We start from the raw sequence: 251,278 nt of genomic DNA on the forward strand, positions 1-251,278 counted from the left end.
CACAAGGGAAAGCTGTGGCATCCAGAAAGGAACAGGGCAACCACAGCAGGCATTGAGAGCTTTGCTGTCCCTTGAAGAGTTAGGCAAACATGCAGCAGCAAAATGGTTGTCTGGGGCCAGGGGGCTTGTCATCCCTTTAAGCATGTGTCTCTGCAAGGGTCTGGCCCCAGCAGTCAGCAGCAACTAGTGACCTAAAGCCCTGCCTGAAGTGGTTCTGGGTGGCCTTTTTGTGGATGCTCTTTTGCAAAAGCATGCCACTTTTTCGATGTGCTGGTGTGGGGACATGCTCTTGCGTAAGATATTCTTGGCGGATCTCTTCTGAAAAAGGGTTCTTGCAGAAAATGCCTGCAGTCTAGACTTAGCCTAATGGGTGGGATATATGCAGGCACCATTTATGCAAGGCCAGTTTATAGTGAGAAAAATTTAACGTTAGCATTCGTCCCATGAATTAGGTAATGGAGAAGTTTTGTACTTCCCTATCGAGAAATGGGGTAGTTGTGAATATACAAGCATCTTAAATACTAGTAATTATGCCACATACTAGAAGTTAATGGCCAGCCTCACACTCCCCCCCCCCCCACAAGAGCCTGTTTGTCTAGCTCAGACTTTTTTCCTGGGGCATTTTAAAAAATCCCCCCCACCACACACACCTTAGCTCAACCTTCACTGGAGTGCAGAGACTTAGTTCATGATAGCAGCAAGAAAGGGGAGTGGCTCAGCCCTTCCCTCCCCCCCCCCCCCTCTGGAGAGTCCTTGCACTGATTTTGTGCTTAGATCCTTAATTAAGTAGGAACCTTACGTTTGCTAGCTTGAGGTAGGCTTTGGCTGTAAAAAAGGAGTTAGTCTTATATGGGCACAGTCACCCTTTTAGTCAGGCAAGGTGCTAAGGACTGGAGTGCAACTTGGAACAATAAGGTTTCACAAGGTTATTTTAACAACATTGTATTGGGAAAGTTTACTTCTTTAGGTCTAGTTGCTTGCTGCTAACTGGAGGGTGAGGGAGTGTCTAGGTTTAGGCAATTATCTAGTTTAGGCTAGTGGATACCGGACCAGGTTTGCTTGCTATGGCAGCAGCATTGTTCAACACAGCTGGTCACAGGAGGCCAGAGAAATGTAAGCTAGCTTCAGGGCCCTTGAATTTGAGTATTGTGGCTACTACCTGCCAGAGTTTACTTTGGCTATGACAGGTGAGCCACACCTGAAAAGCCTTAGTCTAGCTGAATAGCACAGGACATTTCTGGACAGCATAATGCTTCCTAGAAGCTCATCTCTCCTGAAGACTGCCCCAGAGAAACTTGTGCAGTGAGCCCATTTGCTTTTGTAATTTTCCACAATGACCTATGCCATTAGGCATATACAAATCATGCCATTGCTACAAAGCACACAAAATGCTTTTAAATGTAATGCTAGTACTTGTGGACCTGGAGCTCTACTCCACTCCTGGCATGCATGCAGGCTTCTAGTGAGGGATGGATGGGCTGAGAGGAAACAGGTAGCTCTCCTAGCTCAAGGATTCACTCTCAAGACTGTCCCCTTAATTATGGCATAAGACACTGCTGTCTCAAAGGTGAGATCTTGCACCAAGTGAGCTTGGGATCATTGATCTACAGAAGGGTAGCTGACACCACACAAGAGCCTTCACCCCACTCCATTAGCTAGTTAGTAGGCAGCAGCTGTACAGGAGAAAATAGGTACAGCTGCCACAATGTTATTTCAGTTCAAGATTTTGGACACTGGGAGCTGCTAATTTTGTCTTGGCTTGCTATCAAGCTTGCTGCTTCTTATAAAGAAAGAGTATACACCATGATTATGTGCATCCAGCAATTTATTTCCCTGTAACTCACTTAGTGACTCAGTTTACCATTACAGAATTTGTCCTTTTCAGGTTTTTAAAGACAGCCATTGATACCAGTGCTGTGGCCATCAAGCCAAGAATCACTGTAGTTGCTGTTGCAACTGTGGTCCATGCACTCTCTCTCAGGAGAGCTTCTTCTGTAGGGAGAAGAGTTGCCACAAATTAGGGACCAGAATATTTTGGAATAAGCACCAATAGGGGGAGAGAAGCATTTCTTCCATACCTTGGACTGAAGGCCATTGATCTGCCACTAGGAGAACAGCACCAGATAAGCTTGCCACACCGGAGTTCTCTGCTTCCATGGCCACCACGTCTGCAAGAGACCAACCACTACAAATGAATCCCTTGCATAAATGGATCACACTGAAATCTACTCTAACCCAATCCAGCTTGGGAGATTGATTAATAGCTCCTATTCCTGTCTATAAGACAAAGTCACGATCCAACCTACAAAAAGTCTGACACTGGGTTTTGTCTGAAAGAGGCAATGGAGGGTGCACAGAGTCTTTAACTAGGTAAGGCTGTTAGAGGGTAAGCTTGTCCTGTTAGCAATTAAGGAGACCAGTTAGTTATTGGCTACAATTGCAAGAAGGATGTACGGGTTGGACATTAGGGAGAGCCTCCTAAATAAGGGAAGTCAGCACTGAAGTGTGTTACCTACTGTTTGCGCAGCATTTTGACTGGTGGTTTAGTGACAGCTCAGGGTAGGCCAGTTAGTATTAGTCCTGCCTCAGTGCAGGCAGCTGGGCTAAATAGGGTTGGAAGGGATCTCAATAGGCTACTTTTCTGGATCGGTGTTCCAGCATGTCCAGCATGACATTCTAGTTGCCAGCTGTCATTAGCACTTACCTCGTTGGAATCGGGAAGGCCTAGGACATCTTGCTGAACACAGAGGGGAGTCTGGTTGAAGCCTGTCACAGAGCAGAGCACTGCAATGGAAGTAGACCTGGAGCAGAGATAAAGGAGAGACACTTGCAGCACAGGAAGCCCTAGCATTTAGCTCCTGCTAAGTGGGAACAGCACTTACTAGGCTAGTGAGAGCCTTGTCACCCGTCACAAAGGCAAAGGTCTTCACTTCAAATCTCTGGCGATAGTTGGGATAGCTGACTGCAAGACCCACTGGATGGAACACAGTTCTGTAGTTGTCCAATTCATAGTCACACCTACAAATTAGGGAGTGGGGTGGAAGAGGATAATGAGAACCAGCTACTTGATAAGGCCAGAGTAAAACCGTGTCACTCACAAGGTTTGCTTCAGGACATTCTATGTTGAGGGTTTGTTGGGTGATTGATTAGATACTGTTTGGGGAGGTCTGCCTTAGCTTGCAGCCTGCATTAGAGCAGCTACTCATTGAGTCCAAACATTTGGAGGGTTGGAGTCACTCATCTGAGAACAATTATTTGGAGGTCTACTGTAAACACCAGAGTGTGCTTGACAGTGCTACAGTGACCAACACAGATCAACTCAGACAATAATGGTTTGTTCCCATGTCTATATGAAGCATCTGACAAGTCATGGTGCTCTCAGAGCTTTAACAACCCTTTGCATGGCATCTCAGGAAAATCCATCTCTTGCCATCATTGGCCTGCCCACCTTCCTACAGCAGTTGTAGACGCTTACCCATCCACAATAATGTTCCAGCGGGGCACAGAGCTCTGATCCTGTGATGCTGTTGCCCAGCAGTCATCCAGCACCAGTTTGATGTTTGGGTCATTGCGGTTTAGAACCTGCACTTCCAAGAAGATGGGTTGCTGCAGATGTTTCACAATAGGGTACTGGTCATCACTGTAGGGCTGCAGGTAGGAGTCATCTGAAAAACCCCAGAATGGTAGTTACATGGCAGGTAGGAATTCCTGCAGGAGAATTAGTCTAGAGACAGGACTAAGCTAGCTACCTAAGCAAGTCTGCTGTTTGCATGGCACAACTGGAGAATGCTTAGTTGTATACCATACAGAGCCTTAGGATGCTTCCTACTCTGCATGACTGGACAGCACCACTGGATTCCTCTATAGCAAGATCTATTAAGACTTATGCCACAGCTGTCTCAACAGGTAATAGCATGAATCCATGCAAAATCTTACCAGCTGTCAATCTAGCACCACTTCTGGCTAGTAAGGACTAAAGAGTTTCTTCCACCAGTCTGCCCACTCCAGAAGGAGCGGCTTTGTTTCTACCTTGGCTATTTGCAGCTAGGTGCAAGCTTTACCTGGATAGACCAGTAGGATCAGGGACAGAGGACCCTGGTTTATTGAAGATACTGGAGGAGGAAGACTGCTTATCCCAATGCTCATGGCTGCATCACCTCTTCTGTAGGTGCACGTGACAGTTAACCTGCAAGGCAGAATGCTCAGCAATAGGTTTGGCTTTTCAACTTGCCAGCTTCTGTTGTGGCTGGCGCTCACTGGAAGAATTGCAGACTGACCTGAGCTCACTGTCTCTTGAAATCCTGCGTGGTGGTAGATTTGCCCACAAGGCACGCACTTCGTTCTCGTAAATCATCCTTTCACCTGCAAACTATTATGCACAGGGGATACAAAAGGGTTAGGGAATGTCCTGCCCCTGGGGTTCCTTTAACAGTCATTGTCCTGAACACTTACCCTCTGCCTTGTCCCACATCTGTTCACGGGGACATGAAACCGAACCATGTCATTAGAGGGAGACTTGAAGACTGGTTTGCATGCTGGATCTCTAAGCCGGATGGTGTCCAAGTCCAGGGCTGGTTGTGTCATGTCACTGAGGACTTCGAAGTCCATGTAGCCATCCTGAGTGCACACAGCAGCTGAAACATTCAAGGAGTCTGGAATGAGCTGCTGTAAAGAGGCTAACAGCCCCCACCTCAGTAGATGACAGACAACCTAAGCTAGTGAGTGGGCTGCATGTGGTCCTCCATCTCAGTGGAGCACAAGATTACCCTAGTCTGGAAGGCATGGACAGTTTTGCTAACTGCCATTGTATGCCTAGAATTTGTGCAGTGTTTCAGTTGACCCATAGCAGCCATTTGCTGAGGGAGTTCAGAGCTCACTGTCTGTTGTGCCACTAGCATGCACCTCACTTCGTGTGCCTTTGCTTTACATGGGCATCACTTCAGGAATGCCAGTAGGAAAGACTATGGAGGTGAAAGCCAGCAGAGTCTGGCAGCCTTACTGTTGCCTAAGAGCATGTCTCACAGGTCTTGCATAGAACCTCAAGGGGTCCACATGTGGCCTGCAGGGTGCCCAGCACTGAACTACAGAGTATGCTAGATGAGCTGTGTCCAGAGCCCTTCCCCCCACCCCTGACTGTATTAGGAGTGGTCCTGAACCTATTGGTCATTCCTTGCCTTCATTTTGAAGTGCACAGCCTAGAAGGCAAAGGTCCGGCAGCAGCTCATGCCAGCAAGCTTAGGGCTCAGAAGCAGTGTTCTTTCTTACTACAGGACATGGAAGCTGAGGCCAGGCAGGAGACATCCCATTAGGAGTTTGGCAGGCCAGGAGAGTGGATATAGCTTTGAGTCAAGATTAGTGGCCTTATGGGTTAGAGGGAGAGCTGGTCAGATCTCTACCCTCAGGAGAGCCAAATACCATGGGCAAAGCTTCTGAGATGTAGGCAGCACATCCCATGAAGATGTTCACATGTAGCATGGAGGGGCAGGAGAAAGGCACAGCACAAGTGCTTTCATGTTCACATCAATACATGTTCAGTGAAGACTCCTACTTTGAAGGCATGAGGGTCCAGAGTGCAAATATGGGGACAGACTTAGGTCAGACACTCCCCCACACTAGGGAGTGGCATCTATTTTAAACAGAATTATGTGATTGAGCAGAGATGACAGAACCCCTCCTGCCCCCCACCCCTCCTGGAATTTTCTTGACAGATACTAGGAGTGTGCACCAGTTACCTCTAGAATTTGAGGTATGTTAGCTCAATGAATCTTTGGCTCCTGACCTCAGTTGAGTGATGGGTCTAGCCCATGTTCCCCTGCACTGAGGTGAAGGACATTCATAGAACAGCTGTTCCCTGAAGTTTGGAAGCCACAACAGAGAAGGAGTGGACAAGAAATGCATGTGGTCTCACCTATGGGTGTATGTTGGTCACAGGGACACTCTGGATATGTCACCATTGACACCATTTCTCCATGGACACTGAAAGTCAGCCTTAGCGATGCCAGGTATGACTGGAGTCCTAAGCAGCTCTCCTCATTCATCTGAAACAGGAGACAGACCACATTTTATATCCAAGACTGTCTATATAGGTAGTTCTGTTTATATTTGACCACAAGGTGATAATATGGCAGCCTTAGATTGTACTAATTTAGACTGAAGTGTTTTGTCTTGCTTAGTTACTTCATGGGATTTAGTAGGCTGGTTTAAAATTTGCTAATTCCTGCTTCTAATCATGTACTGACTGATCTTTAGGAGATCTTGGACCTGCCCAAAGCTTAGAATTAATCCTTCAACTATACCCTCAGCTCCAGAGAGCTAGAAGAATAATCCAGGCTACTGGACTGCTTACAAGTAGACCACAGCATGCTAGGTTCTGCCTTCAGCTATCCCTGCTCCAGAAAGATAGCAGTAATATTTGGGGTGGGGGGGGGGGGGGAGGGAAGAAGTCTAGATTTAGGCCCTACTCATTCTAGCCATTTGGTATATGGTAATTTCTTGGAAAGAGCAGTAGCTTCACAGATCATACCAGGATTACAATCCCTTCTTGGAGTTTGGGGGTGTGGGGGTGCAGCACTAGCAGATAGCCTGGTAACAGGATGCTAGCCTGGACAGAGAGATGGTCCAAAACAAGCAGCTCAGGTATGATGCAGTAGCAAGCGATAGTCTGAAAGGAAGCTTTGCTCAAATGGAAAGCAAGCAGTTTAAGCAGACCTAGTTGGAAAGGACTGTTGACAAGGAGCTTTGTTGCTGTAGCTAAGCCAGTGGGGGTTTCTGAAGTTGTAATGGTTTGATAAGGGCACTCTTGTGCAGGTGTGACATTTCCTAATTCTCACTACCAGGGTGAGTGAGCCAGATGCCAGTGTAACTGCCTGTAAGCAGATTTGAACTTGTGACAGAGCTTAGATAGGAGCCTCTACAGCTTGAACTATATAGCCACCTGGCTTGCAGCTTAGGCTGTAGACTTCACTTATCTCTTGCTGTAAGTGGTCTAAGTGCCACTACATGGGACAGTGACCCACACCCCATAGGTGTATGGGTTACACCAGCACTGAAGTAAGCCCTAGCAGTTGAGCCAATTGCACAAGTTAGGGGAGTCCATTTTCATCTATCAGTGGCCTGCATTTTTATTCCAGTTGTGACCATTCCTGAAAGGCTGCAGATTTTAGTGATCTTACTCTAGACTTCAGGATTCTTCTGTGGATGTGCAGCTTCACTCCCTTCCTCGTGTCCAGAGCAATCCCATTTGCTTGCAGTTGGTCCATGGGAATATTTCTGTTCTCTATACGCACAGCAGTCAGGGTCCCTGGGAAAGCTGGGATGGCCACAGTCATGTGTGTTGCATTGCAGGTTGCTGGGCCTGCAAAAAGAGCTTTGTCAGTATCTGTGGGAAGTTCTATCACCGTGTCATGATAGAAATCCCTCTAGAGCAGTGGTTCTCCAGCTTTTGGGGCTCTGCATAAATGCATGTAAAGGGCTCCAGAGCCCCAGTGGGCCACTGATTGTATGTGTTGTACCTATCAATGTTTCTAGTTTGTCAACCTTATGGAGCCCCTGGAGATGTCTTGGAGCCATGGGGCTCTGCGGAACAGTTTGAGAAACACTGCGCTAGAAGGAGGAGTAGCCAGATTCCTCTGAGGAGGCCAAGTGTTACCTGGCGCACAGATCATTCTTGATTCCACAGTGAGTCGCTGATCAGGAGGCCCATACGAAAGCTTGAGTGCCACCATATATAGAATCTGGTTGTCTTGCTGCAGAGGGGACAAATGTGGTTGAGAACAGCAGGTTATTCAGAGTGAGGGTCCCAGTGTCAGGTATAAAGAGAGGTATAGAAAGAGTCTATTAAAATTTATAATGCTTCAGAAAACTGAGGTTGAGTAGTCTTGTAGTAGACTTCTGTTGGTGCAGAAAGTCAGTGTACTCCCTTGCACAAGAGTTCTTGAAAAGAATGTACATGCTCCATTCTAGAACCTCATGCACCATGTCGATTCATAGCAAGAAGCTAGAATACAGCTGCTCACTAGCCACATAGGCATACCAGGCACTCCCATTTTCAGAGTGCCTGATGGACTGTACACAGAGACTCAGCCTCATTTTACTGTTCCAATAGTTCAGGGGTTGCCAACCCATTTAACAAACAGCCAGAACAGCAGCGGAAAAATGCGAGGAGCTGCACCAGAATGGTCAAGAAAGAGCCCCCCAGAACAGAATTGTCAAGCAAGAACAAAACAAAAACCTTTTAAAAGTATTTAAAAGAAAGGAGGCTGCCTCAGATGGCCACCATCTTGAAAACCCTGCAGCACCGACCTGGTAAGCATAAGGAAAACCAGGGGTGAGCTAATGGGGGTTGTAGTGGGGGGCAGGGAGGGAAGAGGAGAGGAGACATGCAGGAGTGGCTTTGCGGACCACACTTTGGGGGGCAAGAGCAGCATGCGGCTCACAAGTTGCATGTTGGCCACGGCTGCAATAGCTCATGGCCAGTGAGCATCTGTAGCACCAGACATCTCATCCCTCTTTCTATTTGTAACTCTTGTATCTATGGCAAGTTTCCCCCCTTTGGCTTTGAGTAAGTATTGTGCACCTACTTTGTAGGATACGACTCCAGTAGCACCAAAAGAAGCCTGAAAGATGAGGTTGCTGCCATCAGCTAGGAATGTATATCCTTGCTGCATAGCTTGCCGAAGGCTTAGCCTGTGTGTTCTTGTTCCATCATCTATGGAGACTATCCAGGTCATCTGAGATTCTGCTGTCTGTAATTTAAGACTTCTAGTTAAGATAACTTGTCTGACCTAAGTAGTATAAAGACTGTCAAGCTTAATCAAAACCTGGAAATTAAAGGGTTCCAGTTTACTTTAGCAAGTGCCAAAGTTGTAGTTTCTGCACCCCTCTAAGCTATTTCTGCTTCATCTTGAGACCCTGTCAAGGCTCCTTCCCCACTCTGGCACAATAAATACAGAAGTGGGGGCCTGCAAAAGTACCTCAAAACCTATTTCCACACTTCAGTAAAGAAGCTGCTCCCAAAATCTTGACCTAGATTTTGGTGATAAATCTGCTGCCACCCCCAAGTAATAAAACCATCAGGGGAGAGATCACTTGGGAAACGTCACCCCTGGAGTACAAGCCAAGGCCAAAAAAAAATTAACCAATACTGGGTTAATTAAAAAAGGGAGAGAAAGAACTTTTGTCACCACAATATTCCTGTTGCAAGCATAATATCTAGATGGAAGAGTAACAAGGTAATATACTCATGGAGGCAAACCCACTATGGGCCAGGAGCTTAGTTATAAAGGAGGGCAAAATCCATTTTGAATGCAGACATCAGATCCCATTTCCCCCAACCATAAAATGGATTGATTTAAATGTTTACTCTTCAGTAAGAAGGGTAAAGAGTCTATTCATGGAGGGAGACAGTCTGACTCCCTCAGTAGCTGGAGAAAAACTGTCCAGGACAAAGGAGGGAGAAACCAAACATTCCTTTGTCCCAGTTGGAAATTCCTTCCTACATTCCTATTGGCTGAATCTACCTGACTTAGGTAAGGTTAACCCCTTAATTCCCAGGCTACCCCTCATGATCATGACAGAACCCAACTCCCATTTGACAGAACACATTTACCATGTGTTCATCAGCAAAACCAGGAATGAGTCTTGGGAATACAACCTGAAAGAATGGGAGAACAGCTGGTTAGGACCCTTACACAAGCAAACTTTCAATCAATGTTACGAGCCTCCAATTCAGTACAGAAATGGAAGCTTGAGCAGAATCCTATGATGGGTATTGCAATGACTAATTGCCAGATATTTTTTTGAAGGACATGATGAAGAGGCACGTGAGTGGAAACCAAAGCCGTAAATGCTCTTTCACCCTGTATAGATTATACATCTCTGCCCAGATTGAGAACTACTGATCATTGGTCAATAAGTGTCTGTACACTCTGGTAAGCTACACCAAGCCCAGCCAGGGAAGCTAATAGAAGTACACAAATGAGTCAAAGGTAACTAGTTTCACAGATTAGGAACTATAGTTCCATGGAGTCTTCCCAGAGGCCAGAAGAGGAAAGCCACTCGTCATTCTGCAAGTCAGTTCGTGGGCCTTACTCCCACCCCACAGAGAAGAGTCTACAGATACAGAGGATATTGAATTCTCAGTCTCATTCTGTACAACTCAGCTCATTCAGGTTGCCAAGGGATTGTTGAGCTGCCCCACTTACTGCCATGAAGTCTTTAGTACAGTTTGTAGCTCCTGTAAAAACAGTAGGGATGACATCTGCTTGAAGAGCATCACAGCCAATACTGTAGGTTACATTCTTGTCCCCTGCAACTGTCTTGTTCTGCAGCAGCTTTACTCGCAGCTGGTGTTGGCCATACTGAAGCAAGAGAACCCACTGGTCAGAGTAAGATATGGTGGCAAAGTTACCTCTTATAATCAATTACAGCCCTCACAGGTTGTATGAGAAAGTTGCAAGTTTTCCCCTACATCTGAAACTGTTTATAGAAGTTGCAGAAGTCACTTCAACCTCCCTGAGTAAGCAGCTTTATTTGTTGGGAGCCATTTTGATTAAGTCAATATTATACTTCTCAGAAGTATCAGATATAGGTTGACTTAACCCATGGCATGCAAGAATCTGTATCTCTGCTTTTACATTCCCCCAAAGAAACTAGCTTCAGGAATTGATTTCTGGGCTGTCTCATTAGTTCTGGATCATTTCTGAGATATTCCAGAGGCAAGAAAGAGTATTACCAGAGAAAGATATAGTACATTACAGACACCACTAGGTCTGGTTTTGCATGAACATGCTGTTATTTATGAGTAGCTCTGTTACCAAGGACCCAGTATCAAAATGTTCCTAAAGCAGAGGGACAGTTTTACCTCTAGTCTAGTGCAGTTCACATACAGAGCAGTTAGCATCAGCATCTCATAATCCACCATGTAGACACAGTTTGCAATCTCTTCTCCATTTGCATCTGAAAAGAGGCAACTGGTCAGTTGTGCAGCTAGAAGTGGCCTGGAGAGGCCAGCTAGACATGCAGAAATACATACCAACTACATGCGCCTGCCAGAAGCTGCTACTAAGTTCCCTGGGAAACCCAATGAGCAGTTTGTCAGCATGACAAGACACTGTCCCTACAAGAAGAAGTGCACAGTTAGTCCATCACTAACTCCTTTCAACAGCCAGAATGATGATCATTCAGTGTTAAAATGTTACTGCCCACTCAACAACTCTCTCAATTCACTGAGAGATAGTTCTGAGCACAGCCAAGGATCAAGCCTAATTATTTAGCCTACTGAAAAGTCCACCACACTCAGGAGAAAGCCCTGGTTACCTGGGAAGTGCAGAATCATGGAGCTAGCAACACCAGTTGTCAAGGGCACCATAAGGCAACCAAGCAAAAGAAGCAGCCTGCAAACAAGACAGAAGAGGCTCAGAAGCCACCACAGCATCCAGAACACCTTCCCCACTCCCCCCATACAAACCTCCTCTCCCCTTACCCCATGCTGCAAGAACAGCTCAGCTGCAATACAAATAACCTCATAGCTAAAACCCCAGCCACAACTGAACTCACAGTGAGCTGAGCTGAAGGGGGTTATATAGGAGGGGCTGCAATCCTAGCCCAGAAACAGCCCATGGAAAACACCTGTGGGATACTTCCTCCTCATCTGCTAGCAGCTGCCTCCGAGGCTGATGGTTTGCACCTGCCCCTGCTCTCTGCTGCCATTAGTGAGGAGCGGGCAGGTTAAGGACCCAGCTCCTTTTTCAAGGGGATTTTAAATCTCTTTGCATCGTTTCCTGTTTTTTCCCCACTTTTCATTTTAATTGACTGTAGGAGCCACATTTCCTTTCCCCTGCTCTCCCACTGCCTTTCTCCCTCTGCGGGAAGATGGTGGTAAAAGTAACTGATGTGCTAGAAAAAGATGAACACTGTGTACTGCAGCCCTAGGCTCCCCGAACCTATTGCTGCTTAACTAGGACAACACTTGGCATGGCTTTGCTCCTCTGCCACTAAACAGCCCTGTGTTCAGCTATGGGGTTTGTAGGGCATCCCATTGTTGGCAGCAAGTCCCAGTAGCTCTCCATTGCCAGGGTAGGTCTGTTCAGGAGGGACTGTTTCCCATAAGTGTTACTAGTGTCAATGAATCCTCTCAACCTTCTGGAAATAGAGGAATAGTTCTTGTCAGCATTAATCTGTAGGATTTTAAAGGCCCAGGAACCATTTATTAAACCCCATTCAGTGGATGGGGAAAAGTGAGACAGAAAGTGATCTGCATACAAACATTTATTAATTAGTGCTTGCTTTATGGTAGCACCCTTGCCCACCTGGCTCCTTATTTTATGGCAGTGTAACTACCACCTGGCAGATTTGAACCTGGGACCCTGGAGTTTCATGCAGGAGCTGCTACAGGTTACACTATAAATCCAGCTGGGTCTCAGCTCAGGCTGTACAGCTCCATTGTTCTTTTCTCTCACTGTAAGTGGTCTAAGCACCACTACATGAAACAATGAACCATACTAGGGCTATATCTACACTTGTGGCTTCTTGCGGCAGAAATATGCAAATGAGGCTAAGCGTGGAATATCGCTGAGCTTCATTTTGCATATCGCAATTTTTGCAGAAGAGGCTCTTGAGCCAGAAGGAGCTGTTTATTCCTGAAAATAATCGACATAATCGCATCGTGCAAGAGGGGTTTTCTTGCACAAGGGGCAGTGTAGACAGCTCCTTCTGGCACAAGAAACTCTTCTGCAAAACTGGCAGCTCATTAGGTATGCAAATGAGGCTAGGCGATATTCGATGCTTAGCCTCATTTGCATATTTCTGCTGCAAGAAGCCACGAGTGTAGACATAGCCTAGGGCTACATCTAGACTGGCCCCTTCTTCGGAAGAGGCATGCTAATTTCTAACTTTGGAATAGGGAAATCTGCGGGGGATTTAAATATCCCCCGCGGGATTTAAATAAACATGGCCACCGCTTTTTTTCTGGCTTGGGGAAAAGCCGGAAAAGAGCGTCCAGACTGGCGCGATCCTCCGGAATAAAGCCCTTTTCTGGAGGATCTCTTATTCCTCAGGTAGGAAAAGAGCGTCCAGACTGGCACGATCCTCCGGAATAAAGCCCTTTTCCGGAGGATCTCTTATTCCTCAGGTAAGAATACCTGAGGAATAAGAGATCCTCCGGAAAAGGGCTTTATTCCGGAGGATCACGCCAGTCTGGACGCTCTTTTCCGGCTTTTCCTCAAGCCGGAAAAAAAGCGGCGGCCATGTTTATTTACATCCCGCGGGGGATATTTAAATCCCCCGCGGATTTCCCTATTCCAAAGTTAGGAATTAGCATGCCTCTTCCGAAGAAGGGGCCAGTCTAGACACAGCCTAGGTGTGTGGGTTACAGTAGTACCCTTGCCCACCTGCCACGCAGCTCCTGTGACCATGGTCCCATAGGGCTAGGTGCTGTATGAATGCAGTGAGCCGCAGTCCCTAGCCTAAAGACTTTACTATCTAAACAGACCCCAGAGAAGAAGGGTAGGAGAAAGGAAGGATTATTATCCGCATTTTTACAGATAGAGGTCTGTGTTAGAGTGATTTATGCTTTGGTCACACAGGAGGCTTAGAAAAGAGCTAGTACCTGAACACAGATGCTTTACTAGGACGATTGGCCACAAGCCAGTGGCAGAACTACAGCAGTATCCAGGGTCCTGTTATGGCGTTGCCTGTACTGACCACTGGACTGGTATTGAATGTAGCCCCAGTTCTACAATTTATTCATAGTCCCATAGTGCCTTGGAGTCCTCATTATGGGTCTGGACCACAATGTGCTAAGCACTGTACAAACATAAAACCAAAAAACAGCTCCTGCCACAGAAAACTGATAGCTTAAGCATAAGAAAGGAGACAAGCAGAGGACGTAGTTGGTTAGGTGAATACAAGGAAACCTGGAAACAATGTTTCTCAACATGGAAGGCGGGGGTTTCAGCATGCCAGCAACTGAAGTGTTGTCAGGTCTTTTAAAGGTACCACAGTACAAGAGACTTTGGGGAGAGATTAGCTAGGGAACAAAGGGGGAGGGATAGCTCAGTGGTTTGAGCATTGGCCTGCTAAACCCAGTGTTATAAGTTCAATCCTTGCAGAGGCCATTTGGGGCAAAAAATTTTCAGGGATGGTACTTGGTACTGCTGTGAAGGCAGGGGACTGGACTTGATGACCTTTCAAGGTCCTTTCTAGCTCTAGGAGATAGGCAATCTCCATTATAATTAATAAAGAGGTAACTTTGTGATGTTTATGGGGGGCTCCTCTGAGGTGTTAGGAGCACCACATGGGAGAAATCACACATTCTTGTTTCAAAATGTAACACATAGACAGTTGAAGGACATTTTAGTGATAAGAACAAAAGAACGGCCATACTGGGTCAGACCAAAGGTCTATCTAGCCCAGTATCCTGTCTACCGACAGTAGCCAATGCCAGATGAAGGGAACATAACAGGTAACCCTCACATGACCCCTCTCCTGTCATCTATTTCCAGACAAACAGAAGCTACATTGTGATCTCCATAATATAGCTCCAACATCAGTTTGACGTTATATCTCTGCTCTGAAACCAAAACAAAGAGGCTGTGTCTAGACTGCATCCCTTTTCTGTAAAAGGGATGCAAATTAGACACATCGCAATTGCAAATGAAGCGGGAATTTAAATCCCCCCCCCACACTTCATTTGAATAAACATGGCTGCCACTTTTTTCTGGCTCGGAGCTTTGCCGGAAAAAAGCACCAGTCTAGACAGGGATCTTTCGGAAAATAAAGCCTTTTCTGAAAGATCCCTTACTCCTCTAAAAAAAGGGGGGGGGGAGTAGCTCAGTGGCTTGAGCATTGGCCTGCTAAACCCAGGGTTGAGAGTTCAATCCATGTGAAGGCCATTTGGGGCAAAAATGTCAGGGATGGTACTTAGTCCTGTTGTGAAAGCAGGGGACTGGACTCAATGATCCTCCAAGGACTGTTATAGGAGATAGGCAATCTCCATTAATTTATTTTATTTAAGATCCACATCTAGACTGGCGCTTTTGTCCAGCAAAGCTCGAAGCCAGAAAAAAGCAGCAGCCATGTTTATGCAAATGAAGCAGGGGGGATTTAAATCCCCACTTCATTTGCAATTGTGATGTGTCTAATTTGCATCCCTTTTACAGAAAAGGGATGCAGTCTAGACTCAGCCAGAGTGTAGGAAAATTCAGAGTCATGGTGGAAGGAGATGACAAGTGGGATTCTGCAGGAATCAGTTTGGAGATTGTTCTGTTCAATATCTTCATCAACAACATGGCTATTAGCATAGAGAATACACTTATAAAGTTTGTGGATGATACAAGGCTGCTGTGAAGATGTAGCCTAAGGGTATGAATCAACAGTGTGACACTATTGCAAAAAAACAACACCACATAATTCTGGGATGCATTAACAGGAATATTGTGAGCAAGACATGAGAAGTCATTCTGCCACTCTACTCTGTGCTCATGGGCAGCAGATGAAGACTCAGCTGGGGAAGGAAAGCCAAAGCCCACCCTTTTACCTGAAGCCACATCCCTTCCCCGAGATCATGCCCCTTCCACACCACCCTCTCCCCACCACAGCCAAGCCCCTCCCAACCCCAGCTGAGGGCCAGGGCTGCCACACCACAGCCCCAGCCCTCCCTTGCCACCATGGAGCCAGGCTACTGTATGGTCTCAGCCTTTCCTGGCTGCTGGGGAACTAGGCTGCTGTGCAGCGAGATGCAGCACAGCCCCAACACTTCCCAGGTGGCTGGGCAGCATAGGCAGTTTTGGGAAGGCAATGCCTTACCTTGCTTACATTACCCACCGCCCATGCCTGTGCTGATTAAGCCTCAACTGGAGTGCTGTGTCCAGCTCTAGTCACCATATTTCAGGAGAGAGGTGGAGAAATTGCAGAAGGTCCAATGAGAACAACAAAAATGATGAGAGGTCTAGAAAACATGGCCTATGATGGAAGGCTAAAAGAACTGGATTTGTTTAGTTTGGAAAAGAGAAGACTGAGAGGGGACATGATAACAGTTTTCAAGTATCTAAAAGGGTGTTACAAGGAGGAGGGAGAAAAATTATTCTCCTTAACCTCTGATGATAGGACAAGGAACAATGGCCTTAAATTACAGGGAGGGAGGTTCAGGTTGGACATTACAAAAAACTTCCTGGCAGGGTAGTTAAGCACTGGCATGAATTGGCTAGGGAGGTTGTGGAATCTCCATCCCTGGAGATTTTTAAGACCAGGTTAGATAAACAGCCCTCACGGATGAGCTAGATGATACTTGGTCCAACCATGAATACAGGGGACTGGATCTGATGACCTCTCAGGGCCCCCTCTAGTTCTTATATTCTATGATTCTTACAGCCGTAAGGCCCAAACCCTTACAGGTAATTCTCATTAAAAGAAATGGGATTTAGGCACCTCAGCCTTTGAGGATCTGGGCCTTGCTGGCTAGCTTGGCTTTGCATGCTAGAACTTTGTTCAGTAAAAAGTATTTACAATGGAAATGCCAACAGCAGTGGGAGGAGTGATGCTGCTATAGAAATCCTTCACATATCCAGCTTCCTAAAAAGTAGCTTTAAAAACACACAACTTCTAGTGCCTCTTTTTTATACAGGAGCCAATGATTCCATATAGGCCTCTAATTCTGCTGCTAATAGTGCAGCTAGGCTGTGTCTACATTGGCACGATCTTGCACCAAAGCAGCTGCTTTTGCACAAAAACATGCTGCCTGTCGACACTGGTGGGGAGTTCTTGCACAAGAACACTGACGTTCTAATGTGTGAAATCAGTGCTTCTTGAGCAAGAACTATGATGCTCCCACTCAGGAATAAGCCCTCTTGTGCAAGAGGCCAGTGTAGACAGGCAACATGAATTTCTTGCGCAAGCAAGCCCGCTGGTTAAAATGGCCATCGGAGCTTTCTTGCGCAAGAGAGCATCTACACTGGCACGGATACTCTTGTACAAAGGCACATGCCAATGTAGACGCTCTCTTGCGCAAATACTTTAATGCTTGAACTCTTGCATTAAAGAGTATTTGTGCAAGATTATACCAATGTAGACGTAGCCCCATTGTCCACACCACTACTCTACAGAAATAAATTATGTGCCTGGCTGCTCCCATTATATTCTTCACCTTTCTAGAGCTTGCTATTTCCCTTTAGCAGTTATTGGCTTTATCAGGCATTAAAGGTACATAGTTACCTGCAGAAGGGGCCCCTAAAGTGCACTGCTCATGAATTAAACAGAGCAGTGGTTTTTAGCCTAGGGCCTGTGGACATTTGTGGGATCCTGCCAATGCCTAGGAGTCCATTGACAATATCTAAGGGCATGGTGTACACTGCAGGGATAAAGCTAAAATAAGCTACACAACTTGAGCTATGTCAATTGCATAGTTTGAGCTTATTTTGTCTTTTGGTGCTGTCTACACAGCATGAAGTGTGAAAGTTCATTCAGACTTCCCTTATTTCTTGTAAAATGAGGGTTACAGGAGTCAGAGTAAGAAGTCCTCCAGCCTGACATTACGTTGAAATAAGTGCTTGTAGTAAACCAACTTTTAGCAAATATACCCCGCACCCAAATATACCCTGCGGTTTTTGCAGTTTGAGGTAAAAAAAAATAATCTTGTATGCATGTGGGAGGAAATTAGCCACCCTCTGGACAGGGGAGCACTCACCTCACCTGGTTCCCGCACAACCTGCAGGTGGAGGAATGAGAGTGCTCCCTCACCCCTTCCTGCGGCTGCGCAGACTGTAGCTTCTGGGTGGGGGAGCGCTTACCTCACGGTTCCTGCACAGCTGCAGGAAGGGGCAGGGGGAGTACAGGAACCGGGAGATGAGCGCTCCTATGCCCAGAGGCTAGGTGAGTAAAAAAATTTTGTATAGCCCACGGGGGGGGGGGGGAGGAAGGGAGGGGCTTGTAAAAATGTATATAACCTGCAGGTTATTTTTTCTAAAATACAGTAGATGTGGACTATGTTATTCTGAAATAACACTGCTGTGTAGATGTAGGCTAAGGGTCCGGGAAAAGGTGCCTATGCACAGTTTAAAGTATCTGAATACCATCACCTACAGGTCAAAACCTGGAAGTGTTGTCATTACCCCCAAAAGGCCACAGCAGAGCACACACTTTACCACTTGTTCCCTAAACATCTGAGGAGTGTGCTACATTTATAGATAAATTCTGTTGTGTCAGTTTTCAGCCTAAAACTGTGACAGGAGACTGTAGATTACAGGTTGAATTTCTGTAGGGTCCCACCCTTCCATTTGAAATTTTTTTAGGGGTAGGGAAGGATACATCTAGACTATGTTTTTTTTTTTTTTAATAGTACTGAATGTGCATATCTTAGCACTTTTTCAAAAGCAGGTTTTTATAGAGAGAGTCTTTTTTGGGGAAAAAGCCTTTTTATATGTGTGTGTGTATATATATAAAGAGCTTTTTTTTAAATGGTTTTTTCCAAAAAAACCACTTCGACGACTTTTGAAAAAGCGATTGGAAGATATGCTAGTGTCATGCTAGTTTGCATATCTCCTTTAAAAAACAAAACAAACCCCACAGTCTAGACTTACCCTCAGTGGAAAACCACTGAGCTAGAGAAAATGTAGCTTTGCCTGTGTCAAGGCTTCTTCCCCACTCTGGCATGATAAATGCAGAAGTGGGGGCCTGCCAACATACCCCACAACCTTATCTTTCCAGGTTTTGGTATAAAACTCCCCAATCTCCCCCCCCCCCCAAAAAATAAATCTACTGCCACTCCCCAAGTAATGATAAGGAAACCAGTGAGAGACTACTGGGAAATCTCAGCCCCAAAAGTAAAACCTGGTTAGTAAAAAGGAGAGAGAAAGAACTTTCCTCATCACCACAATATTCCTGTTATAAGCATAATGACTATTAATATACTCAGTGTGTGATCTGCCTGGGCCAAGAGCTTAGTTACTTTAATAATAATAATAAAAACACCACCCCCATTTTTAAATCCACAGACATCAGATTCCCACTCCCAAACTTTACCCCACTTACAGATAATTAAGAGTTTTTTCTGGGAAACAGACATGATGCCTGTCCCAGGACAAAGGAAGGGAAAACCAAAGATTCCTTTGTCCCAGTTTGAAATTCCTACCTACATTCCTATTGGCCAACTCTACCTGGCTTAGGTATAGTTAACCCCTTAGTCCTCAGGCTGCTGGCCATCTCTCACGATAGCCTGTAAGGGCAGTAGTGGTGTGGGGGGAGGAAAAGGAGATGAGAGAATTCCTGCCCCCCCCTTGTGTAGCTAGTTACAAAAATATAAGTTTGAGAGATAGACAGAGCATTAATCCTGCAAAGCCAGAGGACCCCCCCCCCCTCCAAAAAAAAGGTAGAGGGGAAACCAAGTCAATGCTAGTTTTTATTGCTCCCCATGCATTTTCTTTTGACTAAATGAGTAGGAGACTGCACCTCACACCAACTTACTTTATTTCCTGTTAGAAGAAAGGCCTGTGATGAAGGAGTTGTTTTTGTAGTAGAGGTATGAGTCACAAAGCAGGTGGGAGGACCATCCCCTCCATTCACAAAATGGGAGATATTTACTCTGGTCCCTTCATATAACAGCCAGAGCAGCTGCAGCTATGTTCATACACTCACCTGAACAAATCACATGCAGCAATTGGATAAACCTGTCATTTGCACCAGACCATGCACTGCTCCACTCCATCACTGCTTTCCCATCCACAGCAAGCCCTTAGGGCAGTATCACATGCAGGTTGCTAGGTTTTTTGGTACAGTACCTGTGATGTCAAACCTAAACAATGCATTCTGCTATTCACATAGTAAGTCTGGTTGAAAGTGGATGTGGATTAGTTTTGACCTGGTACTGTGAGAATCAGTTAGTGCTGCCAGACTCTTGAGCTGGGGAAAGAAGCTGCCTCACCTCGATAGAAAAACGTTAGGAAGGACTAGCATCCAGTGTTTTGGCGCACAGCTGCCTGACCTTGGTTATAGGCTGTCCATGACTATAGGCAGAGCTGTTTACATGGACAAGCTACCTAGATCAAAAATAGCAGTGATGAGTCCTCAGATGGTATTATGTTTCACATGACCCCATTAGACTATCAGAGGGTATGCTGCTTTCATCTGCCAAGATAACAGGGCTACTGCAGCTCATTATCTGTTCAATAATAGTTGTACTGCAATCTATCCACGAATGCTTGAAGCGTATGCATTACCTCTAGCAAAAAGACATTTGCCTGAGACTAGCATTACTCCTCCCTCCCCCCCCCCCCACGCCATTCAAACTGATACTGACTGAGATAGTGGCACTTGGGAGGGTGGGGGTGGCCTGCTGTCACTTAACACAGACTAACTGCCAACAGCATCAGGCCTCCTGCTGCAGTCCTTAGAGCAAGGAAAGTGGTTCTCCTCCCCCCCCCCAAACACAGATAGGCAGGTGGTAGAGGGAAGAATCTCCACAGAAGCCCCCTCAGATTCTGCCAGCAGCCCTTCTGTTGGCTGTCCAATAGCAGAAGCAATGGAGTAGGATTGGTCTCAGGAATCATTTATGTAAAGAATCTTCAGACAGCTGCAGGGAGCTTAATTGAGCAGAACTATGAATTTGGTACCTACACGGTTTCAGAAAAAACCCACTATTTTGAAGTGTTAGTATTTCTTCCTTGAATTATGTAATGAGCTTTTTTTTTAAAAAAAAAAGCTTCCCCACATAGAAAGGGTACATAGGCATCCTGATACTGGGCTTGAGCTACTGACAAGCCCCAGAAGAAAGGAGCCTTATGTTAATGATAGTAGTCAGATTTGTTTTTCCCGGAATGTTAAGACACATTAAGACTGTCAGCTAGACACTTGGCTCAGCCTTGTTTGTAGTGCAGATAAATCTACATAACATGAATTCTTCATCATCATGCTACAACTGCTGCCCTTATGAAAGTGTTTTCCTGCTGATTTTTTGCTGGATGTGAAGTAAAGATCAGATCTTTGTTTAAATAGAAATCTTTAAATTTTACAGACCAAGCCTACCTCTAGCTGTAAGCAAGCCCATTTCTCAGCAAAGTGACCATGGCTATTTCCAAGGAGTAGTACTCCACTGAGTCAGACAGGGTTCTCTTATTAGCAAGCAACTAGACCTAAAGTACACTGGCAACTAAGATAATGCTACTAATGGAAGTGGGGCAGTAGGTCATGGTTTCAGGCAAACATTTTGGCTACATCTATACTGGCATGATTTTCTGGAAATGCTTTTAATAGAAAAGTTCTGTTAAAAGCATTTTCAGAAAAGTGCATCTAGATTGGCAGGATGCTTTTCCAGAAAAGCACTTTCTCCAGAAAAGCATCCATGGCCAATCTAGACACGCTTTTCTGCAAAAAAGCCCCAATTGTCATTTTTGTGATCGGGGCTTGTGGAAAACACTGCTGTGTACAGTGGCCCTTTTCTGGAACAGTTTTCAGGCAAAAGTCTTTTGCCTGAATGGGAGCAGGCTAGTTTCTGGAAAAGCACTGATGATTTTACATTGTCAGTGCTTTTCCAGAAATTCAAGCGGCCAGTGTAGACAGCTGGCAACTTCTTCCTGGAAAAGTGGCTGATTTTCCAGAATAACTTGCCTGTGTAGACACAGCCTTCTAGTTTATGCTACTGGAATATTGGAATCTGGACCAGTTTGCTGCAGCAGCATTTCCCCTCCTCCCAGTTTGTGGGTCAGTTGCTAGGCAAGAGAAGCGTGTCTCCGATTTAAATCTGCCAAGTTACCCTATGCTACAACAGTTGGAGCCACACCTGGAAGACTGTAGTCCAGACTTCCTCTGCTAGACAGCACCATGCTTCCTAGAGGATCACTTCTTGCCTTCCACAGACTGTGCAGTGAGCCCATTTGCTTTTGTAACATACATGACGACTTATTCCATTAGCTTTAAAGGCATTTGTGTAACTTTAGTTTTAGTGCCAGTACTTGTAGTCCTAGAGCTCTACCCTACTCCTGATGTGCATGCTGGCTTCTAGAGGGATGAGAGGAAACATGCAGCTCTAACTTAAGGACCAACTCCAAGGGCTGTCCCCTTAGTTGTGGCCTAAAGGTACTGCAGGCTCTCAAGAGAACGTAAAATCAGAGTCTTTAATCTACAGAAGAGATAATGACAATACAATACTACGAGAACCATCACCCCACTCCCTTAGCTAGTTACTATGGAGCAGCAGCATAGGAGAAGATTGGTACAGTGGCCACTGCCAGGCTAGTGCCATTTTGCAGCTCAAGATCTTGTACTGGGGAGCTGCTAGTTTTCTCTAAGTTTAGGGATGAGCCAAGACAGGCTTGCTTCTTCTGAAGCTACCTCTTGGCTATCAAACTCACCACTTTAAAAAAAAAAAGTGAAGAGGAAGCATACACCATGACTGAGTGAATCCAGAGATTTATTTTCTCCTTAAGAATCAGTTGGTCATTACAGCATTTGTCCTTTTCAGGTTTTTAAAGACAGCCATTGATACCAGGGCTGTGGCCATCAAGCCAAGAATCACTGTAGTTGCTGTTGCAACTGTGGTCCATGTGCTTTCGCTCAGGAGAGCTTCTTCTGTAGAGAGAAGAGTTACCACAAATTAGGGACCAGAATATTTTGGAATGAGCACCAATAGGGGGAGAGAAGCATTTCTTCCATACCTTGGATTGAAGGCCATTCATCTGCCACTAGGAGAACAGCACCAGGTAAGCTTGCCACACCGGAGTTCTCTGCTTGCATGGCCACCACGTCTGCAAGAGACCAACCACCACAAATGAATCCATCGCATAAACGGAGAACATGGAAATCTACTCTAGCAAGCTGGATTGGATTAGATTCGGTCCTATAGACAGGAATAGGAGCTATTAAGGTCAAAAAGTCATGATCCGACCTACAAAAAGTCTGACACTGGGTTTCGTCTGAAAGAGGCAATGGAGGGTGCACAGTCTTTAAGTAAGGCTGTTAGAGGGTGAGCTTGTTCTGTTAGCAATTAAGGAGACCAGTTAGTTATTGGCTACAATTGCAAGAAGGATGTACTGGTTGGACATTAGGAAGAGTCTCCTAAATAAGGGAAGTCAGTATGAAGGAGTTAAATTCGGTAGACAGTAGGTTTCACTGGTGGTTTAGTGACAGCTCAAGGTAGGCCAGTTAGTATTAGTCCTGCCTCAGTGCAGGCAGCTGGGCTAAATAGGGTTGGAAGGGATCTCAATAGGCTACTTTTCTGGATCGGTGTTCCAGCATGACATTCTAGTTGCCAGCTGTCATTAGCACCTACCTCGTTGGAATCGGGAAGGCCTAGGACATCTTGCTGAACACAGAGGGGAGTCTGGTTGAAGCCTGTCACAGAGCAGAGCACTGCAGTGGAAGTAGACCTGGAGCAGAGATAAAGGAGAGACACTTGCAGCACAGGAAGCCCTAGCATTTAGCTCCTGCTAAGTGGGAACAGCACTTACTAGGCTAGTGATAGCCTTGTCACCCGTCACAAAGGCAAAGGTCTTCACTTCAAATCTCTGGCGATAGTTGGGATAGCTGACTGCAAGGCCCACTGGATGGAACACTGTTCTGTAGTTGTCCAATTCATAGTCACATCTACAGGAGACATGTAGTAAGTCACGGGAGTGTATGGGGAATGAAGACTAGAGCTGAAACCAGGCAGAGTCTTGGGATATGGTTTGCTTCATTAAGATCAAACTGCACTATTTAGTCCATCATTTGAGACCCTCAATACTGTTAAAGAGATCTGGGTGAACTTGCAAGCCTGCCTTAGGACAGCTACTCATTTCTAGTCCAGACATTGGCAAGGTTTAAGTCACTCAGCTGTGAGCTACTGTAGCCATCTGGGACACTTTACTTAATGCTAATGACCTATTCATAGCTATGATCAGATCCAGATGGCAATGCTTTGCAGTTGTATTACACTTACCCATCTACAACAACATTCCAGCGGGGCACAGAGCTCGGATCCTGTGATGCTGTTGCCCAGCAGTCATCCAGCACCAGTTTGATGTTTGGGTCATTGCGGTTTAGAACCTGCACTTCCAAGAAGATGGGTTGCTGCAGATGTTTCACAATAGGGTACTGGTCATCACTGTAGGGCTGCAGGTAGGAGTCATCTGAAAACCCCCAGAATGGTAGAGTTACATGGCAGGTAGGAATTCCTGCAGGAGAATTAGTTTAGAGACAGGACTAAGCTAGCCAAGCAAGCCTTCCTATGCACACACAAGAAAGGCACAGCTAGAAAAGGCTTTAGAACACCATACACTGGTTAACAGGAGCTTCTCTGCTCTGCATGCCTGGACATCACCACTTACTCCTGCACAGCAAGGTGGAATTAATAAATCCTGACAGGCCAGGCATGGATTCCTCTCCTCAGAGAGACTTTGCTGTCCAGTACTGTTCCTTGGCTAGTCAGGATATAGGTGCTTCTCCCCCAAGTCCTTTCATCGTGAAAGTTTCCACTTGATTTTTACCCTGGCCATTTGCGGTTAGGCGCAAGCTTTACCTGGATAGACTAGTAGGATCAAGGACAGAGGACCCTGGTTTACTGAAGAAACTGGAGGAGGGAGACTGCTTATCCCTACATTCAGGGCTGCATCACCACTTCTGTAGGTGCACACTACACTTAGCCTGAAAGACAAAAATGCTCATCTCAACAATAGTAGACATGCTGGCTATTAGACCAGCCACTTTTCTTGGTGTTGTAGCTGGGTCTCCCTGGCAGGATTGTGCACTGACCTGAATTCACTGTCTCTAGAAATCCTGCGTGGCAGTAGATCAGCCCACAAGGAATGCACTTCGTTCTCATAAATTGCTCTCTCACCTTCAAACTGTACACAGGGGATACATGTGCATTAGCTAGAGCCCTGCCCCTGTGGCTCTTAGCCACTGTCCTGCACACTTACCCTCTGCCTTGTCCCACATCTGTTCAGGGGGATGTGAAACCGAACCATGTCATTAGAGGGAGACTTGAAGACTGGTTTGCATGCTGGATCTCTAAGCCGGATGGTGTCCAAGTCCAGGGCTGGTTGTGTCATGTCACTGAGTACTTCGAAGTCCATGTAACCATCCTGAGAGCACACAGCAGCTGAAACATTCAAGGAGTTTTATGTGTGTTACTGTTGGGGGCTGAGGCAGTGACAGACAGCCTAGGCCAGTGAGTGTCCCCTCCATCTCAGTAGTGCACAAGATCATCCTAGGAGATGTGGCCAGGGTGGTTTTGCTAACACCATTTGCCTACCTAGAATTTGCACAGTGTGTCAATTGATGCACTCCACATGTGGGCATGGTGCTGTTGAGTGCAGAGCTCACTGTCAGTGTTGTGCCACCAGCATGCCCCTCACCTCATATGGTGGCAGGGGGGAATCTCTTCCAAGAAATCAAGCAGCTTCTGGAGAGACAAACACTATGGGCAAAACTTTGAGATATTGTCTGCATATCCCTTGGAGAAGGGTCACATATGTATGGGTAAGAGAATGGTCAACCCTATCATGTTAAAACTTACAAGGTCAGTCAGTGAAGATTCCTTCCTACTGCTAATCAGTGAATGTCCAGAGTGCGCAGATATGGAACCAGATGCATAGGTCTGATGACCCCTCTTCCCTTCCTCCCCCACTGCTAGGGAGGGGCATCTGTTTTAGATGGAATCAAAGGGACTTAGTTGCTCAGAGCCCTTCCACTCCACCTAGATTTGTTGAGGGGTCCACCCCATGTTCTCCTGCACAGAGGTTGAGGATGAGCACTTGAAGTCATTCATTGTTAGCTGTCCCTGATGTACAGTAGCCACCACAGAGAATGAATTGAGGGGGATGGGCATGGTCTCACCTATGGGTGCATGTTGGTCACAGGGACACTCTGGATAGGTCACCATTGATGCCATTTCTCCATGGAAACGGAAAGTCAGCCTTAGTGATGCCAGGTATGACTGGAGTCCTAAGCAGCTCTCCTCATTCAGCTGAAACAGGAGACAGACCGATCACATTTTACATCCAAGATACACAGGTAGTTGTTTACCATTGTCACCTTGTGGTTAAATATTGCCTTAGACTGTACTAATCTAGACAGTTTGGTCTTGGTTAGATCCTTCTAAGCAAGCCTACTCAAGCCCCTGAAGTAAAAAGCACAAATTGGTGAATTTTAATCATTCCGATTAAGGGGAGGTGGTGTCACTTTAGGGGATATTGGTTATTTGGACCTAACTAAAGGTCAGAGTCCATCAAGTATGCTCTTTGCTCTACAGAGAGAGGGTAAGGCTACTGGACTAGCTACAGCTCATGGATTTGTAACCATTAGAATACAGCCATGCTAAGTTCTGCCCTCAGCCATCCCCAACTCACAAGAGTGAGGTAATACAGTTTGCATGTGGCTTACACCGAGACAAAGGAGTCTACCCATTTGGGGTATGGTAGTCTTTTGGGAAGAGCAGGAGCTTTATGAATCATTTCAGGGAAGACTACTTGGGGCTGTGGGACTAGCAGACAAGCTGTCCAGCCTAGCTTCTAGTCACTAAGAATGCCCAGAACAAGCAGCCCCAAGTAGGATGCATTAGCAAGGCGTTGTAAGAGCTTCCTTTCAGACTACAAGCAAAAGCTTTAAGCAGATCTATTTGGGAAAGGGTGTTGGGTATGGGGCTTCAACTGCAATAGTTGAAACAGTGAGAACATTTCAATAAATGTGATGGTTTTACAGGAAGGGTACTGTTAGAGGTGTGGACATGACATGGTTGAGGGGGGATTAAGGGAAATTAACCAGATGCCAGCACTGAAGGGAGCTATCTGATCTAGTCATGTAACTTGTGGTTAAGACCCATCAGCAGAGCCATGTCTCATTTAGGGTCAGGACACTCATCCCAGCCTACCTGTGGCCTCCATTTTGCTGATAATTGTCACCATCCCTAAAAGGCACTAGATATTACCCATCTGTACTGAGCTTACGTGGGACTTCAGGATTCTTCTGTGGATGTGCAGCTTCACTCCCTTCCTTGTGTCCAGAGCAATCCCATTTGCTTGCAGTTGGTCCATGGGAATGTTTCTGTTCTCTATACGCACAGCAGTCAGGGTCCCCGGGAAAGCTGGGATGGCCACAGTCATGTGTGTTGAATTGCAGGTTGCTGGGCCTGCAAAAGGATCTGTGTCAGTATCGGTGCAAAGTCCTATAGCCGTGGCAGGGTAAATATCCCTCTAGAGGGAGGAGGCAGCCAAGTGTTACCTGGTGCACAGATCATTCTTGATTCCACAGTGAGTCGCTGATCAGGAGGCCCATACGAAAGCTTGAGAGCCACTGTATAGAGCATCTGGTTGTCTTGCTGCAGTGGGGACACACATGGTTGAGAACAGGAGGTTATTCAGAATGAGATTTCCAGTGTCAGGGACAGACAGAGCATCTATGATGATTCATAAGGCAGGCTGCAGAGAACTGAGATTATGAGAAGTCTTGCAGGTCAAGTAAACTGCTGTTGGAGCAGAAAGCGAGTGTACCTCTACCCTAGCTCTGGTCAAGAATGCCTCTGCTTGGGAGTAACCTAAGAAGCGTGTCTAAGAGGGAGTTTGTAATCTCATGCACCATGTGAATTCAAAGCCAGAATACAGCTGCTGTGAGTTTAGGCAGTTGATCTCACTAGCTACTCCCATATATAGGCATACCAATTATTTCCATTTTCAGAGGCCATGATGGACTGCACAGAGACCCAATCTACTCACTTTCCTGTTAGTTCAAGAACAGTCAGCACTTGTAGTGTCAGAATTATCCCTCTGTAACCCCTTCTTTTGCCTTTGGTAGATTTTTCTTTGGCCTCCAAGAAGCTGGTGTGCACCTACCTTGTAGGACATGACTCCAGTAGCCCCAAAAGAAGCCTGGAAGATGAGATTGTTGCCATCAGCTAGGAATGTATATCCTTGTTGCATGGCTTGCCGAAGGCTTAACCTGTGTGTTCTTGTTCCATCATCTATGGAGACTATCCAAGTCATCTGAGATTCTGCTATCTGCAATTTGAGACTTCTGGTTAGATCAGAAACAAAGAACTCTATTTTAACAGTCTTAAGACAGGTCAAGACTACTAATTGAGACAGTTTAACCAACAAACCCTGGAGCTATTTAAGGTGTCCAGTTGGCTATTTTAGCAGAATTGCAGTTTCTGCATGCCTCTAAACTATTTCTGCTGCATCTTACTTTGAACACCCTACCCTCATTAGACAGAAAAGTTTACCGTGTGTTCATCTGCAAAGCTGGGAATGAGTCTTGGGAATACAACCTGAAAGAATATGACAGCAGATGGATGAGGCACAGTTCAGACAAATGTAGGACACAAAGCAAACTTTCAATAGTGATTGTTATGAGAAGCCTCTTCACTACAGGAATGGAAGTTTCACAGAATCCTGAGGAAGCATGCTGCAATGGTTAGAGGCCAGATTTGTGTGGGACAAGCAACAATAAATGCTCTACCACCCTGTAGTTGTCAAGCACTTCTACCCAACTTGAGAATTACTGATGATTAGCCGATACATGCTGGCAAGCTATGCCAGACCCTTTTAAGATGCCAGCCAGGAAAGCCATACACACAAATGAGTGCAAGGTAACTAGAGTTCTATTGAGTCTTCCCAGAGTCGAAGGGGGGACACGCGTGCACACACACACACACCCCCACTCTATTGGCTTTGCACCCACCACCCAAGGAGTCCACACTCAGAGGTTGATTCCATTGAATTGTCTGTCACTCTGTACAGCTAAGCTCAATGGGGCTGCTAAGGAGTTATTACGCTGTCCCACTTACCGCCATGAAGTCTTTCGTACAGTTTGTAGCTCCTGTAAAAACAGTAGGTACAACATCTGCTTGAAGAGCATCACAGCCAATGCTGTAGGTTACATTTTTGTCCCCTGCAACTGTCTTGTTCTGCAGCAGCTTTACTCGCAGATGGTGTTGGCCATGCTGAAGCAACAAAACACAGCTCAGAGAAAGATATGATGGCAGAGTTGTGCAACTTGCTCAGAGGCTGAGGTCTGGCTCTAATTGCTGATCTGAGATACTATCTAGTAATGTACATTTCCCCTCACTGGAAATGGTCTCTAAAAGTTAGTTCAAAAATTCCTATACTCCCCTCCTAACTCAAGTAATTAGATTTGGTGAGCTGTAGTAAGGGGAGGGCCTGAAATAAGCCCAAATATCAAAGTCCTGGTGGGATGCCTAGCCAACAATGGTCAAGATTTTGCTAATATAAAGCAGAACAAGAGCTGTGAGCAAGAGGCAGGCCCCTTTTCATGCAACTTGGCCCAAATAAGGCTAATCATGTAAGCACTAATTGGTATAGGCACAGGAATTGAACTGTAATTGGTACTAAGTACCATCTCTAAAACACCAAGGCTGTGTCTACACTGGCACACTCTTGTACGAAAACTGCTGCTCTTGCACAAAAACATGCTGACTGTTCTACACTGGCCACGCATTCCTGCACGAGTAAACTGACATTGTACTGTAGAAAATCAGGGCTTCTTGCGTGAGAACTGACGCTCTCTCAGGAAGAAGCCCTCTTGCGCAAGAGCTCTTCCAGAAGAGGCCAGTGTAGAAAGGCAACATGAATTTCTTGTTCAAGAAGCCCCTACAGTTAAAATAGCCATCAGAGCTTTCTTGCGCAAGAGAGCCTCTATACTGGCATGGATGCTCTTGCACAAAAGCACATGCCAGTGTAGATGCTCTTGCGCAAGAACTTTTCCGCAAAAGAGTTTTTGTGCAAGAAGCTGCCAGTGTAGACTTAGCCTACTGGTCCTGAATGTGTTAAGACAGACCTGGATATCCACACTCTTTAAACAGATAATAGGGACATTACCCATGCAAGTTCAGGAAAGGGTTTCAAAAGACAGCATGAAAGAGAGTTTTAGATGAAGCCTCTAGTTGCAGGGTGAGGTGTGGTATCTAAATGTCAGAGGGTGGCAACCTGACATGCACATCACTCCTCACATCTTGTTTGTACATGGAAGGGTTGTGTCATGGAGGGGCGGTCTTTGTCCGACCTACCGTCTCAGCTGGCCCATTGCAGGCGATACTCAAGCATAAGGGTTCACTAGAGTCTGACAACTATTAATGTCCTTTGTTTGACAATACACCTGGCTGGGCACCACAAAATCAGATAAGGTTTGAAGGTCTTTGTGGGGGAGAGGGCTGTCTTGGAGTCTGCTGTGTTGACTAGTACACAGTCAAACACACAGAAGGAGCACATACACACAGCTGAACTGTTACCATCATCAGTCAAGAGACTGTCAGAACTACTACAGAAGCAATTTTGATTAAGTCAATATTATGCATCTGAGCAGCTTCAGGTAAAGGATGACCTTAACCCAGGACATGCAAGAATCTGGACCTTTGGTGTTAGCGCTCCCACAGAGAAACTAGCTTCAGGAACAGTCCTTCTTGAGTTCTACAATCACTTTTGAGGGACTCAAGGGTCAAGAAAGAGTTCAGGATCAAAGATATGGAATGTTACATATGCCCTTACAAAGCAGTAGCTTGGTCAGTAAGAAGCCTGCATCAAATGTTCATGTTCCTAAAGCAGAGGGATTGTTTTACCTCTAGTCTAGTGCAGTTCACATACAGAGCAGTTAGAGTCAGCCTCTCATGATCCACCATGTAGACACAGTTTGCAATCTCTTCTCCACTTGCATCTGGAAAGAAACCACTGGTCAGTTGTACACCTAGAAGTGGCCCTAAGAGGCCAGCTAGACATGCAGCAATACATACCAACTACATGGGCCTGCCAGAAGATGCTGCCAAGCAATCTAGGAAACCCAAGCAGCATCTTGTCAGCATGACAAGATACTGTCCCTAGAAGAGGAAATGCATAGTCAGTCCAACAGTAACACCTTGTAACTCTAGAAGATAATCACATAGGCTTGTTAATGTTACTGCCCACTCACACCAGTGAGCGGACAGGAGTCAGCAGTTCTGAGCACACCCCAGAATCATCAAGACTTGCTAGTCTACCACACTCAGAAGAATGGCCTGGTTACCTGGGAATTCTAGAGCTATGGAGCTAGTGACACCAGCTGTGAAGGGCACCACAAGGCAACCAAGCAAAAAAAGCCACCTACAAACACAAGAAAAGAGACTCAGAAGCCAGCACAGCAAACCCCCCCCCAACATACACCCCTCTCTCCCCTTACCACATGATGCAAGAGGACCACCCCAATTGCACTGCAAATAATCTCATGGCTAGACTTGAAAACCCACCCACACCAGAACATCTCAGTTTGCAGCGAGTTAAGCTGAAAGGGGTTATATAGGAGGAGCTGCAATCCTAGCCCAGAAACAGCCCATGGAAAACACCTGGGGTTGCTGCCTCCTCATTTGCTAGCAGCTGCCTCTGAGGCTGATAGTTTGCACCTGCCCCTGCTCTCTGCTGCCATTAGTGAGGAGCGGGCAGGTTAAGGACCCAGCTCCCTTTTCAAGGGGATTTTAAATCTCTTTGCATCATTTCCTGTTTTTCCCCACTTTTCATTTTAATTGACTGTAGGAGCCACATTTCCTTTCCCCTGCTCTCCCACTGCCTTTCTCCCTCTGCAGGAAGATGGGGGTAAAAGTAACTGATGTGCTAGAAAAAGATGAACACTGAACTGCAGCCCTAGGCTCCCCGAACCCATTGCTGCTTAACTAGGACAACACTTGGCATGGCTTTGCTCCTCTGCCACTAAACAGCCCGGGCTACATCTAGACTGGCATGATTTTCCGCAAATGCTTTTAACGGAAAAGTTTTCCGTTAAAAGCATTTGCGGAAAAGATCATCTAGATTGGCACGGATGCTTTTCCGCAAAAGCACTTTTTGCAGAAAGGCGTCCGTGCCAATCTAGACGCGCTTTTCTGTAAAAAAGCCCCGATTGCCATTTTTGCGATCGAGGCTTTTTTGCGCAAAACAAATCTGAGCTGTCTACACTGGCCCTTTTGCGCAAAAGGACTTTTGCCTGAACGGGAGCAGCATAGTATTTCCGCAAGAAGCACTGATTTCAGAAAGTAAGAAGTCAGTCTTCTTGCAGAAATTCAAGCAGCCAGTGTAGACAGCTGGTAAGTTTTTCCGCAAAAGCACGTGCTTTTGCGGAAAAACTTTCCAGTCTAGACATAGCCCCCTGTGTTCAGCTGGGGGGTTTGTAGGGCATCCCATTGTTGGCAGCAAGTCCCAGTAGCTCTCCATTTCCAGAGTAGGTCTGTTCAGGAGGGACTGTTTCCCATAAGTGTTACTAGTGTCAATGAATCCTCTCAACCTTCGGGAAGTAGAGGAATAGTTCTTGTCAGCATTAATCTGTAGGATTTTAAAGGCCCAGGAACCCTTTATTAAACCCCATTCTGTGGATGGGGAAAAGTGAGACAGAAAGGCTACGTCTACACTGGCCCCTTTTCTGGAAGGGGCATGTAAATTTCATGAGTCGTAGTAGGGAAATGCGCGGGGGATTTAAATATCCCCCGCGGCATTTAAATAAAAATGTCCGCCGCTTTTTTCCGGCTTTTAAAAAAGCCGGAAAAGAGCGTCTACACTGGCCCCAATCCTCCGGAAAAAGCGCCCTTTTCCGGAGGCTCTTATTCCTACTTCAAAGTAGGAGGATCGGGGCCAGTGTAGACACTCTTTTCCGGCTTTTTTAAAAGCTGGAAAAAAGCGGCAGACATTTTTATTTAAATGCCGCGGGGGATATTTAAATCCCCCGCGCATTTCCCTACTACGACTCATGAAATTTACATGCCCCTTCCGGAAAAGGGGCCAGTGTAGACGAGCCCAAAGAGATTAAGTGATTTGCCCACAAATTAGTGCTTGCTTTATGGTAGCAAACTTGCCCACCTACCACTCTACCACCTGTGATCATGATCCCATAGTGCTAGGTTCTGTATGAATGCAGTGAGTGACAGTCCATAAGAAAAGAGAACAGCCTCTATCTGCCATGCTGATCAATATAATATGGAGATATACCTTTCTCATAGAACTTGAAGGAACCTTGAGAGGTCATCGAGTCCAGTCTCCTGCCATCATGGCAGGTCCAAGTACCATCCCTGATCCACCAAAGGTCCATCTAGCCCAGTATCCTGTCTGCCAACAGAGGCTAATGCTAGGTTCACCAGTAGGGAATGAACAGAACAGGTAATTATCAAGTGATTGCAACCCTGTCACCTATTCCCTGCCTCTGACAAACAGAGACCTTTCATACCTATCCTAGCTAATAGATATTGATGGACCGATCCTAGATGAATATATCTAGTTCTTTTTTTAAACCTGTTAAAGTCATGGCCTCACAATATCCTCTGGCAAGGAGTTCCACAGGTTGACTGTGAGTTATGTGAAGAAATTCTTCCTTTTGTTTGTTTTAAACCTGCTGCCTATTAATTTCATTTGATGATTCCTAATTCTTACGTTATGGGAACAACAATAGCTTTTCCTTATTCATTTTCTCCGTGCCAGTCATGATTTTATATACCTTTATGATATCCCACCTCCTTCCCAGGTCTAAAGATGTTACAATCTGAAGAGACAACAGAGAAGAAAGATGGGAGAAAGGAAGGATTATTATCCATATTTACACAGACAGAGATCTGTGTTTCAGAGTGATTTATGCTAAGGTCACACATAGGGCTTAGGAAAGAGCTAATACCTGAACACAGATAGTTTACTAGAAGGATTGGCCACAAGTCAGTGGCAGAACCACAGAGGAGTTGAGGGTCCTGTTATGGCGTTGCCTGTACTGACCACTGGACCAGTATTGAATGTAGCCCCAGTTCTACTATTTATTCATTTCTTTATTTGAAGTCCCATAGTGCCTTGGAGCCCTCATCATAGGCTGGAACCCCATTGTGCTAAGCACTGTACAAACACAGAACTAAAAGACAGCTCCTGCCCCAGAAAGCTGACAGCCTAACTATAAGACAGGAGGCAACAGGAAGACACAGTCTGATAGGTAAAAACAAGAGTAACCCAGAGGGATTGTGAGCACTAACAAGGGAGCATGATAGCTGCTTTGTAGGTGACTGGTGTTTAACTTATCCTATACAGGCACATGTTTTTAGTCCATAGGGTTTTAAGTTCAATCCTTCCTGTCCAGAGCTTGGGTCTATTGGCTTTACAACTTGGAGCACCTCTGGAATGAGCTGCTGGACAGTTTCTGAAGCTTGGGAAGTGCTTCCTCAGCTGAGGGAAATAGGTAACCTAGAGGCACCAAGAAGGGAGATGGATGGCTGCTCTACAGTCTTAGCTAACACTGGGTTGGCTTTTAGCTCATGACTTTAGCCCATAAGGACTCTGGTTCAATCCTCCGCGCTGACAACCAGGGTCTCAGCACTCTAGCAGATGAAGTGTTGTCAAGTCTTTTATAGGCATCACAGCATAGAACACTTGGGTTACATCTACACTGTAGGCTTTTGCTGGCAGAGTATGCTAATGAAGGGCTCATTAGCAGTTGTTGTGCTGTCATTTGCATATCTCCGTCGATGCTTTTTGTGCAAGAAGTTTTTGCGCAAAAACAAGCAGTGTAGACGGGTCCGTTTTGCACAAAAACCCCATTTTGCGCAAGATCCTGTATACCTCCTTTTTTAGGCATAAGGGATCTTGCGCAAAAGGAGGTTTTTTTTGCACAAAATGGACCTGTCTACACTGTTTGTTTTTGCGCAAAAACCTCTTGTGCAAAAAGCATCGGCAGAGATATGTAAATGACAGCACGACAAATGCTAATGAACGCTTCATTAGCATACTCTCTGCTGGCAAAAGCCTGCAGTGTAGACATAGCCTTGATGTTTATACTCCCAGCGGGTGTTAAGGGCACCACATGAGAGAAATCATATAGGTTTGTATTTTAAAATGTAACATAGAAAATGGGGGTGTAACCTCCACCAGGTGGATTTGAACCTAAGACTTCTGGATTGTAATAAGGGCTTTTACCCTTTGCGCTAGAAGACAGCTAGCGCTCAACCCATTCTCTTGTTCTTATCTGTTCTCTTGTTCTTATCTGTTGCTGTGGTCTAAGTGCCACTGCATGGAACAGCGAACCACACTAGGGCTCTGTCTACACTGGTGGGTTCTTGTGCAAGAACGGCCATTCTTCCACAGAGCATCCACACTGCCTGCCCACTCTTGTGCAATAAGAGTTACAGTAAAGCATGGTAAGAGAGGGCTTCTTGGGCAAGAGCTATGCTCTTTTCTAACAAGTGTAAGCGCTCTTGCACAAGACCTCTTGTGCAAGAGGGCAGTGTGGACGTGCAGCAGGGGTTTCTTGCACAAGAAAGCCCTATGGCTAAAATGGCCAACAGAGCTTTCTTGCACAAGAGAGCATCCACCCTGCCATGGATGCTCTTGTGCAAAACCACATGGCAGTGTGGATGTGTTCTTGTGCAAGGGTTCTTGTGTTCTTGTGCAAGAACCCACCAGTGTAGACATAGCCTATGTGTGTGTGTGGGTTACAGGGGCATATTTTGACAATGATCTCCATGAATCAGTTTTAACACCAGTTTGACGAGGTATAGCTCTGCTCCAAAACCAAAATAAAGAGTATAGGGAAATTGAAAGTTACAGCTATAGGTCCAAGTTCTCAAAGGTAATTTCCATTGAATGAGATGGGAGCTAGGCACCTAAATTCCTTTGAGGATCTGGGCCTCACTCTCTAGCTTAGCATGCCATGACTTTGTTCCTCAGGAAGAAAAGGAAAAAAGATTTGCAATGTAAATGCCAACAGAACTCTAACAGCAGTGGGAGGAGTGATACTGCTATAGAAATCCACATAGCCAGCTTCCTAAAAAGTAGCTTTGAAAACACACAACTTCTAATGCCTCTTTTTTATCCAGGAGCCAATGATTCAATTCTGCTAATAGTGCAGCCATTGTCCATGCCACTGCTCTGCAGAAATAAATTATGTCCCTGGCTGCTCCATGCTGTTCTTTACCAAGGGATTGGTCCTGCAACTTGCTGCTTCCCATAGCGGTTATTGGCTTTATCAGGCTTTGAGGGTAAGTGCTTACTTGCAGAACTGGTCCCTAGAGTTCTGGGAGCATCCTAAAATAGCAATGCTGTGTCTTTAAACACTCCTGCTTTTTCCTGAAATAGGGGGTGCACTATTCCAGTGTCCCTGTAACCTTAGTTCCATGAGGGTGAAGGGATGTCCTCAGAATAGTGACTTATTTTAAAATGTGGTGCTGTCTACAAAGTGCCAAATTTCAAAATAAGCTCTTTTGACCTAAACTTGGAATAAGCTACGCCCACAAAACAGACATAAAACTCAGAGAGAAAGCTGTTGCTTGCCATTTCAGCCACTGACCATTCCCTCAATGACCTTAAAACATGTATATTGCTTCAAAGAGATTTTAACTCCAGAATTCCACAAGAAGCTTCAGAATTGTCATTCATGCTTAAATTTGACACACAGGCTGCATCTAGATTGGCATGATTTTCCGGAAATGCTTTTAACGGAAATGGCGATCGGGGCTCTCTTGCGCAAAATTGCATCTAGACTGGCCACGGATGCTTTTGCGGAAATACTTTTAACGAAAAAACTGTTGTTAAAAGTATTTCCACAAAATCATGCCAGTCTAGATGCAACCTAGGTTGTTTACTCTGGAAGAGATAATGGAGGGTGTATGTAACCTTTGAGATACAAGAATGATGGAGGTTGAGCCTGTTCTATGAGGGTATGTCTACACTACAGCGCTAATTCGAACTAACTTAGTTCAAATTAGTTAATTCGAACTAAGCTAATTCGAATTAGCGCATCTAGACTTAAAAACTAGTTCGAATTAGCGTTTTGCTAATTCAAACTAGCGCGTCCACACTGATTGGATGCTGGGGCGCACTTAAGGGCAGCTGAAACCGGTTCCGGCAGGGCATTAGGTCAGTAGTTGCTTTGTGTGGCTGCTGTGTGAGGCTATCTGAGGCTCGTGCTTAAAGGGACCCCCCGGACAGCCGGTTCTCAGCTTTTCCGCTTGTTTGCCTACCTCGCCGAGGGACAGCAAAGCGTTTTTCTCTGTGCCTGTCTGTGTTGGTGCTTCCCTTTGGGGACGCCGCCACAGTTGGCAACATGGAGCCAGAGCTCGCCTTTCTGGTGCAGTTTTTGGACTTGCTGCTGCAAGCCTGCCAGCAATGGCTGGAGGCTGCCTGGCACCACCTGGTGCATGTCAGCCCCCTGCCTCTCTGCCGGGCCTCTCTGGGGGCCGTGGAGGATCCGCAGCAGCGCCCGGATGCCAGCGTGCCCTGCCGCATCTGGCGTCTGGACACCAGCAGCGACTGGTGGGACCGCATCGTCCTGGAGCGCTGGGGAGACAGACAGTGGACCCAGAACTTCAGGATGAAGAGGGACACCTTCCTGGAGCTCTGCGAGTGGCTTGCCCCTGCTCTGCGGTGACGGGACACTCGCATGAGGCCCGCCATCCCCCTCCAGAAGCGTGTGGCCATCGCCCTCTTGAAGCTCTCCACGCCAGACAGCTACCGATCCATCAGGAACCAGTTCAGCGTGGGGAGATCCACCGTCGGAGCAGTGCTCATGCAGGTATGGCACTCTCTGGCCACTGGGCCGGGGGAGAGGTGGGCTGCAAGGAGGGGATGGGCCGCCCCAGGGAAAATGGGGGAGAGGGGAGGAAGCGAAAGTGCCCCGCACTGGAGGGGTCGGTCTGTCCTGGCCGTACTATACGCCGCCCGGGGGGCTGCTTCCGTGAGTGGGGCGCAGGGCAGTGCCAGGGCACGAACAGTCCCAGCCACCGGGGCGCCCCAGTGATTCGCGGTTTGCTGTGTCCCTCTGCAGGTGGTCAAGGCCATCAACTGGGTGCTGCTCCGCAGGGTGGTGCACCTCGCCGACCCGGACGCCGTCATCTGGGGGTTCGGCGCCCTCGGTTTCCCCAACTGCGGGGGGGGGGGGCATCGACGGGATGCACATCTCCATCCATGCCCCGGAACACCAGGCCTCCCAGTACATCAACCGAAAGGGGTACTTCTCCGTGCTCCTGCAGGCCATGTGTGACCACCGGGGACAGTTCACGGACATTAATGTGGGCTGGTCCGGCAAGGCACATGACGCACGGGTGTACCGCAACTCCTCCGTGTGCCAAAGGCTGCAGGCTGGGACCTTCTTCCCCGACCGCCACGTCAGGGTCGGGGACGTTGACATGCCCGTGTGCCTGGTGGGGGATGCGGCCTACCCCCTACAGCCCTTGCTCATGAAGCCGTACACGGGGCACCTCAACCCCTCCTGCCAGGCCTTCAATGCCAGGCTCACCAGGGCCCGCATAGTGGTGGAGGGGGCCTTTGAACGATTGAAAGCCAGATTTAGGTGCCTCCTCACCTGCCTCGACCTTGCCGAGCACAATATCCCTCCCATGGTGGCAGCATGTTGTGTGCTGCACAATTTGTGTGAGCAAAAGGGGGAGGCTTTCCTGCCAGCTTGGATGGCTGAGGCTGACCGCATGGCTGGCCACTACGCTCAGCCCCGCACCGCCGCCATCCGGGAAGCCCAGCGGGGGGCCGTCCAGATCCAGGGAGCCCTGCGGGAGAGCTTCCAGGTGGAGGAGGAGGACTGAACTCTCCCTGCATGCCCCACTGGGGCCTTCTTCCACTCTCCCCTCCATCCCCTCCTTAGCCCCCCTTCCTAATGTCAAATAAAGACACCTGTTTTAACAACCAAAATCTTGTTTTATTTTACATAACTGGGGTGGGGGGAGGGAGGAGGGAGGATGGGAGAGGGGAGGGGAAACCTGGGAGGAGGGAGCTGGAAAGGGGGAGGAAGGGGAGGAAGGGAAGGGAAAGCTCAGGCTTGGGGGTCCTGCTGGCGGGTGCGGAGGTGTCGGGGGGGGAGCGGGTGTGGAGGGTGGGGCAGGAGGGACAGGGGGTGCGGAGGAAGCGGGAGGGGGAGCAGGAGTGGGAGGAGGAGCGAGAGCTGGGACGGCCGCAGGGGTCGGTGCAGGAGGTATATATGGTTGTGACAATTTTCTTCCACTATTTGATCTGAGGAAGTGGGTCTGGCCCACAAAAGCTCATCTAATAAACCATCTTGTTAGTCTTTAAAGTGCTACATAGTCCTGTATTTTGTTTCAGCTACACCAGACTAACACGGCTACATTTCTATCACAAATTTTTGAAGACTACAGACATATCATCTTTAAGGCTTGATGATCTAAACAGCCATGGAGTTAGAGACTCATCTCTACAGCTGACTTCAGTTAGATTGCCCACAGAGATTGTCGAACTGCCCCACCTACTGCCACGAAGTCTTTAGTACAGTTTGTAGCTCCTGTAAAAATGGTAGGGACAGCTTCATCTGCTTGAAGAACATCACAGCCAATACTGTAGATTACATTCTTGTCCCCTGCAACTGTCTTGTTCTGCAGCAGCCACACTTGTAGCTGGTATTGGTCATGCTGTAGCAAAAGAAAGACATTGGCTAAAGTAAAATACAGTGGCACGGTTTTACATGACTAGATGTTGCCCCAGATCAGGAACTGGACATATGCCAGATGTGAAGATAAAAATCTGAGCCAGAAGTTTGGCTCAGCTAAGAGTAAATGTTGTCTATAGAAAGCATCAGGTCAGTTCTAAGTTGGCAGCCACAGCAATATTGTTGCTTACCCAGATTGACACTCTAGGTTGTCTGACACTTTTGATCAGCTCTCAGAATATAAAGAATATACACATCACTCACAAGAATCTGTATAATACTTGGACCGTGGTATGCAACAAAGGTGACCTATTGAATGTTTTGCAGCTTCATCTTTAAGTGATTATGTTCCAGGCTATATTTAGCCTAATTACAGCACCACTTGGATCAGTTCTCATGCGTGCTATAAACTTTATAGCCACTTCAGAGAGTCTGTAGCAAGTGTTTGTGTTCCCAAAGCAGAGGGACAGTTTTACTTCTAGTCTTGTACAGTTCACATACAGAGCAGTTAAAGTCAGCCTCTCATGATCTACCATGTAGTCACAGTCAACAATCTCTCCTCCACTTGCATCTGGAAAGAAGCAACTGGTCAGTTGTGCAGCTAGATGTCATCTTGAGAGACCAGCTAAACATGTAGCAATACATACCAACTACATAAGCATGCCAGGAGATGCTGCCAAGCTCTCTAGGAAACCCAGTCAGAATTTTGTCAGTGTGACAAGACACTGTTCCTACAAGAGGAAACTCACAATCAGTCCAACAGTAACTCCTTGCAGCAGAGAGCACTAGAAAGTTAATATAAAAGCTATTAGGATAAAGCTCACTCCTCTAATGAGAGAGGAGGGATCATTACTTCTAAGCACATGCCAGGAGCAGTAAGACTGTCTGAGCAGCCTACAGACCAATCCACCACACTCAGAAGAATGCCCTGGTTACCTGGGAAGTCTAGAGCCATGGAGCTAGTGACACCAGCTGTCAAGGGCACCACAAAGCAGCCAAATAAAAGAAGCAGCCTGCAAACAAGAGAGAGGAGGCTTAGAAGCCAGCACAGCATCCAGAACCCCCTGCCCATACACAGCCCCTCTCCTCTTACCACATGCTGCAAGAGCACCAGATTGGTTGCAGCACAAATACTCTCATGGCTAAGATTTAAAAACCAACCACATCAGAAAAACCAACTGAAATCACACAGAGCTAAGTTGAGCTGCAGGGGGTTTTATAGGAGGGGCTGCAGCTCCAGCCCAGGAGCAGTTCCTGGAAAACACCTGGGCTGCGTCTAGACTGGCAAGTTTTTCCGCAAAAGCATTTGCTTTTGCGGAAAAACTTGCCAGCTGTTTACACTGGCCACTTGAATTTCCGCAAGAACACTGACAATCTCATGTAAGATGTCAGTGTTCTTGCGGAAATGCTATGCTGCTCCCGTTCGGGCAAAAGCCCTTTTCCAGAAATGCTTTTGCACAAAAGGGCCAGTGTAGACAGCTGAAAATTTTTGTGCAAAAAAGCCCCGATGGCAAAAATGGCGATCGGGGCTTTTTTGCGCAAAACCGCGTCTAGATTGGCACGGACGCTTTTCTGCAAAAAGTGCTTTTGCAGAAAAGTGTCCGTGCCAATCTAGACGCTCTTTTCCGCAAATGCTTTTAACAGAAAAACTTTCCCATTAAAAGCATTTGCTGAAAATCATGCCAGTCTAGACGTTGTCCTGGGGTTCCTTCCTACTCACCTGCTAGCAGCTGCCTCTGAGGCTGATGGTTTGCACCTGCCTCTGCTCTCTGCTGCCATCTGTGAGGATTGGGCAGGTTAAGGAACCAGATACTCTTTCAAGGAGATTTTAAATCTCTGCATCGTTTCCTGTTTTTTTCTCCACTTTTAATTTTAATTCATTTTAGGAGCCACATTTCCTTTCACCTGCTTTCCCACTGCTTTTCTCCTTCTGCAGGATGATGGAGGTAAATGTAACTGATGCACTAGAAAAATGAACACTTGGTACTGCAGCCCTAGGCTCCCTGGACCCTTTGTCCTTTAACAAGGAGAACACTTGGCATGGCTTTGCTCTTCTGCTATTTAAAAAAAAAAACCTTAAAAAATAAGGTAGAGACTAACAAAAAATGTAGATGAGATGGGTTGTGCCCAGGAAAGCTCATGATACCATCTACATTTTTTGTTAGTCTCTAAGGTGCCACAGTACTATGTTAGAAATAATTCTTTGACACACTGGGTGTAGGTGAAAACAAGCAGAGGATTTATTGAACACACAGCGCTGGTGGAGTGTGGACCAGGGGGTTAAGCCCAGAGAGCACTAACTTAACCAAAACATACATTAGATTATATAGGTAACAGATGGACAGAGGAGAAGTGATTTGATAGGTCTAGCAGCAGAAGTGAGAGATGCACATAAGCCAATGGTCTACAACAGTTACACAGCGTCTCCGCCCATTGTCAATTTAACATGTTATCACTAATACAGGTAGTTATTCCTAACAAGTGAAATAAGCCAACATAAGCAAAGGCATGTTGATGGTCATTTTGTCGGCCGGAAATATAATGCGTCTCCTGCGGGGGTGGTATTGCCTTGGTGCGATCTTTGGGATCCAAGCTTATTTTCTAGGAACAAAGAAGACAATGAAAAACAATCCTCCAAGGTTGTTTGGAACCAACCTTATCAAAGTAAGGCCCTTTTGGAATGTGGTTGCCAGGGGAACCAGGGTCACAGTAACTCCTGTGCTGTATGCTTCTCAGGCTTGGCCTGATACTTTCAGATTTGAGTTTGTCAGTTCTCAGTAAGATACCATGGACTGCCTCAATTTACCCTACAGACTATTTGTTATTTTTTATATTTTTTTCAGTTACAGACTAACAAAGCTACGCCTCTGAATCTTCTGCCACTAAACAGCCCTGTGCTCAGCTGTAGGGCTTGTAGGGCATCACATGCAGTGAGAGACAGTCTCTGGTCCTAAGATTTTGCCATCTAATAGACAATACAGAATAAGGGGGAACTGAAGGATCAGTATCCCCTATTCTACTGACAGGGACCTGCATTACAGAGCGATTAAAGCTCATGTCACACAGGAGTCCTGCTACCTGGTTACCTGCACTGACCATTACACCAATATTAATTGCCACCTTATTTCTATATGCATCTCTGAATTATTTGTTTGATTTTTCTGTTTTACTGACGTTCTTGAATTCACCAGGACTTGTAGAAAAATGCAAAGAATCTTATTTTAAAAAGTGATTAACTTTGGAGAAAGTAGAGAGATTGCTTGTAGGAACTGTAAACATTTTAAAGATTAGTGATGGCAATTAGTGAATGGGATGTTAAATTGGTGCATGCAGGAATTGTGCACTAGTTTTGTTTAAGATCTAAGTATCTTTAGACATCTAAGTTTCCTTCTTTTGCAATGTATATAATCATATGACTTGAGCAGGGATTTGTAACCTGGACAGCCACACACAGCGAACCCTCAGCTTCTGATCTGGCACTATGGGCAGGAACAACAGCTTGAAAAGGAAGAAACCACTGGAGTCCTAGTTGCTGATGGGGACCAAAGTGGTGGGGACTAGGACAGCAAATGGTGGCAGATAACTAGCAGTGTGTTTGCTTGTCACAAGTATTCTGCATAGCAGAGCTGCTATGGCACCCGCATGTGGTGTTACTGTAGCTAGATTGGGAACCTACATTATTTGTCAGTATTCCTTTAAGGTACTCATTGTCTATATGAAATGAATGGAATTTCAGAGTCAATACTATCACAAAGCACAGTGTCGAGTGAAGGGGGTTCAACACACTTTCCAGGCCCTTGAGCAAGATGAGGGAGGGCCTGGTTCCATACTCCAAGAAGGGGTGGGGTCTTGGGTGGAAGAGGTGAGGCTGGACCAGCCCTCAGTGCCGGCTGGGCCATGCTATGCCAGTCGCCTGACCCCCCCAGTCAGCCCTTAGAGCCAATTGGTGTGCGCCGCTTGGTGCTTCAGCAGCGATTTGAAGAGCCCAGAGCTCTGGCTGACACCATTCCTGTGGTAGTGATGGTGGCAGCCAGGAGCCCTGAGCCCTTTTGAATTGCCAGGGACCAGGACAATTACCCCTTTTGCCCACCTTCCCCCATGTATTGGTGGGCCTGGTCAAGTGGGCATGGGAAGGTGATGCAGAACCTATGGCACTATTTAAAATCCTAAAAGAGAATAGATCAGACACAAGCTAATTTTAGCTGCAATCAAATAAATGGGACATGTATTATTGACATCAGTGGCACTGGCATTGGGCCCACATTGGATGTGAAGTACACTTTTTTGAGATCCTTGGACTAGTGAGTGATAAAAGGCCAGGCAGATTTGCCCCCTTGTCTCTAAGCTCTATATCTGGTCAAATTTAGACTCAGAGGTGTTTTTATGCACCTCTTGAACATTGTTCAGAAAGAACATATTACAAAGTGAACAAATGGGACAATCCTGAGACCCTGAAGCTATTTTAATATATTATCACTCTTTACTATGGTTTGGTGTCATCACTGTGGTCTGAAGATAAGAGCACTGAGGGAGATTGTCACCCTAACACACTTAGATTCAAGTCCACATCCTTTAAACAATGAAACAAATCTGATATTTCCAGTTTAGGGCCAAACTGTATCCAGAGACACCCACTTGATTCCCCAGGGCCTGACGCAAAGTCCCTGGAGGTGAATGGTAAGACTGAGCTAGGAGGAAGCCTAGCTGACTGAAGCACTGTCTAGGTGAGACAAAGGTGATGATGATAGTTTTTGGAAGAAAACACCAGGAGGAAGTGGTGGAGATGATACCTGATCCTTTACCCGAGAGCTTTGCCTTCCCTTTGATGCTACATTTCACAACCTAAGGACTTTATTGGATCTGGCTTGCTTCTGGATGTCTAGCAGCAAGTTATAAACTGAACAGAAAGCTTATGTTAGCACCAGTCAATGTTTAAGAAAAGAAAGAAGGAAAGAAATATATCCTACAGGATCTGTATAACCCACACACCTTCTGGGTGTGAACTGTCCCATCTAGTGGCACCGAGACAACTTTCAGAAAGAATAATAAGTCTACTTGTGTCGGACAGGGCCGGGTCTGGGCACCGCGGAGGGTGTCAGCTCAGAGCGAATTGCTCAAAACCAGGGCTACTTAAAGCCCTCGACTGGAGACTTTTCCCAAATAGGCCACAAACTAGTCACACAGAGCGTTTCAGCTGCCAATCTGGCCAGCAGGAAGCCTCATGAGCAAAGCTCCTCAGACACCTCAGCTTTCCCTGTGCCACAATCAGCCCTGGACCTTACACACAGGTGAGAGGTTATAAAACCCAATCTCACCTACTCCGAACAGATCTTCCTGATCCCAAAGAACCAGCCACTGTCCCCCATCAATTTACACTTTAGATCTTACCCACAAGAGAATGCTAGACCAGTCCTTCAGAATCTAAAATCTAAAGGTTTACTAATAAAAGAAAGAAAAGGTTGAGAGTAAGGTTGTTAAGGAGAATACATTACATACATCAATTACCAAGTTCTTGATGCAGGCTCTTAGCAGAGATGTTACAAACTGCTAGCTTAGAAGTCTCTGGTGTGCATCCTGTATTAGGATTGGTCAGCAATCCTTCCCATCTCTCTGTCTCTAGCAAGGATGCATCTAGAATCAGTAGCAAGATTGAAAACCAGATGGAGATGCCCTCCTGGCACTTTTATATTCCTGGTGTCTCCCTAACTGGGGCTGGTCACATGATCAAGTGACCTCTCTGTGTGTCACATGCCAGCAGCCGTGAGGCGCTGAGTAGTCTGCAGGCTTCCAGACGCCTTCCTCAGGTGTATATTGGACACAGTGAGAGCCATTGTCCATGGAGCAGTGCTAGTTAGCACAGCTATTCACTGAACTATCATTCCTCACAATAGGCAATCCAGGCCCATTTCTCCCTCCCAGACAAAGAACATTTACAGTACAAGTATAGAGCCCGTATTCATAACTTCACATACAAACATCATACGAGTACATGAGTAGCATAAATAGAATCAGTAGAGCATAAGCTTTTATTTGACACCTCACAAGGCGTACTTTGTACAGAATTTGGGGCAAACACCACCCATGGGTGCATCAGTGAGCTGGCTGCTCACTTTAAAATTCAATAACGTGACACTACTCTCCAGCCTTTGCTATTAGTTGGCTGACTTAGCTCATGTGGTAGAAGCACAAACACTAAGTTCTAGAGGTTCCCAGGTTCAATTCTGCTTGTTGCTACACTTATAGCATCTGAAGCTTGTAGTCCTGGTCTTTTAGCTTATGAGTTTCTAGAAGGTGATTAACCAACCAACAATATGCTAAGCTAATAAATAGTTGCTGTATTTTACTTCTCAGTTTAAAATGTGCTACTTAAACTAAAGAAAATAACCACCATTCTTCTTCTTCAGAAATTAAATTCAACCCATTAAGGTTGTTGAAACATGAAAGAATAATTAGGTTCTGAGTTCAGTAGAAAAAATAATTCAGGAATTAAACTATATATATATATTTTCTATTTTAGGGGGACTTCTGTAGCATTTATCATTGCAGTATCTAAGTGCTGTTATTATCTGATGAATAAAATCACTTCCATTGTGGAAGACTGGCACATCTCCCACTCTTCAGCTTTTGTCTTTTTCTCTTTGATTTTCTGACTAGTAAAATAAAATCATTGTCCAACGCTAGCCTTGAACACCTAAATTCCTGAGGCAGTGAATTAGCAATTCTGAAAAACTAATTTCCCTTCAAGGTCCCCAGAAAACTGGCCATGTTGAATGCCAGTTGATTTCAGACATGAATAGGAAAATAGCATTTCAGATGGTAATAAGGGCAAAAGTCTTCTTCCATTCAGTGCCCCTGCACTACTGACCTTATCCGAAGGAAGAATGAATCTCCTGAATATAGCTGAATTGCAGGAATGAAGAAGGCAAAAGACCAGATCATGTCCTCTGCTCCTTGGCACTAGCAGTAGGAACACCTGCAAAAATGACCCAAATATTGTTGGCTGGAGGGAAGATAAGCCTAAGTGGTATTCCTGCATTCCCTACAAAAGCCCCTATATGTGCTCTTGTGCATAATACATGGTATAGCATCAAGACCAAGGATGCAGCTTTGTGAGAGCTGGCATCGGTTTCTTCCCAGTTTCTGAGGATTCCCTGACTGAGATTCACCGCAATCCTGCAATGAGCTGTTCACCAGGTGACCCTGCATAGAGCCCCAGTGACTTCACTGACTGGATCTGCCAGAGTGGAGATAATTGCAGGAAGGGCCCTTAATCCACACATCCAAATACTCCAGCTCTATACTATCATGCCCTTCATTGGGAACCCAGAAAGGAGATGGGGAAGGGGGCTGATGCAGAACCATTAAGAGTTCATTTGGGATGGCAGTGGGAGTTTTGCTAGTGCAATGACTGGAAGACTGAACTCTGGCTACAGTTAGCAGTTGTTATTGTCAAATCACGTAGCCACAGTTACCCAGTGTGACTGGATTGATTCATCTCAGAGCTTATTAGCATCAATGTATCTCTGTAGACAGTGGAGAGCTACTTGCTTTCCCTCCTATGGCTCCACCATGTGAAGTTGCCATTTATAAAAGCTGCAGTCAGGAAATGGTGTATCTCATGCAGAACAGATGGCACAACAGCTCTGTCTTTCTCCTGGGCATGAAGAAAAACAAGATTCTGAACTGTCTGTAACTGTTGTAAACAAAAATGACCCTGTGGTCTTAAAATCCAAATCATTTGTCTATCTGCCTGTATGTTATTTAAACCCTGACCTTGAAATTAAATAGGAAAATAATCATCATGGATGTTGAGAAATCCAATCACAAATGAAAACTGCTAGTTAAATAATCCATTAGTTTACAGCAACACGTACAACAGCAGCTGAGTTTCTCCCAAGCCTGGTACGACATTTCAATATGAAGTGGAATAGTTTGGAACTTCCTTTCAGGACAAAAAGAAAAGGTTCATTCTCACTGTTCAGGAGGCTTAAAAAGTTCCGTTTTGAGCTCTCCTGTTAGAAGAAAAATCTCCAGGCAGGCTGAAAAAATCAGCTCATTTGACAATGAATCATTTATTACATGTTAAGCTGAAGTTTTAAGATTGGGAGACAAAAAAGACTACCAAACACCAGGCTTTTAGAACTAGATGGAGTCTTTGTTTGTCCTTTTATGTGCTGTCTGGTTTACTCTGTGACATAACTAACAATAAGGTTTGTGGTGTCCTGTAGTTCCTTTCTTCTTGAAATAGGTTTTGCTTTGCCATCAATTAAAATTTGCAACAAAAAGATCTATAACATTACAAATAAAAGTGAGCCTTTCATTTTGAGATACTGAGATTACATGGAGACCAGTGTTTTGTGCTATGGAAGCTAATAAATTTGTCTTTATAATAGAAACCAATAATTTTGGAGAGACATATTGTCCAGGTGCCCAAATAGGTGCCCAGTCAGCACGCTGATCATTTAGGCACTGATCAGGTCTCCCAAACTCAGCAGTTTTGTCGACGTATGTAAACCTCATTCTACGAGGAATAACGCCTTTTTTCGACAGAGTTCTGTTGATAGAAGGCATTATTGCATCTACACCGTCCTTTGTGTCCACACTGTTATGTCGACAAAGCAAGCTGCTTTGTCGACAGAACTGGCTGTAGTATAGACGCTCTTTGTTGACAGAAGCTTTGTTAACACTATCTGTCGACAAAACTTCTGTTGACAAAACCCTGTAGTCTAGACACACCCTAAGGGCTGGGGGAGGAGCACTGAGCTCTGGGCAGCACTTAGAGCAGGCTGCCCTCACCCCGGCCCTTTCCGCCCCACCCCTCTTGGTAGCTCCACCACTCTTGGTAGCGCAGAACCTGCCCTCCCCCCTTGCCCAGGGGCCCACAGAGGCTGTCAGATCTGCTGGTTAGGCCCATGTTATATTGCAAGGTAGCAATTAGAAACGAGGCCTAGGATGTGTACTATTTCCAGCTCTGGCTTTAACAGTAGGAGTTAGGTACCCCAATACCTTTGATCATTTGGCCTCAATATCCCATTTGTAAAACAGGGATAACAATGCCTATTACATTAATCAATATTTGTGAAGCCCCTTAAGATCGTTGAACAAAATGGGCTATCTAGATGCAAAGAGCCATATTCTTGGGTTTATTTCCATCTTATGTGACAGATGATGGGACTTTAACATAATCGGCTTCACTGGTGATGATACATTCTGCCAAGTCCAAGGGATGCTGCTTCTACAGTATTTCACCTGACAACATCAGGATTCATCTTCTTAACATCAATGGTGAAAGTCTGGCCCCATTTAAGTCAATGGCAAAGCTTACTTTAACTTCCATGTAAACAAACTTCTACCCCGTAGGTATAAAAAAGAGAGCAGGGACACAGCAAATGGAAGAAACTCAGATGCTGTTCCGATGTAGAATCCTAGAGTTAATGGTAAACGTCACAGCCACCCTTCTTTAAAACCAAAGCAACTATTTGTGGGTAAGCTGCTGCATTAACTACATGGAGATCTGCATAAGTAGCCTACTGAGATGAACTTTGCCTTCTCATTTCTATCCTGCTGTAGCTGACGTCTCAGCTCGTAATTATTAATTAACTATCCTGAAGGGGAAGTGCAGCTATGCATCTCAGCTTTAATTCAGAGCGAGAGACATCACCTCAGGGTCCTGAGAGCTATTGGAAATGACGACTCGGTATCACAAAGCGGCCGCGGATGGCAACCTAGACCTGTTGAAAGAAGCCACCAGAAAAGATCTCAATACTGCAGATGAAGATGGAATGACTCCCACCCTCCTGGCGGCTTACCATGGGTACCTGGAGGCAGTGGAAGTTATATGTAGGAGAGGGTAAGCATAGCAGCATTTGATCTCCCAAAGCCTGTGGGACAAAATGATTCCTTGGTCTGACTTGGATGTGCTTTTGGGGATGTGGTAGTGGTAGGAATGGGTCTTAACATTTAAACAAATAGTTGTAGATTGTTTTATACTTGTGGTATCAGTATCTTCTTCATGTCAGTTACACTGATTTACACCCTAATGCTGTAAACAGCTCCAGGTAAGCAGACCCTGTATTTCCATTGAGCCCCACTGACTTCAGCTGATTTTTTGATGATCTCCAGTTATCCCACAGCACTAGATGTGTAAGCTACTCCATAAAGAGACATCCCCTGCAGCCCCACTGACTTCTAGTGCTGCAGGATAACTGGAGATTGGCTGTTGACTTCAACAGGAATGGAGATTGTGTCCTTTGTTTTAATATTTCCTTTGAAACTGACTCAGCAGAGAAATGCCTTCTAGATAAGTCAACGGGAGCAAACAAAACATTTTGTTAAAATGTTAATGCCACTTGTTTCCAAAGTGCAGATATTTTGCAAAGTTAAATACCTAACAATCCCACAGTGATTTTCTGAAGGAAACCAGGATTGTGAGTTAGAGACGCTTGAACACAAAATTATGATTTCTCTGCAGTTTGTAATATTTGCAACAGTAATCCCTGGGTAGCATGCAGTGCTACTGTTGAAGCTTTAGTTGGGATTCTTGCAGACTGAATTTAGTGTTGCATAAACTTCCAGGAGCTGTCCTATATTAGTACTTGGTAGTAATAATATTTCTAATTCTAATTGCTAAAAGTACTGATAGCAAAAAAATAACAAAAAGTCACTCCCTTTTCTAGGTTACCCACATATTATGTCTCATCTGAGTCTGCCTTTTTGGCTTTGATCCTGCAATAAGATTCATCAGAGGATACTTTTTTTCCTGTGCTGGGTCCCATTTAAACAAATGTTCTTTCAAGTAGGAGAGGGAAATTAAAATCAATCGGTCCTTTCATGTGGATTACACTGAATCAAAGAGAAGATCAGAAAACCAATGGAAAATTAATAGTTATTTAGCTGTGTTTTGTCTTTTTCTTACAGACAGAATGTAAAAGAAAGAATGAAAATGGGTTCTGTGCATGGGAAAACATAACAGCTAGAGGCCTGGCCATTGATCTTAGGTGTGGCAGCAGTAATACTTTAGTAGCCATAAAGAAGACCTTTAAACTGTGTGGTTATTGCTATAACCTTTGGAAAACTAAAAATAGAGGGGCTGGGTTGGTATAAATTGAAATAGCTCCACTGACGTTACTGAGCTCAACAGAGCTATACTCATTTACAGCAGCTGATTTTTGATCCGTAAGGTGTATAAGATAGACGAGAAAGTGCAATTAAGGGTGCATCTACACAGCAGGTCTTAACTCAAAATAAGCAATGCAAATTGAGGTATGTCAATTGCATAGCTTATTTCAAAATAGCTTATTTTGAAATTGGGAGTGTCTACACCCGGGGCTGGATCTGGCCCACAGACCACCCTGCCAGGATGCTTAGGCACATGCAGCTGCTGCATTTAACACTGTCCCTGGGTTTCTCTGCTCTGCAGGGAGGGAAAGGCTTCATGCAATCTCCCCGCCCCCAGCCCAATCCTCAGCTCTGATTGGCCAGAAACAACCAGACAATAAGAACTGACTTTAGCTAATCTCTCAGCTCTGATTGGCTGTAAACAGCCAGCCAATCAGAGCTGAGAGATTGGCCTGAGCTACTGGGGCATCAGGATTTGAGAGCCACATGGAGGGAGCAGCATATATTTTCAAGCAGACTGGGGCTGTCGGCCAGGAGACAATTAGGTAAACTCCTCCCAGCCAGCACCTGCCTCTGGCACCACAGCCCCTCATACACCCCTACTCCCTCCCCCAGATCACCATCCAAATCTCCTGCACCCCCTGCCCCAGGTGATAACCCCCTCCTACACCTTGCCCCCAGGCCAGAATCCTCTCCTGCATCCCAATCCCCTGACCCAGGTCACAACTCCCACCTCCACCAAACACCCTCTGAGACCTCATACTGTCTCCTGCACCCCAGTCCCTTACCCCGTGTGCCCTTCTGCACCCAGCCTCCACCCTAGACCCTGCACTCCCCTCCACAGAAAAGTGCAGCCCTTGACCACTTACCAAAATCTTGGAGTGGCTCCCTACAAAAAATTATTGCCCACCCCTGGTCTATACAGCACTTATTTTGAAATAGAGCACTCTTCCTCCAACTTCCCTTGCTCCTCGTACAATGAGGGTTACAGGAGTTGGAGTATGAAGTCCTCCAGCTTGACAGTAGTTTGACACTATTTTGAAATAACTGCCTGCTGTGCAGAAGAGGACTAAGTTATTTCAAAATAGCGGTAGTTATTTTGAAATAGTGTTGCAGTGTAGATGAACCCTAAGTCAAGGCATAAGTCATGGAGCAACCAAACTTCCACAAGACCATTTTTTCTCTTCATTTTTAATTTGAGACAAGACAACTTTGGGATTCTGTTGCCATCCAAAGCCTCAGATTAATACAGTTTTTAGGAACTTGTCATCCATTTTAACCTGAGATTCCCTGGCTTTGTAGGTAGTCCACAGTGACTCACAGACACACTGTTCTAGTCTGAAAAATATCCAATTGGGAAGATGTTGAGTTTCGGAAGCTTTTAAAAGGAGGCTCCAGTCAGATGGTATTTTCTTGGTAGCTTTAATTTGTAATAAAATCTTCTTATTCTTGAAACTGCACAGTTTTCTGCAGTTTCCTGACAAATACATTCACATACAGTGGAAAATTTTCCTTAGAAATGGCTGCAGATTTTCAGGCTCTGATGGCTGGAACATATTCAAATGAATATAAAACAAAACCCAGTAATAATGAGCCATTGTCATCTACATTCCACTTTGCCCTAACAGTCACTTGCCTGTTTCCTGCGTACTGCACGAGTGGAGAAGAAAATAAGAAATTCTTCCCCCCACTCCCCTTTGCTACCTCAATGACTGGGAGAATCAGCTTCCTGTGAGCTAGCAGGTTTGCTTTCTCCTCTTGCCCAGGAGTTCAAGAGAGCCAAAAGAGGGCAAACCCACAACCATGCTCCTAATTTTACCCATAGTCCCACTGAGCTGAATGAGAACCTGTGCGTAGTCTGCAAAGTACTTTGAGATGCTAGCAAATTACAAATGGCCAATGGTTAAAATGATGAACATAGGCAACTACCTTTTTTAACGTACATCAAAATGATAGAAAGGATGGCCTAGTAAGGATGCTAGTTTACTGGATTTAATTAACTACTACATCACAGGTTTCCTCTGTGATGATGAGCAAGTCATTTAGTTTCTCAGTGTTTCAGTTCCCTAGCTGAAAAATGGAGGTGGTAACACTGTTCTACATAACAGAAGTTGTGAGAAAACACTACAAGGTGGGAGGTTCTCAGATACCACAGTAATGGGAGCTAAATAAATGACTTAGAATTAAAGGTGAATCATTTAGCAAGGGTGGGAATCTTTTTTGAGTTGAGGGCCACTGACCCACATAGGAATCAGTTGGGAGCCTCACACAAGTGAGAAGCAAAAAACAAAACACCCCAAAAAATCCACCCGAACCCTCACTGACATGGCTCCCCACATTCTTCTCTCACACCAGAGCATAGGGAACACATTTTGTGTGCTCCAGCCCCGTGGTGGGTCAGTAGGGGGGCTGGAGTGCCAACACAGGCTCCCCATGTGGGGAGGAGCTTTGAGCCTCGGGGCCAGATCCAGGCAAGCCCAGGGCCACATCTGGTCTTCGGGCCATTGTTCCCTAGCCCTGATTTCAAGCATCTCTTCCAGCAATATTTGATGCCCAAGATTGATGCCTGCTGGAGAGTTTGTGATACAATCTCTTCCATCCACATTAGACAAACGGTGCTCTGAACTTTAAAAGCTGTTGAAAAGTATGACCACACTGGGTAAAAAGATTTACAAAATGTAGTTATCTTCTGAGCCACTGGTAGTATCATTTAAGTCGGCCAAATATAAGAGAAAAGATTGCAATTTATTCTAATGTATAGATATCAGGTTCATGTGAAATTAATGCAAGAGGGAGAAAGAAACTATACTTCTCACTGGTTTTAAATTAAAATGATTGGATACGACAATTTTATTTTCAAATGAATTTCTGCTTTTAAAAACCCAGAGGCAAAAACAGCCTAAGAAGAACAAAGGAGTTGAATCAAAATGATAGCTTTTGTCTGCACTATATTTCATTGCAGTGAAGACAAATGTGTAGTGTCAGGCTTTGTTCTTAATAATTTACCTATTAACTACAATAAAAGTTGCTTCCATGGATACTGTAAGTATGTACTGAGACAGTCAAACACAGTAGACTCCACTCTTTGTGCCTGCGTTTTACATTCAAAAGGAAAGGCTCATCAATAATTCCTAAAAACATATTGGCTACGTCTACACTGGCACCCTTTTCCGGAAATGCTTAAAAGAGAACAGTTTTCCGTTATAAGTATTTCCGGAAAAAGCGCATCTACATTGGCAGGATGCTTTTCCGGAAAAGCACTTTTTCCGGAAAAGCGTCCGTGGCCAATGTAGACGCGCTTTTCCGGAAAAAAGCCCCGATTGTCATTTTCGCGATTGGGGCTTTTTTCCGGAAAAGACTACTGTGCTGTCTACACTGGCCCTTTTCCGGAACAGTTTTTCCGAAAAAGGACTTTTGCCCGAACGGGAGCAGCATAGTTTTTCCGGAAAAACACTGACAATTTTACAGTAGATCGTCATTGCTTTTCTGGAAAAGCAAGCAGCCAGTGTAGACAGCTGGCAAGTTATTCCAGAAAAGTGGCTGCTTTTCCGGAATAAGTGGCCCAGTGTAGACACAGCCAAATTGTGTGAAATCATGGTCCCATTGAATTTCATGAGAATGTTTCCATTGACTGCAATGGGGATGGGATTTCACTCACTCTAACTCAGGGCCTGATCTTACTCCTATTGAAGTCAGTGGTAAGACTTTCTGAGGTGCTCATCTGAAACACCATTCCCAACAGCTTCCCTTTGCCTAGGTGGGCAGCAGGGCTGGCCTTACCATGAGGCAAACTGAGGCGGCCGCCTCAAGTGCCAGACTGTGGGGGTGGGGGGGGGGCCACTAGGACCCAGAGTGTAGAAAATTGTGTCTGCTGCTGGTGAATATGTATTCTCTCTGCTCTAGATGCACAGCATAGGTGTGTGCAGCACATTTCATTAGGATGTGCACCCAGGGAATTTTTTTTTTAAGGCAAACATTTAGGCTACGTCTACACTGGCCCCTTCTCCGGAAGAGGCATGCTAATTTCTAACTTTGGAATAGGGAAATCCGCGGGGGATTTAAATATCCCCCGCGGGATTTAAATAAACATGGCCGTCGCTTTTTTCCCGGCTTGGGGAAAAGCCGGAAAAGAGCGTCCAGACTGGCTTTCCAGACTTGAAAGTAGGAATAAGAGATCCTCTGGAATAGGGCTTTATTCCGGAGGATCGCGCCAGTCTGGATGCTCTTTTCCGGCTTTTCCCCAAGCCGGAAAAAAAGCGGCGGCCATGTTTATTTAAATCCCGCGGGGGATATTTAAATCCCCCGCGGATTTCCCTATTCCAAAGTTAGAAATTAGCATGGCTATTCCGAAGAAGGGGCCAGTCTAGACGTAGCCGTATTGAATACTCAATCATAAAGGACATGCTGTGCGTCAACGTGGGCTTTCTATATATTTCTACATTTGGCACTTATTGCATAATACAACACTCCATACTTTAAAACTAAAAAAGCGTATCATGCGATTAAATTAAAACGCAAAGCCACTTTTTTTTGAGACATTAGGGTGTACCTGGGCACACCCGGAACACCCCCTGCACATGCCTATGATGCACAGAGATGGTGGAGTGCCATGAGAGGAGTAGAACAGGAAGAAGGCAGAATTGAGACCTGTCAAAGTTTTGGCCCAAACGAGGGGGAATGGGGGCATCATTTGAGCTCCCTGCCTCAGGTGCCAAAATGTTGTGGGCCGGCCCTGGGAGGCAGATGGTAAATTGTTGCTGCTCTGCACCAGTGCATGTCATCCCATGTTGGCTCCATCATACTAGCTGGCTTGATTACAGGTGCAGCCTTCCCTCACCCATTCCCTCCGCTCTGCTCAAGGGAGTTAGTGAACAAGCATGCAATGCCTGGAGCCAAGACCTGGAAAGCCCACTCCAGGATACAAAGGAGAGTTCTTATGCCTGTGTGGGCCTGTAGTCCAAGTCACATTCTAGCCCTAAGGCTATGCCTACACTGCTGGCTTTTGCCTGCAGAGAGCATGCAAATGAAGCGCTGATTAGCATTTTGTCATGCTTCATTTGCATAATCTATTTGATCTGTTTTTGTGCACGAGGTTTTTGTGCAAAAACAAGCAGCGTGGACGTTTCCTTTTTGCACAAGCTCCTTATGCCTCTGCCTTGCGCAAAAACAGCTCTAATAGATTATGCAAATGAAATGCAACAAAATGCTAATCAGCGCTTCATTTGCATACTCTCTGCCAGCAAAAGCTGGCAGTGTAGACAAAGCCTAAGAGTTTGCCCAGTTTCACAGAGGAAGTTGGTGTTAGGGCTGGGATTAGAGCTCAAGCCATACATCTAGTCACATTCAGCCCTGGCATAAGCATCATTAAAGATAATGGGGTTGTAGCTGCATCCACTTACAACAGGGCTGAACAGGGGCAGATATAGGGCAGGGCGAACGGGGCGGCCGCCCTGGGCCCCATGCTTTAAAAAGCCCTGCGCATGCGCTGTGGCAAAGGGGGGGCCCCGCAAAACAGTCATCTGCCCCTGGGGCTGAATGTGGCCCTGGATAACATTTCCGCTGTATTGAGTGCTATGTTTGAGCCATGTTTTGACGTGCCCACCTTCCTTCTATTTTGCTTTACAGTGGTGACCCTGACAAGTGCGACATCTGGGGGAACACTCCTCTCCATCATGCAGCTTCTAATGGTCACATCCACTGCGTTTCATTCTTGATTAACTTTGGTGCCAATATATTTGCTCTGGATAATGATATGCGCACTCCGCTGGATGCAGCTGCCAGCAGGAATCAGAATGAATGTGTCAGAATCCTAGACAAAGCCGCTACCGAACAGAATGTAATGAATCCCAAAAGAGTCTCCAAACTCAAGGCCCAGGCTCTGAGGAATGCAGAGAAACAAATCAAAGAATGTGAAAGGCGCCAAGTGAAACACCAACATGAAATGACCAAGAATTATAACAAAGAAAAATATGGATCAATGAATTCTGCTGGTGGCACTGCCTCCAGGACAAAAGTGTCCAATTTCTTTATTCCAAATACATTGGGCTCTTTCCCAAAAAATCTGAAAGACACCTTCCGTATGAAGGCAAAAAAGAAAGATGAAGACACAGGCTATGAGAAAACACAAAGCAATGGCCAGGAAGATGATAGGGCTGGGCGGACAACTGTGATGGATGTATTCAGTGAAAAAGATGAAGATGAATTATGTAGTGACTTTAAAGGGAAAAATATTTCTGAAGATGACAGTGAGCAGGAGCATGTATCAATTTTCAAACGGCCCGGTCTTGGCAATATTGTATTTAGAAGGAATTTGGCTGCAGGGATAAATGCTGAAGAGATGTTCTCTGAGAAAGAAGAAATACGTTTTAAAATGCCATCTGAGCTTTTTCGGCATGAACAGGCTGAAAGCACAAGTGAGTTAGACATTGAAAATGATGTTGATGTCCCTTGGAATGAGGATGAAATTGGGTGGGATGATGATGAAGCAGAGAGCACCCCCCTTGAAGTATTTCTGGCCTCACAGAATTTGAATGAGTTTGTTCCTGTCTTCATGAAAGAAAAGATCGATTTAGATGCCCTCATGCTATGTTCTGATGAAGACCTACTGAGCATACAAATGCAGCTGGGCCCAAGAAAAAAAGTCCTCAGTGCAGGAGATAGAAGAAAGCAGGCACTGGAGAAACCTGGAAAGCTTGTAGATACTCGTTTATAAATAAATGATCCTATTGTAATAACTATGCATTAATTCATTATCCTTTTGCTATTTTAAAGCCATGTGTGGTTCTTTGTTCAGGCATCTTCCACTGAAAAAGACAAAATGGTTTCTAGCTGATTAAGTATGCACAATGGGTCCAAGAAAGAACATCAGTTTGAATGGATGACTTTTAGGCTACGTCTAGACTGCATCCCTTTGTCGACAGAGGGATGCAGATTAGGCACGTCGAAATTGCTAATGAAGCCAAGATTTAAATATCCCGCACCTTATTAGCATAAACACAGCTGCTGCTTTTTTGAAATTTTTTTCAGAAAAAAACAGCAGTCTAGACTGCTAAAAGAAAGCCTTTTTCGACAGATCCTGTAAACCTCATTTTTTGAGGAATACAGGATCTGTCGAAAAAGGCTTTATTTTCGACAGATCTGCGTCTAGACTGTTTTGGGGGGTTTTTCCCGAAAAAACTCCATTTTGAAAAAAAGCAGCAGCCAGGTTTATGCTAATGAGGCACGGGATATTTAAATCCCGGCTTCATTATCAATTTCAAGGTGCTTGATTTGTGAACAGAGGGATGCAGTCTAGATGTAGCCTTAGATCATAAGGAAAAGGAAGAGTATGGAGATAGGTAACAAGGAAAGGGCCAGAGGATGTTGTGAAGGCCAAGATTATAACAGGGTTAAAAAAAGAACTAAATAGTTTCATGGAGGATAATTTCATGGAGCCCACGAATGGCCTTTAGGCAGGATGAACAAGGATAGTGTCCCTAGCCCCTGTTTGCCAGAAATTGGGAACAGCTGACAGGGGAGGAATCACTGGATGTTAAGTTTGCAGATGATACCAAGCTTGGAGGGGTTGCGACCGCTCTGGAGGATAGGGTCATAATTCAAAATGATCTGGACAAATTGGAGAAATGGTTTGAGGTAAACAGGATGAAGTTTAATAAAGACAAATGTAAAGTGCTCAACTTAGGAAGGAACAATCAGTTTCACACATACAGAATGGGAAGCGACTGTCTAGGAAGGAGTACGGCAGAAAGGGATCTAGGGGTTATAGTGGACCACAAGCTGAATATGAGTCAGCAGTGTGATACTATGGCAAAAAAAGCAAACATGATTCTGGGATGCATTAACAGGTGTGTTGTGAGCAAGACACGAGAAGTCATTCTTCCGCTCTACTCTGCGCTGGTTAGGCCTCAGTTGGAATACTGTGTCCAGTTCTGGGCACCGCATTTCAAGAAAGATGTGGAAAAATTGGAGAGGGTCCAGAGAAGAGAAACAAGAATGATTAAAGGTCTAGAGCATATGACCTATGAAGGAAGGCTGAAAGAATTGGGTTTGTTTAGTTTAGAAAAGAGAAGACTAAGTGGGGACATGATAGCCGTTTTCAGGTATCTAAAAGGATGTCATAAGGAGGAGGGAGAAAACTTGTTCATCTTGGCCTCTGAGGATAGAACAAGAAGCAATGGGCTTAAATTGCAGCAAGGGAGGTTTAGGTTGGACATTAGGAAAAAGTTCCTAACTGTCAGGGTAGTTAAACACTGGAATAAATAGCCCAGGGAGGTTGTGGGATCCCCATCTCTGGAGATATTTAAGAGTAGGTTAGATAAATATCTATCAGGGATGGTCTTGCCATGGGGGCAGAGGACTGGACTCAATGACCTCTTGAGGTCCCTTCCAGTCCTAGTATTCTATGATTACCTGTTCTGTTCATTCCCTCAGAACCTGACATTGGCCACTGTCCAGAAACAGGATGCTAGACTAGATGAACATTTGGTCTGAGCCAGTATGGCTGTTTCCATGTTCTCACATTTTTATGTAAAAGAAATAGTTCCAGGGCTGCATCCTTCTCCCCTAAATCTCATGCTAAGCATATCTTCTTTTTCCAGTCTTAATAACTTAAAATATTAGTAATAGTCTTCCCTGCACTTCATAACCAACACACCACAAAGCATTTCTAAACAGCCAGAAAACTTTGTTTTTCTGTACCACCAAATAAGATAGTTTTCAGACTCTGAATATGTTGCAGCAAGGTGTCTTCACAGAAACTATTTGAGAACTGGGGGGTTAATCTTGCTTCTGACTGTATCCCACTGACCATAATAGGTCTGAGTGAATGAACTCATTGTAACAGTAATTTTCATATTCTTCTCATTCATGTTATCTCTCTGCTCAAGAAATGTTCCTTAGTTTTTTTAAAAAGTAAAACTCCTGAGAGAGCCACATTGGGTTTGAGTTGTATGGTCTTCTTTCTTGTCAGACTGGGTGCAAAAGTTACTGTTCTGTAATGGATATAAGGTCCTTTAATTACAAAAAGATGTAGGCTTTTTTCGCAGGGGATGAGAAGTGTTGGGTAGCATTTATATCTGTTTTATTTCACATGCCCCTTGTTTGATGTCTCAGGTCAGGACCACACTATAGCAAAAGGTCGCCTTAAGGTATGCAATTCCAGCTATATAAAAAACATAGCTGGGTTCGACATATCTTATGCTGAGCTTCCTCAGAGTAGAAAGTTGATGGGAGTAACGCTCCCATCAACTTCCCTTAGCTCTCGCGAGGAGCAGAAGTTCTGACGTTAACAACGACACCCTCAGCATTCAATTTAGCAGGTCTTTACTGGACCCACTAAATCAAACTCCGGAAGATCAACCGCTGCAGCAGCAATCTTCCGGGAAGTGAAGATGTGGCTTTAGGAATGCATTTTCCCAGTTTAGTGTTGGAAATTAGGGCCCTACCATTTCTAATGGAATCTGTAATTCTAATGCCCAGTATTTTCTACTGGTCACTCATAGTCTCAACTTGGAAGCTGTATGTAACAGGGTGTATGTACCCCTAGGAGGGAAGGAAAAATAACTCTCCATCCTAGATGGAACGTGCACAGCTGGGCTCCCCTCATTATGGAATAGATCTTCAAAAGGAAGTGATGGCACTATATAGGGAGGCCTTGATTCCAGGAGAACCAACCTATTCCCAAATGCTGGATTGAGAAGACCTCTCAATTTTGTCTACAAAATACAATTGCTCAGAGAGTTTAGTCCTCTCTAGAAACTTCTGGTTCCATGTCTTGTAGGGATGCATGGCTGTGTGATGAGAGTTAGTCTCTCCTCTTAACCTCCCTTGTACTTGTTGGGCCTCACTCGATGAGCTTAGGCAGGGATCTGTTCCAGCCCCCACCAGTTAATGGTTCAACCAGTCAACGGTTCAACCAGTCAACTTTGCTAGTGATGTCAGTCTGACAGATTTTCAGGAGCTGGGCCTCTACATCTCTTAGGTAGCTTTGGAAAGCTCAGCCTATGCTTACAGGATTGCCCTGTTGCTCATCTGTGAGCCTAGTAAATACACTAAGTACAGCTTGTGACAGGCTGGATCACAGAGATCTCTTTGAGAGTCACCTGATGTGCTGATCACACCACTGAGCCCACCAACCTGCCCTGTGCGGTGCCCCAACACCCCCTCCTGCTGAGCCAGAAGCTCTGGTTTCCATAGAAAAAGCCCAGAGTTGGGGTAACAACCCCCCAGCAGAGTAGCACAGACACTGGTAACAGCTCGGTTTTGGGAGGCCTCAGCTACAGGGACTTGATAGCACCTAGGAGCACAGCCACAAATAGAGTCCAAACCCCTCAATAAATCCATCTTACTCTCTATGAAAGCTCTACCCAGAGTAAGCTCATAACTAGGGCCCTGCCAAATACAGATGTAAAATCCCATTTAATTGGTTAACCAGTAAAATATTATGTTTAATCAGTTGATTGATTAAAGGGGGTACGGGTGAGGGAGAGAGGGGATGCTTCAGCCCCACTTGGCTGGAGTGCCCCCCCCCCCACCTGCCGAGGCCAACCGGGAGCAGCCCCTCCCACTCCCCCCTCTCCCAGCACAGGCACCTGACTGTGGGGCACCCAGGCCCACTGTAAACAGGCTGCTCCAGCCCCTGCCGGTTAATGGCTAACCAGAACCTTAAGGGTGATGCTTGCCTGTTAATCTTTCACATCTCTGCTACCAAATCCACGGTCCATTATGGACAATTTCACAAACATAGGATTTGAAAATTGATGAATTTCATGTTTGTAGCTGTTTAAAGCTGAAATTAACCTAAATTTTCACAATGTTGCAACGATTGGGTCCCAACCCAACAGGAGATGGGAGTCACAAATCTGTTGTGGGGGGAGGGGGATCATGGTATTGTCAGCCTCACTTCTGTGTTGTCTTCAGCTCTGGAATCTGAAGGCAGCAACTGCAGAGCTTCCTGAAGCTCCAGGAATTTCCAAGAAGTAAATGTAGGTCTGGTCTGGTCTGGTCCCCCTTGCCTTCCACTGCCAGAGCAATTTGCAGGGGAGAGACAGGTCCTATCTTTCCCCTGCCTAATCTGAGGTTGGAAGCCCTCTTTGATGGGGCCCTCCAAGCAGCACAGGGAAGATAGGATCCAGCTCCACAAGTCTCCAGCTGCAGAAATCTCAGACTTCTGTCTAGTCTCAGACAGTGTCCTGCGGCAGGAGGAGGCACCCACAAATGGGTCTGGTCTGGTTCCCTCCTTCCACTACCAGAGCAGTTTGCAGGGGAGGGACAGGTCTTGTTCTTGCCCTGCCCAGTCAGAAGTAGGAAGCCCTCTTTTATGAGGCACTCCTAGGAACAAAACGACATCAGATTTCTCACGGAAGGGCTTATTCCATGGGTCCGTGTGGCATTTGTCAGGCAATGTAATTAGTAGGTCCCTACTCATATACTTTGCTCTCTTTATTGATGAAAGAGACATATGCACAACTATTGTTCCTCCACAGGTAACAATTATTAACACTGGGTTTGATAATAAACAAGAGTGATTTTATTAAGCATAAAAAGTAGGATTTCAGTGATTGCAAGTGAAGACAGATGGATCAAGTAAGTTATTAAGAAAAATAAAACAAAACATGCCAGCTAAGTCTAATACACGAAGACAATTTGCTACAAATCATATTTCTCACCCTACTTGTTATTTCAGGGGCAGTTCTTAATAAGCCACAGCTGATCTTTTCCTTTGAGCTGGGCCTCGCAATGCTTCTCCACCCCTCTTGTTACAGTTCTCGTTACAGTGTCCTGGTGTCTCCTCTTAGGGTGGGGAGGCAGTTTCAAAGCCAGCTGAAGACCCTTACTCTTTGCTTCCTCTCCCTTAAATAGAACTTCCTCAGGGCGGGAATCCTTTGTCCTATTTCCCCTCACTCTGGAAGAGTACAAAATTGAAGATGGATTCCTGAACCAGGTGGCATGGTCACATGTCTTCACAGGACCAACCACAGTTTGGGTTTACAGGAAAAACAAAACTATTTACAGCTTGTTGTCTTGAGCACCAGGCCATTAAGTTCCTGAAGTACCAGCTTTCATTAGAAGACCTAGATTAATAAGCAGGTTTACCCTTCATATTTCTAAGTTCACATACAAAACCGATACATGCCGACAAATTGAATACACACATTCAGTGGATTACAAGCTTTTCAACGAGAGGTTACATGCCACATTTTGCATAAAGCATTTCTGAGCTATGCACATTCATATTCAAAAACATATTTCTGCAAAAATATGAGGGTGTAGCGTCACACAGCAACACTGGCTAAGACCAGTGGTCCATCTTGCTCAGTATCCTGCCCTTGGATAGTGGCTAGTGCCAGATGCTTCACAGGGAATGAACAGAACAGGGCAAGGATCAGATAGCCCACAGCCTGTCATCTAGTCCCAGCTTTCAGCAGGCAGTTACATCCCTGGTCATCTTGACTAATAGTCACTGTTGGATCTACCCTCCATGAATGTATCTACTTCTTTTCTGACATTGCCTTTGCAGACACTGGACACTAGTTTTTAATCTATTTAACACATTTCATGATCCTCTCTTTCTGCTTCCTCCTCCTCTTCAACAACCTATCTCCTTGCCTCAACCACACTTAACACTATTCATTTTCCTCCATGGAAGGCAATGTACCGATGCGTCAACACTTCTACTCGGCAGGTTTTCTGGAGTTCTATTCTGTGCAACTTACAATTGCTGCAGTGCTTAGCACGTTAATTAAACCAGACAGCATTTTTCCCCCCCACATAAAAAACCCATTTAGGTAATTGACTGAACGTTTAACAAAGAAATCAGATCTTGAAAATATTTATGTGCTGGAGGGTGTCCTAGCTGGGCTATTTGCCAAGAGACTCAAAGGGACAAATCCTGTCATTCTGAGTCAGGCAAATTGATTGAAAAACTCAACGGATTTTGCCAGAGTATAGACTGCTGGACTGAGCCCGTGAATACCTCCCTTTTCTTATTTACCTGCTAAACCTCTACCTGCACTGACTTTTCCAGGGGGCTGGAATCCAGTTACAATTTGCAATCTTCCCTTATTCCTGGTACCCCACACATGTGGCTGATGTTTATTTAGGACTCATCACATCATCAGCCTAGCTGTGAAATCACATAGGCCTTGTCTCCACTTACTGAGAGATCGGAGCTGTGGAGCTTGTTCTCCTGGAGGTTGGATTCAGAGGGTCTAGAAAAACTAAACTGACCTCTAATCATGTCCCCTCTGACTCTGATGTCCACTGGGTCGCAAGGACAAAAAGATGATGACAGGAGAGTTTCTCCCATCGATCTCCTTGCAACGGGAAAGCTGAGGAAATTCAAAGTAGGTACATTGACTCCAGCCACACTTATTCACAAGCTGGAGTTGGTTCAACTTTGCCCCATGGCCTAAAGATGGTACTACTACATAGCTACCCCTACCAGTTAGCAGTAAATCTATGCTGATTTGTTGCCTGTTTTGATTTCATCTTTAGGTACATAAATAGCCCGACCCTTTATGTTTCCACCCGTAAATCTGCTTTATTGCTACCACCTTTGAGGATCAGCAACACCTAATAACAGCACAGACAGCAAAATCCTATGAGGGGGCTTACTGCCTGGAGGCACATGATAAAAGTTCCTTTGTTTTAAATACTAAATAAACCCTTTTCTTGAAGCAATTCCTTTGAAGAATGACACCTTTGATAAGCGGCTCCTAATGTAGGACAGCCCTCTGGCCACTTGTTAATATACTCCAAATTATAGCATTTTAGCTCTTCATGTATAGAAGCTGCAATGCCATTTCCCAAAGCTCTGTCATGAGCAGCTTTCCTTGTTTAAACAAACCTTCTGCCCATTCACAAGTCTCTATAGTTGACCCAAAATTCAACCCATTAGTAATAGTGACATAATTATGCAGTGCCTTTCACCAGGCAGAGCTTCATACACTGTGGGTAAAAAAATCCAGTCAACTATATGCCCATGCAATTATGTGTCGAGTCCCACTGGTGTGCTCAGCCCTGTACAGCATATGGAAGCAGTGGCTCCTTTCCCACAGAGCTTACAGTTTAAACTGGACAGGCAGCACAGTGAATACAAAGTGTGCAGCATTACCAGAGACTGGAAAGTCCAGTCTCAAGAGTGATGCAGAGCTGGCTTGTTTTCTTTTCTCTCAGCAAGTAATTTACTAGAAGGGATAGACATGTTGATAATGCAGTGCTAAAAATTGCAGAAAAATGCAGCACAATTTAAGTAGAAAAAAGTTGTTTTAATTTTCTAAAAAAAAAAAATTAAAACAAATAATGAATAAAGGGAAAGATTACAAAAAAGGAAAATTTCCCCTTTATTTTAACTTACACATCAGTTGCACATGACACACATCCTGAGATTGTGCCACTGGGATTTGTGAAAGTAGAAAAATAGATAGCATCCTTTCACAATTCCAGCTTTGATCTAAGGGAGCAAAGTGTATTCAACTCCCACTGAACTTCAGTGGGACTGGGCATTTAATGTTCCTGGGCGCCTTTGGAAATCCCCTCTGAACGTGCTGCAATTATGCTACAATTAAATGGTCCTCTGAGTCTAGTATTGGAAATGCTAATGGAAAATACTGAGATATGGAGTCAGAAAGTGAACCATCTGATAGCAGTATCTTGATAATGATCACATTTTGGCAACTATTTAACATAATACCCAAGTGAAAAATGACCAAGAACTATTTTATTAGAGAGTTCATATGGATTTTGCACCCATGTAAATGAGAGCATTGTTTGACCCAAAAGACATAGGTATTGGTTACACATCAACTCTGAATCTGTACAAATTAGACTCCTATCCAATTTACTCCCTTTTTCTCACTGGTTTAAATAAGGCTTGTAACTTGCACACAAATTATGTACCTGTGACTTTTGCCCATTATTCTCTTTATAAATTTTCTCATGCACCACCTAAAGATTTAACAATAAATTCTACTGTACCACCTCTGACTGCTTCCCTATACTATACTAGCAGCATTACAAATTACTGTGCTTCTACATTCCCATGGAATGAAGACATTTTTAATGACCCACAGGGTATAAAAGGTAGAGACAAGCAATTTTATAAGGCACAAATGCAGCCCAAGGTAGGAGCTTATTTCCTAAGGCAAGAGCCACCTTTTTACAGATGTAAATGGTTGGGTTGTTAACAGAGTAGGCTCCCTTCCAAGAAAGGATCACACAGGCTCCTTTAAAACAAAGTTCATATGGCTAAAAGCATGATTACCAGTCCATTCACCTACTCAAGACACAAACTTCACCACTGAAAAGGTTTCTCTTACCTCTGGCAAGTTTAACCCACTGGAATAAGTCAGCATGGCTCTAACCTAACTAAGAAAGCCTTAGTAGAAAAATCAGGAAATCTCCCAATAAACAATATTGCACATGTTCTATTTATTTTTAAAGAAAAAATGGTTTAAACTGATAATACTAAGTCCTAGCATAGCAAGACACTGAAAATTAATTAACTACTTATCCTTTTTCATGAACACACTCTAACTGTAACCTACAACATTTCTAGCATTCCAGATCTCTCTAGAGAAGAGCTACTCAACACACAGCCTGCGAGCTGCATGTGGCCTGCAGGCCATTTACTTACGGACCACAGTGCAGTTTGGGTTTATGCAGGGCTCAACACGCAGCCCATGGGTGGGATCCTTTGAACATGGACTCTACTGGGAACATGCTCCACAACAGCGAGGTGTCTCTCAGGAGGGGTGAGCATTGAAAGACACAAGCAGAAGGGCTGGCTAGAACAGATAGGTACAGGGCATTGGTGTTTCTAGCTCCCAGGGAGAAGGTGCTGGGGCACTGTGTGAAAGAAGCTATTTGCATATATATTTGCATATGCAACCACACTTACGTTGTGGCACTCGGCATGAGTATCATTGTGGACCCCAGGACTTCCAAAGTTGAGTAGCCCTGCTCTAGAGAATGAATGGGAAGATATATGAATGATAGTGCTTTCGTCTTGCAGAGAACATGTTCCACTGGGATCTGAAGTGAGATAGCTATGCTTAGTGATAGGGCACCAGATTTAATCTGCAGTCTCCACACTAGTGTATTTTACCACAGTATTGATTAGCTCTTCATAGATATGAAATCTATACACAGTTTTTCTGTTGATTATGTTACATTAGGGCGCAAAGTGTGTTCTTCCATAGGATGTTAAAATGCACAGAAATACTTTTGTTAGTAACTTTACAAACATTAGATAACTGATATTAAAGAATAAAATTAAATATGTTGTAATTTTAATATTAAAAGTTATAAAGAACTCTACTTCCTCAGGAATAATTTCCTTTTCTTATAAAGAAATGGCACAAGAAAACTAAGTGTGAACTACTTTTTCTATATTGTTCTGTCCTTCTTAATAGTGCAGGCTCTTCATTTTAGTTACCAGCTGACCAGGAATCATAAACTAATTTTGCTGCCACAGTGTCTTCAATTGCCATCCCTGAAATATACAACAGATTTGAAGTCACCTACAACCAATACTTTGGTTGAATGAAATAATTTAACTTCACAGGAAAACAGAATGACTAGACAAGAAGTTAACAGCATCAGCTAGCTGATAGATTGGGGCCCAGCGTGAAAGTAGTTTATTGGTTTCAATCTAACTCCCATTGGACAACTATCCATGCTGTAAAAGCTACCATAACAGGAACCAATGGAGCCTTGCTAACAAGTGATTCAGCTTCAACCATGGTAATCCAGTTTTCTGATCACTTCCAATACTGTCATATCACTTTCTTGTCACATCACCTTCAAGTCAAACAGACTTCTGGGGCACTAGAGTAGGACATTTAGGGTAGAGCTATGTTAGTAAGCAATGTTGAGTAAATGGAACTTTAACAAAATGGACAATGTAATTTTCTGTCATGTCTGCTCTCCTTTTAACATTGATTATATTAGTCAGAAAGGAGGGAAAATACACATCTTATGCTGTGGCTACTGTCCTCTGTAGAGTGTGTTGGGACTGCAGCTTTGAAGGTCATCAACTTTCACAGGCAAGAAGGACTTGGAAATAACAAGGCATTGTTCTTTGTCAGATTTACACATAGAAGGGGGTTGTTCTTACCCAGTGATTTGAACACTGTTGTTTTTTCAGGCAAGGCTGGTTTTGTTCCTTTCACTACCTCTCCCAGCTCAGCAAATATCTCTGCCTGTGAAACCAATGCACATTTAAACTTGATATCCATGACAGCCATCGAGAGAAATAAACTGGTTTTGAGTGATTTTAAAAGAAAAGGAAAAAAAAACATAAAATACTGGAAAGGTTCTGTAACTGACCCCTTTCCATGGTAAAACAGATGGATGTTAAGTAATTTAGAAACTGGACAGAAATTCCAGAAGAATAACATGGTTTTCAAAAAAAAGCATCAGCTTGAATTTCTTCACTCAAAAGGACTGACCTATTACCTTGCTGACAAAGATAAACTGAATTTCATATAGTTTAGTGTGTTGGTCTTTCAGCTGAAATCTTAAAAATGAAAACTCAGTTGCTAAATGTGGACATTAAAAGATATCCCATAGCATTTTGTGTAAGGGCATGACAAAATGTCCCCTCTCCTCAACTGTGTGAAGTGAGACTGTCATCTGTTTGGATGCCAGTCTGCACACACTAGAAGCAGTTCCAATTTGAAGCAGTTCCAATTTGACTATGTTATGGGGATACATAGATGCAACAGAGCAGAAATTGTCTCATCATGTATAAATTGCTTTGGGATTTTTTGGGATAAAAGTGAAAAGATTTGGAATCCTTTTTTAAATCTAGCTATAAAAATCTCAGACAGTGTAAATCTAGTAAAGGATGGATCAGAAAGCAATGAAAAATGTTGCAAAGCAAAAGTTAGCACTCCAGGATAGAAAAGTTAGCATTTTAAGACTTACCCTTGATAATATAACATCTCCTGATTCATTCAGAGCAGCCTCTCGAGAATCTACATACAGGACAGAATTCTTCATCACGTCATCATCCAGCTCTCTCCAGTCTGGTCTGCTTGCCCCAACAGCTAAAAGATTAAAGTGATTAACTTCAGAGAGAAACATTTAAAATGGATTTAACAGAGACATGTCTTGTGCCACAGAGGTCAAGAATGGCTTTCCACAGCATTGTCGTCACTTATGCACAAACAACTTGTAATTAACCTTGAGGACAAGTTCACTGATACAGAACAAGAACTGAGTCTGATTGACTGGGAAAGTTCTGGGCTTCTCTCCATTCACACATTGTGTATCTAGGTTTGATCCTGCTGCATACCTTCTACTCCCACTGATGTCAAAGCAGGATCGAGCTCTTAGGGTCTAATCCTCCAAAGTGCTGAGTTCCTGTTATGCCTGCTGAGCTCCCTCAGCCCTTTTTGGGTCTAATCCTGCTCCCACTGAAATCCCTGAAGCACAAGCAGGACCACTGAAACCAATGAGTCCCTTGCAGGGTCAGGCTGCTAACAATAAAATAAAACTCAGGTGGAAGCCAATCCACGATGACAGATGGAACTCTCAAGGGAAGTAGGATTGTTGGTTAGTATTTGTCATTAGACAAGCTCTTGCTCTTAGGCTTTGCCCTCTTGCTTACATCTCTACTCCTCCGAAAAGCCTTGCCAAAGAGGAGCTGTCACACTAGGGGCAGAGAAAAGGAGGTAGTGCTCTGCACAGAATCTATAAAGTAATCAGTGAAATATCTGCTAATAAATCTGCTACTCCTTGGAGCAAACTATGTTATTGGTTACACTGATGCATTCCCTAAGAGCTTTATCCATGACCAGCATGTCCCCATTCTTACAGTGTCCACCTACCCACCTCCCACCAGTTACATTAACACACTAATATAAATCCAACCAAGCCAAATGCTTTCTCAGCACCAACGGTGACTCAGCTAACCTTTTGCCCTTATAGTAGGGATGTAAAATCCCATTTAATCAGTAGACTGGCTAAACGTAACATTTAACTAGTTAAACCAGTAAGTGGTATACTGTGAGCGGGGGGAAGGCGGGCCTGACTGAAGCAATCCCCACAGCACACCAGTTAACTAGTTATTGGTAAGCATCATGGGGTTAACCGGTTACCCACTTACATCTCTACCTTATAGGAAATCCATGAGGGCAGAAGTGAGCTGCATGCAGCCCACTGGGGTACTGTGTGTGGCCTTTGAGACATTTTATTTACTGTTGTCCATGCACAGGGTTGCCAGATTATGCTGGTTTCATCTGCATAGGTTTTTTTCCTACCAGTATTACTAAAGTGACACACACATAAAAGCCAGGGCACAGGAAATGAGGTGCATACTTATTGCACACAACACTGACTGTGAGAGCCATGTGCTTCCTCAGCATCCAGTCAAAGTGCTGCTACAGCACACCCCACAAACTCTAGGTACGCATACACAGTTAGCCCAACTATCCTGTCCTGGGAGACCATCTTGTTTACACCAATCTTGCAGCCTACTTGAGATGAAGCAAGGCTACTCATTCAGCCCGCTCATTAGGGTAGGTTGCCCATCACTGCTTTAAGGCAAGGCTGACAAGGAAGGCAACACAGGGAAGCTCACCCTATCACTGCATCTCTGCTACAGATAATAATAATGCTTAACACTCAGAGCATGCATCACAGGTCTTCAGTCTCTGAGGTTGCCAAGTCCAACTCCTTTTCAAATTACAAGCACATCCATAAAGTTAGTGAACTAGCAAATGACCACACTGTATTACAGTTTGGTAACCTGTTCAAGAACAGATCTGGCTGGTGCTATGATGCTCTGTCATGTCTTCTCTTACCCTATCTCTTCTGATCTTCACCCTTTTCCTGCTTCTCCTGCTAAACCTCACTAAAAGCTTCACTACTGGATGTTGTGAGTGCAACATCCTCCTCAGCAGGATGTGGAGATCTAAGGTAAATGACCCAATCACTCCTCTTTTCCTGTTATCTCCCACTTTCCATTTCCCTGTCCCCAAATCATTTGCAAATGCTTTGAATTTCATAATTCTTTTGTATTAAGTGATTTTGATCTTGACTGTTGTAATGTAACATGTCTATAGAGAAATGCAATTAAAAGATCTGACTTATCAGACCATTAAGTCTAACGTTGGCACCGGGCAAATTAATCGAAACAATAGTTAAGAATAAAATTGTTAGGCATGTAGAAGAACATAATTTGTTGGGCAAAAATCAACATGCTTTCTGTAAAGGGAAATCATGTCTTACTAATCTATTAGAGTTCTTTGAAGGAGTTAAACATGTGGGCAAGGGGGATCCAGTAGATATAGTATACTTAGATTTTCAGAAAGCCTTTGACAAAGTCCCTCACCAAAGGCTCTTGTGTAAATTACATTCTCATGGGATAAGAGGGAAGGTCCTTTCATGGATTGAGAACTGGTTAAAAGACAGGAAACAAAGGGTAGGAATAAATGGTAAATTTTCAGAATCGAGAGGGGTAACTAGTGGTGTCCCGCAACGGTCAGTACTAGGACCAATCCTATTCAACTTATTTATAAATGATCTAGAGAAAGGGACAAGCAGCGAGGTAGTAAAGTTTGCAGATGATACTAAACTGTTCAAGATAGTCAAGACAGAAGCAGACTGTGAAGAACTTCAAAAAGATGTCACAAAACTAAGTGATTGGGCAACAAAATGGCTAATGAAGGTTATTGTGGATAAGTGTAAAGTAATGCACGTTAGAAAAAGTAACCCCAACTATACATATAGTATGATGGGGGCTAATTTGGCTATGACAAATCAGAAGAGAGATCTTGGAGTTATCTTGGATAGTTCTCTTAAAAATTCCACACACTGTGCTGCGGCGATCAAAAAGGCAAATAGAATGTTAGGAATTATTAAGAAAGGGATAGAAAATAAGACACAGAATATCTTACTGCCCCTGTATAATACTATGGTACGCCCACATCTTGAGTATTGTGTACAGATGTGGTCTCCTCACCTCAAAAATATATTTTGGCCTTGGAAAGGGTTCAGAAAAGGGCAACTAAAATGATTAGGGGTTTGGAACAGGTCCCATATGAAGAGAGGCTAAAGTGACTGGACTTTTCAATCTGGAAAAGAGGAGACTGAGGGGGAATATGATAGAGGTATATAAAATCATGAGTGGTATGGAGAGGGTGAATAAAGAAAAGTTATTCATTAGTTCCCATAATATAAGGACTAGAGGACACCAAATGAAATTAATGGGTAGCAGATTTAAAACTAATAAGTGAAAGTTCTTCACACCGCGCATAGACAACCTGTGGAACTCCTTGCCAGAGGAGGCCATGAAGGCTAGAACTATAACAGAGTTTAAAGAGAAGCTAGATAAATTCATGAAGGTTAGGTCCATAAAAGGCTATTAGCCAGGGGGTAAGAATGGTGTCCCTGGCCTCTGTTTGTTAGAGGCTGGAGATGGATGACATGAGACAAATCACTTGATCATTGTCTTCGGTCCGCCCACTCTGGGGCAGTTGGCGCTGGCCACTGTCGGCAGACAGACTACTGGGCTAGATGGACCTTTGGTCTGACCCAGTAGAGCCATATTTATGTTCTTATCAGATCAAAACCAAAGAAGCAATTTGCTGCAGAGACATGTATGTGCCAAAGATGACAACATTATTAGCTGGAATTTTGAAACCCATTATTTTCTTGTAACTGTGTATGCAGAACAATTTGAACTCGTTCATAGAGCTTTCCTTTCCTTCAGTTTTGTGAATAAAGGCTTATAATTTTAAAAAAAATGTAAAACTACTAGCATTAGCAACTTTTATGCAAATAAACACAAATAATATTGAAACGAATGGTAAAACAATTACCCCATACAACTTTACAGACAGTAGGGATGTGAGAACCCCAGTGTTGTCAGAATGCCTACTCATGCAGTAGGAATGTCTCTGGGAAAAAACAAAAAGAGGTGGTCTTTGTGTATATGTTGCCTCAGCAAATGAAGACACTAATTGCTTTTGGTTGTATGCATGACCTACACACTGAGACAGCACAGATAACAATGTCACTGACAAAGAATTAAACAGAGTTTGAAAAACAGAGGGGTGCTTTTGAAATGTGGGAACTTCTTTTAACTTGTCTCTTTTGATAAGTTGTCTTTGTTTCATTACCAGACCACTTGGAAAGTGCACAAGGTCACCTGAACCCAGTCCAAATGAATGAATGTAAATAAATGCCATGGAGCCCAGGGGCTCTGTATGGTAGGGTAGCAACAACATCATCATCAGAAAACACAATTAAAAAAAAAAAAAAAAAGAACAGTGTGAAGGGACCAAACCCTGTGGTTCTCTCCATTTTTATGCAGCCCGCAACGGAGGCAAAATTACCACTGAGATCAAAAGAATGCAGGCCCAAAGAAGAAATAGAAGAGTTTGCAAAACAGGGCAGGGGAAAAGATGACAAATACCACGGAAACAGTAGAGCTATTAAAAGTCACTTTGGGAATAACATGTTTCTAGGGCATTGTTTAAATCGAAGATGAAATAGACACCAAGGTCACTCTTTGTTGGCCATCACTGTAAAGATGAGATTACGAGCTATTCAAACATAAAACAGCAGAATCGCTAAATAGCACTGAATCTAGGGACCCAACAGGACTGTGCTCAGAGAGGAGAAGTAGTTATTCTGAAAAAAAAATCTAAACCATTCTGGGCAGAGACTATCTTTCTTTATGAATATTATACATCACAGCACTGAGCACATTAGAGCTAAATAAAAATTACAATAACAAACAACAGCAGAGAATCCCCCTAATTAATGAGGGCCTGGCATACCATTGATATGGGCACCTGATTTTACCCACTCTCCAAATAAAATTGGTGTTGTTGCCATGGTGACTGTTATAATCACATCAGCTCTGGTGACAGCCTCCTGAGCAGAGGAGCAAACCTGCACTGGACCCTTGACTGAGTGAGCAAACTTCACAGCATTCTCCTTGGTGCGATTCCATATTCTGACCTGTAAAGCAAAATTAAAAGCAGGTAGAAATTATATAGTTTGAGTAACCCATCCTTGCAAAACTCCGAAACAAGCAAAAAATCTCAGCGAGTTTTCTTAATTACTACTCATTCTGGCAAAGAACAGGTGGACAGATTTTGTGTATGCTCGTACATCTTTAGGATTATCATGCAATGCTAGTGTAACAATTCATAGCAGCCTTTGATTTATAAAATACATTTTAAATAGAAAATCTGAACTGATCAAGGTTTCAGGAGCTTGTCCAAATAAGGCATATTGAGTAGGATTTTCCTCAAATAGAGAAAAGAGTAAGTCTGAATCTTGACTTTGTTTCCAGTATATGTTATGAAAATGCTTTGAGTTCAAAGGAGTAAAGGCTATAGAAGCGCAAGGCATTATCATGTTATTTAGAAACATTTTGTTGAAATATGCTGAAGCCATTAGATACAACTTTACTGATTATTATATGCTTTAATTGTTTATTGGTGTTACTTACAAATATTGGAGAGAGATGATTCTTCTCCTTTGGCTTACCTCTTTAAATGAGAACAGCTCTGTGAAGATCTCATAATGGCTATAGGCTTGAACACCAGCTCCTAGGATGCACAGCACTTCTGCATCAGCTGGCATTAAAAACTAAAATATATCAAAGAAACCAATGGCAATAGTCATGGAAGAAACACTGTTGTGATGATGATCCAATTTTGTCAATTAAAACCCCTCCATTTTGGGTACATTTACACTGGAGAGTTTATTTTTCAAATTTGTACAGAGGGGTGATTGATCCCCAAGAGAAACTTTTTGTGACCTTGATTCAATTTGCACTTTTGTATTTGTATTGATGTAGCTACATCTACGTAGTTACACCAGTGTAAATCCCCAGTGCAGACATGGTGCGTTGGGATGAAACAGGGTTTACACCAATGCACTACATTGGCACAGAGGGGATTACACCTAAATCAGGGAAGCTATAACAGTATAAATATCTCCAGGATATAGGATCTCATTCACTTACATGCAATTCCATTTACACCACTGGTTGCACTGGTATACTAGGGCAGACTGAAGTCTTATAAATTACAATCTTTATCCCACAAATTTTTGCAGATTATAAATTATTATTGCAAACACCACTCAAAGAAAAAATGAAATGCCTTGTATCTAACAATCTTGTAGGACATATATTTTTACATGCAATATGCCCCCCAAAACTGGGATAAAGGACTTGGAAGAAGAGCCATGCCCCCACACAGTAATCCTCTAATCTAGCCTCAGTCAAATATTGATTTAAAGAGTTGTTTATTGACTCTCTGAAAAAAGCAGGAAGAAAAAGACTAGAACTGAAGCTTCCTACTTGTCACTTGCACATATTAAGCTGAGCCAAATTGCTGAAAAAGGTGCCAATTTGAGACAATTACTTTTCCTTCTAAACAAGAGAGATTACATTTCAGCCCCAGCCAGATATGACCAGTGTCTGATATCCCTGATTTAGAACACTCTAGATGATGTTCCCTAAGAACAGGAACTTCAATATTTACAAACAAGCAGGGCCATAACAAAGGCGGGGCAAGTGGCTGCACATGCTGGGCACATAATAGTAAGGGGCACAAAGACGCAATAAGTAAAAATAATAAGCTACAAAAGTAAAGAGCATGACACATGCTAACCTGAAGAGAGGGGGGTGCAGAATTAATATTTTGCCCCAGATGCAAAAATACCTAGTTATGGTGCTACAAACAAGAGTAGTTTGAGGCTCGAGACTTAAAATTCATTCTTCTGCTAGCTCTGAAATGCTTAGTTGGTGGGTCTTATTCACATACTCAGAGTCACAGCAATTGCCATTTTCAATCAGGAAGGAATTTTCCCTAGGATATACTGGCAGAAACCTCGTAGTTATTTGCCTTCCTCTGTGACTTACTAGCACTATCTCACCTAATCAATTCCAGAGGTTTAGGTCATTGGTGCACATTGGTCCCTCCTAGTTGCTGTCTATGGTACACCCCACAGTTTACATGGCATCCCTGCTATAAAAGTCACCCCAGTATACATCCATTCTGCACTAAAGTCATTGACACTTGTAGGAACGGATACAATATAGTCCTCCCATTCCTGGCTCTTAAGTCGTGCAACCCCTCTTCCCCGCAATTTGCACAAAATGGAAGTCAGCCATGGGGAAAAAATTCTCCGCTTTCAGTTGTTTCACCTTGAAGGAATGAACTGTGAATTTCATGGTTGAGCACTGAGCCAGATCAGGCCAGTGAAAATGGAAGGCAGTGGAGGAATCACATACACAGTTCACCAGACTAGAGAGGAAAGAGGGGGCTGAAGGCTGAGAGGTGGCATTTCCTGTGCTGCTAGCTGAAAGACAAGAGAGAGCTAAGGACTGGTGGAGAACGTAAGGGTGATCTTGCTGATGTCTCCAAGCAAGAGCCAGAGTCAGATATGACAATGAAATAGAGCAGAACAGCAAACTAGGGACACTGGAGAGACACCGGAGTTGTACCTGAGAGGTAAGCATAGTGAGAGACATCAGAGCTGTACTTGGTTTGTTAATGGACCTTTGAGACTTGAGAGATTGGTTATACTGTGGAATGTGAATTGTGTTGAGGAATTCTGGTTTACAATTTTGGGACTTTTGTAATAAATAAAGGCTGCAAAGAGTATTGGTACCTGAAAAGATTGCCGGGAGTTAGTTTTCCTTTTCTTCCAGAGTCTCCAGTAAGGCAGGTTCACGGCTCAGGCAACAGCAAGTTGCGGGAGAGCACTCAGGGATTGCCTTGTCACATACCGATAATCTACTTCAACCAACTTTGCAAAGCATTAGACCTACCTTTGTAGCTATCGCAGAAACTGCAGCAGTTCTTTTTGCTGTAATAACACTGCCATCCATGACCTTTTAAAGAAGAAAAATCAAATAGATTGAACTTAACTCTGAAAACATAATACGAGATGTTTTCTCCATATGTGAATTAGTGCTTACTGATATCATGTGACGGGACAAGGGAAACCTGAGAGCAGATGATTATTAATTCAGCACTTGCAAATACATTCTATATAAAATTGGCAAATTCTCTTCCCTGCTCCATTCCTTTCATGACACTCAGATAGCATAAAGAGACTGGAAACTGGTTATCATCATCCCAGAGAAATTGACCTAACTTAATCCTTTATATATGACACTTCCTGGGGATCCTAATACTGGGGTGTTTCAGGGCAATGAAGGCATGGCCAGAATATGCTACACATTGACTAGAATTGGGGACCATTGCAAACATCCCTCAGGGGCCAGGCAGAGAATCATGGAACCATAATCAGATACCCTTCCCCTGCTTCTACTCTAGTGCTACGTATTTAATTATCATGGGAAAATGTATTGTGGAGCCTTGCTGAGCCACAGACTTTTTCAGGTACAAATTAAAAACCAGAGCATAAAAACACCTGGGTTGCCTGTTCTGGCCCTTCTCAAACTAGTATCCTAATTTTTAATTAAGAAATATCCAAAAATTCCTACTACGGCCCCCCTCCATCCCATTATCACTGAGATTAACAGTAAAACTTGCATTGCCTTATCAATTCAGGCTATTTGGCAATATCTTCTTTCCCGCTAAAACATCAGCTTAACATGGTGTGAAGGGAAGGAATATAATAATGTAGTTGATTAATCAATTAACCAATAAGCAAAAGCTTACAGGTTAATGCTATAGACTACACACATTTCTCCCCGCCGCCCCTTGCCAGTAATTTTTTTAGCAGGCTGCCTGGCAGCCCAACTCAGTCCTGGCTCATGCCAGGTCTGGGATCTACCCCCACTGAGGCTCTGCATTTAAAGTATATTAGGAACCAGGTGGACAGGCAGCCCTGCTTAGTTCCAGCCAGGTCCAGGAACTCTGCCCCCCCCATCCCCAGACAGAGGCTGCTGCCACCCTGAGCTGTAGCAGAGGCAACAGCATGGGGCGACAGGCAGCCAGTCCGAGGAGAGATGGTTTATAAACTGGCTTCCCCCGTGAAGCAGCTCCTGCCTGGCACTCCACTCTGCTGCCTCTGATACAGAGGCAGTAGCACAGAGTGCCAGGGCCACTCCTCGGGAGCGGGGCCATCACACACTGGCTGCTGGCCCCACCATCTGGGACTACAGAATAACTGAGTAACCGATAAGAATTAATGAGGTTAATTGACTATTCAATTAACCAATATTTAATATCCCTAGTAGGGGGAGGGTTCTTCAAATGAACAGTTTCACTTCGAATCATCAGTTTTAAAAAACAAAGAAAGGAGTACAGATACAAGAGAATGAAACACAAGTGTGAATGCCAGATTCTCAGCGAGCACGATGTGCAATGACTCCCCTGAGGCGAACAGTTATGTTGATTTACTCCAGCTATGTCATGTAAAATCAAAGCATGATTGTGACAGACTGTTAACAAAAGAGAATGCATAAGTGCACACTGAACTTACAACTTTTAAGGAGCCATTTCTTGGGTCAAAGAGTAATACAGTTGCTTGGTGAGAGTGTACAGAAGAATCCTTTTTGCGTTCATAGAAGGTCACTAGTTTAGTTGTTAGAGCATCATCCACTGCACTGTAAGCAGGCATGACCCCTAAAAAACTTTGAAAGACAAAACAATATTACATTTCCACCACACTTTACCATGTTAGCTAACTAGCAAGAAGTTAATAAGCAACTTTCCCTCCCCCCATCTGTAACATAATGAATAATCCTCTCTACAGCCCTGCCGTCTCTCCTCTTTTATACTGTGTGACATTTCCTAGTCTAGGCGAGTGGGGCGCCCCAGAATGTGCCCAGGAAGGGGATCCCTGGAGAGGTGCATCCCTCTACTTACCCGTTATACTTCTGCACCGGCACCACAGTGCGCACGGGCTGCACGACGCCTCCCTCCGGGCCGCTGGAGAAATTGGCCAGAGCAGCTTCCAGCGAAGGGATCAGGAGGCTGGCGCGGTGCAAGTGCTTCTCCACCACCTCGGAGCCCAGGAAAACGGGCGGCGCGGCGCTCATGCTGACAGCCGGGGACGGGCAGCACAGACGCGTGCACCTCCGGCTGCAGGATCTGGTGCCCGCCCGGAGATTCGCTGGGAGTAATGCCCGGGATCCAGGCTGCTGCAATTGCGCCGCGTTGGGCGCCACCTAGTGAGTACACAGGCTATGCGGACCCTGCTACCATGTCCCAATCACCGCGGACAGCCCCCCCTTAGCTTGGAAACGGGGAATCACGTGTGGGGGGGGGGGGAGGAGGCTCATCGCCACAGGTCACGGGGAAGGGTCATTTGTCGCCTTATTAAGCCCACACCGTTACACGGGGCGCTTCCATTGTGCGGCTCTCGGTCACTATTACCCCTCCCATTGCAGAGGTCAGGTCACCCCCGGGGAAAGGGTAAATAAACCCACGGTGCATGTGGACAGGAGGTAACCGATGCCTCACGAAGGGAGACTTGGTGGGAACTAGCCCGGTCGGAGCCCACCCTGCAGCCTGTTCCAAGGGGGCAGCTGATACGCTCTGGACACGAGCAAAACTTTTCCCGTGAAGGAGCGTTTGCTTCCCACGGGACCAGTTTTTGCAGCTTCCCTTCGCTAATCCTCATGCTGGGGGGTTCCTCCCTTCCCGCCCCAGCTGCTGGGACCTGCTACGACATTTCCACGGTTTAAGCCCACCTCGGAAAGGGACGAGCACGGGCTGTATTTCTTCTGTTATTTAGTAGGTAACCGGAGGGCTCAGCCAGACCCCCGAGCCGCCCCATTCACACGAGTGCCAGGCGCTCGACAACCCACCTGCACTAAACCCAGCGCGCAGCCCCACCCAGCCGTGTGGCTCAGATTGCTCCTCGTGCAAAAGCGGGGCGTGGGAATTACTAGAGGGAGTGGGCGGGGCTTGCGGCCTGACGCCGGCGCACATCGTGCCGAGGAGTGTGTCTCGTTTGATCTCGAGCAGTAGAGGCTGGCCGCCTAACCGCTAGAAGGTCGAGGCGACGCGGTGTATGCTGGGAAGGCAGAGTCCTCCTCCGGTAGCGCCATCTTGTTTCTCGGTCCGGGGCCCAGTTGTGGGAGCAGCGCGGAGAGGATGAAGGGCATCCCCGCAATCGCTCGTTCCCTCTCGGTGAGTGCGGGGGGGGGGGGCGGTCCTGGGGGAGAGGGAGCAGAACGACTAGTGCCTGTACCTGGAAGGGGGCCGGGCGTGGCCCTGGCCTTGCTGTCGGACAAGGGGGCCGAGGGCAGCCCCCCTTCTCGGCCGCAGCGTGGGGCTGAGACTGAGGGAGGCGCGTGTAGGAGGATGGAGTGGAGCCCGCGGCCGTTCTGTGTGTCCGGGGGCAGGGAGCGGGGCTGAGCGGCTGAAGGTCACCTCGTCCTGAAGTGCGAGTCCTTCCCTGTCCCCGGCCAGAGCGGCTCCCTTGGGGCTCCCGTAGGGACCCTGCCCTTCTCTGTGCTCTGGTGGGAAGGCTGGATAGGTCGGGCCGGGCTCCTTGGGGAGCCGCGCAGTGGGCAGGTGTGGGAGGAGGAATTCCTCCGAGAGGCAGCAGGACGGGGTCTTCCTCCTCTCCCCGCCAACGTTACTCCCTATAGAGCCCTTAACCCGGCAGCCTCCCCTTGTTCGTCCGACGGCCAGGCTCATGCACTTTACTTGCCTAACACAAGTCCAGCACAAACTCCAACAGATATTGAGAGAAAGGTGCCTATGTCTGTTGTGAATGGTGGCATAGATGGGCTAACAAATATCTCAGGACCTTAGTATTAGTCAATAATACTACAGGCAGTCCCCGGGTTACATACAAGATAGGGACTGTAGGTTTGTTCTTAAGTTGAATCTGTATGTAAGTCGGAACTGGCGTCCAGACCAGGGAGACGCGGAGCACGCGGGCAGCGGGACAGCCCAGACACGCTGCGGCTGTCCTGCTGTCGGCGTCCTCCGAGGCTTTGCTCCCCGTCTGGAGACAGCAGACCAGGGAGACGGGGAGCAAAGATAGCCGTGGCGCGTCTGGGCTTTCCCGCTGCCTGCGTGCTCCGCAGCTTTGCTCAGCGTCTCCCTGGTCTGCTGGGGCTTCCCCCCCCCCCCCCCCCCCAAGCAGACCAAGGAGACACGGAGCAGCTTTTCTCGCCCCGGAGGACATGGGCGGCGGGACCGCGGCACATCTGGGCGTCCCGCCACTCCCGTCCTCCGGGGTGAGAGAAATCCCGTTCGTAACTGCGGATCCGACATAAGTCGGATCCGAGTAACTCGGGGACTACCTGTACTTCAAAGTAGGAGTCTGAAGATGTAAGTAAGTAACGTCTTGACCACCTTTGCGATGATAAAGCCCATAGTGAGATACTAGCAGCTTCAAAATATGACTCAGGCATGTCACTAAGTGAAAAGCAAGTAATAGTGTAACTTAAAAAACCATAGTAACTGAATGGTCCAAAAATTCTATCAGAGCCTCTATCTGGTTGGTTACGTTTTTTTTAATGTCACTTAATTTTTAAATGTTACACTCAGGTTTTGAGGGGGCGGGATGAATATTTAGATGAAAAGTTGACTCAACATTTGCAGAAGAGGGGAAAAAGTATTTCAAACCAGAAGTTTGTTTATACTTCTTAGTTTGAGGGGTTTTATCGTATGTGGTATGTTCTTGTCATGTCCGTCTCTTCAGTTTGGAGGCTTTCCACGTCTGACTTCTGGCTACTGCTGTACCTTTTTTCCAGTTCTGCGTCTAGATCAGAGGCTCTCAAACACTGGGGTGCACTGGTCTGGGGTATCATGGCTACCAAGAATGCAAGGACTTGACAGAGTGTGCTGAAGGGCTAGGAAGAGGCTTTGCCTGTAGCTTCCAGCTCTTCTTCCTGTGCAGTAGCAACCAACCACAAGTTGTCTTTTTTTACTGGAGAGTCCACCAGGCACCCCCAGACTACTGACCCCCTGCTGGACAGAGCCTTCTCCTGCCCCACATCAGAGCACTTTCTGCTTTCCCTACCAGATGGAGTCTGTGCTAGGGAAGAGGCTCACTGGACCACTGCAGAAGGCTTCCTTGATTGCCACATATTGACTCCCAGTATGGCGTGGTAGATGGACGTGGTATATATAGAAAATTAATTTCTGAAAGGGGCTCAGCTAAAAAATTAAGCCTTTTATTAGTGAAGTTGGATCAGTTTGCTGGTAGATGGCATTCTAAAGGTCGTGACATTTGTAATAAGGAGTTAAGAGAATCTAACATAACATGGAAGTGATGATGGTTAAATTTCATGCAACTAATTGCTTGTGCTCATTACTGCAAGTCACCAGAGTATGCTATGTCGTCAGAAACGAGGTCCCAAGTTGTCTGAGACTGTAGAATTTATGTTGTAATTCTTCACCTATATGATTTTGAATGGGTTTCACCAAGAATGTAAAACTGCTCAAATTAAACCCCCAGGAAGGCAAAGATGTGGTGGTAGCCATTCCGCCAAGCAGTTTCAAATACATTAATCATTGCATGTTCTGAATTATTGCTTAATGTGTTCCATTAGGTACTGTAGTGATCTATAATATGGGGGTAGAAATGTGCTTCTTTTTAATCTTGCTTGATGTTATTCTGTTTTAGAAGAAGTTTTATTCTCTCAAAGTTGCTCCCAAAGTTCAAGCCTCAGCAACTGCAGAGCAAGCAAAATTACATCTACAACCACAAGATCTTGAGGTGAGTGTAAATGATTTTTTTAAACTTTTTATTTGTGTTGGACTGAATCACATCACAAAGGAACACTGTGGTGACAGTACTTTTAATGGATCACTACACTGTAATGGGTCTTTTTTTTTTTTTTTTTTTTTTTAAATACAGATCACAAAATTACCAAATGGTTTAGTGATTGCTTCTCTGGAAAACTATTCCCCTGCTTCAAGAATTGGTGTATTCATTAAAGCAGGTAGCAGATATGAAACCACTGACAATTTGGGAACTGCCCATTTGCTCCGTCTTGCATCAAACTTGGTAGGTACCTTTCCACCGTTTAATTCTTTGAAGATAAGTAAAATGCTGGAATGCTTGAGATATTTTATAGAAACATGCATAATTAAAATTAATCTGGAGTACTAGATTGCTTAAATAACTAATGGCCTATCATTCCATCTCTTGTGTTCTTGGTTCATATAGAACACAGGTGGCTAGTGGAAAAAAAATTGTTACCTTATGACTTAGTTGTCTGGGAATAATGAATTCATGGCAGTTATTTTCTAGTAATCAAAAATTTGTTTCAAAAACCACGCAGCCATTGCTTCAGAGGAACATGGAATTAATGTAAACAAACTGAGCATTTGCATCAGTCTTTTAATGAGGCTATACACAGAATTAATTAAAATAAATTGAATGTTTAGTACCCATTTATTATGCAATTGACTTCTAAATAAAGTTTTTCTTATGAGACAATCTTAAGCTCAGAGGTTGTATTTTGAGGTCAGTTTTGGTCCCTGGCAATCTTGATTAGTGTATGCCCTATCTATGATTTTAGGTGAAACCATCATGTTAGAGTACGAACACGGTTATTAATTATAGTTGCAACTAAAACTGGATGAGTAGTACTAAGTTTGTCTCCTCTGCTTACATGTGTTTGAGAGAGCTATTGTTAATCTTTTTAGCAATAGCATGTTCATTTTTGTTCTCCGGCTATAAATTCAAGATTATGAAAAAAATGTTACTACACACAAGTAAATGGAAAAAATTCTTGGTAAACAGACCAGAAAAATATTTTAATTTTTTATGTTGAATTATACATAATAACCTGATGCAAATGAAATTGTTCTTTTAGTACCTAAAAAAGTAAAATCAGCTTCTGTGTTTTTAAAGTCTACTAAGGGAGCCTCTTCCTTCAAGATAACTCGTGGCATTGAAGCTGTTGGAGGTAACCTAAGGTTTGTAACTATTTAAAGATAATCTGTATTGCTGGGAAAACAGAGGAAATGGTAGGCACTGTGTCTAAAGCTTCCATGTGCAAAATGACCTAAACTGCCAAAAATAAACAAACCTACCCTATGAACATTATACTACATGGACAGATCACTCTGGTGTGATATGTAAACTCTGAATAAGGCATGATGGAAAAGAAATAGCTTTTTAACAATAACTGAATAAAGTTCAACACATCCAAATTCTTCAATGACATAATTAGAACTTGAGTTTAATATAGTTTTTCACTTCTAGTTGAGAGAGTATCCGTATGTATAGTCAACCAAAACTTGCTTTGCACAAAATATTTTAAGTACGCATCATTTTTTTTGTGCTTCATTGTCCAGATCTGTAACACACTTTTGTAGATTTTGGAGACAAAAAAACAGTTATCTTCCTCTACCGCAATTGAGCAAAACTTTAAAGATCGGCTTATTTATAATCTTACAGATGAAAAATTTGCAAGAGGAGTCATGTGTATGTGAATTTTAGAAGCCTTTGTAGTTAAATGGTGGGGGATTTAAAGTTCAAAACCTCACTCGTAAAAGTATAGAAGATATTACTGAATTTTTTAATCTATTCTTGTATTTATTTTATTACAACCATATCTTAAAATTGCCCAGTAGATATTTAGTTAAAAGTACAGTCTTGGCTCGAGATATAGTTATACTTTAAGTATTTAAGGAAGCCAATACCTCCTAGTTTACAATTTAAAAATTCATAGTAAAATGTCAGACTATATTTGAATTGTATATGCCTCAATAGCTACTGGCATTTTTCAAATTTGCATAGAGATGGGAATTTTTTTACATTAGCACTTTGTCTCCATGTGAAGGTTTAAAAGACTTAGTACAGTCCTTTTTTAAACTGATGGAGTTTTTACATTTTGTGTCTGAATTTGGGTAAGGGAATTATATCAATAAGGAACATATGTTCAAATCCAGTCATCTCAACATAACTTTCTGAAATGGAGCTGTGTTTTTTCTCATTTAGTGTAACCTCCACGAGAGAAAACATGATTTATTCTGTTGAATGCCTGCGTGACTATGTGTAAGTATCCACATGTAGTAATTAAGTTTTATAGCATATTCTCCAAGAAACCAAGTAGTAAAGCTATAGAATACCATTATTTTAAAAGGCAGGAACAGCATTACTACTGATGTATGCCCTTATTGTTTACTTTGTCAAAGTATGAATGGTTTGGCACTGTACTTCACTACATATGGTTCTGCTGTATTCAGGTGGGTGCTTTGTAGCATGGAGTTGGACTCTTACTATTGTACAGAGTGGTCTAGCAATATGGTATATCTTGGGTGTGTGTTTGTGCTGCTTTATATTCACTTTTAGTTAAAGAAATCTATAACCAAATTCCGTCATAACTTTGCCTCTTTGTTTCAGTGATACAGTAATGGAGTATCTAATTAATGTCACTACAGCCCCAGAATTCAGACCTTGGGAAGTAACAGAGCTTCAGCCACAATTAAAAATTGATAAAGCAGTTGCCTTTCAAAATCCACAAGTTAGTAAGTATGCTTTCCAATGACCAGCTCTGCCAGTTTTACAAGACTCTACCTAAAATAGCCCAAAAAAATCTCAATGTAAAAATTTTTGTTGTTGTTTGTTTTTCATTAATTTGATTACACTAGTTAATTTTCCAGTTGCCCTTTTGGAGAAAGTCATAGTAATCTGTTTCTGCACAAAATCAGAAATGAATGGGGGGGGGGGGAAGCATGTTAAGCCCATTTAATAAATCAAGCCATTATTTTTTATAACACATTCTCAGAAAGATATTTAAGATTGAATAGATAAATAGCTTCTTGAAGTTGTATGGAATTGTACTACCAGTGCTATATAAAACAAACATTTTCATTAAACTAATCTAAATTGCAGTCTAGTCTTATATCAATATATACCCTTCAACTGAGATGCGAGCTTCTTCCAGGCTATCTACATAATTTCATTCTTGATTGAGACTTGAGCCCTATCCTCCAAGTAGCACACTTGAACCTCTTTAATCTGGTAATCTTGGGAAATAGACTGTGCCAGATTATGGAATTTTCCAGCCCATGGGTATTTGCCTTAATAAGGGTGCTGGGTGGGAAGGAAGTGTTTAACGGATGGGGAGGATAGAGTCTGAAAGGGAGAGAGGGTGCAGGAGCATGCTGGGGTCGGTGATGCAGGGTCTAGGAGGGTCTCCAAACAAGCACTTTGCTGCACTGCCATTCCCCAAGCCTGTGGGGGAGGGAGAGCGGCAGTGCACAGAGCTGCTTCCTACTCCCCTGCCAGGTTCCGAGCCATAGGGTGTTCCTGGATCATGGAAACCCAGATTACAGCGGTTCCAGTGTACTAACTAGTATTCCTGAATTACACTCTGGCTGCGTCTAGATTGGCATGATTTTCCGCAAATGCTTTTAACAGAAAAGTTTTTCCGTTAAAAGCATTTGCGGAAAAGAGCGTCTAGATTGGCATGGATGCTTTTGCGCAAGAGCACTTTTTGCGGAAAAGCGTCTGTGCCAATCTAGACGCGGTTTTGCGCAAGAAAGCCCCGATCGCCATTTTCACCATCGAGGCTTTTTTGCGCAAAACAGTTTACCTGTCTACACTGGCCCTCTTGTGCAAAAGCATTTGCGCAAGAGGGCTTATCTCTGAGCAGGAGCATCATAGTATTTGCGCAAGAACACAGACAATCTTACATTAGATCATCAGTGTTCTTGCGCAAATTCAAGCGGCCAGTGTAGACATCTGGCAAGTTCCGCTTTTGCAGAAAAACTTGCCAGTCTAGATGCAGTCTCATTGTTTTAGGCCATTTAGTCAGATGCCCTGTTGAATTCTGAAGTTCTGCTTCCTACCTGTAAGAAACTGGTATCTTATTTTGAAGCAGTCACTTCTCCTAAAACTGACGTACTGAAGAACAGGCGGTGGTCAAACAAATATTTTTTAAATGATACATCGAATACCCCTCGGTGTGTAACTGCTGTCTTTTCAGTGGTTACACATTTACCTAAATACACACATTTTAACATGCCTAGCAGCCAAACCAGCCATTCCTTTAGACAGGACAGTCCTTCTTACTTAAGGTAACCTGCAAGCCCTGAACACTCTGGGCTGGCAGCAGAGGTAAGGCTTTCCCTGTGCTCGCTCTGGCAGCAGGAGCCAAAGGGAAGGGAAGCGACACAGCAGCCTGCTGTGCTCCACTGCCATCTCCCAGCCAGGTCACCCTGCTTAACTGCAACAGCAGGAAGTTGAGCAGCTGGGCTGGCCTGGGAGATGGTGGCAGAGTGGAACAGGCTGCTGCATCGTTTTGCTCTCCCACTGCCATGGTGACTCTGTGTTTCACAGTGGGGGGGAGACTGACTCCTGCTGCTGCCCTGTGCCAGCATGCTAGTAATCCCTCCCTAAGTCTGTGTCCCTCAGGGGAGGGAGCTTGGTGAAAGAGCTGCAATGGGAGGGAGCAAAGGCTTATTGGATATGTGACTAGTCGCACTCCATCTCTCCCCCTTCTCTTCCCCCTCCCCCCCCCCGACTTTGCTGCCTCTATCCGAGGCAGTAAGGGGGATGGAGAAGAAGGGGGTACTTCAAAGTGGCAGCGCTGCATGGAGCCCAGGGTTAGCTGCGAATCATAGAACACTAGAACTGAAAGGGACCTCGAGATCATAGTCCAGTCCCCTTCCCTCATGGCAGGACCCAGTACTGTCTACCATCCCTGACAGATGTCTGTCTAATCTGCTGTTAAATATCTCCAGAGATGGAGATTCCACAACCTCCCTGGGCAACTTATTCCAGTGTTTAATCACTCTGACAGTTAGGAACTTTTTCCTAATGTCCAACCTAAACCTCCCTTGCTGCAGTTTAAGCCCATTGTTTCTTGTCCTATCCTCAGAAGCTAAGGAGAATAATTTTTCTCCCTCTCCTTGTGACACCCTTTTAGATATCTGAAAACCACTATCATGTCCCCAATGTATTCTCCTTTCCAAACTAAACAAGCCCAATTCTTGCAGTCCTCCTTCATAGGTCATGTTCTCTAGACCTTTAATCATTCTTGTTGCTCTTCTCTGGACCTTCTCCAATTTCTCCATATCTTTCTTGAAATGTGGTGCCCAGAATTGGATACAATGCTCCAACTGAGGCCTAATCAGTGTAGAGTGGAAGAATTGACTTCTCGTGCCTTGCTCACAACAGAGCTGATCCCAGGCTCCAAGCAGCAGTGCCACACAGAGTCTGGGGTCAGCTGACCCCAGGCTCTGTGTGGGGCTAACACTTTGAAATGCCATGGGGAGCCTGGGATTGGCTGACTCACCAGCTGACCCTGAGCACCCTGTGACATTTCAAAGCGGCCGTGCCATGTGGAGCCTGGGATCAGCTGGGGGCTCCCCAGCTGATCCCAGACTCCGTGTGGCGCTGCTGCTTTGAAATGCCACTGCAGTACACTTCCAAGGCAAAGGGGCCCTATTGATTAATCAAACAGTTGATGTAAAAATGCTTTGACTATTCAATTAGTCAGTTACCCGATACTTAACATTCTTGGGCTTGGGGGAAGTGTACAAATATATATAGGGCTGCAGGGATTCATGTGCTGCCACAGGGTGGATTGTGGAACTGGTTGGGTGGTAGATGGCCCTTGGGTCGTGAATTTGAGACCCTGCTCTGAGGCATCTAATACTGATGGAGTGCTGGTTGAAATGGAACACAGTGCCAATCTATTTTCGCAGTTTCTATGTTCATCCTATCTGCACTCTTTAAGTGCAAGCAGCTATCAAATTACATTTTAGTAAGAGTTTCTTCTGTTCATTTTTTAAGGTGTTCTGGAAAATCTGCATGCTGCAGCTTATCGGAATGCTCTTGCTAACTCCTTGTACTGTCCAGATTATGCAATTGGGAAAATTACACCAGAGCAGGTAGGGATGTATATCTTGAGCATTATAGCCACAGTATAAAATCAGATTGACACACTTAATTTCTTTTGTAAAACTATTCCCTCTTGACACCAAAGATGACTTGAAGCTGCATGTTTGACTTATAAAATTATTCCAAAGTGAGACTCCTCCATAGATTTGTCATGTGTTCCCACCTCAAATGTTAGTCTGCACCTGAGGTAGTCAGTCTTTTCCTGACTGTAAATTTAGTTATTGGGTATAAAATTTTCTCATGGCTCTTATGAACTATGATTCCAAAGCCTTTGAAAATGCTCCATTTATTATATATGTCTGGTTTTCTATTACTTATCAGTAGGACACACACTGAAGTGCAGATATCCACGTACAAAGGACTAGTGACTTCCACACATAGGCACAAGATCGTGCCAGTGTAGACACAGCCTGATATGCAAATGAGGCTAAGAGTGGAATATCGCTGAGCCTCATTTGCATATCTATTGAGCCGCCATTTTGTGGAAGAGGCTCTTGCGCTAGAAGGAGCTGTCTACACTGCCCCTTCTTGCGCAAGAAAAACCCTCCTGCGCAATGCCGCTACACTGATTATTTTCAGGAATAATCAGTGTAGTGGCATTGCGCAAAAGGGTTTTTCTTGCGCAAGAAGGGGCATTGTAGACAGCTCCTTCTAGCGCAAGAGCCTCTGCTGCAAAATGGCGGCTCATTAAATATGCAAATGAGACTTGGTGATATTCCACTCAGCCTCATTTGCATATCTCATGTGCTTCTGCCACTCTGGTGAGAGTGCGTAAAACTCTCTCCTGTATGAGATGCTGTTGGAAGCATCAGGACTTGCTTCATTAAGAAATGATATTTGAACAACAGGAACATCTACTTACTTTTAACTGCAGTTGTGTAACAGTAGTTTAATAGCTAAAACTGCAGTTCTCTCAAGGGCACTCAGAATAAACAAACTAAATTTAAAAATCAGGTAGGTCTGGCTCTTTCCAATTTACTACTCGTGTGCATATAGTTTTGAAGTTGTTTTAAGTTTATGCATGGAGGGAAATATGTTCATCATTTCTCTTTGAGGAGATTGCACAGAATTTCATATTAAGAGTAGAGTGTACTTTTTAAAAAAAATGATCTGCACCCTCTAAATTCTGTGTAACTTGAAATTGTCTGTCTCTCTTTTTTGCAGTGACAAATGCTACTACAAGATCAAACTTGATTCAAGGCTTAAATGCTTGAATTTTTATTGCTTGGTTTTTATAAAAATTGAACAAGTTCTGTACATGCCTTATTTGGGAGTGCTTATTGAGAATACTGTATGAATTTAGATGCTCCTGACCTTAGTCCTGATCTGGTGGCAGAACACTTTCCCCTACTCCCTCCCCCCCCCCCCCAAATTGTCATTGGTGAGACTGAGCATATTGGAAACATTTGAACATTTGTCAGCTCTGGTCACTAATATGGCATTTGCTTGATTCCAAAACAAGTGACTTAACATCTAGCAAATAAATTGTTTCAAAAATTGAACTTGTTCCTCAACCTCTTTTCACTCCATTAATGTTGTAGAGCTTCCTGATTCCTGGTAAACTTTGGAAATATTTAAACAGTACTCATTTGAGTCAAGGCAATTGTAGATATTGCCTTTTTAAACTTCCTTATTGAGCTAAGGTATTAGACTTCCAATTCTATTTATAACTGGTCTTCCATGCTAATAGTGACATCCCATTTGCTCTGTGAAAGAGTCTTTAAAGGGTTCTTCAGTATTACCAAAATAGACACCTATAAGGATTTTTGCCACTTAGATTACTCACTTGAAGTTTTTCAGACACAGGGCTGTCTTTTTTAAAAAAAAACAACAAAAAAAACACACTTGTGGAAATATCCTCACACTCAACATTATTATTGCAGCTTCACCAGTTTGTGCAGAAGAACTTCACAAGTGCAAGAATGGCTCTGGTGGGACTAGGTATGTTTAAATAGTGCATGTCTTATGTATCATAGTGTGCATTAAAAGAAGCCTATAGAAGAAATCAATCGTGTACAAGCAGAACTCTTAAAGTACATTTAAAGTACTTGTTAGTCATCTTTAGCTAATTTTCTATACTGTTAATTTACACACCTTTTTTTAATAAAAATATTATATTGCAGGTGTAAACCATGCTGAACTAAAACAAGTTGGAGAACAATTTCTAAATATCAGGAGTGGAGCTGGTTCTTCTGGTGTTAAGACCCAGTATCATGGAGGTAAACTCTGTTTCCTCATTTGTGGGTGGTTTTTTTTTAACTACAAGTTTTGTGCTGTTCTTCTCTTAAATCTTATGCATGACCTAAAGAGCCTAATTGAGATTGAAAACGGTCTTTCTTCCTGTGTTAAGTACATGATACAATGGAGGATCAATGTAAATAAAGGGCAAGACAAAGATGGGGTACAGTCTGGGAACGGGATCCAAATCTTCAAGCCTCCAGTCAAGTGCTTTAACCATAGGGCCATCCTTCCACTACATTCTATAAAGGAAAAAAGCCAAAATATAGTGACACTATCAGAATTTGTGTACTTGAAATAATAAAATATCCTAGGATGTGTGGAAGGTAATGAGATACCTGCAAGTGTTGAAAAGTTTACTTTACAGAAAGGCCAGTAACTGTCAATATATGTTGTAACAAACTTTGAGCATCAGTTCATGTCTTCTGAGGCAACATTTTGGACTAGTCTTGACCAGTTTTATTCCTCATAACAATCAGGTTACTTCTGCAGACAGTTTAAAATGGTGTTGTTAGAAAATTAGGAAATAGTTTAAGCAATAGAAATAACTGGACTACATCCAAGTTAGTTAAAATATTAGAATAAGTAGTCTTTCAGGTAGTCAAAATGTAGATGTTGACTGAGAAATTGTTACCTTGGGGTACAATGGATTTTGTAGCTTTTGCAATAGGGAATCTAAGGACTTGTCTAGACCGTGACTTAAGGTTCAACATGATAGGGTATAAATCTATAGCACATGAACCTGCTGTGTGCTAAATGACTCTGTGGACTCTGTAGCCATGCTATAAGTCAGTGTTTCTCAACCCCTTTTTTTATTAAGTACCCCCAGTACCTACAGTTTTCAGACACGCACAATTTTTTTCTATCATTGCAACACATTTGTTTAAACAACTTAATCGTAGCTGGGCAGGCAATGAAATTTTTGGGTGTAAAAAGAACAAAAATAATAAAGCACTGTAAAACTTAAAGCAAAAATTCAGTTTTCTCCAAATTTCAGCAGTGTTGATGTCCCTCCTCCCCCGCAGACTTCTCTCGATTACCCCTAAGGGTACTTACTGGTTGAGAACCACTGCTATAAGTCAATTAAATGTGCTTTGATAGACTAAACTTGTAGCATGCAATTGCAGATTCTCCATGGGTAGTTAGTGCATGGCAGGCTGGTGCATATACAGGCAGTCCCCGGGTTACATGGATCCAACTTACATCGGATCCCTACTTACAAATGGGGTGAGGCAACCCCGCACTAGCTGCTTCCCCCCAGCAGACCAGGGAGACGCAGAGCAGCTTTTCTCAGGAGACACCTCAGCTTGAGAATAAAGGACTGAGGGAAGTGAGGTGTGGGAGAATAAAACTGAGCTCTGGAGAAATGTTTGGCTAGAGTTTTCCCTACAATATGTACCAGTTCTGACTTACATACAAATTCAACTTAAGAACAAACCTACAGTCCCTATCTTGTACGTAACCCGGGGACTGCCTGTAGATTCATACCCTCGTTTGCCATGTACTAAATTACCACATAGACAAGACGTTAGATCATATTCAGACCTGGAATACACAAGTACATTTCCACTGAATTTGGCCCTTTGTGATTATTTTTAAGTTGTGAACAAGTAAGACTTATACCTTTCTTCTGGTTTATATTCTGTTTAAAAAAAAAAAAAAAAGAGGGATTCTTTCTTTGAACAGTCAGTACTGAAGTCCAGTGGAAGTAGTTGGAACATGATCCTGTGGACTTTAAGATTACCACTAGACTACATTAATGACCTTTCTTAGTTACTGGTTAGCTAAGACATAGATAGCAACTAATTCACATACTAAACTTAATACACTATATTTTTAATTGTAATTTCTTATTTTCAGGTGAAATCAGGGAACAGACTGGTGAAAGCCTTGTCCATGCTGCCATAGTAGCAGAAGGAGTTGCTACTGGAAGTGCAGAAGCAAATGCATTCAGTGTCCTTCAGCATATTCTAGGTGCAGGGCCTCTTATTAAAAGGGGAAGCAATATTTCCAGCAAACTGTTCCAAGCTATCAATAAGGCAACTAATCAACCATTTGATGTAAGCCTGAAGGTTTATTTCAACTTTCCTTCCCAAGAAATAACACATGCGATAGAATTTAGGAAAACGGGTTCTTTCTATTGAATAGAAACAAATTTGGCTAGAAAATATTCCATGAAATATTTTTGATCTGTGTACTATTAATTAACATTCTAGCTTAAGGGGCTTTAATCTCTCCAAGGACAAGAATGGTTTGCTATATATTTTTCTATCACATTGAATATCACTAGTAGCTATTTTGATGACGGAGGAATTGCATAGTCTATCTGTATTGGAACAGTGACTGAAAATTTTGTTCCACAGGCTGCAGCATTTAATGTTAATTACTCTGATTCTGGACTATTTGGGATTTATACTATATCCCAGGCTTCTGCTTCTCGAGAGGTAAGTTGCTGATGAGAATTTGTTGGTTTGATCAAATATTTTGGCTTCTTTTGACAAGGATTTAAATTAATGTTTGCATTATCAGTAAAAGAAAGGAATAAGTCTTGTTTTCATGGAAGTACGGGTACAAAGATAAAATAGCAGTAATGAAGACATTCTTGAGATTGCTGAATATAAGTGGTTAAATCTATCAGTTAAGTGGGTATTAATGAACAAGGCTGTTAGAATGTTAACTATCAGAAACCTGGCTGAATTGATCATTTGCGTTTGAATCTAACTGGGAAGAGTGTGATCACATTTTATGTGGTGTAAGAACTTGAAATAATTTTGGGGGCAGTATGAGAATTAAAGCACAGACTAAATTTTGTTAGCCTACCTGAGTGTAATCCACAATAGTTATTGGAGGAGGCTCTTAATATATGATGAGGTGGTGAAAAATGATCCAATAAAATGGAATATCTTAATGTCGTCTTTTTTTTTTTCTGCTCAAAGAGAAGAATCCTTGTGGGTTGGAAATGGTCAAAACCATTAATGCCAAATGTAAAAAGGCTGCTTAATTTTTGTCCTAGGTCATTAAGGCTGCTTTGAATCAGGTAAAAGCAATTGCTCAGGGCGGCATCACTGATGAAGATGTCACAAGGGCTAAGTAAGTTAAAAATGTCTAATGAATACTATAATTCAGGGATGCTCAGGGGTTTTCAAGCTGCAAATGACTCTCTTTAATGGGTCTCCTGTGGCTCTTTGCAGCTCTTGATATTAAAACACTGATTTAATTAACCAATCAGTATGCTTTTTCTGTTATCAGTATGTTTATGCAGGGTTCAATCCTAAATGTGTGATTGTAATAAAATATTTGGACAGTCATTTTGACTGAGAATGTGAGTATACAAGCATCCTGTTTAAATATGACTATAATAAATGAAACAATCCACACTACTGTGATTCTTACGTAATATTGATCGATTGTTTGGCTTCTGAGCTAAGTGTCACTGCTTTAACTGGTAATAAAAGTGGAGTTACAAGATCACGTGTCCAACTTCCTGTCAGTAAGCTTTATAAAGAGGCTTCTGTATGGCAAGTGTTTCAGCAGCATAGGCAGTTATACTGTATACCTATGTCAGGACTCATTGCTCTGTATTCATATCTAGCAAAAGCAGGAAAGGGTGGAAATGGTACAAATTGCCTGTCTGATTTTTTTTTTTTTTTTTGAGTTAGAACACTGCTCTTGCTGTTAAGAGAATTATAGTAAATTCTTGGCTAGCATCAATTTCTATAGAAACATGTTAAATCAGCAGAAAGTGTTCTTAAAGAATAGCTTACTGACTACTTCTTCATTAGATGTTTGTCAGCAGAAGCTGATATATGATAGCACATGAGTATATAATTCCTGTTTAAATACTTTCCAGATTGCTTTATTTAGGAAATTCCCTGCGGGATAACACTGAGATGATTCCTCAATCAGCAATATTTAGCATGCATTTACAGTACATCTTCAATACAATAATGAGGCCTTGCAAATGGTATTTTTACAATGTAATACATTAAATTGGTGGAATGTGTTTTCTAAGGGCTTTCAAAATATAATCTTGAGAGCCTTATAAGGTAGGGAAGTAATATTGCCACTTTACTGATAGCAAAACTCGCACTGTTATAAGTTCCTGATTTGAAGGCATGCATACAATAGCCAACTAATAATACAGCAAGGTGCAACTGTAATAATTTAAGGTGCAGTTAACCTCTGGGTTCATATTGTGATCTTCTAAATTAAAACAGTAAAATTCAGTTACTAAGGGTGTGTCTAGACTACATGCCTCCTTCGACGGAGGCATGTAGATTAGCCAGATCGGAAGAGGGAAATGAAGCCGCGATTAAAATAATCGCGGCTTCATTTAAATTTAAATGGCTGCCCCGATCTGCCGATCAGCTGTTTGTCGGCAGATCGGGGGAGTCTGGACGCGATGCCCCAACAAAGAAGCCTTTCTTCATCGACACAGGTAAGCCTGGTTTCACGAGGCTTACCTGTGTCGATGAAGAAAGGCTTCTTTGTCGGGGCATCGCGTCCAGACTCCCCCGATCTGCCGACAAACAGCTGATCGGCAGATCGGGGCAGCCATTTAAATTTAAATGAAGCCGCGATTATTTTAATCGCGGCTTCATTTCCCTCTTCCGATCTGGCTAATCTACATGCCTCCGTCGAAGGAGGCATGTAGTCTAGACACACCCTGTAAGTCCTTGTGTTTATGTCTGTACTGCTATTAAAAACCTGTAGTCGAACCAGGCTCAGGCTGTTTAATGGTTGTTTAGATGTTCAGGCCTGGGCTGCAGCCTGAGTTCTGGGACTCTGTCACTTCTCTCAGGATCCCTTTTACCTGATCCCACGTGAGCTGGCATGGGCCAGCCACGGGTGTCTAAACTCTGGGGGTATGCTTACCCTGCAATTAAAGTCAGAAGAAACTACCTGGATCATCTAATTTGACTTTCTATATATAATAGCCACTGCTGTCACCCAGCATCCACACATTAAACCCAACATCCACAATTAGATTGAATTATTATAGCCAACAGAGTCAGCTGCAGGCTGCAAAGAAGTGACCAAATCTTGCATATATAAAAATCTATTTATTATAAGACTGTATGTATAACTTAAAGAAATTGGTATAAAACTTTGCATGATTGCATACAAAACATGATTAAACAAATTATTGTATCATTTCTCATCAGCCAGATGTTAAATCTTCTGCCTTTTGTATGTAGCATTGAATACAAATCTTCCTAATCTATATAGAGGGACATTTCATTATTTTATTTTTTTTTCTTCTGAAGAGTTTTTTCTCCATAGTCTCATCCTTGGAGTATGTTGCTGATTTTTTTTTTTCCTGTAGTTGGGGAGTAATTACAAAAAATTATTTGATCCAAGTATTAGTGGCCCTACTTGAATTCAGTCAAAACATTAATACTATTTCTCAATTATAGTGTATGCCACAGATTCCATATTGGAATAAACTTATTTTTTTAAATAAAATAGTAGAATTTTCATAAACTAGATTGACTAGCAGGGGAACTTGCTTGTGGTAAATAAGGAACAAATTACAATTCTTTAAACAAAGCGTTAGCATTGTACAGAAAACTATTTTTGTTCACTGTTTACATCTGGCTCTGCCTATACTTTTCTAGGTAGGACATAATTAGCTTTAAACCTAAAACTTAAAAATCTGTAATTTTAAAACAATCCCAAAGCTGAAAGTTGAGAACATCTATGGATAGAAAATACTGTAATGATTGTTCTTTTAAATGTGTTTGAAAGTAGCCCAAAGGGGCTTGAAATATTCACATTCCAGCTAGAAGCTGAAAAACTTTTGTTAGCTACTGGGAAAAGAGTAGTGTGCTGAGATACCTACCTTGGGCCCTGATTGAGGTTTCCATTTTTTAAGTCTTCCTCTAATTCATATCTGACCCTTGAAAGTATTCCACAGTTTCCTGATTGTTGCTGGGGGTGAGAGGTCCTCTGCCACCTTACCTCTCTGCTTTCTGGGATTTGTCCTCTTGAATAATTGACTTTCTTCTTTGGCTGATCGTGTTTTAGGCACCCATGCTCATAAGGGAAAGCTGCTCCTCCTGTGTCAAAACAGATTTTAAATCATTGGGCTGAAGTGCCATAAAAGTATCCCAATATTGAAGAATATTCAATATCCTTAGCATTCTAATGCTTCAGAAAGGAGCATTTAAGCAAAAGTGAAGTTAAGAGATCCCAGCTGCACACAACTAAACATAACTTGGAGTTCTAATTTAGTCTGTCTACTGGGAAGCATTGGAAAATGTACTTACTCGGATATTCTCCACATTTTGTTTGACAGAAATCATTTGAAAGCTGCATACTTAATGTTAGTTGAGACTTCAAATGGGTTACTTGATGAAATTGGTTCTGAAGCATTGGCATCTGGTAAATATACATCGCCAACAGCTGTAATTCAAAACATTGACTCCATATCTGCTGCTGACATTGTGAATGTAAGTAAACATGTCCACATGGAATCGTTATTTACAAAATGATTCTGTATAAGCTTTACTATGCATACTTTTCTGGGTGTACAGAATATAGGGACCCTATAAAAAGTGATGCTATGATGCTTACAATTCTCTGCAAGCTATGTCTTTTGAGTTATCTGCTTAGTTTATTGAAGGAAGTAGTCCTTTCATATTGTATATGGCAAAGTCATTATAGCTGAGAATTAATAGCTAAATTCTGCTATTACAACTAAATGCAGAAAAATTCCAGCTAGTACTCAATCATGTAATATTACACTATGGGGTTACCCACTAATGTCAGTAGGGAATACTCCACCTAAGTATGTTTATGCAGGGTTCAATCCTAAATGTGTGATTGTAAGAAACAAAATTAATATATACTCAGTGTTTTGAGATATTGAACTAGTGGTAGTGACAATTATAATAATCTTGATTTCAGAAATGAGCATATTCCATCTGGAAATCTAGTCAGGAAAATAAATCCAGAACATCAGAATCACTTCACAAAGCTGCTATTGCTCATTGGAATGACAATGGTGCCCATGGGTCATATTGAGCTCAGAATTGTATAAATACATAGTAAGAGATGGTCCATACCTCCAAACTTACAACATGAATAAACGAGACAAAACGTGGGTGGGAGGGACAGAGTTCAAAAAGCAGCAAAGTGACTTGCCAAGGTCACTGGTGGAACTGGAAATAGAATCCAGGTCTCCTGACTCTCTTGCTTCAGTGATTGACACACTGAACCTTAGTACTGCTTTTCTGACTTGAATACAGGCAGTCCCCGACTTACATGGATCCGACTTACGTCGGATCCCTAGATACGAACGGGGTGAGGCAACTCCCGCACATGCGCAGCAGCATTCCCGGGGTTCGCTCACCTGGGTCCTAGGATCCTCCTCCTCCTCGGACCGGCTCCGACTGGGGTCCCGCAGAGCTGCCGGGCAGAGGAAAAGTGCCTCCCCACGCCCGCTGCCCCCCCCCCCCACCCCCTGCCAGCAACAGGCTGCCCCCTCCCCTGAGCAACAGGCTGCCCAACAGACAAAAGCAGCCTCTCTGCCCCTCCTCCCCTCTATACATGCCGGGCTCCCGGAGCGCAGCAGCGTCCCCGGGGCTCGCTCACCTGGGTCCTAGAATCCACCTCCTCCTCCTCTTCGGCCGGCTCCAACTGGCCTCTGCCTGCAGCAGCTGGCCACAGGGACAGGGATCCCGCAGAGCTGCCGGGCAGAGGAAAAGTGCCTCCCCACGCCCGCTGCCCCCCCCTCCCCCCGTGGCCTCGCATCCTGCACGCCTCCCCCCTCCCCCCTCCCCCCCTGCCAGCAACAGGCTGCCCCCTCCCCTGAGCAACAGGCTGCCGAACAGCAGACAAAAGCAGCCTCTCCGCCCCTCCTCCCCCTATACATGCTGGGCTCCCTGGGCAAACAAAGACTCCACCAAAACAAACAAAGTGCTGGCCTCATTGTGTTAGCAAAAAAAGGACCCTCCTCCTAGAACCCTGGGTGGTGTGTGGAAATAAAGCTATTAGCTCAAAGCATGGTGCAGAGCTGTTTGGTATTTGATGAGTTACTCCTTTAGTCCTGAGTTTGTCACAGGGACAGAAATAGATGTGAAATCTTCTGAACGGGGGAACAGACAGCAAAACAAACATTAGAGGGGAGTTAACCTTTCCCTATGCTATCCAAAACTAAAAAAAATGTTTGGCTAGAGTTTACCCTACAATATGTACCAGTTCCGACTTACATACAAATTCAACTTAAGAACAAACCTACAGTCCCTATCTTGTACGTAACCCGGGGACTGCCTGTAGAATATATTTGCTACATAAGGCATATGTATAGCAACTTTTTCTAATTCTCTGAAGTGGCCATTTTACTACATTCCTCAGGCTGATATCATTAATCTGTCTGACAGTTTATTAAAAATCATAAATATCAAATCATTGGTGATTGCATAAATCAGTTGAATCTGGGACTCTGGAGCAGTGAGACAAGCTTGCTGATTGTGCCTAATGGAATCAAAACATGGTCAGTGTTTTCTTGCTAATTTTTTTTTTTTTTTTTGTTTCAGGCTGCGAAGAAATTTGTTGATGGGAAGAAATCAATGGCAGCTAGTGGGAACTTGGGAGATACCCCTTTTGTTGATGAGTTGTAGTAGGAAACACAAAATTGAGGCAGATTCAAAGTGGACTTTTTTCACTGTGTCCATCAGTTACATTATACACAAGTCCCAATCAACCTGTTTATGAATTAATGTCAGAATGTTAATCTAGATAGCTTGTGGGCTTGCATATATTGAATAAAGTGCTGAGTTCATATGCTTTGTTTTAATATATTTACCTACTGAAAGTAAGGTATGAATAAATACAGAAACATTTAACATTATGCGTGTGCCTTGCAAAAACTACCAGAGGGTAGTATTGGACTACATTTGTGCTGCAGATTAAATGTATAATTGCCATAATAAATATCCCAGTTATATATCCTTAATATGTTCAAGAACAGTTGTTGGACAAATTGCCATTTGTACCATCTGTATCTTATGCAAATTAAAAGGCTTACCTTTAAAAGCTGAAAGCAGTATACTGCAGCTCTAGCACTTTCCTGCTGTGCCTTGATCATTGGGCTCACAGAAGCATCAAATTTAATGTTCTCTTCATAGGTAGGATTGATGGAGATCTTTCTTTCTTAAGAGCAGGAAGAGTAGATTTTGATAGCAGCTATCATTTTATAAATCAGATGGTCAGATATCCTAGGCAGGCAAGCTAATTGCAAAATCAGTATTTTTAAAATGAACCTTCAGCTGATAGGGTGCTTCAAAAATTTTCTGAAGGTTGAAAATTTGATATGACCATTCACTTATTCCAGAACACTGGCAAACTCTTCAAGCCAAAATGCATCTGATATAGAGGAAGAGGATGACGACGATGATGACGACTCACTGTTGGGCATTTCCATAGTCCAATATGAAGGAGGACTAATACTGTTAGTTGCAAAGTCAGAACTACACCATACATCAACATCTTTATGAATTATAATGTCACATCCAATATCAGCGCCTACAGTAAATGTGTGCTTTTTTCTTTTAAATGCATGCCAAGTTTTTGATATTGATGGAAGTTTATTAGAATCATAGCAAAATGATTGTGCAGTTTTGTATCTAAATCTTTCATCAGAGTCTACATCGTCATAATCATCACTACTGGTCCAACTGTCTTCTTTTGCCTCACTGTCTTTACTTGAAGTGCTAAAAATGTGCAACAGTTACATAGATTTAAAGACAAGCTCTTGTGAGAAGTGGCAAAATTGAAATCTGATTTGTGTATATTCTGCTTGACTTAATTATACAACATGTGCATTTTTAACAGCAAGGGAATATCAATTTAAACATCTTTCAGGAAAACTAGAACAAAGCTATTTCTCTTGCAATCTAAGTTTAAAGAACTAGTCTTCTAGGCAGTCCCATCCTTATTTTCATTGCCTGAACTTCCTCCTTCATTGTTATTGCTCTTGTGCCCTAATCAGGTGTTTTCAATGTTCCCATTCCCAGTTACCTTCTCTAATGTAAGCTCCCTCATTCTTTCTTGTTCCTGAGCTTTAGTCTTCTCTGCTAGAACATCTGTCCCCAGGCTTTAGGAAAATTTTACTGCATAGTATCCCATCTAGCATCAATTAATACTTAAGCCTTATTTTTATTTAAAATATTTTTACCCTGCCTCTATTTAAAATATTTGAGGAGGGTTACAAAAGATTTAAATCAGTAACTGCATGTATTTAAAGATGATATAAAACCCCGAAGAAGGGGGCATACAACCTGCTAAGACACCTCAGGAGGAGGGGAAGGGGGAGACAAACTCAAACACCAATAAAAGCACAGGTAAAAAAAGTGGCTTTAGCCTGGCACCAAAACAGTACCCATGTTAGTGCCAGGTGAACATCCCGCAGGAGAGAATTCTATAGCTTGGTGGCAAAGACTGAGAAGGCCCTGCTCTGTGTAGATGTTAATCATATCTCCATAAGTGGAAGAACACGGAGCAGTGCTTCCTCAGCTGACCTCAATCCCTGGGCAAGTTTGTACAATAGGAGACTTTCAAATACTCTGCTCCCAACTCATTTAGGGTTTTACAAGTCATAACCAAGACCCTGAATTGTAACCAGAAATATACTGGAAGCCAGTGTAGCTGCCAGAACACCAGCATAATATGCTCTGTATAATGAGTGTTAGTTAAAACTTGAGCAGCAATTCCTATTTTTAGAAACTGAAAATATTTTTTACAACTTCATCAAGCCTCATACTCATCTTTATAGAAACTGATCATAGTATAATATTATATTGCTGTATACCCATTTCTGTAAAGATCAAATAAGATGTCAAAAAACTAATTATGCCCTTAGCATTAATATATTTGAAAGACTAGTGAGTCATTAAACTGTTTATCTGGTTACCTGCATCTTGGTAATTTCAGGTATATACAATGATGTAGGTCATCAACTTATATAAATAGGTATAGCTGAATATAAGTGAAGGAGGCTAAGCCAACGTATGCAGAATAAAGCCTTCTCCCAATGACAACTGCCTTTTGAAAAACAGGAGAAGTCTGAAACTGAAATTTGGTGCTTTAGAACAATGTTTAGGCAACAAATATTGGCAGACTTTCAGGTCCATTTTCTTCAAGAAAAGTTGCAGGTAAGTTTCTAGGCAACTGCACTTCAAGATCTTTATAACAGTAGATGACTATTACATGGAAAAGTAGTACTTTTAAAAAAAACTACCTTTATACTTGATAAGTAGCATCCTGGCTTTAGTTGCATTACTATTTCATCTCTCTGCCCCTCATTAGACTAGCATAACCACATTATGAAGAAACCCACTGAAAACAGCATTTGTTTCTTACTCTGTCTTTACAAGAGGCTTTACTTCAGGAACCAATTCAAGTAAATTTTTCCAGTGTTGAGGTACTTCAACAAAATCTCTGTAAACTCTGATTTGTAGAACTGTTCCTATAGGAATATTGTGCAAAAGTTGCCAAAGCTCTCGTAGTGTCCATCCTAATATGTTGGCATGTCCAATTTTAATTAAAATGTCACCTGCCAAGAGGAAAAATCAATAGTGAATACTGTACTGAGTAGTACAAAAATCCTAACACACTATATATATTTTTAGGTATTCAACTGAATTGTGTGGTTACATGACATAACGTTTGCAGTTTCAGCTAAAATGACTATTAAACACTGTTTGAAAAACCAGTAGAATACATGTAAGTTCTACAGAATGTTAGTAATTAAGTGTAACAAAAATTGCACCACTGGCTTATAGGGAGAAATAAAGGGTAAACAAAACCAGCTACTTCCAGTACTTACAAGAAAGAGGACTGACTATTTTAACTGTTAAGGGACTCTAGAAGTGAATTCTAACATTGAAGAAAATGCCATTTTTAGAAAATGCAGCTCTTTTTATGTGCTATGACTATTTACTTAGAGAATTTAACAGGATGTTATATGGATGTAACTATTTGCCCTACAGTGCTTTGCATACATATACAACTTTTTAAAGTGAACTAGCTGGTGTCTTAAAGAAACTGAAACAGGAGTAATTGTTGTTCTATCTTTCAGTGATAACATTCACTAAGATTTGTGTGGACTCATTCCTAACTACTCTACTGCTAGTAGTCCAACCACTGCTTCTCATCAGGGTTGGATTGTCTATCTACTCCAGTATATGAACAATGTCACTTGTTTTAATAATGGCAGTCAACCAGGTGTGCCTTTTCTGATAACAGGGAGTGGTGAATTCATGCACTTGGATCCACATACTATGTGGACCCCTGCATGGCTCCAGCATGTGATTGTCTTTTTCAGAGAGCTGCAGGTCTAGTTCCATCTATTCTTGAGGCATCACCAGAATGCAGCCTTTTACATGACAACTATAAAAAGGGAGATGGGTCCAGTGCTAAATCAAAGCAAAGGACCTCAGACAGAAATACCTGAAGACCTGGGTCAAGTACAGGATCTCTGCTTATGCCCCCACTACCTGCCTTTACTATGAGGAACTACTGTATTAGACTACGGCAATAGCACCCCAAGAATAATGTAGTGAATTTTTTTTTCCCAGAAAATACCTATGACAATATGGAAAGCACACTTGGTCTCATGTATACAATGGAGAGAGTTTTCTGAACAGCCTGATGTTTATTTTAATGATTGTGGCATTGTGAACCTTTCCAGAGTACCCCACATTAATACTGGTCAACTTCCCATGGTAGCAATCAGGCTTTGGACCACCAGCAAGAAATACTCCTTCGTGTTAGTCTTTGGTTGGCTGGAATAGAAAAAGGCATTTGAGTTACATCTGTAACCCCTATGCAGTTTGCAAACTCTGTCCATGCAAGACCTTGTGTTTATACAGTGCAAGCTTTACAACTGGCACAGTAGTACCCTTTTAACAGCATAAACCCATATGACACCAGCCCGGAAAGTTGATTTACCAACACCAAACTATAGTGACTGGTTAGCTGGTTAGCTACTGACTGGTGGCAATCCAAGGTAGAGCGCTTCCAGATGGCAGCATGCTTCCCTATTAAGGGAAACTCAGGCTAGTGTTGTGCTGTAGTTCTGGCATGAGCTCTGCAGGTATGTAAGAAAGCAGTTTTCCATAGCCTGAAGTTTTGAGCCATGCTGGTCATCCCAGTTCTGCATCACTATCCTGTCCCACCAGCTAGTGATAGCTCCAGATAAATGTCCTGCAGAAGTAACTGCTGAATTTCATCTGAAATGAGTAAGCCAAATCCATCTGGTTATAAGACTGCCAAACGTACCACCATGTTCACATTGATTCTTGATGCAGGACTCAGCAACATGTCCTTAATGCTGTCTGGAGCTGGCAAAATATGGATGAATTATGCAATGCCAGAGAAAGAATTATGGAAACTATCAGGGCTGTTCCCCGCTCTGCCACTCTGAGTGCAAAAGGTGGAGGCTGCAAAAATACCTTGCCTCGGTAGGCTCTGCTTACAAAAAAAATGGCTGTAGATTAGGAGATTAAAATCACCTGATGGTGGCAGTCTAAGAACCCTGAAAAAAACAAACACTTGAATTCCTTCCCCAGTGTAGAGATGTAATAATATAGCCAATTAACCAATAAGCAAAAGGTTGTAGGTTAATTCTATAGACTACATGCATCCTCCCCCTTGCCCCTCCTTACCAATACATTTTTTAGCAGGATGGTCCAGCAGCCCAGCTTGTGCCGGGTCTGGGACCTACCCCCACTGTGGCTCCTAATACATTACAATGTAAGCCCAGGGTTAGTAGAATTTAAGTTAGTATTAGGAGCCAGGTGGGCAGGTAGCCCGGTTCAGTTCCGGCTCATGTTGGATGCGGAAGCTCAGATTCCCCTCTCCTCCTCTCCCCCAGACAGGGGCTGCTGCCACCCCACGCTGCTGCCTCTGTATCACAGGCAGCTGTATGGGGCGGCAGGCAGCAGATCCGCAAGGGGAGCTGATTTTTAAACTGGCTCCCCTCACGGACCAACTCCTGCCTGGCACCCCACGCGGCTGCCTCTGAAACAGAGGCAGCAGTGTGGAGTGGCAAGAGGCTCCTTAGGGATGAGGCTGGACTGCACTGGCTGCTGGCCCCACCCCCCAGGGACTATAGTTTAGGCAAGTAGCTGATAAGAAATCATGAGGTTAATTAGGGTTGCCAGATACTTTCACAAAAAAATACCAAACATGGCCCGGGGAGGAGAGGAGGAGATGCGCGCGCACACACACACGAAAGAGACATTGCTCCCACCCCCGCCACATGCGGCAGGGAAGAATGTCCCTAGCAGCCGTCCGTCTGAGAAAAACAGAAAATACCCGACATTTTACATGTCTGGTATTTTGTTTTGTTTTTTACTGGACAGAGGCCACAAGTACCAGACTATCCGGGCCGATACTGGACACCTGGCAACCCTAAGGTTGACTATTCATTTCACTGATATTTAACATCCCTATCCCAGTTTTTCCCCAAGATCTTCCACAAGAGTTTAAAAAAGGAAAGGAAAGGAACTCTTGATAGCTGATCTCTCAAGCTAGGCAGACACACCCACAGGCCTGTTACCTTCCAGGACACAAGAATCAAATCAGCACCTTAAAAAAAGATGATTTTTTAACAAACAACAACAAAAAAGATATCCTTAATAAAGCATACTTGGTTGCTAGGTGTTACAGAGCAACTGAGAAACTGAAACAGAGAACATAGTATCTCTGGGCACAGCTTGGACAGTGAATCGGGGTGGGAAGAGCACATGGAATTTACACAGAGAAACTTGACCAAAACAAAGAAAAATACCCTAATTACATCTAAAAATACATTCCCCTCTACTCATGATCCATGCTTCAAGGCCCAATTTGCTCCCATGCCCAAGATTCCTTGTAGGCATGGTAATTTTGATTACTGCATCTTGCTCACACACAAAGAAAGCAGGCAAGGTATCGATATACAATTCAAATTTCAACAGTCTTTTCCATTGGCTTTCTACCAACACTCACTGAAGCTATCTGAATTTAACCCTTTAGTCACCAAGGCCATTTCTAGACTACATGGCTCTGTCGATGGAGCCATGTAAACTAGTTTACCCGGCATAGGCAAAGAAGTGGGGATTTAAATAATTCCCGCTTCATTAAAATAAACATGGCTGCTGCGCTGTGCTAATGATTAGCTAACCTGGCACAGCACGGAAGTCTAGATGCGGATCTGTTGGCTGGGGAAGCCTTTCTCGACCAATCCCTTATGCCTCATGAAACAAGGTTTACAGGATCGGTCGGCAAAGGCTTCCCCAGCTGACAGATCCACATCAAGACTGCCGCGCTGTGCTGGATCCAGGGGCGGCCCATGACTATAGGCCGACTCAACCATCGCCTAGGGCACCGCCTTCAACGGGGCACCCAATGATGATGTCATGGGATACCTGATGACGACATCACTCCATTGACAGCCATGCAGGCGGGAGCGCTGATCACACATTCCGCCTGGGACGCCAGCTGCCGCAGCCCGCCACAGACCACTCCTGGCTGGATCAGCTGATCATCGGCACAGTGTGGTGGCCATGTTTATTTTAACGAGGCGGGGATTATTTAAATCCTCACTTCTTTGCCTATGCAAGGTAAACTAGTTTACATGGCTCCGTCGACAGATCCATGTAGTCTAGACATACTCCAAGTGTTGGCCAGCACTCCCCCTAGCCATCACAGAAGCCTTAATTTGACCCTAGTTCCCAAAATTCATGTGGGTTTCAGCTGGCATTGAGCAGCAAGAATATTGCTCCATGGGATATCTGCCCAGAATGCTGCATAGTTAAGTCGAACAAGCACTGAGCAATGTTGGCATAATGTTTAACAAGTATTTTAATAGGCACAACAAAGCAGGATGAAGGCACTTTAGATCAGCATGTTTGATTTGCTGCACTTAGCACAAAGTCAATATAATATCCTCACACCGACAATCTCTTTGGGTATGTCTACACTACCCTGCTAGTTCGAACTAGCGGGGTAATGTAGGCATACCACAATTGCAAATGAAGCCCAGGATTTGAATTTCCCAGGCTTCATTTGCATAAGCGGGGCGCCGCCATTTTTATATCCCACCTCGTTCGAACCCCGTGCCGCGCGGCTACACGCGGCACGAACTAGGTAGCTCGAACTAGGCTTCCTAGTTCAAACTACCGTTACTCCTCGTGGAATGAGGAGTAACGGTAGTTCGAACTAGGAAGCCTAGTTTGAACTACCTAGTTCGTGCCGCGTATAGCCGCGCGGCACGGGGTTCGAACGAGCGGGGATTTAAAAATGGCGGCGCCCCGCTTATGCAAATGAAGCCCGGGAAATTCAAATCCCAGGCTTCTTTTGCAATTGTGGTATGCCTACACTACCCTCCTATTTCAAAATAGGAGGGTAGTGTAGACATACCCTTACAAATTATCTACTTTAACAAAGATGCAGAACTGCCAGTCAATTTGCACATCCTTAAGGCTTTTTAATGAAAAGGTGCATATGCGACTGTAGGAAAGAAATGTATTAAAACTGCTCAAAATATTAACTTGTTTTAGACTGATACCAAATATTGCCTGACCTGAAAATTTTTAATGTTGAAAGAAGACAGTTTCTGTATATTCCCTCTCTTAGCAGAAGAATGTTTCACTGAGCTCATATGCAACACCTAGAACAGTCTTGTAATTCACATACAACTGCTTTTGAGTTATAACCAGTATTTACACCTTTTTTTTTTGGTTCCAGCTTGAAATTATAGTAGTAATAAATGACCTACTGAATAGGAACATAAATTATATTGTGCTTAAAAACTAAGTTCTGTTTCAAAGTGTCTGTAGAAAAACACTTTCTAAACAGTATGTTACACTATTTTGTAAAGAATCAGGGCCCTTAAATTGTCTTCAAGTCCAAAGTTATGGCTACTCATGTAATAACTTATATTAGAATAATTTTAATCTTGGAAGATTCTACAATATATGTATCTACTGTCCTCACTAGGACAGGAGAACACAAAACTGAACAAACTTTTTGCTATTTTAGATTGTGAAATCCACTGTAAAACTCAAATTCTCCTAGAAACTTTCTTAAAATGTTCAGATTGGCTAAACCATCATAATTAGAAAAAAAAAGGACCTAGGATGCCTTAGTCTTTAAAATGTTCAAATTAGAAATGGGATATGAAATGAGATGTTTGCTTCTGTTGTTTACAAGCCATTATTGTAAATGCTTTTATAGCTTATCCATTTCCACATTGTTGCATTAAGAAGTTGAAAGTGAGTAGTACTACATCCTATGAGGCAAAACAGGTTTCATAAGAAACTCAATGGCTTGTATATGTCTTTTGTACAAATTAGATTATCTGCTACACTTTTATAAAGAAAATTAGTCATCCCTTATCTCCCAAATACAAAAAAGTTAATATGGCAAAGTCTGCATCCGATCTATTTGCACGCTCAGGAAACTTTCTATGGTTTAAAACCAGTCATCCATCTTGAACTCAAATTAAAAATGAGATGTCTTTTTCTTAAAAAGGGTGGATAGAACTTCATTTGTGTTGTTTCAATTTCCATCAATAAACAGAACTGCATCCTTCTCTCTTCTGCTTGGTATGTTAGTTTACCTCTGTAAGATATATTCCTCCCTCCACTTGCATAAATAGTTCCTAAGATAATGTGGGGAGGAGCACATCCCTTATTTTTAGGTATAATTTGACTAGACAGACTTTTGATTTGAGCTATTACGTTTCTGGGTAACTGCACTACCTTCAAAATCTATCTAGCTCTGTCAGATAATATGGAATTACACAGCACTTTTCTGAATCAGAGAACTCTACAAAGATTGAAATGACCTACACATAGCTTAACCTTGTGCCAACCTGGAATTGTTCCTTCCAGTAAAGCGCGTACATGCTATAAGTTGCCCCAGTATATATCTGTTCCGCATTAAAGTCGCTGACGCTTGTAGGAACCAATGCATTATAAGTCCTCCTGTTCCCTGCTCTTAAGTCATGCAAAAAAACCCAACTCAATTTGCACAAATGGACGTCAGCCATGGGAAAAAGATTCCTTGCTTTAAGTTTCGCTATAAGTCCAAGATTTTTGGAACGTACCTTGGAGCGAGGACAGCCTGTACTTCTATATAAAATTGTAAAACTACTTGAGATGTAAATTTAAAAGTATTTAAACACATCGCTCTTTAAGTTTCTAATTTATGTGAATAAACCTATTATAAGTTTAGTTACTACATTATAATTAAGGTGATATTCCACCTTTGATTTTCTGCAAAACTGCTGCTGCTGTTAGTAGGAGACTTGCTGGCTGGAGAGGAATTCCTAAATGTGTATCTTCTGTACACAGACCAGAATTTAAAATGGCTGCATGAATTTGATACTCTGATCAAATAGTACCCTCATTGTTCTTTAATCAAATTGCCCTAACATATTTTCACTTTAGTTAGAAATGTTCACTATAATCCAACTATTACTCAGATGACCAAAGATCTATTAAATTTGTTCCCAGAAGCAGCCTATGATGACAATCTTAATTTTATGTGGACATGAATTTATTGTTTTGGGAGTCTTATGTCAAGACTTTTGACAACATGAAGAAGAGTTGTGAAAAGCTGTCAGCAGTGAAAGCACATCGACTCTCAGGAAAGGAGAAATTTTATCTACAATAGAATCCTTTTTTAGCAAATTGTCATTTTCTTATCCCTGTGCACAAGCAAAAGTTCATTATAATAGAAGAGGGTCTACACTTTTTTATTTTTTTAAATCCCCATTTCAAAGCGCCTCTCTTCATGAACGTCAGTTACAGGGGTCCAAAAATCAGGAATAATAGAAATAAAACATAAAAAGAAGTTCACAAGGCATAAGGACCAGGAGAACTAGAGGCTGCCAAGTTTAGCTGCAGTAGTGGTAGTTGAGGATTACTGGTGTTTGCTCATTTGCTGAACTCTGGATCTCTTACTATTCTCAAGACATCAGGGTGGAAAAGGGTATGAGAGAGAAAAACGTGACTATGCAGAAACCTTCAATTTTGTTCACTATAGAAGGTATGGATAATCTAGCGTTGGGGAAACAGGTACTAATACATGTCCTTTCTCTTGTTAATTTTTATAACAACCTGAGTTGGGCTGAGAGCGATTCGTTTTTGTTCTCTAATCCTTTCAGACTGCTTTACATTATTTTTTCAGTAAAACTTGTTTATCTACAATATATTTGAGTTTGTCACATGTCTGTGTCTTTCCCCCTGCCAGGGGACATGCATCGCTTCCCTGGCTGTGCCTTCTGGAGCTGCAGTGGCCATGGAAAGGCACTTTTCACCTGGCCCCAATCTGCTGTGGTAAGAGAGGGCTGGGGTAGTCCTCTCTCCCTGGGGAAGCCTGCATAATAAACATTCTACCCCAGAGCAGTAATTTAAATGAAGAAAAACTAAAATTAATTGAGTTAAGGACATGAGTAATGCCAGGTAAATCTTCTTGTACTATATATATATATAAACATGTGTGCGATTTAGATAATCTTTCTTCTTGATCTAATTAGAAAATAGTCACACATTTCAGCCAATTTTAATCAAATTAAGACAATAGGTATTTTAATTTAAAACTGGCTTCCTTTGTTAGTATCCTTTATCTGTGACATTGAGCTAGTTCTATGCTTCTGTAATTCCACTGAAAGAATGTTAGTCCTGATTTACATCAGCATAAATAAGGTTAAAAGCAGGTCAACAAAGTATAAACTCTGGAATGGAACACACTGAAGAAATTCTGAAGATTATGGTTGTATTATTATACCTGGTTTGAGTCTTCCATTCTTAGCTGCAGAGCCTTTCTGAACAAGACTTGTTATTTGGAGATACGGCCCGTTCTGAATTACTATAAGACCTAATCCTTGTTCTCCCATCTTAATATTGGTCTTTAACGTAGCACTCAAAGTATGTTCAGAGATCTTTTCCAGTGCTGGAAACTGCCCTTTGGAAAATGAGAGGGACACTTTAATACTTGAAAATATGACACCGTGATTTTCTTACTTCACGATCACAAGCACTAAATCAGCAAAACAAGCAGGTACTCAAATCCATTACTAATCAGCAAAGCAATTTAAGTCCCACATGCTTAAAGTTCAACATTTGGTCAAGTATTTTTCTGAATAAAGATGGGCTGCCTGAAAACACAATTATGTACAAGTTGTGTATTCCATAAATGATCTAAAAATAAATATTTCTAAAACAGCTTTTCTCAACATACTCAAAAGCCTGTTTCTAAAATTTCACATACTGTGTTGAGCAAAGCAAACAAATATTGCTAACCCTGTATATTCTTTAGATTCATTTTAAATGGTTGCATACATTCAGGGAAGGAAGAGAACAAGGTAAAGAAATAACAGCATAACTAGGCCACCAACTCTTAGAGCTTTCAAGAAAGTTGGAAATTCATATTGAAACAAATCCTGTGTCAATATTTCTGGATAAGATTCATATCCAAATTTCTAGCAGATGGATTTTACACTCTAGTGCTTGAAGGAAGGAAGAAACTGGTGCTTGACAAATGTGTTTCTTTACTCTACATTCTCTATCCATTAAAATGTGTAATATAAACAGTATACACAATAAAGGACAACTCATTCCAACTCAACCCCACCAGCAAATATAATGACCATCATAAAATGAATTCTGCAACCCTCAGCTTGCCTCTGGACGAAAAGCTTGGGAAATGATGAGATTGGAGAAAAAGCATTTTTTAAAAAACATTTCATGCTCTGTTTTAAGAAGATGTAAACTTTGGACTGCTATGGCAGGGTAGCAGAAATACTACTGTTCTTTTAAACTTACACAGCACTTTCTCTCCACTGATTTCAAAGCACTTTACAAAAGTACCATTTTACAGATGATGGCAGACAAAGCACAGAGAGATCATTAAAGGCATAATTTAAAATCCAATGAAGTCCATAGGAGTCTATTCATTGACTTGAAAGCATTTGTGATTAGGTCTGAACAGTATGTCTACTCCTCAGCTGGGAAAGTGTTTCCCAGCCTGGATAGACAGACTTGCACTATCTCTGCTCACTATCTCAGAGCAGAGATAGTGCGAGTCTGTCTAAAATTAATGCGGATGTTGAGGCACAAGCTAGCTGTCCAAGTAGGAGTCTACCAGTACTACTTCCGAGCTCTAGTGGCTAACCTGTGCTGACACCCATGCCACAATGTTCATGCTGCGATTTTAATGTCTCAAACAGAACTAGCTTAAATGTGACACTTTATGTATGGGTTTAAACAAAGACTCTAATTATCTCACCCATTACAAAGAGAGCTTCGCCAATTATCACTCCTAATGTCATTACCTCACAGAAACTAACCTCCCCCCCTCACTCCTACTCTGTTCTAAAATTTGATTTGTCAATTTCACATGCATTCATTTTTTTTAAATTGTATCACTTTGGTATATATGGCTGTGCCGATTTTCTTGCACATATTGATCTGAGGAAGTGGGTCTGGCCTACGAAAGCTCATCACCTAATAAACCATCTTGTTAGTCTTTAAAGTGCTACATAGTTCTATCTTTTGTTAGAACTAGCTTATGTCTGTCTACTCATGCTTGACAAGAAAAAGAGAAGCATAAAATAAGAGAGTGCCTGAGCCAAAGCCCATTGAAATGAATAAAAGGACTTCCCCATTGACTCAGTGGGCTTTGGATCAGGCTTTTTATTCTCAACTCACCTGATATTGGTCCATTTCCATAATCTCCAGGGAAAGTGTCTGGATTTCTTTTTTGTTCTGTAGGGAAAGAGAATTGGAAACTTTACAAATCTTACTCTGCAGTACCACTACATTTTTCATAAAGCTCTACACTAAATTCTGCAGGTTTTCTGAATGACATACTATCCAGCTCTCTTCTCCTGAAGCAACATTCTCTCCTCTGGCCAACTGCTGTGTATCCCACTCCAGTTGTCATGAGAATTCAATATGTATTGAACTACTCCGCTCTCCACTCCTCCAAAAAAAAATGTCTCTGGATGCCAAAGAGAAGTGGAGTGACAAAGATCTAAGAAGTGGACAAGTAATCTGGTCATAGATACCATGGTATCTCCAAATCTTGGAGACCCTTCAAATGCAGAGTTTGGGCTTTTCCTGAAGTTCAGGGGTGGTGGTGGGAAGATGGGAGAAAAGGAAGGGAGACAACAGGATGGAAGGGAATTAAAACTCATTCTGGTTTTATTCTCACCTGCCGATGTATCAGAAGCTTCTGCACCTTCCATGGATCCCAGACTATTAAAAAAATCAAATCAACAAATGCCTCAGGCGTGTCTCTTTGAAAGCAGCTGTCTCTCCATGGTGGCCTGGGAGGGAAGAACACAGCAGCAGGCTTGACAGATCTTTCAAACACCCAGTAACTGTTTAGAATCCTAGAACTGCCAGGTTCTGAGACTTCTACAGTCTTCAACTATGGAAGAACATAAAAGTTTCATAATGCTGTAGACACACATACACACTGGCCAGGATTCAAGCTTTCAATATTCCCTAGATTAGTGACAGATGCAGTGGAGGTTTTAGGTTTGGATAGGTATTTCCTACTGATTGCTATATTGGCTGGATTATTTCAGTCTAGCACAGCAATTTTGCCAATGGCTGCAATTCAAATTCTCTTTCTAAAGCTCCAATCCTGCCTAAGCTCTAATGCACATATGAGCCCGGTGAAGTGTCACTTCTGTACCACATTGTTGAATCCTCACATATTATTAGAGGGGTGGCCGTGTCACTCCGTATCCGCAAAACTATTGAGGAGTCCTGTGGCACCTTAAAGACTAATTGATTTACTTGGGCATAAGCTTACATGGGTAAAAAAGCACTTTGTCAGATGCATGTTGTGAAGTGCTCACATGCTACAATAATGGAGACTGTATAGGTAGACAGACATATAGATTTCCTCTCACATATGAGTAAGTCTGTAGTAAATAAGAGCTCAATCCTCCCCAGCAGACACACTGCCTTCAGTTACATAGTCCTTTTAATGAACAGTGGAGCAAACCAAGCAACAGTGCCTCGGTATTTACATATTTAAGGTGCCTCCGATTCTTTGACTATTGGGTACCAAACTCCACAGCCAAGCAAAAAGGATTATGGGGTGGATTGCCTGCATCTGGGCAGCAAACTCCCCACTGCAGAAGGATGAACTTGTCCCCTCCAACACAAGAGGGAGCCTCCCCGTCCCAAAACGAGAAGCCCCCCCTCAAAACGGGGAGATTTTTCCCCACAAATAAGATCCCTCCCAACAGCCTAAGGGCTTCTCCACCCCGCAAAGTCCGCTTAAAAGAAAGCCCTTCCCCACACTAAAACTCCTCCATTCCCCTGCGCGGAGACACTCCGGCTCCGAGCCCTTCCCCTCCTGTGCTACGCCGAGAGGAGGCCTGGCCAGGCTCCCTACGAGCTGACAGCCCCCCTTAGATAGGCCCCGCCCCAATACCCATTCGAAATGTCTCGCCCCCACCCACGCCTGCCCGCCCCTTGGAGAAGCCCCGCCCCTTGCCCCGCCCATTTAAAAACCCCGCCCACCGCACTATGCGCTCCGCCCCTCCTCCCTGGAGAAAGCTTGTCGAGTCCCACGGGATCCCCGCCTCCTCTCCGTGGAGGCTCCGCCCCCTCGTGAAAGTCCGGTCCCGTCTAGGGAAAATGTGAAGGAGAGTGGGTTTCACTTCCGGAGCACCTTGTTGCGCCCTAGTTCACTTCCGGTGTTGTCGGGGAAGTGGGAGGGGGGGGGTTTCCCATTCTTGGTGCCGCTGCCAGAGACAGGGTGGGAGTTGAGGTCTCATGGAGCCGCAGCTGTGAAGCGCCTCCGGCCCGGGCCCGGTGTGGGAGCCGGGCGGAGGCCGGAGCCGGGAGCCGCCGGAGCCGGAGGAGATGGACAAACTGACCATCATCTCAGGATGCCTCTTTTTGGCCGCCGACATCTTCGCCATCGCGAGCCTGGCGAACCCGGACTGGATCAACACCGGGGAGTCCGCGGGTGAGGGGCTGAGCGGGCCTGGAGCGGACCAACAGCGAGGGGTCAGGGTGCAGCCGCGGGGGTGGCGGGTGGGTCAGAGCTAGACGGGGGAAGCAGCAGGTGAAGGAGGCTGGGGGAGCTGCATCGGCTCCTTACTTGGACTGGAACTGGGAACATGCAGCGGGAGGGGGCGCAGGGGCACTGGGGATGGGCAGTCCCACAGAAACTATGGGTGAGGGGCTGGGAGGCGGGCCCAGCCTCGGTTGACAGCAGGAGCCTTGGGTTCAAGAAGTCGGGGGACAGGGACGAGGTCACAGGGGGCAGTCAAGGTGGAGTGGGGGGGTCTCTTACTTAAATGAGCATGGAGTTCCCAGGTGAAGGAGGGCGGTAGTTCTGAGTACTGGGGACCCTGGCGTAGATCAGTTTTGGGGAGTTTTGAGAGTGAGCGGTGCTTGGGGTGAGGAGTACTGTCGAGTCTGAGCTGAGAGTGTAACAGCTGGTTGGAATGGGATATATTCTGGGGGAAATCTGTTCCTGAAGGGCTGGAGAAACATGGGGCAGTTGAGTCTGGCCAACGCTGGTCTCCATCAATGGGAGTAGTTTTTTGGATTGGGTGAGAAATTCTGTGAGAAGAGGATCTGCAGGTGAGAGATTTTTAGGGCACTGCCTGGCCAATCTGAACTGGATCAATATTGTGGGAAATCTCGGTGTGTAGCCATATTGGATTAAAAATGGTGAGAGATGTGGACAAGAAGCCAGCTTTTTTTGGATCATTGCTGAAATATCTCTTGAGGAGATCTCAAGTGGGATCAATCCTGGGTAGGCCACAATGAGAGAGTGCATAAGGTTCAGCCTAACCAGCCCAGACTGGATCAAGACCAGTTTGTGGAGTCACAGAGAATACTGGCCTAGCTGAATTGGACTGGAGTAATAACAGTAAGTTCACATTGAAAAAACCCTGGGATAAGGGTTGCCGCAATCTGTCAACCCAGTCTGACTGAATCTTATGGAATATTTTGGGCATCTGTTTTCTCCTATGTAGCTGTGCACAAGTATAGAAACTTTTTGAAAAGCCCAATACTACTTGTGTAGAAAAGCAAAATCAACTAAATTGAAACTCTTGCAAGCTAAAGGAACCAATAGGACCATTATTTATTTCCTTACTGGATTTTAGTCACCTTGTACAGTGAATTTACAAGAGTTTATTTATATTTGGTTTAATTTTTGGGTCCCTGCTGCTGTTAGCATTTTTAATGTTGGAAGTGAGCTTTAGATGTCATTTCCTCTCCCCTCTTTTTCTAAATATTCTTTGCATGATGTTTTAAAATCTACTTTTTGGTTTAAACCTATATATTTTGTATTATTTGAGATTGTTCTTTATAAAGGAGGACTCGTGTCTTTTTGTTAATATTGCAATTGCTTTTGTCTATAAGTAAAGTTTTATTTACAATTCATCTTAGCTATTTGAGGGGGCAGAGACCAGCCTGATGAAATGAGTAGGAAGACAATAAAATGTTTTTTCTTTGATCTTGCAGCCAACTGAGCCTAGTGATGCATTCTTGTTAGACTCCAACACCTGAAAATGAGCAAAGCAGTCTAAACTGAGCTCTCACTGACATTTCAATCCCCTGGCTGACCATACAGAAAATGTATAGAATTGTTAAGAACATAAGACTGGCTACACTGGGTCTGACCACTGGTCCATTAAACCTAGTATTCTGCCTTCTAACAGTGGCTGGTGTCATAGCAGTCACAGATTTAGAGAGACACAGAGCATGAGGTTGCATCTCGGATCATCTTGGCTAATGGAGGTGTAAAATCCTGTTTAACTGGAACTGGTTAACTGATTAAGGTGTGGGGTACCCAGGCTTGCTGTGGACAGAGGCTTCTCTGGATGTCAGAGCAGCCAGGGCACACAGAAGTTGCTCCAGATGGCCCAAAGCAGCTGCTGTCCATGGCAGACTCTGGAGGGTTGGAGCAGTTTTGTAAGATCCCTGTGTAGTTTTGTGAGATCCCTTTATAACTCTTTGCAGTCTGTTTTGGACCTAACTATTCTGAATAATTTTGTATTGTCTGCAATAGGGATGTTGATGTGTAAACCACTACACAATTAATCAATAAGCCAGGACTTATTGGTTAATCCTGTCAACTACATGCGTACCTGGTGCTGCTGCCTCTGATAGAGGGGCAGCAGCATGGAGGGTGACAGGGATAGACGGGAGCTGATACTTTTAAGCTGGCTCTCCACATGTGCCGGTCCCCCCCTGCAGAGGCAGCTGGGGGAAGGGAGGGAGGCAGGAGCCAGTGCTTGGGGGGGAGCCTGTGGCTCTTGTACATTTTAAAGGAAGAGGCACAGCAGGGAGCCCAGGCCTGCTGCGGACACAGGCTGCTTTGCAGCAGGTTCCCCCTGACATCTCCCTGCTCCTGCCTCTCATGGGGGGCAGGCAGCTTGCACGGTTTCACTGCTGCACCTCTTCCTTTGAAATGTACACGAGCCACCCGTGGCTTGTGTACATTTCAAAGACAAGTATCAGAGGGGTAGCCGTGTTAGTCTGAATCTGTAAAAGCGACGAGGAGTCCTGTGGCACCTTATAGACTAACTGAAGTGTAGGAGCATAAGCTTTCGTGGGCAAAGTGGGTCTTTGCCCACGAAAGCTTATGCTCCTACACTTCAGTTAGTCTATAAGGTGCCACAGGACTCCTCGTCGCTATTTCAAAGGCAGAGGAACAGTGGGATAGCGAGCACCCCCCTTATTGACTAATATGGTAGTCGATGGAAATTCCATTGACTACTCAACTACCAGATTAATCAAAATTTTACATCCCTACTCAACAGGCTGCTGTTTGTTTCCTACCACCATGGACCAATGTACTCTTAAGCATCCCTTGATCTGAGTAGACCAGAGCCCTATCTTTTTCTTTTCTCTCTGGCAGGCTTCTGTTATCCCTATCAGTGATAACTATCTGTTACCCCTTCGTAGAGATGGTGCCCCAAGGCAAACTGGCCTAGGTCCGTAGAATTAGTACTGACACCCTCCGTGTGCCCATTCTTTGTATTTTGGAGCTAGATCCTCAACAGGGTTGTTCTTTGCTTTCATAGATTTATCAGAATCACAGTGTAGCTTTAGGCAGTCTTCTTTAAGGAAGTTCATGTGTTTTAAAATACATGTGTAACAAACAAAAGTAAAAAGATGGGTTTGTATCTCAAAGAACTCCCAGTATAAAGTGATTCTTGGTGTGTGTAAAACACTGCTGGACCAAATCTGGAAATTAGCAATATATCAGTAATATTACTGTGGCTGCTTTATCTTAACACACCGGTATCTTAAGCTAGAAATGGATGCTGGAACCTGCTCCAGATTAAGACACTGACTAAACTCCTGTTGATCTTAACAGCAGGGTTTGAATCTATATCAGTACACTATCTGTAATAAATTTAAAAGATTTCTTAAGCAAGTAGTTTTTATTCCATATGTTCATTTTTGGTGTATGGTAGGATCAGTGAAGCTGACACTTTTTCTCTTAGGTTATGTCTACACTACACTTCTTTTTCAGAAAAAGGTACGCAAATTGCACTCCACAATTTAGGTACATTTATTTATTTATTTATTTATTTATTTATTTATTTATTTATTTATTGGAAGAGGCTTTTCCGAAATTTGGCCCATCTACACTGGGCCAAATTTCAGAAAAACCTTCTCTTTCAGAAGAGCCCTTCTTCCTCAGGAAATGAGGTTTACAGGGCTTCCGAAAGAGCACAGAAAATGTCAGAAGAACAGACGCGTTCCCTGGATGTGGTGGAGTTTTTCCAGGATACTGCCAGGATCCCAGAAAAACTCCGCACTGTAGACATAGCCTTAGTTTCAGTATTTCGAGACATTCCTGTAGGTAAAGAAATTGGAATGAGATGCATTGGTGAGCTGAAAAATGACTTTTAAATTGCTATGTACAGTAAACTTCCGATAATCCGGCACCTTTAGGACCCAGGAGGTGCCGGATGATCAGATATGCCGGACTATCAGAAGGGGGTGCTATGAGGAGTCTGGAGTGGGGTGGGAGGGGATGCCACCCTAGACCCCTCATAGCCCCCCCTTACGATAGTCCGGCTCTGCCCCAGGCGTCCCTGATTCAGCCGCTGCTAGTCAGTTTCAGCAGCAGCTGAATCGGGGATGCCTGCAATAGAGCAGCTGGGGTGCTGCCGGGTTGGTCCTGCAGCGCAGAGGGGTGGTGCTACGGCACCAATCCGGCAGCACCCCAGCTGCTCTTGGGGACACCTGAGGCAGAGCAGCTGGAGTGCTGCCAGGTTGGTTCCGTAGCACCGCCCCTCGGCGCTGCAGGACCAACCCAGCAGCACCCCAGCTGCTCTATTGCAGGCATCCCCGATTCAGCTGCTGCTGAAACTGACCAGCAGCGGCTGAATCAGGGACGCCTGGGGCAGAGCCGGACTATCGTAAGGGGGGGCTATGAGGGGTCTAGGGTGGCATCCCCTCCCACCCCACTCCAGACTCCTCATAGCACCCCCTTCTGATAGTCCGGCATATCTGATCATCAGTTAATCCTATCGACTACATGCATTTTCCCCACACACCCCATGCTGCCTCTATATCAGACAGCAACGGGGGGAGTGGGGAGCCAGTACTCCGTGTGGACAGAGGCTGCCCACTCCCACCTTGCCGCAGTGCAAGGTGGCAGGGACTTCCTGGGAGTGGGGCCAGGAGCACACTGGCTGCAGGCTCCTTCCCCAGGGACTATCAAATAATTGTGTAATCACTAAATTTTGATGCGGGTTCATGATTATTCAATTAATTGATATCTAGCAACCATACTCTAAGATGCCACAGGACTGGTGGTTGTTTTGAAATGTTAATGTCAGCTTTAGGCCAAAAAACTTTAGCAGAATTGTTTGGTTCCAGTATATAGAGCAGAATATAATTGACTTATACTGATCACTAATTTAATGGGGATGTCAAAATTTAAAACTGCTTCATTTTGAAGAATCACTTCTAATTAGCAATGTTAAGTAACAGTTAATTAGTTAATCGAGTAATTGATGGAATTTCCATTGACTACTTCTGTAGTCGATAAGGGGTGGGGTGCTCGCAACTCCCACTGTGGCTCTGTAGTTTAAATGTACATTTAAAATGCAGCGCTGCGGTGGGGTTAGTTCCCAGGAGTGGTGCGAGCTGGGACTAAGTCTAGGCTCATGCTGGCTCCAGGACCTCTGCAACTCTGCCCCCCACAACATGGAGACAGTGCTGGGGGGAACCGGATTTTAAGCTGGCACCTCTTTTCCCCCCCCCCATCACTGGTGCCTGCTTCTCCCCCCTTGCTGCTTCTGACACAGGCAGCAAGGTGAGGAGAGGGTGGAGAGTAGCAAGTAGTCAAGTAGTGACTCCACTACTCAATAAACCTAAGCTTATCGGGTAGTCGACTACTCAAGTTGTTGCTTACATCTCTACTTCTAAAACAAACATTAATGTAAAAACAAGTTCAGTGGCACATTAAAGACTTAACAGTTTTATTGTTTTGGCTAAAACAGACTAACAAGCATATAAATGTAAGTGGATGTGATGCATGTTTTAATGTAGGACTACATTGTGTGGCATTATTGTTGAATAGTATATTAAATTTTACCTTGGATCTATGATATGTAATTGTTTGCATAAGTCACCATGATATTTATTTTTCATCTAAATAAAATATATTTAGTGGTAGTAATGACAATAAGTTGTGAATCTACATCATGATACTTACCCTAGTGAATAAGCTATTGATAGTTAAGTATGCCTACACAGCCACATTATTTTGAAATAACTTAGTCCATGTCCACACAGCTGCCAGTTACTTTGACGTAATGTCAAAATACTGTCAAGCTGGAGGACTTCTTCCTCCAACTCCTGTAACCCTCATTGTACGAGGAGTAAGGGGAGTCGGAGGAAGAGTGCTGTATTTCAGAAAAAGTGCTGTGTAGACACTCCCAATTTTGAAATAAATTATTTCGAAATAAGCTACGCAATTGATGAAGCTCAATTTGCATAGCTTAATTTCGAGTAAAGCCCTGCTGTGTAGACGCACCCTAAGGCCCCTATGAGACAAATTTTGCAAAGCACTTTCTATGAAGTTTTGTTTCATGCATTACAATAATATAGAACTTTGCCATTCAGGGGAAACTGGTTTAAGAGCAATTACTGTGCTGTGTGCTTAGCACAGCTATTATATTCTCTTCCTTCTTGCATTTGTGGATTTTGCACTATCCAAGACCAGACTCCAAAGTGGTGGTGGTATGTTTGTGTCCACAATGTACTTGGCATGGTAGAAAACATATACTGACTCTGCCTTAAAGAACTGATATTCTAATAGGGCATATCGGATATGATTGGAAACCATGGACAAAGAATAACTTAAAGATAATTTGTAATAAATATTTATTTTAGGCCATATCTTGTGGGGATTATAATGTGAGAAGTTGTCTGTCCTCTAAATGACATGCTTGCATGGAGGAGAGGTGGTGAATACACAAGGAGGAATGGAGAAAATAATGGGGAGAACAGGAGCTCATGCAGGGTCAAGTATATCTCTAGACTATCCCTGACAAATGTTTGTCTAGCATATTCCTAAAAATCTATAATGATGGGGATGCCACAGCCCCTCTTGGAAGTTATTCCAGTACTTAACTATCCTTATAGTTAATGAATCTAAATCTCTCTTGTGCAAATTAAGCTAGTTACTACTTGTGCTACTGTCAGTGGACACAGAACAGTTGATCACTGTCCTCTGTATAACATACTAGATAGAAGAAGAATTAACTCAAATAATTGTTTTTCTTCATTTAAATCATTACTCTAGGGTGTGGCTGGGGATGAGGGGTTCAGTATGCCGGCTACCCCAAAGAGAGGATTACTACCTCTCCCTCACCATAGCATGTTGGGGCCAGGTGAGAAGCACCTCTCCATGGCCACTGTAGCTCCAGTGAGCATGGCCAGGAGAGGTGTCCATCTCTTCCTTTTAGGTCAGGTCCAGATTGGCCTGCCCCACCGTGCTCTCCAGCTAGAGTGAGGAATGCAGCAAACTGTACACTTTCCACTTGCTCCCTGACAAAGGGGAATAGCCACCAGTGTTCCCATACAAATGGAGGGGGGGGGGTTCAGTTTCCCCCTGCCCCCCAATGCTGCCTAGAGTGTAGGAGGCTTGCAGCTTGGGCAGTCCTAGATGTGGGAGAGGGTACCCCCTAGCCAGCCGCTTTCATCTGCCTGGTGATTCTGTCTCTTCTTCTGTATGGTATTATGAGAAGCAATCCTATTCCAGGTACATCCAATTTTCCTGGCATAACCAAACCCTTACCTTGCTTTAAGTTATGATAAGAGGAAGCTGCATACTAAGTTTGGTGATCCTTACCATTTAGGAGGAGTTCTTGAACAGATGGACAAACTCTCTCAAATATTCAGTATATTTGAAGATTATCAGCTCTCCCCCTCACTCCTAGTCTTTTCTAAAGACTGAACATGTCCCGTACATAGTGTTATGAAAACTGATGAAAAGCCAAACTGTGATTAGATGATTGTTACAGTAGATAAAAGTGCTTGCTTTTGAAGGGTGTTAAAGAGAATGAATTTAATGTGGTAAAGGAATAAAGCACGCTTCCATCTTCTGCACTCTGTGTTTGTATCACACTTACAAGTAATAGCCTGTAAAAGGTTTCAGTGAAGTTCCCAGTCTAAGCACATCTACTATAGTTAAATTCTGTTACATATCATCTCTCTGCATATTAAAAAAACCCTTTTCTTGTGGGATAAGAGTGACATTATCGCATCACTCTGTGTCCCGCCTGCCTCCTCGCTCTTCCACACTCCCCCATCTCCTAGCTTGAGCCCTCTGATAGAGGCAGCAAGAGGAGGGGGAAGTGACTAGTTGAGCCATTACTCAACTACCTGATAAGCACATGCTGCCTCCTACAGGCAGGTCCATGGAGCCGGCATGCGTGGGGAGCCTGCTTGAAAACCAGCTCCCCACATGTATTGGCTCCCCCTGCCCCTTTTACACTCTATCAGAGGCAGCAGAGTGGGGATTGGGGAGGAGCAGGCAGATCTGGAGCTCATGGGGAACTGGCTATCAAGCAGGCTCCTTGCACATGTCGGCTCCCAGAGGCAGCAGGGCGGAGGGTGGGGGGGGGGAGTGCATGTAATTGACAAGATTAACCGATTAGCCCAGGTTAATCGTGTAGTAGTCTATACGTTAACATCTCTACTCCATTAAAGAGCAAACAGGAAAGGATTATCAGAGCTCTCATATATCCTCTAGCTATGCCAAATAACTAGGCTGAGACAGGTATTTATCTTCAAGAGAGTCTAAGAGTCCTATCTGCCCAAACACCAAAAATTCAAACAAGCACAAAATTTCATTATTTCCATTACATCTTTGCATTACTACTATAATGATTATTACTGCAGTATCCTAAAGCAATGTTTTTTAATGAAGTACCCCTTTTAAAAAAAAAAAAAGTACCCACAGTACCTTCAGTTTTCAGACCCACACCATTTTTTCTATTATTGCAACACATTTGTTAAAACAATTTAATCGTAGCCGGGTGGGCGATTAAATTTTTGGGTGTAAAAAGTACAAAAATAATAAAGCGCTGTAAACTTAAAACAAAAATTCAGTTTTCTCCAAATTTCAGTTGTGTTGGTGTACCCCCCCAGACTTCTCTGAGGAGCACCTAAGGGTACTCCTACCTCTGATTGAGAAACACTGTCTGAAAGCGAGGCAGACTGTATGGGAGTTTTATAGTCACTTGAAAGTCATTTTTAAAAACACGCGAAGGGGCTGTGCCCCCTACTCGCTGTGCTTACCAATCCACCTCTTGTGGGGGGTAGGCAATCCCAGCCCTCCCCCTCCCCATCTGGCCACTGGGGAGCTCCACCAGCCCGGGCCCCTTCTTCCTGTTCCTCCCCTTCCTCCTCCCCCCACCAGCCTGGGCCCTTTCTCTCCCCTCTCCTCAACCCTAACTCCTCCCTTTCCTGTCCACAGCATGCACCATGCTCAGCTCTAACCCCAGCAGCCAGGGAGATACAGGGTTGCTTGCCTGCATCGTGTGGGGCGCAGTGAGGTGCAGGTAGTGCTGTGCGCACACAGCGCTCTGGACCACTGCAGCCTGCTGAGGTGGGGAAAGCAGCAGTGCGGGGAGCTGCTGTCCCAACCTTTCCCCCACGCGGTCCTACCTGCGCTGCTCACTGCCCCATCCTTGCCCAGAGAGCCCAGGGCCCGCTGGAAGCGGAACAGATGGAGTAGACAGGTCGGTGCAGTTAGTGTTTCTCAACCAGTGGTACGAGGACCTTTAGGGGTACTCGAGAGAAGTCTGGGGGGATACATCGACACACTGAAATTTGGAGAAAGTGAACTTTTGTTTTAGGTTTTCCAGTGTTTCATTATTTTTGTACTTTTTACACCCAAAAATTTCTTCACCTGCCTGGCTACAATTAAGTGTTGTAACGGTAGGAAAAAAAAAAAGTGGTGTGTCTGGAAACTTTAGGTACTGGTAGTACTTATAATTTTTTTAAGGGGTACTTTATAAAAAAAAAAAAAGGTTGAGAATCACTGGGTGTGGTGGTTCCCCAAGGAGGTTTGGAGGTGCTCTGGCAGCTGTGGTAAGTGCAGCCGCTGGGGAGGGATGAGTCTCTGCTGGTGAGCCAGACTAGGGGCGGTTGGGCACTGTGCTTCGGCGCCTCAGGAGCCTGGTGGCGCGGGAACCCCTAGAGTCCACTGCTGGCACATAAGCCTGGCTGGGAGCCCTGCTCCCAGCGCCTGTCCCCGGGCTGCTGTCCCAAACACTGTACCTCCCGCCCCCACCCTTGGGTTGTCGTGGCTGCGATGTGGGGACTTCCGACTACTGTGCCATGTTTCTTGGTGTTGAAAGCCCTGTGCTGCGGGGGTTGAGGAAGGAGAGTAGGGGCTTAGTTTAAAATAGCAATTCCAAGTGGCAAGGGGAAGCCATGTACATTTCAAAGGCAGAGGTGCAGCGGGATAGTGAGTGTCCCCCTTATCGACTAATCGATTAGTTGATGGAAATTCCATTGACTACTTGATTAGCTGATTAATTGAAATTTTACATCCATACTCAACAGGCTGCTGTTTGTTTCCTACCACCATAGACCCATGTACTCTTAAGCATCCCTTGATCTGAGTAGACTAGAACCTTGTCTTTTCCTTTTGTCTCTCTGACAGGCTTCTTAGATACAAACTGTCAGTTACCCTTTCATGAAGATGGTGCCCCAAGGCCAGCTGGCTTAGGGCTGTAGGACTCGTGCTGACTCTTTTTTCCTGTGCCCAGTCTTTGTGTTTTGGAGCTAGATCCTCAAAGAACGATTGTCTTTGCGTTCATAGGATTATTAGAATAATTTATTAGACATTTTAAAAACAGAGGCAAAGCAGTGGGGACAGGGTGCGAGCTGGGAATCAGCTGATTCCCAGCTCGCACCTGGTCCCCCGCTACACCTCTGCCTTTAAAATGTACTAAGAGCCTAACAGCTCTTAATACATTTCAAACACAGAGCCACAGTGGGATTAGCTCCCAGACCGGCTCTGCTGGAGCTCTGCAGTCGTCGTCCCCCCCCCCTTAACTACTCAATTAGCTCATTACCTGCAATTTAAAAAAATTATGGTCAGATATAGGGATGTTATTGAGCACAGATCTGGCAGCCAGTTACTTCAATTGTTACCTCAGCATTATTTTTAAAGTGCTATTGTTTGCTTGCTTTACCTTTCTTTTTGGGGCAAAATTGTAATGAAAACTCCATGAAGGATCGATGCTCTTCTCCCAACTGTTTTCAATTGCTTTTTTAATTTGTATCTAGTCCTTGCTTCTTCCTTCAATATTCTGCTTACTCACAAACAATAACATTTCCAGAAGCAGAAAGCCCCTGTCAATTAGGTAGTTTTTGAAAATTTTAATTCAGTGACAACCTAGTTAAAATTGAGTTACCTTCAATATCTGGAAAACTGTCTTCTCTTTCAATTCCTACTCTCCTCAAAATAAACTGAATTCTGATCTACTTTATGTGTATGTCTCACATGGTAGAAAACATATTTTGCTAACTTTTAACTTTGTGGTTCTATTGGTCCTGTGCTGTTTGCCAGTTAAATAAATGGCTTTTTCCCTTTAGCAGAATCTAGCTCCTATTGACACAATATGGTTAGGATTAGAATCTAATACTAATATGAGATGTATAGTTATTAAAAGAAAAACTTTTACCTAATATGCATCATACAGCTAGGATGCCCTGCTGTCAGTAATGTGGAAAATAGAATGCTTTTAATGACTTCGGCCTCTTAAAATGCTTGTGCTGTCCTTATCCAGTCAGTGCTCACATATGAATAGTATTACGTAAACGTCATTTGTATTTTTGCCAAAGTAAAGAAGATCAGTAGGTCAGACTTCTAAGCATGACCTACTTTTTCTTAGGTGCAACATAACTGCTCTAGTTTTCTTTACAACTTTTTCTTTTCTGATCTTGGAGCACAGCGATGGGGACCCACTTTTATCTTGTCTGATGTTAAATAGGATTTGCCATAACATGTGGGATCATTTGTCCATTGAGTCCTGATATTCTTTTCTGGCAGCAGATGATGTCTTGATACTTCAGAAATGGTGACCTGAGTGATTTATGGAATAGAAAACACAAAATGGAATAGAGGTTAGAAGCTCTTATCTGAATTAGTGCCAAATTCAAATGTACTTGGGGTACTAGAGATCAAACATACCACTGAAGGAATTTCTGTATTTTCTTGAGAAACTTCTTTTCATTCTCATTCTGTATGCCTCCTTCCCAAGAGTGGGAGATCTGTAAGATGGCCAAGCAGAGGAGTCAGGAATATAATTGCCTTTAGAAGAAGGCATATGAATTGGACAGGCAAAGATTTCCCTGATGTATAAGAAAGAGTTAGGCAAGTATTTAAGAAACAGAAAAGTAGTGTACAATTTCTGTGTGAAAGAAAAGAGGTCTAGATAAACTTCCTGGCTTCTCTTTGCTCTGAATCTTTTCTTGATGACAGCCTCTTAATGTATGATTTATATTTTAAATATTAGTCCAATAGAATAGTGCTCACTTCAGGGCTTGAACTTCAGTGCAAACCTCTTTTCCTGCAGATGTGTTATGCTACATTAGCAATGTTGGGCTTTCCTAGTGCTCGGCATTTCAAATAGCTTTAGTTAATAATAGTAACATTAGTCACTGATAGCCACAAGTTATGACTGTCGATGTTCATTTGTAGTAAATACAAGCAGTCTAGTTTTGTGGTGCATATCATTATGTTGAGTCCCTACTTCTCTTCTCCTTTTGTTTCACAGTTCTTTTCTTCCAGTGTTTCCCTTTCCTTCTCAATCAGTCTTCTCCCTTATCAAGCTTTCTGCCCTTGTTTACCCACCATGCAGTGCTGCTCCACCTGTTGTTGCTGAACAATCCCTGATCCCATTGGCGTGGCACACAGCACTTTTCTCTTGTAGATGCTATGAGGAGTATTGTGTGGTTCTGTGGGGTGGGCGAAAAGAGAGCCATCAAGTAGCCAGCACTGAGCCTGCAGTTCTGAGACAGAGGCAGGCATCCTCTTTCCCAAGTGCTCAATTGCAAAGAGGCTTGGAATCCTGCATTTTGAATGTCAGTGTTGGTACCAGTAACTCGCTGGTTTGCTCTGTCTGAACTATCTGTGGATTGCCATCTGATTGATAGCTGCATAGTGATATCTGTGAAATGAATTGGTGGTGTCTGTTTCCTTTTTAGTAGAAAATATCCACATCATCAACAGTTTGCCTCCAGTTGACACTCATTGGTAGTATCTAGAGCAGGAGTGGGCAAAATACAGCCCACAGGCCAGATCAGGCTGTGGGAGCCTCAGCCAGGCTCCCTGCCTCTCCCACCCCTGCATGCTTCTTAAAGCAGCTCCCTGAACACTGCAAGTCTGTGGGAAAGGCTGCCCTTGCCCCCAGCACAATCTTGCAGCTCCTATTGGCTGGTTTCCAGTCAGTGAGAGCTGCCTGTTTGCAGGATAGGCAGCACACAAAGTACTCCTTATCTCCGGGCTTGCAGTGTTTACAGCCGCACATGGCTCCCCAGCAGCCAATTTAGAGAAATGGAAGGCAGGGATTCTGAATGAAGAGCCTGCTGGCTGGCAGCTGCCCAGGTGATTGTCTCCCTGCCACAGCCTGCTGCTGGCTGGCACCCCAGCTCCTCCTTTCCCCCAACCCACTGCCCCCTCCTACACTGCTATCCCATCTCAGACCTTGCACCCCTGCACCAGGTCACAACCCTTCCTTCAACCAAACTCCCTCCCACATCTTCTCCTGCACTCCAACCCCTTACCCCAAGCACCCTTCTGCACCTAACTTCCATCACAGACCCTGCACCTCCTCCATTATATTAATGGAAGAGCATGGCCCTTAATCACTTACCAAATTCTTGAAGTGCCCGCCTCCCCCACCCCCATCAATTATTGCCCACCCCTGATCTAGAGAGTGTAACCTGAACATGTCTTCAGGCCATGGTGACATATGTGGGCAGATCATCGTGGTTCAACTAGAAATACTAACCTGTGCAGTTAGTACTGTGATGATACTGAGAAAATTTGTAATACAAGACACTCTTAAAAGAGAAGGGACTGAGAAGTAGAAGTTCTGTTGACTTTCACTGGCAAGTTTTGGTTTCCTCCAGAAAATAACCATCATTTCTTATATGCTACCTGTAAGTGCCTGCTGTTCTCAAATGAACCATAATGGCTTCCCAAAGCAGAGGGTTATACAGTAAACTAATTGAAAGTTATAGTGTAGCCAGAACAAGGAACATGCAGGTCCACAAAATATTAATACCATATGTCTTTAGTCTTCTTTTGACTAAAATGAAAAGAAAAGCCACAAAAGGAAATGCTGCTTTTTAAAAACAGAACCATTTCCAAGTCCATTGAATTACACTGGTTACCTTCCTTTGAAATATGACTTGGTGAAATTTCCTCTTTTTGCATTTTTTTTTACCTCTCCCCTTATTTAGTTTTGATAAGAAAGGTGGTCTCTTCACTCAAAAATAGGGATGTAAAATCCCATTTAATTATTTAACCTGTTAAATATTATGTTTAACTGGTTAATTGCTTAAACAGGGGGCAGGTGGGCAGTAAGGCTGTGTTAACCACTAACATCTCTACCCAGGCCCCATTTTCACTCTGAAATAGGACTGAGTTTCTGAAATGGGTTAATAGGGTGAAACTCTTTGGACACTCTTACAATATAAAATTGACAACTTTTAAGCATGAGTCTCCCTGTGCAGATAGGATCAAACTCTATTACAGTCAGGTTGAAATTAGGGATGTGAAAGGTTAACCGGTAAGCATCACCCTTAGTGGGTGATACTTATGGGTTCTGCCTGCCCCCCTTTGATGATCAATACGTTTGACCAGTTAACCAATTAAATGGGATAGGGATGTAAGCGACTAGTTGACTATCTGATAAACATAAGCTTATTGACTAGTGACTCGACTAGTCACTTCCCCCCCCCCCCCCCCCCCACCACTTTGCTGCCTCTATCAGGCTGAAGCGGCCGCAGGGAGCATGGGGCCAGTGGGGGACTGCTTGAGTCCCCCACTTGCTCCCTGCAGTGTTCCTGTTTTTGAAATGTACAAGAGCCCCGGACCCTCCGGGGCTCTTGTACATTTCAAAGGCTGAAGTTGCAGTCCCCCTCTGCTCTTACTACATTTAAAAGGCTGAGGCCTTACTCCCCCTTATTGACTAATCAAGTAGTAGATGGAAATTCCATTGACTGCTCAATTAGCTGATTAATCAAAATTTAACATCCCTAAAATGGGATTTTACATCCCTAGTTGAAATCATGATTTAAACTTGGTAAAGTCCATGTTTAGCTGTTCCTGGAAGGTCATTTTCAGAATGTGTATAAGCTTTTTCTAAAAAGCCTACATTCTTCCTTCCACTTGTTTTGCTTGTGGGAGGGAGAAGGAGGAGAGAGACAGTTTCCCTTAGAGGCAGCATCTGTTGGTAGGCTTCTGAAAGCAAGGACTTACACGGGAGAAAAAGATAACAAAATATTCTCTGCAACTACTCACCCTTAAATTTGCTCCCTTACTTGCTCCCCTCTTTTGTCTTGAAGGCTCAAATTTGTGGGCCTAGATGTGATGATTACTGCTGCAGTACAGTGAACTAGTTGCAAAACATCTGACATTTTAAATTTGTATGGGAAACTTTGAACAACTTGAAAGGGTGCTGGTTTTAGTATATAAATCAAGTAGGTTAATTATATTTGTATATTGTCTGTCCTTAGGGTGAGATACAGATAGTAATATTAATGGGAATTTGGTATGTGTCCAAGCATGAATATTTCTCCCTCGTGTTATTGTTTAACATTTTGTAAAATAGACTGACAGCCAGCATTGAACTACTTCAACATGTATTATTAATTGCTATAGACAGGTTGTATGTATTATTAATTGCTATAGACAGGTTGTATGCAATCTTGGAAGCTGTTCATTCTTTTTTTTTTTTTTTTTTTTTTTTTATTGCTATTGGCTGTATTCAATTTGAACTCTTAACTAAGGATTAAGGATGTTGGAAGGTAGCTGTTTAAATGGGTAATCAATAAGCACAAGATTATCAGTTACCCAAACAGTTACACACGGTTCCCGTCCCACTCCTTGGAGCTGACTGCCACTCTTCACTGCTGCCTCTGGTACAGAGCAATTGTTTTGGGCAGTCAGCAAACTCAAGGCAAATATTACTGTACCAAAGATTCTAGACACCCTTTTATTATAGCAAGTTTATAATGTCTAAATAAACCACCAGAATTATTCAACTTTTTAGAGATCCTGATTACTGACATTCCAAATAATGCCATGCTATAAATTAGGAAAGATTGCTTTTAGCATGAGCTGATTTCTCGGCTTTGGTATCTAAGAGTACAAAAGAATCTTTGTTGTGTTCTTAGAATATCTATTCTGTGTTGTTGCCTGAGGACATCTTTCTTAACATGGTAGTTCATCTTGTCTAAAAATATATACATTAAATAAATACCAATATCTATGTGGCTCTAGAAAGTGAGAACATTGGAACTGGAAGATAGATTAGCCTTAACTGCATCATCTTACTATATATTTAAAAAAATGTGCGTCTCTCTGTCTGTATGTCTGTGAGTCTGTTTGTTTAAGAACTCGTAAACCGTAAGAGCTAAGATCCTCCCTCCCCCCCAAAGTTGGTATGCAGCTTCCTCTTATCCTAACTTAAAGCAAAGTCAGGGTTTGGTTGTGCCAGGAAAATGGAGTGTGTCTAGAATCCGATTATTTTCCATAACACAGAAAGAGAGGGGTCTGAGAGCAGGGACAGTTATGCTTCATGACCACGGGGGTGACCACAGGGGAGCAACTGCACCTCTGAGAGAGTGGCCAGCTGGGGCCAAAGCCAGATTAATATAGGAGCTTTAGGGCCTGCAGCCCAGAGCCTTGGGCTAAGGGGGGGCCAACCAAAGTTCAGGCTGGCTGCCTGCATGTCATGTCCCACTCTTGAAGCAATTGGCTGCTGGCACCTCTCTGTGCACAGCTGCGGGGAAAGAGGGAGGAGAGCAGCGTGTGATCTTTGGCAGTGCACAGAGACAAGAGCCACCCCCTGCATCTCAGTGGATGCTGCAAGTGGACAATGCCTGCAGGCAAAGGCAGGGCAGTGCACAAAACTATCTGCCCCTTCCCCTCCTTGGTGCCAGCACCCCCAAAAGGGAACCTGCCCCAGGTAAGCCCCTGTACCTCAGTTATCTGCTGTAGCCACATCCCGTACCCTAACTCCCATCCAGACCTTGCATTCCCGCTCCACCTCCTACCCTGAGCCCCCTCCTGAACCTTAATTCCCTCACGCACCCTGCATCTCCACCTCTTTCCTTGAGCCCATCCTACACTCAACCTGTAGCCCTCTCCTGCACCCCGAAACCCTCATATTTGGCTCCTCCTTTCAGCCTAGGGGGCCTCACAAAATCTAATAGGCCCGAGACCCCAGAAGAGTTAATCTGGCTCTGCTCTTGCAGGGTCCCAGAGTCTGTGCTCCAGACAGAGTCCAAATTATCTACATCTCAATTAAATAGTCCTGTGAGCCCACATCAGCTGACACAGACCAGCTATGCATGTTGAATTGCAGCGTAGACATATTTTGGTCATCCAAATTTGAATTCTACTTCATAATTTTTATGTAAAATTGAAAGATAAGTAGTGCTTTAATCACTGCATAGTATAGAGTGTTAGCCTAGTTTATTTGGAACTTCTTTGGCAAAGCTTTCGTCAGAATCTGTGTCTTAGCAGTAGAATGAGAGGTGATCTCTCAGTGCTTCTCATAGTGAGCTCCATGCGTTAGATCTTGAATAGTCACTTCAGTTTTCTAAGGAAGTGAGACTGCTAGGCTTTTGATTTACATTTACAGTAATTGGCAGATAATTAAAGAGGAAAGACCAGAATGTTATAAAATTAGAATTTGCATCCCAAATACAGGAAGGGTAATTACTCTAAATTGACATATACATCATTTTTAGCTCCTGTCCTTCCTCTGTCTTTGTAGTAAATGGCTAGTTCTCTGTTTTGCAACGCATTTATCAAGAACTGAATTCAGCCTCTTTCGTTCATGAATCTTATTTCAATAAATCTGGACTTGTTCACCGTTCAGTCTGCAAACTGAGCAACACACTTGAGTATCTGTGCAATATAAAACTAATCTATTATGCTTCTTCCTGACTATTTGAATAAGAAACTTGAAATCTTTTAGAGGCATAAAAACCAAATTATTCCCATCAGACCTAACCTATGTGTTTTCCTGGAAATGTTAACATCCAGATGACTCTAGCTCATTGTTTCTCAAAGTGGTCCAAGAAATCTGCTAGCTGGCCACTCCAGTGTGTTTATTTACAAGCTCCATAGTCACGGAGCCTGGTGGCTCCCATTGACTCCAGTTTTTCCATTTGTAGCCAAGGGGAGCCGCAGGAAGCGGCGTGGGCTGGGCTTCCTGTAGTTCCCCTTATCTGCAAACAGTGAACCAGAGCCAATGAGAGCCACAAGGCTCTGTGGCTGCAGAGCCAGTAAATAAACCCACTGGAGCGACCAGTTAGCAGTTTTCTCAAAGTGGTTTGGCGTACCAATTTGAGAGAAACTGCTCTAGCTGGATTGTTAAATCGGTGTGCTACCTCCCTCTACCTTACCATAGCTCTCACTATTTAGAGGCAAATTATTGTAGGCCTAAATTGTCACATGGCTTCACAAGTTAATTTATTCTTGGCCAAAATCTATATTCTCCTTACACAGAAGTTTAATAATTCAAGAGAAGTTCCCAGGCTTCTTACATGTTGATATGGGGTTTTGTCTGGGGAAGACGTGACAGAGAATGTATGTATGGAAAGAGTAGGAATTGTTAAATTTAGGAGACCAACTACTGTGAAACAATGAGCAGTCCTGTGGCACTTTAGAGACTAACAAATATATTTTATCATGAGTTTTTTGTGGATAAAACCCATTTCATCAGATGAGCTGGAGTGGAAATTACAGAATACAGAGTATATATAACAGCAAAAGCAGTTACCTGTCAATTTTAGGACTAATGTTAATAATGCTAATTGCGCGAGGCTGGATGCATTGCATCCTAGCTTTTGATGTGTAAATGCAAACATTAAAGCTGGGGGAAATTGCCAACTATCCATAAGATGGTTAGGGCGGCCATTGCAGAGGCCCCCAATGCACGAGGCCAAGGACAGATGCACTGAACCATCATATGGATGGGACAGCTCTGCACACACCTACCCCGGGCCACAAGGACGCTCTGGCAGTTTTGCAGAGCTAGCACCCAGGAGCTAGTCTAGTCCCTTTGTGCTACTGGTGATGACACCAGGTGCCCCTGAGGATGATTTTAAATCACCTGGGCTGCAGGTGGGGCTGGAGGATGTGTTGGGGGGAAGCTTGTGGGGTGGTAAGCTGGACTGGAAGATGCATGGGGTAGCGTGCACGCACATGCACACACACACACACACACACACACACACACACCTCTCTCTCTCTCTCTCCCCCCCCCTCCCACTCCCGCAGCCCTCTGGAGCCCTGCCAGAGAGGGGTGTCCACTACGAGAACTAGCACTGGCCCTAAGTTAAATTGTGTTTGAGACCCCTAGTTTAAGGGGTTTAAAACCAATCCAAGCTTCAAACTAAAATGCATGAAGCTTGATAATGTCATACCCAGAAACACCCTCTGACTATGGCAGCAATGGATCTGTAAATTCCATTGATTTTTGGGAAAAGGAGTGAAGAGACAAATTGCACCTTCCTAGATATAGAATTTTATTCTTCTGTTTGTGAAGATCATTCCCTGAATATGACTCAATGTATGTACATTTATTAAAAGGCGAAGTACACCAAGATATATTTAGAGAAATAAATGCCTCTTTTACCCTTTTATAGCTGTATCTGCACTACTTGAAACAGCACCTCGCAGGAAAATAAATAACACTGGCAAACATTCCACTAAATAGTTGCCAAAGTCCTTGAAAAGCTTCGAAATATACTCCTTCAAAACAGCTTCTGTATATTCTATAGGGTGTTTGGGGGGGGGGGGGGGGGGGAGAGGTTACATTAGAATTACTGGAATCTAAAAGCTGACAGTCCTGTATATCCTTCCAGCAGAAGTCCTCATGTATGCCTCAGTTGGCTGATGGAAGCCTCCGTTAGAGGCTTTATTGAGGGTGTGAAGCAATCAGGCATGCTTAAGACCAGAGTGGCCGAAGTAAGCCCTGTGGTTATACTTCATGTTTAATAGAGAGTATTAGTCCACAGTGCTTCATCTTGATCTTTGGATCTTCACGTGAGTCAAGCAGCTTAGTGTGTTAGAACCTGTCATCTGTGAAGGCTGCCACTATTAAAAAGAGCCAGCTGAAATCCGCACCTCCTATAAAATGAGTATGGACTAGTGATGTGATCACTGAGCAGGTGGTGCTTCCCAGTTCCGGTTAACTGGTGGTGGCTGGAGCCGCTCTCCGCCTGCCGTGGGCAAGGGGGCTGTTCCAGTCCTGCAGGGTCCACCACAGACAGGGGCTGCTCTGGCTGTCTGCCCGCTGCTGTGCCCTTTAATCTGGTTAACCAGTTAAACAGGATTTTATATCCATAGTATGGACCTTGCTTCTTTCCAGTTACCAGTTGGAGAGAGTTTAGACAGACTTGACTTTCAACATTTACAAGTAAAAAAATATGATCCCCTCCCGTTGAGTTGAGGTACAGTAAAACTTGGGCTGGTTTTACAATGGAAGGCTTTCACACTAAGCACATATACAAGATAAACACACACAAAAAGATGTATCTAGAAATTTGTTTACCCTTTCCAGTGTATGCAGAGGAGAGATCTCCAGTCAACACACCAGAATTTGTAGACAGTTTTTAAAATAGTAACCGGATCCTGAACAAGTAAAGTATAAAGTGTAACTAGCATTTTATTCTAACATTGCCTTCATAAAACACGTGCCCCCTGCCCAGTGAATAACCCTCCACCGCTCTTTTCCTTCTCCCTGCTCAAAAAAAAGTGTGTGTGTGTCTCTACACTCTATAGAACTAAAAGCTATCCTGTGTCTTGAGGGTGAATGCTAGAAAATCACAAATCTTCCTCCTCTCCCCACCCCGTCTTTTTAAAGTGCCTGATTAGCTTGGCTTCATCTACTTAAGCCATTATTAAAACACACAAAATCTAAGTCTTTTATATCAGTGGCATCTAAATTCAATGCCATAGTAGTAATAAGCCACAATTTAACATACCATCCCCCTATTAAGCAAAATCCAGAGTAAACAGTATGGCTCTATACCAGGGGTGAGCAAAAGGGCCTCCGCGAGCCAGATCCAGGCCACCAAGCCGGTTGATCTAGCCTGCAGAGGCCCTGCCGCTCCCCTGTCCCCAGGCCAGTTAGGGCCTGGGGGGCGGGGGAGCACATGAAACTTCCTCCCACCCTGCGAGGAGCACACGGAGCTTCAAAGTGCTACGCACTCCTCGCAGGGCAGGAGGAGACGTCACATGCTCCCCCGCCTCCAAGCCCTGATTGGCCTGGGGGCGGTGGAGCGGTGCAAAGTTTCCTCCACCTTGTGAGGAGTGCACGGCACTTCAAAGTGCTGTACGCTCACGCAGGGTTGGGGGCTGGGCAAAGGAAGTTTGATGCAGCTCCCCTACCCCCAGGCCCTGATTGGCCTGGGGGTGGGGGGAAGCGCGCAAAGCCTCCTCCCACCCTGCGAGGAGCAAGTGGCATGCTGAAGTGCTGCATGCTCCCCGCAGGGCTGGGGTAGGGCGGGAGGAGGCTTTGCGCTCACCTTGCCCCCAGGCCAATTATGGTCTGGGGGTGGGGTAGCCCAGAAGCATCCTGGCCCCGCCCCTTCTGGTTTAGGCCCTGCCCCTCTGGGCAGCCTGGGGCCACTTCAAAAAATTTTGAAGTGGCCCCTGGCCCAAAATTATTGCCTACCCCTGCTCTATGCTGAGTCTGCTGATGAAGCTGTATGTTTTGTCAAACTCTGGAACCTGCTTCCCTTGTTGGTATATGAAAAATGCTCTGCCAGCTCCCTTCCCGCCACTGCTGATCAAATCCAGGGACTTTCAGCACAAATGCGACCGGAGGGGGGGGGGGAAGGGTGGAAGGAAGGAAGCTAAGTATATGTAGTAGGGATGTTAACTAACCGGTTTTTGTGTAAACATATTACCACTTGAAATTTTAGTGGTTACACATTAACACACGGGCAGGTGGGAGCCAGTGGTCATGGGGAACTGGATTTTAAGCCATGAGCATTGGCTCCCACCTTCCCCCCTCCCCTCTGCTTCCTCTCTAGGAGGCAGAGGCAGCTTCATGGAAGCCATCTGTGCTGCCTCTGTGGGAGACAGGGGTGGAGGGGTTCAAGCAGCTCTGTAGGAGCCTGCACGCATGGGGGGATGGGTTAAAAGCTAGCTCCCCATGCATATCGGCTCCTGCGTCTCTTCCCCCCCCCCCCCCCCGCTGCTGCCTCTGATACAGAGACAGTGGGGGAAGGTAGCATGTGTCATCTATAAGATTAACCGATAAGCCCAGGCTTGACATCTCTAATATGTACTATGTAATAGATGATGGTTGGCTGCTTTTACTTCCTCTATAGGGGTAACAGGATTGTATGTGATATTAGCAGTAAGCATTTGTGCCCAGGAAGTGGCTGACTTTGGGAAGGTAGGAGTGTAATGAGACTGGAATAGAGGCTGTGGCTAAGGGAGATTTTGATGCCTTTAAATAAGAGTAGTTGGTTTAAAAAAAATAGAAACAGGAAATTGTAGCAAGTTCAGTAGCAGTGGGTGATAGATAAGGATTGAGGCTGGGCAAGTATGGAGGCCCACGGTAGGGGAAAAAGTTATAAGGTAAGAAAGATATAAAAACAAAGGAAATATCTCATAAATAGGCTTTTTTTTAGCTTGCCTTAGTGTACCGCAGTTGTACGTCTGACTTGATATCCCCACTTCACCCTCACCCCCCTTTGGGTCTGTTTCTTATTGGGCTGTAAGCTCTTCAGGGCAGGGACAGTCTTTCTGTGGCCATACAATACATGAGGCATTTTGGATGCTGCTACAAGCAAATAATGAAGAACAGTAATAATCTGCTGTTACAATGTAGATTGCTTATTCCACTTTGTTTTTCAGTCGTAGTATCATTGTAACACTTTTAATAATTCAAAGGTGTTAGGGAGGCAAATAGCTGCCACTATCTTGGTTTCTTTCCATCACTGTATGTGTTTCCTTCCCGGTAGGTCTGTTGGTTACCTAGGAAACAGGAACAGGGTAGCATTTGATTGGCTATGTTTAAAGAGTTGGAGTTGAGTGTAGTTTTAAGTAGCAAGAGAGAGAGATCTTCACAAATATGAAATGCTTGATTTTTTTTTTTATGAGACTGGAAAAACTGCATTGAATATAGTCAAGCTTTGCACTCAAAAATGTTTGCAGAAGAGTATTTTTGTAAATGATTCAGGTGAATGTTTTGGCATAAATACGCTGTTAGAAAATGAAATGTTTCTGTTGGACTGCATAGTTGGGGACAGTGCATAGGTAGCTACAGGGTTATGAAATCTTTCCTCTCTAGGTTAATGGTTTAAACTGAGTTCAAGCCAGTAGCTACTGACTTGTTACCTTCTGAAGGCTGGTTGACCTATGTGAAAGGAGTTGGCAGTTTCAGTTTAGTTCCTGGATCATATACCACTTCGAGGACTGGCACTAGTTGATGCTCTTGCTGGAAGTCTTAGCAGAGAGCCTGGGGTTAGACATGGTATGGAAACAGTTTCTTTCCCATCCCTTGAAGTGGTCCTTCTAGTTCATGATCTATTAGTTGGCAATGTGAGGGTAGAGGGCCCTATTACTGTGCTGTATCTATTCTGTGGCTAAATAGGGTTACTGCTCCCACAGCTGTTTAATCCAGCACCTTTGACCAGTAACTGAACTTCCAGCTATTTTGCTATAACTGTTACTCTCTGAGTGACACATGCCTTTTCATTCTATATATTAAAATAGAACTCCACTCCAAATAATGAAGCAATTACTTGGACCACAGGGTCGTTTTCTAGCTACACATGGAGTCAGTGTTGTGCAGATATCTGTGTAAAACTGCATTTAGTCCAGTATTTTTGCCTTGTCCCACATCTCGTCAGGGGGCTATGAAAAGCTAAGTTAGTATGTCAGGCAGCTGCCAGGTATCAATTTGCCTGTTTGCATTAGGCGCACAGCTGAAATGATTGAACACAACATGTAGAAATGTTTTTGTGTTGAATACTTTGACAGATATTCACTGTTGTCCTTTGGCATGTGTATGCATATGTAAATCAGTTGCGATAGTGATTGCAAATGAGATAATTTACGAGACTCTAAGGCATTTGACAATTCACTAGGGGCTCAGTTGTGCTCCTGTTGAAGTCTGTTTTGGTTTATGTATCTATTTTGTGGTAGTGTCAAGGGTTAATGTTTGTAAAGAATTTTGAGGAGACTGCCACTAAGGATGTAAAACTGTTAAAAAGTTAAACATAATGTTTAACTGGTTAACCAGCATGGCAGGCTGCTCCAGTCCAGCTGTGCCTGCTACCTCACACTGTGCGTGGGAGGACTTCTCTGGCCAGGCTGGGCATCAGTTAATTGGTTAACTCTTTACATCCATAAAAGACACTATGAAAATGCTCTGTATTTTTTATCAAGCCCTTAAGAATGAAGTTAGGAAATCCAACACTCCTCCTGTAACAGATCTGGCCTGTGGGATGGATCCTGCCCACCGTACTGCAGCCTCAGGCCACTCAAAGTGCCTGGCTGCTCCATGTGCCTGTTTGCGCCACATATCAGGGAGGTAGGGTTATTAGTGTATAGTCATGTAGATGATTAATCGATAAATAAATATTGTGCCCATCTATAAAAAGGGGAATAAGAACAACCCAGGAAACTACAGACCAGTCAGTTTAACGTCTGTCCCAGGGAAGATAATGGAGCAGGTAATTAAGGAAATCATATGCAAACACTTGGAAGGTAATAAAGTGATAGGGAATAGCCAGCATGGGTTTGTGAAGAACAAGTCATGCCAAACTAATCTGATAGCTTTCTTTGATAGGATAATGAGCCTTGTGGATAAGGGAGAAGCGGTGGATGTCATATACCTAGACTTTAGTAAGGCATTTGATACGGTCTCGCATGATATTCTTATTGATAAACTAGGCAAATATAACTTAGATAGGGCCACGATAAGGTGGGTGCATAATTGGCTGGATAACCGTAGTCAGAGAGTTGTTGTTAACGGTGCTAAATCCTGCTGGAAAGGGATAACAAGTGGAGTTCCTCAAGGGTCTGTTTTGGGACCCGTACTGTTCAATATTTTCATCAATGATGTAGATATTGGGATAGAGAGTATGCTTATTAAGTTTGCAGATGATACCAAACTGGGTGGGGTTGCAACTTCTTTGGAGGATAGGGACATAATTCAAAATGACCTTAGCAAGTTAGAGAAATGGTCAGAGGTAAACAGGATGAGGTTTAATAAAGAGAAATGCATAGTGCTCCAATTAGGAAGGAACAATCAGTTCCATTCATACAAGATGGGAAGCGACTGTCTAGGAAGGAGCATGGCGGAAAGGGATCTAGGGGTCATAGTGGACCACAAGTTGAATATGAGTCAACAGTGTGATGCTGTTGCAAAAAAAGCAAATATGATTCTAGCTTGTATCAACAGGTGTGTTGTAAGCAAAACTCGTGAAGTCATTCTGCCGCTCTACTCTGCACTAGTTGGGCCTCAGCTGGATACTGTGTCCAGTTCTGGGCGCCACATTTCAAGAAAGATGTGGAGAAATTGGAAAGGGTACAGAGAAGAGCGACAAGAATGATTAAAGGTTTAGAGAACATGACCTATGAAGCCAGGCTTCATGAACTGGGCTAGTTTAGTTTGGAAAAAAGAAGATTAAGGGGAGACATGATAGCCGTTTTCAAATATCTAAAAGGATGTCACAAGGAGGAAGGAGAAAATTTGTTCCTCTTGGTTTCTGAGGACAGGACAAGGAGTAATGGGCTTAAAGTGCAGCAGGGGAGGTTTAGATTGGACATTAGGAAAAAATTCCTAACTGTCAGGGTGGTCAAATATTGGAATAAATTGCCAAGGGAGGTGGTGGAATCTCCCTCTCTGGAGATATTTAAGAACAGGTTAGATAGACATCTGTCAGGGATGGTGCAGACGGAGCTTGGTCCTGCCTTGAGGGCGGGGGGCTGGACTCGATGACCTCTTGAGGTCCCTTCCAGTCCTATTATTCTATCTAAAGAGTAGTTGGCTAGTCCAGTGTCCCAGGTCCCAGTGTCCCTTCCTTCATCCAAACTCCTTCCCAGACCCCACTCTCCCTCCTGCATGCCAATCCCTTACCCCAAGCTCCCTTCTGCACCCAACCTCCATCCCAGACCCTGCACTTCTTCCATTAATATCATGGAAGAGTTCAGCCCTCAACCACTTTCCAAAATCTTGAGTGGCCCCCCCCCCCCATCAAAAATGATTCTCCACCCCTGCTGCAGGTTGCGGCACACCATTAGGATATTTATAATAATTAGACCTATTATTTTGCATTCTGTGTATTGAACAGATTGAAGTGACCTTTAAATCTGATACTATAGAAAGCGTCGTATGTATTTAATAACTTGCTTGCTTAACTGTTAAAAGAACCGACCTAGCCCTCTTGCATAAAAAGTCTGAAAGGGATATTCTCAAAGACATTCTAACTATGATGTAGATGCATACACACACTGTGTCTTACTGAAGTCAACGTGAATTTACAGGTGTAGAGAAACACTTCCCTTGTGTTACTTTTCCAAATATTATGCTCAGGAAAATGGGTGCAGTGCTAGACCGGCTGACTCTCAGGGGATTCCTGAGAGAAGAGTCTCATTTCCCACCTCCCTCCTTGCTTGGCAGGAGGAAATTAGAGGAGTGCTGGGGGAATCTCTCCCAAATGGTAGAAACTGGGAAAGAGGTAGAGCCGTGTCCTGAGTGACCCTCTCCCTTCCTCCAGTCATCACGCCAGCTGATGTTGAATTACATTGACAGACTCCATATGAGAGCCACAGCCACACTCTGGCTAGACTGAGACTTGGTATGACACTGAGCCCTTCAATGATGACGAAAGATGAGGACATCTCACTCACAGTTTTGCTTTGGAAAAGTAAATCCTGCGAAGACTTACTTCTCTGTATTTTCAGGTGCACTCACAGTTGGCCTTGTGCAACAGTGTCAAACCATCCATGGACGTGACAGGACCTGTATTCCTCCACGGCTGCCTCCTGAATGGGTCACCACATTATTTTTCATCATTATGGGAATCATTTCACTGACTGTCACATGTGGCTTGCTAGTGGCTTCCCACTGGCGAAGAGAAGCTACTAAATATGCCCGCTGGATAGCATTCACTGGAAGTAAGTGACTTCAGCTACAGCGTAAGCCTGTCTGAAGGATGAACTGGTAGAATTTTTTTTTTTAAACAAATCTGGGTGGGGATTGTTGTCAGAGACGAGTGGTAAAACTGCCCTAATCAAACAGAATGTTTTTCCTTTTAAATTCCTGCTTTGTGGAAATAATCCTCTTCTTTAAAATCAAGGGTTTGGTATCCAGAAGTGGCTGAGAATCATGGGAAGATCTTTGGGATCCTGGCTTTATAGTCACAGTGCTGATCACCTGCTGCAGCCCCAGGGTAGAGGAAGAAAGAAGTACACCTCCGGATCATGGTAGCCTCCAGCCCCTCTCCCCCTGGGGAATGTCACAAATTGGCCCAAAGGGAAATGGGTGGGAAAGGTTAGACTGTTCCTGAGACATATGATCTCTAATTTGGCTGATGTGGCTGGTACTCACTTCTTGCTGGCTAGAATAATGGAGCGATTGAGACTTTTTTCCCCCCAAGTAGAGCAGGGTATTGGTAGACCTGGAACTCATTATTGCCCTGAAAACCAGCCCTACTGAAGTATCCTTCTGTGAACACCTGATGCAGGGTTGATGTTAGCTCTATTTTGTTGCAATTCTCTTGAAAGTTGTTTTGTGATGAGGTTCACAGTTCCATGACATTGGGTACATGTACACTTGGGAGTATGCAAAGGTCTTCCCAAGGGCACATCATCTCATCTAAATATTTGCTTAATTTTACAACAGTCTACAGGAAAATAGAACTAGAGAAATCAGTACAAACTAAAATGTTATACAGGCGGTGCCTTTCTCTGCTGTTTTATATACTTCTCGACCTGTGGGTGGTGGGATGGATTTAGGCGGTTGGCAAATGCAGGGTTGGCATTAGGACAGTATTTCTCAAATGTGGCCAGCAGGGGCTTTTCTTGTGGCCACAGCCTCCTGGGCTGTGATGGGGGCTGGAAAGGAAAAAGTAGTGTCCCATCACACTACTTGGTGCTCCTTGGTGTTGGTTTCTTGGCTTCCAGTTGGGCTCTGCCGTATTCTGGAGACATCTTGGGCAAAGTGCTGGAGCAGCAGGCAGCTGGGGAGTTCCCCACTTTTCAGAGGTAGTGGGGCTCAGGCTTTGGTCTTCCACCCAGGAGTGGCATGGAAAGCAGGCACTCGCTTTGGGCTCCAACCCCCAGGTCCAGCCATGTAACTTTGGGTTCTCTCCCCTAGCCATGGGGCATCAGGCTTCATCACCCCTCCCCCCTTCTGTCTTTCCTGATTCTTCATTTAGGGCTTGATTTGTTCCCAGACTTGCCAGTACTGAGTAAGTCTGCTGTGAAAAGCAATACTTCTTTTGATGGATTCAATCACAGAGATTCCCTTGAGACTGTCACTTGATGTGCTAAAATACCACTGAGCCGACCTGCCTGCCTGCTGGAATGCCCCATCACCCTGTCCTGCTGAATCAGATCCTCTGGTCTCCTCCAGTGATGGCATAGAGTTGGAATCACAGCCCATAGTAGAGCAGCACAGACACTGAGATCAGATCAGCAATGGGAAGGCTCAATCAGACAGACTTGACACAGCACCCACATGCACAGTATCAGTAGGACCAAAAGCCCAGATAAATCCATTTCACACTGTATAAAGTTTATACAAAGCAAGCTCATAAATTATACAGCCCTTTTATCAATTAGAGAGAGATGCATAGCTGTTGGTCCCCCCCAAGTAATTACACTTCTCTGTAGCCAAAATGCTTCTGAAATAAATGTAGTCAAACGTTACTAATTCTGGGTCACTGAGAACGAAAATGATGCTTAAAATTATTGATTGGCTCTAGTTTTCAAGATTGGGTCAGTATATACGACCCTTGACTTGCGAATGGTGGAGGATAAGTGAGTTATAAAGGGAAGGGATCTCAATTTAAACCAGAAATGACTAAAATACATCTTTGACTGGATCTATGAATAAATCTATGACTGGATTTGGACAGTACTTGCTTTTTAGGCAAAACCATGAATGATGCAATCTGAAGCTGGTATTGCATCATACATTATATGAATTGCATCATGTTATTCCTAGAAGTCATGGATGATGCAATCATAACGAAGTTTACATCACTCTGCTGAACAAATTGCCCTATATCAGCTCTAGATATCATACAGTGTCGTGCACTCTTATTTGTCAGTGTTTGATTTTGCAAAGGGACACATTTCTGTTTAGCCAAAGTGAGCAGAGATGCCTCGTACTTATGTGAACAGTGCAGATAACTTCTGCTATGTTTGTGGTGAAGTGACTTTTGCATCAGAAAAGCACACTATAACCACTATGGTTAAGAAAGCCTATCACCTTTATTTTGGCTGCAAAATTGGAGATCAGGACAAGAGGTGGGCCCCACACATATGCTGCAACACTTGTGCAACAAATCTTCACCAGTGGTTGAATAGGAAAAGGAAATCTATGCCTTTTGCTGTGCCAATGATTTGGAGAGAGCCAACAGATCATACCAGCAATTGTTACTTCTGCATGGTGCCTCCAGTTGGGAAAGGTGTGTCAAAGAAGAAAAAGTGGACTGTGCATTATCCAAACATTCCATCAGCTATACGCCCAGTACCCCACGGAGAAGGACTGCCGGTTCCTGATGCACTTGAATCAGACGAGGAAGAGGATGAAACTTCTAGTCCTGAACCATCAATGTCACAGGATCCACATTTTCTCCCATTCTCCTCCTCTGAACCACACCTCATAACACAAGGTGAACTGAATGACCTTGTCAGGGATCTGGAACTACCCAAGAGTAAGGCAGAGCTGTTGGGCTCCAGACTACATCAGTGGAATCTCCTGGCAGGTGATGTTAGGGTTTCCATGTTCCGTGACCATCAAAAGGATCTTGTCCCATTCTTCTTCATGGAAGGTAATCTTGTAGCCTGCAACAACATCGATGGTGTGAAAGCAGCCCTCAACATCGTTCACGATCCAGATGAGTAGAGACTGTTCATTGATTCATCGAAGACGAGTCTTAAAGCTGTTTTGCTGCATAATGGCAATGTTTTGCCATCAATTCCAGTTGGTGGAAAACCTCAAGGCATACAAAAGCCTTGGTTGCAACATGTCACTAAAGATACATTGTTTGCACTCTCATCTAGATTTTTTTCCACCGAACTGTGGAGCAGTGAGCGACGAGCACGGCGAGCAATTTCACCAGGACATTGCAACAATGGCGAAACGCTATCAGCGCAAATGGAGCCCATCAATGCTTGCAGACTATTGCTGGACAGTGACAAGAGATGCTCCATTTAATGAATACAAGAGACAAGCCAAGAAGCTCCAAGTAGACTCTGAATAGGACTAAACTATGTACATAATAGTTTTTTATCTTTTGTTTCATAATACATTTTATTTATATAACCCTTTTGCTGATTTTACATAGACGTAAAATGTAAAAACTTAAATATCTTGGAAACAGTAGCCAATCAGTTGTTTTAATTGTCATATTTGAATTCAGCACATCAAAATGCATAATAAATAGCACATTTTATCTCTGAAGCAGATAACTTCTAAAAAATTATAGACCAGTGTTGTTATTTACACTGGGTTTATTAATAAATCAAGGTGATTTTATTAAATATAAAAATAGGATTTAAGTGGTTGCAAGTGATAGCAGATAGATTAAAGTAAATTTCTAAGAAAAGTAAAACAAAACACAACAGCTAAGTCTAGTACTCCTATTTAAAAAAAAAAATACACCCTAACAGTAAGGTATAAAAATCTAATAATCTTTTCTCTCGAGCTGGGTGGCCTCCCAACTTGAGCTTGATCCTTCTTAATGTTCAGTTCCAGGTGGTTGCAGCAGACATTTTAGATGGTAATCTGGAGTGTCTTGGTGTCTGGCTTCCCCCTTTGTTTTGTTTCCCACTGTTATATTCCTGTTGCCGAAGTCAGGAATCCTTTGTTTTCAGTTTAAATTTTTTACACTTCCAGTGGCAAAGTACAGCATCCAAAATGGGTTCCAAATTGAGATGACCTGACTGTGGATGGCATGTAGCCCAGGCTTACAGGAAAGTAAGACTATTTACAGATTATTGTTCCAAGTACCGGGCCATTAAACTCCTATAGTACTACTAATGGCTTTCACTTAGCCTATCTAGTACACAGGTTTATACTTCATATTTCTATCTTCAAATACTGGAATGCTACATGCACATAAATAGAATATACACATTGCACAGATTATAGCTTAAGTGATAACTTGAATATGCTTTATGCAAAATATTTCATGTAACATTATGTCATTCTTATTCATAAGCATATATCCAGAAATAATATGGGATGCAACATCACACATTTGTTATCGCTTTTCATAGCAGACATACTAGCTAGCAATAAACAAGTTACTATGATTGGAATGTGCATTTGTGCATATGTATGTGTTTTTCCTAAAGGTAAAGAAAGATTTGTTGGCCACATACTGAGGCCACCAAACAATTTGTCCTCAGAACCTCTGCATTAGGTGATGGCAAGCAGGGTCCCCATGAAGCTAAAATACATTTTGAAGCCAAAGCCTGAGCCCCATCACCTGGGACTGGAGTCAGACTCCTCATAGGGTACAGTAGTCTGAAAAGGTTGTGAATCACTGTTCTACGCATCTTTGGAAGCAGACCATACCTGTCAGTCAGTTAGTGGAGGTAAAACTTCGTCTCTGAGAAACTGCCAGTTTCCATTTGCATCGCCAGCTTCAGGCAGGCAGACTACCACACGCCTCAGCAAAGCAAATTTAGGGAAAAAGAAAAGGTGAAACAAATTATGTAAACACTTCAGGATCTGCTTTTATTGACACACAGGATTCTCTTTCTACTCAATCACTGGAGGATGCAGTGTTACTGTGCACCCACATGTAGTACGGCATGGCAGAGAAGGCTAAGAGGATAAATCTGACACATCTCCTTGTACTTCCCCTCTGATTAGGAGGCAGAGGCAAGGTTTCTCTCTCTGTCTCTGTCTCTGTCTCTGTCTCTGTCTCTGTCTCTGTCTCTGTCTCTGTCTCTGTCTCTGTCTCTCTCTCTCTCTCAGCAGATGAGCTTCCTGGATGAGCTTTTGTAGCTCATCTGCAAAAATCCCTGAACCTGGTACACATGACAGGACAGTATTTGCCCCTGGTATAGGCAAGTGTCAGCCCCTTCTTCCCTCCTTCCCCCAAACTTGGGGTGAATGTAGACTGAACCACAGTATCAGAGGGCCAAAGAAACTTCACACCCAACCACTGAAGCCCACATTCACAGCCATCTGTTGATAATGCAGCAGCTACCTGGCTCGTTCCCTTCACTGCTGCTGCAACGGAGAGCTACTGGCAGGGATCTAGACACAAAGCAAGGAGAACCTGGTAAGTGGCTTCATGCCCAACTCCTCCATCTATTCTGCAGCTCACCCCTCTCACCAAGCCCTGCAATGATTCAGGGCTATTTCCTGCCTGCAGTGTAAGCTCAGTGCAGCAGATGGGCCAAGGACTCACTTTGAATGACTTAGGCTGGCCATGGATTCCAGGCTTCAACTTATCTCCAGGTCACATCCAGAAATCTCATTTCAACAAAGCATGGAACCCCAGGAAACTGCCTTTGGGACTTAGTCCAGCAAAAACTCCTCTCTCTCTGGACAACAAAACTACTCAAAAGAGGTAACCACAACATCCACTGCCAGTCAAACCATCAGTCTAAAATAATCCTCAGCAGAAGGAGAGAAACACAGGCAGGCATAAAAAAGATATTTAGATCCATCTGGTCATTCCAACATAAAACACAATCTCTCCCCCTTCATTTTCTGAAAAGTGATTTAGGGGATTCCTCTAGGAAGCACTCTAAGCATGCGTCTACACAGCAACCTTAAACTCGAAATAAGATACACAATTTGTGCTTTGCAAATTGCATATCTTATTTGAAAACTATTTCAAAATAGCTTATTTTGAAATGTGGTGCATCTACACAGGACCAAATTTCAAATTAACGCACTATTTCGAGCCATCCCATATCCCTCGTGCAATGAGGTTTACCAGGATGGCAAAATAGCACGGCCATTATTTCAAAAAATATTTCAAAATAACAAGCAGGCTTGTGTAGACGCAGGTAGCTATTTCAGGATACTTCCCCCAAACTGCATATATCTGCAGAATGCAGCAGGACATTTAATCCTTAGTATCTGGAGTCCATGGAGTGCGGCAAGGCAGAAATCCTAGGCACTTAGTTCCCCAGAGTCTCACAGAGTACAGGCCAGGGGATAATCAGTGCTGGATTCCCCCTTCACCCTCCCAGAGTGCAGTACGGCAAGTCAGTGAACTCTGTGGACACATGCTATTTCCTGTAGCCATGCATACACGCAACCCCACAAAGTAAATCTTTTTTATGGGAAGAAGAACAGTACTTCAAATCATATCTACAGACTCAAATAATATAATTATTAAAATAAAAAATCCACCTCTCAAGAACAGACTTTGATACAAAGTGTATTGAGGATGGTGATCTACAGTTATGAGGTTTGCTAATGCCTCCGACAAGCTATAACTACGTACACCTCTCCACATACATTCTTTATCTGTGATAGTGGGATAAGGATTTTCACCTAAAGACTAGAAAAGTGTTGGACTGTCCTCCTCTGCTCCCTCACTATGTGGGTTGCCATGTCTTAACTATTAGGTGGTCATTCCAGTTGCTACTGTGGGTCACCAGGCCCCAGTGTCTTGGTTATTGCTCCCAACTTGTGTTACTGCTTGCCATACCTCATCACCTCCAATTGTTTTCCCCTCCAAATTGCCATAGAATGAAAAGAGAGATGGCAGTCCAGATGTGGAAAAAACAGTAGATGGTTGGCCAAAAAATCCCTCGCTATTTCTTTCTACCACACATGTCCCCTGTACTCCATTCCAGAAGGCTCCTTGGTTTATATCAGTCAAAAGTCTCCTAGTGTCACTATCAAAGATAATTGTGCCTTTTTTTATGGTCAGGCACTAAATGTTTCTAACTGGGGAAAAAATTTACCTCTTCACGATATAGGCCCCTTCATAGGCAGCCAAATCCACACAGGCATAATCTCAGCACATCCTTTAGTCATGAAAACTACCTGGGAGGTCAAGCCAACAAGCATAAATAAATAAACAAAAGAACTGATACCTGGAATCCTAAGTGCTCCACCATATTTTCACAAGCAATGCTAACATGGGTAGACAGTATTACAAATGCACTGTCTCAACCTTTTTAATAAACAAAACATATCCTAAGGCTTCTGCCTGAAGAAGAGGAGGAGTCAGGGTATGCAGACAGCCATACAAATCTGCTACATTCCATCTGCTACAAATGGCAACTACTGAATCTATTTGTTCTCTTCAGAGGAACCAAGACCTTACTCCAGATTGTTCTTTTATTTAATAAAAAGGGGCAAAGGACTATAGAGCACTTCTCAACACCCGGAATCTCAACAGATCCATTTTTAAAAAAAAAACCTCCAAGATAGAGACCTTAACATCCACGTTAACTGCCATAAACTGATGGTCTGCATGGTATCAGTACATATGAATGAAGCCTATATCCGTATCCCAATTTAATAATCTCACAGATGCTTCCTCGGCAACTTTATTCTCAGAACACCATGTTACCAGTACAACCGTGGCATAGCAGCAGCACTGCAAGTATTTACAAAGCGCTGATAATGTTAATGTCCACTGACAGGAAAGAGTCTGTTTACCCATTCCTGGGTGACTGCTTTATCCAAGTCTCATTGATTGTACCACTGAAGCAATAAGGATGCTCTAGAGCCTAGATTTTGTGACTGAATCAGTTACGTCTTTCCATTGCCAGTCTCTGAGTGTGATGTTACTGCCCTGTACAAAGTTGTTTATTGCAGCAAAGATACAAGAAGCAGAGAAATCTTATCAAAATAATCAACCTCTCAAAGGAAGCACTCATTAGTACTCTCTTGAGAGCAGTTGTCTCCTTTGTGGTTTTTCTTAGAGGTCCAATGCTCACGTGAGGTTGCTACAGAGTTTTATCCTTCAGGTGTCTCTTATCTGCACCTCAGTGAAGTTGTCTCACACCAGCAGGATTTCCATGGGTTGAAGGATTGCCCAGCAGATCTAGTCCAAAGAAGAGAAAACACAGCTGGTGAGAGCTCAGGGCAAACCGGTATAGTTTCAAAGCTCTACTCCCACATCTGAATTTACCTAATGTGCTGACAATGACAGACAGCATGTCAGCCATGTCTTGCATCAACAGACAAAAGGAATATGAACTACAGACCTTCAAAGAAAAGCTTATCTCCTGATGAGGTGAGCAAAGGAGAACCTGCAATCAACTTGTTACCTTCATATCCAAAGCAAAATATGTTATGGCTGACTTGCTTAACTTACAAAACTTCGATCCTCCAGAATGGCACTTACACTCAGCTGTTTCATCTCCTGATAAAGATACTTAGTATCTCAGTTGTAGGTTAGTTTGCTTCCCACCTGAATGACAATGTTTCAGTGTTGTTCTCTTGCCAGAGGGATCACAGGACCAAGGCAAGATATGCCTCATTACGAAGAACAAGGGATTCTTATATGCCTTATCTCCCTTTTTTTCTTCAAAGAGGCTTTGGTTCTATAATCTTGTTCAAGGACCTGGTTGAGTTTTAATTATTGGTGTTAACACCAGGGTTTCACCTCCACGTGTGCATTAGAAACACATATCTTTTAATTCCTTCAAATAGCCTCAGGTTAGGCCTGACGAAGACTCAGATTCCACAGAACTCAAGGAATTGTCCTTCCATTTTTCCGTCCAGATCCATTGTACTCCAAAGAGAAATTGTGGCATACTTTGAATGACTGCAGAGCTCTCAAAGTATATATTTACCACACAGTATTCATTTTCAGGTAGTTGAGAGAACTAATCTCAGGTGCCTGCAAGTGTAAAAAAAAAAAAAATCTAACTTCATCTTCAAAAATAGGAGCTCACTCTCAGTGCTGTAGCAGCTTCATGGGCAGATGGAGCATATGCCTCATACAAGAAAATCTGCAGAGTCATCCGCTGGGTCATCCAGTCCTTTCAGATGTTATATGCTCAACATCCAGTTGTCATCTGATGTTGCCTTTAGTAGGTGGATTCTCCCTGCTTTAGATTTTCACTTTCTATTAGAAAACGGTTACCTGTACTTAATTGCATCCAGTTCTTCCTTCTAGCAAGTGGATGCTGCTATAAAAATCCTAATGTCCTAGATCTGTGGACCTCATTATGAATGAGAACAGGAAAATTTGTCATACCTGAAAATTTCCTTTTTGGGGGTCATGAAGTCCACAAATCCAAACCACCCTGAGTAAGCTATTAATCAGGAAAAGACTTTGAATGATTAATTGGCACTCTGTTGATTATTCATTGAATTACTCACTCTCCATGAGGATTGTTCTATTTAGTCTTGCCGCTTAAGTTTGGTTTCTGATATACAGTGGTGCTTAGTATTTCCCTAGGCCTTTAAAGTGTTGACTGGTGGCTTCCTAGAGGTAAAGCCACACCCCTGATATGTTTGCCTCTGCAGCCTGGGAGGCAGACCAGAGTACCCAGTGTCATGGCTCTATGGCCCTCATTATTCCAAGAAAGGAAATTTTCAGGTAAGACATGAATATATAATTTTATAATCAATATTATAAAAAACAAGCACATTTTAGTAGAAGGCATGTCTATTGCAGAGCTCCTACTCAGGCTTGTAGTGCCAAAGCTCTTCCTTTCCTGGTCACCAGTAGCAGGTCCCTTAGCTGGAGAGTCAACAAAGAAGACCTAGTGTTTTCCTTCCCCTCTTCTGCAATGTTGAACTGCTCCAGCACCTGCACATGACTATGGCCATTTTTGCTCATAGTAGCCCAAACTGAACCTCCCTTTAAGAGATTTGCAGGGAAGCACATCACAGGGAGACACCACCAGTTCACTCCCCTGGCACACAAAGAAACTAGTTATGCAGACACTTCACCCCCCCCCCCCCCCCAAAAATTTTTTTTCCGACTCCTTTATATTAGGACTACTCAACACATAGGCTGCATGTGGCCCGCGGCCCATTTGTTTCCAGCCCGTGGTATGGTTTAGGTTTATGCAGGGCTCAATATGCGGCCCGCGGGTGGAATTCTTTGAACATGGCCTCCACTGAGAACACATTCCACAATGGCAAGGCATATCTCAGGCTGGGTGAGCATTGGAAGACGCAAGCGGACGGGCGGCTGGAAAAGATGGGTACAGGGTGTCAGCATTTCTAGCCCCCAGGGAGGAAGTACTGGGATGCCGGGGCATTGTGTGAAAAGCTATTTGCATATATATTTGCATATATATGCAATCACACTTATGTTGTGGCTCTCGGCATGTGCTGTGAGTATCATTGTGGCCCGCAGGGTTTCCAAAGTTGAGTAGCCCTGCTTTATATGGTGTTTGTTCCAGGATTAAGTCAGCTGTGAAATGAAATCCTGGTGTTATGAGAACAGTTATGAGAGGCCTAAAAAACCCTAGAATTTGGGAGGAGGAGAGAATAAGTCTGTGGAGTTTTAAACCAATCTGAAAAGCAACTGAAGGCAGTATGAAAATTACCTAGAAAATCCAATTTTATGCTCCTCACTGAAATAGACAGTTTGGCAGGGACTTAATGTTAATTGATTTAAACCTGCTGTATGTAAAAACTCACTTTTAACTGATGACTCCACAAAGGAACCTCCATAATTAAAGGCATCATCCCTGGTTTCTTTAGTATATCACATATTAAATGTGAGAAGTGGCTCTTGCATACTATGGGGCTAGTTTATTTTCAAGCACAAGGGGCATGTCTACACTACAAAGTTAATTCGAACTAATAGACGTTAGTTCGAATTAACTTTGATAGGCGCTACACTAGCGAACTTAATTCGAACTAGCAGAGTGCTTAATTCGAACTCGGTAAACCTCATTCCACAAGGACTAACGCCTAGTTCGAATTAACTAGTTCAAATTAAGGGCTGTGTAGCTGCTTAATTCGAACTAGTGGGAGGTTAGCCCTTCCCAGGTTCCCCTGGTGGCCGCTCTGGCCAACACCAGGGAAACTCTTCTGCCCCCCTCCCGGCCCCGGAGCCCTTAAAGGGGCACGGGCTGGCTACAGTGTTTGTGCCAGTTGCAAGCCTGCCAGCACCCAGCCAGCAGACCCTGCACCTGGCACAAGATGAGCCAGCCACCCGCTGCCACCCAGCCCTCCCCCTCTTCCCGGGACCAGGCTGGCGGCTCACAGGAGCCTGCCCAGGGCCGCAAGAGGCGGGCGCCCGCTTGGTCAAGTGCGGAGATCATGGACCTCATCGAGGTTTGGGGGGAAGCCTCCAATGTCCACGATCTCCGCACTAGCCACAGGAACGCGGCTGTCTATGGCCGCATGGCTGACAGCCTGGCCGCCGGAGGCCACCAGCAGACCTGGGAGCAGGTCCGCTACAAAATTAAGGACCTGCGGCAGGCCTACTCCTGGGCCTGCCAGCCAGGGGCCGACCCAGAGGCATGCCCCCACTTCAGGCCCTGAACCGCATCCTGGGGGCTCACGCCGTCCCTGCCCCCCGGGTGGTGATTGACCCCGGGGCAAAGGGCCCTGTCCCGGACACCGAGGAGGAGGAGCAGGAGGACGCCGAGAGCCAGGAGCCTGCCCAGGGCCCAGGATCCAGGACCCCCGAGGAACCCCACAGACCACCTCACCTGTGTCGTCCGAGGCCGAGGTGGGCTCCTCATGTGAGTACCATCATGCTCCCCTTATGTGTACGGGGGGGGGGAGAGGGAGCCCAGGGACCGTGCACCTGGGCCTTGCCCACCATGGAGCCCCAGCTCGGTGTCATGCAGGGGCCTTGGCATTGCAGAGGGGGTCTGGGTTTCACCCACCTTGTCCCCAGGGAGAATTGACCGCTGCTCTTGTTTCACCACAGCTGCAGCACCTGCAACTGCAGGGCGCACCACCCCGCCTGCAACAGCCGCCCAGGCCAGCAGGCATGCCAGGAATGAGGAGGAGTACCAGCGGCGGCACCTCCGGTTCCTGGAGCACCAGCTCTGCACCCAGGACCACTGGGTCCAGGAGGACCTTCGGCTGCGCCAGCGGAGCTTGGAGGCGCTGGAAGAGCAGGGCCGTGCCCTCAGAGGCCACCTCCAGACCCTGGTTGACCGGTTCCTGCCTCTTCCTGCTCCGGCTCCTGCAGCTGCCCAGCTTTCACTCCTCCGCCCACTCCTGCTGCCTCTGCTCCCCCTGCTCCTGCTGCCCCTGCTCCCCCCCGTCCCTCCTGCCCCACCCTCAACACATATTCCCCCCCGACGCCCCCACACTCGCAGTGCTGCGAGACGGGAGAGCCAGCCGGACCCCCAACCCTGAGCTTTCCCTTCCCTTCCTCCCCTTCCACCCCCTTCCAGCTCCCTCCTCCCAGGTTTCCCCCTCCCCTCTCCTACCCTCAATCCTCCCTCCCCCTACCCCAGTTATGTAAAATAAAAAGAGGTTTTTGTTGGCAAAAAGGTGTCTTTATTTGACATTAGGAAGGGGGGTTAGGGAGGAGAATGAGGGGAGGGTGGAAGAACGCCCCAGTGGGGCATGGAGGAAGAGTTCAGTCCTCCTCCTCCACATGGAAGCTCTCCCGCAGGGCTTCCCGGATCCGGACAGCCCCTCACTGGGCTTCCCGGACTGCGGCGGTGTGGGGATGAGTGTAGTGGCCAGCCATGCGCTCAGCCTCAGCCATCCAGGCTGGCAGGAAAGCCTCCCCCTTTCGCTTGCACAAATTGTGCAGCACACAACATGCTGCCACCACGGGAGGGATATTGTGCTCTGCGAGGTCAAGATGGGTGAGGAGGCATCTAAATCGGGCTTTCAGTTGCCCGAAGGCCCCCTCAATCACGATACGGGCCCTGGTCAGCCTCACATTGAAGGCCTGGCGGGAGAGGTAGAGGTGCCCCGTGTAGGGCTTCATGAGCCAGGGCTGTAGGGAGTAGGCCGCATCCCCCACCAGGCACACGGGCATGTCCACGTCCCCGACCCTGATGTGACGGTCGGGGAAGAAGGTCCCAGCCTGCAGCCTCTGGCACACGGAGGAGTTCCGGTACACCCGTGCGTCGTGTGCCTTGCCGGACCAGCCCACATTAATGTCCATGAACTGACTCCGGTGGTCACACACGGCCTGCAGGAGGACGGAGAAGTACCCCTTTCGGTTCACGTACTGGGAGGCCTGGTGTTCCGGGGCACGGATGGAGATGTGCATCCCATCGATGGTCCCCCCGCAGTTGGGGAAGCCGAGGGCGCCGAACCCCCAGATGACGGCGTCCGGGTCGGCAAGGCGGACCACCCTGCAGAGCAGCACCCGGTTGATGGCCTTGACCACCTGCAGAGAGAGACAGCAAAGCGCGAATGACTGGGGCGCCCGGGTGGTTAGGAGTGTTCGTGCCCTGGCAGTGCCCTGTGCCCCACTCCTGGAAGCAACCCCCCCCCCCGGGCGGCGTGTAGTACGGACGGGACAGACCGACTCCTCCAGTGCGGGGCACTTTCGCCTCCTCCCTCCCTTCCCCCCGTTTTCCCTGGTGCGGCCCATCCCCTCCTTGCAGCCCCCCTCGCCCCCGGCCCAGTGGCTGCCGAGTGCCGTACCTGCATGAGCACTGCTCCAACGGTGGATCTCCCCACGCCGAACTGGTTCCCGATGGATCAGTAGCTGTCCGGCGTGGAGAGCTTCCAGAGGGCGATGGCCATACGCTTCTGGAGGGGGATGGCGGGCCTCATGCGTGTGTCCCTCCTGCGCAGAGCAGGGGCAAGCCACTCACAGACTTCCAGGAAGGTGTCCCTCTTCATCCTGAAGTTCTGGGTCCACTGCCTGTCTCCCCAGCGCTCCAGGATGATGCGGTCCCACCAGTCGGTGCTGGTGTCCAGATGCCAGATGCGGTGGGGCACGCCGGCGTCCGGGCGCCACCGCGGCTCTTCCACGGCCCCCAGGGAGGCCAGGCGGAGAGGCAGGGGGCTGACGTGCACCAGGTGGTGCCGGGCAGCCTCCAGCCATTGCTGGCAGGCTTGCAGCAGCAAGTCCAGAAACTGCAGGGCGAGCTCTGGCTCCATGTTGCCACCTGCGATGGCGTCCCCGAAGGGAAGCACCGACACAGACGGGCGCAGAGAGAAACGCTTTGCTGTCCCTCGGCGAGGTAGGCAAGCAAGTGGAAAAGCTGAGAACCGGCTGTCCAGGGGGGTCCCTTTAAGCACGAGCCTCAGATAGCCTCAGACAGTAGCCACACAAAGCAACTACTGACCTGATGCCCTGCCGGAACCGGTTTCAGCTGCCCTTAAGTGCGCCCCAGCGTCCAATCAGTGTGGACGCGCTAGTTCGAATTAGCAAAACGCTAATTCGAACTAGTTTTTAAGTCTAGCTGCGCTAATTCGAATTAGCTTAGTTCGAATTAGCGCTGTAGTGTAGACATACCCAAGGTGATTGGAGGAGTGTGACCGACCACAGTGCTCACTTGACCCCTGTCCTTTGTTGCTTATTAAATCTAGCCAGGAAGGGAGGACTGGCTGGGTCCAGGGGATTATTAATGCATCCTTTAGATCTGTTATGGTTCCTGCTGCCTTGAAAGAGGCAGTGATAAAACCATTACTCAAGAAGACGTCCCTGGACCCACATGACTTAAATAACTATCGCCCAATTGTTAATATTCCTTTCTTGGGCAAGGTACACGAGCGGGCGGTGGTGTTGCACCTCCAAGCTTTCTTGGAAGAAACAGACTACTTAGATCCATTTCAGTCTGGCTTTAGGCCTGGTTTTGGAACTGAAACAGTCTTTGTCGCCCTGGTAGATGATTTACGCTGGGAGATAGACGGGGGAGTGCATCCCTGTTGATTCCCTTAGACCTCTCGGCGGCTTTTGATACCATTGACCATGATATCCTTCTGGGACGCCTGGTGGAGTTGGGTATTGGAGACACTGTTTTGCAGTGGTTCTGGTCTTACCTGTTGGGATGCTTTCAGAAGGTGGGGCTGCTATTTGACTCAGTGGTGATTATGCTGTGGGGTCTCTCAAGGTTCCATCTTGTCCCCTACGCTGTTTAATATCTACATGAAGCTGCTGGGAGAGGTCATAAGGCGTTTCGGAGGACGGTACCATCAATATGCAGATGATACCCAACTCTATTTCCCTGTGACATTAGAACCAGGTGTGGCGGTGACTGATCTAAATCGGTATCTGGAGGCAGTGATGGTTTGGATGAAGTTAAATAAGCTGAAGTTGAACCCAGATAAGACTGAGGTCCTGTGGATCAGGAGGCCATCTGTTCGGAAATGTGGCATGGCACCTGTTCTAGACGGGGCTGCTCTCCCCCTGAAAGAACAGGTACGCAGCTTGGGAGTCCTACTGGACCCTTTTTTAACATTTGAAAATCAGATTTCTTCAGTGGCCAGGAATGCCTTTGGGCCACTTCATTTGATCCGCGAGCTGCAACCCTTGCTGAACAAGCATGACTCGGCCACAGTGATCCATGCTCATGTTACATCCCAACTGGATTATTGTAATGCACTTTATGTGGGGCTGCCTCTAAACAGCCTTCGGAAACTTCAACTGGTCCAGAATGCGGCTGCTTGAGTTTTAACTAACACTAATTATACGGAGTACTTTATGCCAGTGCTTCAGCAGCTGCACTGGCTTCTGGTATGTTTCTGGGCACAATTTAAGGTTTTAGTTATAACCTATTAAGCCTTAAATGAGTTGGGTCCGGGGTATCTGAAGGACCATCTTCTCCCATATGAACCTGCCCGGGGATTGAGGTCAGCTGGGGAGGTTTTGCTTCATGTTCCCCCACTTGTTTGCTTCATGTTCCCTGTAACATCTACGTGGAACAGGGCATTCTCAGCTTTTGCTCCCAGGCTGTGGAATTCTCTTCCTCAGGACATTCGCATGGTGCCAACGCTAGCGTTGTTTCAGCGTCAGGCTAAAGCCACCCTTTTTATTTGTGCTTTTATTAATGTTTGAGTTTGTATGTGTGTGTTCCTTCTCTCTATATGTTTTTAGCTGGTTTTGTCCCTCTGGGGTCTCATATTTTAAATTTTTATATATATTTGTATTGTGTGGGTTTTTTTTTTGTTTTTTGTTTTTTTTTGTAAGCCGCCTTGAATATTTTAAATAGAAAGGCGGGGTAAAAATATTTAAATAAATAAAAATAAGTTGACACCATTGTGATTCTCTTCCTTTCTTCAATGAACAGTCTTATGGTAAATCAGAAATCATTTATCTTGAAGTATTGCTGTTTATTTAGCTTGCTTTTCACTAGCGTCTTCCTTTGTTCAGCTGATTGGTCTGTTTTTGTCGTCAGGGTAGGGATCATGTCTCTCTAATTTCAAAACACCATTTTAAATTGAGACATTACAAAAATGTTCATGATGAATTGGGTTCTGAACTCTAAGGTAAAGGGTTATCTTTTGGCAAATCAGTTTTATTGATTTGAAGTTATCTTTGAACTTCTGTGTGTTGTACTGTTGATTCTTAATATTTTAATTTTTTTAAATATCTCCATCTTCTAAGTCGTCATTGCTTCAGCTGAAATGTGTGTTGTCCTGAAAGCTGTTTTATCTTTTAGATTCCTCTTACTGTGAAGCTTCCAGTGTGCCTTGTTTGTTTGTTTGTTTGTTTGTTTGGCTGTTTTTTTTATAAATTTCAAATATATATTTTTTTCACTCACTCTGACTTTAAGTGGGAAGATTATTTATTAAAGATTTGTTTTATTTCAAACCACAATTATTCATCATACTATTAAAAATGTACAGGCAGTCCCCGACTTACGCGGATCCGGCTTATGTCGGATCCGCAGTTACGAACGGGGCTTTTCTCGCCCCGGAAGACGCGGGCGGCGGGACCGCGACGCGTCTGGGCTGCCCCACTGCCCGCGTCCTCCGAGGCTTTGCTCCGTGTCTCTCTGGTATGCTGGGAGGGGGGCGCAGCTAGTGTGCGCCCCCCCCCCCCCCCCCAAGCAGACCAGGCTTTTCTCGCCGACGCCTGGGGTAGAGCAGCTGGGGTGCTGCTGGGTTGGTCCAGTAGCGCCGAGGAGCTAGTCAGTTTCAGCAGCGGCTGAATCTGGACGCCAGTTCTGACTTACATACAAATTCAACTTAAGAACAAACCTACAGTCACTATCTTGTAGTAACCCGGGGACTGCCTGTATTGGAATTCTTGTGTTTCAGTAACACAACTTCTTGAGATTCAGACCAGGAGCTGGGGAATGAAGGGAAGAGAAAGGACTTGGACAAGAATAGGTTTGAGAGGACAGGGCAAATGGGTCAAGTTTGGAAAGATGGAGGAGGAGGTAATGCAGAAGAACATGAGCCCACTAGAGAACACTGCATACCTAACTTCCTCAACAAATGAGGTAGGGTTCTATAGACAAGACTCCTTCATTACACTTATTCATTCCCTAGCAGCTCCATCCAGTGCACTGAATGAGAGAGGGGTCCTGTGGAAAAAGTAGCATATGGTACAGTTTTTAATTACATGATCATAATGCATATGTGCAAGGGTCCTGCTTGGGCTTCACTTCAGGATGTGCATATGCCCATGTACTCTGAGTGGGGGGGATTTTTGTTCCACTCACAGTGTTCATGGGTGTTCACTTGTGCTCTAGATATCCTCAGACTCTGATACAAGGGAATTATTGGGAGGGGAGGGCAGAACTGCTGTCAGTTCCTACTCAACTGCGGCTTGAAATGAACACCATAGTGTCCATTAGATAGACATAGAGCATACTACTTCTCTTACTTATTTTTGTCTTCTAGTCATTTATTATTTTTCTATTATTTAGCTCAACTTCTGCTCTGGGGAGGGGATGTTCCCCCATTCCTCCTTTTGTTTGCTTTATTTAGGCCTTCGTTTTCTCTTAAGTCTCAACCACGTCAAGTAACAGGTTATATCCTAGTCCTGGGCTTCAGGCCCTACCAGACCTGCCATAGGTCTTTTTCCAGCCACAGTGGACTCTCAAATTGTCTTTGCTTCTTGGGAGAGACTCATATCCCCTCCACATGTAAGACCAGCTCAGGATTTAAAAGTAGATATAAGAAATTGAGAGAGGACAGGCAAAAATTATTGTGGATGGTCATCTCCTTAGACCAGTGGTCCCCAACCATTTGGGGTTGTCGGGTGCCAGGGGGCGTGGCCGTTCGCCCGCCGGGGGGCCGTTCGCCCCCCCCATAGCCGCATTCCCGGGGCCGGCGCTGGCGCTCTCTCTCAAGCGCCGCATTCCTGGGGCCGGCGCTGGCGCTCTCTCCCCCTCCCTTCCCCAAGTGCCGCGCGCCCGGGGCCGGCGCTCTCTCTTTCTCCCCCCCCTTCCCCAAGCGCCGCGCACCTGGGGCCGGCGCTGGCGCTCTCCCCCAAGCGCTGCGTGCCCGGGGCCGGCGCTGGCGCTCTCCCTCCCCCTCTCCCATGCACCGCGGGGGGTCAATCCGCGGCGCCCCCGGGGCCGGCGCTCACCGTGCGCCATGCGCCCGGGGCCGGCTCCGGCACCGCGCATGCGCCACGTGCCCGGGGCCAGGCCAGCCCTGAGCACTTGGCGGGCGCAGATAAATGCCCCCGTGGGCGCCATGGCGCCCGCGGGCACCATGTTGGGGACCACGGCCTTAGACTCACAGACTGAAAAATCATATCAGAATGAGAAGGTGAGGTAAGAAGTAGAGATTCCCTGGAGTCACTGCTCTTACAAGCTGGGAGTGGAATGTGCTGCAGAAGATTCTGGTATAGGACTTTGTGTACTCTGTAGAAAAATAAGGCCCAGTATTAATTGATGGATAGTGGAAGGAGATAGGGTTGCCAGATACTTTCACCAAAAAATCCCAAACATGGCGGGGGGAATAAATTGAGCAAAAAAACAAAGCCGGGGGGGGGGGGGGGAGGAGTGATACCAAAGTCGTCAAGGGAGGGAAAATAAAGAAAAGGTCACTGTGCCCCGCGCTCCCCCCACCATACTCGGCAGGGGAAGAACGTCCCCGCCAGCCTTCCGTCCAAGAAATACATGTTAGGTATTTTGGGTTTTTTACCGGATGGGGCTACAAATACCGGACTGTCCAGGTGAAAACCAGACACCTGGCAACCCTAAAGGAGGAGCTTGTGTTAAATACTCTTATTCAGGTAGAAGTAAAATTGATTAGGAGTTAAATTGATTTTTGAGGTGGTTAGGTTTTAGAATTGATTTTTGAATGAGGGAAGGAGATTTGGTGTACGTTTGGCTTAATTTTTGTGAGGGCAGTGCAGATTTGTTTGTTTCACCTAAAGTAGTAAGCTTAGTGTGGGGTGAGTGGTATTGGAAAATCTTAATTATTAATTATGATTTAACTGTTTCAGGGTAAAGCACAAAAGTTGATTTGCAGGAGCAAAGAAACCCTAATAGTTGCTTTGTATGACTTTACCAGTTAAAATTCTGTATCTGCCCAATACTGTTTTTCACCTGTACATAGTCTTAAATACAGCATCAAAGCAACCAATATCTGATCTTTTTATCATGAGGAAAATCCTGTTGCTGCTTAAAAACCATATCAGGACACCATTTCATGCCTTGGTCAAGATCTTAGTATCCTGCAGACTCTTGTGGTTGATAATAAATAGATTATTTATGCCACAAGCACTTATAGAAACACAGAAGATGTCAGCAGAGTAGACAATATTGGATGCTGTGTAGTGGATTGAGTATTAAAATGTACTGCAAGGAATGTCAACCCATATTCGCATCTGGAATGAAATCCTTTATGTAATTTTACTAAGTGGTTTTTATAGTGACTGGCAGAGGGTTGTGGTTTTTTTTTTTTTTTTGGGTGCCTACACAAAGTGATATGTGTTGTAAGCAACACCAACCATGCATATTAACTTAACTATACAAGTGAAATAAAAATCAGTTGCTCTGTGTTCTGTATTAAGGATGTTAAGAAGCTGGTAATCCACTAACTGTGTAATTGAAACAGGTTTTTATCGACTACATGATTCGACACTAAGGGATGGCTACCCCTGCTGCGTCTCTGCAGTTTAAGTGTAGTAAAACCAGGCATGCAGGCAGGCGGCACCATGTAGACAGTGCTGCGGAGAACCACTCCTCCACCCCTTGCTGCTTCTGTATCAGAGGGCAGGGGGTTACTCACTTATATCCTTGCTCTGTATTGTGTAATCTGAACCTGAAGCCTTTTATAGAGGAGGTTATATTTCAACAGAATGCTTTGTGTTCTAGAGGAGTGTCTCAGCATTTAGAAAACAGTGGTTTATTTTAATTAATCTAAAGAATATAGTAGTGGCAAACAACTGTTTTCTATTTTTAGCAAAGCATGTACAGAAAATGTGTAAAACATTTGTGTGGCAGAATAGGAAAGTGTAACTACTTTTGGGCAAAAGGCCTCTCTTTATTAATGGAAAGTGAGTTTCTTCAGTGTTGAAAGTTAGTCTACACTGACTTTTGGAAAGAATAACTACCTATAAAAATGCTCTGAGGCATAGTGATCAGATTAGAATGTGTCCTCTACAATTCTTCTTTTTTAACAGTGATTCTTGTTCTTCTGAACATAGTTCAAATGATTGAAAAACTGCGGATCAGAAATGAACTTTGTGCCATGCTGACTAACAGGAACTAGGGACGTAAAATCCCGATTAATCAGTTAACTGATTAAACGTTAGGTTAACCTAACATTTAACTGACTTAGCAGGCTCCTGGCCCTGGCCCTGCTGCAACTGGCAACGGTGGGAGGCTCCTAGCCCTGGGGATGCTGCCACTAGCATTGTCATCATCAAGAGGCTTCCAGCCCTGGCCTCAGGGCTGGGGCTGCTGCCAGCAGCAATGGCGGAAGGCTCCCGGCTCTGATCTCAGGGTTGGGGCTGCCACCAGCAGCAGGCGGCTCCTGGTTCCAGTGCTGGGGGTTGTGTCTGACTCCTGGCTCCACTGGGACAGTCCTCTGCCCTCAGCACAGCTAAGGAACTTGAGTTTTCTTTTCACCTTCCTCTGGAACAGAGAGCAGGGATCTCTTAAGATTAGGGTATGTCCCATATGATCACTTTTCCTGTGCATTAGGCATTGATGGATCGCAGGCCTTCTGTTATTAAAACAGAACAAAACATGGATATGTGTTCACTCTTTTCACTGTTTCCCTAAAAACAGGCAAAAGTTTTGAATTTCAACAAGATGTTAACTTTGATTTTGTTTTTTGTTTGTTTTGCAGTGGTCCTATTCTGTATGGCAGCCCTAATATTTCCAATAGGATTTTACATCAATGAAGTTGGAGGTCAACCATATAAATTGCCCAACAACACAGTGGTTGGGTCCTCATATGTACTGTTTGTTTTATCCATTTTCTTTACAATAGTGGGACTTCTATTTGCTGGCAAAGTTTGTCTACCTGGCTGATGAATATGTGAACTGCATGAGTTTGTTTCAGAGGAGAGCAAGACATCAGAGCTGCATTCTCAAGAGAGCCTAGATCAGACTATCAAAATGCTTACTGAAAAGAGAAATACTTTGACTTGTTCTCACTATGCACTTTGGAATAAAAAGAGAGAGAGCCTTTCCCATAACCAAATACAGACATCGTTGACTAATCTCCTGAGCATAATAATGCAGTCAGGTCTGCACTGTGATAGGGACTAGTGAAGAAGAATGCTTTACACTGAGAAGCATATTGCCCCATGTTACTGTATCTGTTTTTAATGTCTAACAATTTGAAAATCAAAATATTTATGAACCTTGTGGTAGACTAGAGGATTGCAAAGGAGTTAAAGTGAGGCTGGCCTCACAGTTTAGGAGATTAGCATTTTACATCTCTCTTCAGATGGGCAAAGCCTTTGGCACCAAATGAATCCATCTTGCATTACTGCACCAAGAAGCCAATAGATCGAAATATGTTCTTTACAATATGCGTAACAAGAAAAATTACATACATCTCCCTTCAGTTATAGAAAAACACTAAAAAGCTTTTTTGAGGGGAGAGGGGTATTCTTCCATATAATATATTACTGATGCAGTATACTGTGTGTGTGTATATATGTGTGTGTGTATACACACGTACACATAAACAATTCCTGGAAGATAACTCAGAACACTTTGCTAGCAGAACACTGTGGTGTGCAAAACTAGGACTCAATAGAAAAAGCCATTTCTCTGAAGGCCACATAGCTGAGAGTCTTCAGTTTACCTCATTCTTTGTAGCAGCCCTTGATTTTAACAGGTTTTTGTAATAGGTACAAAAAATCCCATGTCTTTCTAGGTGCAATTTTAAGTTAAGCTAAAATTCTTTGTATTGTAATTTATTTGTATATGAGGGTAAAAGGTGAGATCACATCATACCTTAAAGTTAAAATCCTAATTTTGGGAAACTGACACTATTTAAATTATTAGCAACTGTTGTACAGGGAGTCTCTTTTCTACTGCTTTGTTTGTTACATTAACAACGGATTTATTTATACATGTTCAAGCACAGCAAATTACCATAGGTGAATTTCTCTAATGCATATAACATTCAGTGTTTAGGTCAACATGTGAACACACTATTCTGTAGTAAAGTTGGATGAATTTATTCACATGTGAGTATTAAGTCAATTCATCTTCTTTACCAAAAAATGAGCAATATAACTATTTTTAATGTCTATATGCCTTGTTTACTAAAGTCGATGATAAAAAATGTGGGCATAAGGATCATCTGAATTGAGAGTGTAAGTTTCCCCTAAAATCAACATTTTTTTAAACCCAAGAACCTGGGATCCATGGATAGTGAGATTTTTCAATATTCACTTTGTTTGATTTTTATTAGCACAAAACTTTGAAATCCCAGAAAGCTTGCTTGCAGGATCAAGCCCTTATTCCCCAGTTAACATGTATTCTTTTTGTGAGATAGTATTGACAAACATAATTCTTTTCAACAAATAGATTATCCAAATGTACTCAAGAAAAAAGATGTTTTACTTAAGCCTATGTTTTTGTAAGGCATAAGTGAAACTGGGTGCATTTTTCTGTAAGAATGATTATATTGCTTCTGAAATGTATCATGATTTTGGAAAAAACAGCTATCATGGCAGAAAGTGTTAGAAATGAGATACCTTATACCCATGTGGGGAACCTGAGGCCTGGGGGCTGGATGCACCCCCGGCTTGCTTGGATCTGGCCCTGAGGCTCAGGGTCCCCCAGCATTGGGGAGATTGTGCTGGTGCTCCAGTCCCGTCCCCCCCCACCCCCTCCCCGGCAGGGCTGAAGCTCACAATCTACTAGGCTGGGCTCCCCTAGACTCTGGTGTGTGAGGGGGAATATGGTATTTTTTGGCTTCTCACTTGTGTGCGGCCCCAATCCAAAAAAGGTTCCCCACCCCTGCCTTATACAATTACAGTATCTTGAACTGTGTGCCATCAGAAGTATTTTAGCGAGGAAAAATTCACTGATTAATATATTGGATCACTTTCTGATGTTTGTTTAAAAAAAACCCTATCACTTCACTGACGGGCCCAAGGAAGCTTTCACATCAAAGCCTTTCAGTAAAAGAATATATAGTCAGATTCCCATCTGGACCTGCTAGTTCAGATTTGATTGGTTTATAATTTAGATCCTGATTCTGCAGTCATAGCTGCACAGGAAATCTAGAGCTTCATTGACATCAATGGAGCTCTGTATATGAAAGCAATCTGGATGGATCCAATTGTAGGATGGGGAGGGTAGTGTCTAAATTTGCATTGTCATCAGACTGGTGGTATAATAGGTTAATGAACCATAGCTCACTTATTAATTTGATAAGCTAATAACTTTGTATCCATCAGTCTTACTGTAAATAGCTCCCTAAAATATTTTCAACTGGATCACAGATAGTGGGAGTGGGGAGAAGAGTTTCTCAGCTGCTAAGAATTTTTCCCCATGTTTACTTATTTCAGTTAGTGACATCCTGTATTATAATAATAATAATATTCATTTAAGCTTATATTTACAATGTATTACCATTTAATTAAAAATTGTGGAGCATATCCAGTCCATAAATGGCTCGCTGGAACCTTAGTGGGTTAGCCAGTTCTATAAATCATTAAAGACAGCAAAGCTTCAGCTAGCAGGCTGTTTTAGTTAATATTGGGGCATTTCATTCTAGAAATAGATGATCCATTTGCATTTTAAAAAAAGGTCCTGGTAAGCGTAAAGAGACAGCTGTCAATAGTTGCTTTGTAATAAGGTCACTAAGTACTTATACAGTACAGTATTAATTTATAGCAGAAAATCATATCTTGTAAACTGTATATAAAACACTGTTCTATGGTGCAATCATTTGTCAAACTTATGTCTGTTACTTTTGTTTTAAAGTTGTGTGCATTATTTTCATACCTAAGAGCATCACTGTAAAATCTGCTGAATACTATTTATAGGTTTTATGTGCACAAGGATTAGTTTTTAAACTACAGGAAGTTCCTGTTGAACATGCCTAAACATCTGTATGAATCTTCTCCAAAGGTAATCAATGTTACATGTTTAAGAATGTTTTTCAGACTTTGCCAGTCGTTTTATATATTTCTGAAGGACAGTTTAGTCTGTAATAGGTCACAGCACACTTGTTTAGTCTTCATTATCACCTGAAAGGTTTAATGTTATGGCATAATGCAATTTATGTATGCATTTTGTTGTTTTGTTTGGTTATGTTCAAGTCCTAATCAGAAACTTAAAATACTTTAAAAACAAAAACTATAAATGTGTATAACTTTTCTCGAAGACATATGGAATAACTCACTAGAAGCTTTTGTAGTTTCTCTGTGGGGCAGTGTGTTTCTCTGAAAGCATTTACAAACTCATTCACCATTTGAACTTTCATTTCTGAGCCTCTGAGCATTTAACAACTGATCCACAATGCTAGTATGGTGTAACAGCTCTCAGACTTAATCCTGCTCCTGCCTTTACTCCAAGGAAAACTCCCAGGCGGTGACTTTAAATGGGTGCAGGATTAGTCCCCCTCTCCTTATACCGGTACTGCTGTTTCAGAGCCTCCGTGTAAAGCGTTGCAGCCCGCCCCGGGTATGTCCCTTCACCAGGAAACATGGCTAAACTCCAGGCTGGCCTCTGCAAACGGCGCGAAGGAAGGAAAAGATGAAGGCAAGAGGTGTCTGCCACTCGCTCGCCCGGCAGCGGTCCTAGGCGCAGGATGCCTGTGCTGCGGCGGCGGCGGGCTCCTCCCCGCCCGGCGCTGATCGCCTGCCCTGCTCCTACAGACTGTGCAAACGAACAGACTTTTCTTCACTTGTATTTTTGTTATCGAGCAAATTTATCAAAAATAAATTGTCTACGAAAGGCCTGGCCCCGTCTGCGCTGATTGCGAGCCCCCTGCCGCTCGGAGCGTACCACTGCTCGGCGTGAGGCTGGACCTCCCCCCCCCCCCCCGGCGGGGAATAGTTCCTCCCGTTTCTATGGCGACGCGCTAACACACGGCTGGGCCGGAGGCGGCTGCTCCCCTGTTCTTCCCTGGCCAGCGGGGGTGAGGCCGAAGAGCAGAGGGGGGAGGGGAGCTGAGCTCGAACGGGCTCACCCGCCTGCCAGGGCTCAGATGCTTCACCCCCTGTGACTGCGCAGCTCCCGTGTCCCTGCCCGGGACTCGCGGGCTCGCCGAGGCGGCGCCCTTCTGGCCCCCTGGGCGCTGAGGGTACCAGGCCCGCCCGGATCGGGCTCTTGCCTCGGAAGATCGGCCGTGCGGCAGCGGCTGTCAGAGCGCGGCGTCCCAGGGTACGCGGGGCGGAGGGGTGTGGGAATGAGACCGGCTGGGGACGCAACAGGGTCTAAGGGCCCCGCGTCTGTTGGGGCGGGAGAGAAGCTTCCCAGCGCTGCTTCAGGGCGGGAACGTGCCCTCGTGTCACTGCTCCGCCCAAGGTAGAGCAGGTGGTTTAGCACGAGTCCTTCGCACGTTCCGTTGAAAGGCAAGTGGCCCCTTCCCACCGCTCCCAGTCGTGAAAGAAGAGGGGGGATTAGCTGTTGGGTGAGGGCAGGGGACTGGACTCAATGACCTCGCAAGGTCCCTTCCGGTTCTATGAGCTAGGTAACGTGCCATACAGCTAGTAACTGCTTATGCTTATTGAGCGGTTCTGTCTTGGGTTGAGCAGACACACCCTGAATATACATTTCTGAGACCGGAAGAAGAGCCATGTGTATTCTCAGAAGTTTCTCTCTCTCACCAGCAGCATTTGGTCCAGTAAAATATATTATGTCACCCCACATGTCTCTCTAATACAGGACTGGGATGTAAAATGGTGAAGGTTCAGGTAAATATAGCGGCAATGCCCAGTCAGGGGCTAACTGTAGTATCTGTCTACCCACAAAGTAAACGAGAACGTCCAACCACTAGATAAACCCAAAATACCCATGTTTAGTGGGCTGATCTGGGTTTAGTGTAAGTGGTGACATAGAAGATGTTTAAATAATTGCATTTGTGCTTCATACTGTTTGGGTTCCATTATTACTATTATTACTATTTATTATTTTATTAGCTTAGTCTCATATCTACGGCATCATCAGTGGACCATAATTAAATGGCAGAAAAGAAACTTGAAAATGTACAAACGTAGTTTGAAAAAGAACATTTAAGAAGTCTGTACCGTTACTTCAACATTATTTATGCTTCATATGTGATAAAACAGATGGAAAAAGGAGAATTATTGGTTCCAAATCAGCAGAGCTCTGCAAAGACATCATATCCATTTTATATCCAGAGGTAACCGAATCCGCAGATGTGGATGTGGATATCTCAGCTCAGTTTTGTAAATATGGATGTGGATGCAGATATACGTTTTGTATCTAGAATTTCACAGTGAGGTTATCTGCGGCTCATTTTTGTGGGCACAGATACAAACTTTGTATCCACACAGGGCTCTATAAATCAATAATACCCTGAAAATTGTGTGCTACTAAAATAACTGTGTGTCTGTACAGTATTTAATGTATTGCTGAAGCAGACTAATCAAAAAAGTTAGATCTATAGACCTAAACTTTCCTGTGTGGTCTTGCTATGCAAAACAGAATACATTTACGTTATTGGTTTTCTCTTAAATATCTTGGCAAAAATAAGATTTTTAAAAAGAAATAATTACCTTGACTGAATTAAGAAACATGAAATCAGAATGGCAGATTGCCTCTGTGGCGATAGCTTGCAACCTGCATGTTCCACTTTAACTCTAAGACTATAGTAATTCTCTTGGTTTCTTCTGGTGATGTGAAGTGAGATAGGTTCACTGAGTTGTGGTGTTTATAAGCTCTCTAACTCCTTACATCTAATTCTCAGCTGCAGAGTTCTTATTTTTGGTGGGTTTACCTTTCTCCTGGTAGAGCTGAACAGCCAACACACAGTTTCCCAGCAATTTTGGACACACATTTTATTGGATAGAACCCTTGATGAATGACTTCTAGCAAAATGATGTCCACGTATATTTTTATGTAAGGTAACTGTCACTGGTTTTGTTTTTTCTTTTCTTTTTTTTTTTTTTTGATCACAGGTACAACACAGTTAAGTACAGGGATGGGGAATAATTTTTGCAGGGGACCCACTTAAAAATTTGGGGAGGTGATCAAGGGATGGGCCCCCCATCAGGGGTGGAGTCTCAGGTGGAAGGGGTGGGGCCTCGGGTAAAAAGGGCAGTTCCCTCTATGTGCTGCATGCCCCTGGTGGAGGGAGGAGACTTCCAATTAGAGCCTGGGGGCAGGGGAGCATGTGGCACTTTAGAGGGAATCACCAGCCATTTTGAACAGCTGGCAGCTCCTTCTAGGTGCCACGTGACTCTGGCAGGGGGAAGAAACTTTGCATCTTCCCCCACCCCAGGCCAATCGGAGTCTAGGGGCAGGGGAGCATGTAAAGTCTCTTGCTCTCCGCCCTACCTGGGTCAGACGGCACCTAGAAGGAACTGCCAGCCTTTTCAAACAATTGGCAGTTACCTCTAGGCGCCATGCGTGCCCCTGGCAGGGGGAAGAGACTTCTTGCACTGCCCCACTTCCAGGGCCTGATTGGCCTGGGGGAAAGGGAGTGTGCAAAGTCATTCTCTGTTCAAAATGGCTGGTGGCTCCCACTAGGCTCTGTGTGCCGCTAGCAGGGGGAGAGCTGCCAGCTGCTTTGAACAGCTAATTATTTCACGCACTCCCTGTCCCCCAGGTTTCGATTGGCTTGGCAGCCAAGCAAGCTATATCTTGCCTACCCCTGGTTAAGTATGTGGTTTTTATTGATTTATATCCATGGGATTATAGTCCTAGGAAAGTGATATCTTGTGTCAAGCATTTGTGTCTAGCTTTTACTGTTGATATTCTAAACTTCCACTCTTTAATGCTATGTCTCTCTTTTTAAAAGAACATTACATATTTGGTCATAAATCCAATGGATGCCCAAACCAGAAAAATGGCTCAATTATTGGACAATGATCAGTTCTTGGAAAAAGTAGGGTAAGGAAATCATTATGGGGGGAGTGCTTAAATTGAATGAAATATACATCTTAGGTGATGCAATCTACATTTTCCCATTAATTTGTATGTTAGGATGCTTAAAATGGCATATGAATTCTTAATTGTAGAACATAAAGCAGAATATTTAATGTTTATGGGTGACAATGAGCAATTTTATAAGTGGACTATTTGATGGTGCAACAGCATTCTCAGTGATGCAAATATAGCTACCCAGTTTGTGAAATGCCTTATTTTGTAGTGTAAGCATAGGACCTGGCACAGTTCCCGTGAAAGGCCGACCATCCTGGCATGATATTACAATAACTGATTTGGAGCCTGATAATGGTTTACTGGTTACGCACATCAACCAGACGCAAGACCTACTGGTAAACAAATACTCTTACTAAATGTAGTAATTCCTCAGCTGATGTATGCTTGCATTAAATATATAGAAGGGAATATATGAGGAGACAGAAAATTAATGTTCTATGTCCCATATGCACCCCAGAAAAGAACACAGTGATTTTTATCACCAGATCTACAGTGAATAGAGGCAACTTTTCTTGAGGAGTTTCTGTGTACCAGCAGGTATATCTCTTGTATAGTAAACTAAAATTATAAATGTTTAGATCCATAAACTTTTTGTAGATGTTTAAATTTTCATCTACTCTCATCACCCCAAAATATTCTACCCTTTCTATCAATGAATCAGGCTAAGGACATTTCAAAGCCCTGCATAATTTATTATGTACCCTTCTGTTATTTTGAATTGCTCTCTATCCCTTCATTCCACCAGCAATACTAGCTTCGCCCGCCCATTGTTTAGTTTCTTACATAAACATCTCCATCCCTTCTTCCATACTATACACATGCAAGGGATGCCCTTCCTCAGCTCATTGACAAGGGATCTGTCCTCTCTGCATTACAATCCTTCCTAAAGACCCACTTCAGCTGTGATGTTTATGGGGAAATTATTTCTAGAATTTATACTTCTAAGTATACTAATTAAAATAATCTGACTTTTTAATTTAAAACCATGTTAATTTTATTGTAGTGACATGGCCTATCAAACCTTTGACCACACTATCTCTATTTTGTACTCCTCACTCTTACATCTTCTATTTAAATTGTGAGTTCCTCAGATCAGGGACCATTATTTCTTGTCTGATTGGAAAATGCATAGTACATTGCAATGCTATTGGAAGCAAATAAGATTTTCATTTTCATTATTGAGTCTTGTACATGCATGTTCTTTACCAGACTCTCTGGTTATCCAGTGTTTGAAATATATTAGGTTCTTTAGTTAATGGCAGTCTCTAGACCAGCTGGATTGGCCATGATAATTCTTTTCATTTGCATGTTAGTTGCTACTGTGTTTATCAGCAGTTCTTTGTTGTCTCAGATTCACAAAATAAGATCTTTCTAACTACAATTTCCATATACCTTTCTGCTCTAACATGTACTTTTTCACATGTTGCTGTGTTTATATTCAGAAAGAAACAAGAGCAAATGCTATTGAGTGTCTAATTCTGTATTTTAGGTATCAACTTTCATGTGTATCAGTGTTTTACATCAACAACTCCATTTATTTTATACACACACAAAAAATCATAGCTAGTATCCTTAATGGTTATTTTCTCTTACATGTAGCAATATAACTCTTACATCTTTCTTTCTTTAATTTTTTGTTGTTTCTTTTAAAAAACAACAACAATAAGAGGAATAGCTTATGGTTCTTTTTCGTTCTATGGATAATTAGGCTATTATAATACAGGCAGTCCCCGGGTTACGTACAAGATAGAGACTGTAGGTTTGTTCTTAAGTTGAATTTGTATGTAAGTCGGAACTGGTACATATTGTAGGGTAAACTCTAGCCAAACATTTTTTTTAGTTTTGGATAGCATAGGGAAAGGTTAACTCCCCTCTAATGTTTGTTTTGCTGTCTGTTCCCCTGTTCAGAAGATTTCACATCTATTTCTGTCCCTGTGACAAACTCAGGACTAAAGGAGTAACTCATCAAATACCAAACAGCTCTGCACCATGCTTTGAGCTAATAGCTTTATTTCCACACACCACCCAGGGTTCTAGGAGGAGGGTCCTTTTTTTGCTAACACAATGAGGCCAGCACTTTGTTTGTTTTGGTGGAGTCTTTGTTTGCCCAGGGAGCCCAGCATGTATAGGGGGAGGAGGGGCGGAGAGGCTGCTTTTGTCTGCTGTTCGGCAGCCTGTTGCTCAGGGGAGGGGGCAGCCTGTTGCTGGCAGGGGGGGAGGGGGGAGGCGTGCAGGATGCGAGGCCAGGGGGGGGGGGGGGGGGGAGGCAGCGGGCGTGGGGAGGCACTTTTCCTCTGCCCGGCAGCTCTGCGGGATCCCTGTCCCTGTGGCCAGCTGCTGCAGGCAGAGGCCAGTTGGAGCCGGCCGAAGAGGAGGAGGAGGTGGATTCTAGGACCCAGGTGAGCGAGCCCCGGGGACGCTGCTGCGCTCCGGGAGCCCAGCATGTATAGAGGGGAGGAGGGGCAGAGAGGCTGCTTTTGTCTGTTGGGCAGCCTGTTGCTCAGGGGAGGGGGCAGCCTGTTGCTGGCAGGGGGTGGGGGGGGGCAGCGGGCGTGGGGAGGCACTTTTCCTCTGCCCGGCAGCTCTGCGGGACCCCAGTCGGAGCCGGCCCGAGGAGGAGGAGGAGGATCCTAGGACCCAGGTGAGCGAGCCCCGGGAATGCTGCTGCGCATGTGCGGGAGTTGCCTCACCCCGTTCGTATCTAGGGATCCGACGTAAGTCGGATCCATGTAAGTCGGGGACTGCCTGTAATAGGAAAATGAAGAGAAACAGTGACCTCTAGTGACATCACAGTGACCTGGGGATTACTGGTATGAACACTTCATATTAAATTACAAGTGCTTGTTTGCAGCAACACTATTTTAGAGCAACCACTACTTTTGAGCTGCATTTCCCCTGGGAGCACTTTCTATACTTTGAATTGTTGACACTCATCATACCCGCAACAGCTGCTTAGAAGCAATGTAGCAAAAGAGTACCAATATGTTGCTACTAATGAGCATCACTGTATTATGTTCCAAGAGAAAATAACAGACTATAATACCTGTTAAAACTATGTAGTAGACATCTTCTTTGGTGTCTGCTGTAATACACTCCAGGCAGCATTCCTTCTGTTCCAGATCCCAAAGGCTTCTGCTTGCTGCAAGTGGATTTGTGTCAATAGTTTAATTGCCAAATAGTACTTCTTTCCTGCCATCCCTCAGCACTGGTTATATTTGAAGCACACTTGCTATTTCCTATTACTACTTTTAACTTTTCTACTGCTTCTGATTGATAGAAAGTACAAAAAAGGAAGCTGAAGTCCCATGAAGTGCAAACCACAGAAGAATGGCTTAGAAATCACAGTTTAGAATCCATGCAATTAACATTAGAAGATCTCCTAAGAGAGGGCAATATTGTCTTGTAAGTACAATCCAATCCCTTCTTAATCAATCCATTTGCTTTCATTATTCATGTTAAATATACATTTCCTTCTAGGAATGCAAGAAATGCCACAGAACAGATAGCATTTACTGCCAAGACAATTGTACATTTTGAATCCAAGCTTTCTGAGTAAGTATATAATATGTGCTACCGTTGTGAAGTATGAGTGATTTCCTTCCTCCAAACATAGATAGTTTTAAAGTGAATTTTTTAATGTCTGATGTTGGACTATGTCAACCCTGGAGCTGCAACAAATGAAAAAAAACACAGCAGCTTTGAAAGCTTCCCGCATGCTGTCTTTTTATTATACTTCAGTACAGATAGTCAATCTTTGAGGAATATAGGCTTTCACAGTGTCCATTTGAACCTCTGGTGATGGTAGGTTTTGTGGTGGTAGGTTTGCTGTAATACCTGTTATGTAGGATCTGTACTGAGGCAATCAACTCAGGCCTCTGAGGCTACGTCTACACTGCAGAGTTTTTGCGCAAAAACTCACAGAACATCTACACTGGAGGCTCATTTTTGCCCAAGAAAAAGTACAGTAGATCGTCAAAAGACAGGGCTTTTTACACAAGAGTTATTCCTCTTTCTACAAGGAATAAGCCGTTTTGCGCAAGAGCTCTTGCACAAAAAGGCACGTGCAGACAGACAACAGGGGTTTCTTGTGCAACAGGGGTTTTCTTGCGCAAGAAACCCCTATCAGAAAAAGCACAGATGCTCTGATGGCCATTCACAGAGTGGCCATCAGAGCTTTCTTGTGCAAGAGCATCCATGGCAGTGTGGACGCTGTCTTGCGCAAAAGCACATGGCAGTGTGGATACACTCTTGCGCAAGATGGCTGCAGTATAGATGTAGCTTGAATGTCCTTCAGATAGTAATGATTTTTATTTGCTATGGACCTGGGTTTATTTCAAATTGTTGACCTAACAATGAAAGGCTGTATAGCCTGTTATGAGACCTAAGCCACCTACGCTCTCATATGGTAAAAAAAGCATGCATGCATGTTTCAGGGAGGGAGGAAAAAACTTTGTATTTGAAGTTTAAAGTGTGTGCTTTTTCTATTTAAAACTATACATTAGCAGATAATTATAATAAACAAGAACAGCCATAAAGTCACCATAATTTTAAGACAAACCTTCAAAAATCAAGGACATTTACATTTAAAGAACAGATCTGATAAATATGTTAAGTATACTGCAGAATAATATTATAATAATCCTCTCAATCTTCCATAGCTGTCTGCTAGTTCCTAAATCTACTGGCATGTATCAGTTACAGAGACCCAGATTCCTCAGAATGCGCCTTACTATCTTGCATTATGAATGAGTTGCCTGCAAAATTTTGGTAAAAATGATGAAATATAGACTTCTTGCCAGGGAAGTGAGAGCTTTTTCAGAAAAATCCTTTCTTTTAACTTTTTCTCAGTCCCAAAATCACGAGCATGCTGTTGAAAAGCAAGTTGTTGAAAAATAATTCTGAAACAGTTTGTTGTAGGTCTGGGATGGCAAATGATAAGTTTCACCCCAATTATAAATCCTTTAAAATTGGTTAATAATGGAAAAAGTGATTAGTAATAGAAACACTGCAACGTTTTTCAATTTTGATAAATTTGCTCCTTGTGTCACGTAGGCAAGAGACTTTACCCTTTTTCAAAAACATTTTGTACAGTTTGGATTAAATAAATCTCTAGCCAATAAGCTAAATTGATAGGATGAATTGACGTAAATTTTAACTGAACTCTTTCATACTTTCACACACATTATCCAAATACAACTAATAGAGAACATTCTGCTGATCTCATTTTTTCAGGACAATTATATATTTAATCCATTAAATAAGTGCACAGAAAGAAGTATTTAAATAACACTGTTGGTGTATCACAGTTTGGGAACATTGTAAATAGAATATTTGTAGAAGATGGTTGTGTACCTCATAGAAAATTTGGTTGATGATAAAAACAGATCTGACCTTAATGCATTCTCTTGAATGGTATATCAGTTTATTTAAATGTGTGCACTGTATTTTATCAGAGCAATTGAACTTTATCACCAACGAATACAGTGGTTGTTGACGGACAGCAGAAAGGTAATATTAACTTTTTAATATACTTTTAAAGGGGAACGTGCATATGATGTTAAGGGATAAACTAATTATTTAATGGTTGTCTAGAGTCTCTCCCAGAAATCTTTTTTGTATTTTCTCTATATTGTGAGTAACTATAGCACCATGGAGCAATGTTTTATCTTGTCAGTTGATTGGTGCTTCATGTAGGATATGTTTTGAGTGTCTTTCATATGTCTATTTTACTCTTTAAACATAGCCCCTTCCTTTCTCTATTACCTTTCTGACTGTTACCTCCATAGTTTATATAAACAGGGATTAAGGTATCGAGAGCTTCCAGAAAGCTAGCACCTATGACTGGCCTGATGGGGATGCTGTGGTATTGAGTAATCCTTCGTTTTCTCAAGTAATAAACATGTAATCTTGGAGCAGAGTGCATGTTGCCCACTCAGAACCAGTGTTCCCTTTAAGCTGTGCACTTGTGTGGCCACTCAGTTTTAAATGCTGCCCACCTGAGTAAGTAAAGCAGCTACAGCTAGGTTTGTTTCTACTGAGGGGTGCACATTTGCACGTGTTTTGGTGCACATAACAAAATGTATTTTGCACATAGATGAAAAAGATTAGAGAGAACACTGCTCAGAACATAAACTAGAATTAAAAACTCCAGTCTCTCTCTCTTTGCTCTGCTATTGTCTTTTTTTTTTCAATGCTTAAAAGGTAACAGTGACAATAGATATGTAATCTTTTAAATAAAAAATTGCAGCATAAAGAAGTACATACTGTGTACTGATCTAACTTTAAATTTCAGTATTTAAATGAATATTCTATTTGTTTAGGTGTTTGGCCTTATAAAAGGGAACAAAGTTGGACTCCTGGTTGATGTTTCTGATACAAGTTGTGGACTTCATCTATTCCAGTTCCAGAAAGACCTTTTGGTAAATAATTCTGAAAGACACTCTGACTCTTAAAATATGTTAAATAAGACTCTCCGACTGCAAGGGGAGAAAGTAAGTGTAACAATCACTTGTTTATTCAAAGTATTAAAAGTTAATTTGCTGGAGATATAAAGATTTACCTTACTCATTTTTAAAGTATAAATTATTTGTTTAATATTCAAATTGACAATATCTGTTCTATTTTCTGCTTTTGAAGCTTTCTCTGTATACTTTTTCTTTATATACCAGTGAAGGTTACTTAAAATTCACTGGTATTTACTTCTTTGTTTATGTATGTACCGTAAGTAAAAAAAAACATTAAGACATTTGTTACACTTTTGCTCCAGTTGAGTAGAGCCTAGAATGCTCTAACTAAAATATAACCCTGGCAGAGAAGTCTACTTTTATCTGACATCCTATCATAGGTGCTTCATTCTTTTTCAGTTGTTTATATGATCACAGTTCGATAGGTGAACATGCACTTTCTGAATAAATAAATACCATTTCTTTCTCATTTGCTTGCCTATTAAAGGGAGCTGATGAAATTGACACAGTATGTATTTTCCTCATTTCCTGATTAAATGGGAATACCATATTAGGATGGTGCACAAGGACTAAATTAAGTTGCTGTATCTCTGTGTGCCAGACTAAAACTAAATGGCTGAGTCTAGACTGGCAAGTTTTTCCGCAAAATCATCTGCTTTTGCAGAAAAACTTGCCAGCTGTCTACACTGGCCGCTTGAATTTCCGCAAAAGCACTGATGCTCTCATGTAACATTGTCAGTGCTTTTGCGGAAATACTATGCTGCTCCCGTTCGAGCAAAAGTCTTTTTCCGAAAAACTTTTGCGCAAAAGGGCCAGTGTAGACAGCAGAGATTTGTTTTCAACAAAAAAGCCCCAATCGCGAAAATGGCGATCGGGGCTTTTTTGCAGAAAAGCACGTCTAGATTGGCCACGGACGCTTTTCTGCAAAAAGTGCTTTTGCAGAAAAGCGTCCTGCCAATCTAGACGTGCTTTTCCGAAAATGCTTTTAACGGAAAACTTTTCCGTTAAAAGCATTTCCGGAAAATCATGCCAGTATAGACGTAGCCAATTTGTATCACTTCTGTTCTGACCCAAGTTTTCCTGCATGGTTGTCCAGAATGCTACAGTCTGGGCTGACTTTAGCACATAACAATGTTTTTTCTTGTACATGATAACTCCAGTAATAGCAGAGATGTTACTTACTCACATTTTTTATTAAGTGTCTAATAGATGAGCAGCTGTGCTATAAGAAGCAATTATATTTCCTCTCCTTTGGTGCTGAAATTTCATATTTGTGGGAGAATCCAACAAATGTCAATGTGCATGTGTAAGTATGTTTCTGAATTTATAACAGTCAGTTTTCAAACAGGGCCTTTTTTTATTAGGAGGAGTTTGGTGCTCATAATAAATTGTAGCTGTAGTTTTGTGCCTTCAGTGATTTGCCAGAAAAAAACACAAAAATGAATTGTGAGTGAAATGTAAGTGTCTGCTTATTCACACAGGTAAATCACACAGTTGATCTGAAACATCAACCAGATTGATGCTGAATAAGAAAGGCCATACTTTGCTTAAGTGTACAGTAACATTTTCTGTCTTTCCAGCCTACATGAAGCAAGACAGTGGGTTCAGGGGCTGCAACCCAGTGGAGGCTGCAATTTGCTGAAAGCTTTAAAGAAGGCCTTTACAATGAGGGAACTGAATTCATTGATTCTTATTGTAGGAAGCTGGTAGGTCCACTAATCTAAATTGGCAATAAACTTTAACTTGTGTAAAGAATTATAAGCTTCAGACATATACTTTCCATCTGACCGTATTATGCTAGGTTTCTTAATCTTTAAAGAGTCATTATTGGTATTTCCCTTTCTTCAGTTCTTCCCCCATAGAGTGTGTTCTGTTTTTTATTTTAATTTTTATTACTTTCTAATTGTCTCTGTACCAATCTGAAAATAATTTTCCTTTCCAAATTTCTTCTGTTGTTGATCAATAGAATTCCTACTTCTAGTATTGTGTCAATAAAAATTCATCTCACCACTGAGGATTTCAGTAGGAAAGTGCAAGACTCTGGAATCATTAGTTAACTTTTGTAAAGTAGCATTTTGTGTTAATACTAATCTGATTTATTTGATCACAAGCAATTAAGCTGATGGAATGATTTAAAAAATAGAATCCATAATGCTTTGGCAACATTCAGTGTTGATCTGAAACAAATTTTGGACTTAAATTCTGCAGCCTGGTGTCAATTTTAAAGTTTGCATAATTGAAATGAATGAGTGAGGGCAAGAAAAAGATAGTATACAAAGTACTCTGGTGAGTGTCTAGTTAATCTATATGCACTATTTCTGCTATATTTACTTATTAAATTTATTTGAAAGATAGATTAAGGAGACAGTTAGCTTTGCTAACATGATATAAATCCAAAGGCTTTCAGATTTGGGAGGTCTGATTTATTGTGGTTTTTCAGTAGTCCCACAACAGCAGTAAAGAGTTTAACGAGAGCTCATGGCCTAGCTAGCCCAATCAACTGCTGTACCTGCAGCCAGTGCCAAACCTGGAGTTCAAAGAAGAGAGCCTAGCTCAGTTCAGACCTGATTGACCAAGGAGGATGGAACTCTGCCTTTCTGCCCAAAGGAAACTTTGCCTGCAGAGTTGCATAGAGTGAGGCCTGCTAGTCAGAGCAGCAGCCTGGAGGAGAAGTTAGATCAGTAGTTCTCAATCTATTTACCATTGTGAGCTGAATCCAATACTACCTGTATGATCCTGAGACTGTCACATGGACTGCAGCTGAGTTCTAATTGGGCCTCAGATTGAGAACCACTGAGTGTGATCTTATCGAATGAACCACACACAAGAAAGAGGTAGTTTGGCAACCAAGCCTAAATAAAGGGCATGGACACATGCTATGGGAACAATGGAAGATGGTCCAGTGTTGAATTGGACTTGATTTTCATTTAAGAACATTTGGAGCTAAGTCTCTCCAACCCCCGCCCCCCCACTTCCCCCGGAGGGATAGCACAGAAAGGACAATGAGCTAGTGAGCCAAAGCCCACCTCAGTGGAGCACCTGGAAGTACCCAGCCATGCCACTACACAAAATTAGTGTTATGGTTGCACCCTAATTTTCTGTTTTAAAGAGTGTGAATCTTAGTGTTTCCCCATTTTTTAAATTCTTTTTTTCTAAATGTGCTGTGGAGAATTTGAATCAAAGGTCAGCCACTATTTCAATTGTGTGTGGAATGAGGATGGATTTTAGAAAATCTGAGGAAACTGGAATAGTGGAAAAGCCTAATTCTTTCCCCCATCCCCAACCCTATACGTACAGACCTATGTGCACACATAGTACACATGTTTCTCCCTGGTGCTGCTTGAACAGTAATATTGTGACATCAGCCACTCATTACTCACTCGCTTCAGTTTATTTGGGCTGCCTTGGTTAACTGTTTTACTTCAGACTCCCATAATATTTTTTCAATGAATAGTCACAGGGGGAGTTGTAAGGAAAGCAGGCTGAGTTTGGATAAGCTTCTGGTGTCCCCTTTGGCTGTGTACTGGTGAAAGTTGCACTATTTCTTCTCTTATTGCTTGTTCCTTTCCTCAAAAAAAGGTTACATGAAGATATAAAAGTCTGGCTCCTTTTCATGTAGATTATTTATCTGCTTCTTATAAACTGGAGACTATATTTTTTCTGATTTTTGTTACCTTTTTTAAAAGAGAAACATTGTAGCCCTAATCACAGTTAAGATAGTAATTTAGATCTTTTGGTAAAACTGAAGTTGCATTTAAAAAGTTATATTTGAATACAGTTTAATTAAACTACTTTCAATACATTAGTGTGGCACTGAGTGGTGAAATATGGAGCTTCACAAAGAAAAATGTTAATAAAAATTGGAGTCTGAGGTTAATTCACTAAAGTCAACCTATGTGAAAGTTCTTTATTAATTAAATAGCACATGTATAAAATATTTGATTTCTATTAAAAATTCAAAGTGAAAAACACCATTTAAGGTTGCTCTGATATATAAATTAAAATTCAATAAATACGAAAATACATAATTAACAAGATAATTAACAAAAATACATAATTAACAAGATAATTAACAAGTCAAGCATTCTCAGACTAGGAAAAGCCAGAATGGGCGTTGCTCAGGCACACCTAATTTGCCCCTTTAGTGCATATGCATTATGATACAGTCTTTAGTTACGTATGGAAGTGAATACCAGTGGAAATTTTGTTATACAGGCAGTCCCCGACTTACGTCGGATCCGCACTTACGAACGGGGCTTTCTCGCCCCGGAAGTCGGGGCGAGAAAGCCCCGTTCGTAAGCTGCTCCGGTGCCCCTGGTCTGCTGGAGACCGTCTCCAGCAGACCAGGGGCACCGGGCGGGTTCCCGCGCTTCTGAGGCTTTGCCAGAGCAAAGCCTCAGAGGCGCGGGGAACCGCCGCTGCTGCCGCTTCAATCTGGGTGCCTGTGGTCTGCTGGGGACCGTCCCCAGCAGACCACAGGCTCCCGGACTGAAGCCGCAGCCGCAGGGGGGTCCTGCGCCTCTGAGGCTTTGCCAGAGCAAAGCCTCAGAGGCGCGGGGAACCGCCGCTGCTGCCGCTTCAATCTGGGTGCCTGTGGTCTGCTGGGGACCGTCCCCAGCAGACCACAGGCTCCCGGACTGAAGCCGCAGCCGCGGGGGGGGTCCCGCGCCTCTGAGGCTTTGCCAGAGCAAAGCCTCAGAGGCGCGGGGAACTGCCGCTGCTGCCGCTTCAATCTGGGTGCCTGTGGTCTGCTGGGGACCGTCCCCAGCAGACCACAGGCTCCCGGACTGAAGCCGCAGCCGCGGGGGGGGGTCCCGCGCCTCTGAGGCTTTGCCAGGGACACGGGGAGCAGAGCCTCTGAGGCTTTGCTCTGGCAAAGCCTCAGAGGCGCGGGACCTCCCCGCGGCTGCGGCTTCAGTCCGGGAGCCTGTGGTCTGCTGGGGACGGTCCCCAGCAGACCACAGGCAGCCAGATTGAAGCGGCAGCAGCGGCGGTTCCCTGCGCCTCTGAGGCTTTGCTCTGGCAAAGCCTCAGAGGCGCGGGACCCCCCGCGGCTGCGGCTTCAGTCTGGGAGCCTGTGGTCTGCTGGGGACGGTCCCCAGCAGACCACAGGCTCCCGGACTGAAGCCGCAGCCGCGGCGGGGTCCCTCCCTCTGAGGCTTTGCCAGAGCAAAGCCTCAGAGGCTCTGCTCCCCGTGTCCCTGGTCTGCTGGGGAGGGGGGGGTGCAGCTAGTGTGCTCCCCCCCTCCCCCCCCCAGCAGACCAGACTTTTGTTTTGGACTCTGGGGCAGAGCAGCTGGGGCGCTGCCGATTGGTCCTGCAGCGCCCGCTCTGGGCACTACTGGACCAACCCGGCAGCACCCCAGCTGCTCTGCCCAGGTCCTGATTCAGCCGCTGCTGGTCAGTTTCAGCAGCGGCTGAATCAGGACGCCTGGGGCAGAGCAGATGGGGTGCTGCTAGGTTGGTCCAGTAGCACCCAGGAGCGGCGCTACTGGAGCAACCCAGCAGCACCCCAGCTGCTCTGCCCCAGGCGTCCCCAAGTCAGCTTCTGCTGAAACTGACCAGCGCTGACTACAGGAAGCCCCAGGCAGAATTGCTCTGCCCCGGGCTTCCTGGAATCAGCTGCTGATCAGTTTCAGCAGCAGCTGACTTGGGGACGCCTGGGGTTCTTAAGTTGATTCTGTATGTAAGTCAGAACTGGCGGTCAGTTTCAGCAGTGTCTGAATCTGGACGCCAGTTCCGACTTACATACAGATTCAACTTAAGAACAAACCTACAGTCCCTATCTTGTACGTAACCCGGGACTGCCTGTATGTGGCTTGCCCAGCACCACATAGAAACTGACAAACCAAGTAAATTTGATCAGTACAGAAATATGGAATCCTGTTAAACTATTTTAGGACTTGCTTTTCAGAGTAGATCCACACTCTAGGAACTGTTGAAAAGAGAGCAAATATACAAATGTATGATAAGTTACAAAATAGCCGGTAATCCTTTTTACCTAATGCTTAAATTACATTCCTGTGATTTGATATTTTTCCTCCATTCCTGCCACATGCACATCAACCTGAAAAGGTCATGCTGAAAAGCTGAAGTCATTGTTGATGTCTTTTTTCATCAGCCCTGATCAGTCTTTGGAAATATTGTCTGATTATATTCAGCAATGTACATTGGGAAGAAAGCTGCTGATACATACCATTACATATGAGTGTAGCAATCATGTTCCTCCTGTAAGTAATCATTTTTATGTGTCTTAATAATAACCTGTTATTTTATTTCTTTTGAGCTATATAAAGATGTTTTGTATATTCATGGGTTTACAGAAGTGTTACATTATGTTTTCAAAAATTTATTTGAAACCTCAAATCTCCAGTAGTGAGTTCTATAAACTAGTTTCCTTTTAGAAGGAAGAGGCTTAACTATGGCATTTTAATCCAGAGGTGAAGCCTATCTGTGACCAGTTTTGTCAGCTGTTATCAGTTTTTTCAAGCTATGTTAGTTTCTCAGGGTTTTTTTTTTCCTATTCCTAAATTTAACAAACTAGAAAAGATGATAGTATCTTAAAATTATTTATATTCCTTGCTACAGAGGGTGCTCCTCTGTTTGTTTTAGAGAACCAATTAGCATCAAGAAATCGTACACATTGTGATGCCCAAATCTTAAGTTATTGTTCTTCTCTTCATGAACATAGGCTGTTTTAAAGAACCTTGCAGAAGTTACTGGAAGCCGTTATCACTGCTATTCTTCAAAGAGTGAGGTAGGATTAGGCTAGAAGTACATAGGACAACTTTTTCTTTTGTTTATTTATGTATTTATTTTCATGCAATCACTCTTGGTGACATATGTTCTCATGCTTACATTAAACATGCATGTAAAGGCATTCTAGAATCGGGAACACTCTCAGATGCAGGAGACTTGTGCAGATAGACTCTGCATTTATTGCACTATAATTTAGTGATCCCCAGACTTGTCATCATCTTGCTCCTTTTTGTCCCTGTCTGCTTCATTCCTCCCACCCCCAGAGCCATAGCTCTGAGATGGGTTGGAAATGGGGGGGACTACGGCCTATAATGGCAAGGAGAAAGGAGGGTCAGGGCACAACAGGGAGGCAAGATCAAATCAGTATCTTAGATGCCTATATACAAATGCGAGAAGTATGGGTAATAAGCAGGAAGAACTGGAATTGCTAACCAATAAATACAACTATGATATCATTGGTATTACAGAAACCTGGTGGGATGGGACGCATGATTGGAATATTGGTATGGAAGGGTACGGCTTGCTCAGGAAGGACAGACAGGGAAAAAAGGGAGGAGGGGTTGCCTTGTATATTAAAAATGTACACACTTGGACTGAAGTGGAGATGAACGTAGGAGATAGCTGTGTAGAGAGTCTCTGGGTTAAGCTAAAAGGGGTAAAAAACGAGGGTGATATCATGCTAGGAGTCTACTACAGGCCACCTAGCCAGGTGGAAGAGGTGGATGAGGCCTTTTTTAAACAATTAACAAAACTATCCAAAGCCCAAGATTTGGTGGTGATGGGGGACTTCAACTATCCAGACATATGTTGGGAAACTAACACAGCGAGGCACAGGCTATCCAATAAGTTTCTGGACTGCATTGGAGACAACTTTCTGTTTCAGAAGGTTGAAAAAGCTACCAGAGGAGAAGCTGTTCTGGATTTGGTTTTAACAAATAGGGAGGAACTAGTTGAGAACTTGAAAGTGGAAAACAGTATAGGGGACAGTGATCACGAAATAATAGAGTTCATGATCTTAAGGAAAGGCAGAAGGGAGACCAGCACAATTGAGGTTATGGATTTCAGGAAGGCAGATTTTGATAAGCTCAGAGAACTTGTAGGTAAGGTCCCATGGGAAGCAAGACTGAAGGGAAAAACAACTGAGGAGAGTTGGAAGTATTTCAAAGGGACGTTGTTAAGGGCCCAAAAGCAAACAATTCCGCTGTGTAGGAAAGATAGAAAATATGGCAAAAGACCAGCTTGGCTTAACAAGGAGATCTTGCATGATCTCAAAATAAAAAAGGAGTCTCATAAAAAATGGAAACTAGGACAACTAACAAAGGATGAATATAGGCAAGCAACACGGGAATGCAGGGGCAAGATTAGAAAGGCAAAGGCACAAAATGAGATCAAACTAGCTACAGGCATAAAGGGAAACAAGAAGACCTTTTATAAATACATTAAAAGCAAGAGGAAGACCAAGGACAGGGTAGGCCCACTGCTTAGCGAGGAGGGAGAAGCAGTAACAGGGAACTTGGAAATGGCGGAGATGCTCAATGACTTCTTTGTTTCGGTCTTCACCGAGAAGTCTGGAGGTGTGCCTAACGCAGTGAATACAAGCAGAGAGAGGGTAAGTTTAGAAGATAGGATACACAAAGAACAAGTTAAAAATCACTTAGGAAAGTTAGATGTCAGCAAGTCACCAGGTCCTGATGAAATGCATCCCAGGATACTCAAGGAGCTGATAGAGGAGGTATCTGAGCCTTTAGCTATGATCTTTGAAAAATCATGGCAGACAGGGGAGATTCCAGAAGACTGGAAAAGGGCAAATATTGTGCCCATCTATAAAAAGGGGAATAAGAACAACCCAGGAAATTATAGACCGGTCAGTTTAACGTCTGTCCCAGGGAAGATAATGGAGCAGGTAATTAAGGAAATCGTATGCAAACACTTGGAAAGTAATAAAGTGATAGGGAATAGCCAGCATGGGTTTGTGAAGAACAAGTCATGCCAAACTAATCTGATAGCTTTCTTTGATAAGATAACGAGCCTTGTGGATAAGGGAGAAGCGGTGGATGTCATATACCTAGACTTTAGTAAGGCATTTGATACGGTCTCGCATGATATTCTTATTGATAAACTAGGCAAATATAACTTAGATAGGGCCACGATAAGGTGGGTGCATAATTGGCTGGATAACCGTAGTCAGAGAGTTGTTGTTAATGGTTCTAAATCCTGCTGGAAAGGGATAGCAAGTGGAGTTCCTCAAGGGTCTGTTTTGGGACCCGTACTATTCAATATCTTCATCAATGATGTAGATATTGGGATAGAGAGTACTCTTATTAAGTTTGCAGATGATACCAAACTGGGTGGGGTTGCGACTTCTTTGGAGGATAGGGACATAATTCAAAATGACCTTAGCAAGTTAGAGAAATGGTCAGAGGTAAACAGGATGAGGTTTAATAAAGAGAAATGCAAAGTGCTCCACTTAGGAAGGAACAATCAGTTCCATACATACAAGATGGGAAGCGACTGTCTAGGAAGGAGCATGGCTGAAAGGGATTTAGGGGTCATAGTGGACCACAAGTTGAATATGAGTCAACAGTGTGATGCTGTTGCAAAAAAAGCAAATATGATTCTAGGTTGTATCAACAGGTGTGTTGTAAGCAAAACTCGTGAAGTCATTCTGCCGCTCTATTCTGCACTAGTTAGGCCTCAGCTGGAGTACTGTGTCCAGTTCTGGGCGCCACATTTCAAGAAAGATGTGGAGAAATTGGAAAGGGTGCAGAGAAGAGCGACAAGAATGATTAAAGGTCTAGAGAACATGACCTATGAAGCCAGGCTTCATGAACTGGGCTTGTTTAGTTTGGAAAAAAGAAGATTAAGGGGGGACATGATAGCGGTTTTCAAATATCTAAAAGGGTGTCACAAGGAGGAAGGTGAAAATTTGTTCCTCTTGGTTTCTGAGGACAGGACAAGGAGTAACGGGCTTAAAGTGCAGCAGGGGAGGTTTAGATTGGACATTAGGAAAAAATTCCTAACTGTCAGGGTGGTCAAATATTGGAATAAATTGCCAAGGGAGGTGGTGGAATCTCCCTCTCTGGAGATATTTAAGAACAGGTTAGATAGACATCTGTCAGGGATGGTGTAGACGGAGCTTGATCCTGCCTTGAGGGCGGGGGGCTGGACTCGATGACCTCTCGAGGTCCCTTCCAGTCCTATTATTCTATGATTCTATGATTCTATAGCCAGGATTGGGCTGAGAGGGGATGGGGTAAGAGGGCCAAGGCTGAGGCTGGAGCCAGGAATTGAGCTCCACTTGGGCCTGAGAACAGGGGCTGATGGTGAGAGTAGGGCCAGGAGCAAGCCCTGGCCAGGCTATGGTGGGGATCAGAAGTGGGGGCCCAGGCCAGAACCATAGCAGAGCAGGGAGTGGGACTGGGTGGTGCTCTCTTCCTACCCCAAATGATAGTTGACCTGGCCCTCCTGTGCCCCCCAACTGTACTCTTTTACCTCCCTGGGGGGACACAGCCGTGCTGATTGGTGACCACTCGTCTAACTTCCAAGTAGCATAGAAGCTATGGGCTCTATAATTGAAGACTAATTCAAAGATTTCTTGTACACTAAATAATGAGCAACATTTTTGTAATCACTCTTATTAGATACAATTACATTTAACTCTGTTCTTCAAGGTAGAATCATTGGTAGTGCCCATAAAATAACCAGTATACTAGTTTCAGATGAGCTTGCATTTTGCCTGATGTTTTTCTGTGAAAAGTCATTGAGACAAGGTGGATGAACAATATCTTTTATTGGACCAATACTTGGTGGTGAGAGGACACAAACTTTCAAGACACAGAGCTCTTCTTCAGCTCCATGACTCTCAAAAGCTTCTCTCTCTCAAAAGTTGAGCCCAATAAGTTCTCAGCAAAAGTTGGCCTAATAAAAGATATTGCCTCACTCAACTTATCTCTCTACTATTCTGGGACTAACACAGCTACTACACTGAATACAACATAGGAATTGTGGGATCCTTTCAATCTTTTTTCCCCTTCTTGTTGCATAAACAGAATTATGTTAGTAGTGATGTTTGTCCACTGCTTCATGAGTCCCAGAGAGCTAAGAATATGCTCAGCAGCATCAAAGAAATTTTCCAGAGAAGGATTGGTGATTCAATTATTGGTAGAGTACAAGATGTAAGTACACTTTTTGCTTTGTTTTCAGATATTCACAGACATGCAAAATTCTGTATTAATTATCAGAATAGGGAAAACGTGCTATATTAAGAGATCGCAATGATAAATTTAAATGCTATTTACTGGCTATATTTGTAAGATCAGATAAATATTAACAAATGACACTGAACAGCTTTGAATGGATCCTAAGTGGATTCTAAAATACTTACTTTTTCCTGCTGCTCTTTATTTGGTATTTTTTTTTAATGTGAGGTATGTCTATAATGCACCCAAAACAAATGCTGGACTACCTAAAAATTAGCCTCATTCATTAACTTTTATTTCCATTTCCAATCTCCTCAGTCCCATACCTTGATTTGAGTTTCCCTGCCATCCCCACAGCAGGAGGCCGACAAGAGCAAATGCTCCTGTTTGCTTCCCTTACTCATTGCAGGAGTACCAGCTACTAATGAGGGTGTCCTCTGAGTTCAATTTAGCAAGTCTTAACTAGATCTGCTAAATCAAATTCCGGAAGATCAATTGTGGCAGTATTGATCTCCTGCTTAGTGAAGAAGACATGGCCTAAGATAAAGAGAAACACTAACTGATAGAGCTCCTGATTGTATTTCTTTCTGTGGGTAATCCCCTAGAATAGAATTTTTGACACCATTTAACTCCTTCCTTTGAAAGGAGATAACTTTTGAGCATTTTATAGGTGTAATAAGTGCTGTGACAACATTAGGGCTCAGCAGCTCTGGCACATATTTCTGCCAGCTCTGTAATTACCAAGTAGAACCAAACCCATGCTGTAATGTCTTTAAGTGTCATGCTTCTCCAAACTAGTTCCAGAGTCAGTCCAGAAATTTGTTGTCCAGACAAGCTGCAGCAGGGAACCATCTGCATATTCTGTTCTCCATAAATTCTAGTGTGCTCTGTAAAATTAGGATATTTATCTATTAATTTATTCCAAAAAAGATATAGATATAGATAGGTCAGTCACAACCAAAATTTTAGCCTGTCTTCCTAACATCTCCTTGTGGATATTCAGCAATCAGTTTAAGTTCAGTAGTCTGCAGTGGGGAATCCAGAATAGGATAGTGTAATATTGCAGGAGCCCTTATTCTGGATTAGGGCCTTGTAACCTATTGTTGAGCTTAATGACAGCTGAATATCCGCCAAGAGATGTTGGAAAGACAGGCTGAGATTTTAGTTTGGACAGAAGGAGACAGTAGAAAGATAGCTCTGTGTGTAGTCTGCATCAAGATGACAGGTGCAGAGGTGTTTTGTGAATATGATTATCCAGAGATAAATTGTGGAGGGAGATGTGAAGAGGATCAAGAACAGAGTCCTATCAGACCGCCATAGAAAGTTGGAGAGGAAAGATGAGGAGGAGGAGACTTCAAATGAGACACTGAAAAAGCAACAGGAGAGGGCAGAGTCAAAAAAACTTAAGGGAGATAAAACTTCAAGAGAAGCATGGGTTGTAGGCAGCTGAGAGTTTGAGGAGAATGAGCATGAAGTATTGGTCCTGAATTTGGCCCAGAAGAGTTTACAAGAGACTTTGTTGAGAGCCTGTTTGGTGAAGTGCAAGAGACAGTAGCCAGACTGAAGAAGGTCCAGAATGGATTTAGAGGACAGGACCTCTGGAAGGCAGTTGCAGAGAATGCATTCAGTGAGTTGAGATGGAAAAAGGAAGGAGGGTTAGTTGGAGAGGCAAATGTGATCAAGGGAGATTGATGGGAGAAATTAATACATATTTCTGGTGCAAAAGGATAAACTCAACATAAATTAAACCGGAGCCTACTTCTATAATATAAATAAATGTGCAAAGACTGTGTTTAAGTGAAGGGATGTATTTTATTTACAAGAAAGCTGTGGTTTTTAATCATAAACATTTCTGATTTAGTGGTAACGGAAACTCAGAATAGTTGAAAGGAAATCCCTTTTCAGCAGCAAGAGGAGAAGATATTAAGAAATGTGTTTAACAGTAATTTTTCAATGTATATAGAATGGTAACATTTTAATAAGCATACTAGGGCAAAACTCCCTTCTATGGAGAACAAATCCAGATGACTCCCTGTTGTAGTAGAGTTGCCCACCAGGCACACTCATGTTTGGGCTGCATTTGGATTATTGTGAAGAAGCATGACTTTTTACACTACTACACAGTGAAGGGCACCACTTTTGTTTCTTTTATAATTCCGTACGACCATTGATAGTTTTGGAGTTGTTAAAAAGATATATAACAGTAATTGAGCCCTACTGCTTCAGTAATAATGTGCAATCCCATCGAAGTTCAAAGATTTGCATTGTGCCTTTCACAATGAATGCAGTGGAATGCTGTTCTCCAAAAGCTATTTTCGAAGGGATCATTGGAAATGCTTATGTTCAAAATATTTCTACAGCTTTCTGTCAGTTGTTAGTTATCTTTGGAAATGGTACCTCACATTTTAGCATATATAAAATTGCTATGGCAAAATGATCTTGATACATTAGAGAACTGGTCTCTGGTCAACAAGATTAAAATCAGCAAAGACAAGTACTATATTTTGGAAGGATAGTACACAACTACAAAATGGGTGAAAACTGGTTCTGTAGTAGTATTGCTGAAAAGGATCTGGGGGTTATCGTGGATTACAAATTGAACATGAGCCAACAACATGATGCAGTTATTTTTTAGTCCACTAACAGAAGCATTGTGTGTAAGACATGAGAAATAAATGCACCACTTGCACTGATGAAGCCAGAGTACAAGTGGTGCATTTATCTCTCTAGAGTATTGTGTTCAGTTGTGGGCACCACACTTCAAGAAAGTTGTAGACAAATTAAAGAGTATCCAGAAAAGAGCAACAAAAATAATAAAATATTTAGAAAGCATTACTTATGAGGAAAAATTTAAAAAGCTAGACCTATTTTTAGTCTCATGGAAGAAAGACTGAAAAGAAATAAGAAGGTTTATAGAGGACAGTGATCATATGTTGATATTTACATAAAGCATTTTAAAAATCTGTCCAGATTTCCACAGAATTTACCATGTTGACACCTGCTAGTGGCCTACCCAAACCTCCAAAGCATGAAGGACCTCTTGTTATACAAGTACCAAGCTTCCTGGCCAAAACCTCTGGTGGCTGGTTAAAGACAAATGGATTAAAAGGTATTGCGTATGAAAAGCTTAATATGGTATTAATCAAGGATTACAAAATACAATGTATATTTCATTTATCATTTTCCTTGCTTGCTATAGCCAAGAAGTTAAGCCTTTATCAAGTTTTGGCTCCTAACGCTTTTTCACCTGTGGAAGAATTTGTGCCTATTCTACAGAAAACAGTGTCATCAACTCTGCATGAGGTATATAATTGAGACCTATTCCTTCTCCTTCATTTTCCTTTATTTATTACACAGGATAGCAATGACTCATTTTATTGAATATTAACTTTTTTTTAACCTGAAGCTCTTTAAACAGCTATACCAGGTCAGAACAAAAGTCCATCTAGCCCAGTATCTTATCTTCTGACAATGGTTGCTGCCAGGTGCCCTAGAGGGAATGAATAGAAGAGGTAGACCTCAAGTGATTCATTCCCTGTTGTTCATTCCCAGCTTCTGGCAAACAGAGTCTAGGGACACCATCTTTGCTTGTCTTGGCTACTAGCAAATGATGGGCCTATCATCTATGAATTTAGCTGTTTCTTTTTTTGAACTCTGTTATAGTCATGAACTTCACAACATCCTCTGGAAAAGAGTTCCACAGGTTGACTGTGCATTGTATGAAGAAATACTTCTTTTTATTTGTTTTAAATCTGCCTATTCATTTCATTTGGTGACCCCTTATCTCTTGTGTTATGAAAAGAAATAAATAGCACTTCCTTATCTACTTTTTCTACACTAATTATGATATTATAGACCTCAGTCATATCCCCCCTTACTTGTCTCTTTCCTCACTAGAGCCCAGTTTATTAGTCAAGTGCTCTGAGCTTTTTAAATATCCTTAGGTAAAACCATTAACTGAAAAGTCAGCCTGGTATTTGAGTTATGCCTGTAATTCTTCAAGAAAATATTTAATATGCTTGTACAGTATTGCTGTGCTGATGCACCAGGCTGTTTCACAGACAAGTAAGATAAGTAACCACAATTTACTGATTCAGATTTTCAAAGTAGCACAGATGATTTAGCCATGTTTGGTAATTTTCCAAATCTCAGACATTGCATTGTGGGTTGAGTTAAAGTAGTTGGCTGAACCAGTGTAACTGCAGTGTTTGCAACTTCCTGTATAGACTTCCCAACACATAATTGTAGCTGTACTGATTCATCTGGATCTTAGCTAGAGACCTAATCCAGGGCAATGCAACCAACACTTATAAATACCTGGTAGGCTGTTTTTGTGAGGACAAGTTATTATACATGTATTGCACGCAAATTGTTACAAACGATATCTTTCCAAAACAGCCTCCATATATTCCCATTGGGATACATGCCCTCAGCAATACCTACTTTTTCCATCATTGTGACTATACAGAGCCAATGTTCCTGAACTACTGTTAATATTACTGCGAAACTCCCTTTGAAATATTTTTTCCATCTAGTTGACTTGGAGCTTGGGTACTGACCCAAAACCTTGTGGCTGAGATTAATCAGTTAGGAGAAAATGAAGTGGCTATCTTTGCATTGAAGCAGGCCATCCTCCATATGTGGGGATGGAAGAGAAGGGGATATCAATCTGGTAGTAAAATCAGAAATACATAATTAAAAATACCCATAAAACTATTAGAATGCAATTCTTTGAGTGTTTGCTCATGTCCATTCATCATAGATGCCGGAGCCAGTACCCCCTATGGATACTGCTAAGGAAAAATCTTCTGGCACTGATGCATGTGGCAAGCACACACATCTACATTCAATGGCCATGAGCAACACATCCTGAAGAAAATTAATAATGAAAACAGAAAACTTTTTCTAAGATTTCTGTAAAAGTGATCATGAATACAAAAACACTACATCTTCTTGCACCATTTATACATCTGTGCAGCATACCAATATAGCTGCACCTGTGCAAAGCCCTAATCTAGACATAATTGCACAATTACAAATCACTAGGTCCCTGTAAAATCCACGGATATCGGTTTAATTGATACAGATAATCATGGAATCTGGAACATTTTTGCGGATAGTTGATCGGAAGCAAATACAACCATGCAGGGCTCTATTAGCTGACAGTGCCTAAGCCATGACATCCAGCTCTGGCAGTCAGGGGAGCTTAGCACAGTCAGAGTCAGCAGCCAATGGCTGGGGCTGGGCAGCCGGCTGAAGTCAGGGATGTCCATCACCCACTTGCCACATCTCTTCCTGTCCAGAAGCTCAGGCTTCTCTGGCAATGCCAGAATTCCCATCATATCCTGGCCCAGCTGCACTAGCTGCACTCCCAGGCCCATCCTGCTGGCTCCTAGGTAGTAGGACCCGCTCTGGCCCCGGGGCCTAGAATGGTCGGGGTCCTGGCACCTCACCCCTGTGCCCCACTGTGATTCATTATGCTGTGCTGCTGTCATGTGCCATTGCTCAGTAGGCCCTAGGAACACAACGTGATGCGATGCTCCTTCTTCCCAGTTCCACCGTCATGCTGCCCTTTTTCCTTGAGACCCTGCCCCTGTGTTTCCTCTTGCCCCCAGCCCCCATCCTTCGCACTGCCTCTTCCCTGAAAGACCCTGTTCCCACACTCACTCCTTTGCTTCCATCACCAACCCTTCCCCCTTTGTGAGACGGTTGCTATTGCAAGTTCAAAAATAGATGCAGATGCAGGTAAAAAAGATGGCTAGCAGATCATGGGTCAGATTGTGGGTTCATCCCTAGCCAATTCAGATCAGATATGGATCCACATTTTTGTATGCACACAGGCCTCTTTTTATACTGTTACAAACACATTTACACTAGGTGTTAGTATCGGATCAATTTCATTGGAATAATATCAGTACAAAGCCCCCAAACGCTAGTTAAGTGAGCACTATCCGCTCTGAATGAGGCACAGGTCCTGTGAAAAAACATAGCATGTGACTTATAATTAAAAAACGTATCATAATGTACATGTGCACAGGGCGAAATTTAAGTTCTTCTTCGAGTGATGTTCCCATGGATACTCCGCAGACTGGAGCTTTTAAAAGCAGTTGTCAGTTGGGCTGTGCAAGCATGAAAGATGCTTTGTGGCGTTCACACCTTAGCCCCTCACAGGCGCAGCCCAACCTTCCCTTGGTTCCTTGCTAACTGCCCTCAGTTGCGGATGGAGCTCAGTCTCTCGTCTCAGGGTACTTTAGTCAGCATATTAGTTTACACTCGTTTTCTAAATAGTTACCATTGTTTTAGTTGTTAGTGTTATAGTTAGTGTTAGTTATAGTTGTTCTTTCATGTTTTAGTTATAAAAAAAAAAAAAGGAAGTGGGACCAACTCCAGTAGCACAGGAGGCCACAGGAACCTTTCCCAACCCTCCCTTCTCTCCATTCCCTCAAAGAGAAAGAGAAGAATAAAGAACAACAAAGGAGAAAGTAGAAGAGGGAGAGTCCAGAAAGCCCTACACAGCGAAAGACCCGCGGATGGTATGCTGGGTTCACCGGGGTTTAAGAAATGTGAGACGTGTCATGACCCCATGCCAGTCTCGGATGGTCTTTCATCCTGCATTTGATGTCTGGAGGAAACTCATATCCCCCAGAAGTGTGACCATTTCTGCAGCCTAACAGCCAGGGCGAGAAAGGACAGGGAGTTGTGCCTTGGAATGATTTTGTTCAACAAGGCGGTGCAGCCTTCAGAGCCCCAACTGCTATCTCAGCTCCAGCCTGGAACATCAAAGAAAACGGCTGGCTCAGCCATGTCAAAAAAGTCCTCTTAAAGGAAGGTTTCTCTGGCGCAATCTCTCCCTTCTACTCTGTCTCCCAGAATTAGTAAGGGAGACAAACCTGACTTTTCTGATACAGCAGTGGCGCAGTCTTCCGCCGGCACTGTTTCATCATCTCAGGAACCAGCCTCGGTGCCGACTCTGGCATCCTGGGCACTGGCCAGATCGTACAGATCAACTCCGGCACCAGCACTGACAAAATCAGAGGATCCAGCTCTAGATGCTTCACCAACCAACAACTCTTTGTCAATCAACGAGGCAGTGATTCCTGCTGACGCATGTCCAGCAGATGACTTGAAGCAATTTCAAGAACTTTTGAAAAGGGTGGCAACAAGCCATGAGGTCCCTCTCCAAGATGTGCAGCACCAATTCCTTAAAATCCTTCAAAATCCATGGGAAAATCGCCCTGCCCATTGATGAGGCAATAATGGCGGTATCGGATGAACTCTGGCAAACCCCTGCCTCCAGCCAACCAACCTGTAAGAGGGTGGACAGGAAGTATTTCATGCCTGTCAAGGACATGGACTTTCTGTTCTCCCACCCGCAGCCAAATTCACTCATCATGAAAGCTACATAGCACCGATCTAAGCTCCCACAATTCTGGGCCATGGCCAACGATAAAGACCATAAAAAGTTGGACCTTTTGGGCAGGAAAATATACTCTTCCACCAAATTGCAGCTGAGGATTGCAAATTACTCAGACTTCCTAGCAAATCATGACTTTGACAGCTATTCTAAATTGGGGGAACTCATGGAGCACCTTCTGGACACCAAAAGGCCAATCTTGAGAGCTATTATTCCAGAGGGCTATATCATTGCCTGCACAGCACTACAATCATCACTTTGAAATGGTCACAAAGAGGGTTACTGTAAATTTACAACAGGCCAGGACACTGCTGCAAGGACACTGCTCTGAGTTGATCAGTGTTTAGCTAACATCTATAAGGAGAAGAAAGGAAAGAATAGGCCCAACCTGAACTGAACTTGAGCAGACTGCCACATCTAGAAACCAACAAGGACAAATTAGTAAAGGACCAATTTACTGATATTCAGGTGAACTTGGACTTGCAAATCAACATCAATGAGAAGAGACCACAGATACTTCATGAGGCAGAGAAATTTGCTCCAGACCTTGAATCTTTCCTTACACCAGTCCAGGAGGAAATAAATCTTTTTCTAGTTTAGGAAACTGACCATAATGAGCCCTATAAGTGCACATCTATATCTAAGCATGCATGATGAATGGGCGGGGAGGGGCTTCTAGTTTGGTTCATGACATTTGTAACAGTTTGAAAGACTGGTTTGTAAAATGAGTAAGAGTGACAATAAATCCAGTTAAAATTAGAGGGAGAGGATGGGAAATGGTCACAAAGAGGATTACTGTAAATGTACAGCAGGCCAGGATAGTCACAAAATATAGTGAAGATTCCTATTGCCATTCAGTAAATTGGGTGACACCATAATGAAGGGGGAAAATCAGAATGTACAAGATGTAGCCTCATATTTTTTTCCTTCAGATCTGAGCAGTTAACCAATAATAGGAATATGGCTACTGAATATGTAATAGGAACAAAAGAATTGTGAGCATGGTGTCAAGTATCAGAGGGGTAGCCGTGTTAGTCTGAATCTGCAAAAGCGACGAGGAGTCCTGTGGCACCTTATAGACTAACTGAAGTGTAGGAGCATAAGCTTTCGTGGGCAAAAACCCACTTCATCAGATGCATCTGACGAAGTGGGTCTTTGCCCACGAAAGCTTATGCTCCTACACTTCAGTTAGTCCATAAGGTGCCACAGGACTCCTCGTCGCTTGTGAGCATGGGCTCAAATATAAGGTATGAAACCACGTATGTTGAAAATGCTAGGCAACATTATTCAGCAAGTTGTTTTAAGTCCCAGGTTAAAACCATAATATCAGCAATATGCTGTCTAATTTTTTAGCAAAAGAAAGATAGGGACTTCTATTGAGACCCAGGGTTTTGTGGGAATTTTTACCGTCCAAAACTTTTTGTGAATTTGAAGCATGAATGGATTCCTAATCATTTACTGAATGTTTCTGACAAACTGAAAAAGAAAATCAAGCAGTAAGCTCCCTGGTGTTCCTGCTGTAATGAAAAGTTACAATGTAACTGCTGTACAAGAGATACATTGTGGAGCCTAAAACCTAATGTGTTAACATACAGAGAAGATCTTTAAAGACAATGGAGATGTGTTCTGTGTAAAGCCAAAGTTACGCTTGACAGTGGCCACTGTACAGCAGGTACACAACAAAGATCTCAAGGGAACATCTGAACTCTCACAGTTTGAAGGCAGGCATAGTAAGGAGCCTGCCAGGGCATGATCCTGTGGGTGGGAAGGGGGATAGTGGGGGCAGGGCTGTGGTTCATGTAGCTTCCCTCCTCTGGGTCCACCACATTCTGCTTCTCAGGAGAGCGCTACTGTGCTATTTTCCCAGAAGCCTGCAGGCAAGAGGGCAGAAGGGAGGGAGGAGGTGCCAGAGGTTGAAGCCATGGTAGCAGCAGAGGCAGCTGCTAATAGCTTCTCCTCTTCTTTCATCCAGGTTGCCATGCAAGATATCAGACTTTTCCAAATCAGACAGAGTGATAGGGAGCTGATGCTGAGTGAATGTGGCCATAAACCTGGGCCTTATGCTGCATTGCTGTGTGCTACAGTGCCACCAGACCACTTATTGTTGCCTTGGCATGAGAAGGTGTCCTATCATGGAGGCTGGTCTCCCCAGAAACCTTGTGAGAAGGATCAGAGTTCCTATCTGAGAGCTTCATGGAGATGTGCAGAAAATTCCCGCTCTATCTCCAGATATGTTAACATGTTGTTCTAGGTTCCTCACACTATGTAGGCACAAAGTACACCACATATCACACCTAATTGCCTTAACTTGTAGCAAGAAAAAATTTAGGCTCATATTTTTTTAGTACACTCCCGCACTTCATCTAGCAATAGTTGGCGTCCTGTAGCTGAGCCTCCCAGGTCAATGCAAGAACCTCAACAGCATGGTCTTTGTGAATCCAAATAGGATGGACAGATCATCATAATCTGTATGAACGTGTATTTGCATATTTGACAATTTCTTTGTCCTCCCCACATGTGGCAGTTAATCCTATAATACCAGCTACAGCTGATGATTTTATGACTCTCCTGCTAATATACCTAAGTATAATATTAGCTTCTTTCACAACTGCATCACATTGTTGACTCTCATTCAGCTTGTGATCCACCTCCAGAACTTTTTGAGCAGTACTACTATCAAGCCAGTTACTCTCTATTTTGCAGTTTTGCATCTAATTTTTTCTTCGTATGTGAAGTACTTTTTTGCTTGTCTTTATTGAATTTTATCTTCATTCAAACCAATTTTCCAATTTCTCAGGGTCATTTTGAATGTTTGCAATCCTTCCCAGCTTGTAGCATTTCTACTGTGCTGTCTGAGCGCCAAAGGTAGTTTACTTGCATATGAGAGGGGTGCACTAGTTACTTTTTCATTCTCCCATATTCTGTAAACCTCCTTGTCATTGTCTGTTAGCTTCCTGATTACAGGAGTCGATTGAGGATAGAGATAGGGCATTTTCAGTAAGGGGCTATTAGCTCTGGAGCTTCAGTTGAACTAATTTTTTGTATTGTTTTTACACTTGGATGACACTGTAAAACTAATTCTCCAAAATGATTTTAGGGGTTTATTGTTTTTTGGAGTGTGTGTGTGGGGGGGGGGGGAGAGAATTGGTTGATTGGCTTAGCTTTTTTGTGGGGAGGTGAAAGGGATTGTCTCCTTGCATGAATATAGTCAGAATACATATCCAAATCTCTCTGCAATGTTCATATTATCTGAAGTCATTGTACACTGATGGAAAAATACGTTAAAGTATTTGTTTTCAATTATGTAGCATTGCTGGCACAGATAACACTATTCCTAGTTGTATGACTCTAAATAACTCTCTGTACTGGCCTTGTGAGATTTAGCTTGCTTGTGTGGTAAGATGAAAGCCCAAAACATAAGCCAATGCAGCTTGCACTTCATTGGAGTTGTATACTCTTACAGGAGTACTTTGCAGCATTGACCCCAAATAAATATTTTTTTCAAGTATAATGCCTCATTGTGTGACCTTCTCAGAAAGTTTTGTCTTATATAGAACTTCCAGTCCAAAGAAGTCTGATAGCTTTTTTTATATGAAATAGTAGCATTTATTTGAAATCAGTACAACTTTAAATATCCTTCTGTGTTCTGCCTCTTATGTTCACAGAATCAAATTAAAATCTGTTGTAAGCAGGTGAAACTCCACAGACTTAGTGTTTTCTTATATTTATGGATTTAAGCCAGGCACATAATGTCATTAACTATACTCTGTGTATTTTTCTTCATTAAACATGACATTCTTTCCATAGACATTATGTAAATGTCACTTTAAACAGATGAGTGTTTTCTCATCCTTTCAGAAAGCAATGATGCAGTTTGAATGGCATGATGGGACTGTGAAAAACGTTCATGTGGATCCACCAATATTATATGACTATCAGGTGAGTTATTGTATTTGTTTGCTTGGTCCTGCTATCCAGGACTACATGCACACCTAATTATTCCAACAAAGGTTATTGTCTACACTTGCCATTTAAAGCAGAAAAAGTTCCTTTTTTGCATACAAACCATTTGGCAGTGTCTACACTTACCAATGAGTTTTTGCAGTGAAATTCAGAAGTTTCATCCCAAAAAGAAAACCATCTCCTCAAGAGGTGTACAGCTCTTACCTGTGATGCTTTTGCAGTGATGTGCAAGTGAAGGCACTCTCCAACTATTTATAAAGCTTTTAGCCTCTTTAGGATGTCCCACAGTGTCTAGGTGACCACTGTAACCAGCACCTCTGCTGCTTTCATGCCAGGTAAACAGATGTCCGGTCCTATCCCTCCAAAGCACTGGGAAGTTTGAAATTCTCTTTCCTTTTTTCTTGACAAGTGCTCACTTATCATCTGGTCAGGTGATAATGCCTGCTCCCCTTCAGGCAGTAATTCTGAGCTACTATTTAGGGAGAGGGGCTATGCAGCAACCCAGGATGCCCTGCAACACCACAAGAGCTGCATTGTGGGATAGTTGCCCTTAGGGTACTCCTCTCCTCAGTGATGGAAGTGCTGAAAATGTAAACACTCTGATGCCTGTGATAATAAATGAATGCACAAATCAATGCTTTTCTTTTACTGGTTCCCTATCACCAGTGAAACTGACAGTGGAAAAATGCAGCCTCAGTCATTATCTGCTTTGAGGAGAGCCCAGCAACAGAGAGGGTTCACAGGCACAATTGATTACAAGATGAGATGCTGACAGCTCTTATTGAATGTATATATGCAGCATACAGGACCCAGTAACCTGCAGATATATGAACAGATTCATCTAACAATGAAGGATTCTAAGCAAGGGGAACAGGTCTGTGAGAAACACTGCTGGACTAGTGCCAAACATATTCTATGGTCCAGCAGCAAGTTATTGTGAACACATAGTAATTATTTCATCCTATTCTGTTGTTCTGTGTGTCTTATAAACACACACATTGTACAGTGTTAAAGTGTAGTAACTCCCAAACTCTCACTAACACAACCCTCTCCTATAATTTCATTCCTTAATTACAAGGTGTAAGCATGCTTTCATGTGTTACAACTGAGAACACCAAGTTCAGGTCACACTGCTGAGAAATAGGGCAAATATACCAGAAATTGCTATTGATTATTCTTCCATAAGGTATACAAAGCCAGCCACAAAAGTGAACTTCTGTCTCACCACACTGGCTAACAAAAAGTCATAAAAGTATTTTCCCAAAGCATTCCAATTTTTTGTATCACCCCAAAAACACTGGATTCAGAGATAAGTGATTCTTTACAATCAGTCATCAGATAAAAGGTTCTTCTGATCCCAAAGGACCAGCCATATATCTGGGGAAGGGTAGTGGAACGAGCTGGCCCATAACCATGTACAAAAATTCATTAAGTGGCCACCATGCAAAAATTATTGCCCACCCCTGCATTAGCCTAAGTCCGTAGTCCAGAGTTTTGAGAAGGAAAGAGGCAAAATGGAGATATATCCAGGGAAATCCATTGTGTCAAACAGAACCCTCAGCGCAACTAGTGGAAAATTACAGGGAACAAGATGGGGTTTGAAGTCACATGAGCAAGTCATATGTCCATATGTTGCTTAGTCACAGCAAAAGCCATTACCCACGTTCTAGTTTGAATGTGCAGAGGAAAGTCCATTAGGTGTAGAATGGTGTCCTGCACAGTCCATTGTGATATAGAATACTTATCCACAGTACAACATATCTTTTGCTGGTATAACTTCATGTCAGACATGATGGACTAGCACAAACAATGGGGTGAACACGTTCTGTTGAAATAATTAGTGGAACTGAGTTGGCAAAACTTTTCCTGTTCAAACTTTCTAGTGTAGATGTCAGGGCATTCTAAAACCTGAATTACACAGTACCATGAATTGTACATATGTTCATTCCCTCTGGGGCACCTGGCATTGTTAGTTGTTGAAAGACGGGATACTGCGGTAGATGGATCTTTGATCTACCCTAGTATGGCCATTCTTGGTCAATCTGCCCTGGACACCAGAACTTTTAGAGGCAGAACTCCACATCCCTGCAGTTATGTGCTGAGCTCATTCGAGTCTTGCTGCACAGAATACCAAGATGAAAGTTGTCCTTCCAACAGAAATGAATGGCAGTCATCATATGGAAATTTTCAGCCCTATAGTGTTGTCAGCCTGTAAAGAATCAGTTTGGCACTGGAAAATCAACAGTGGAAGCATTCATCATGAGATACTCAAGGCAATAAAATGTGCTCTGCTATACAGGGCAGTAAGGTAGAGCAATATGCAGGAAATAAGATGGATTCAACAACATAGGCATCCTTAACTATTCAGAGAGTAGACTATGCATGTCCCCATTCTATGCCCTCCCAACCACCAGCCTGCAAGTAAATAAAATGGATGTTTCTTGATAGTTATGTAGATCTTGGTGGCCTTCCCCACAGTTATTGCTGCCTGCTGTGGATTGCATAATATCTGTGAGACAAGGATGGGACTCTAATACCTACATGGATAAAGTGAGATTCTCAGACAGGCTGTTGGCTAAATTCAAACAGCCTGAAAGTAAGCTAGTTAATAGTGTCACCATTAGCGTTGTGAGGAGGTAGGAAGCTTAAGAATTTCCTCTGTCAGTGGCTCTAGAGGTGATCCTGGCAATTACAGACCAGTAGGTCTAACATCAGTACCGAGGAAATTAGTTGAAACTATAGTAAAGGATAAAATTGTTAGACACATGGATAAACATAATTTGTTGAGGAAAAGTCAACATGGTTTCTGTAATGGGAAATCATGCCTTACTAATCTACTAGAGTTCTTAAGGGCCGGGAGGGGTCAACAAACATGTGGACAAGGGGGATCCAGTAGACAGAGGATTTCCAGAAGGCCTTGGACAAGGTCTCTCATCAAAGGCTCTTAAGTAAAGTTAGTTGTCGTGAGATAAGAGGGAAGGTCCTCTCCTGGATTGAAAACTGGTTAAAAGACAAGAAACAAAAGGGTAGGAATAAATGGTAAGATTTAAAATGGAGAGGGGTATCTTGTGGTGTCCCCCAAGGGTCCATACTGGGACCCATCCTATTCAACCTATTTATAAATGATCTGAAAAACGGGGTAAACAGTGAGGTGACAAAATTTGCAAATGATACTAAACTGCTCAAGATAGTTAAGACCAAAGCAGACTATGAAGAGCTTCAAAAAGATCTCACCAAACTAAGTGATTGGGCAACAAAAAAGCAAATGAAATTTAATGTTGATAAATGTAAAGTAATGCACATTGGAAAAAATAATCCAAACTATAAATATAACATGATGGGGATTAATTTAACTATAACTACTCAAGAGAGCAATCTGGAGTCATTGTGGATAGTTCTCTGAAAACATCCACCTACTGTGCTGTAGCAGTCAAAAAAGCAAATAGAATGTTAGGAATCATTTAAAAAGGGTTAGAGAATAAGACAGAGAACATCTTATTGCCCCTATATAAAATCAGGTATGCCCACATCTTGAATACTGCGTATAGATGTGGTTGCCTCATCTCAAAAAAGACATATCGGCATTGGAAAAGGTTCAGAAAAGGGCAACAAAAATTATTAGACGTTTGGAACTGGTCCCATATGAAGAGAGATTAAAAAGACTGGGACTTTTCAGCTTAAACAAGAGGGCTGTGTCTACACTGGCATCCCTTCCGGAAAAGGGATGCTAATGTAGCACGTTGGAATAGGCAAATCCGCGGGGGATTTAAATATCCCCCGCGGCATTTGCATTAACATGGCTGCTGCTTTTTTCCGGCTTGGGGAAAAGCTGGAAAAAAGCGCCAGTCTAGACGTTATTCTCCAGAAAATAAAGTCTTTTCCGGAGGATTTCTTATTGCTACTTGAAAGTAGGAATAAGAAATCCTCCGGAAAAGGCTTTAGTTCCGGAGAATAACTTGAAAGTAGGAATAAGAAATCCTCCAGAAAAGGCTTTATTTTCCGGAGAATAACGTCTAGACTGGCGCTTTTCTCCGGCTTTTCCCCAAGCCAGAAAAAAGCGGCAGCCATGTTAATGCAAATGCTGTGGGGGATATTTAAATCCCCCACGGATTTGCCTATTCCAAAGTCTACATTGGCATCCCTTTTCCGGAAAGCGGTGCCAATGTAGATACAGCCGAGGAGACTAAGGGGGGATATGATACAGGACTATAAAATCATGACTGGTATGTAAAAAGTGAATAAGGAAAATGTATTTACTTGTTTCCATAACATAAGAACTAGGGCGGAGTCACCAAATTAATAGGTAGCAGGTTTAAAAAAACAAAAGGAAGTTTTTCCTCCCACAGTGCACAGTTGGCCTGTGGAACTCCTTGCCAGAGGATGTTGTAAAGACCAGAACTTTAACAAGGCTCAAGAAAGAACTAAATAAATTTATCAATGTCTATTAGCCAGGATGGTAGGAATGGTGTCTCTAGCCTCTGTCAGAGGCTAGGAATGGGTGATGGGAGAGGGATTGCTTGATAATTCCCTGTTCTGTTCACTCCCTCTGGGGCATCTGGCATTGGCCACTATCAGAAAACAGGATACTGAGCTAGATGGACCTTAGGTCTGATCCGGTATGGCTGTTTTTATGTTCTTATGTCACCACAACAAAATCCTTACTTAAAGGTCTCAAATTTCCAGTGTGAAAGAGAGCAAAGCTCTCCGAAGATTTTGGACCATCTGCATTGGTGAGTAACTCTGAACCTTTAAGGGATAACTATGTCCAGCGTTCCCTGTAAGGTGTGCGCCTGTACAGATGTGCACCAAAATTTGAGGCCTGCCCACCTCCTCAGGAGAGCCGAGCAGGGGCTGCTTAGTTGCTCCTGGGACAGGGCCACATAGTGGGTGGCTGCCCACCCTGCCCCATGAGCAGCAGGGCAGCCACCATGCAGCTCTGACCCTAGCTTCAGCCCTTTAACCAGGGCTGGAGCTGCAGGCCACATGGCAGCCAGTGACTGCTCCGGCAGCCCCAGCCAGGGCCAGAACCGTGTCACAGGTGACCAGCGGCTGGTCCGGCGGCCCCTGCTCCTGCAGCCCGGCCAAGGGCCAGAGCTGCAGCCACACGGTAGTATGGGTGCTCTGGTGGCTGCTCCAGTGGCCCTGTCTGAGGCCAGAGCTGCATGACGGGCAGTGGCTTCTCTAATGAGGGCTGATCCTGCTTGTGGCGTGCCAGGTCCCACAGAGCTGGAGCAGCCCTGTGGTTAACCGTAAGTGGTAAGCATCACTCAATAAAGGTGAGGTTAACTGTTCACATCCCTATTTTGAATAGAAGTTTAATAGCTGGACTTTATTGTTTTATATTGGGGGTGTTTGTGTGTGCGTGCGTGCACGCACGCATGCACTAGGTTGTTTTTTATTTTTAAACCAGCCAGCTGGTGGCCTTTTTTGAGCATTTAAAATATTTTAAGTACAAATATAAAAATGTATTTTATTTTATAGGAATGCCTATAATTATTTTTAAATTTTTATTTTAATGGTCATTTTATTGTTTTAGTTGCTTTATTATTGACAAAGATATTGAGGGTGTTTATTTTGGTTTTCTCTTTTTATTTTCACTTATTTTATGTTTAATATTAATCACTTAATGTTAAAAAAAAAAGTTAAACTTTGTGAAAGCATCCAGACGCTTGAAGAGTTAACTAACAAAGTTAAGGCTGTCAATAGATGCTCACTACCAGATAAACTGTAGCTATTAGTTTTGCAACCTTGAATAAAATATTTGAATGGATTTTTAGCAAAATTTTTAAAAAGCTATTTTATTTTATATATATAATTTTTTTAAGTGTTTTTTTGAAAAATGTGAGGTCCCTTGCTATGTTTATTGTGAGAGACTAAATATTTTTAACTTTCTTGGCTTTTACTAGCTGAAGTTTTGACCTTTTTAAAAAAAATTATTTTAGATTTTCAAAGAGCTTGGGGGGGAGGGTGCGTATAAATTGCAAGTTATGAACAAATTATTCATTTAAGTTGCTTACATTTCTAAACTGCTATTCATTTTTATATTTAAGCTTTGACCAAGGTGGGTTTTTTTTCCAGATGAGATCTCTTTTGGCCTGGGCTTTGATAATTGCTATATTTTAGCCATGTGTAGTTCCATCTTTTCCTTCTGTGTTTCAGCTATCTGATGTAACATTTTTTATATTTAAACAATTTAAATGGGATTGTTCTTGTATCTGCTGCAACCATCACAATTCATTATTTTCAGGTTCATTTGTTAGGAAGCACCCATTTCTGTCAGAATGACTGTAAGGCCTTCCATGTTGTGTTTGGTGTAGGGGTAGTCAATAAGTAGTTGTTATGCACTACGGCCTGGGCCCTGGAGCAGCCGCACTGCAGCCCCAGCTCCAACTCCAGCAGCCATCATCTCTCTAGCCATTGCAAAGTACTATTAATAGTTCATTTGTGGCAGGCCAGGTTCTGCTAACCTTGAGAATGGGAGCATTTGCTCTTTGCCAAGGAAACCATTCCTGCCTCCATTTATTACTGGTGTGTAGCAGCGCAGCACAGGTCTTTAAGAAAAACAGCTTGTTCAAACTTTGCAAGTATGTGGGAGTAGGGGGCTGATGTCTTTTTACCTTATTTGTAACTGATGGCATGATATAGTACATTGGCACGTAGGATCAGCCATAATAATAAGGATATGTGGGTGAAAGTTCTGATTTAACAGCTCTTTTTAATCTTTGTGACTGGGAAATGGCTGTTTTAGTATTTTTTCTTCCATAATATTTAAAATATATATGATATTTGTTAATAACTGGTGGGTGCAACAGTGGCACACATCCGAACAAGTGTACAAGACCTCAATATTGGTGCACAAGAAAAAACTCACTCCACTCATGGATGGAAAATATTAGAAGGAACACTGACTCTGTCTCCCAAATGACCTGTTACAGATGAGTTTCCCTGCATTTGATAGCTGCAATAAAAGACAGTAATGAGTTTGGATAGGTGTGATGGCTTAGATTCTGTGATGTCTACACATATCTTTCCTGTATTGATCCTCTCATTGCCCCCATAGGATTACAAACAGCTGTCACAGGAAAGGATGAATGTGTCCTACAGCCAGCCAAGTACATCCGCTCCTACTGTTGTGAATCAGCCTTATGAGAGTATGGTGAAACTAACTTTGTGATCTATAGCTCATCATCAGTGATGCTCTCATTTTGCCCAGTATGTTATGCCTGATAGTATTCTTCAGACAGCTTTGTGTATAGCATCTGGAATAGCATGGGCAGGGTTCGCCAAACCATGGCGAGCAGGGCTGGCCTGAGCCCTTTTGGCGCCCTGGGCTTGGGTGCGTGGTGCCACCCCCCCGGGCACAGGGCGCATGCGCGGGCCCACCCCCCCAGAGTGCACGCCGGCCATGGCCGCTAGTACGCAGCCCGGGGCCCGCCCCCGAAGCACACGGCACATGCGCTGCCCAGCCTGGCCTGGCCAGCGCTGGGCCATGCAGGGCCCCGCAGCCGTAGGGGGAAGGGCGCTGCTAGCCGGCGCTGCAGGAGTCAGGCGCACGGCTCTTGATGGCAGCTGTAAGGAATGCCGCACACCCCTTACAGCTGCCATCAGGCGCCCCTCATCGGTTGGCGCCCTGGGCAGCTTCCCGGCTCACCCATGCCTCCGTCCGGCCCTGGCAGTGAGCCCCGCTCACCAGCCACACTGTCCAGCGATCTGTACATGTGAAGATCGCCCGAACCCGGCTCTTCTGGGTTACAATCTACTCGCCACGGGTGAGTAGATTGTATTATTTGTCAAGCCCTGAGCATGGGATAAGTGCTTACCCTTTTTTAGTGTCCACTATAGTAAAGAATCTGTATGCTGAATACAATCTGGAATGCAGCATATGACTGCTGTGCTCAAAAACGTGCAGAATGCCTTTCAAGTATTTGTTTCCATTTAAACCTTAGAGAAATGTGCTCTTGACATTTAGAAGTAGATTAAGTCTTGTTGGTATTTTAATAATCCACTGAATACCAGAATTTACTCTACTGGTTCTTGCTCCCTGGCTTATGGATGATGCAGGAGACTTAGCCTGGAAACAGACAAGCCTCCTTCAAATCTATGAATATCCTCTTTATATCTGTAGATATAATATCTGTGGCCTATTTTGCAGATTGGATGCAGATACAAATTTTGTATCCGTGCAGAGCTCTAGAAACAGGTAGAGATGTAAAAACTGCCCAAAAGAGTTAAACAGTTTGTTTAACCCAGGGGTCAACAACCTGCCACAAGTGGCATGCAAGGTGATTTTCACTGGCATGCAAGCCGCCCTGCCCAATCTAGCAGGTGGGAAACACTAGCCCCCCTTGGCTCCATGCATTGCCATTTCCCTTTCCCCCGCTAGAAAACACACACACACACACACACACACACACACACACGACGTAGGCATAAGGGATCGGTCGACAAAGGCTTTCTTTGTCGCCTGATCCCCGTCTTGACAGCTGCTTTTTGCCGACAAAGTGCTGACTCGGCAAAATGCGACTGCCATTTTTATTCAAATGAAGCAGCAGATATTTAAATCCTTGCTTCATTTGCAATGTCGGTATGTCTAATTTACATCCCTCTGACAACAGAGGGATGTAGTCTAGACATACCCTAGATGAACACAAGCAGCATAGAGATTTTAAAAAAAAGTTCTTAACTTCATAACCAGGATCAAGTCAATAGTGGTTATTTGGAAACCTCTATGTGGAGTACTTTTCTTCTAAGGTCTCTATCACCCTGTAGCCCAACTCTCATATTAACCTGCATTTACTAATAATGTTGTACCCCCAAAATGGAAAGATGTATGATTCACATCAGGGTAAGCCAGAAGTAACCTAGAAGCTTATTTAAAAACAGATGAGTGTTAACAGCCCCTCTGTGTGGGGATACAGGGGTTCACCTGCTAGAAGGCAGTGTGAGAAGCAACAGCCCAGGCAGCACCAGCATTACTCACCCTCCAGGAAGCCTCCATGCCCTGAGCATGTCACAGTTCAAATGGGGGTGCAGTGCTGGCCGTGTGCAACCCGATGGGACAACTAGACACTCCCCCTGTCTCCAGAGCCCCACCCATGTAACCAAGACCCCCTGGGTCTCTCAGCCTTGTGGCTGGCACTACATCCCTCCATCTGCTGTAGAAGGAGCGTGCCAGCCTAGACCTTGCCCACCTCCTGACTTACCCAGAAGATGAGGTTGAGGAAAACCAGGACAGTTTTTCAGGAGGTGATCCCACACTGTCCCAGCCAGGGCCACCTGAGCAGCCACGCAGCCTGCGGCTCTGGTCTCAGCTGGCTCCAGCCCTGGGGAAGGGCTGAAACTAGGGCCACAAGGTTGCTGTCCTGTTGCCTCTGGGGTGGGGCAGACACCAACTATGCAGCCCCACCCCGGAGCAGCTGAGCCGTTACTGCACAGTTCAGCTAAGAAGGTGAGCGAGCTTTAAATTCTTGGTGCGCGCCCATACAGCCATGCACCTTAGAGGGAACACTGGACAGTGGCCCCCAACCCAAAAAAGGTTCCCCATCCATGCCATAAATAAAGAAAACATTGAAACCTTTTGTTTTGGACATAAATTAATATTTTACTTTACAGTATTTAAAATGACGTTTGAAAAACAATCATGAGAAAGTTAAAACATGTAATCCGTTTAATAATTTAAATTAAACCATTCTCCCTACCTGCAGCTGGTTCAGAAAATATGGTCACCATACCCCGCCCGCTCCTGCTCCCTTCTCCCCCTGGCACGCAGATCCATATATAGAAGTGAATAAGTTAAATCTTGGCATGCCACTTCTGAAAGGTTGCCAGCCCCTGGTTAACTGGTTAATCATTGGTCACGGGTGGGGGGCTGCTTCAACCCAGAAAGCTGGGGGCTGCTCTGGCCCTGCACCTGTGGTTGTTGAGGTCCTGTCGGCCAGGCAGCCAAGGGCAGGGGGCTTCTTCCACAGGCCAGGCCCTCAGGTTAACCAGTTACCCAGTAAGCATTATGGTAAGATGGTAACCAGTTAAACATTTAACCTTTAACATCCCTAGAAACAGGTAAGATGGTTGGGCAGACCCCTTACTGCAGGATAAGTGCTTGTACTGATTCTAGCAAATGCAGCTCCCCATTCCCAGTTTTCTGTTAGTTTTGGAACAGTGAGTATTGAAACCTCCTGATAAGATATGAACTGGGTACTCTAGTTGTCTGTCATTGCCTTCGTAGGGTGCTGGCCCCTTCAGTGCCCACCCCCGGGAATGGCTGCCTAACAGTATACATCCAAGGAGAATGGCAAGAAGCGCTGATTTGAGGGTGAAGAATGTCCAGTGGTCTCTGAGGTGCTGAAAGAAATGACTGTGTGTCTACTTGCTGTAGATCATTGTGCAAACTTGCTACATGTGTACTTGTACCGTCTGTATTTCCTGCCAGCTTCCCTGGGATGTGTTGGCTGATATGTGGCTGTCAATGCTAAGGTTGGGTATGACATCTTTTTCTGTCCATGGCTCCAGTAACAGTTGTGCTGCACTTTGTCTGTCTGTTTGGTGCACCTCCTGTTTCTCACTCCCCTCTGACTCCTGTAATGCCACCACTGAGAGATACTTATTGGCTTGTTTCCCCAGCTGAATGTGTGGAGCTTTGCAACTGTTTTTAAATAGTTAAATAGTTATTGGAACAGGAACTTGAACATGGGTGTTCTGCCTCCCAAGTGAGTGTCCTAAATGCCAAGTTATATTTTCAGTGCTCCTCCCTATGATTAATCAAGTATTTTATACACCGTGAAACAGCTTCATTTCTAATGAAGATTTAAAGATGATGGAGCTACACAGAGGGCAATTATGAGCAAGCTATTCTATCATTTGACATTCCTGTGGCTAGTGAGAGAACCAGGGAGCCCTTTTTAGTTTCTTCATCATTTTCTGTGGGTCTTATTTTCAGATATTTTAACAGAACGCATGAGCTGTAAGAGTATTGGAAACTTTATCTACTTAACCATAACTGACCATTTCCATCCGTTTAAATACTTGAATTTTTTTATGTGTATATTTTTTATTCAGTCAGTTACCCTACTTTTAGGCCAATAAATGTTTGGAAATACAAATTTATTCTCAAAGGGAAGCATATTAATTTAGATTATTTTCATCATCACTTATCAGTTGTCTATATTTTGTTCACAGAAACAACTTGATAAAATGGTGAGAATGTATGAGAGGCGAATAGACTGGCTTTCTGTTGCAAGCAGAAGAATATGGGGAACTGTTTGTGAACAGAGGTATTAGTATTGGGCATCATGGGTCCATGTCGCAGTAGAGTTCTGTAAACAGACATTGAAACAGTACAGAAAATGTACATGCCTAAATGTATAATTTGCAGATATGTGATTTGTGCATGCAATTTAAGTATCCATTTTTGAAAACTGAAATTTTACTGTACAGCATATCTTTTTATTATTGATGATGAAGTGTTCAGTGCACCATAGAGACACTGAAATTCAAATGTTCTAGAAAAGAAACCACAGTTTCAGTGAGAACATTAAAATACACATTTAAATTTGAGGTATCTAGGAAGTGACCCCGTGGGAAATTTTCTGTCTTAAATCCCACGTAAATAGACCCAGTCCCTTCCAGCAAGGTATCCCCAGAGCTCCAGAGATGGCCACATGGCTCCACCCCCTAGAGCTCTTGGGAGACCTCGCCAAGAGGGGCCGGGTCCCAGCCAGGCCAACCCTGCTTTCCCCTGGACACTGGGAAGGGGAGAGCAGAGGCAGGCCCACCCTTCCCTGCAGCTCCAGGTGGTAGGGAGTGGCCCTTCCCCTCCTCCCCAGTGCTCGGGTGGGGGGGAAGCCACACAGACTCTCCCCTTTCTCCCTCCCCAGTGCTCGAAGTGGGGAGGGGTGGAAAGCCAGGGGAGAGAGGGTCAGGCTTGGCTTTGTGTGGCTTTGGCCCGGCCCAACCCACCGAAGGCTGGGGGTACAGGGCCGGGCCTCACTGAGCATGGCTTGAGCCCAGCCCAATCCCCTTGAGGCAGGGGGGAGAGAGCCAGGCCTAGTAAGGCCTTGGCCAGGAGGGTGGAACTAGGATTAGGCCATGGCAGGGTGACTGGTCAGGGGGGAGAGAGAAAGGGCCAGAGCTGGCGCAGAAGGGATGGCAGAAGGGACCCGGGCTGGTATGGTGGAGGGGGGGGGGAATAGCAAGGGCAAGGGTGGGGAGGGAGAGAGAAGGGACCCAGGCTGGCACAGCTCAGAGCGTGGAGGGAAGGGGCCCAGACTGCCATGGCCACAGCCCGGCCTTCCCCACTGCTAACGGGGAGAGCTGGGGTTGCCTACTCCCTGTGAGACATGGGTTGGCGAGCCTAGTGAGCAGGGGGTGCAGCCCCCTACTAATTAAATAAGTAGAAATTAAAATATCTAGAGAGAGACTGAAATAGTGTCTGTTATTTGAGTCTTTTTTTAATTAAGGCATGTATTCCTTCTGTAGAGTTGTTATACTTGTTGATATTTCAATAACAAATTCGTTATACATCATTCATATACAACATTCCTTGCGACTTTTACTTGAAGAACAAATGTCAAACAAGGATTTCTTCAATATTATAGCGTAAGTAGATGATAAAAATATTTTTCTTTAAACAATTGCTTTTCCCACACTGTAGGCAAGCAGTAAACTGGGTAGCAAAGCTCTGTTATCCGGCACTCACTTAATCAGAAAGCATCAGAGTGGTAGCCGTGTTAGTCTGGATCTGCAAAAGCAACAAGGAGTCCTGTGGCACCTCATAGACTAACAGATTTATTGGAGCATAAGCTTTCATGGGCAAAGACCCACTTCGTCAAATGCATCTGACGAAGTGGGTCTTTGCCCACGAAAGCTTATGCTCCAATAAATCTGTTAGTCATAAGATGCCACCGGACTCCTCGTCACTTAATCAGAAAGCTCACTTAACAAGCATTTCTAATATCTCCCAATACAAATCTTCATGCTGTACTCTACTTTTATGCAAAAGAGGCAAAAGACAGGTATGGAAGCTGAAATAAGGGATTTATTCAAAAAAGCAGCTTCCAAGGTATGTCATAGTGTCATTACAGATTCAGCCCAATCCCCTGCACTTTCTACATCTACAATGATAATTGATGTTGATTATGATGATCCTGAAGTGCCTTCTGTGTCAAAGAAAGATTGTATTATGTTCAGCATAGTTTTAGTGTTAAGTGTATTTTTACATAGTAATATGTAATGTCATAAGATAACCTATTCTATAGAAAACTTTATATACCCTTAAGTATATAAGAAACCAACCACTGCAATTCAGTATTAGCACTGGATTGGTGAGTATTTATGTACTATTTTATACTTTACTCATCTTATTGTATTCTAATAATTTGAAAATTGGTATTCCATTGGTAAAGTATAACTCTGTTAACCAAAATATTCAATTAACTGGCACGCCCCATACCCTCAACAGGCCAGTTAACAGAGCTTTTACTGTAGAAAAAATGACATGAAAAAACGCTTACTAACTACAGAAGATTGCCAAGGTCTTACCTGATTTAGATGATATTTTACAGTATTTAACTTTTCGTGATAGAATAATTACAAGAATCGCCTGTGAAAGCCACCCTAATTTGCCCTTATCACTATTTAAACAATTGATACCTAGAGTGGCCAGTCTGCTAATTAAGGATTTTAATCTAATTTATGATGTTTATGCTGCACGATTTTGCACATTTCAGTGAACCTAGATCAGTGGTTCTCAAACTTTTTGGCTCATCGCCCACCTAGCTCAATCAAACCTTTCCATCAACCACCAGTTGCGAATGGAAACTCGCTGTTAATTACATAGTTATGCCTGTGCCATTTTGCTTGTGCTGCAGCTAGGGAGAATGGTTTAATTTAAGCAGTAAGAAAGGAAATATTAAATTATTAAATACATTGAGCACTGTAACTTCTCATATTAGTTTATCAAACCTCATTTTAAATAAAGTAAAATATTAATTTATGTCTAACACAAAAGGTTTCAATATTTTCTTTATTTAAAACAGGTGTGAGGAACCTTTTTGGATCGGGGGCCACTGACCCACAGAAAAATCAGTTGGGGACCACAATAGTGATAAGTTTAAAAAAACAAATTTTCAAAACCCCCAACACTCACTGATGTGGCCCCCAACTAAGACCACCTTACTCCTCTGGCACCCCAGCCCCATGGTGAGAGAAAAGGGACAGGGAGGACTGAGGATCAGGGCTTCCCATGGGCCAGATTTACTCATCTGCGATTTTGGGATTAGAGGATTTTGTGGACCCCCCTCCGGCTCTGGGGTGGGGACAAAAATTAGGGGTTCAGTGTGTGTGACATGGCTGCCAGTGAGTAGAATAGGGGTGAGAGTGCAGAATCTGGGCAAGAGGTAGAGTGCAAGAGGGGGTGAGGGTGCGAGGTCTGGATGAGAGGTCAGGTGCAGGAGAAGGCTGGAAGTAAGAGTGTCTGGCCAGGGGTTAGGGGGAAGAGCAAAGGAAGGTGTAGTGTGTGGCCAGGAGGGAGTGTGCAGGAGCAGGATTGGGGTAAAGTGTCTGGCCAGGAGGGAGGGTACAGGAGCAAGGGAGGGTGCAGGAGCAGGCTGTGGGTAGGGTCTGTGGCCAAGGGAGAGGGTGCAGGAGCGGGCTGGGGGAAAGGTGTCTGACCAGGAAGAGGATGCAGGAGCAAGGGGAGGGTACAGGAAGAAGGAGTCTGGCCGGGGGGAGGGTGCAGGAACAGGCTAGGGGTAAGGGATCTGGGCATAAGGGGGCGGGAAGATACTTACTTACTTTCACACCTCATGCTGCTTGCAGGCATCATGTCTCAGGCACGACCTCTTTTTGCTTCCTTTGACCAGATTCTGGCTAGTGGGAGCGTGGGGAATGCCTTCAGGCAGTGCATCAGTCAACTGCTGTTTCCCCAACCAGGGGAAGGGGAGGAGGAGCAGCAGGGTAGCGCGTGAAGCTGCTTCTGGCTCCGCTCTGCTTCTTTCTCATGAGGCAGATCCAGTGGGGAGGCTCAGAGCTCCTTCTTCCACCCGCACCCTGAGGGAAACCAGCGCTGGTGCTTCAACCTCACAGTGGGGGGGGGGGGGGCGCAAGGCTGGAGCGCCAGTGTGGGCTCCTTGCTGTGGGAAGGGAAAAAGAGGGTGGAAGCGGGGGAGCTGAGCTCAAGCTGCAGACCACCTGGAAGGCAGCCACAGACTACTAGTGATCCACGGACTGCAGTTTGAGAACCACTGTCCTAGATGACAAATCCTGTGCATATTATAGGTTGAACCTCTCTGGTCCAGCAACATACATGGTCTAGTTTGACCTTCTCTGGCAACATACATGGTCCAGCATGATTTTAGTTAGCCGGATGTCCACTTCTTATGGGTGTGGCCAAGTTTCTCGCAGTCCCGTAAAGTTTGTTTATAGCCATCAGTCCTGGATCTCAATGTTCTTGCTGTTGTTTAGCTCTAATTTACCCCTAAATGTTTCCTAAGAGCCCAGTAAGCAGTGGAAGTATTGGTAATACTGCTAGATAATATTGACCTCCCATGGTTCAGCAAATTCTCTGGTTCAGCACTGATCAGGTCCTGAGGGTGCCAGACTAGAGAGGTTCAACCTGTATAGTATTGAAAACAGTTGCAAAATTCAAGTATCAACAACATCATGTTTAAAAAAATAATTGGATTTTTTGAGCCGCTCCACTGCAGAATCCTTCTTGCAATTGACATTAGACATAAACATAATAGTGTGTGAACTCTGAATAGTATTTTTCCTAGCATTCAACAATGTTAACATTCCTTAATACACAGGAAGGTGTGAAATGATCTATGATTAGAAACAGAAACTGATGTTCAGTGACAAAAATCAGTAAAGCTAGATTTTATTTAAGGAGTTTGCTCTGTAGCCTTATGAACTAAAATTTGAAAAAATAATCACTCTTTTGTTTTCTCCAAAGGTTTGGAAGTGACATCAAGTCTTGGAAACCAGAAATGGTTCCTTCAAATCCAGAAAATTTACAAAGTGCCTGGAGGTATAATCAAACTATAACTTGCTTATATTTATGAATTTAGTGAAAGTGCTTGAATGTAGCATAGAACCAGGTTTAACCGGAACAGTGAACAATGTTACAGATTTATAAAGTTTATTATTTTATGCTGTGATGCACTATAGTATGTGTAGTTCTGCTCTGAAAAATGACTTATGAAAACAGCATAATAACATTTAATATTTAGTGCATTGAAATTATTTCCATATCTTATGTGCTTCATTTATAAGTATAAAGGTGTTTTTAAAATAACTGCCAAACCTTCAGATTCAACCTGATAGCTGAAAGTCAGTCTGGTTTCTTTCTTTCCTTATATACAAGCAGCACTCTGGTGCCAAATTATATCCTCATTAATCCTGTGCAGAAGGGATACAACCGGATTTACCGGCGATCTGCTCAGGCACACTGCATCGTCCCATGGGCTGAGGGTGCTCCAGCCTGGCTAGGCCCACCACAGTGCAGCATGGTGGGCCCAATCAAAGTAATGCCCCTGCCAAGGCTGTTCCCCACTCTGGCATAACGATTGCAGAAGTGAGGGCCCACAAGAGCACTCCAAAACTTTGCCTGTACAGGCTCTGGTACGAAAACTTTCCCCCAAAATCCTAATACGCAGAGTTTGGGGAATCCGCTGCCACCATCAAGTGCTTTTGAATCCACAAACAGGAGTGGACACTTGAAACCAACCCCAAGGATACCCCAAGCTCTTTTCCCCAAAAGAGCTTGAAAAGAGAAAAACAAGCTGCAGTCTATGGTGTTGGACCCTTCAGTCAGGCATGCAGATACACACAGACAGACCTTCCAGGACGCAAAAATCAACCAATTAGAAAAAGGAACAATCATTTATTATCAGAACCAAACTACAGTTGCAAGCATAGTAAAGCTAAAACTTAGTTACAACCCTCCCCCCCAATTAACAGCTCAGACATTGCTTCCAAATCCCCAAACAAGAAAACAACAAATCCTGATAGACTATCTAAACTTTTCCCTACTTGCACATTGTAAGGAGTCCTTTTTTGGAGAGAAAAATGTTTCCCATCTCCCTCAGTCTTGGAAGAAACCGCTCTCCTCTCAGACAAAGAACAGAGGGAAAAAAACTCCTCTTTTCCAGTTTGAAATTCCTGCCTGCATTGTTATTGGCTGACCACCCGATACCTGGCTAGGTATAGAGTTAGCCCCTTAGTCACCAAGTGCTAGCCAGCACTCCTGATTATGACAGCTCCCATCTGCACTGCAATTTGGCAGACCTGGCCTGAGAAGCCCCCATCCACAGTAGGCTCAACCTGGCCTGGGCTGGCCTGGCCAGAATAGCCCGCAGTGCATTGGGCCCAGCAAGGTTGGAGCTCCCCCTGTCCATGGACTGGTGGGTCCAGCTGTGCTGGAACAGCCCCCTGCCTGCAGGATCATTTAAGAGATGTTTTTGTTTTCCAGTGCATCACCATGAGATTTTAGTTGAGACAGTGGGCTTAGTGCTTTTTATTGCTTCCTATAGCAAAATATTTCTAATGCATAGTCTGTGCATTCTGATATTTTGTAAAACTCTCCTTGTAGATGGGTGTTGAGCCTTCAGAGCAAAGGCAGTAGAAATTTCATGAGTGCTCTAAGAAGAGCAGTGGAAATAGACTTCAAAGATAAAGACAAACTTGTATCTCAAGGACTTTATCTACTTATCACTGGAGTTCCTGACCAGGAGATGGTGGGTATCAATACAAAATTTGCATGTTCTTTTTAAATATTTATTGCTTATTCAGAAATAATCTCAAACTTTTTTCAACTGCCTCCTGTATTTTGGTTATAGAACACCTGTCTTTCATTTACATAACCCCATTGACCATACCAGTATCTGTGACTTCACTTTCTGAAATTATTCATTCTTATATAACTCAAGGCAAGAAATATTCCTTGGTTAATCTTAAAAGATTTTGGATGTTTTTGTGTGAGCCACTCCTCCACAGTCATTGGCACTGTAGATTCCCTTTCTAGTTATAGGCCTTGTCCACTCCTGCCTCTATCTGGCAACTTCTGATTAACCCATCCACACCACATTTGCAGGAGAAGACAACAATTCACTCCCCATTCAGTCAGGCAACATATTCTTCTGCAGATAGAAAAGGATTTAAATTATAAGAAGTCTCTCACCAGTTCTGTAGCTAACTCTAGTCAAGAGTATATTTACATAAAGTTAAGTTCTGAGGGTCAGATCCTCAGTTGGTATGAAATGATATAGTGACTTCAGTGGAATGATCTTGATTTACACCAGCTGGAGATCTGGCCTTGTAAGTCAATAAAATAGTGAAAATCTTTTAAAGTTTGAGGTGGTAGCCTTTCTTTTTGTCTTATAGCATGCTGTTAGTGCGTATGTGGCAGATGTCTGTGGAGGCTGTGATTTGCAGCTGCATGTCTGTCTGTTCAGTGTACATGGTTTTGACTCCAGTGGCATTATTCCATCCCGCTATGCCAGTCCACATGAGACTGCCAACACATTTAGAGAACTAGCGCACGCTGTCAATGGAAGGTTTCATTGGTTTGGAGAAACAGGTATGTTCCATCTTACTACATTCCTTTTCTATTTGGCAAGTCAGCAATCCACTATTACATGCACTACAAGTTGAACCTGTCTAGTCCAGCACCATTGGAACCTGACCGATTCTGTATGAGAGAATTTTCCCGACCATGGAAGGTCAGTATTGTCTAGCAGCATCACCAACTGCTTAGTGGGCTGTTAGAGGACATTTAGGTGTAAATAAGAGCTAAATGATAGTACAAAACACCGAAAGCGACGACTGGTGGCTGTAAACAAACTTTATGGGACCGTGGGAAACTTGACCATGCCCTTGAAAAGTGCACATCCGGCTACCTAAAATCATTCTGAATGTTGGATGTTTCTGGACCAGAGAGTTCTGAACTAAAGAGGTTCAACCAGTATTATTATTTTCTTGTAACAAATAGCTTTCCCTTAAGACAATGTATAGTGGTAATGAAATAGACGGCTCTTCGATTAAGGCTTTTAGGTCTAGCTACTGCAATATAAAAGAGTAATGCTACAGGATATCTGCACTTTAATGTTTTAGAATCTAATTAGAAACTAATGTAATCATAAGTCAGCTCCAGATAGGCATTTCTACAAACAAACATTTTGAAGGTTTTAATTATTAATGATGCACAGGCTAAATTATATCTAGCCCTTTTTGTTTTTTTTCTATTGATTATTTTTGTGTGCTCTGCAAATTGAAATATGCTTTCTTTAAAATAATTACCTATTGATAAGCATATGTTTAATTACCAGGAATTTATGAAAGTGATGATATCAGTATCATTGTGTCTGAAATGGAAAAAGCAGTCAATTATTCCCAAAAGGTATGCTTTAAAAATACCATTTTAAATTTTCTTTAGAAAATAGCTCTGCAGCATTTGTTCAGCTGATGGTGTACAGGCTGTTGGCTACAAAATCAAAACATTGTATAAGATAATGCATTTTTTAGAATAATGCAAAATAATGTTAAAAGTAAAAATAGAGTTCTGCTCTGGAAAGCAACTATAAAAATGGCCTTGTGGTGTTCCATGTTTGTGTTTCAATGATTCCATATCAAACAAGATGACTTTTATAAGTAAAAGGATGTTCTTTTTATTTGCCAGTTCTGTAAACCCAGCCAGGCTATGAGAGTTTGCATATCACCAGTAATAAAGATTCCAGATTTTGCCCTCAATTATTTCTGAACAACCCAAATGTTAATAACAAATATAACGCGGGCATAATTTGCCCTGTGGAATCTTTTTTATTGGTGAATGTACACAAAATAGTCAGAACTCTGCTGTGTAGTCTAGTTTTGTGAATAAAGCATTGAAATTGTGAATCAGAAGACCTGGATTTCATTTCCCTCTTTGCCTTTGTCCTGTTGTATGATGTGTTGGCAGATCATTTGATCTCTCTATGCCAGTTTCCATGCCCACATTTATCTGTCTTGTCCATGTAGATTGTAAATTCTTTGTGGAAGGAACTAGTTCTTCCTTGTCAGGTATTGCTGTAATACAAGTAATAAAAATTGACTATGTCCGGGTTGATTTTGAATTGCCACTAGTTTTACTTATAAAATAAGCTATAAAATATGGAATAATTTATATACAACTAAAATGGACATTTGATTTGTTCTCAGATTACATTCAACATAATGTAAGGCATATGACATGCTCATTTCTCTTGAAAATGGTGGTTCTGACTAATGTTAAAACAAGACACCTTGAGGTAGAGGTTTAAAAATCTACTCCCACGTCATCTCCCTGGAAATTCTGCCCCCTCAACTAAGCAGAGATGCAATAAAACTAATCAGACAGAACATACTATCCATTTTATTCCTGTAATTAACATATTATCTAAAACATTTCTGATATGCTTTGCTACCATTTTTCCTCACTTCATAACGAGTGTTTTGTTTACCATTTGTTTCCTTCATATCTGTTGAGTAAGCATATTGAACCAAAGAGGAGATAATGATTTACCCATTTATTTTACAGTTTCAACTTTTAGATACATTTCTAATAAACTAGGTAATGTTGTGAGGCAATTTCTTGCAATATCTTTGTGAGCTATTACTGTACTGTATTAAGTCTATATATCATTGTGAATCTGCAATTGTATATAATTCCCTAGTAGAAGGTGGCCACAGCCAACGTTCCCTGTAAGTTGAGCACTTGGGCAGCCACCCAGGAGAGATTCAGGTGCCACCCAGCTGATTTGCAGAGCACCCAAGCTAGCAGCATGTGTTTCTACTGGTGGAACATATCTGCACATGCCTTGGTGCACATAACAAAATGTATTCTGCTCCTGGATGGAAAAAAATTAGAGGTAACACTGGGCCAAAGCTCTCCAGGAACTAGGAACAGAGGGGTTGATTAGGTAAATTCACTCCTCTTGTAACACTCCAAAAAGGCACCACCTGGATCTCCCCGGAGAGATGTTGTGGCTGAGGAGCCAAAAAGCCTAGAGTAGGAGAGGGAATACAGATGCAGTTGCTCCAACTGTCACAGATGTAATACACCTGAACCTCCTTAATCCGGGTGTCCCTTATCTGGGAACACCATGGTTCAGATCTAGGCAGGGGTGGAAGAAGCAGGTCTCCATGCTACTGCTTATCCCTCCCCCCTGAGCTGAGGAAACAGCAGTGCAGCGAAGTGCTTCTCTGGAGGCTTTTCCCCTGCCGCTCCCATAGCAGCATGGGTCCATGCCTGGGAGCAGCGGCAGTGTTCGGTTTAAGCTGAGTGCTCAGGTGGCCACCCAGGAGAGATCAAATACCACAAAGCTGATTAGCAGAAGGCTCATAGCACCCACAGCTGGCAGCATGTGTTTCTTGTGCTGGTGCATATCTGCACAATCCTTAGTGCACATAACACGGAAAAAAATGTGCAGGAACATTGAGCGGTAGAGGCAGTGGGTGTGAAGCCATGTGTGCCTCTGAGAGTGGGGTTCCAGGTAAGTATCCATCCTCCTAACATATCTTCTCTCCCTCCCCAACTCCACCTAGCGCTTAGGCATGGTCTGAAAAATTCTTTAAGACAGCACGCATCGTTTCCCAAGGTTGCTAGATTTAAAATGTTTAAGAGTACAGTCAGTTAGGTTATATCTGGTTTGAAAGCTGAATTTGTAATATATGGAAAATCCTGAGGAAGGTATATTGTATGCTGAGATCTTTATCATTCAGGCAAATTAAACTGGATAGATATTTAGCAGGATTTTACAACACGTGTCTTATTTATTGCTTGTATCTTTTTTTTTTAAAATTAAGCATCTAGTGTTCACATAGCTAATCTCTGTAAAACAATTTATTGTTGGCTTTATCCCCTCTCTCCTACTCCTTCCTGTTTGTTTACACCCACTTGTTTCAGCTTGTTTTAAATCAGATTGTATACTCTTCATGCCAAGGATTTTTTTTTATTTGTGCAGTGCATAGCATACTAGGGCTCCAGTCCTGACTGGGACAGGTAGATGTTGCTCTGTTACAAATATTGAATATTAAGGTGGCCTTTTAAAATGTTTACTTAAATTGACTGCAAAAGAACTGTTAAGTAAAGCAACAATCTGAATTTTCATTACAGTGTGCCTTGCTGGTGGAATCCTTAAAGCAGCGTTCAGGAACTCAGTTGGTTAATCAGTTTATCCCAGAAGAAGACTTAAAGATGCTTTTGAAAAAAGAGCCAGTTAAAGCACAGAAATTGGTGCCTCCTAAACCTACAGCTCTCACTCTGGCTAGAATGGTTTGGTTTCATTTATTACTCATATTTTAAAGATGAAATCTGCTTTAGTGACAACATACAAGAGGTCAGATGCTGCCCCTTGAAAGAGAAAAGTGCTTAAGATGGAAATTTCAGGGAATATCTTTTTGGTAAAATATGATAATAATACTAAGCAATTATACAGCACTTAACATTGAGTGCTACATAGCCATTGCCAGTAAGTAATCCTCTAATAAGTATAGTGATTCCTGCAGGGTGGTTCTAGAGATCACACTTGTAATGCAATCTCCTGCCCTAGGAAACTGCACCGAAGTACGTATATGCAAAGGTAGTGAATACAAATCTCTGTTGCTTCTGTTTTGTTTTAGTCATTTCTGAGTATCCAGTTTTGCAGTTCCTTGTGTGGTGACTTATGAGAAACACTGCAATATATTTTATCTTCATTTTGCAAATGAGATTGAAGCAGTGAGGTGACTTTCCCAAGGTCACATGATAAGTCAGTATCAGAGCCACAATTAAAATTCAGGATCTCTTGCCTTCTGTCCCTTTGCCTATTCCTATAAAACATGCTGCCTCCATGAGTTCCTTTTATTATTAAATTTTTTACTTATTATTTTTAAATGTATATGGATCTGGGCAAGTTTCAAAATGGGTTTGAATATCTAATTCATACACGTGGTCAATGCTGACCTTATAAATAGGTGTCTCATTCAGACTACTGAATTAATGTGTGAACTGGGGAGAACTTTCTCTAAAATGCATTTCTGTTTATTTGAAATAATCTCAATAGATAATCTCAACAATTGTTCCATTATAAATTTTCCAAGACCATTTTTGCCAAATATCACAACAAATACACAGAACAAATGCATAATGCAATATATGAGTATGAAGTATTTTGTTGTACACTTAGGCTATGTCTACACTGCACGCTTATTTCAAAATAACCGAGTGCACATCTACTCAGCAAGCCTGTTATTTCAAAAGAATTTCAAAATAACAGGCTTCTTACTCCGACTTCTGTAATCCTCATTTGACAAGGAGTAAGGGAAGTCAAAGGAAGAGTGTTCTTCCTACGACTTCCTGCTGTGTAGAAAGCACCTAAAGCCAAGTTAAGGTACTTTGACTTCAGCTACGCAATTAACGCAGCTGAAGTTGCGTAGCTTAACTCGACTTTAGCCTGCAGTGTAGATGTACCCTTAGAGATGAGAAAATCTTGTATGGAATTCTCCATAGAAGTCTAGTGATCCTTTAATATTTCTTTCATCTGTTAATTTGAGTATGTTAGCTAGAGATGATCAGGTTTGTTATGTCATTTGCTCCAGAATGTTCCCAGTACATTTGGTGTTATAGCAAACATCTCACCCTGCTGTGAAGCCCATAGGAGTTCGGCAGGAAAATAAGGCACAGTTTTGGGGTGAGATGCACTTGAAAGTTACTCTGTGCTAAAACTAATCTGCATGTTTGTCATGGGCACCAGAGTAAAAGAGGGAAAGAAAGAAGATAGAAAATCATCTCTAATGTATTGAGTATGATAATTCTGTAACAAGATACAATCAAAAGGAAATTTGTAGAAAATTCACACGTTATTTGTGCTTTTAGAATATTAAAGACAGTCACGAGAGGGAGAAAAATGTTGCATTAAGAGCTCTGATATGGCGTCCAACTAGTGCCAAAGCAGAAATCCCACCACGTATGTATAGATAAAGTTCATAATCTTATGTCTAAAGCCATTGGAATAGTTATATTAGAACAAGTGTATTTATCTTTGTAAACACTTTTCTAGAACCTTGCTTATACATATATTGACCAGACAGCTTTGACTGTTAGGAAACATGAGTCTAGTTTTCACAGTAAAGCTATTTCCGTTTAGAAAATCAGAATTGATTTGGTTGTAAATTCATATTCATCATTTCCTTGAAGGCTCAGCCAGTGAGTAGTAATATGTATTGTTACTTGCCCTTCCCCAATGACAGCAGTATTAATCCAGGGTGGGCAATAATTTTTGAAGGGAGGCTACTTACTGAATTTTGCTATGTGGTCACAGAAGATATAGGCTGGGCAGAAGGGGCGGGGCTGGGGACTAGCCTACTCTAATTTATCTGTGCCTGGAGGCTTTGAATTAAAAAACTCAGCAAAGGGCTCTGGGCTCTGCCGCTACCACATTGCCTGACAACTGCTCAGGGTTGCTGCAGCTATTTAAAAGACTCACTGACAGGGTGGCACCACAACCAGGAGCTGTGAGCCATTTAAATAGGATCTTGCTACCTGAGCCCGGAAATTCAGAAAGTGGCCAGATACAGTCCGCAGGCTGGATCAAAGTGATAGGTGGGCTGGATCCAACCCCTGGGCTGCATCTTGCCCAGCCCTGTATTAATCTCTCAATGTCAGATGCATAAATCTGTTCATTTTACCTGTTTATTAGTGTCTTGTTGATCCCCACTTTCATATGGAGAGCATGACTGAATTTATAATATTGGACCATTTTTATCTACATATAAAATATTTTAGGTATTTCAATCTGTGGTAATGTAAAATTATGAAATGAGTAGTACAGTTGAGTAAAATTGCCAAGGCCAACATGATTGTCCTATCTGAAACAATACAATATTTACTTTTATGTTGTAGCTCAGACAATAAAAGAATGGCCTCAGGCCTCTGGGAAGAAGAAACATAAAGCAAGAAAACAGCCACAGATTTCTCTCTCAGTATTTTATATTGACAAGGGGAAAAATGTGGGTAAGTGCTCTCAGCTTATGACAGCTAAAAATGTGGTCTTTTTTACATACAAAACTACTTAGATATTAATTCTCTAAACACCAGCAAGCTTTTCACTGATAAATAATGAAGTTTGTTGGGGAAATGTGTGGAAAGTGGTTTGTCAAATGGTGATCCATACAACCAGTATACACTTACTGATTTCCTGCATGATTTTGGACAAATCACTTCTTTCCACCTAAATTCAGTATATGAACACTTAATGGAATGACATTTACCCACCTTTTCAAAGTTATTTGAAATTATCTGGTCAAAGATACTATAAATCAATAGTAATATAATTGCAGTATAAGCCCAGGTGGAAATGTTTGAATTGCTCCACAACAAATGCATTGTTTAAAAGAGAAGTGATATTTTTATATACAAAGTGTTTTAAATAGTCTTAGACATATATATAATGCCAAGTACAGAAAATAGCAGATTGAATTCAGTGTGGCCATGATTCACCCAGACTGTCTAATTTCACTTTTTTCTGCTCTTGCTAGGTGCAGTTTACAGAAAGTATCCAACAAAAAAGAGTGTGAAGAGGCCTGTTCCTTTTGCTATACTGCCAAAGGAAGAGGAAATATGTTCAAGCAAAGAGGTATTCAGTTATTTATTTATGTTACTATTTTTATTATGCCACTTAACAGTAATTAACTTTGAAAATTAATATATGTGACTTAAACCACATACAAAATGGTATTTGTCTTAACTTAATTAGTTATGACATCAAATATTAACAAAGTATGCAATTTTCTCTGTTAAAAGTGGTTGAACAAGTACAGTATAAAAAAGTTGAAGTTAGAGTTGCCCAGAATGATGTTTGGTCCCAACTGTGTTCACCAGAAGAAAATGGTGGCGTCTTTGCGCAAGAAAGTGTCAGCAAAATATTGTGACATCTTCCCCAGCGTAGAAATCAATGTAAGTTGATGGAGATATTATGAACCCTTGTGAATATCATAACATGGTTTTCTATATTATTTAAAATTACTGTGGGTAATATACAGTACAACTGTACAAATATATGCATGCCCTTCATATTTCTAGACTATTTCTAAATTAAGATCTCTTCTGCCCCTGCATTCTGAAAGAAAAGGAAAGAAAGAGCCAAATCTATCTGTTCTTACTCAACTATATTTCTTCCTAAAATCAGAAAGAGTTGTGTGTGAGTAGAAACTGATGGATTTGGTTCAGGCTATAAACATTTCCATGTAATTAGTCAAAGTAGAGATAATTCAGTAAGGAAAAATTGTCTGTCACCTAACAAAAGTGATACCACAAAAATGCAAGAAATAAATGGATCCAGTCAAATTCTATAATATTCTTACTTTACCAAAGCCAGGTTTTCTTAATTCGGTTAAACCTACAACCACCACCAAAAATCTAGTATAGGAGCACTCCTACATCATTGCCTTCAGCCATTATCGTGGATGTTAGAGTTGGTAATATTCATGTCCCTGAGCAGCCATACAGACTAACATGTCATCATGATACATATCTGCTGAAATAAGCCATTCTTCTACAAATGGTATAAATTGTTCTAGGGTATTGTGAAACACCTACAGTTTCAGCCTAAGGAACTAGAAGACTATGTTGAACAAATGGAGAGGGTGTTACATTGCTATATAGGAAGAATACAGTGGCTTCTTTCAGGTAAGCTTTACCTCTGGGATAGGGATAAGGTTATAATCGATGGTTGTGCAAGTGTAATCCAAGCATGATTAGAATATTTCCTCTTGCCTGCTCCTTCTATTGGCCTAAAATTTGGAAAGAATTGTAAACATTAGATCTGAATAAGGAAGTAGAGTATCTATTATTCCAAGAATATGTAGCTGCACAGTTTGCTGAAGTATCCACTCCTTTGTCCTCTTCTTGATGCAGACTTGTACTCCAGAATCTAAACATTCATTTTAAAGTTTATAGTAGAGTCCTCATGTCGGTAGAGAAAACCTTGAAACATGAACTAAGAATGGAGCATACTGCATACAGCAGGGGAGCCAGTAGCCTCCACAGGCCTTTAGGCAAGGTGGGCAAGGGGCTGGCTCCAAGCTCCCAAAAGGGGTGGGGCCAGAGCAGCCAGCCCTCATTGTCATCTAGAACAGTGGTTCCCAAACTTTTTGGCATCATGCCCCATTTTTGATAAACCCCCCCCATCCCCCCACCCCCAGCAGCAAAAACTTATTGAGCAAAAAAATAAAAAAAAGAAATGACGGGCCGAAAGACAAAAATAGCAGCAAAACTTAGGAGGGAGAAGTTTACGGGGGGAGGGCTGGGTTGCCTCGCGCCCCGCCACCCCCCCGCCCCTGGAATTTCTTCACATCCCCCAGATTGGGAACCCATGAGAGTGTGGCATGCCTCTCTGGCATCCCCAGCCCTCTGAGCCACACAGCTCTATATAGCAGCAGTGGCAGCCAGGAGCCCCGTGTCTCTTTGAATCGCTGGGCCTCGGAGCAACTGCTGGCTTTGCTCCCGCCATCAGCAAGCCTAGTGTACACTGCAGTGAAAAACCCACAGTTGGCCTGTGCCCTCTGACTCGGACTCGTAGAGCTCAGGGTGCAGGGCTGTTTCATAGCAGTGTAGGCTTCTGGGCTCAGGATGGAACTTGCGCTCTGAGCAGAGGTGGAAGTAAGGAGGTGCACCTCAGTGCGCCACTCTAACAAAAATGTGCACCAGCCAGCTGGGCACTTTGCAGCAGCAGGAGACACGGTGTGCTCCCAGCCGGGCTCACAGGGCTCGCCTTCAAGTTGCCACATTAAGCAGTAGGCAGCCACCCAGATGAAAGGGGCTGACTGGGGGCGTGACCCCTTAGTCCAGGACTGCCCCAGCTGCGAGTCCTCCTCAATGCCTAGGGCACCATTTAGGGAGGGTTGACACATGCATGGATTCCTGTTCCTCGCTGGCTAGACCGGGAAGGGAGCAGAGGAGCTGTGTGCATTCCTCTTACTCCCTGAAAGTGACAGGAAGGGGAAGAGCAAGCATCGTCCTAATATGAATCTGGAGGGGGCTTCTGGTGCCCTCTGACCCATAACCCCCTGCCCTCCTGCACCCACATACACCCCAACCCGCTGCCCTGAGCCCCCATACTCCCAATCCTGATTATTGCACCTCCCACATTGCTATCCCTCTGCCCTGACTCCAGCACCCCCTTCTCAGAGGCCCCCCCCACACACACACCCTAACCCCCTGCTCTGAGCCCCTTCTGCTCCATCCCACACTTACATTTCTTACAGGCATTATATCTCAAACCCCAACCCCCAGCCTTCTGCTCTGAGCTTCTTCTCCCTTTCTGTGTGTATGATTCGACCGTACCTATAAGAAATGTAAGTTACTTTCACCTCTGGCTCTGGGACCCTCTCAACTTGCAAGACCATAGAGTCCAGGCTCCAGCCCAAACCCAGAAGTCTACATTGCAATGAAACAGCCTTACAAGCTTGAGCACCCAGATCTTGAGTCAGCTGGCATGGGCCAGCTGCAGATTTTTATTTGCAGAGTGCAGATACCCTAAGTGCAAACTTGGCATGCAATATTCTCTTCCAGAGTCTGCAAAGAGCTTGAAACAATAGTTTTGAGTGGCAGGAACTGCCCCTGTTAATCTAAATAGAGTATTAACCTAAAACCCAAAGATTTTGAAGCAATCCATGCAACTACCGTATTTTCCGGCGTATAAGGCGACTGGGCGTATAAGACGACCCCCTAATTTTCTAGTTAAAACATAGGTTTTCGCCTATACTCGCCGTATAAGACTACCCCCCCTTAAGAGGCCAACTGGCAGTGCCCCAGCTGCTCTGCCCCAGGGTCCACAACAAAAGCCTGGTCTGCTGGGGGGGGGGCGCACTAGCTGCGCCCTCCCCCCCAGCAGACCAGGGACACAGGGAGCAAAGCTGCAGCAGCAACGGGGTGCCGCGCCTCTGAGGCTTTGCTCTGGCAAAGCCTCAGAGGCGTGGGACCCCTCTGCCTCCCCGGCTTTGCTCCCGGTGTCTGTGGTCTGCTGGAGACGGTCCCCAGCAGACATGGGGCACTGGGAGCAAAGCTGAAGCGGCGGCGGGGTGCCACGCTTCTGAGGCTTTGCTCTGGCAAAGCCTCAGAGGCGCGGGACCCCGCCGTGGCTGTGGCTTTGCTCCCGGTGTCCCTCGTCTGCTGGAGACGGTCCCCAGCAGACCAGGGACACTGGGAGCAAAGCCTCTGAGGACGCCGGCAGTGGGACAGCCGCGGCGCGTCTGGGCTGTCCCGCTGCCGGCTTCCCCCGAGGCTTTGCAAAGCTGCGGAGGGGCTCGGGCAGCCCAGGCGCGCCTTGGCTGCCCCGCTGCCGGAGCCCCTCCGCGGCTTTGCTCCGCGTCTTCCTGGTCTGCAGACCAGGGAGACGCGGAGCAGCTTTTCTCGCCCCGGAGTACACGGGCGGCGGGACTGCGAGGTTCTGCAGTCCGTGTCCTCCGGGGCGAGAAAAGCCCCGTTCGTACCTGCAAGTCGGGGACTGCCTGTATGTTTATACCCAGCGTATAAGACGACCCCCAATTTTGGGGGGATGTTTTTTAGTATAAAAAGTCGTCTTATACACCGGAAAATACGGTATGTGGCATTTAGAAGAGTCTGTCTTTAAATCAAAAGCAGTTCTAAACCTTAATTACAGCATAGTTGGTGTGCTGCTATAAGAGCTTAAATAACAACACTAAATATTTCACCGTTGATTATTTTAGCAAAAACATCTATTTAATGTGCTTATTCCACAAGTCCACATAGCTTGTCATGCCTCCTCAAGTGCCAGAAGTCTTTATTTCCCTTATCTAGCTTCCAAAAGGTTAATTTTTCCCATCTGACTTTAAATGCAATTATCAACTACTCCCACTCCCCCAAAGTCAATGCTGAAAATTGAAGATGTAGAAATAGTGTCAAATATATTCAATTTACTGTCAGAAATCACACACGGTCTACTGTATTGCTTGTGCAATTGATGTTTATTGTTTAAACACCTCAAAAAATTAAACAGTCACAGTGGAATTTCCAGTCTACCACCTCGTGCTTGAATTTAGATCCTGCTTGTCATGGAGCACATAGAGACCTGCTCACACATGTTTTAATGTTTGTGAAGCATACCGGGATGATGTTCCTGGAAATAGAGCATGTAGATTACTATCTGCAGCCGTGCAAGCTTCCCCAAATCCACCACTGCTAATGTGCCTCAATCCTGACTGAGAGGGCCCATTTTAAGGGTGAAAGAATAGTTCAGTGTCCATACTGATTAACTCTGGGTTTCGTGTACAGCTATATAGCAGCACAGCTACACCGCAGTAGCATTTTAGTGAAGACCCTGCTACACCTAAGGGGGAGCTTCTATCATCAGCATAGTTCATCTACCTCATAAAGAGGAGGTAACTATGTCAGAAGGAGAAGTTTCCTGCTGACAAAGTGCTATCTACAGAGGGGGGTTAGATCAGTATAACTACATTACTCAGTGGGGTGAACAAAGTTATACTGATTAAAGGTATGTAGTGTACAACTGCCCTTTGACCTGTACAACATCTTCAAAGATGAGCCTAGGAGCTTAAATTCATAATTTTGCTAGATGGTAAAAAAGTGTCTTAAAGACACTAGATATATGGGAGTATTATAATAATGTGTAACCCACTAACTCCTCTTCTTTGTCCAGTCACAATGGGCCACTTCACCTCATATAGCCCCTTAGGCAGTGGGTGGAGCCCCCTTTCAGGGAGGCTAACCCTGGCACCAGCCTTCTCCGCCCCCAGCCAGAGGAATACCAGGACATCACCCCCGCAGCCAGAGCCCTAAGCCTCTCCCTCTGCGCCAGAGGAGCCCCGAGTCAACCAGAGCTGCACGACCCCTCATCCTCCAACCAGGAGGAGCACCAAGCCCCCCACAACAGAGGAAGCCTCAAGCCCCCTTCACCATCATAATTGGATCCTCAAGAACCCCCCAACCTCTTACCTGTAGGCGCTTCCAGTTGGCTGAAGCCCTGAGCTCTCCGCCCAGAGTCACAGGCCAGCTGCACCGCACTGTGCCTCCCCTCCCCAATCCAAGCTGTCCAAAAAAGAAGCTTTTGCCATGCCATGTTCCAGGGCAACTGAGAAGGTGGTAGCATATATCACCTCTTCAGCCACCCCAGACCCTGCACAGAGTATAGGGGCTATTTAATTGCTGTGTAGACAGACTGATGGCTGGGCTATGGTATGCTACAAAGCCCATAGCTAGGAGTCCAGGGGAGGCTGAGTCTCCTGGCCTATTATATCCTCCGCCCGAGTGATCCCTTAGAAGCAATGTTACCTCTGTATGCAAAACAATTTGTTCCACCTTGTATTTAACTGTGATACTCTGAGAGATGGTTACACTGCAATTAGAAATCTTTGTCTGGCCTGTGCCCACTGACTTAGGCTTGTGGGCTCAGGCTAAAGGCTATTTAATTGAGGTATACATGTTTTTACTCTCTCAGGCAGCAGCCTGAGCTCTAGGACTCTCTCATCTTGCAGCATCCCATAGCCCAGCCATCAGCCTGTCTACACAGCAATTAAATAGCCCCTATACTCTAAGCTGCACAAACCAGAGTCAGTTGGCATGTGAAAACTCCAGGTTATTAATTGCAGTGTAGACATATCATAAATGCTTTCCCCAGACCTGAATAAGAGCTCTGTGTAGCTCAAAAGCTTGTCACTTTCACAAACAGGAGTTCACTCAATACAAGATACACCTCATCCACCTTCTCCTTCTAAAATCCTAGGCCCAACACAATTTCAGCCATGCTACAAACAATGGAAAGTTGTACTGATAAGCTCAGTTGAAAGATATGTTTATAAAATGAGTCTATGAACTGTTACTGTACTCTCAATCTCATGTTCTGTACTAGGAAGCCGGCGATTATTTGGCACCATTTTGGAGACCAAAGTATGCATCTTGATTGATACATCTGGTTCCATGGATCCTTATTTGCAACAGGTCACAAAAGAGCTTACATCCCTCATCTGGGAACAGCTAAGAAAGAATAATGCTAGGTATGTGTGAAAAGATGATGACTAAAAGTTGTACGTTGCTAAATAGCTAATTAAATGGTATTAAAAGGGGCAATAACAGTTATTAGGAACTAGTACAGAACACAGTTTATTTTTTAAACTAGTAAGCACCTCTTAAATCTTATATCTTTTAAAAGGACAGCCTTGATTATTTGAATCTCGTTTATTTGAAATAACATAGAAACAGAGAACTGGAAGGGACCTTAAGAGGTCATTAAGTCCAGACCCCTGCACTCACAGCAGAACCAAGCACCATCTAGACCATCCCTGACAGATATTTGTGTAACTTGCTCTTAAATATCTCCAGTGTTGGACACTCCACAACCTCCCTAGGCAATTTATTCTACTATTTACCTATCCTGACAGGAAGCTTTTTTTCTAATGTGTAACTTAAACCTCCCATGCTGCAATTTAAACCCATTGATACTTATCCTATCATCAAGAATTGAGGAGAATAATTTGTCTCCCTCCTCCTTGCAACACCCTCTTAAATACTTGAAAGCTATAATCATGTCCCCTCTCAGTCTTCTCTTTTCCAAACTAAACAAACCCAGTTCTTTCAGTCTTCCCTCACAGGTCATGTTTTCTAGGCCTTCAATAATTTTTATTGCTCTTCTCTGAACCTTCCCCAGTTTTTTCACATTTTTCTTGAAATTTGGTGCTCAGAACTCAACACAATACTCTGTTGAGGCCTAATCAGCACAGAAGAGAGCAAAAGAATGACTTCTCATATCTTCATTACAACACTCCTGTTAATGCATTCCAGAATTATGTTTTGCTTTTTTTGCAACAGTGACACACTATTGACTCATTTTTAGATTGTTGTCCGCTGTGACCTTTGATCTCTTTCTGCAGTACTCCTTCTTAGACAGTCATTTCCCACTTTGTATGTGTGAAACTGATTGTTCCTTCCTAAGTGGAGTACTTTGCATTGGTCCTTATTGAATTTCATCTTTTTACCTCAGACCATTTCTCCTCTTATGCAAAATAGTTTTGCCCCTCAGGATCTTTTGTTTGCAAATATAATTTGATCAAAAATCTTGATTTAGCCAAACTTTTTTTTAAAAAATCACCCATTCACATAATAGAGGTTAATCAGGTCTGAGTATACAGAACATGCATAGGCATTACTTTTCAAAGCCATGCTAACATGAGGGAAGGGCCTTCACCTCAGAATAGACAGAGGGTACGTCTAGACTACATGCCTCTGTCGCCAGAGGCATGTAGATTAGGCTATCAGACATAGAAAAATGAAGCGGCGATTTAAATAATCGCCGCTTCATTTAAATTTACATGGCTGCCGCGCTGAGCCGACAAACAGCTGATCAGCTGTTTGTTGGCTCAGCGCGATAGTCTGGACTCACGGGTGGCAACATCAGAGGTATTTGTCGACCACCCAGGTATGCCTCCTGGGATGAGGTATACCTGGGTGGTCGACAAATACCTTTGATGTCGCCACCCGCGCGTCCAGACTATCGTGCTGAGCCAACAAACAGCTGATCAGCTGTTTGTCGGCTCAGCGCGGCAGCCATGTAAATTTAAATGAAGCGGCGATTATTTAAATCGCCGCTTCATTTTTCTATGTCTGGTAGCCTAATCTACATGCCTCTGGCGACAGAGGCATGTAGTCTAGACGTACCCTACGTCTAGTTAGTTTGCAATCTTTCAGTGGGCACTGTTTGAATAAGTACTCTGAACTATTCTCTTATGGGAGGAAAATCACAGGACTCAGAAGAGAGAGAATGGAGCACCCACCAAGACTCTGTGGCAAGCATGTGCACAGCAAGTTCAACTCAATAAAGAGCTGCCCAAATGATAGCTATCATCAGCTGCGAAACCTATAGGGCAAACAGGATGGCAGGCATTGGGGACTGACGGTAGCAGTAATGTGTAAGAACTACTCAGGTTGAATGAACTTCCAGTTTCTTATTATTTATTTGTAGTACAGTAGCAGCTAGAAGCCGCTGGACACTTTGCAAACATTGTAAGAGATTATACCTGCCCTAACATGCATACAGTCTAAATAGAAAAGACAGCAAATGAGAGATAAAGTTGTAACATACCCGCATATATACATTTTATAGGCAGGGGGAACTAAAGTATGAAAACAAGTAATTTACCCAAGGTCATATCTTGAGTCTGTGATGGAAATAGGACCTGAACCCAGGGTCTCCTCAAACCCAGTCCAGAGCCTTAACCACAAGAATATTATTCCTCCCAAACTTAACCTAAATATAGAAAACAGAACACATCATAGGTACAGACATTTGACGCTAAAATGTAATTATCTATTAGGAAGCTGATATTGGCATTGTCGTTTCTAACAGAATAACATGTTTTTTGTCAGTTTTAACCTACTGAAATTTGCAGAAGATATAGATACGTGGCAGGAGTGTCTTGTAGAAGCTACTGATGAAACATGTCATGATGCTGTACAATGGGTGTCAAAATTTCAAGCTTATGGTAATACATGTACCCTTAAGGCTTTGCAGGTTAGTTGACTGTATATCATATTGTGGCAAAGTAATGTGTGTTATGATAATAAAAACTTTGTTCCGCATAGCCAAAATATTTTCCAGCAGTAATGTCAGTTAAGTACCATTTTTGCATGAAACTTTTAAAAAATATAAAATATACAGAGCAGATCTCGGAATCAAGCCACAATATTTGGATCCAGTCCTCATCCCAAAGTTCCGAGAAGTTTGGAACCGTCACAAGAACCTTATTCACAGGACATGTTGTCCTATCAAAGAAAGCGATTAGATTGGTTTGACATGATTTGTTCTTTACAAATCCATGCTGGCTATTAGCTGTTACCTTATTATCTTACACTTGTTTGCAGATGAATTCCTTAATTATTTGCTCCATTATCTTCCCTGGCACAGAAGTGAAACTGACTGGTCTGTAGTTTCCTGAGTTATCCAAAACCCTATTTAACAAATAGGGAGGAACTGGTTGAAAATCTGAAAGTGGAAGGCAGCTTGGGTGAAAATGATCATGAAATCATAGAGTTCATGATTCTAAGGCAGGGGTCAGCAACCTTCCAGAAGTAGCATGCCAAGAATTAACTTATTCACTTCTATTTACTGGTTAGCGTGCTGGTTATGCTTTTTAAAGTCAAGAATAGTCCTACTTTCAGCAGCTTCATTAATAAATAAAATAGGATGCAGATCTTACCGTTTAGTGTGATCCTTGGCCTTGCTGAGTTCTCCAATCTTGGGCTCCTTGTTTGACACTTTAAGCAGGACATAAGCCTCTGAGTCAGGGTTCAGCAACCTATGGCACGCCAGAGCGGCCACCCAAGCAGCCATCCCCCAATGTGGCCGCAGGCCCGTCCCTGTCTCCAACCTGCCCACCAAGTCACAGCTTTAACACCCCCCGGCAGCTTCCAGTATTGCAAAAGAGCAACACAGTCTAGATGTACCCTAAGATTCTTTTCATGTCCAATACAGTAATTTGTATTCCAAGAATTTTGATATGATCTGTTTGTGGTTACCTAAGTGAACAGGATTTAGAAAACATTACAATAAAGACATGAAAATGCTGTTTATGGTACCCTGATGTTTACATTCATTTTCTGCTTTTTCAGAAAGCTTTCTCTTTTCAAGATGTAGAAGCACTGTATGTTCTGACAGATGGAAAGCCAGACACGAGCTGCAATCTGATTCTAAAAGAAGTTGAAAAGATTAGAAAAAAACAAATGATTAAAATCCACACAATTTCTTTTAATTGTTCAGACAGGTATATATTATTTTGCAGAAGAGTATGCAATTCATTACAATTACTAATTTAAGGTATTGTCATTGAAGTACTTCCAACGGTAACCCAAGAGCATGAGTATCACCCTCAGGGTAGATGGTTAAAAACCAGGGCACAAACTCCTAATTGGTTTCACCTAAACTTAGATTTCACCAGCCCACTGCAAACTCCTCAGATACTTTAAGACAAGGGTGGGGAACCTCAGGCCTGGGTCTGGATCCAGCCCCCAAAGCTCAGCATTGGGGAGCCCATGCTGGCACTCCAGCTCCCCTGCCACTCACCTACAGGGCTGGAGCACACAAAATCTACTAGCCTGGGCCCCCCGAGGCTCTGGTGTGCAATGGGAATCTGGTAAGTGTCTTTCTCCTTCTCAGTCAAGGACTTCTCACTTTGCTTCTCAGTTGTGCATGGCCCCCGACTGATTTTTCTGTGGGTCTGCGGTCCCTGACCCACAAAAGGTTCCCCACTTCTGCTTTAAGAGTTTTCAATGAAGTCACAGACAGACTCTTTGCATGCTCTGGTCTGTCTTGCCACTCATGTGATCATAGTTCTGTGATAGTTGCCCCTTTACACTACACATAATAATATTCAAGTTATTCCTCTTTACCTCAGACCAGGTCAATTGCGCTTTAATTGTGACACCCACAGTACTGGAAATTATTTCTATAGTAAACTATATGAAGATTTATTAGGTAGCAAAAAGAAATTGGAGAGTTACTTATAAGGTGAAAGCAAGCAAGCAGACTCACAAATGAGTTAGTTTTAGGTTTCAAAAAGAAATAAAGACGTCTATAATCAGCGAGCTCTATGTGTCCTTCAGGACTAACCTAGGTCAAGCAGCTAAGTATCTCTTGCTTATGCTAGAAACATCTTGCAGCCCCAGAGTCCAAGCAGAATAGAAATACCTAGTTCCTTTTGTTTGGAGTTTTTATTCCCCTCTTTGCTGAGTTGCCAACTCAACTAATGGGATGAGTGGAATAGCAATAAGTCTGTCGACACTGCGTACACTGATGGGAGGGAGGCTTCCCAACAGGTTGATAGAAGAATTTTTTCATTGTTTTAATGATGTCTACTCTGGGGGTTAGGTTGGTTTAACAGTGTCACTTAGGGGTGTGGATTTTTCACACTCCTGAGCAACATAGTTAAACCCACTTAATTTTTTAGTGAAGACTAGACTATAATTAGTGTCTGTTTCCTATGTAATGATTCACAGTCAGAGAGGTTCAAGATGGAGTCTCTCGTATATTACATTACAATATGGAACAAAGATGTTATCAAGCAAGATTATTGAATACTTGAGTTGCTGCATGTATTAGAGTCCAAACACTAAACTTTTAGAAATCTAATACCTATTATACTAATATGAACCCACAAACATGCCTACCCACCAACAGGGTTACTTTTCCCTGGTTCATTCTGAATTGGGCATGTATCTAAAAACTGCTTCAGCATTCTAACCATTTGATTATCTTGCCTTCTAAATAAATGACTTGAACTTTAGAACCAGCATCCAGTTACACAGCTTGAATTTTGCACATGTACCTTAATTAATGCAGGTGCAATTTTGCAGGCACAATTAATCATTGGTGCAAATAGTAAAATGTCCAACTAAGTGCTCTCCTCCTGTACCTAGAACATATCTGGGCCATGTCTACACAACAGAGAAGATCGATCCTGCCACAATCGATCTTCCACAGTTCAAATTAGCGGGTCTAGTGAAGACACTCTAATTCAAAATGAGAGGGTTCTCCCGGTAGTCCTGCTCCTATAAGCAAAGCAGTAAGGGAAGTCAAAGGGATGACATGCTCCCATCAACCTCCTGCTGTGTGGACAGCACCAGCCTGCAATTTCAGATAATTTGACTCCAGCTATGTAATTAACAAAGCTGGAGTTGCGTATCATAAGTCGACTTTCTCCTTTAGTGTAGACCAGGCTTTGGAAAATTCAGGGATAATAATTTTATATATACACACTCTCTAAAGATTTACCCAGCATTGCTTGGGTCCTTAACTCAATTCATTTCTGTTTTTCTTCATTTAAGTTATTGCTTTGGGGTGGGCTTGGGATGAGGGTTACAGTATACAGGCTGCCCCGGGGAGAGAGGATTATCCTATCCTTCTCTCATCGTAGCAGCTTGGGACCAGGTGAGAAGCGCCTCTCTATGTCTGTTGTAACTCCAGTAGGCACAGTTAGGGGAAAGGGTACATGTCCCTCAGTTGGAGCAGGTCCAGGTTCATCTGCCTCCTGTGCTCCTAGAATAAGTGAGGAATACAGCAAACTGTGCACTTTCCCCTCACTCACTGACAAAGGGAAGCAGGCAGAAATGTTCCTGTACAAATTTGTGGGGAGAAGCTGCAACCTCCTCCCTCCATCCTCCATAAAGGGCATCTGAGGGGTGGGAAAATGGGGTTGGGGCAATCCCAAGGGGGTACCCCCAACCAGCCCTTTCACCTGCCTCATGATTCTGTCTCTTTTCTGTATGGTTTTATTCGTCCCCACATGCATCGGGAGGGGGGAGCTTCAGCCCCTCTTCACCTCTTTCCCACACACAACCAAACCCTGACCTTGCTTTAAGTTATAAGAGAAAGCTACATAACAAATTTGGTGGTCCTAGCTCTTACCATTTAGAAGTTCTTGAACAGACTTGCTTACTCATAGATAAAAAAACTTTCAAATATATAGTAGATTAATGAGGCAGACAGATTCCAGTTATGTATCTATTAGTGTCCTGGTGAGACACGGAGACCATGGCATTAGATAGCTTCTGGTCTGCCGACATCAGTCATGCTTTGCATTCCTTTTGTTCCCAAAACTCTTACTGTGCAACTTTTGCTATTAATAAAGTACACAAATGACCCATTTAATATCGCTTTTCTGACCCTAACTTATATTGAAATTGAATCTCAGTGTCTTCCTTTTTGGTGCAGATGTAGATTTTAAGCACTAGCTCCTCAATTTATGCAAATTGTCATAGCTCCATTGACATCAAGGGGAGTTTTGACAGTTTACGTTAGTGGAGGATCTGTCCTGAGGAATGTAGAAGTCTATGAAATGACTTACAGTGGCAATAAACTAAGTTACTTATCATACCTGTGACTTTTCTTTGTAAATATGTAAATCTACACACTTCTTCCTAGAAGTCTAAGTTCCAGTGCTTATTGCTGTGCTGTCTTCATAACAGGTGATTAAAAGTAACCTGCCTTTGAAGTATTATTCTACTCCAAATTATTATAATCACTGAGTATTATTGTATTATTTGTATATTTCCCCATAGTTGGGAAAGACTCTAGAAGTGATCTAGCTATTTGTAATCTTACGCCACAAACTGCAAGCTTAGAAATACAAGAGCTCCTGACAGAAAGGCTCTATTAATGCTGAAGAGCAATTATTACAGGTAATTTACTGCTTCATTGTCAACAGAAGAGCTAATGAATTTCTGAAGAAGCTGGCTTCTCAGACAGGAGGACGCTACCATCGCTGTGTTGGAGATGTGGATGGGCAGTTAGCAGCACATAGAATGTTGACAGAAGAGTTTGAGGATGAAGATGTATGTTCAATAATTATGTGGATTGTGTTTCTTTATGCGGTGTATATTTTCCCCCATATCTAAAGTACCTTTTAAAAAATTAAATATAAGACTCCCAGCGGATCTCACACTGAATTATTTGGGATCCAAAAAACATTGTCCGACTATACCTATTGCCCAGCCACACTCAGCAGTGAATGAAGCCAGGAGGGAGTGATAAGATGCAGAAGAATTTAGAAATCAAAGTAAATCAAAACTCTGGATCTGAACACCCCTGAGTTTTATCAAAGTTCAACTGTTCTACTCAATGCTTTCTATTCATTTTTATCCATCTATGTCATGTCTTGGGGTTCAATTATAACATATTTGGGGCAAGAATTATCATTTACTATATGCTCGTGTGATGCTTAGCATACTAGAGCTTCAACCTGGTTGAGACCTCAAGGCGCTATTGCGATAGAAATGCTTAATGAAAATAAAGATGAGATACATCTCAAGTAGAATTTGGAGTTAAACACTCTGGCTGTGTCTACATTGGAAAAGGGATGCTAATGTAGACTTCGGAATTGCAAATTCCGTGGGGGATTTAAATATCCCCCACGAGATTTGCATTTACATGGCTGCCGCTTTTTTCCGGATTGGGGAAAAGCCAGAGAAAAGCGCCAGTCTAGACGTTATTCTCCGGAAAATAAAGCCTTTTCCGGAGGATTTCTTATTCCTACTTGACCCTAACTTTTCTGAAAGTAGGAATAAGAAATCCTCCGGAAAAGGCTTTATTTTCTGGAGAATAACGTCTAGACTGGCGCTTTTCTCCAGCTTTTCCCCAAGCCGGAAAAAAGCAGCAGCCATGTAAATGCAAATCCTGCGGGGGATATTTAAATCCCCCATGGAATTTGCAATTCCGACGTCTACATTAGCATCCCTTTTCCGGAAAGGGGTGCCAATGTAGACACAGCCTCTCTGTATTTTCATAAATAGAAGATCTTGTCTGGTGCTGGTGAGTGTGGTGAAGTCCAGAAGTTTGAGTTCAATTATTTACATTTGTTTGCTGCTCTAAGATTTGTAGCAATTGTTCTAGATTATAGCAACAACGTTTTAATTTTGTTTTTTAGGATCCAGTTTTTCCTGTCTTTGAAGGAGATGATTTAAAGAAACTTGCTCAAGAAGTAGCAAAAGCCAGAAGCTTTTTAATGCAAGCAAAATCCTTTAGGTGTGTATCTGTTCAAGATCTTTCAAAGAATACTGCTTTTCTTTCATAAAAGGATCCAAGGAGGATATTATATATTTAAAGAATATCTGGCTATCCTTTCTACTTCTTACAGAAAACATTTTATCTCCCTTATATTTGTCTCTTGAACTCATGGCATTATTTTTAATTTTGGGAAAAGGACATTCATGCAGATTGCCTCCTTTATTCAGTTCTTGTTCTTATACCGCAGCCTATCATTGATATCTGAGCATCTTCTAGAAGTATACTGAGCTGTGACTAATATCTCTGTCTCTTGTGAGTGTCTTATCTCTTTTCCTAAGTGAAAAATTACATCAGGTTGATCTTCTCCTTGTGCGGTTCTACCCTCTTTCCTACCAAATCAAGGTAGTACTTAGTTCCTATCTTCTTCAAAGAGACAATGACTCTGTCTGATGTGAGCTTCCTCTTCCCTGTCACTGTCCAATCTTAGCCTGATTTCAGAATCTGAAACATCAGTCCTACTGTTATCTGCCAGTACACATACCTGTTCCATTGCCTAATTTTCTTGTGACTTCTGTAACCCTCCACCTTCTTCTGGCAGAGAAGCTCTGTCTGCTTGCAGCTTCTCCTTCAGTATCTCTTGTGGCTGCACAAATTTCTCTTTTCCACACAGTCAGAGTCTCACAGGGTTCAGTCCTGGCCCCTCACTACTACTCTCTCTGTGGGCTTTAGTTCTACACAGTTTACTCTATCCTCATGGTTTAAGTTACTATCAGTATGTCTATGATTCCTAGACACTTTCTCTCTCCACCTCTTCCCCTTCTGGATTTCCTGCCAGCATTACAAGCTCTTATCACAGAAAGATAGGGCACATATGGCGAAGGGTATTACTCATACATAAATTATTTAAAAAATTAAACCTAACAAACTTACCTAATTTCACAACCTTGTAGTGCTCTGAAAAATACCTTTTAAAAATTCTGTTCTTGTACCCAAGTGCACAACAAACTAATTTCAATAAGTACAACTGAACTCCACATGATACTGAGGTCCCTACAGTGTCATCCTTATGTCACATAGGGCCAGTGCTTACCAGGGAAAACCCTGGCACCTCTGGATTTCCTGTATAAAGTTAATTTAAAAAAATGGTTTGTGGTACGGCACCACTTTCATTACAAATTAAGAAATGAGCAGGACTAATTGGAGAGACATAATAACTGCATAACTCTGTGCCTTGTTTTAGGAAAAATGCTATAATCTTACATTCCTTATTTTTCCTTTTAAATAGATTGCTATTAGAAAAGTGGAATTCAAATCAAAAGGACAAATCTTTTTAAAAAAATCCTCAGGTAACCAATCGGTAAAAATGAATCATTGATTGTTTATTGTTATAAGGATGATTTTTCAAATTAGAATGGTATGTGTTCCAAATTTGGAAAGAGACCTTGCTTAATGTACAAAGCTATTCATTCCAGCTGTTTTACTGTTTAGCTACTTAGCTTAACAACAGCATCTAATCAATATATGCACAAGGAAGTTTACAGATTGTAATTTGCTTTGGCAGGATGAAAAGTACTGTTCAGACATATGCTTTTATTAATTAAAGGTTCCATGCTTCAGAAAGAATGATTAGCTAATCTTGTTTGGAAACATAATGCCCAATATTATATGTTTTTTCTGGATAAAAAATTACAATAAATGCTAGTGCATGTGTCTTGGTAATATGTGGCTGGCTATCAAGTTTTAAAAGCTTTGACTAGTAAAGTGCAGTGTACATGGGTATTATCAGCATCCAGATATAGGAAGGTACAGACAAATGGATTCCAAGATAAAAAATGAAAGCACTGTTTACCAAAATGTTAAATGAACCAAAGTTGCGCTGTTTAAGCATTTACTAAATAAGCTGTTTCAGTGCAGCTTTTCCCTTCATATAATATATTCATAGCCATGCACTGAATAAGGAAGCCCTCCTTCATTTGGTGTGACTTCAGTGACACTACTCATGTTAAATGTTATGTGCTATATCTGTACTTAATTTGTGCATATGTTTAGGTGCTTTGGTAGGTCAGGGCTGTGACAGAGGGTACGTCTAGACTACATGCCTCTGTCGCCAGAGGCATATAGATTAGGTTACCAGACATAGGAAAATGAAGCGGTGATTTAAATAATCGCCGCTTCATTTAAATTTACATGGCTGCCACGCTGAGCCGACAAACAGCTGATCAGCTGTTTGTCGGCTCAGCGTGATAGTCTGGACGCGCGGGTGTCAACATCAAAGGTATTTGTCGACCACCCAGGTATGCCTCCTGGGATGAGGTATACCTGGGTGGTTGACAAATACCTTTGATGTCGCCACCCGTGTGTCCAGACTATTGCTCTGAGCCGACAAACAGCTGATCAGCTGTTTGTCGGCTCAGCGTGGCAGCCATGTAAATTTAAATGAAGCGGCGATTATTTAAATCGCCGCTTCATTTTCCTATGTCTGGTAGCCTAATCTACATGCCTCTGGCGTAGACGTACCCTACGGTGAAGACTCTGCCAGCTGGATCTTGCAACCTGGTCAGTAAATCAGGCCCAGATTGCATATACAGTTCAGTGTCTGTAAACATGGGTAAATAATGTTTTAATAATAAGGGGTTTGAAAACTGAAGGAAATTTGAAATGTAATGAGTAGATAAAAGGGGACACAACTATTTCTCCTGAGGTTCAGAAACATTTTTATACTGTACTATTTTAATAAGAATTGCTTCAAATAATTGATGATGTACGTCTAGTCCCTTATTTGGTTTTTTTCACTTTTTTTTAACAGACTCCAGCTATTCTCTTGGATGGATAAAACAAATTGACTATCATCCTGAAAAGAAAATTATTCCTAATTTTATATACTGATGTCAAGAAAGAACTGTTTGCACACACAAAATAAAGCCTAGATATGAAGAGGACACATTTGCCAAAAAGATTTTGCAAATAACTGTTTTCACTTCCTGCTCTAAATTTTCTGTTTGTTTGCCCTCACAAGTAGAAAGGAAAAATTATTCTAGAAATCACACACACAAGCAAGCAATACTCTTTTATGCAAAGTCCAGCTGAATTCACTTTGGCTATGTCTACACTGCAGCACTATTTTAGCTATTATGCATCTTTTGAGCATGCCCCTTGTTTCAGAATATAATGGGCTCACTATTCTAATGTCCCTGTAATCCTTATTCCACGAGAAGTAAGGAACATTTCGGAATAGCAATTTATTTTGAAATAGGCGCTGTGTAGACAGTGCCAAATTTTGAAATAAGCTACTTCAAAATTAACTTGAAATAATCTATGCAGAGTACGTAGCTCAAATTGTGTAGTTTATTTCACGCTCCAGGTGAAGTGTTGACGCATCCTATGGATCCAAGTCAATTCTCAACTAAAATAAAGGGAGAGAGAGACTACCACTGACTTCAGTGATAGTTTATTCAGACTTCTTTTGTAACAGTGTATCTAGTTCACTGAGACACTGAACATGTGTCACAGGAGTCTTGCGAGAAAGTGCAATTCAAACTAACTACACAGTTCTAAGCGATGCAGAATTTTCCAGCAATTGCATAAAATATACACTTCTAGTTACGAAACTTGGGCACTAAGCTGTTACCCCTCTAAGCTTCCATTAAGCCCCACACCGGAGTTCAGAGCTATAACAAGGAGAGATCTCTCTCCCCAAGTCCTGAAGCTGCCAGGGCCAGCTTATCAAGATTATTTTGTTTTTCTTGAATTTGTAGACTCTTTTGTTAAATTTTTTTACTCTTTTTGAAAGATTTTTTGACTCACACGATCAGGTGTATCAGCATCTCTCTACCTACTGGCCAGGTAGAGGATGATGAATGCTGTTACGATGCCTGCCTCAGTAAGACCTCCTGCCTCTTGTCGTCAGAGAGCAGCACGTGAGTTCAGTTTCCAGAATAAGTTGTAGATGATGAGGTACCCACTGTCGTTACTGCAGGGTACTTATGGCCTGATGTCTCATTGTCTGTTCAGTTCTGTGAATATTTGACTTGCAAGCAGATGCAAAACATTTTTTTTCTTAGACCAGATTTTGACTCAGTTTGGTTTGTTACTAAGGGCTAGCGAATTAGCGGAGGATCTTACTCTTACTATTTTATCCTAAATTATCATATTTCATAATACATTTCCTCTTAACAGCAAAAAAGGCAATCCATGTAGTTTGCGGTTAGGCTACTTCCTCTTAAACATAGCTGTCTATGCTTTTGCTATGGCTTAATTTTAAAGAGCTGCTAAGCATACATGACAGACCCCAGGTATGAGAATTCCAGGAAAGCAGTGACCGAGAAAGATGGGATACCCATTGCACGTAAAACCTGGGGGGCAGGTCCATACTTCATAATCAAAAAAGATCTCTACAGGATCATACACCTACAAGAGCAAGAGGCACACCAGCTCTTAGTACCCCAAAAATATCAGAGGGCAATTCTAAACCTCACCCATGGTCATCTGTTTGGAGGACAACTGGGGGTGGAGAATACCCAAGCAAGAATCCTAAACTGATTTTTCTGGCTGGGGGTACACGAAGATGTCCAGAGGTGTTGCACCTTCTGCCCCAAATGTCATTTACACAGTCCTTGTTCCCATCTACTAGCCCCATTAGTTCCCCTGCCGTTCATCGACGTTCTATTTGAATGGATAGCCATGGACTTGGTGGGACCATTAGAGAAAATGGTCTGAGACCACTAATACATACTTATTGTATTAGACTACACCACCAGGGACTCCAAAGCCATTCCCCTACAATACAGCATCTAAGACTATTACCAAAGAACTGGTGGCAATCTTTGCCCAGGTAGGGCTACCTAAAGAAATCCTCATTGATCAGGGGACCCCAGTTACGTCCAAGTTAAGGAAGGACCTGTGTTCCCTGCTTCATGTTGAGACCTTTACGGACCTCTGTTTACCACCCACAAACTGATGGCCTGGTTGAGAGATTCAACAGGACCCTCAAGGCCATGAAAGTGGTAGACAAAGATGGGAAGGAGTGGGACAACCTAATACCCTACCTCATTTTCACCATGCGTGAGGTGCCTCAGGCTTCTACCAGATTCTCTCCCTTTGAATTATTGTATGGACACAACCCTCAGGGCATCTTAGACCTAATGAAAGAGATCTGGAAAGAATAATATATTGCAAATGAAGGACCAGATAGCCCATGTTATCCCCATCATGAGCGAACATATGGAAGAAGCCCCAGAGGCCCAGCAAGCATACTACAACACACAGGCAAAGGTTCATCAGTTTCAGCTGGAGGATCAAGTAATGGTCATGGTACCCATGACGGAGAGTAAACTAGTGGCCCAGTGGCAGGGTACCTATGAGGTAATCAAAACTATGGAGGGAAGTAAATTATAAATTACGGAAACCTGAATGCCAAAAACAAGAACAGATATACCATGTCAATCTTCTAAAGCCTTGGCAAGAGAGGAGTCTTGTACCACTTGTCCAGGGGGACTCAGATCCCAACGAATAAACCCCTGGTACAAGTAAAGATAGCTACTGATTTAACAGTAGGCCAAAAGAAAGAGGCCCAACCCCTGGGAGATCAGCACTCCAGAGTAGGGATGTAAGTGACTAGTCAATGTATCTGATAAGCATAAGCCTATCAGCGGAGGCGCCCATCTGTGGCCCTGACATTTCATCTTGGAAGGTATGCTGTCTGCTGGGGGCCCGTATCCAAGATGTTATGGAGGCATTGTTGAGGGTTATCTGGCCTTCTGATTACCACCCCATGCTACTCATCCATGTGAGCACAAATGATACTGTAAGGCGTGACACTGAGTGGATCAAGAGTGACTACAGGGCTCTGGGAGTACGGGTGAAGGAGTCTGGAGCACAGGTGGTATTCTCTTCGATCCTTCCTGTCAAAGGTAGGGGCCCGGGCAGAGACAGGTACATCCTAGAGGTGAATGCCTGGCTGTGAAGATGGTGTCACCAGGAGGGCTTTGGCTTCCTCGACCATGGGATGCTATTCCAGGAAGGACTGCTAGGCAGAGATGGCATTCACCTTTCAAGGAGGGGGAGACCCTATTTGGACTCAGACTGGCTAACCTAGTGAGGAGGGCTTTAAACTAGGTTCGACGGGGTCAGGGAGCAAAGCCCACAGGTAAGTGAAGAACATGGAGACCTGGGAGATGGGTCGGAAATGAGAGGCGTGGGCTATAATAGCAGAGAGAACGGAGGGTCATGGCAAAACTGGGAGGCAAGATCAAATCAGTATCTTAGATGCCTATATACAAATGTGAGAAGTATAAGCAGGAAGAACTGGAAGTGCTAATAAATAAATACAATTATGACATTGTTGGCATCACAGAAACTTGGTGGGATAATACACATGATTGGAATGTTGGGATGGAAGGGTACAGCTTGCTCAGGAAGAATAGACAGCGAAAAAAGGGAGGAGGTGTTGCCTTATATATTAAAAATGTACACACTTGGAATGAGGTGGAGATGGACGTAGGAGATGGAAGTGTTGAGAATCTCTGGGTTAGGCTAAAAGGGGTAAAAAACAAGGGTGATGTCATGCTAGGAGCCTACTACAGGCCACCTACCCAGGTGGAAGAGGTGGATGAGGCTTTTTTTAAACAACTAACAAAATCATCCAAAGCCAAGATTTGATGGTGATGGGGGACTTCAACTATCCAGATATATGTTGGGAAACTAACACAGCGGGGCACAGACTATCCAATAAGTTCCTGGACTGCATTGGTGGCAACTTTTTATTTCAGAAGGTTGAAAAAGTTACTAGGGGGGAAGCTGTTCTAGATTTGATTTTAACAAATAGGGAGAAACTGGTTGAGAATTTGAAAGTGGAAGGCAGCTTGGGTGAAAGTGATCATGAAATCATAGAGTTCACAATTCTAAGGAAGGGTAGAAGGGAGAACAGCAAAATAGACAATGGATTTCGGGAAGGTGGATTTTGGAAAGCTCAGAGAGCTGATAGGTAAGGTCCCATGGGAATCAAAACTGAGGGGAAAAACAACTGAAGAGAGTCAGCAGTTTTTCAAAGGGACATTGTTAAGGGCCCAAAAGCAAGCTATTCCGCTGTGTCGGAAAGATAGAAAATATGGCAAAAAACCACCTTGGCTTAACCATGAGATCTTGCATGATCTAAAAATAAAAAAGGAGTCCTATAAAAATGGAAACGAGCACAAATTACAAAGGATGAATATAGGCAAACATCACAGGAATGCAGGGGCAAGATTAGAAAGGCAAAGGTACAAAATGAATTCAAACGAGCTACAGGAATAATGTATTTTTATAAATACATTAGAAGCAAGAGAAAGACCAAGGACAGGGTAGGCCCACTGCTCAGTGAGGAGGGAGAAACAGTAACAGGAAACTTGGAAATGGCAGAGATACTTAATGACTTCTTTGTTTTGGTCTTCACCGAGAAGTCTGATGAAGGAATGCCTAACATAGTGAATGCTAGAGGGAAGGGGGGCGGTTTAGAAGATAAAATAAAAAAAGAACAAGTTAAAAATCACTTAGAAAAATTAGATGCCTACAAGTCACCAGGGCCTGATGAAATGCATCCTAGAATACTCAAGGAGCTGATAGAGGAGATATCTGCACCTCTAGCTAACATCTTTGGAAAATCACGGGAGAAAGGAGAGATTCCAGAAGACTGAAAAGGGGCAAATATAGTGCCTATAGAGCCAGGGGTCAGGACCAAGCAGTCCCGGCTCGCGCGGATGCTGCACCTCTGCATTTTAAATATAGTAGAGCCATTCTGCTCTTACATTTAAAATGCAGAGCTGCAATGCAGTTGGCTCCTGGAGCTACCCCCACTGTGGCTCTGCATAGTGGTCTTATCGACTAATTGTATAGTTGATACCAATTGTACCGGCTATACAATTAGCTCAGTAACAGCAATGTAACATCCCTCCTGCAGAGGAGATTTTACCCCCAACTTATGAACTAGGCTGTGATGAGCATGGCTCAGTAGACTGTGGCTCCTGCCTCTAATAAAGAGAAAAAGACTCTGTGGAGGACCACAATGAGGCTCTGAGGCTAATGCTATCGGCTAGTAGCACAAGACCCATGGGGAATTGCTGCAGTTTTGCCATAATCACTACAAAGGACAGGATGAAAGGCCTTCTAGTCTCCTGGCAGAAGATTGCCAACTGGGTCACCTCTTGCATTAAGACCTCTTATGAGCTGGTGGAGGTCCCACCACCACCACTCATCAGAGCTCTTTCGACTAGAGCACAGGTGTCTTCAGCAGCCTTCCTGGTGCACACGCAGACCCAGGACATAAGTAGAGCCACAGCATGGTTCTCTGTTCACACGTTCATGTCTCGTTATGCCATCACTCAACAGGCCAGAGATGACACTGGGCTCAGCAGAGATGCGCTACAATCTACATCACCATGAATGCCTACCCACCTCCCAGGGTACTGCTTGAAGTCCCCCCAATGCGGAATGGACATAAGCACACACAGGAGCGGTCCTAGATGAGCTGCCGGCAACTGGCGCCCTAGGCGAAATGCACGATCGGCACGCAATCGGTGCCCCCGCCTCCAAAGCCCTCGACGGCCATTTATCTTGGCACCCTAGGTGACTGCCTAGTTTGCCTGTATTGACAGACCGCCACTGAGCACGCAAAGAAGAAAAGACAGCAACCTGCTCTATAACTGACGCTTTTTGAGATGCGTCACTCATGTCCATTCCATGTCACACCTGTTCCCCACTGTCAGAGTTTCTAAGAAGAAACTGAAGATGGATGGAGCCCATGGTGACCCTAATACCATGCCAAGCAGGAACCAATCCAGAGGCACCAGACTGGCACCCATACTGATACTGCCAAAGGAAAAACTTCTAGCACTGGTGTATGGGACAAGCACACATCTCCAGCATATAAGGGACATCAGTTATGGAACCGATAACTGTCTTTTCTTTCAAAACTGCAATAGGATCTAACAAAAGCGACGAGGAGACCTGTGGCACCTTATAGACTAACTGAAGTGTAGGAGCATAAGCTTTCGTGGGCAAAGACCCACTTCGTCAGATGCATGCATAGGATCTAGATATCCTTCCGCAGCGGGGTTAAAGATTGTTTGGTAAAGTATCCCTACATTTATACCTTTATTCTTTACAACTTTTTACATAATTAGCCATAGAATTCTTTGTTGCAAAATATGATCAATACCAAGAGATGAGCAGGATTTTAAAGGGATTTAGATATTTATATGTATAATGAAATCACATTTATAACAGGCAATTTTTTTTAAAGGGATGCAAATCCTAATGATTGAAGTCATAAACCAGTGTCTATTTAGTGGGCTAGGAAAGCGTGTCTTCAATGAACAGGTTAATCCCTAAGGCTACGTCTACACTACGAGTTTTCTCTGCAAAAAATATGCTAATGAGCAGGGCTCGACAAACTATACGATCTACTCGCCCAGGGTGAGTAGATTTCAGCCACGTGCCCTGTTCATTCGTGGCGCGCGCATGCGTAATGTGGCTCTTGCACATGCGCAATGCGGCTCCTGTGCATGCACAGTACATGGCTGGCGAGCGGTTTTCGCCACCGTTTGTCAAGCCCTGCTAATGAGGGACTCATTTTGCATGAGTTGTGATCTCATTTGCATATTTTCTGCCAATTAGTTTTGTGCTAGGGTTTTTGCGCAAAAACAAGCAGTGTGGACGTTTTCTTTTTGTGTAAAAAACCCTTTTTCTGCAAGATCTGAAAATGTTTGTTTTTGCGCAAACACGGATCGGCAGAAAATATGCAAATGAGATTGACTCATGCAGAGTCCCTCATTAGCATATTTTTTGCCAAAAAGACTCATAGAATAGATGTGGCCTAATTGCTTACATTTACCTGTGTAATCTCAGGTATAATCTGTCTACTTAATTGTATATTTCCTTAAACTATCCCTTTAAGTTACAAGCAGTAGAAAAAAATGGTCTGTACACTATATGAGCATCCATATTCAATGTTGTATCATTTAATTTCATGCAAAATAAATCTGAAATGAGCTCCTCTACTTAGATCTCCAACTGTTAAAGCTGTGTGTGTTCCCTGTGTCATACCATGAGTGGGCACCAATTTCATCCACTGCATCAAGAACATTTCTCATCCTTCACAAATCTGATAGACGCTGATTCATGTGCTGTGGCCCTGTAGACAAGCAGTTTCAAATCCAACTTTTTATATGCATTGAAGATTCTACTTTCAGACGTTGCATTTGTCTCTGAATTTTTTTCACAGAGTGGGTGTTAATGTAGTTATGTCAATTTAATGTGTAGTTTGGTAAGTTAGTTCATGAAGTTTGGGGAAATATTTTAGCATGCAAGTTGCACAATATTTCAAAATCTCTGAAACTGAACTTAGCTGCTATTTTGCAATGTTTAAACAAACTAATAACTTTTTGGACATCCTTGTGTTACAGTTTATAGAATGATATATTAGGGCTTTCTTGCTGGCTTTTCTCTTTTGGTATTTTTGTGTGAACTGGGTAATGGTCAGATACAAGGGCTACCTTGGATCTCAACTTGCTGAAAGGGAACTAGCTCCAAACACGAGAGCAGAGCTAGGACTCTCAGTTATCCTTTTGCTCTTATGGCTAAGACGACCTAGCAGGGATATATGGATGAGGGATGTGCCCATCACTTCCCAAATACAGCATGAGGAGCCCTTCAGTCCTCTGGGGCCAAAAAAGGGAGACACAAAACATCTGAAGAGAAGTGGCCAAAAAACAGATGGACAGGAAAATTGGGATTAAAAAAAGGGAGGAGACATGAGAAAGAAAGAGAGGGGATAATAACAAGGGAAAGAGCAAGAAGAACTTAGGGGTGCGTCTGCACTGTACCGTTAGCTCGAAATAAGCTACACAATTTGAACTATACTCAAACTTCAAAATAATGGGCTTCCTTAAAAGATGCAGAATAGCTATTTTGGGTTACTGGAAATATCCCGAATTACCACTGCTGTCTAGACGTACCCTAGATGTGCTAAAAAGTGGAGGAGAGAGGAGCACAAACACAGAAGGGTGATGAATGAAAGAAGGAGGACGCTGAAAGAAAAGAGATAGGAAATAAAGATAGCTGGCGTGACAAAGAAACAGGGTTTAAAGAAAGTTGCCAGATAATGGGCAGGCCCAAAGTGAAAGGTTAAGCCCCTTAGAAGGGAAGCAGGACAAGGGGAGCCAAAGCTGCAGGGCCCAGTGTAGGAATGAAAGGGATCAGATCAGACTCCCCCAAAATCATGATATTGGCTTAAAATAATTAGATTTTTTTAAAGAGAATAATTTGTCCTTGTAGTTCTTAAACATTTGGAGTTCACTTAGGCCATACTTTCAAGTTTTTCTCTGCATCTATGAGGGATAGAAACTGTTTTAAATGAAAGCTGAGATTCTCATGCATTCACATGACTTCAGGAGCCGGGACCATTAGGAAACACACCAGATATCACAAGGGCTGTGATGAAATTGCAAGAGCTCCCAACACTAGGCACCTGCTGCTTCTCCTAAGCCAAACTAAACAGTTGCTGTGACCCTACATGTACAGGTAGGAAATAAATTTAAAAAATCTCTCTCCAAATTGCAAAGGGCTGAGGTTATATAAAATCTCTTCCTGTTTGTTAACTACTCTAAACACTTAGGGCTCGTCTACATTGGCCCCTTTTCCGGAAGGGGCATGGTAATTTTTGAGATCGTAATAGGGAAATCCGCGGGGGATTTAAATATCCCCCACGGCATTTAAATAAAAATAGAAAAGCCGGAAAAGAGCGTCTACACTGGCCAGATCCTCCGGAAAAAAGCCCTTTTCCGGAGGATCTCTTATTCCTACTTCAAAAATTACCATGCCCCTTCCGGAAAAGGGGCCAGTGTAGACGTAGCCTAAATTTTTAAAAGGCGTTCAGAATAATGTAAATTCTAGAAACTGAGTGTAAGATGGCTTGGCTTGTATTTTGCTATCATATACTATGCTTTTACCTGAGCTAATGACTTCAGTACAATACTCAAGTTTCTATTTTAATTGGACAAATATTGGATTTCTGGACTTCTGCAGTGAACACGGATTGAAAATTAATGGTGTACCCCAACATTTTCAGAGGAGATTCAATTCTCTGTACTGAAATTCTCTGTACTGAAATTCTCCTGAACTTCT

At 43.5% G+C, this 251,278-nt stretch overlaps 8 protein-coding genes across 28 annotated transcripts; 4 read left to right on the plus strand and 4 right to left on the minus strand.

Moving 5' to 3' along the window:
• Window positions 1-1,807: 1,807 nt before the first annotated feature.
• LOC102461648 (zona pellucida sperm-binding protein 2-like) lies at window positions 1,808-11,590 on the minus strand. The gene is made up of 18 exons (XM_075899442.1): window positions 11,483-11,590; window positions 11,317-11,393; window positions 11,033-11,116; window positions 10,862-10,956; window positions 10,203-10,358; window positions 9,608-9,652; window positions 8,580-8,744; window positions 7,649-7,745; window positions 7,173-7,354; window positions 5,909-6,038; window positions 4,453-4,634; window positions 4,278-4,369; window positions 4,062-4,186; window positions 3,476-3,665; window positions 2,883-3,018; window positions 2,705-2,801; window positions 2,079-2,168; window positions 1,808-1,992 (listed from the first exon to the last, which is right to left on the minus strand). Exons 1-18 carry the CDS (start codon window positions 11,524-11,526, stop codon window positions 1,853-1,855), a joined length of 2,127 nt encoding a protein of 708 aa, XP_075755557.1. The 5' UTR covers window positions 11,527-11,590; the 3' UTR covers window positions 1,808-1,852.
• A 10,788-nt stretch (window positions 11,591-22,378) lies between these two features.
• Window positions 22,379-31,266, minus strand: LOC102461890 (zona pellucida sperm-binding protein 2-like). The gene is made up of 18 exons (XM_025185037.2): window positions 31,126-31,266; window positions 30,973-31,049; window positions 30,704-30,787; window positions 30,533-30,627; window positions 28,745-28,900; window positions 28,181-28,225; window positions 27,792-27,956; window positions 27,184-27,280; window positions 26,910-27,091; window positions 25,801-25,930; window positions 24,882-25,063; window positions 24,715-24,806; window positions 24,482-24,606; window positions 23,903-24,092; window positions 23,433-23,568; window positions 23,255-23,351; window positions 22,641-22,730; window positions 22,379-22,554 (listed from the first exon to the last, which is right to left on the minus strand). The coding sequence occupies exons 1-18, from the start codon at window positions 31,170-31,172 to the stop codon at window positions 22,415-22,417; spliced, it is 2,130 nt and encodes a 709-aa protein (XP_025040822.2). The 5' UTR covers window positions 31,173-31,266; the 3' UTR covers window positions 22,379-22,414.
• A 10,164-nt stretch (window positions 31,267-41,430) lies between these two features.
• CRYM (crystallin mu) lies at window positions 41,431-79,349 on the minus strand. 7 transcript variants are annotated; one of them, XM_075899454.1, is made up of 9 exons: window positions 79,103-79,223; window positions 78,276-78,522; window positions 77,890-78,040; window positions 76,265-76,327; window positions 73,969-74,070; window positions 73,251-73,434; window positions 68,389-68,510; window positions 67,577-67,661; window positions 41,431-41,943 (listed from the first exon to the last, which is right to left on the minus strand). In XM_075899454.1, exons 2-9 carry the CDS (start codon window positions 78,446-78,448, stop codon window positions 41,861-41,863), a joined length of 963 nt encoding a protein of 320 aa, XP_075755569.1. In that variant the 5' UTR covers window positions 78,449-78,522; window positions 79,103-79,223; the 3' UTR covers window positions 41,431-41,860. The 7 variants fall into 7 exon arrangements, with proteins under 7 accessions (XP_075755569.1, XP_075755570.1, XP_075755568.1 ...); XM_075899455.1 differs by having other exon boundaries at window positions 41,432-41,943; window positions 78,276-78,550; window positions 79,220-79,349; XM_075899453.1 differs by having other exon boundaries at window positions 41,433-41,943; window positions 78,276-78,550; window positions 79,103-79,238.
• On the plus strand, window positions 48,887-57,194 carry ANKS4B (ankyrin repeat and sterile alpha motif domain containing 4B). The gene is made up of 2 exons (XM_025185038.2): window positions 48,887-49,192; window positions 56,086-57,194. The coding sequence occupies exons 1-2, from the start codon at window positions 49,029-49,031 to the stop codon at window positions 57,170-57,172; spliced, it is 1,251 nt and encodes a 416-aa protein (XP_025040823.2). The 5' UTR covers window positions 48,887-49,028; the 3' UTR covers window positions 57,173-57,194.
• A 63-nt stretch (window positions 79,350-79,412) lies between the features above and the next one.
• UQCRC2 (ubiquinol-cytochrome c reductase core protein 2) lies at window positions 79,413-99,262 on the plus strand. The gene is made up of 14 exons (XM_006123814.4): window positions 79,413-79,544; window positions 82,000-82,092; window positions 82,234-82,383; window positions 83,236-83,300; window positions 84,328-84,384; window positions 84,733-84,857; window positions 88,132-88,229; window positions 90,123-90,180; window positions 90,363-90,458; window positions 92,338-92,537; window positions 92,841-92,921; window positions 93,491-93,567; window positions 96,776-96,929; window positions 99,018-99,262. Exons 1-14 carry the CDS (start codon window positions 79,509-79,511, stop codon window positions 99,099-99,101), a joined length of 1,374 nt encoding a protein of 457 aa, XP_006123876.2. The 5' UTR covers window positions 79,413-79,508; the 3' UTR covers window positions 99,102-99,262.
• PDZD9 (PDZ domain containing 9) lies at window positions 96,319-114,151 on the minus strand. Of its 6 annotated transcripts, none has more exons than XR_012896158.1 (6): window positions 112,690-113,778; window positions 112,185-112,241; window positions 110,263-110,439; window positions 101,842-102,034; window positions 99,509-100,193; window positions 96,319-96,536 (listed from the first exon to the last, which is right to left on the minus strand). XR_012896158.1 is itself a non-coding variant. In XM_075899459.1 (6 exons), the coding sequence occupies exons 2-6, from the start codon at window positions 112,721-112,723 to the stop codon at window positions 99,806-99,808; spliced, it is 849 nt and encodes a 282-aa protein (XP_075755574.1). In that variant the 5' UTR covers window positions 112,724-112,804; window positions 114,018-114,151; the 3' UTR covers window positions 99,162-99,805. The 6 variants fall into 6 exon arrangements, 5 of the variants coding, with proteins under 5 accessions (XP_075755574.1, XP_075755576.1, XP_075755575.1 ...); XM_075899459.1 differs by lacking the exon at window positions 96,319-96,536 and adding an exon at window positions 114,018-114,151 and having other exon boundaries at window positions 99,162-100,193; window positions 112,690-112,804; XM_075899461.1 differs by lacking the exon at window positions 96,319-96,536 and adding an exon at window positions 113,794-113,888 and having other exon boundaries at window positions 99,162-100,193; window positions 112,690-112,804.
• Window positions 114,079-166,632, plus strand: MOSMO (modulator of smoothened). Of its 4 annotated transcripts, XM_075899447.1 has the most exons (6): window positions 114,079-114,468; window positions 141,187-141,399; window positions 141,582-141,708; window positions 150,920-150,992; window positions 152,893-153,102; window positions 153,294-162,541. In XM_075899447.1, the coding sequence occupies exons 1-6, from the start codon at window positions 114,363-114,365 to the stop codon at window positions 153,837-153,839; spliced, it is 1,275 nt and encodes a 424-aa protein (XP_075755562.1). In that variant the 5' UTR covers window positions 114,079-114,362; the 3' UTR covers window positions 153,840-162,541. The 4 variants fall into 4 exon arrangements, with proteins under 4 accessions (XP_075755562.1, XP_075755563.1, XP_006123880.1 ...); XM_075899448.1 differs by lacking the exons at window positions 152,893-153,102; window positions 153,294-162,541 and adding an exon at window positions 162,551-162,684 and having other exon boundaries at window positions 114,136-114,468; XM_006123818.4 differs by lacking the exons at window positions 150,920-150,992; window positions 152,893-153,102; window positions 153,294-162,541 and adding an exon at window positions 162,551-162,691 and having other exon boundaries at window positions 114,145-114,468.
• Window positions 166,633-166,779: 147 nt separating this feature from the next.
• VWA3A (von Willebrand factor A domain containing 3A) lies at window positions 166,780-242,061 on the plus strand. Of its 7 annotated transcripts, none has more exons than XM_025185042.2 (35): window positions 166,780-167,061; window positions 168,611-168,767; window positions 169,664-169,755; window positions 170,015-170,141; window positions 173,084-173,208; window positions 173,284-173,358; window positions 175,260-175,314; window positions 176,127-176,225; window positions 177,470-177,576; window positions 177,851-177,976; window positions 182,392-182,500; window positions 182,962-183,027; window positions 187,079-187,204; window positions 190,199-190,337; window positions 190,428-190,531; window positions 198,501-198,581; window positions 209,781-209,875; window positions 211,080-211,199; window positions 214,555-214,629; window positions 216,193-216,337; window positions 216,984-217,179; window positions 217,928-217,998; window positions 220,732-220,890; window positions 222,472-222,562; window positions 223,498-223,608; window positions 224,133-224,230; window positions 224,398-224,550; window positions 225,174-225,282; window positions 230,483-230,627; window positions 232,993-233,137; window positions 234,235-234,386; window positions 237,825-237,951; window positions 239,043-239,140; window positions 240,408-240,468; window positions 241,929-242,061. In XM_025185042.2, the coding sequence occupies exons 3-34, from the start codon at window positions 169,691-169,693 to the stop codon at window positions 240,454-240,456; spliced, it is 3,543 nt and encodes a 1,180-aa protein (XP_025040827.2). In that variant the 5' UTR covers window positions 166,780-167,061; window positions 168,611-168,767; window positions 169,664-169,690; the 3' UTR covers window positions 240,457-240,468; window positions 241,929-242,061. The 7 variants fall into 7 exon arrangements, 6 of the variants coding, with proteins under 6 accessions (XP_025040827.2, XP_025040826.2, XP_075755559.1 ...); XM_025185041.2 differs by having other exon boundaries at window positions 168,655-168,767; XR_012896157.1 differs by lacking the exon at window positions 237,825-237,951 and having other exon boundaries at window positions 168,655-168,767.
• Window positions 242,062-251,278: the final 9,217 nt, after the last annotated feature.

Source organism: Pelodiscus sinensis, chromosome 16, assembly GCF_049634645.1.
Source record: "Pelodiscus sinensis isolate JC-2024 chromosome 16, ASM4963464v1, whole genome shotgun sequence".
Lineage (NCBI taxonomy): Eukaryota > Metazoa > Chordata > Testudines > Trionychidae > Pelodiscus > Pelodiscus sinensis.

Bases quoted from the DNA above. Each gene is read 5' to 3' on its own strand.
- PDZD9 (XM_075899459.1), bottom strand. From the start codon at position 112,723: ATGGAAGGTGCAGAAGCTTCTGATACATCGGCAG. The intron at 110,440-112,184 runs GTGAGTTGAGAA...CATTTTCCAAAG, and splicing joins TGGAAATGGACCAATATCAG to GGCAGTTTCCAGCACTGGAA. The intron at 100,194-101,841 runs GTAAGAAACAAA...GCACATTTTTAG, and splicing joins AAGCCTCTTGTAAAGACAGA to CACTTCAAGTAAAGACAGTG.
- UQCRC2 (XM_006123814.4), top strand. From the start codon at position 79,509: ATGAAGGGCATCCCCGCAATCGCTCGTTCCCTCTCG. The intron at 82,384-83,235 runs GTAGGTACCTTT...GTGTTTTTAAAG, and splicing joins TCCGTCTTGCATCAAACTTG to TCTACTAAGGGAGCCTCTTC. The intron at 90,459-92,337 runs GTAAACTCTGTT...TCTTATTTTCAG, and splicing joins TAAGACCCAGTATCATGGAG to GTGAAATCAGGGAACAGACT.
- VWA3A (XM_025185042.2), top strand. From the start codon at position 169,691: ATGGATGCCCAAACCAGAAAAATGGCTCAATTATTGGACAATGATCAG. The intron at 170,142-173,083 runs GTAAACAAATAC...TCTGATTGATAG, and splicing joins ACCAGACGCAAGACCTACTG to AAAGTACAAAAAAGGAAGCT. The intron at 237,952-239,042 runs GTATGTTCAATA...TTTGTTTTTTAG, and splicing joins AAGAGTTTGAGGATGAAGAT to GATCCAGTTTTTCCTGTCTT.
- MOSMO (XM_075899447.1), top strand. From the start codon at position 114,363: ATGGACAAACTGACCATCATCTCAGGATGCCTCTTTTTGGCCGCCGAC. The intron at 114,469-141,186 runs GTGAGGGGCTGA...CTGTATTTTCAG, and splicing joins CAACACCGGGGAGTCCGCGG to GTGCACTCACAGTTGGCCTT. The intron at 150,993-152,892 runs GTAAGACATGAA...CCCCCACTTCAG, and splicing joins CCAAGAAAGGAAATTTTCAG to GCCCTGAACCGCATCCTGGG.
- LOC102461648 (XM_075899442.1), bottom strand. From the start codon at position 11,526: ATGAGGTTATTTGTATTGCAGCTGAGCTGTTCTTGCAGCATGGG. The intron at 10,957-11,032 runs GTATGTATTTCT...GCCTCTTTTCAG, and splicing joins CTGGCAGGCGCATGTAGTTG to ATGCAAATGGAGAAGAGATT. The intron at 4,635-5,908 runs GTGAGACCACAT...TGAATGTTTCAG, and splicing joins TGACCAACATACACCCATAG to CTGCTGTGTGCACTCAGGAT.
- CRYM (XM_075899454.1), bottom strand. From the start codon at position 78,448: ATGAGCGCCGCGCCGCCCGTTTTCCTGGGCTCCGAGGTGGTGGAGAAG. The intron at 73,435-73,968 runs GTAAGCCAAAGG...TTTGCTTTACAG, and splicing joins AGCTGTTCTCATTTAAAGAG to GTCAGAATATGGAATCGCAC. The intron at 41,944-67,576 runs GTAAGAACAACC...CTTTGTTCCTAG, and splicing joins AACAGTGTTCAAATCACTGG to AAAATAAGCTTGGATCCCAA.
- ANKS4B (XM_025185038.2), top strand. From the start codon at position 49,029: ATGACGACTCGGTATCACAAAGCGGCCGCGGATGGCAACCTAGACCTG. The intron at 49,193-56,085 runs GTAAGCATAGCA...TTTGCTTTACAG, and splicing joins GAAGTTATATGTAGGAGAGG to TGGTGACCCTGACAAGTGCG.
- LOC102461890 (XM_025185037.2), bottom strand. From the start codon at position 31,172: ATGAGATTATTTGCAGTGCAATTGGGGTGGTCCTCTTGCATCATGTG. The intron at 27,092-27,183 runs GTAACACTTGGC...ATCCTTTTGCAG, and splicing joins AAGAATGATCTGTGCACCAG to GCCCAGCAACCTGCAATTCA. The intron at 22,555-22,640 runs GTATGGAAGAAA...TTCTCTCTACAG, and splicing joins TGAATGGCCTTCAATCCAAG to AAGAAGCTCTCCTGAGCGAA.